The sequence below is a fragment of the Heterocephalus glaber genome, unplaced genomic scaffold, assembly GCF_053883595.1.
Source record: "Heterocephalus glaber isolate CG9 unplaced genomic scaffold, H.glaber_assembly_v1.0 deba00001479, whole genome shotgun sequence".
In the NCBI taxonomy this organism is placed as follows: Eukaryota; Metazoa; Chordata; class Mammalia; order Rodentia; family Bathyergidae; genus Heterocephalus; species Heterocephalus glaber.
The window spans coordinates 21,178,206-21,465,109 of NW_028258316.1; the positions used below are offsets into that span (position 1 = coordinate 21,178,206).

Sequence of the window (286,904 nt, forward strand, 5' to 3'; positions counted from 1 at the left end):
GGTGTGCACGTGTGCATGTTATGAAGGTATGTGTGTGTTTGCCTATGCTTGTGTGCATTGTGACATATGAGTATGAATGTCCACCTATGTGTACATGTGTGCATCAGGACAAGAGTGTGCGTGTCTGTGTGTGCTCCCTGTTTGCTCATGTGTGTGTTCGTGAGTGCATGCCTGAGTGCATGTGTGTGTGTGCATATGTGTGTTGGGGAGGTTAGCTTGCCTGCCTTTGCCAATGTTAATGGCAAATCTGTGCCCAGGGACAGCATACAGATGTCATAATCTTGAAATCTGAGCTCCTGTGGCACATAGTGGATGCTGACATTTAAGTAAGTCAAGCCTACAAACTTGAGTTCTTGGCCAGGTTGCTCACTGTCTAATTTGAACAAAAATGAAGAGTTTAGGGCCAGCCATTGAAAGCAGGGTCCTACTTTCTGTCTATAGAATGAGAATCTGTTTCCTTCTCTTGTCTAGCTCAGCAATTCCTTTCCCGCATCATTTTTGGCTCTCGTGCCTCAGTCCAGCCACGTTGCCCTTCCTGCAGCCCCAGGAAGTATTCCTCCCTCCTAGGAACCTCAGTCCTTGCTTCATGAAGCACCTGCTCCCCTGTGCCCCAACACCACCCAAACCTCACCTTCCCACCTGCTGCTGAGTGTAGATGTCTCCTCCTGCTCTCGCATTGGTTTTTCTTTTTTAGCAGCTTTGTGGAAATGTAATTTACATACTAAGCAATCAACCCCTTTAAAGTGTACTCTTCAATGATTTTGATAAATCCACAAGGCTGTGCTACCATCACCACAATTAATTTTAGAAGATTTCTCATCTTCCCAAAAGGAGCCTCATAACCATTAACAATCGCTCTTCCCAACTCGGCCAACAACTAACCTCCTTTCTGTCTCTATAGATTTGCTTATTCTGGACAGTTCAAATAAATGGATACATTAGGTAGTCTTTTGTGATTGGCTTTTTCATTTAGAAATGTTTTCAAAGTTCATCCATCTTGTAGCATGTATCAGCACTTTATTCCTTTTTGTTGCCAAATTACATTTCATCACATGGATAGATCACATTTTATTTATCCACTTTATTTATCCAGTTGATTGGAAATTGGGTTATTTCCATCTACTTTTTTTACTATTGTGCATAATCTCATTACATACATTTGTTTACGAGTCTTTGTGTGGATATATGTTTTCCCCTCTCTTGACTATGTACCAAGACATGGAATTTCTGGGTTCTACAGTAACTCTGTGTTAACTTTTTGAGGAATTATCAAAATGTCTTTCAAAGTGGCCACACCAGTTAACATTCCCATACACAATGTATGAGATTTCCAACTTTTCCACACCCAACACATGTCACTGTCTTTTTTATTACAGCCATCCAATGAGTACAAGGTGGTGTCTCCTTGTGGTTTTGATTTGCATTTCTCTGTTGACTATTAGGGATGTTTTCATGTGCTTATTGGCCATTTGTATATCTTCTTTAGAAAATTCTTGATTCAAAATCCTGTTGTGATTTAGACCTAAAATATCCCCTCAGAGTCTCCTGTATTCAGAGGTAGGGCTTGGGAAGGTGATTAGCTCATAGGAGTGCTACACTCATAAGTGGGTTAATCCATTGATGAGTTCATGGTTGAATGTGTTGTTAGGAGGTGGGGCCTGCTCAGAGGCAGACACTGGAGTGTGACCTGGAAGGGTGCATTCTTATCCCTAGAGTCTTCCTTCTCACTCTTTGATTCCTGGCTACCAGGGTTGAGGAGCTTTTCTCCACTGTGCTTTTCCACCATGCCATTTTTGCCTTGTAACCAGCCTACCTTGGACTGAAACCCCCAAACCATGAGCCAAATTAAGTTAAACTCCAAGTTCCAGGTGTTGGATATTTTGTCCTAGCAATGGAAAAGTAACTAATACAAAGCCTTTGACCATTTTTTATAATTACTTTTCTTTTTGCTGTTGAATTGTAAGAGTTTTTTATGTATTTCTGGATACTTGACTTTATCAGATATATGATTTGAAAATATTTTCTCTCATTCTATGGGTTATGTTTTTCCTTTCTTGATGTTTTCCTTTGAAGCACAAAACTTTTTAATTTTAGTGAAGTTCAGCTTATTTATTTTTTTCCCTTGTCATTTGTGCTTTTGGTATCACACTTTAGAAACCATTATTTAACTCAAAGTCACAAAAAATTATTCCTATGCCTTCTTCTAAAAGCTTTACTTTAGCTCTGGCATTTAGGTCTATGATCCATTTTGAGCATGCAACAAATATTTGTTGAGCAGGTACTATGTGCCAGGCACTACTGTAGGAGCGAGTATATTCATCTCGATACTTCATTGCAGAAAGTAGATGACTTCTTTATCCTTAAAGAGTTGGCATTCAAGTGGAGGGAACAGGCAGAATAACCTGAGCTGATGCTGGAGAGAAGTGAGCTGCATGGTATATCAGGAAACTGGGTACTTGCATGTACTGGAGGTCAAGCAAACATTATAGGGAGGGGAGTGGTAGGACACAAGATCACAGGGGTTAGCTAAGAGAACCCTCTAAATCTACATGGTTTACTATAATTATTACAGAATTTAATTTAGCATGTGATTATTATTAGTTTGGGGGCAATTATCATTATTATTATTTATATCATCATCACTACTTATCTCATTTTACTGTGGGATGATGCCACCCTCTACTCCTGGGCCCTGGCCGACATGAACAATCAATCAAGGTGTTCACATTCCCTCAGCCTCTCCTGTCGTCAGAATCCTTCTCCATCTGGCATCCAGGAAGTAACTACCAATCGACTGAAGTTGTCATGGGAGCTGAGATCCACTTTACTACCCTGCTTAGCTACTTTCCTAACAACAATAAACTACTGTTAAATGAAGTTGAAAGGTTCAAGTAGGAAGAGCCACCCAAATAAGGCTTCCAGGTTCTCATCCCCAACTTGTCTCAGCACCCCAAGGCCAGCAGCTGGCTGGTGGCTGGTGGAATGAAGTGTTTTTCTTCCCAATCAGCTTTGTGTTCTTGTGCTAGCGTGACAGAAAGCAGCAGAAAGTGCTCTGATAGTTCCTGAGCAGTGTGGTGGGTTAAGTACTAAAACCTTTTTAGATGAGATAATTCACATGACAATTTTTATGGGCAATCCCTTCACTGTCGCTGTGAATGCCTCTGCCCTCAGATGGCTATTTCTGCCTTCGGTTTTGATAAGATAGCATCTCAGTTAATCCATTTCACTGTTGGGCTCTGCTGAGCCTTCTCCCTTAATCTTCATTATCTCCTACCCTGTGCTTTTGTTGGGACTTTTGTGGGACTTACTCAACCAGATTCACCCTGAGGGCCTCTGCACAATTCTAAGCAATGAAGACAGAACTCACAGTGACTCAGAGCTTTGCCTGTTTGGGGGCCAATTTGGCTATCATTTATCTAACTGGACTCTCAAGTTCTCAGGTCACAGGGAAATCCCATCCCTTTTGGGGGTGGCTAATTTGTGGGACCCTCCTGGCAATAGGAAAGACTTAAAAACTGTTAGTCTGCTACACTGGCTCTTGTGCCAGGAACCAGCATTGCAGAAATTTAACAGTAATTAGAGAGGTGTCCACCTGCAAGTGCAGGCAGATTTCTCTTCAGATCTCCTCCAGCCCTGTTCCCAGGGAGAAGGCAAATCAGTTAGATGACCATGTCTGGGGACACAAGGGGGCCTTCCTGCTGATAGAGGAAGGCCTAGGGGGATCAGGAGGCCTGGGTCCTGTATCACCAGGCAAGTCACACCACCCTCTCTAGATCTCCATTTTTTTCTAGATGAAAACAGCAGATTTGCCTCAGACATTCTCTAAGACTCCGAGAAATCTCAGCTGGCTTTTCAGCTCATGCACACTTAGGCAAGAGCAACTGCTTGGTGGCAAAGTATTCACTTTGGTGGGGACTAGAAAAGCGATTTTCTTCATAATAAGATCATTGCTGTAGGCTTGGATCTGCTAAGTCTCCCCAAGTTACCACTAGCCACATGGGGCTATTTAACTTTATATTGATTTAAATGAAATAAAATTTAAAAGACAGGACTTTGGGACATCAGCCACATTTCAAGAGCTCAATAGCCACGCATGGCTGGCGACATCTAGTTTGAAGCAAGCAGATACGAAACATTTTCATCATCACAGAAAGTTCTAGCTGACAGTACTGGTATAGATAGCGTTTCCCATCTGTTTTTGTTTTACAACAATTCACTGAGTTGAGAGGAAGAGGACTAACAAGATTGGAAGATTCAGTTCCTGCTCAGGCATCCTTGGGACTGTTTTCATACACATTGCGTGTAATCCACTCAACATGTTGGCAAACAAAGTGTTGTTCCTTCCTTTTTGTAAAGAGGACAACTGTAGCCAGAGAACCAAAATAATTTGCCCAAGGTACTCAGCTGGTAACTGACCCCACACAATGCGCAGGGACAGCCAGGCAGGGACAGGAGGCTTTGTGCTCTCAGATGAGGAGACAGAGAAGTCACAGGGCTCAGCCAAGGATTTCTGCACTGTAGTAGCTCAGCAAAGCCTCTCCCTCGAGCTTCTTGAAGCTGGTCCTGGGATCATGGAGGAATACTTCTGTCTGGGAGGTGAGAAATCAGGAGCAAATTTAGGATCTTGAAGTGGCAAAAATGAAAATGTCTAATTTATGAGTCCAAAATGTTTCCCTGGTTAGAGGAAAAAGTAGCTTTGTTATCAGTGGGGAATGCAGTGCAGTACTGAGCCTCTGAGAGGTCCCATCCCATGGTCTGGGAACTTGGGAACCGTGGCCCCGGCTAGTCTGCAAACTCGGTCTTGCTTGATTTCATGGCCCACACTGCTCAGTGATTTTTAAACTAAATTTTAAGGGAAGTCTGACACAGAGGAAGGATTTATTTGTAGCAAGTGGTCCTCTTTTATCTGCAGTTTTCCTTTCCCTGGTTCAGTTTCCTGCGGCCAAAATTCTTCTGAAGCAGGCTGAGCCCAGTTCAATAGCATAGTTTGAAAAGGAGAAAGAGGAAAACTACATTCATAATAGATCATTATAATTGTTCTGTTCTATTAGTTATTGTTAATCTCTTACTGTGTAATTAATTTATAAAGTAAACGTGATCATAGGTATATATGCATAGGAAATGACATAGTATATATAGGGTTTGGTACTGGCTGAGACTTCAGGCATCCACTGAGTGTCTTGGAAAGTGTTCCCTGTGGATAAGAGGGGCTGCTTTGTGTGTGTGTGTGGGTGTGGGTGGATGTGCTCACGCGCACGCATATGTATGCATGTTTCATAGTGTTGGGAATGTCTCTGTAGACTAGAGTAATGTGAGAACCTCTGAAGGATGCAGCTTTCTAATGTCTCCACGCAGAGCCCTGCCAGGGATGAGTGTCAGGAATCCCAGACCCTTAGCCTAGCTTACCTCTTCCTCCTGAATGTTTCCAGTTAATTTAATAAGAATTCACTGTTGTTAGAAAATTTGCCAACCAGGCGAGCAAAATGGGTCTCAGCTGTCAAAATTTAATCAACTGGTAGCGACTACTTGGAGTGCTAGATGTGGAGAATCCTGAGGGCACCAAGAACCCCTGCCAGATCACTTGTTTCTACTTGGGGCCCAGGAATGGAGAGTGACAACATCCCACAGGGAAATGAGACAAACAGTCATGATGATGTATGAGCAAATAAAAATAATAGTAATTACAACAAAACTTTCCTGATCAGGTCATTAAGAATAGCACTTAAAATCATGGATGTGAAGGCTTTGTGAGCTGGATAGATGGACTTGGGTTAAATGCTCTGGCTGTGGGCCATGACCTCCTTGTTCTTGCGGCTTGAACCTTTCTTTCCCTGGAGTGTTGCTGGCCTTCGTAAGCCTAGAAGCAGCAGCTACATGGAAGGAGCTCCATGCGCAACTTCACATTCATTTATGTGCTCTGCATGCCCAGCCGTGTTCATTTAATCAGCGCACATACATTGAAGGGTTTCTGGAGGCCCGGATACCGACACCAATACAGTCCTGGTCCCTGCTCCTCAGAACCTCCAGAACAGTTGGCCTCTGGACACAGTCTTCGGGGAAGGAAGATCTAGTTTCCCACCCAGGCTTGTGGACCCACCTGTGAGGACCGCTGAGAGCAAACACCGCTCTCCAGAGCTGAGTGGTGCTTGGTGTCTGTGGTTGGTGACCCAAGGGGCACTGCTAAGGGCAGAGATGTGACTTAAGGGAAGGAAGGCCATTTCAGGGGACCTCCACAGCAGGAGAGGATGGGGCTCCTCCTGCTGGGCACCTCTGGGAGGCATAAGGGAAAAAGGGGTTGGGGCTGTCCCACCCCAGTGAGGGAGGTGAGGTGTTTATCCACCAGCTCCCCCCATCTGGTGCTTGAAGGTTGCTCCTGGGTCATTAACTCCTGGGACACCCCCACAGGCAGCCAGAGAAAGCCCTGGGACAGAGCTCCAGGGCCTTGAGTTGGGGACCCTGGGGTATATACAGGGCAGGGAGTGCTGAGGAATAAAGCCTAAGAATTAAGAAGTTTCCATCAGCTCCAGCACTCTAGGATCAGCTGATCAGCCACCTCATTACCAGGAGGAGGAAAATCAAGGTTAGAGAAGAGGGTAGGAGACTCGAGCAAGCTTCCTGAGGTAGGACAACACTGATGCCATTACAAAGAAGGGGCTTACATAACTCTCTAAGCCTTGCCACTACCCCAACATAGATGTTATATTCTTTTTGATAATTAGGAAAACTGGGCTCAAGAGGAGAGGTATTTGCCCAACACACCAAGCAGAAGCAACAGAAGCAGAATTAAATCCAGGTCTGTCTGACTCTATCCTGGGATCCCTGCAGCAAGATTCCGCTCACTTCCTGTCCCTGCAGTCCAGACAGAAGCCACCTGCTGAATCCAGGGCCTCAGCCTGCCAGGTCATTTTAACCTCTGCCCACAGCTCAGAGCCAGTGCGCTGCTGGGCATCTCTGCTTGTCTGCGGGCTACGCCTCCTCTTCAGAGAAACATAAGGAAGAGCAGGGAGAGGGCCTGGGAGAGGACCTCAGTGGGGACCTCCCAGGGGGCTGGCACTGCCAGGGTGCTGCACAGGGCGTCTGCAGAGCTGGACGCAGACAGTGGTGAAACCAGCAAATCAGGCCACACTCAGTGGGCCCTTCTTGTACCGGCCATCCTCCTCCTCTCAACTTTCCCGTGTATGAACACACTGAATTCTCAGACCAACCATGACAGATGCTACCACCTTCAACCCCCACTTCACGCAGGAGAAGACTGAGGCACAGAAATATGAACGACTGCCCCAGGGTCACTCAGCACTGGCACAGAAACCCAGGCGAGTTGATTCCAGAACTTGTCCCCTTAATCTACAAAGAGGGCCCTCTCCCCATATAAGCACAGAACACTTGCTTATAAAGTGGTTTTGACAATCGCTGTTCATTGATTTCTCTGGGTAACTGTTCATAGGTCTTCAGTTTTCTAAAAAGGAAACGGACTGGTTGGAGAGGGGCCCAAGTCTAACACGTGTAGTTGGATGAGAGAAGTTGTCGGGGCTCGGGAGGAGCGAGGAGATTCTGGGGCCTCGAGGGTAGCACAGCCCTGTTGGACCTCACCACACCATGCCTCGTGCTCCCGCCATGCCCGGCGCTCCCTCCTGAGAGTGCACGGCGGAAGTGCTCCGAGTTTTCAGTCTCTGCTCAGAGCCCTCTCAGCCCTGCGCAGCCTGAAAGCGTCTCTAGTGACACAAGTCCTCGGCGGCTGCAAGGCCAGGGGCTGGAGAGATTGCTGAGCCGGGTCCCTGGGGGCCAAGAAAAGCTAGGGTGCAGAAGAGGGCGGAGAGGAGGGAGGAGACCCAGAGGACCAGGCACAGAATTACTAAAACCCAAGACGGTGGCAGTGATCCGCCCCCCGTAGGTGGCTCCACAACGCAAGAGTTAGCCCGAAACTCCCGTGTACCTATCAGGGGGTTTCTCCTCTGCCTGGCCACCCTCAAGGCACAGAACAAGAAACCCCTCAAATTGGGAAGCAGGTGGAGGAGATAGAAACCTAACAGAAGGCCACCGTCCTGGCCCATGGACCGGAAGCAGGTGCCCGCTGCTCCCAGGAGGACCCGAGGACCCAGGAGGAGGGAGAGGCCCCGGCCCTCGCCCCTCCGAAGCAGTCGTCCCTTTTCCCTTCTTCCCTCTCCCCCTGGGCTCCTCATTTCCTCCACCGCACTTCCTGATTCACAGAGGAATTACCCTCTAATGTTGAGGAGGTCCCCGTTTTCCCACCACCCACAGAGCTGCTCCCCTTCCCATCGTGGCGGGGTCCCTTGGCAGAGAAGCCTCGGTGCTTGTGCTCAGCACCACCAGGTTCTGTGTGGCAGGAGAGCACGGTGCAGTCAGAGCCACCCTTTTGCCCTAAGTGACTCAGTTCCCAGGCACATAGGGCAGGAACTTCTGATGGGGAAGAGGGGAGAGAGACAAGCTAAATAGAGAAGGGAATCTGCAACGGGTTCACCCTCTGAGTGCCTCCTCTGGCCTGCACAGAGCCCCTGGCAGTGCCCCTGGGCACAGCCCCGAGCCAACCCCCTTCCCTCCTGCACTCCCCTGTGCAGATAAGTCTCCAAACACATGAAGAAAAAAGCAACCCCAAACCCATTGGAATTATGGGAAATCAGGTTTGCAATGTGTAGGCTCCCGCTGCCCCTCCGGAAACATCTTGCTGTTTTCCTGTGGGTTCCTGAGCCCTGCAGACCTTGGCCCACCCTTCTCTGAGCCATCTCCCACCTAACCGCCACATGGCTCTGCTTCAGCCACACTGGCCTGCTCCGAACTTCACAGACCCCCTCCTACCCCAGGGCCCTGGCACTTGCCCTCCCCCAGCCTGACATGCTCTCCCTAGACCTCCACAGGCCTCAGCCTTCACAACACTTGTCATTCACTGACCTCTTCAGAATGGTCGTGCACTCACTCTCTCACATTCCTGCCCCTCTCCAGAAGACTCCACCTTCATAGCCAGCAGGAGCCTTGCTGGTAGGTGCTCAGGGTGTATTTGTGAAATTAGCATAAGGATCTCTGAATGTCTCTGTTTCTTGTACATCTGTTTGGAGCTGCAGTATAGACCCAGATGTGTTATTTTCCCTTGTTAATTACTGCAGAGTAATTATACTAAGAAATGTAACTAAGGCATGCATTAATGGGAGGAAAAGAGATTTCCTGCAGTGGCTCACAGAACCCTTGAACCAGAGCTGGGCCTCCTCACAGCCTGCTAGAATTCGGGGCTGGGCAGTTGGGGCTCTCAGGTCAGAGCCTGAGTCCGACCTACCTGCTTGTCATTGGTTCTCTGGAAATTGCCCCCCAGAACTGTCTTTTGCTCATAGAGGAGATGGACAGGCTGAGGGAGCCTGGACCCTTCTAAGGTTGAGATTTCGATTCTGTCCCTGAAGGGCTGAGTGGCTTTGGGCACTTAACTTCTCTGAGCCTCAGTTTCCCCATCTTGACACCTCCCAGCCAGGGCTGTCTGAGACCCTCAGAGGCAACACATGCAAAGTGTTACAAATGGGTTTCAGCCAAGTTAACTCGGTTCTGTACCTCCCCAGTGTTGCAGAGAAAGAGGCTCCCGGCTCTGCCGCCTCGCCCCGTGGGACTCTCTTCTCAGGAGGAATGGTCTGAGTTCATTGGTTCTCCTCCTCTGCTCTGGAAAACCATGTTGGTCTTGACAAGGCTAATGACAAATGTCTTTAATACAGTTGCTTCGGACCCAGAGTTTTGACAAGGGAGTGCTGTTAGCAGCGTGGGAGTGTCACATCTTCGTGAGGGGACTGTACAGCTGTGGCAGGCTGTTTACACCTCTGTCGTCCTGTGCATAGGTACCACACTTAGTTAAGTGTGGACCGACCCTGCCTCTCAGCCGAGTGATGGAAACCTGGGAGACCTGGCCTTGTGAGCCTCCAATGACACTGGGGAGGAGAAAGAGGAAAGTGTAAATGGTAAAGTGCTGTGCAGGTGGGGTCATGGCTGATATTCCAGCGCCTACTCATTGGTTATTTGCTGCCGCTGGGCAGGGAGGATCTTAGGTTTTAGCTTTTCCCTTCCGGATAACCCTGAGACGCCCTCTTGTGGGCACTGGCGGTAGCGACAGGGTTTCCATTTTGCCCTCCCGGATTAACTTTTTACTTTTCTTCTCTTTTCTATTTCTTTTTCCCGTTTCTTTTCCTTACGTTTAAGGAGCTGTTTAATTCAGTACCGCGATGCTTATTAATATGATACCCCTAAATAACCACTTTTCTGTTTCCCAAAAACCATTAAAGCAAAGAGGCAATCTCAGTATTGGTCCTATTTTTAAAAATAAAACTGCTTTGCATTTAAAAAATCATTATAGATGCGTGCAGCAGTGCATGCCTGTAATCTCAGCACTCTGGGAGTGTTTGGTGCATCTGTCCATCCATCCATTCCTATTGACCAGCTATTTGGTGCCAGGCCCTGTGCGAACTCCTACAGACTCAGAAAAGACTGAGAGATGGCCCCTGCCTCATAACTCATTATCAGCCTGGACATAGATGAGCAATCTGTTACCAACACACTCTGATGAGCAAAGAACCTGGAGACTAATTTTGGTTTAGTTTTATGACCTTAAACAAGCCATACCCCTTTCTAAGCCTCAATTTCTCAATCTGTAAAATGAGACATTAATAATACCTATTACCTCATCAAATAACAGTGACAATTGAATGAGGACATGTGCCACAGAGACATGTAATACACGTAAGACATGTAGCACAGAGAGTAGTCACTTAATGCTGCTTCTGTCCCACCATACTAAATTATCTTTCTTCAGACCCTAGAGACCAAACTTGGACACATACCCCCACCCCCCATATTGGTCAGCTATTTGTCACTGTGACAAAATACCTGAAGTATTAGTCAGCTTTCCTTTGGCTGGTACAAAATATCTGACACCCAAAACTTAAAGGAGGCCAGATTTATTTGGTTGACAGTGTCAGGTGGTTCAGTTCATGGTTGGTTGGCTCCAAGGCAGGATCATCACAGTGGAAGGTTGTGGTGAAAGAAAGCTGCTTAGTTCATGACAGCAGGAACCAGAGCACTGAAAGAATGCCAGAGACGAAGGGACCAGGGACCAGATATAGTAGCCAAGATCACACTTCCAAAAGAGCGCTTTACTAATCCCCTAGGCTACTCCCAAGCCAATCAAGTTGACGGTCTAGTTCGTCACACTTGTAAACAACTAAGGGGGGTTGGTATTTTAGCTCACAGTTTGAGAAGTTTAGTCATGGTCAGCTGACTCCATCGCTTTTAGGCCTGTGAGGATGCAGAAACATCATGGCAGAAGGGTGAGGAGAGAAAAGCTGCTCACTGGATGGCAGCCAGGGAGCAGAGAAAGAGGGAGAGAACCCTAGAGGAAGAGTCCAGGAGCCAGACACAGTCACCAAGGTCATATACACTCCTTCAACTAGGCCCCACCTCCTAAATTTCCATTACCGCCCAATGACCCCATCAGATTATGATCTCATCAATGGATTAATCCATGGATAAAGTTGAATCCCTCACGATCTAATCAACTTCCAAAAGCTCCACCTCTGAACATCTGAGAATTTTGGGGAACATTTGAGGTCTTAACAGTTACATACCTTATGAAAGTCTGGGTGCCTGCTGGGCTTTTGAGAAGACCACAATATTTTACATAAGCTGATACCAAGAAAGGGTCCTAGAAATCAGAGTCAAGCCCCCTTATTTTAGAGGAAAGTAGGGCCAGCTAAGGGAAGGGATCGTCCCACGTTCACTCAGCGATCTACAGAGGCTCTAGGCTTGGTCATTAAGTCCCCAGTCTCTGTAGACAGACTTCTGCACTTAAGTCTAAGACTCCACTACTAACTGGCTGGGCCAATTAGTTCAATGTGGTACCTCCATCTGCAAAATGGGCATAATAACAGTCCTCTTCCTAGGGCATATGGGAGGATTACGTTAACTGACTCCCACTCCAGTGCTCCATCTACCATACCTAGAATTCACATAGCTCAGATAGGAAAGCAAATTCTTCAGTCTGAATCAGAACATTTTGTCCCCAGAATCCATGGTTTAAGACTTGCCTCAAGTTCTTCCCCAAATGTAAAGGCTTTTATATGAAAAACCATAGGCAATAGGAAACAAGCTCCCATGCCAAGCAGCAGGGGAGTACATTACAATCACAGAGAAGATGGAAGCAGTGCCAGCCACCCCTCGCTTGGGCTGACCTTGCTCTTCATCAACTCAGTGAACGCTGCTGGGTCATAGTTTAAGAAAATAGGCTGCATCTTGGTCACTAATAGTGCATTGCCTCTCTTGGCATGCTCCAGATGAATTATACTAGTTGAAGGTCAAACACAAAATACCAACAATTGCATCAAAACATCAGATTACATAAAAATAAAAATAAGCAACCATCAGAAAAAGTTAGCGTCTGGGTGAACTACTGCATAATGGTGGCCATCCCTCAGCATTTCCTCTTTTCTTGCAAAAATAGCTTTATATTCAGGAGCCTCTCAGGGGTCACCCAAATAGAAAAGAAATCCCCGGAGATTGGTTGCAAACTCTAGTTTATCCATTTCTTGTTTGATATCACAATGGAAAATCACCAAGGCCACATGGAGAATAATGATTTTCTGTATGTTCATGTAAACAAAAGAACACAATTTTCCTTTTCTCCCCAGGAGAGTGTTTTGTTTTTTATTTTTCCAGTTTAGGAAAGATGTTAAGATCACTTGGAGGGTTGTTGAAAAATCATGAAATCAAAGATACAGTATTAAGAAAATAGAAATATTTAGAAAAGAAAGAAGCCCATAGCAGTAGCTGGATTTGTGATGAGACCAATTGTTTTATTTTATTATAAGGTTTTGGTGTTTTTCGGAAGCAAGCACAAATGGGAAGAAGTGGAAAATTCCAGAAAGGGAAGGAGTCCAGGGCCTCTTAGTGGTCAGAAGCCCCCTTGTCAGGCTGCTCAGGCAGTCTGTATTCTTAAGTGATTGATTTATGGACTCTTTGCAAGAACTCTAACTGCTCGATCTGACTTGAGGAGAGCACTTTCACCTCCCTGAGCTTCGATTGCTCGTCAGCAAAATGTGATGTCTCCCATTGCCAGGTTTGGCAATGCCTAGAACAGAGCCTGAGACATGCAGGGAGCACTCACCCTTTCAACCTTCTCTGACCCCAAAACCTTTATCTGATCCCCTCAACCTTCTGCTGCCCTCAGAGTGGGAGTTCTGGCTCCTTGCTTCCTCAATGAAGAGCTTTTCATGCCTAAAGACAAATCACTTCCCGGTTAAGAGCCTGGGCAGTGAGAGCCAGGTTCAAGTCTGAGCTCTCCCCAGTGACATCACCAACTGCGGATGCCTCAGCCTCCCTTCTGCACTTCAAAGACTCATCCCTGGACATTGCAAGCTCTTTGCCAATTCTGGGCACCAAATACAGTCCAGAGGACGTCAGAACACCCAAGGGTGTCCAAGAGGGGAATAAAGGCCCAGAGTAGGCAACCAAGAGAGCAGACAGCTGGGCAAGCTCCAAATGTTGGCCACACTTTCATAAAGTGACTTTCCCCCTTGGTCTCACGTTCCTCCCATGTCCCCGTTTGCTCCTTCTCCCAGGAGGCAGGTGCAGCTTCTTAGATCAGCAGACTGAGCTCAGGGAGAGGTCATGGAGCCCGAGCCAGTGGTCAGAGCTGTGACGTCTCGCAGGATGCAGCCTGAGTGCCCACAGGGACCGTGGGAGCTTGCAGCTCTTTGCCTTACGTCTGGGTTCACACCGGCCGGCCTCCAGATCTGAGGCATCTCAGAGCAGGGTGGGGGATGAGTGTGAACGCGGAAGGACCTTCACTCCACATCAGCTGCACCTGGTGACCTTGTGGATGTCCTCAACATCCCCGTCCCCATCTGTACACTGGAAGTTGGAGGGCGTTAGTGCTTCCCAGAGTCCACTTCTTATAGAGCATTGAGTTCTAAAAGTGCTTCTCACAGCAACATTTCTGAAGTCCGGTAACACTGGGAAACACAGCATGTTTTACTCCCTCTCGGTGATGCCCGTTAATGTATTATAGGCTCTGAGAAGACCTGCAAAAGTGAAAATGCTTCAACCTTCCTTCTGGACTATAAGCTCCAAGTGAGGCTTTTTTACTTTTGGTTTAGTCAGTTAGTTAGTTCGTTTGTCTATTTTGTTCACTGGTGTGCTTCTAGTCCCTACAACACAGACATATAATAAATTTTCAATTTTTGTTGGACAGACGAATCAGTGAACTTTCTTTAACCCAGTGTTTCCCAAACTTATATTATAGAACTTGTATTCTGCTTCTCAGAGCAGCCCTGGAAATTCCAAAGTGTGGGGAGCACCTCTGAAGAACTCGCAGTCGGGTCCTCTGGTTTGCCTGAGCTCTCACGGCTACACCGGATCCTCTGGGGCTCTCCGAGTCCCTGTGAGGCTGGGCTCTGGAAAGGCTCGAGGAAACACAGCGCATTGCCCTCGCCCCTCGTCCCAGCCCCCCTTCTCAGCACACGTGCTCTTTCTGACTCCCCTGGGTGCTTTTCTGGTTCTGAAGTCGGAGGGACAAAGGGGCCTCAAAAGGGGGACACTTGGGACATCCAGCCCTTAGACAGACATCCCCTCAGTCTACAGTAACATCAGGGCAGGGGAAGAAGCAGTGGTTTTCAAACTTAGCTGCATCTTAAAAACACCCAAGACAAGCTGGCCATGGTTGTGCATGCCTGGAATCCCAGCACTCAGGAGGCTGAGGCAGGAGGACTGCTCCGTGTTCAAGGCCAGCCTGGCATACATAGTGAGTTCAAGGCCAACCTGAACTACATAGCAAGAGCTTATCTCAAAAAAAAAAAACAAAAAAATCCAAGACTTTTTCCAAGACCCATTGTCCAAGCTGTACCAAAGTCCAGTTCAGTTCCAAAGGACTGGGTATGGCCCACCCAGAGCACAGTATGTGAGGAAGGGGGGGGGGTAGCTAAAAAAAGGAGTGAGGGGCTGGGGTATCAGGGAAAGGAAGGCTGGGGAACAGAAGCAAGAGCAGCAGAGCAAGAGGCCACCCCGGAAGCTGCCGTGAGGGTACTGTTGAGACAACTGGCAGATTGTGGGTGGTATCTGGGCTGGTCCAGATGTCCTGTCCCTCATTCCAGGCTGAGACCCTGCCCGGCGGGGAGGTCTTTGCAGAGTTCGGAATCGCTAGGATTGAGGAGGGGCCTGGCCTGGGGGCAGTGAGGTGCAGTGGGGAGCCCTGGAGAAGGAGGCAGCACCGCAGGCCCACCCCAGCTCCGCTCCTCTACTGTCCTCAGTCTCCCCACCCGTAACTCAGCCTCTCCGAGCCACAGCAGCCTCTGACCCTGCGCACCCATGGGGTAGGATCAGCACCCAGCCCCAGGAAGGAGGACTGCGTTCATCTCACTCCCACTCTTCCAGGACAGTGACCCAGGTGAAATCTTTGATAGCTGGAAAGGGACAATTTGCAAAGACTAGAGAGTGAGATAACCAAGCAAATGTTTGAAGAAAACAAATTCAAACTTCTGTGACAGTGGAAGGTCATGTTCATCGTAATCATTAACAGGACAGCAAAGATCACACAAGGGACAAGTTTTCATCCACGGAGGGGAAAAGAATGGAATCAGTGAAAGGCGGGCCTGAAGGGCCACTGTGGGTCTGGCTGAAGCTGCCCTAAAGCCCAGGCCTTCCTGAGGGGGGCTGGGGTTTGGGGCGCACCAGTCTCAGCACCTGGGCTAAGGGAAGAGACCTCTGGTTAACGGGATGAGCAGCAGGAAGCAATTCTGCTTGTTATTTAAATGAGTTGGAGAGTGAGAGAGAGAGCTAGAAGCCTGTGCCTTGGGCTTCCCGTCGTCTGGTCCCCTCTGCTCTCCATCTGTGGGACCTTGCAAGGCTATCCATGTGTGCAAATCAGCAGACACAAATGGCTGCTTCAGGGACGTGTGGAGAAACAATTGCCATGGAGACGCCTGGCTCAGCTGAGCCGGTGCCCAGTGTGGAATCCCTGCCTGACCCTCGAGCACTGCACACTATGAGCATAACTTTTGTGTCTTATTAAGTCCCAGGTTCAGATCAAATCCAGAATTCAGTGGCCCCGCAGGGGCTCAGGTGGAATCTCCCTGTGGACCCTGAACCCAGCTTTTCAAACTTGCCCTGGAAACCCACAGACCCAACACCCCTAGTGACCGAAGGATGACCTTCTCATTTCTCGGGAGACATTGTGTCTCCCAGGAGATCCATTTGTGCCCCCAGAATGGCACGGGATATGACCCCCTCCCCAAAGGATACAAATTCATTCGTGCACTCGTCAATTGCCCATTTCTTGACACATGGGGTCAGCATTTATGAGCACTATCACCTAGCCAGGGCCTGTGCCAGGCATGGGTCCCCAGGACACCAATAGTTGAGCGAGGCAGGTGGAGATTGGACTAGTAGTTACAACTGTGATGGATGTTGTGAAAGGTGAACACATCCACAGGGCAAGAATGGAGACTGAAGGGGTGATCAGGGTGTCCAGACCTCCTGTGGAAAATAATTTGTAAGCCCAGCTTCCCAAGATGAGGAGGAAGAGATGGAAGAGCATTCTGGGTGGAGTAAGCTGCATATGTAAAGGCCCTGGGGTTGGCTTGTTAGACAAACTGCTTTTCTCAGCTGAGCTGGATCAAGGTGGATATGAGATCATACAAATCCACAGGGACCTCGGACACATATTTTGAGGCTGAGGTAGATACCATAGATTTGTTTTTCTTTTGGTTCCAGGATGGTGGGTGGATGTAGGGAGTGGATGACAGGGGTCCCAAGCGCTGAGGCTCTGCCTGGATACTTGCCACTGCAGCCTGTCCAGCCACCTTGTGGTAGAATAAAGGAGCCAGGTCTCAAACATCGATCGTGAAAAGCAGAGTAACACTGCACAAATTACAGAATGCTTGTGACATCCTCAGACCAAAAGGAAACGGATTAGTCAGGAGGGCACTTGGTGTAAGAAACTACCCCTCCATTTCAAAGGCAGAACACATAGAGCCTGAGCTCTGCTCGTGCAGCAATCTGACAGAGGTAGTGCTGGTTGCAAAGCTGCCCCCTTCCCTGGGTGGTGCAGGGGCCCAGGCCCATGGAAGCCCTGCACCCACCAGCAGGTGACATAGGAGCACGGAGGACCGGGTGAGGAGATGGCATGGCGCAGGCTGGGAGTGGAGCAAGTCACTTTTGGCACATGCTGCTGGCCCGAGCCCAGCGGCTCTGCAGGGAAACTGAGACCCAGAGAAGAAAACCCCTTTGCTTACGGTCACCCGTCAGGTTGGTGGTGAAGAAAGAAGCCAGACTCCTAAAGTCTGGATACTCAGGTGTCCTTACCTTCCCCTGTCCATGTGCGGTGAGGTTGTGCTACTCCGACGTGGAGGGAAATAGAAACTCCATCCAGCAGGCTTTTACTAAGGCCTGCTGTTTGCAGCTGGTGGAAAGACTGGTGACAGATCCGAGATGTTCTGTGTTGAATCCGTGGCTCACTGCTTCCCACACATAGGGGACCAAGTACCAGGGACACTGGAAGCAAGCGGAAGAGAAGTGGCCCCTGCTGCTGAGCCAAAAGGACAGGAAGGACTTCTGCTTTTGTTTCAGTTTTGCTGCCTTTTTGCTCTCCATTGCTGGGGATGGGACTCAGCGCCTCTGTGCCGAGCCCTGGCCCTTGTGTCCCCTAATCTCCTCAGACTCCGAGCCGGGCAAGACTCTTGTCACAGGTCTTATTTTCTCTTCTAACTTTCTCCTCCTTTCTCCCTGATCCCACAGCACTCCCTTCCCTCTATAAGCACCCTTGATAATATATCCGATATATGTCTTTAATTATGCATGCATCTGTATAAAACATGTTGTGCTGTTATGTTTTTTAATTAACATGACCTGTTCTCTGCCACAGCTCTCAGTTTGCTTTAGGTTTGTTGTGCTCAGCACCAAGGGGTATGCAGTGGCGTGGCATAGTTACACACTATTCCCTGGTGAGAACCCGCTAGATATTTTCGTGCAGACCTTTTCAAGTCTCTGGTCCCCAGCTACCCTGCTTCAGTTGTTCATGAGGGTCCCTTTTGTCCCGTAGCTATGAGGTGTCTCTGAGTTGGACACCCAGGAGAGGACTTGCTGGGTCACACGTGAATATTTAATTCCCAAATGGCTTTCCAAAGGCCAGAGGCCTAGCATCCCTGGTGTTGTCCGCCTGCCCAGCTCCTGTCATTCTGAGCTTCTGAAGGGGGTGTCCGCACGGTCGGGGTTTGCATTTGAAACGCCCCCTGAGATTCAGGTGCGCCAGGCTTGGTTGCCAGCAGATGGGCCTTGGGAAGGTGATTGGACCATGAGGGCTTGAACCTCATGAGCAGATGAAGCCACCCATGGCCCCGAGGAGAGCATTACTGTGAGGTGCTTGGGACTCAGGAGGTGGGGCCCAGCTGAAGGGAGCAGGTCATGGTGTGTTACCTTGGCAACTGGATTGGTGCCCCCAATCTCTTTCCTTTCTGGCTCTTTTCCTCTCCCTGCAGCAGGCTGGGTTCCAAACACTGAAGGACCAGCCTGTCCTCCCTGTGAGGCTGTGGGGCCTCCCTTACTCCCCAGGTCCCAGGCCCCCGAGAGCCTCAGCCTGAGCCCTGTGCTCCATGACCCGTGTCCAGTCTGTGCCCATGCCAAGGTCAGCACTGGGCCCTGTGTGAGTCCCGATAGCTGCTGGGACAGGTGACCCCTCAGAACCAGACACCAGGCAAGGGCAGCCCAGGGAGAGAGCACAGCACCACACCAGAACCTGTCCCTGCCAAGAGCTGCTGCCGACCGGAAGTCACCCCTCCAAGGGACTCGCCTGCCCCTGGTGTGAGAGGCCCTCAGTCCCTGTTATGGCGCTCCTCCCTTCAGCAGGAAGCATGAATAATGTGACTGAAAACGTACCTGCTTATTTATAGTCACCCGTTGGCAAACAGTTCACCGGCAGAAACTTGGTCTGTCTTCAGTAGCTTCCAACACACCAGACTCACAGCTGGAAGCAGACATTTACTGTCTTATTTACCGCCTCCCCATGAACCCTACGCAATAGGTACTATTATTATCACCATTTTACAGATCGGGAAACTGGGGCCTAGAGAGGTTAAGCAACTTGCATAATGCCACACAGCTGGAAAGTAGATGAGCTCGGATTTGAATCCCCACAGCCTGGCTCCGAGTCCATGCTCCTGGCCCAGTGTCTGCCACCTGTCCACACATGCCAGGGTGTGCAGTGAATGAACGGAAGGATGGATGAATGCAAGAAGGTGGGGAAGGTGGGGCGGAGGACTGAAACGGCATTAACAACACACTAGGGTGCGACTCCTTTTTCCAAGTTATTATGCTCCCAAGAAGAGTTATTTTTTCCTCTAAGATGATGATTTTCATAAATTATGGAAAATTCTTTGGCTTTTGCTTTTTATGTTATGGCCTGAGGTGGAGCATGGTGCATGATGAATGACTTTTTAAATTCCTTCACGTTAGGTTAAAGAATTCTCTAAGACAAGACCGCATGTAGAATCCATAATTAATTATTATTCACACTTAATACAGTTAGATAATGTGAACACATACTTTCCATTAATTTATGTGGCTGATTCCTCATCATTTTCCCACAGGTATAGTTCGCTGATTTCTCAAGCTATTAAAAATTAAAATTGATATTAGGGAGCAAGAGGAGCCTGGTGTCCCTATATCTATTTTTAGTCTAAAGTCACAAGTTGGATGGGGAATGCATCACACGGCTACTTTTGGACAATTCTGAACCAGAATGGGCAGGTGTGCTTATTCTTTTATCTGTTAATTCTTCAAACGTTATTAGCGACAGTTGATTAGTGACAGTCCTGGGTACATGGAGAGGAGCAGCAGGTCTCTGTCCCCAACAGGCCAGGCCCTACCAGGGAGAACTGCCAGGGATCCAGCTGGGTGCACAGGGAGTCTGGGCTGGCCTGGGGTGGGGCAGTCATAGGCTACTGCTGAGCCAATCCTCAAAGGAAGGGAAGTCAGGCTGGAGAGGGGAGGGACAGGCGCATGGGGAGCAGGGAGACAGCCTGTGCAAAGCACAGTGGAGCGAGAAGGACATGGCAGGCTCCAGAAGGACAAGGGCTTCTTGGGGAGCACAGACTCAGAGTGGTAGGGATGCTGGTGAGGGGCAGGGGACAAAGAACATCCAAAGAAAGTACTGAAGAAAAAGTCAGAAGGGAGAACTTTCCAGAAGCTGCCAGACAAGAATCTAAACACTCAGGCGATCACAGGGCCTCAGAGCTCACTGAGTCCAACTCACCCATTTTCAAGATGAGGAAACTGTGGTCCACTTTCTTTAAAATCAAAACCAAAAACTTTTCAGATGAAATCAATTCACCCCTGCCCAGGTGTCTGAGGAAATGCTCTCTGTATGGCAAGAGGCATTTATTTGCATTGCCGCTCCAGGACACAGCATTTGAGGGGATTCTCAAACAGTGTGACTCTGTGGACAGGAGCCAGTACCCTTCCCACTGCCTGTGCCACCTGGGAGCTCCGCAGGTAGAACTTTCCAGATCAGAGACTCCCAGGTGCCCCACTGGCTACAGCTAAAACAGAGGCATTCCTGATTTGCATATTCTGCATAACTTTGCATACAGCATTGACAAGTCTCAGAGCCTGTAAAATAAAACTAATTAGAGCAACCCTGGTATCCAGACTTTGCGTCTGGGAGGAGGGGAGGGGGCCTGTTTGCTGCTTACTGGAGTACAGCTGTAGGGGCTGGTAGAGGATACTAGGGCCCTGAAGATTTCTCCAGAGAGAGAGGGACCTCAGGACAGAACTGGTTGAGGGTCAGGCCGCTACTTACTATCTGTGCCACCTGGGACAGATCATTTCATCTTCTGAAACTTAACAACAAGGACAAATCATTTCACCTTTTGAGACTTAATAACAAAGGGCCTAAAGGAATGAGCAGAGTCCTGTGCACATTTTCATGGCCAGCATGCCTGTCACAATGTCCAACACATATTCAACATTCAGCAAATATCTACACATTCAAGGTATAGCAAAATTTCCCACCTAATATTTAATGTTAGAAAATTTTGATCTCATTTCTGAAAGGCTTCCTTGAGTTTACCTTCCAGAATTGGAAATAACTCATATCCCTAAAGCAGAAGGGAAATCCCAGGTCCCCAGAAAATCTCCTTCCACGGAGGAGCTGGTGGAATCAGAACATTTGGGCTGAGAATGAATGTAACCCAGCACAAAGACTGGAGCCCAGAGGAAAGGAGTGAACAGCAGGGTCTGGGACCCTGATCTCTCTACTTTCTTCTGGAGTTTCTATAAGTGCCCACTCTGGACCTGGCCTGGGGACATTGCCCCATGTTTTGACAGTTCTCGGCATTCTGGCCCAGCATGGGTAAATCAGGCTGGAGGTTCCAAAGATCAATGCTGCTTCCAATATTCTCTCCCTGCGGCAAGCTCATGACATATTTTTTTCACAAGTAATAATTAGCGACAGAAATATCTGACCTACTTACAACTCCATAAATACACACATTTGGTGGCTTTTACATCAGCTCTGAGGCCGTCAGAAGGAGCCTGTTTGGGAATAGCTTTTTTTAACCTGCTGAAGTGATGATCCCGCAGCGGGCAGTTGGGGCTGCTGACTTCTGCACACCTTACCCTGCAAGGCTGGCACCACCTCCACCTCTGCACCCTGCCTCCTCCCTGGTGAGGTGGCTTTCAGGCCCTAAAGCTGGTGATTAGTTTTACATTCAGTTCCCTGGAGCAGAGGAGGCGGGGCTTCTGTCTTTGAGGCAACAGAGTCTGCATAGTCTTTTCAGATTTCTTAATGAGGCTCTGTGTGTGTGTGTGTGTGTGTTTAAGGCTAAACAAAAAAGGAACAGTTCAGTAAATGTCCAGCCTAATCACATTGGTTCTGCCCTTACACTTTCTAGACCAGCCCTTTACGGTCAGGTCCAAGGTTTCGCCACATCACCTGGTGCACCTCTGCCTTGTCCCAAGAGAAGGTCTCTCCCTGTCCCTTGTCCTCAAATGCTTTCCTGGATCCTCACAAGCTCTGTACAAAGTGGAACTACACAGGATGCATGGTCCTAGGTCTGGGAGGGGAAGGCAGAGCTACAAGACCTCTGTCAGCCAGCTGGCACATTCTGGAGCTGCCCTGTGGAGGCTGTCAGCCTTTCCAGCGGCCTCCCAGATTCCCAGCAGCACCAGTGGGGGGACTGGGTCTCAGGTGGCCCTTGCTATGGGGCTGCTTGCTAGTGGAAGCATGGTGCAGGTTGCTGGAGAGGAGCAAGGGCCCCTTGCTTCAGCCTTGCAAGCACACATTAAGTGCCTACTACAGAACCCTGGGGATACCCCCAAGGAAGGCCAGTGCCTCCCAGTGTAGTGTTGGAAGGGCTACCAGGGCCTTGAACCACATAGGATTCAGGAAATGTGCACCAGTGAATGGATGAAAGACCATAGCATGGGATCAGGGGACCCTCCAGCCAGCCAGGGTATGTCAGAGAAGGGTTGGGGAGGACAGACCTCTGAGCCCTGTCATTAGTCTCTTCCAAGTAGGAATGGAGTGGAGAGGGAAGGGCTACTGGAACCTGAGGGAGCAGCTTGTGCAAAGGCATAGAGGTCTGTGGTGAACGTGAGGTGTTCAGGAAACCACACAAAGTTGAAGGGCAGCCCAGGGAACTCAGGCTGGAGAGGAGAGCAGGATGGGGTTGAACTTCAGGGAGCACATAAAGAGATTCAGACTTGAGCATGAGGGCACAGAGGAGTCTGTCAATTGTTTTAAGAAGGGCGTCATGCAATTCAGTTTTGACTTCCTAGGCTCCCAGAGCAAAGCACTATCTGGGAGAGGAAAATGAGAAGATACAACTTTCCCATCCTCTGCTCCCCAACCAAGGGCCAGTACCAACCCAGTCACCAGACGTCTCCAAGAACTGCATAGAAGTTGGAAGAAAGAGGACACTGGCAATGAGGCAGCACTGCTGAGAGGCTGGGTCCTAAAAGGGCAGGAGAAGGAGGCAGGAAAACTGGACTGGTGGCCAGTAGCTAATTGCCCATTGCCCTCCTGCTGCAGGGCTGCAGGAAGAGTTCACCTACCCAGGACAGAGGGAGCAGGTCCAGCATCATGGTCACCCGAGGATGTGTAAGAAAGAAAAAAACAATAACATCAGTGCTATGAATGAAAAGAAATAATTGTGGTACAAGGGAAATGGAAAGGTGTCTGGGAGTTGAGGCATCTCAGCCATCCTCACTGGAGCACAAGAAGGCATCGGCCTATAGCAACAGCAAGCAAGAGTTGAAACACAAAGCCCAGCGTGGACCCACGTCCACACCAGTAGCAGTAAATAGCAGCACTCCTGCCACAGGCCACCAAACTGGTGATCTGAAGGAAGAATGGAGAGAGGGATCACTGGTGATATGAATGTTTTGGAGAAATGAGGACAAAGAAGAGACAACCAATGAATGAAGAAAATGGTGTTCATGAAGGAGACCCCAGAACAAATGAACAAATTCCACAGTGAAAGAGGCAACGCAAAGAAACTCATAGAATGTGCAAAAAGAACTGGGTCTATGGGGTACAAGGATTCCCTATCGGGAAAAGTTTTCAAATGGGAAAAATTCCCAAAAATTATCAAAGCAGGAAAGGGTGCTATATACCAGGGACAGGGAGGAGAGATAGACAGGAAGTCTGTGCACCCCGAATGCCCTGACTGTGGGCAATACAGTTCTCACCATGGCCCAGGCATGAGGGAAGTCCTTACTTACATAAATGAGCTCATTCAACCTCCCTGCTGTCCTACGAGGCAGGTGCTGTTATTGTCACCCTGTTAATAAATCGAACTGAGATTCAGAGAAGTTAAGGAAGCTGCCCAACATCACACAGCTGGTGACAGAGCTGGTATTTGCTCAGAGGCAGCCTGGGACTAGAATTTTCTCTTCCAAGCCGCATCACTACACAGCCATTACCAGAGACCAATGCCAAAGCACTTAAAAGGCCTGACTATGTTGTGAAGCAAAAATTCTGGATCTAGCCAGCTTGGCATTGAGATGAGAAAGCAAAAGAAAGTTATTCTCAGATATGTAAGGGCTCGGAAAATATACACCTCTGTGCTTGTTTGTTTGTTTAAGTAACTTGAAGAAGTGCCCCATCCTATTGAGGAATGAGACAAAAATAAGGGCATAGGCTTGTTGAAATCGTGACGCAGTGCTTGAAATTAGTGAAAATAGACAAGCTGGAGGTATTGCTGTAAGTCTTGCCCAACATGAAAAGCACCCGGTCAAAATGTGCTGATGTGAGAGCGGTTACATAACAAAAGAGCAATAATCTATGGCTACACCGTGGATACAAAAACCTCAGATAATATGGAGAGAGAGAGAGAGAAAGAGAGAGAGAGAGAGAGAGACCAACTCCTTATCACAACTGAAGGAAATCTCAAAATATATAACGGGGGCCGGGGAGTGGATGATGCTGGATAAATGGCAGGGTCTTCATGAGTCAAATAAAACCCCAAAATATACTTTCTAAAACATTAGAGATATAACATGGAAGTAAATATGACCCGTCTTGGTTTTATGGAAATGCAAAACAGACAAACAGTCCCACCACGAGAGTGGGCAGGTTGCCCTGCGTGTAGGACCAAGGCTGGGCAGCCTGGCTTTTTTGTTTTGTTTTTTTTAACAGGACCCTTGGTCTTCTGTCTCAGCTCTATGCAGGTTACCTCCAAGGACCCAGCAAATGCAGCTGTGACATCAAAATAAGCTGTAACTCCTATTTCCCAGGACCTCTTGTGACATCAGCCTAAATTTGTAAAACCAAATAAAGTAACACGGACAGATGGGCACCACTGTCCCTGGGTTTTCCCAGGCTGGTGGCTGGATCCCAGTGCTGTCCATGCTGGCACCTCTATTCAGGGTGTGGCTCCCCGTGCACATTCCTGTTCCTCCTGACTTATCATCGCCTCAGCACCCCCAGGGGGCGCCCTGGCATCAGAGCTGGAGCCCTGGTCACCTGCTCCTCCAAGGTGGCTCAGAGCACTGCAGTGCCATCCTTCAAAACTGTCCCCTTAGAAGCAGTCCTCCGTGCACTTTCCTGGTATCACCTGAGTCAAAGTCCTTTGCTTGGCCAAACTTTAGTCTGGCTTCTGAACCTTCTCCCAGGCCCCTCTGAGCATTTCCTCGAAAACACCAGCTTTAGCAAAGAACTCTGCTAAGTCTGTGTACCCAGAAGCCCCATCCTTGATATTGGATCACCCTTAGCACCTGATCAGACTCCACAGCCTCCACCATTCCCATCACTCTGGGTGGCCTGTCTGTCCCCAGAATCCCCTTGCACCCTAAAGTTAGAAATGCATCCCCCTTAGTAGTTTTCCACTCACTGGCCCCCATCTGGCTCTTTGGCTCTGAGTTCCCACTTGTTCATCATGCATTCAGATTGGGGCCCAATCTCTCTCCCACTGCTGGACCCTGTTGCAGGGGTCCCTGTGCCTGTCTCCATGGTGCTGCCATAACAAGTGTCACTGAATACTTTCCACTGTACAGTCGAGGGATCACCTGGATTCCCGGAGCCCCATCCTGAGAGGCGCTGAGTTGGACCTCTGCTGGGTGTGCCCAGAAATCTGCCTGTGACTGTTCTGCCACATCAAGTTGGGAAACAGGCCCATATTCAACACTGTGAGGCTCCAGTGTTGGCCTGGCCCGTGTCCACTTCCTCCTTGCCTGGAGCATGGTCCTCAGTTGCTCTTTCTCTAAGACATTTGGACTGCAGTACTTGAAGCATGATAGTCTCTGCTTATTGAAGCAAACCATGCGCCCACCCCACATTTCCCTCTAATCTACCCTCCTCCTTCCTTCCTCTTTCCCTCCCTCCTCCCTCTTCTAATCCTCCCTCCCCTCTCTTCTCCTCCCTCTTTCCTCCTCCTTCTTCTCCTTCCTTCTCCCCTGTCCCCATCTATCCACTCCTCCCTTCTGGTGAGCACTCATCAGTACCAGAGGCCTGAGAGGACCCAGACACTCGAGGTGCACAGTCAGATCTGTCCGGGGCTCATGGAGCTGCAGAGAAGGGAGCAGAGGCCTGGCGGGGAGCATGGACAACAGCACAGAAAGAAGAAAAGGATCCAGGGGGCAGTGGGGAGAGGCGGCCTGTCACTCAGATCATGCTAACCCACAACACTTTGCAAATCAAGGCTCGGATGGCTCCAAGTTTTCCAGGAAGGCATGTGTGGATAGGGCTTGGCTCAGCCAGGACTAGAACCTGGGAAAAGTCCCCACCACCAGCCTGCGCCATCTAGAAAGTGGCCACCAGGTGGCAGCAGAGGACCAGTGCTGGTCCAGGCTCAGCCCGGAAGCCACTGTACTGGAGCTTGAAGGGCTGGCTCCTATAGCCATAGCTGAGCCAATTCAGGTTCCGGGCCCTGGGGCAGCGTGGTTATCACCCCAATAACGGGAGGGGCTCAGAGTTAGGGTGCGCATAAGTGTGGGTAGGGTGTACAGTGTATGTGCATATGTGTGTGTGCATATGTGCCAGTGGGTGTATTGTGTGTGCAGGTCTGTGTGTGTGTGCACATGTGTGTGCATGGGCCTGGGTGTATGTAAATGCATATTTGCTCACACGAGTGTCTATGTGCATGCCTATAAATATGTATGCAGGTATGGTGTGCACACGTATTGGCCATCTATGTGTTGTGTGTGGGCATGTGCACCTGTGAATGTATGTAATGTGTGTGTTTGTGTTCATGTGCTGCACTTGGGCACACATGCATATGTGGGTGTGTAGGTATGTATGTGTGTGTGCATGCGTGTGTGCCTATGTGTGTGCATTCTCCCTCTCTGCCTCCCAAGACTGTGTCTCCAGGGGCCGCCCTTGCAGGCTCCTGGGACTTGGTCAGGCTGCTGTGGCTGCTGGTAATGACCATGTGTGGAGGGTTTTCAGGTGTGGAGGCCCACTGTGTGCTAAACTGTGTGCAGGGAGACACTGATCCGCCATCTTGGATGGTTTGGAGATGGGCACTGGCCAGGACAGGCTCCTCTGGTCCTTCCCAGCTAGAGCAGGAGGAGAGGGGTCCTGGGGCCACCATCTCTGAAGCCCTGGATGTCCAAACTTCTAGATTTTGTCTTATAGGGTTAAGAAGACAGGCTCTGGCACCAAACCAGCTCCACCACTGAGCAGCTGAATGAATAAGTTATCAGCCTCTCTGAGGTTTGGTTTCCTCTCAGCAAGATGGGGATAACAGTGATGTTGTGTGGATTAGAAAAGCAGCCCTTGGCCCAGAGTTCGGCTTCCTTAGTTGCCAACTGGGATCATTATCACTGGGCCCAAGGCTGGCTGTATCTCCGTGGTCGAGGCCAAGCCAGTTAACATCTGGGCCACCAAAGCAGCACCTTGTACACACACACACACACACACACACACACACATACACACACACACACACACTATCTGCTGTTCATTTGCTCATCCTCAGGTAGACCTGAATGGAAGCGCTGGAAGGGCAGAAGGTTCACGAGGAAGCATCGGTTCCCTAGAGTGCTGGCAGTAACAGATACTCCGAATTTTTTGCCAAATAAATGCACACATGTGGACTTTTCATTCTCAAAACAGGGAGTGACCGCTCCTGGCTCCCAGGGCTGCTGTTAGGAATGAACAAGTCAGTCCCCATCTCCCAGAGAACAGCGATTTCCTCAGGTGAGAATCTTGGAAGTGAACACCAGGTGGCAGCACAGGGCCACATCTCCACACTCTCTGGGATTTCCAACCACACAGTAGGAAGGGGGTGCGGCTCCTGGGAGCCCTGAGCTGAACACTACCACTCTCCCTGCCAGGTGCCAGGGAGCTGTGGGCACCTGGGGGTAGATCCACACACATCACACTCCTTTGCCCAACCTTGATTGGGTCACAGAAAGGAAACAGATCCTGACTTTGCTCTGAAGGAGCAGGCAGGATGTGTAGAGCACAGTGACTCTGTATATGGCAGCTGTGAAAGAGTTAACCAAGTGAAGAGGGGGTAAGGAGAGCCAATCAGTTGGCCAGCAGCCTGTGCAAAGGCCCTGAGGCAGGAAAATGCAGAGCTGTTTACTCTGTGGCCCAGAGATGCACTATGAGAGGCAGAGCTGGAGCTAGAGCCTGGGCTTCCTGGCTCCCCCTCCAAGCCCCATCCAAACCCCTGTTTTCCTGTCCAACGAGCTGCTTCTTGGATATAGCAGCAGCTGGGCCAGAGGCAGAGGAATTTTGGCACAGATTCTGCCTGATCTGACTTCCCCAGTATATGAGCTGATAAGAGATTTTAATTTTGATGTCTAGACTAAGACAATGGCCAAGTGTCATGGGGATGAGATGAGAATGATAAGAGTCTCTATTTAGGGAAGTCAGGTGGCCCTCTGACCACATTGCCTGCTCCTCTGCCAGGGCGCGGGGGCTGCTGGGGGTTGGAGTGCAGAGCATGGAGGCTCCCAACAGGCAGAGGCCACAGGCCAGGCATCAGGGACACTTGGAAAGTTCCAGCTGAGACTGACCCTCGTCTAAATGAGTGTTTGGAACAGGGCGACCCTGCTTTATCATTCGGAATAGATAAGGTTGTGCTGGACTCAAAACAGCTCCGAAATCCAAGAGCCCAGAGCACAGAGATGTGTCCCCCACTCCTGCAGCATCTGTGCAGGGCAGCAGCTCCTCCTTGCTGGCCAGTCTCCATGCTCCCAGCAGATCAGCAGGGAGGAGGGCGAGGGGGTGGGGAGCACCGGAAATACAGTGCTTCTGCCTGACAGCCTCAGGAGGAAGTGTCCGTGCCCAGGCTCCAGAGCTGGCTCCCATCGTCCCACATCCAGGAGCAGCTGGCCTCCTTGGCTATCATGACATGGCCAGTCACAGACACTGGGGAGGCAGCACTGGGGTCAGCCCTCAGGAGCCAAGCGTCCCACATGGACTGGGCCTGGGGCAGGACAACCTGCCGTGGCGGCTGACTCAGAACACTTACTGGAGCCCAGTGCTCCATGGGCATTGACACTTCACCCTCACCATGCCATTAGGTACCCACCAATACTCTCCCCTACTGGACCGATGAGGAAACTGAGGCACAGGAAGGTTTCAGCAACATGGCTGAGTCCACGCAGCATGTGAATGCCAGTGAAACGTCACACGTAGGTGTCTAAACTGCGGACCTGTGCCCCTGCCAACAAAGGCTTGAAAAAGATCAGGCTACTCAACAAAGAGAGGCCCAGGAAACAGAGGGGCGGACGGGTGGGGACTGCAGATCTGGGGGGAGAAGGGGGATGGAAGGACAGCTCCCTAAGTGGGGCCAGGAGAGGGCAGGGGGACGGGGTCTCTGAGACCGTTGCTGCCTGCAGTGGGAGTCCTGCCTTTGTATTTCGTAAAATTCAGTAAAGATCCATGGCTTCTCGGCTTCTTGGCCCCTTTTCCTTCTCGATTAGTTGCATTTTTTAAAAAATTTGGAAGATTTTTTTTAACCCTCAGAATAACTGAAGGAATACTCCTCCCCAAGGTCCTCCATTAACAGCTCATTGTACCCCCAGACTGTGCGTGTGTGTACCCTCCCGTCGCTGTGTCTCCACACGGGCCCAGCGGGCTCTGTGTGTCTCAGAAACTCGGGTTCTGACACCTACCTGGGCGGGAAGGCGATGAGGAGGTCAGGTGCATCTCTAAGACTGGAAAGCAGGCTCGGATGTTCACCCAGCACATGCGGAGGGTGTTTGTCACAGGTGAGAAGGGTGGGATTCGGGAGGGGCTGGCCAGAGGTCTGATGCCTCGGGTGACCTGGGCTGCCTCAAGCCACACGACTCCTTCCCTCTGTCCCCAAACCACGGCGTCAGGGAACACGGACTGCGGGAGGGCAACTGCCTTGAGTTCTCCTTGGCCTTGGGTTTTATCTTGAAAATTCATGCCAAATTATGCTCTATCTCATGCCATGTCCATGTTTGTGTCCATATTTTTTGTAATGTTTTAAGTTGCTATTAGAAGGAAATAAATTTCCTTCTACATTAATCCAAGGTCTTGTCTGTCCTTGGAGTAACCCCGGGACACAGCGGTTTGTGAAGTTTGTGAAGCAGGCATCTAAATGTCACGATCACACCTGCCTGGGGACTTGTGGGACTGGGAAGGACTTGTCCACTGCAGTAAGATACTTTTTGTTGTGTTTTTTGCAGTACTAGGGATTGAACCCAGGGCCTTTGCACTGACTATATCCCCAGCCCATTTTAAAATTTTTTGTTTTGAGACAGGGTCTCCCTAAGTCATTAAGTTGCCCAGGTTGGGCTCAAACCCAAAATCTTCCTGCCTCAGCCCCTCAGAGTGCTAGGATTACAGGTGTGCACCACCATGCCTGGCTTATTACAGGAGGCTTTGAAGCATAGAGAGGAGTTCACAGCTGCAGGGGCTTCTGGGGAGACTTAAGTTGTCCGGAATCACAGGCAGGTGAGATGCTCTGGCTGCACGCCCTCCTCACCCGTGAGCTCTCACATCCACCAGCCCACTTGTTGGATTTCTGCAAGCCCTCAGGTGAGTGTCACCTGCTGGGCATTGTGACTGGCCTTCCTCATCTACAGATGAGGAAACAGGCTCAGAGAAGCGAAGCAACTCACCAGAATCACACACCCAGTTCTTGGCAGAAGTCTGATTAAACTCTGAGACCTGTCCCAAGCTAGGCAGGGTGGTGCACACCTGTAATCCCAGCACTCGGGGAGGCTGAGGCAGGAGGATTGAGTCTGAGCCCAGCCTGGGCCACTTAGAAACTTAGCAAGACCTTACATTTAAAAAGGGCTGGGGACAGAGCTCAGTGTAGAGGCCCTGGGTTTGATTCCCTGTACTGAAAAAGGGAGAGGCAGGAGGACCCTGTCCGGGGCCTCCTCCCTTCCCCGTCGGAGGGGCATCCTTCCGGGGAGATGCAGAGGCTATGGCAAGCTCACAGGCCCCGGAACCTCCAGAGCTGCCGGGGGCAGAAGGCGACGTGCCACTCCCTGCAGTACTGTCAGAGCCTCGGTGCCAGGTGAGAGCAGGGGAGACTGGAGAGCCGGGCGATACCTCCTGGCTGAGTTGGGGTGGCTGCTGAGGAGGGAGCAGTGTGCTTCTCGGCACAGAGGCTGCTGACCTCCCTTTCCAACAGGGATGCCGGACGCTCTCAGAAGCCCCTTGCAGCAGGAAGTGAAGGAAGTTCCAATGCTTTGGCTCCAGCCCTCCGTTTCAGCTCCTCTGCTGGGGGTGGTGGAGGACCCAGGCGCTGAGGGCCACGCCCGCTGTCCAGCCGGCAGAGGGCAGTGAGTCTCATGGGGAAGGGCTGGCCACAGAATTAGGAGGCAGAAAACCTCCCTCCAACCCTGACCCCACCACATGGCTCACGGATGCCTTGTCTCAGAGCAAGTCGCTACGTCTCTGAGTGGTCCATTCCCTTTCAGACAATGAGAATACTGCTCTTCCTTCCCACAAGGGCTGGCTTGGATGCCCTCAAGAAATAGACAGGGGCCAGATTTTTAAAGTATACTCTGCTGTTCTAGGAGACATTAGGAAACTATCATCTCCATTTTTCAGATGGAAACACTAGGCCCAGCAAGGGGAAGCAGCTTACCCAAGTCACAAAGCCTGTCAGGCAGACTCAGGACCTGAACCTGGGGCTCCCAATTAAGTTGGGATGTGTCTCTCTCAAAAGACCCTGGGAGCAAGATCCCTGGAGAAAGGTGGCTCCTTTCTCCCCTGGAGATTCGTCAGGAGCTCTTGTGGCTGGGGCCCCAAGGTAACCTGTGAACAAGTGGACGCTTGCTGTCTTTCTCCTTCTGAGAATGGTGGGATTTCCCTTCCCGAAAACCACATGGCTCCGAGGCCTACACTCAGGCTAGACAAGGAAGATACTCACAACCAGCTGCCAGGGCCTGGCTGGGGATCCCACCCAGGTCTGCCTCAAATATCATTATTTGGGAACAACCGGTCCCAAACATGGGAGTGCATGAGAACACTCAGCCAAAGGGGAAAGGTGTTGAAAGACCAAAGAAAGCAGCAGAGGGCCCAGGACTACACAAAGTGCAGCTTACTAGGGACTAGGACAGAGTGTGGCTTGGGCAGCAACAAGACTGGAGGGCCCCGAACGCCAAAGCAGGAGGAAGGGGTTTATACGCTGGACCAAAGTGGGCCTCGGTCCACTGGACTGGCTGTACCAGGGCACTCTCTAAAAGTAACAATGTGTAAACCTGAGTTAGAGGCAGTCAGGCATTGGGCCAGCAGAAAATGCTTGACTGAAGGTCTTAATGACATTATCCTATCAGGTATGGAATGTGTGCCAAGGTCGCCTGGTGGCAAAATGGCAATTATAACCAAGATGGCTGCCTTCACATCAAGCTAGACCCCTACGGTCACTCTAATTGATATAACATGTCCTAGATCACAATGTGCTGGATGACCCTGGGCAAGTCTCTGGCCCTCCTGAGGCCTCGGCTTCCCCTTCTTTAAAATAAATAAAATGTAGAAGAGGTGGGGTGTTGAGCTCTTACCAATGTTGGCTAAGAATAGAACCAGCTCTGGTGTACATAGGGAAAAAATGAAAACTTGATTTTGTTCTTAAATCAGATTAAAACATTCCAGTCCGAGGCAGCTTTGTCTGAGTCCACCCTCACCCTGGCTCTAACCATTGAAGCATCCTCCCCAAGCCCGAGGGCTCCAGATGCAGAGGCCCCTCTGGGCCCTGAGCCAGACACAGCCTGGCACATCTGCTTCCACTCAGCGCCCTTGGCAGGCTGCTCTGCCCAGGACTTGGCTCACAGCCTCGAAGGCTCTCAGGACCTGGAGAGACAGCAGGGTCCCCATTGCCAGCAAGACAAAGCTCCCTGGCAGGGTGGCACCTGCCCCTCCACATGCTCTCCCATCTTGCACCAGCAGCCAGACCTGAAGGGCAGCCGGGCCCGTTGCTCGGTGACCCAGGGGGCTCATGGGGACAAGGAGGTGCTAACAGCGTCTGTGAGTGGTTTACACACACACGGACCTGACAGTGGCCAAGGAGCAGGGAGGGAAAGGCAGGAGCCTGGAAGTGTGGTCCGGGCCCTGGTGGTGAGGAAACTGGGAACAGATGAGCCTGGTGAGGGAGGAGGACGTTGGCTTCGGTGTCAGGCAGACCTGAGTTCAAATTCTCACTCTACCACCTCCTAGTGACACAGCCTCTGCCACACCTCTTGCCCGCCCTGGTTCCTCTTCTGCAGGATGATGACATTGGAAGGCATATGTCATTGTGAGAGTTAAATGAGCCAAGGTTTGCAAAAGGTCTTACACGTAGTATATGCCAAGCAAACAGAAGCGCTGTTATTATTACTATTATTGACATAAGGGTTGCGGAGAATACAGAACATTTGGGGGTCAATGTCTTACCCAATATGTCTTCCCAAATGGCAAGCCAATTCCATGGAGACTGGGTAGGTGGGGTCAGACCTAGGGACAGAGGTCAGGGCTCAATGCCTGTGTTGCAGCCCCACTGAGCAGCATCCACCCACCTTGACCCCACAGGGTTCAGACCCTGAGTTTGGGGCTCCAGAGGCCCTCACTCACCAGGGCAGTTTTAAAGTCTAATTTAGCAGCAAAGGAAGTAGACTGAGACCTGGATGTTCCCCAGGCAGAATGGCCAAACTCTCTGTACAAGGCAAGGGACTTCCTAGCAGTGCTGTGGTCACCAGGTCAGCCAGCTTTCAACCAGTCTTGTGGACCTCATTCCTAGTGGCAAGGGTGGCATTAGGGCCCTAGGGTGCCTCAAGGGGTAAGGGACAGGCTGGGTGTGGGAGCTGCTTTCTATAAAGTCCCCACTTCTGGCACATGGAACTCAGGAGAGGGCCCTGGCCACGCAGAGGCACAGCTCTGCTCCTCTTTCTCCAAGAGCACAGCCTGATGTCCAGGAAGTGAAGCTAAGGAAGCTAAGCTCTTCCTGTGTGCCAGGCGGATATCTGGGCCTGAGGACACCAAGGATACACAGATGTGGTCTAAGGGAGCAAACCAGGTCTGCAACAGAGAAAAACCAGAAGTTGACTTGTGTCCCAGGATGGCCAAGGACTGCTGTCCCTGGAGTAATCAGGATGTCCAAGGAGGTGACTGCATGAGAAGGCACTAGAAGGAAAGTGGGAGAGATGAAGTTACCCCGATTCTTCTTCCTTCCCTGTGTCCAGACCCTCTGCCTGATGACCTTGCAGCTCTTCTCACTAAACCGGTTAAGTCTACTCCCCGCCCTCGAATCTGGCTTAGCCACGTGATGCGCTTTGGCACTGGGGTGTTAGCAGGCAGAGGCTGGAAACATGCTTTGGGATTTTCCCTTCTCCTTCAGACTCCACTCTCACCGCAGCAAACCCGCAGGAGGGGAGGGAAAGGCCAGCTTGTCTCAGCCATGCCAGCCAAGGCCCACCTAGACAACAGTCCATCAACCACCGGCACGGATGGAAGGAGGGAGCCCAGCCCAGTCAGCAAGCAGATCCTCCCACCTTGCCACTGACAGAACCTGCACACAGGTGGGCCCAGCCAAGCTCAGCCACAGCCTCCTCCATCTCAGAACTGCTCAGCTTCCCTGAGCATGGTTGTTCTTTAAAGTTATCAGATTTGGGGATGGGTTGTTATCCAGAGACAGAAAATTGATACTGGAAGAGAGCATTCCAGGAAGTAGCAACAGCATTTACAAAGGCTCGGAGGCTCACAGGCTCACTAAGAAAGGGCTCAGTGAGTTGAGAGAAACAGAGAAGGCCAGCATGATGGGAATGACCAGCACACTGAGGAGAGAGAAAATGACATCCAGGAAGTAGATGTGATCCAGCGCAGGCAGGCCCTTGAAGGCCGGGCGGTGCATGGGTATTTCTCTAAGTACAGTGGAAGGTTTCTCAAGCCCTGAGGCAGGGCAGGAGCCTGGTGCAGTGCAGTTTAAAGCTCCCTCGGGCTGGCCTGGGTTGGGGGAGGATGTGCAGCACCGTGAGTGGGGGAATGGTAGGAAGCTCCACCTTTGCAGAGCGGATCTCAGGTGGGATCATACCACCCCTGCCAAGTGAAGCTATGGGGAAACTGAGGCTGGGAGAAAGGGAGCAGAGCACCCATGGTCACTCAGTGAGTCCCAGAGAAAGATGGGACTTAGACACGGCTTGTGCTCCTAGTCCAGAATATTCTCTTCTGTTCCCCATGGGCTTTACCAAGGAGCAAGAGGACAGAGGTCTATCCTGCAGTACCCATATGCCATGGTACTCGCTCTGCTTGCCATCTCTCCATTCAGTCTCCTCTCTGCCTGTTCCCAACAGGAAATGGACATTCTCCTTGCCTGCTCCATACCTGGATTCGCCAGTCTTCATCATCAGTGCTCAGGCCAACTTTGGGTCAGCTGTGATGCTCTCCATCTGGGAGGTGCCTCACTAACCTCCCACTGCCTGTCTCCATCTGCCATGCCAGAGGGAGCTCCTGGTCTTGCCATCTCCTCTCTCTGGCCAGAAATCTTCCATGGCTTCCAATTGCCTTCAGGATAAAGTCCAAACTCTGCAGTCCCTAGAGAGGCATGCAAGGGCCTCCATGACTGGGCCCAGACCACCCTTAACTGGGTGAGAATGAACTAGGTAGTTGTACTGTCTGGAATTCAAACTCTGACTCCACTCTAATTGTGATGGGGGGCAATTTCTGTGGCCTCTCTGAGCCTCCATTTCCTTGTTGCTAAAATAAGTGCAATGAGAAGGGACCCACCTCACCTGATGGTGGTAGGAATGACTCACCTGCCTATCCAGAACTGGCTTGAGGGCTCAGTGAACATCTGCCAGCCACTGGTCCCTGATGGGATGGGCTTCTGTCACATCTGGGGTCCTTCCCAACCCCAACACTCACATTATACTTCCATTCTCTCACCTAGAGTCATCGTCATTAGCCTTTTCTCCCATGAAGAGACACCTGAGTGAAGCACCTTGGATGTCTCCTGATGTCAATGTGAACACCGTCAGGAAGATGGGAGGCAGGAACTTTGGTCCCATAGAGGACAGGAAGTTCAGATTTCCCTGGCCTGTGAGTCATGAAGTTTGTATTTGATCTGTGGGCAAATATGGCAACCTACTTGTGACCATACCTACTTAGGATGTGACCTATTCACTCCCCACACCAGTGGGGCTCAGAGCTAGCCCAGCCCCCAAGCCTTTCCAGTGAACTCACCTAGGCTCCCTTTACTACATAGGATAACTTTCTTCCATGAATCTCAGGGCCCTTTTCTTCCCTAAGAACTCAGGGGGAGCCCCCTTATCCACTCTGCAAGGGAAGCACATCCTGAATTGCCTGAGGAGTACTTTAAATGGCCTTCATCAGGCACAGCACCCTGCCTCTTCCACGAGATTTTCATGCAAGTAGTGACTTTGCTCAGTAGCTACTCCATTTGCAAGAGGTCCAAGGGAGCGGACCTTAGCTCCTGGCTGGGAACCCAGGGTCTGAAGCCCCTTGCCCTGACTTCTTGTTCATAGCCTGATTAAGCAGGCTGTTCATGGTGTTCTCAGTTAAGTAAGGGAACTGCTTCACCATGGTTTCCTGACCCTGCTCTTAAACACAGCATCTGTCACTTCTCTTGATTAAAAAAAAAAAAACTAATTAATCTCTGCCTTCTCATGTACCCTAATTACAGCAGAATCTTCTGATTTTTCTTCCAATATGTATATTACTTTGTATTTAATCAGAACAAACAAAAATGATTTAAACAATCAGTAAGGATCTGTAAGACTTGAGCAATGCTATCAAGCAACTGGACTTAATTGACATTTAGAGAATGCCCCGCCCAATAGCTCCAGATTGATACACATTTTCCAAGTGCACATGGAGCATTCGCTAAGACAGACCATATGCCAGACCATTAAAATGTCTCAACAGATTTGAAAAGATTCAAATCATGCAGGGTATGATCTCTGACCAAGACAAAATTAAATCTGAAAAGAGTCACAGGACAATATTTTGAGAAATCTCAAAATATTTGGAAATTACACAAAGTAGTTCCCAAGGCCTGAGAAAAGAAAGAAAGGAAAGGAGGGAGGGAGAGAGAAGGAAGGAACTTCAGAGCAATATTCCTCATGGACAAAGAGGCAAAAATCCTTTATATTTTAGCAAAGTAAATCTAACAATATATAAAACGACTACATACATTTATCCCAGGTTTGCAAAATTGGCTTCACATTCGAAACCAAGTTAGTATGATTCATATGATTGACAGAATAAGGAATAAAAGCACATTATTATTTCAACAGATTCAGGGGGGAAAGTTGATAAAATTCAACACTTATGCATGATTAAAAACTCTCAGTAAACAAGAAATAGGTGGAAATTCTTCAATTTGATAAAGAAGATCTATGAAAAACATAGAGCTAAAATTAGACTTTCTCACTAAAACTGAGAACAAATGAAGCATTCATTCAGACCACTTTGATTCAACATTTTTTAGAAACCATAAACCAGTCCCATTAGGCAAGGAAAGAAATATATGTTGGAAGATAAACAGTAAAATGATTTTTTATTTAAAGAAAAGAACTCCACAACTCATAATTATATACATAGAAATCCTAAGGAATCTGGTAAAACGCTAGGACTAATACATGAGTTTAACAGATTGCCGGATACAAGATCAGTATTCAAAACTAAATGTACTTCTGTATATTGGCACTAAACATTTGGAAATTGCATTGATAAAAATAACATTTACAATAACATCAGAAAATATTAAATACTTACAAATATATTTAACAAAATATATGTAATATCTATATGAAAAAAATCTATAAAACACTGCTGAGAAATATTAAGGATATCCCAAAGAAACGGAGAGACGTATGATATTCTTTGATTAAAAGTCTCAGTATTGTTAGAATTCATCCACAGAGCCTTCCTAAATTGAACTACAGATTCAATGCACTACCAGTCAAAATTCTAGCGGGAATTTTGTAAAAGTGAGCAGGTGATTATAAATTGTATATAGGAAAGAAAAAGACCTAGAATTATTAAAATTATGTTGAAAAGGAACAGATTTGAAGGACTTCAACTCCCTAATTTCAGGCCTACCGTGGGGTGGGTTTGTTTTTGGGCACCGGGGATCAAACTCGAACTTGGGACTTTGAACTTGCGAGGCAGGTGGCAGCACCACTGAGCCAAATCCCCAGCCCTTCAGGCCTACTGTGAAGCTACAGTAATAAAGACAGTGGCAAAAGGATCGACATGAAAATCAAAGGAACAAAACAGGGTCCTGAAACAGACCCAAGCATATACTGTCAATTGATTTTGTATCATATATGCTTGAGTCTGAAAGTACCAAGGTAATTCAGTTGGAGACAGACTTTTCAACAAATGATGATATAACAAATAAATACCAATATGAAAAAAAATGAACTTAGCCCTTACATCTTGCCATACACAAAAACTAATGAGACATAGATCAAAAGCTAAAATTATAAAACTTCCAGAAGAAAACATAGGAGAGAATCTCCCTTACTTTGTATCAGACAGAATTTCCTTATATAGAATACAAAATATACTAGCTATAAAAGAAAAAAATTGTAATTGGACTTAATCAAAATGTAAATTTCTGCTCTTTAAAGGCATTGTTAATAAAAAAGCAAACCCAAATATTCACAAGACAATATTCTGATAAAAGACTTATAGCCAGAATATATAAGGAACTCTTTCAATTCAATAAGACAAACAATCCAATTTTTAAAAATAGCTAAGTAGATACTTTACAGCAAATATGCAAATAACTGAGAAAGGTAGCAGACTTGTAATCCCATCACTCTGGGAGGCTGAAGCAAGAGGATCACAAATACAGGCCCAGCCTGGGAAGCTTAGCAACTTAGCAAGATGCTGTCTCTAACAAAACAAAACCAAAGGTAAAAAGGGCTGGGGATGTAGCTCAATATGAATGCCCTGGGTTCAATCTCTAGTACCACAAAAACAAAACTAAGATGTGCAAATAGCCAAAAAGCACATATGCTTGACATCACTTGTCATTAGAGAAGTACAACTAAAAATGGCAGTGAGCCATTTCTAGTATATACATACCAGAATGGCTAAACTTAAAGTGTGGACAAGGATGTGGAGCAAATGGAATTTTCATAGCAGCTGGTCAGGATGTAAAATGATGTTTTGAAAATAGGTTCACTGTTGTTCATAAAGTTAAGCATATATTTACTCTACAGCAATGAAAACATATGTCTACACAAAGAGTTGCATGAATGTTCATAATAATTTTATTCATAATCTCCCTAAACTGGAAATAATCCAATGTCAGTCAACCAATGACTGTGGAGACAAACCGTGGTATATCCACACCATGGGTTACTACTCCACACTCTCAAGAAGCAAACCACTGATAACACACAAGAGTGAATCTCAGACAATTAGACTGAATAAAAGAAGCCAGATACAAAATGCTACCCCCTGGATGATGTCACTTTTATGAAACTTTTTTGGGGGGGGTACCAGGGATCAAACTCGGGCCCATGCACTTGCGTGGCAGGCAGCGAAACCACTGAGCTAAATCCTCGGACCACTTGTATGAAACTTTTGAAAAGGCAAATCTAGTCTATTGTGACAGAAAGTAGATCAGTGTTAACTGGGGCTGGAGCAGAGGCAATGACAGGGCAGTTGTGTCAGCTTTCCATCACTACAGCAAATACCTGAGGTAATCAGCTTATAAAGGGCAAAGGTTCATGGTTTTGGAGGTTCCAGTCCATGGCAGATTGGCCCTGTTGCTTTGGGCCTGTTGTGAAGCTGCACATCATGACCAGAGCCTCTGGTAGAGCAAAACCATCCATCCCATGGCTGGGAAGTGAAAGAGGAAAGTAAGTGGGGCTCCCCAGTCCGCTTTGAGGGTAGGAAGCCTCCAGTGACCTAAAGGCCTTACTTCTTTTTTTTTTTTTTTGTATTGAATTCTTTTATTGGTACATTGTAGGTATACAACACAATTACATTTCTCATTGGGAATTGTACCTTTACATGATGCACCTTGGTTCTTATTTTTTCCCCATTCCTAGCCCTCCCTTCACGCCCTCCATCCTTCCCTATTTACAAAGACTTTATTTCCATTTTTTCCATTTCTCAGCATTTTTCCTTTCCCTTCCTTCCTTTCCCCTGCCCCTCCCACTACCCCTACCACTTTGGACCTTTTCTTCCTATTTTGTGTTATCGATTATTCATTCTAATAATTGGTACATTTTAGGTATACAATATAATGACATTCATCATTGGAAATTTGCACCTTTACATAGTCTCTCTTGGTTCTTGTTTTTCACCTTTGCCCAGCCCTCCCTTCAACCCCTCCAGCCCTCCCTATTTACAAAGATTTTGTTCCTATTTTTCCATTTTCCCATATTAATCCCATTCCCTTCTATCCTTTCCCCTAGCCCTCCCACTTCCTTCCCCTTTGCCCCTTTTCTTCCTATTTCACATTACCTATTATACATTTAGTCCTTATTTACACTTTCAGTTTCTCACACCAGAGAAACTATTTGGTATTTATACATGTGTGTCCTATTTATTTCACTTAAGAGTATCACCTCAATGTGCATCCACTTAGCTATAAATGTCTCTAATTTCTCATTTTTTAAGGCTGAGTAGTACTCCATTTTATTAAAAAACCACATTTTCTTTATCCAGTCTCCAGTTGATGGGCATTTGGGCTGTTTCCAAGTTTTAGCTATTACAAACTGTGCTACTATGAACATGAGTGCACATATATCACTGTGGTATGATTCTTTTAATTCTTTGGGGAAGATCCCCAGCAGGGGAATAGTGGGGTCAAATGGGACTTCCAGTCCTAGTTTTTTGAGGTATCTCCATACTGATTTCCACAGTGCTTGCACCAGTCTACACTAAGGTTCCATCACATTCCAATAGCACCACAGTGCAGACCAAGCTTTAACATGTGAGGTTTTGGGGGATATCCAGCTCCAGACTATAGCAGTGTGTCATGAGGGACATTTTGGAGTGTTTCTGGGTAGATTGGTACTACAGAAGGCTAAGTGGAGCCTGACACATGGCAGTTGTTTTTCAAGTTGGCACAAAAGGCAAACACTGCAAAGATAAAATCATTTTTGAAAATCCTTAATGGAGCCGCCATGTTGGAGACCAAGAGTCTGTAACATCTCTTATCACCTCACACAGCCAGCTTTCCTCGACATGGATCTGACTGTAGTCACTTTGTTAAAATGCAAGAAGGTTGGCTTGCTGAGGCCTTGTGAGCCACATGTGCACATGCAAGTGAGACAGAGGAGAAGCACCTGACTCTCCTATTTTTCCTGGGCCAGTGGAAGGGGACACGGCTTGGCCAGCAGCTGTTGTGCCCCTCTTCCTTGCTTTCCTTAACTTCCATCACTCCCAACCCAGTGGACAGGGACAACTTGCCTCAGTGTCCATCCTGGTTATTTAGCAGCCACTCTCCCCTAGACTGCTTTGATATGAGTGAAGCTTTACTGTAAGCTGTAGTGTTCCTCTCTCCGTCCCTCCCATATGTCAGACACTGCTGCCACCTCTTTAAAGAAGGGGAAGGGGGTATCCTGACATGGCTAAGATCAGTATGGGAGGGATCTTGGCCCACTGTCAACATCTCCAACCTCCTCAAACCCCAATTAGCTGTGATGAACACTGCTACCCTTCCCAAAGAGTCCCTGGCTTCAGCCCTATCATTTTTTTTTTCCAGAGATGTGACAGCTGTCAATCAAACAGCTGGCGCTGCCTGGGATTCCTCACTGAATCTCTGCCATGACAGCTGCAGCTGTCCTAGAACTCCTGCACCCACTTGGACCAATCACAAGTGACCAAATTTGACCCAATCACAGGCCTGTGCTTGGACCAATCATGAACCTGCACCTGCTGTATAAGCAGCATTAGTCACACACTTCTTGGGTTAGTCTAGGAGATCTCCTTCCAGTGTATGGATGTCCCCTATGTAAGGCCTCCTTCCAGTGTATGAATGTCCCCTATGTAGCAGCACAGTCCCTGTTAAAACAAAGACTTGCTTTTGTGGTCTTGTAAACCTACTCCCGATTCATTCCTTGGATAACATTGGCTCTTAGGTCCTGTAAGTCTACTCAAAATTCTTAGTAGTGTGGACAAAGCAGTGGTCTGAAAAGAAAGAGTAATAAACACTAGGGCCGTTAACCCTGAATTACTCCAGAGACCAGTAGCCAATGAAGATCAACAGCAGAGACCAGCACCCAGATAGTAAACCTATGGTGTCTGGCACAAGCCAGCAGCAGCAGTAACCAGCAGCCAGTTGTGTCAAGTGTTGGCATCTGGAATTATCTGGTGTCATTTGGTGACATCGGGACTGCTAGAAAAACTGCACTTTGTCAATTCATGATTTCCATCTGAATGGAGCAAAAGAACCCTCGACTATTGGCAACCCAAGCATACGTGTCTTTGAACACTAGATTCACGCTCAGCCAGGGAAAATGGCACACAGAACCTAATCCAGCAGGAAGAAGCACAGACTCAGGAGTCCTGTCTTATTGGCCAGGAGGAATTCAGGGCCAAACCATTCACAGTGTAGAGCAGGTTCAAACCTCTCATATTTAATTCTCTCACTCTTGCTCTTCAAGACCTTTTAGTTGACTGTGAGTAACAATGTGGAATGGATCCTCCCCTCCACTCAGCGAGGAAGGAAGACCTGACAATGCAGAAATGGAGAGAAGTCATTATCCCTGCCCTGGGTATGCTCAGAGTCAGGATGATGAGGCAGACGCAGAAACATCTATAATCCAGGGCCAAGTGCTGAGAAGGAGAAGAAAGTTCAGGAAGATCAGAGGGCTGTGCATGTGTGCATGTGTGTGTGTGTTGGTAGAAGTGGGAAGGTTGGTTCTGAAACACATATGGAAACTGAAAGGCCTGAACCACTCTTGAAGAATAACAAGGTGAAAGTCAGCTGTCAATGCTCAGCGTCATGTTGCAGTACAAGAAAGTACAGCTACAGTACGGTGTGAGATCAGTGCAAGAAAGGACACACAGTCCAGCGAACAGAATCCAGAAGCATCCCAGGCATCTTGGACATTGGATTTACCACAATTGCAATGTGGCAGGAAAAGAATAGCGTTTTAATGAACGGTGCCAAATCTATTGCCCATCCTTATGAATCATGATCCCTACCACACACCATAAAACAAAACAGAACAGAAACCTCCACATAGATTGCAAACCCAAATGTGAAGCAACTTTAAAGCTTTTAACAGATATTATGGGCACACACCTATAATCCCAGGAGGCTGAGGCAGGAGGATCGTAAGCTCAAGCCCTACCTGGGCAACTTAGTGAGACACTGTTTCAAAACAAAAATTACAAAAGGACTGGGGATGTAGTTCAGTGTGAAGGCCCTGGGTTCAATCCCTAGTTATATATATACATATATATATGTATATATATGTGTGTGTGCATGTGTGTATGTGTGTGTGTATTATGAGCCTGATGTAGAAAAATATTTCTTTACAAAGCACTGAGCCTAAGCATACAGGAAAAATTAAATACATTTATTATCTTCAATTTTTAAATGTTTGATCACCCAAAAATTTAATTAAGGGAATGAAAAGAAGCTTCAGGGTAGAAGATATTTGCTGACAAAGAACTCATATACAGAATGAATTCCAACAATCAATAAGAAACAAAAAAGACAAAAGACTTGAAATCACAATCCTCCTGCCTCAGCCTCCCAAGTTCTGGAATTATAGGTGTTTGCCATTATAGCTGGCTAAAATCTGGCAGTAGCGCATGTTGGCAAGGCTGTGGAGCACTGAGGACTCTCATTCACTGGGAAAGAATGTAAATTGGTACAAACACTGCAGAAAAATCATTTGGTGTTATTTCTTAAAATTGATGAAATGTGGAGCTTCTACCCCACATTTCTACTTTTAGGCACATACCCTAACACTGGTAAGCACATGTGTCCCAGGAGACAAAAAAAGAAAGCTCTCAGGGCCACAGCTAAATGTCTCAGTAACAGCCTGCATAAACACACGATGTCATGTGACAGAATCCTACACCACAAGGAAAGGACTGAGCTGCAGCTACATGGCTGGACACCGGAGCCTCACAAGCAATGCTGAGCAATGGCGTCCAAACACACAAAAACATATGGAGCGTGGCTTTGTGCTCACAAAGTTCAAAAGTAGGGCGAAATCAAGCCCTGTGGCTTAGAAATGCTTATGCCAATAGCAAATCTATATAAGAAAGCAAGAAAGGGATAAAAGGTCAAGGCCACAGCTCACCCAGGTGGGCAGAGAAAGGCAGGCTGGGTATTCCTGGCACTGGGAATGTTCAACATCCTGACCCCAGGGAAAGTTAAGTGGGTGTTAGCTTTAAAACTGTCTGTTAAACAATACACATAGTTTATGCCCTTTTCTCTGTTTATAAAACATTTCAAAGTAAAAATATCACAAAGTAAAACAAGGAAGAATTGCTGAGAGACCTATAGTTAAGGTGGGAAATTTCTGTGCCCAGAGAACCAAGGTTTTAGAAGATTCAAGGGGACCCCTGCAGGCCCTGAGTCCCCGTGTGCCAGCCCTGAGATGTCCAGAGCAGCCCCCCATGTCCTGCCCTGGGCGTTTACACTCCGGGATGGGAAAGTGGCAGGCGTCAAATAAGCTCACGGTAAACACACCAATTACAGACCACAATAATGGCCTTGCAGGGAAAGTCTGGGGCCTCCCACTCCACACAAGGCAGGAGTGCCTCAGCCTCCCAGTGCTTGGATCTATTTAGGGACTTTCTTAAATTGGTGAGAGGGAGAGGATCCCCAAGCCCAGCTGCTAAAGGGTTGCAGGATCATGTGCAGATAAGCTTGAGGAAAGAAGCTTGGACAGGTGGGAAGGAGTATTTGATTTGGGTTTTGGAGAGTAGATAGGAGTTCATCAGGCAGAAATTATAAAATCTTTCAGGACGTAGAATTCTATTTCTTGCTCACCTATGCTTGGCACACAGTTGTGCCCAGTAAATGCATGCTGATTTCTTCCAGAAAGTAAAAAGCCAGAGAATGAAAGAATGTAGAGGTTGTAAAATGGAGGCCCCTGGGCTTGACTTCAGAGAATCCAGGTGCAGCAGGTCTGGGGCATGGGACAGACACCTTCCTTCCTGTCCTGCCAGCAGCTTCCTGGGCCACCGACAGAGGGAGGAGGCAGCGGAAAGGGCAACTCGGTGGATGGCCGGCTGGGGGCAGCTGCCAAAGCGGCCCCACCCTCCACCACCACAAACCTGGTTTCCACCGCCTCGGCCACACCCCCAGCCCCAACCCCAGGGTCCCGTGAGGGTGACAGTAGCAGGCCCAGGGACGCTGGAGCCAGACGCAATCAGAGTGGGCAGCCGCGGCTGCGGCGACTTCGGAATCTGGTTGTTAGTGGGCGGCTGAGGGAGCCGCGCTGTCTCCCCTGTGTTTATTTGGCTCCATTGAGGGGCTGGAAACTTGATCTCCGTGGGGATTGGGCCCTGGGTAGCCCCTGCCTGGAGCCCTGGATGCTCAGAGTTGCTCACAGGCTATCCTGCCATCTGGGGAAACTGAGGCCACGGAGCAAGAAGAGAAGGGATGGATTTGCCCAATCATAAACAATATGGGGCTAGCTGCCCTGTAGGGGGCTCGTCTTACACTTCAACCACTGGGCCATGTGCTTTACATCAAATGTCCCTGCAAGGAAAGTAATGATTCTTATTTAACAGGCAGGGACATGGGCTCAGAGAGGGAAAGTAATTTACTCAGTGTCACACAGAGCTGGAGCTGGGTTGGAGTCCAGATGTGCCTGATTCTAAAGCCAGTGTGCCTAACCATTTTGCAACCCTGCCACAAGACAGAGTTCGATGGCTTGCTGGAAGATCTCTGTCCACTCTGAACCTCCCCTCCGCAGCCAGCCAGGGGACATCTGTCCTCACCTGGCCTGATCACCCTCCACAGAGAGCCCTAAGCCTCCTTCCTCCAGCCCTGAGTCCGGCAGCAGAACTGCCATCTCTGAGTGGGCCAGAGACAGTGAGGACAGGGTCTCTATCCTTTTGTCCCAGGACCCCCTCCACCTACCCACCATGTAGCACAGCTGGCACAGAGAAGGAACAAGAAAGGTCTCCAGCTTGGGCACCTCCCATAGGCATCTGTGCCACAGTGGAAAATTCAAGCTCACCACTGACAGCTGGGTGGCTCCCGGCAAGTGACAAAACCTCTCTGAGCCTCCTTCCACAAAACAAGGTATTGAATCCTGTTTCTGTCCTTCATCCCATGAAGCCATGCATGCATAGGGCTCAGTACCCAACACTTGCTCCGTAAACATTTTGTCCTGGATTTGAACTTTGATTTTTGTCTTATTTTGTTTTTGGCTTTTGACTTTCTTTCTCAGATTCTTTCTATCAGCAATGTGCTACGAGTTTCTGGGGAACAGAAACCTGTACCCACTGCCAAGATACAGTACCAGGAACGTGGCCAAAAGGCTCACTGCAGCAAACCTGATGTCCCTGCTCTCCCTCTGAGCAGCTCTGAGCTTCGGTAAAGTTGTTTAAAGCTTCAGGTCAGGTCCTGCTCAGAGCCAGTGGATCCAGTGATTGCTTTACCTTTGAACCAAGTATCTAATCCCTCTCCTTGTATTTCCACCCGGCTTTTCCACACTGGGTGGAGGGACTGAGAGGTTGTTCCTTTTCCTCCCATGGCTCCCAGGCCCCGAGCAGGAAGTGAGCACCCACCTCCAGCCCAGGAGCCTCCCCACCACCTTTCCTCCCGGAAACTAAGACGTCCTCCCCCAACTGCTTCCTTTTTTTTGATGCAATAACACTTTGTTCCCCACCGGGCCTTTTAGGGGAATGCTCAGAGCCTTCCCAGTCTGGGGAATTCCTGGGAACCAGAGTCAGACTTCCAAGACCCTCCCCATAGCCCATCCCGTGGAGGAAGGAGTGGAGCCGAGGCCCCTCCATGGGTAGATGGAGGAAGAGGTCACCAGGGAGATGGTGGCACATTCCTGACTCATTGTCCACTGTTGCCCACCTGGGGCTCTTGTTGCACTCCTGACACAGGGTCCTCTCTGGCTGGAACCAAAGAGCAGAAAGGTCAGGCTTTCGGTCTAAAGAGTGTCAGGGCCCGATGGTCACCAGGACTCCAGCCTTTTCTGTCACCTTCTTCCTGGTCACAATCTGTGGCACAGTCTGGACCTCAAGTGGAGATTGTTCTTATGGAGCAGCCTCAACATCAGGGCTTTGAAGAACAGAAGCAGTGTCAGTTCAGCGTGCACATACACACACAGCACAAGCACACAGCACACATGTCCACATGTGTTAAAGGCACCATGGAGGCTAACTGTGTCTGCCAGCTTTCTTAGCACCTCTTGGCCCTCATACTCCGAGACCCAGGCCTGGACACAAACTGTAATTCCCACACCCTCCCCAAGGCCTAATGCTGACTCCCAGTGGGAGGAACCATCTATGCGCCTGCCCAGAGTGGAAGTCCCGGTCCAGTTTTCCTAGTGGCAGGGAGCTCATGACCTCCCCAGGCCTCGCACTGCACGGCAAGGCAAGAGTGCTGCCTTCAGGGGAACAGAAAGAGCCGGCTGAGAGGTCAGAGATCTGAGCCCCTACCCTGGCCCCAGGCCTTTTGGGCCTACGTGGATCACCTCACTCCTCTGAGCCTCTTTTTCCACCTGTGTGATGAGATTAAAATGTTTGCCTTAGGAAACTGGGGTGAGAATTAGACGAAAACATATGTGAACCCCAAGTGGCAGCTGCCACCTCCCTGCCCTCATGGAACATAGTGATTGTCACCATGTCTGATCTCAACTCAGGAACACATGCATGCCTGGAACACATATCAGGACTCAGCCTGATGTGATGACGTTAGTCTTCACCATGACCTTAAAGGGAAACACTGGAATTTCACTCATTTTTTGTTCTTGTTTTTTGAGACAAGGCCTTGCTATGTAGCCCTGACTGTCCTTGAGCTCACAGCAATCCTCCTGCCTCAGTTTCTTGATTGCTGGGATTACAGGCATGTGCCACTATGCCTAGTTTACCCATCTCACAGGTGAGGAAGCTGACATGTAGCGAAGTCTGTTTAACTTGCCAAAGCCACACAGGCAGATAGAACCCAGGTGCCCTGAACTGGGAAGCTGCTGGTTTAATCATTGCAGACACTGCAGTGCTTGGGAATGCAGGCCACTGGTGCCATTTCATGTATTATTGTTATTTGTGGGGCGGGAGGGTGCTGGGTATTGAACCAAGGTCTTTGCACTGAGCTACATCTCCAGCCCATTTTGAGACAGGGTCTCGCTAAGTTGCCAAAGAGTCCAGGCTGGGGTCAAATTCTTAATCTGCCTGCCTCAGCCTCCCAGAATGCTAGAATTACAGGTGTGCGCCACCACCAAGCTCACTTTGCTTTCTCCTTTCTTTTTTTCTTTCTCTTTGTTTCTTCCTTCCTTCCTTCCTTCCTTCCTTTCTCTCCTCTCTCTCTCTCCCTCTCCCTTTCCCTCTCTCTCACTTGCTCGCTCTCTCTTTCTTCCATGGTGCTAGGGATGTATAAGCCAGGACCTTTCACGTGGTAGGCAAGCTCTACCCCTGAGCTACACCCTGGTCCGGCCATCCCTGTCTCTAAGCCTCCTTTTCTCCCCACCGCACATCTCCAAGAACTTTCCCTGCTCCCTGCACCTCCGTGGCCCACCTTCCAGGGCCCCAGGCCCCAGCCCCAGGCCCCTCTCCCTCCTTGCCCAGCGCCTGGCTGTCCTCTGTTGGGCCTGGGATGCCTGCTCCCCGAAGCCCACCTTCCCAATGCCTCTCTCAGACCCCATCCAGACCTCCCCAGGGACAGTCCCCTTCCCACACAGCCAGCCTCTGATGGCTTCGTGGAGAGTCCTCAGCCTGTTCTGCGGACTTGCTCACATGATGATAGCTACATTAGCAAAAGAAAATTCTTCCTCACACTGAACGATGAGCTTCTTTCCAATAACACTCCTCAAATATCAGAAGTCACAGACCTCGGAAACGATCTTGCCCAGCATTTCTCAGGGAGGCAGCGCTGGGCCTGGTGATGTGCCAGTATCCTGGGCATTGCAGGATCCCTTGCAGGTGCTCCAGGCCAACAGCACCCTAACTTCACCATTGTCACAACCAGAAGTGCCTTCCATTTCCAAAGTCTCCCCATCTCTCCCACGCACACACTCATGCACAGACCATGAACACACACATGCGCACGCACGTGCACACACACACACACAGGCAGAGAATCAATCCTCTTTGTATATATAAACTCACGAGGCCCAGAGAGACAAACAGCTTTCCCTGAGGTCACACAGCAAGTGTGGTTGAAACACAGACTGGAGATCAGGGCAGAGCTCCTCTCCTAGTGCGGAGGCCAGAGCTGTCCTGCCTTGAGGCTGGGAGCTGGAGACAAGGGCCCTGCCATGTATACCTACTCCAGCTTCCTGCAAACCCAATTCCCTGGATCTCCTGGCAAGGACCTAAAGGAGCCAGGCAGATTCCAGCTAAGAAAACCTCAGCCTCTCACATTTTGAGGACTCGGCGGATTCTGCCTCCTTCCCAATAAACCAGAAAATGTCGACGTCAAATGAGGTTAACACAGGCACGCCTGAGTCGGTCAGACCCTGCCCTAACACTTGGATTTCACCCCTATCCCGCCCCTGAGTTGTGGACCCCTTGGCCTGGCCATGGAGGGGCTGTGGGATTCCTGGTGTTAGCTACCCAGAGATGGGGGGGGGGGGGGTCCAGGGACAGGAGGGGGATTCACAGAACCCCAAAGCAGAATGTGCAGCAAACCTGTGATTTCCAGACATGAGGATCCACCAGGCCCAGCACCTAGGTCCACATTTAGGGAGGGATACAGCAGAAGGTGGCTCAAGCAGGAGGGTGTGAGCCTCACCTGTACCTCCTCCGGTGGGCCCAGCACCCCCACCACCTCTGTGAGTGAACCTAGAGGGGACCCTGCAAGGTAACCATCTCCAGACAGGGGACACCCTTGCCACTCAAGCTCTGTGACCGAAGTCACGCACTCTAAACACTCCGGTTCTGTAGCTTCTCCCTCTGGATCATCAGGAAGGTAGAGCCGGCCTCTGGGGTTTTTTCTGAGCCTAAACAAGGCAAACCCTGGATGTGGTCTATGAAGGCAGGCATGGTGGCTCACACCTGTAATCCCAGCACTCTGGGAGGGTGAGGCAGGGGGATCACAAGTTCAAGGCCAGCCTGAATTGCTAACCTAAGTCAACAACTCAGTGAGATTCTATCTCAAACAAACAAACAAACAAAAGGAGTGCTAGCGATGTAGCTCAGTGCAAAGGCCCTAGGTTCAATCTCCAGCACTGGGAAAAGACAAAGCTGTGGGAACAGCAAGTGGAACAGGCTGGATATAATCAAAAAACACAACTTTATTTCTGTGTCTCACCATCTCTTTAAAATGTAGTCAATGGGTGACTTGGGCAAAGGATGACTTTTTTGATCAGTCTTGGAAGTGACAGTCCCTAAGTTGCAAAGAGTCTGAGGCAACATGAGAAAGCCCAGGCTCGTGCCGATTTTCTGGTGCAGATGGCTTCTGTTGCCATCCCCAGACCCCATGCTTGGAGCTGAAGTTTTAGCCCAGCCTGAGCTTGAGCAGCAGGAAAGGGAAGAGATAAGGGAGACTGGAGAGCCCCATTCCCCCTACCCGGATGCGGGAGCAGCCTGGCTCTCAAGTCTGTCACTGTCTGTGGCCAGGCAGGTCATGGGGGTGCCTCGGGCTCCCTCCAACACAGAGCTTGCACCCCACTCCGGCCTCATGAAGACCCCTCCCATCCAGAAGATTCTGTGGGGCAGGTATTTGGGGGCTGCAGGTCAGCTCTCTGGCTCACTTCTGGCTTCAGGAACCATGTGCTGGGTGAATTTCTCAGACTTGGCCCTCCTCTCTCTTGAGCTTTCTACAGTCCCCAGCATCCCCTAGCTTCAGGAAACACAAGCCACTTCTCTTTGGTGGTCTCATTAAGCTCCAGGGGAAGGAGGTGGCTGCCCCATGCACCTGCCCCCTGAAAGCTGAGGAGCCTTCCCCACTCTGCTCTTTCCCAGGGTTTCCTATTCAAGGCCCCGGGCATTCTCTGCCACTTCCTCTACGGATTCCCTAGGCAGCAACGCAGCTCACACCACTCGGGAACAGGGACCCATTGTCCAAACTGGTACGAAAGTGTCCCCTCAGCAACCCTGCCCTCCAAGTGGCCGGCAGGGTGGGAAAGGTGAGGCTCATGAGGCTTGGCTTCATCACAAGGAAAGCACATTTTAGGCAGCAAGGGACAGGATTTTAAAATTAATTCTCTTTCTTCCTTCATCCCTCCCTTGCTCCCTCCTTCTCTCCCTCTCTTCCTCCCTCCTTCCCTTCCTTCCTTCCTTTCTGCACTGAGAATTGAACCCAAGCCTTGCACATATTAAGCATGCATTCTACCATTTCACTAAAACCCCAGCCCCTAAATCCTGTTTTGTTCTTTTTTGAGAAAAGACCTTGTTTCATAGTTCAGGCTGGCCTCAAACTCACAATAATCTTCCTGTCTCAGCCCCCAGAGTGCTGGGATTACAGGTATACACCACTACTCCTGGCTACCTAAGTACTGTTTTAAATCAATAAAGTATTATATAATCATTTTAGAAACATTTTAAATGCATAAAGGAAAAATATGAAAATGGCCTATAATCCCACCCCCAATGGCAAATGCTGTAAATATTTACAGTCTTGTTTCTTCTCCACGTATATGGCAGGATAATTTATAAGGATAATTTGTGCTTTTGTTTCCCACCCCATCCAATTGCCTGTACTGCCCCCTTCTCTGTAGCAGGATGGAGATATAATTTGCATAACATTAAAGTCACCATTTTAAAGTGTATGGTTCAGTGGCTCTTAAAATACTCACTAGAATATTGTGTAAATATTGCAGCTATCTAATTCTAGAACATTTCTATCCTCCTCAAAAGAGCCCTTGTAGAGATTCTTAGCTCCAATTCTGTATTTAGGGTCTGTCCATGTTGTAGCATGAATTGATATTTTGTCCCGTTTTATGGCTGAATATTCCATTGCATAGATACAACACACCTTCTCTATCCATTCACTGGTTGATCAACATTTGAGTTGTTTGTGCTTGTTACAAGTTCTGCATAACGTTGCTGTGAAAATTCATGTCCAAGTTTTTGTTTTCACTTCTCCTGGATCCATACCTAAGGTGGAATTGCTGGGTCGATGCTAATTCTATGTTTAGCTTTTTGAGGCACTGCCAGACTGTTTTCCATGCGGCTACACAATTTTGCATTCCCACCAGCAATGCGTGAAGATTCCGATTTCTCCACATCCTCACCAACACTGGTTAGTTTCCCTCCCTCTTCTTTTTTTAAAAAATTATAGCCATCTTTGTGAGTGTGAAGTGGTATCTCATTGTGGTTTTGATTTGCATTTCCCTAATGAGTAATGCTTTTGGGCAGGAATATAGTTTTAAATTGATTTTAAGGGACATGCAAATTCCATTATATATTACTATAATGTATTGTAATAGGTTACTATTGGATATTCAAGTTATTTCTATTTCTCCAATTCACTCTTTTCTTTTTTTTTCTTCATCTTTTTAAAGAGATGAATTCTCAGTTGGGCATGGTGGTACACACCTGTAATCCTAGAAGTCTGGGAGGCTGAGTCAGGAGGATTACAAGTTCAAGTCCACCCCGGACAACTTAGTAACTTACCCAGACCCTGTCTCAAAATTAAAACAAAAGAAAACAAAATTTAAAAACTGCTGGGGATATAGCTGCGTTTAATTCCCTGTACTGGAGGGAGAGAGAGAGAGAGAGAGAGAGAGAGAGAGAGAGAGACTATGCTGGCCAGGCTGCCCTAGAATTCCTAGGCTCAAGGGATCCTCCTGTCTCAGCCTCCCAAATTGCTGGAATGACATGTGCAAATCATTGCACCCAGCTTAATTCACTCTTACATATAAGGCTTTGTATAATCATCTCTGATTCAACAACAGTCATTCATTCATTCAGTCACGCATTCATTTTTCTACTCAATAGCTACCACCTTGGCCAGGCCCACCATAGATGCTGTGGCACAGTGTTGAACAAAACAAAGTCTGGACTCCTAGAGCATGCAATCTGGTGACTTATTAAATAATCACACAGGTTCGGAGTGACATCAGAAAGTCTTGTATTAGTAAGGAGGTACACAGTGCACACATAGGGGTGGAGGGAGTTGTAGGAACCCCCAATTCATAACCCATCAGATGTAGAAGTCAAGCAGGCATTTGAAGTAGGGGCAGCGAATCCTTAGCCTTTGGGGTCTGCACTACCCCTGGGAGGTGGTTCAGACTCGGGTCGGCTTGTGGGGCCCCAAAATGTAAGAGCCATTTAACTATGGCCTGTACTGGGGTGGGGTGCAGACTCTCCAACCTATCAAGTCCTCCTTTTGGGGGACACAGCTGTGCTTTGAGAACTTGGGAGTGAGAGCTGAAACCGAGAGGTACACACAGGGAAGCAAAGAGAAACTTTGGAGCTGTGGAAGCTGTGAGCAGACCGGAAACCAGACCAGAGGCCACAGGAAGCAGAAAGCCTGAACCAGACAGTGGAGAGGAAGCAGCCAGCCACAGCAGCAGGTAAGGCAGGACCGGGCAGGGTGGGAAGCATCACTGGCTGAGCTCTAGAGAAGGGCTGGAGAGGACAGGTTCCCTCTGCTCTGCTCCACAGAGCTTTGCAGATGCCCTGGCTCCACTGCATGGAGCTTCTGTTTTCCTCATTTCCTCTTGTACCTCGCTTGCTGGAAGTGGTCTCTGTGTCTTACACAGGTCTCACGTTCCAGGCTTGTGGGCCCAGCCTGGCTCAAGAATCCCCAGCCTCATTTTGCAGAGGGAACCTGGGAATGGGAAGAAGCTCTATGGACGGGCATGGAAACCAGGACAGGGACGTTCATCTCCACAGCTCAGGCCCAGGGATAGGAAGCCCGGAACTGACCCTGAATCACTGCACAAACCAAGCAAATGCTGTGCCCTCTTTGGGCCTGTTTCCTTACCTGCTAAAGTAGGTAATTTCCACATCCCATCCTAGTGTGAATATTTGGGGAATCTGTGACGTGAGAGGCAAAAATGATCTTTTTTAAAAAAGCTAGAAACTTAAGTAGGCCAATAAATGTCTTTTGTTTGAAAAATGCAATATCAAATATTTAAGAAAACCAATACAATTTTTTTAAAATATTAAATAAAAAACTTCATGCAATCAGGACATTTGAAATTGAGGAGTCAGAGGAGCTGGCAGTGACACAATCAGTTTGGGTCCCCTCCAGGTCTCCAGGGTCACCAGCCATCAGCTTCCCTCTCAGGAAGAAAAACCTGACAGGCTGCAGTCCACAGCGAGCCAACACTGTTGCCCCTTGTCTTTCACTGTTCGGGTCATGTTGGACTATCTGCCACCCTCGGGCCTAATCCTCTACCCTGCAGCCCATGGGGCAGCCCCAGCCTGGCTTCAGCTCTGGTTCTGCCACCCTCTTGAGCTGCCTTCCATTTCCCAACTCTGATCCCCACGAGACAGCCACACAATGTGCCTCAGGGAGAGAGAAAAGATACTGGGCCTCTATGTGCCTCCAAACCGGGGCCCTCCCGAGGGGCACCATGATAGCAGTGGGAGGAGGAGGAGACTTTCGGGGGGACCACAGACCCAGAGCGCAAACTTAACTTGTGTTCCCTGGCTGTGAACCCTGGAAAGATGTATTTCTTCCACTGTAAGGGGTAATTTTAACTCCTATCTCACTAAGTTATAGGGGAGGTGGGTGACAGGCCACTGGATCCTTACTTGTTCAAGGACCCATCCAGGGCCCACCCCGTGGCTCCTTCTCACAACCCCCTTCCCTGAGTATGTGCCCCCCACAGCAGCACAGGAGAGATGCTGAGGCATGTGGCGGGGAGCCAGGGGCTGGGTTTTAAAGTGAACCCACAAGGCCTCCCTGGCTCCATTCATGAGCACAGTATTTTTATCCCAGGACTGGCTGCCTGTGGTCTGAGTGGGGGTGGCTGGGCCATGTGTCATGTCTGAGTGATCGAGGACTCACTCTGCCCAGGAAGCGAGCCCACAGGGGCCAGCTGCTGGGTCCTGGAAGAGCAAGAAGTTCAGCAGAGCAGGAAGCTTAAACCTACTCCCCGCAGAGGGAGTGAGGCCCAGCCCCAGGAGAGAGCATGATATAGCCGTTATGCAGTGATCACTGCCTAGCCCCAGGCACTGTCCACCAACTTCACAGGTTTCGACTTACTTAATCCTTACTATGAAGTAGATACTATTGTCATCCCCACTTCACAGACGAGCAGCAGTTCATTTAACCTACTCAGGGGGAGCAGGAGCACTGGACACCAAGCAGTCAAGTGGGAGCTCCATGATGTGATTTTCTAGTCGCTTCGAATCTGGTGAGTGGACAGTCATCTGCTTCCTCAGGTCCCAGACCTGGGCCACTCTCAGCCCACAGAAGTTTCTTGGATTGCAAAGGATATTAGTCCAACCCTTTTTGGAGGTGAGAAAAGGTCCAGACAGAGCTCAAGATTATACAGCCATTTGATCCTAATAACCAACCCAGAATTCTTCCCACTGGAAGATTCCGTAGAACAGGTTCATCTCATTACCTGCCCACCTCCTCTGCCCATCCATCCCTGGCTTCAGAACTCTACCTGTCCCTGGCTCCTTCTTCAGCTTGCTTCAGAGCAAAGAGCCTGGGCTCTGGAAGCAGATCTGAGCCGTGCTCCTGACTTGCTATGCGATTTGGGGCAAGTCACCTTACTTCTCTGAGCCTGTTTGCTTCTCTGTAAAAAGGACATGATATCTTCACAAGGCTGTGTTGTGAGTTTAAATTTCCTGGAGTTTCAATAAATGTGGGTTTTCTTATCTGGGGCTCCTTGAACCATTTATTAACCCTCCCCCAGCCATGAGCAATATGCATGCCATGCGCCTGCCCGGGGTTACTCCGATAGTAGAACTGCAGGGGCTGGGACCAGCTGTTAGGGAGAGAGCTGGAGCAAATGATGCCTGCCTGCATCTGCCCAGTGTTCAGATTCTAGGAAGAAGAGAATCTGGTAGAGAGAAGATAATACCTGCACATCCTCTGAGCCAGGAGACAGGAAGCCAGAACAGGCCAGGCCAAGCTCAGGGCCGTCATGGCCGTGCTCCTCTAAGCAACTTGGGCAGTCGCTGCCCCAACCCCACCTAGAGCCTTGGTCTCCCAAATGTAGAGAGGGGATGGGGCTTTTTCGTGCTCTTCCTGCCCTGATTTTCTGTGACTTGGTTAGAGCAGGAGCCCTTCAGCAGCTTGGGATCCTCATGTCCCCCACCACCCCTTAGGGACCCCCCATGCCCTGGCTGCTGGGCTCATCTGGGGCAGCTCCTATGGTGTCCTCAGTCTCTTGAGTCACCTGGTCTATAAGTGACTTTCCTCAGTTCTGAATCCTGGTTGCAAATTTCCTGGCCAGAAAGTACTTAGGTGGCCCTAAGTATAAGGTGGCCCGTGGGCTGGATCATGTGTCATCGGCTAGGGGGGGAACAGCTTCTCCAAAAGTAGGGTGTGGATGAGGAAGGAAGGAAGGCATCTCTACTTCAGAAACAAAACAAGTCCACCTAGACTGTCAATGAGTTACATGGAAACCTGTATCTACATTTATTCTTCATTTATCCAGAAAGCTTTCCAGAAGCAACTGGCGATGAGCTATTAAAAAGAAAACATTCCCCCTTACACCTGACTGGAAAAATAAACATCAGAAGTTGATGGCCTTGACTCATCAGAGAATCTTCTTCCTCATCATTTATTAACTCTCACAGTACCCACAATTCTGACATTTGGGGGCTACTGTTTCCACCAGAAGGAGTCATGATGAGGTAATGGCAGCTAACTGCAGAGAGCTGTGAGTAAGGCATCTTTAAAAATACAAAAATAAAAGCAAAACAAAACTTCAAAAGTAGACACAAGGATTTAGCAGCTTGGACAACATTCACCACTCCAGCCCGTGACAGTTTGGAGCCCCTGACTCTTCAGGGTGTACAATAGTTGGCAGACACGACAACAACCCTGGGACATGAGGAAGGAGTGAAATCGTGCTCCCTGAATGTCACTTGAGATAGTATCCATGGTAACACATGGGGAAAGATTTCCGTTTTCTTTTTTTTCTTTTTTTTTTTCTGTTTTCTTTTTTAAAGGAAGGTTTTAAGTTTTGAACAGCAGGACTAGGCCTCATCTGGAAAACATGTTCTTGGGGACTCATGCACTATGAATGATGTATGACTATGCGAGGGTTTACAAGGCATTCCAACAAAAATAATAAATGGCACAATTTTGAAACCAAACTCTGTAACTAGCAGCTAGAATGTCCCTGTTGGAAGAATGAAGTGCTTTAACAGTGACTTCAGTTGGACTGAGGGCCTCAGGGACCCTGCCAAGAGGAGACAATTCTACCCCCTCAGGCAAGACCCTCACACTCAGTTCCAGGAAGGGCAGGGAAGGAGATTCTGCTGGACTGTGTGGTATTCAAACCTGATACCTGGAGGGGGGGGGGGATTCAGGGCCCTCAGGACTGTGGGCCCCAAAAGTCATACACATCAAAATCACTTGAGGCTCATAAAAACTTCCAGAGGCCTGGGAGAGGAAACAGGAGTGTATTTTAGTGTTTTATTTATTTTTTATTTTATTTTATTTTTTTGAGACAGAGTTTCATGAAATAGCTCAGGCTGGCTCAAACTCACAGTGATTCTCCTACCTCAGCCTCCTGAATGCTGGTATTATACGTATGCCTGAGCCACCACACCTGCCAGGAGTGTACTTTAAATGCATTCTTAAGTAGTTCTGGGGTCCATGGGCCCCCACTGAGAATCACCGCTCCCCCCATTTCACAGATGGGGAAATCGAGGTCTGGAGAGGAACAGAGCAATGGCTCAGTCACTCCGACAGTTTGAAGCCCTGGAAAAAGCAGGCTTCTTTCCACCACATCGAGCCTTCCCCCAACAGCCTCCTGGGGTGAACATTCCAAGGACCCGTGTAACAGGAAAGGAAATGTCAGCCGTGCCTATGCTGATGTTGGAGAGATCATTGTGACTCCAGATTCCGCCAGACGCAGCCCTCAGTGCTCAGGCAGCCAAGCTCCATGAGCCCAGTTTTCCAGATGGGATTGGGGATGGGATTACAAAACCCAGCATTTATTTTTATTCCCCCAAGAAAATAAATCAGCAGTTTTACTCCAAGCAAAGTGGTCAGAGGAAGCAGTGTTCTTAGCCAGCAGGAGGGCTGGGACCCTTTCCAGCCCCAAGCCCCTCCAGGGCTGCCTTAACATCCTGAAGGTGTCTAAACACAAAGGCAGGCAGGACCACAGACAAAGTGCTCTTTGGGCTTCAGACTCAAGAACTCTCCTCTATCCATAGCAGTAGGCAAAGACTCAGGAGGTAGAGGGTGACTGTCTTTCTGCAGACAAAAGGAACTTCCCCCAGATTCTCCTCCTCCCCTCTGATTTTAAAATTGAGGGTGGGGGGACAGGGATTTAGCTCAGTGGTGCTGTGCTTGCCTCCCAAGCGCAAGGTCCTGAGTTCGATCCCTGGTACCAAAAAATAAAATAATAAAGTAAAATAAAATTGGGTGGGGGTAGAATGTGATTGCTGCCAGGCTTCACTGGCACCCAGGGATACTGCACAGAGCTCCTCAATGGCAAATGTCAGTCGTGTTGACTGAGAACCCTGAACTGTAGGCCTGTTGTATCACAGATGTTAGGAATCTGGGTGTGAAGCCAGATTTTATCTCCAAATGCTGTGTGAATTTGGGAAGCCTGCGCTCTCTCTGGGTCTGGACTCCACTAACCACAAGGAGACAGGAGAGGCTTGTCTTTAGGGCCTGGGCAGTTTAGGGACTCTAGAGTCCATGAAGCCTAAGACAATGGCCTTGCTTTATGCCTCAGATGTGGCTGTCACAGGAGAGGGGACTGCCCCCCACCCTGTAGACAAACAGCTTTCTTGAACCCCTCCCCCAAAGCTCACTATCTGGAACTCCTGCTCCACCAGGAACGGAAAAACCATTATCTGCAGATGACATCACTTTGCAAAAATGCCTGCAGTGGTTGCCAAGCAGAACTCCAGGGAAGGGGAGGGAAGGAAGGGTTGGGAGCGTGCCAGCCACCAGCTGCAAAGCATCCACCACCTCCACGAATGAACTCTCAGGTTCATCCTGTGACCAAACCGCTCTGGACTTCGGTCTGCCCACCTCTCAGAGAGGCTGCACCTGGGCCATGTGGCTGGGCGCCTTTCTGACTAGGACAGTCCAGCATTGTGTGAGCCTTCAGGTGGAACCTCGGGGAGCCACCACACTGCAGGTGCGGGGAAAGCGGAGCAGAGGTGGGACCAGATGGAAAGTGTACAGGGAGACCACTGATGCCACATCGCTCCTCCTACAGGGCTGGCCCTGTGCCCGCCCCAACCTGATTGGGAGAGCATCTTGACCCTGCAGAGTGCTGGCCAGCAGTCACAAGTGGGGCCTGCTTTAGTGCACAGAGGAGAATGGCGCCCATTGCCCATCTTGCCACATGCAGGTTCAAGACCATAAAGACCAGCTCCGGGGAACAGAGGGGCCCAGGCTACCCCGGAAGGAATCTTGGGAAGGTCACTAGGAGGCCTGGGCTCCCATTTCTCCTCTAGATAACGAGAGATTTGGTCCAGAGCCTGTGGGGTCTCTTTCAGAGCTAGGATTTGGTGGCTCTAGGAGCAGATAAAAACAAATGGCAGAATTTCACGCAGGGGCAGAATTCAGAAGAGCAGTTGTCTTAGCAGGGTGATAGTCCCCTTCCCTGCCTTCATCCCCATTCATCTCTGTTTTGTTCTAAATGGAAGAAGAAGGTGGGAGATCACCCTTGGCTGGAAGAGGCAGTGTTGTCAAATGTTTAGATCCTGGGGACTACCGGGCAGCCCTTGTCCCATAGCTCCTGCTCGTCTGGTATTGTAGGCCCCTCTCCTGTTCCTTCAGGCCTGAGAGGGTGGCAGCTTCCTGCGTTTGCTCATCTCTAGTGAGGCACCATCCCCTCTAGGAGCCTTTAACCCCTCAGGCACACCTCAGCAAAATGTCCCCTCATTTTTTTTTTAGGTGAAAGCACAAGAAGCAGTAACTTTTATTACTATTAAAAAGTTCCAGGCACAGAGCTGAAAAGGTACAAATATAAGTACAACAGATGTGGGTAAAAGAAACTTTAATGCAATAATTTAAATACACAGTTCAACAAAATTAGTCTCTTCAAATGAACATATTACAAAGAACTAAGAAGGTTAGAGGGGCCACAGCTGGGAGAAAAAGGCAGATTCCTGCCCAGAGTGTAAGGACACTGACCTCAAGGACTCACCCCATCCCTTGAGGAGCAGCCATAAGCACTGAGCTCTTGAAATACTTTGGGTAGCTCCACACAGAGGACAGCAGCAGAGTCAAAGACAGAGCCTCCAAGGGCAGGGCTCAGCCTTTCCACCAAAGGAGGGCCAAGAGTAAAGGCACTGGGGCTCAGACACAGCAGACTGTGCCAAGGACAGGATGGGGACAGCAGCTGCACCCGTGGGGAGATGGCAGCCCTGGAGATTCAGCTCAAACAGGCTGCTCTGTGTGTCGGTGGGCAGTGTATCACCCACCTCTGCCCAGGAGGGGTTTAGTCTGTTCAGATTAATTGCAAAGAAGAGGGGTCTGCTGAAGCTACAGGGAAGCACTCAGTCTGTACACACTTGGGGCAGGAACAAAGCCAAGTGCTTTGCTAATGAGGACCTGTGTGTGATCCTTTCTAGCTGTCTGGAGTAGGAATGGGGACAGTGCTCCAGCCTCACTTTAGCTGGAGTGGGGAGCTTTGTGGCAAAATAATGTCTGTCCTTGGATACAATGGGCTTAATTTGAAGAAAAGACCCCCAAGGGGTGAAAGGCTGCTGCCTCCTAGGGGCTGGGGTAGGGGGTGCTTCAGTGCTCCCTCTGGGGCATGCTGGGTTTCAGGGGAGGATGCAGAGGGGAGGCCCTGGCTTCTCTGGGAAGGTAGGTAGAGAATTCATCTCCAGAGTTGATTTACAGGCCAGCAAGTATACAAAAAGATGCTGAACATCACTAATCATTAGAGAAGTGCAAGTCAAAGCCATAATGAGGTGGCTCTCCGTGTCCATCAGCATGGCTACCAAAACCCAAAAAAGAACAAGTACTGGGGAGGATGTGAAGAATCTGGAACCCTGAGTGCCAGAGTGGGACTGCACAAGGTGCAGCTACTGTAGAAAAACAGTGCAGTTGTTCCTCAAAAAAAAATCAAAAATAGAACCACCGTGTGATCCACCAGTCCCACTTCTGAGTGTATCCCCAAAAGAATGGAAAGCAAAGCCTGGAAGTGGTACAAACACCCCTATACCCATAGAGGCCTTGTTTTAGATGCTCATGGACAAATGAATGGATAATTTATTATTCATCCTTAAAAGGGAAGATAATCATGTCGAATGCTACAAGGATGAAGATCGAGGGCATCAGGCTAAGCGGCACAAAGACATATACGGTGCTTACTTCACTTACATGAAGTACCCAGAATGACCAAAGTCAAAGACAGGAAGTAGGATGGTGAGTGTCGGGCTGAGAGGAGAAGGGATGGGAGCTGTTAATGGATTTAGTCTCTGTTTTGCAAGATGAGAACGCTCTGGAGACTGGTTGCATAACAGTGTAACTCTATGGAACTGTATACTTAAAATGGCTCAGATGGTTTTTAAAAACTTTTCAAATTATATATTTTGAGTATGTGCAATTTCCTGTCTGTCAATTAAATCTCAATAAAGATGTTTGGTTGAGGTTGTTTTTCAGGTCCTAAATTAAAATTTCTCTAGAAAACTGGTGGTTCCCAAACACATGCACATGGTAGAATTTTCTGGGAATCTTTTAAAAATTCCCAAGCCCAAGCCACACCCAGAGCAGCTAAACCACAAGCCCGTGTAGCAGGACACAGGCACAGGGAGTTTTTGACTCCCTTCAGGTGATTCCAATGTGCATACAAGCCTGACACCCACGGAATTAAGTCCTCCCACTGAGCCATGTGCCTCGTGTCAGGAGGCTGAGGAACCAACTGCTTCCCAGGCCTATTGTGAGCTGAGAGAGGAATGGTGGATGCAGAGGATTTAGCACAGGTCTTAGAGTACTCAGGGAGTACTTAGCTAGCGCACAGTAAAATGTACTGAGGACGTTACTGGCGTTGTTATGATTTCTTGGGAGAGCCCTGGTTGCTTTGGGGCTCAGAGAGGCTGCAGCAGTAAGAGGGGACCCAGTGCAGGTGGGCAGGAAAGAAGCCTGGCAGAAAGGAGGCAGGGAATGGTAGGGGAATGGCTGGGGACCTGAGGGGCAGGTGGGGAAGATGGCAGTTACCACAAGCACCAAGCAGCTTGTGCTGCTGCCAGGCTCCAGAAAATACCAGGTGGTATGAGGGCGAAGTGAAAGGGTCGGTCTGGGAAGGAACTTGGCCTGCAACAAGCACACATGGCCCATGAGGCTGAGGATGGGGGCACTGGCCCAGCCTGCATGTCCTCCCCAGGCCATCCATCCAGTCCATGAACAGACATTTCCTGGGCACCCAGTGTGTGCTGCCGCTGGTCCCCTGAGACCCCATGGTGAGCACAACACCCCAGAAGAGCTCAAGGCTGGATTAAGGGGCAGGTGTGCGGGAAGGAAGGCCCTGAGGCAGAGCAGCGGGGCAGACAGACAGAACTCCTGTTCTTGCTCTGCTCACACCAGCTACACATCTTGGGGAACTCCATTTCCTCTTGAGCCTGTTCTGCAAAAAAAAAGATGATACATTCTACAGGGCTGCTGCTGCTGCTGCTGCTGCTGCTGAATGAAAGGAGAAGGAGACAAGGTCCCCACCCCAGGGGACTCCACTTGAAACTCCTTCCCCTCCACTGGGATCCAGCACAAGCCTCTCCCTGCAGCACGGCAATGGAGGAGGCTGTACTCTAGGGACAGACGTCAACCCCAGTGGTTCTTAAGAACCACAGATCCACACCAGGGTCTCTTCCTCCGAAGCGTGTAGTCCGCACCCTGCCAGCCACTGGCGTGCAGCTGACTGTGGACAATCCCTTCCTCCCTCTGGAGTGCAGCTGTCTCATCTTTCCAGCAGGGTGGCAGCCTGGAGGCCTAAGGAGTTCCCCAGCAGGGACCTCCAGGGAAATCAAGGACCTAGGGTCAATCTGTGTCTGTGGAAAGTACAGGCCAGGCCACCAAAGCCCCATTGAAGGTGTGGCTCCCTCTTTAAGGGATTCTCTTGAGCTCCAATGGACAACCAATCTCCCTCCCCAGATATCCTCCAAGCTGTCTAGCTTTAGACCAGTCACTCCTCTGCTCAAGCACTTTCCATGGCTCCCTGTCACCCAGTGAACATGTCTCTCAGAGTCTGGGGCCCCTGTCCACCAGCCCAGCTGATCTCCCAATGTCCCCCAACCTTCAGTTCTATTCTGCTCACCACACTGTATTTGCTCTCTCCATATCTAGGCCTTTGTGGATTCAGGTCCTTCTTCTCTGTCTCCTTCCTTGACGGCCATCCCAATGGCACCTGCTCCAGGAAGGCTTCCTGCTCGCTGCATCAGACATGGCCTCTCCCTCTTCTCAGCCACCAGACAACTCACTCAGGCTGTCTCTGGATACTGCACGCACCCACTTGCCTCTGCCGTGACATGAGACAGTGGCCTGAGCAGAGTTCCAGTCTCTCTCATCACCCAACACACAGAGAATTACAGGGAGGAAGGGCTGATGAACTCTGCCCAGCACTCACACCAGAACAAGAAAACAGGGTTGTTTGGTGCCCACTGGGAGCAATTCTAGGCCAGGGGTGCCTGCACCCTGGGCCAGCGCCTGGACACGGCGTGATCAGCCGCCAGCAGCTGTTTTTGTTTTCCTTTCTCCCTAGGCGAAGGCTGCGGGGGTGTTCTGAGCCACAGCTGGTTTTTATTGCAACAAAGCTCAAAAAAGCCTTGAGCATATTTTTAGAGTGAAAGGGGAAAAAGAGAATATTTTCTTCCCTGACCCAAGATGAGGGCTTGCTCCAGTTTTCCATCTGCTCCCCTTTCTGGGTGGAGTGCTGGGGAAGTTTCTCTGCAGGAGGATCGTTTGGGACAGCAGCGTATGAGCTCACAGACCAGGGCAGGCGGAGGCACCTGGATGCCATGCACACCCCTCCCCCGAACACAGACGCACCCAGGTGTGATGTGGAGGGAGAGGAGCCACATACTGGATTAAAGACTGTGCAGGAGCAGGAGAGACTTTGAACCAGAAAAGAGTAACTGAACAGTGGCCCAAACTGGGGGTCTCCACAGACAGCCCAGAGCTGTGCAGCATTCGCACTGGGTGCCTAAATTCATCAGACCCAGGCCAGTCTGGGACTGGAATAAAGGATATATTGGATGCATTTTTTTTTTCTAAAATGGGAATTGGACCCACGGCCTTCATACTGAGCTACATCCCCAGCTCTTTTTAAAATTTTGAGGCAGAGTTTCTCTAAGTTGCTAAATTGCCCAGATTAAGCTCAAACTTGTAATTCTCCTGCCTCAGCCTCCCAGAGTTCTGGAGTTACAGGCATGCATCACCTCTCCTGGCTCTCAATGCATTGTAGAGTGACTAGTTTTCAATTGTCTGAAGATACTGTTGGCATGAATGAAATACCAAATCATTTTAAGCATCCCTGAACTCATAGAGCTTATTTTGAAATGCATTTTCTCAGTCAGAAAATGCTAAATGCACCAGTGCTCTGCTGGGGTGAGTGTGGGTTGTGCTCTGAATGTGTGTGTGGAGTAGTGCAGCTGTGCCCAAGTTGCAGGGGAATGTAAGTGCTGGTGTGTGTTCGATACGTGTTGCCTGTGCTGCCTACTGTGTGGATTCGATATGTGCAGCATGGATACTGTAACCAGGGGCTGTTCTTGGTATCAGCCAAGACACATCTGAATAGGGAAAGGGCCCCTGCTTCCCTGAGTGCCCTGCACAGTGCCATCTTTTCCAGAGCACACACGTTGTTGAGTAAAGTGAAGGCAGCGGGAGGGAAAGTGGCATTTTATGAACTTGCCCCCTACCAGCCTCTGCCCCTCACTTCCAGAACACTCCTTGCTCCGGTGACACCCAGTCTGAAATCCCTCAACCCAACCAGCTGAGGACAACAGGCTGCAGTGAAGCCCAGTTCTCTGCACAGGACAGGACCCCTCCTGCCCATCACAGGACCAGCCCGCAACGTCTTCTACTGCCAAGGAGCCATCGCGCAAGAAAGGGGCACTCTGGGACAACAACAGAGACCACACAATCCCAGCAGCAACCGTGGTGGCCCACAAAGGTGCCCACAGCTAGAACCCAGGGTTCCCTCCCTCCCTATAAATGTGGCCTGTTTCCCTCTCACACTCACCCCTCAAGGGGGCATGGCATCTGTGACTGTTAATCTTGATATGCAAACATCATGGGATTAACCTAGCAGATTAGCAAAGCACACCGCTGGTTGTGTCCAGGTGGTTCATGGAGCTGCAACCTTGGGTACCATAAAAGGTTCCTCACACCTTCCTCTCTGACACTGTTCCCTGATTTGATTTCCAGCCACTGAGAACTAACAAGCCATCTACCATGATGTTCCTGCCTTAGAGCTGGCCTACCATGGACTGAATACCGGAAACCGTGTGCCAAGTTATACCTATCCTCTTTTAAGCTGTTAGTGTTGGATACTGGGTCTCAGTGACAGGAAAGCTGAGTAATACAGCCCATTGCCCTGCTTCATTGAAGGAAGGAGTAGACTCAGAGGGGAGACAGAGGGGAAGACAGACTCCTGGCAACTGCAAAGAGCCAAGAAGAGAGCCCAGAGCCAGGAAGGCAGCTTCTTGACTTTGGAGGTCAGGCAGGGAAGTAGGTGGCAGCTTGTGGGTGTATAAGGGTCTATCTCCACCAAAGGGCACTATCTCCAATTCGCTGTCTGCAGAGACACAGGCTCTGCCCAAGACCAGAGCTAGGAGGAGGTCTCCTACCCAACCATCCCCAGGTGTGTGGCCGGGCCAGGCACCCTCTGACCCAGGTACTACCCTCTATCCCCAGGCAGGAGGAGAGAGGATAGTTAGAGGCTTACTCTTTACTTCTTGGTAACTGAAGCAGCCCAGCTGGAGCCCAGGGGCCCTTCTTAGGAGGTAGACTTTTTGGGTTAAGAAAAAGAAAGAGACCTAGATTCAAGGATTTCTCAGCTCTGGGATCCTGGGCTCATCCTCCTCCCTCCTGGCACTCAGCATCCCCCTTCGGAAATGGGAGTATAAGCTGCTCCCTCTCAGATGGCTGGAGAACCATATGCTAGTGTGTGACGGGTTTGGCACCAGTCTGACACAAGGGAGGCACTAGACTGATGTGTGTCCTGTACTTGTTCCCAGCTGCCCTGGACCATAAGTTATAAGCTGGGCATGACTGGTCCAAAAGTCCCTCCCCTCTGGGCCCCAGCAGAAGTTGCAAGGAAGAGAGAAACAGCAGTTCTTGGAAAGTCACCATGAAGCCCTTCCAGAAAGAGGAGGGACATGGGTCCAGGTGCCACAAGGGCACCAACCTGTACCAACCTGGGCCTGCCCTCTCAGCTGCCTCATAGCACCATGGTCCTGTTCCCCGATCGATGTCTACCCTGGCACTCGGCGCTGGGGACTCTTCAGTCACACCAGGTCCCCTGTCCCCTGAGCCACTTCACTTGGCTCTGCCCTGCTCCAAGCCTCCAGGCTCCAGGTCAGAGGCATAAAGTCCTTATTCTGTAGCTGAGTGTTCCAGGCCCTTCCAGTGTAGCTGGTGCCCCCTAAGCCCTCCTATACCCTTCATCCTATACCCCACAGGTCAGCCACAAACAGCTCCTCCATCTTCAGCAGCCACCTGCTTTCATTACCCATGAGAAGAGCTTATTTCAGTGCCTGGCTCTCGAAGAACTGCTCGGCAAGGTGTCACCTACAGTCAGCAGAAACACCGGGCTTTTGCCTGCACAGGTCCCTTGCTTGGAATGTCACTGCCCTCCTCCAACAATCTGTGACTGGTTCTTCAAGACCCACCTTGGTCTTCACCTTCTCCGGGAAGCCTTCCTCCATACCCACCCTCCAGGCCAGGGAAGGTGCCTTCTTCACAGGTGGAGCTGCTGAGTGTCCCCAAATCCTCAAGTCATTGCTGTCTTATCTGATTAAGACACTTGGCTGTTGTTTCCCAGCCACTCCTGGGTGCTGTGGATTTGGGTGATCCTCACCTTCCCACTGACCAGCTAAACTCTGCTCTGGAGATGCCCAAGTCCCGCTTTATTTCAGTGGCCTTGGAGAGCAGTTAATTTGGATACAGACTTTGCTGACATTCTGGAGACAGTGGGGAGCAACTTGACATTCAGAATCAGGCATGGCAACTCTTAGGAAATTGTCAACCATCCCGCAGCACAATCTCTCCACAGCTAGAGTTGGGAGACCTGACCTCCGGGAGAGTTCTGGAAATTCCTCCTTTTCTTGTTTCAGAACTTCTCATCCTTTGCCCTTCATCCTTCTCTGGTTAAAAGGCCAAACTTTGACTGGCTGATTCCTGCGTAGCCGCAGGATTTAATCTCCACCAATGTGCAAAAGTTGCTGCTGTCTGCTATTTTAAATGCTCATGGTTATGGGCTGAAAATTGTCCTCTAAAATTCATATGTTGCAATCCTAGCCTCAAGTCCCTGAGGATGTGATCATATTTGGAGATGTGGTCTTTAAAGAGGAGATTAAAATTAGATGGGGTCATTAGGCTGGGAATGACTGTCCATTTGGTTCATTGCGACTGGTTGTCCCTGTGAGAAGAGGACATTTGGAGGAGACAAGTACAGAGGAAAGCCCCATGAAGACATAGGGAGGAGATGGCCATGAGTATGCCAAGGAGGCTTCAGGAGTACCAGCCAACTCTGCCGCCATCTTGATCTTGGATGTCCAGCCTCCAGAACTGAAGGAAAGCCAACCTCTGTAGTTTAAGCCACGAAGGCTGAGGGGCTGGGTAAGGGCAGTCCAAGCTGATGGCTACAGACATTTTTTGGGTGTCTCCTTGCATTGTCCTTACCTGTCTGTGGGCCAGTCTCCCCTTGCAGACTGAGTTCCCTGGCGGTTCTGTGCAGATCTGATCTGCTCATTCTTTGCAGCCCAGATCCTACCACCTCTCCAAGAGGATCAGAGAGTATTTCCTGGGTTAATCTTTCCAAGATGAGCAGAACTATGCTTCATGGGCTCTCTGAGTTATCAAATGGTTCAAGGGGGAGGCCAGACAGCACACATCCCTCCTGTGGGGCACCAAGCACTTGGCCTGTGATTCCCATCTTCACCTGCCTCCATCCCCAAGAGAAGAGTGCCCCCTATTTCACAGATGAGTAAAAGAGGCATATAGAAGGCAAGTCACTTGCCCAAAGTCATTCATAAAATCAGAGCCTTTAAGGAAGAGAGACTGAAACCCACTGGTCTCATGGTGGCCAGAGAAGGGTCAGATGGAGAAGGGGCTCTGCAGTGCCTACTCTCTGGGGAGAGTCAGAGGGCCTGGATGTGAATCCCCTCTACTCTTGTTTGCTAGGAGTAAGCAAGTTGCTTCCTTCCCTGGAGCCTCAGTTTCCTCATCTGTACAACAAGGTGGATAAATATGGTCCAGTGTCTGACCTTCAGGGAGCAGCGGTAATGCTGTTGCTACTGCTGCTCATGCAGTCTCCCAGCACCACTCAGAGGGTCTGCACCTGGTTCCACAGGAAGTCTAACAAAGAGCTTGGGATAGAAGCACTTCCTGTGGGTCAGCATGGGGGGTGAGGTGACTTCTGTCCAGTGCCTTGGAGCACTGCCCCTACTCTGTCAATTCACCTTCCTCCCGGACCTTACATGCCACAGGACCAGAGAAGGCTCAAAGGCTCATTGTTTTCCCTCCAGGCTCAAACCAGGCCAGGCCTGCCAGGAACCAGCAACTAAAAATAGCCCCAGCAGAGTATTGGGTCCAGCTGCTTATCTCCCTGCAGGGGTCAGAAGGTATCAGTGCTCTTCCTGGCCACCACTCTGGGCAAAGTCCAGCTTGGCCAACTCCCAGGTCACCCTGACCGAAGAACCCAAACTCACAACCACAAAATAGTTAGTGGAAAATTCAAGGCCAGCTGTGATTCCTGAGGGAGAGAGCCTAGGTACAGACTTTTAGAGCTGTGGAAGTCAGAGTTCAGGGGTTGGATCTCAGCTGGGCTCTGTATTAGGAAGAATGCCCTGTCCCTCTGACCTCCAAGGTCTCACCTTGCATGCAGGTAGCCCCCATGGACACCTTCACTTCCCAACCCTTCCCCAGCACTCTTCTGTAACTACTGGTATTCCTAAGCCCTAGGGAGGAGCTGAAGGCTGGAGAGATGCCCTTTGTCTATTGTGGGTTATGAATGCCAAAGTTTGCAACATATATTTTTAATTGTACACCATTACTAATGAAGTTATTCCAGGGTTGGAAGCCTGTTTTGATATGTGCAAATCAATGTAATCTTTCATTTTAACAGGCTAAAGCAGAAAAATCATGATCATATCAACTGATATTTTTAAAAAGCATTTAATAAAATTTAACACTCTTCATGATAAGAACTTTCAGAAAATTAGGGCTACTGCCTACATAAATAAATGAGCTTTCTATATACACAAAACAACTTCCTGTATAAATAAGGAGCATCTACAAAACACCCTACAGATAATATCATACTTATTGGTGAAAGATTGAAGCCTATTAAGGCAAGCAGTAAATAAATGGCATTCAGATCAGAAAGGAAAAAGTAAAGTTGTCCTATCTTGCAGGTGACAAGATTGTCTAGAAAAACCCAAGTCACCTATAAAAAAAAAAAAAAGAATTCCTGGAACTATTGAATTCAGCAAAATCACAAGGTAAGAGAGCAGTCTACATGTTTATTGTATTTATATGCACTAGCAGTGAACACACAGAAGCTAAAACTACAAATATATACAATCATCTTTTTAAAAATTAAATGAATATAAATCTAATGAAACATGTATATGAATTCCATGCTGAAAAGGACAAAATGCTGATGAAAGAAATCAAAGAGGATCTAAATAAATAGCAAGGCATACCACGTTCATGGATTGGAATATCCAAAATAGTATGCAGTTTATCATAAGTTGAAATGCAGGTTCAATGCAATTAATATCAAGATCTCAGGAAGATGTTTTGTACATTAGACATGTTTTGTAGATTAGACATATCCTAACATGTGTATGGAAAAGCAAAACAGCTAAATTGTTAAAATAATTTTGAAAAGAAAGAATAGTAGACAAAATCACTACCTGATTTCAAGACTTACTAATAATACAATAATCAAGACTGTGTGGCATTGGCAGAAGGATAGAGACATAGATCAATGGAACAGAATATAGAACCTTGAAATAGACCAATACAAATATAACCAGTGGATTTTTTACAGAATGGCAAAAGCAATCCAATGATACCACCACACACACACTAGGATGGCTATAATAAAAAGGGCATTATAACAAGTGTTGGTGAAGATGTGATGAAATTGGAAACCTCACACAATCCTGGTGGAAATGTAAAATGGTTAGTTTGGCAGTGTCTCAAAAAGTTAAAAATAGACTTTGCTTGTGACTCACCAATTACACAGTGAGGTATATACCCAAGAGAATTGAAAACATGTCTACACAAGAAAATTGTACATAAATATTCATAGTAACATTATTCATAATTGCCAAAATTGGAAACAAACCAAATGTCCATCAATGAATGCATAAATAAAGTGTGGGATATTATGTGGCATATAAAATGTGATGATAGGCCATGACATTTTATTAGGGAATAAAAAGAAACAACTGATACATGCTACAACATGATAAACCTGAAAAACATTATGCTAAGTAAAAGAAGCCAGCTGCAAAAGACCACATATTGTGTGATTCCATTTACATGAAATGTTCAGAAGAGGCAAATCTCGAGACACAAATTAGAGTGGTTGCCCGGGGCTGCAAGGGTGGGATATGAGGGAGAGAATTATTGCTAATGTGCATGAAGTTCTTTTAGGAGGTGATGAAAATGTTCTAAAATTGATTGCAATGGTAGTTGAATGACCCTGTACATACACTAAAAACTGTTGAATTGTACATTTTAGGTGAATAGATGGATGTCTCAATAAAACTGGGGGTTTCTGTTTTTTGTTTTTTGTTTTTTCTGATACTGAAGATCAAACTCAGGACCTTGTGCTTGCCAGGCGGAGCATCACTGAGCTACATCCCCAGTCCCTGGGTTTTGGTTTTTGTTTTTTAAAGCGATTCAATGGAAGGATGGTGCCACAGCAATTGAATATCCTCATACCAAAGAAATGAAGCACAACCTGAACATCACAGACTATGCAAGAATTAGCTCAAAATGGATCACAGATTTCACTGTAAAAGTATAAAACTTTTAGAAGAAAATAAAAGAGCAAATTTTCAGGACCTAAGACTTAGTGAAAAGTTTTTAGATGTGCTACCAAAAACATTCATTAAAGAAAAAAAAAAGATAAACTAGATTTCATCCAAAGTCGGGGCTTGTGCTTTGCCAAAGATATTAGGGGAATGAAATGACAAACTATATTATTTGAGAAATTATTAGCAAATTATATATCTGTCAAAGGATTCATACAGAGATTTCACATAAAGCACTCTCAAAACTCAATAGTGAAAAAGCAAACGATCAAATTAGAAAACGGGCAAAAGACACAGAGAGACATTTCACCAGTGAGAATAGAGAAATGGCAAATAAGTACATGAAAAGATGTTAAACATCACTAGCCGTTAGGAAAGTGTGAATTAAGACTTTGATGAGACATCACCACATTTCTATCAGAAAAGCTAAAATAAAATGTAAGAACTATATTAAATGCTGTCAAGGATGCAGAGAAACACATTTCTCAAGGTACTACCACTCTGGAAAATAGTTTGGCAATTTCTTAAAATCTAAACCTGCACTTACCATATAACCCAGAAATTGCATTCTTAGACCTGTATCCCAGAGAAATGAGAAGGGACATCCACACAAACCTCCACACAACTGTTTAAAATCATTCCATATGTTCCAGCCCAAAACTAGAAACAACCAAAATGTACCTCAACAGGGAACTAGTTAAGCAAACTGTACATACTGGTTCCATACAATGGAACACTACTAAGCAATAAAAAGGAGCTAACTACTGATACACAGCAGCTGGGATGCCTCTCAAAGACATCATGCTGAATGAAAAAAAAACAATCTCCAAAGGGCACTCACTGTATGGGTCCATTTATGTGACATTCTTGAAATCACAAAATTATATAGGTAGAGTACAAATTAGTGGCTGCCGGGAGTTTGAGATGGTAGTAGGGGATGGGTGTGGCTATAAAAAGGATACTGAGGGAGATCTTTGTGGGTGATGGAATCATTCTGTGTCTTGATTGTGGTAGTGGTTTTACGAACCTGCACATGTAATCAAGTGACATCCAACTACACACGTAGGACCAAAGGCAGTTTCCAGCTTTGCTATTGTACTATAATTATAAAAGAAGTGCTCATTGAGGGGCACTAGGTGTAGGGTACATGGAACTCTCTGTACTATCTTGGTCATTTCCTGTGAATATATAATTATTTCAAATTTAAACATGTGCACGCACACACACACACGAGTTTTCATTGCAATGAGAACTTTCCCCAAGAAGATGCTAATCCTTGTGCTGGGGAAAGGGTCTCACACAGTGGATCTGAGACCAGCCCTCAGTGAAAGGCCAAGTTCACCCATCTCCACCTGCGCCAGCTGACTCCAACTGATGGGCAGAAGTGATTGCTGTTTTAAGCCACAGATCTGGGGCTGTTTGGCAGCATTGTTAAATCAATAGCTGACTGATCCATGCCCACTTGTCCTCCACAGCCTGAAGAAGATGAGTGTCTGTCACTTGTGACTGGCAGATACTGCTAGTTGTCCCCTAACATCTTGTTTATGCTTATGGTTACCATTATGGTAATGGATTCTCTGACTGTTTGTTTGTTTGTTTGTTTTGAGATGGGGTCTCTCTGTGTAGTTCGGGCTGGCTTGAACTCACTATGTAGCCTCAGCTGCCCTTGAACTCAACAGCAATCCTCTTTCCTCAGCTTCCGGAGTGATGGGATTACAGGTGTAAACCACCAAGCCCAACTAGCACCTCTGACTTTTTTCTGGCCATATGGCTCTGTTTTCCAGCCTTCCTTGTAACTCATGTAGCCATGTGACCAAGTTCTGGCCAATGGGTTGTCAAGGAAAGTGTCATGAGACAGTTTCAGGCACAGAGTAGTCGGAATGAGGGCTCCTGACCACCATGGAAATGCCATGCCAGCCCCAGGCTGCAGAGGCCTCAATATCCCTTTCATGTGTGAAATACAGACTTCTAGCTTAAGTTTTCGGCACTCTCTGCAGAACTCAATATTTGCTTATGCCATGGCTTCTTATCCAGGCTTCTCTTCATGAGCTTGTCCTAAACCATAACTGCTCTTCTATCCTTTAAACAAGTGCTTCCGAAGCAGGCAGGTACTATGGGATAAGGCTGGGGACAGCATGAGGAGTGAGAGAGGTACGGTCCCTGCTCCCAAGAGCTTTACGGTTGAGAGGAAGACACAGCCAGCAATGAAATGACCCCATAGGTACATGCAAACATAACCTATGATAAGTGGCCAGAAGGAAGGCCACTTTGTGAGAAGACAGCAGAGTCCTCTGGTAGTCAGGGTTATCAGAGAGGGCTTCCCTGGGAAGCGACTTCTAAGCTCAGGAGGGGCCAAGGGGAAGAAATACAGCCCTGGAACCAGCCTGCTGGTCTCCTCTTGCCTGTGTAACCAAGGACGAGTGCCTCCATTTTCTTATCTGAGACACAGAGATTTAGTGAATAAACATTTCATAGTGCTTACAATGTGCCAGACACTATTCTAAGCATTTTTATAGTGGTGAACTCTTTTACTTCTTATTATTGCTACCTTATGATAATAGGGATGCTAATCCTTTTCCCATATTACAGATAGGTAAACCAAGGTCTATGAAGAGAAGTTACTTACCCAAGTTTGGACAACTTAGTGGAAGTATGGGAAGGCTCCCAATCAACCAAGCCTGCCCTCAGCAGTAGCTCTTGGCTCGTGGGACCATTGTGAGCGTGAAAGAGGAAAATGTCAGTCAAGTCTAGCCCAGTCCCCAGCAAATATTAAACACTCACTGTCATCAGCACTGTCATTGTCAATTAAGGGTGTGGCCAGGAGTGCTCCAGACAGCGGGAGCTGTATGTGCAAAGGCCCTGAATGGAGTGAGTGGGGTGTGGGAGAGAGAACTGGAAAGCAGACGGACCAAGCGCTCAATGGCTGTTTTCATGCTACCACAACCACTGTGTTAGCTAAGAGCTCTCATGACCCCTGGTTATAAATGAGCAAACAGGGGCTCAGAGAGGTTGCACACTAAAGAAGCATTGAGCCTTCACTCAAGCATTGACTTGGGGTGTTAACCCCAAGCCTGGCAGCCCCCAAAGCCTATGCTCCCTAGTCACTGCTTTCCTTGGGCTTAGAATGGACCATAGTTCAGGGATGGATCCAGTTCCTGCTGCAAAATCACTTCAGAGGGAGAAGCAAACATCTCTGGAGGTGTCAGAGTCAGTTGGCTCTAGGAAATCACCCAATTTTTAGATGGGGAAAGTGAGGAAAGGAACTTGCCACAAATTGGTAACAGAACCAGACTGAAGGCTCTGCCCTTGTTCACCCCCTTCATCTCCTTAGAGCTTCCCCTGGAGGCTGCAAAGTGAGCTGCCTCCCCCAGAGGGGGTGCTCTGCCTTGGCGTGTGTGTGTGTGTGTGTGTGTGTGTGTGAGAGAGAGATCCGAGTGAGATGGGGGTGTGGACTTTGCCCCAAGAGCAGAAGCTTGTAAATAACCAGCAGATGGAGGCTCCAGCCTGGCAGAGGGCAGAAGGCCGGCATGCCACGTTCCACCTGGCATGCCACGCATACCCTAAGCCCAGGGCAAGTGGTAAACAGACTGCTTCATCCACTTGGACCTCTCAGTGATCCAGAGAAGGGAGTCACATCATCCTCACACCCTGCACATGGAGCCATATCCAGACCCCAGCCCTTCATGCTCCACACCTGCCCTGGGAAGATCCTCAGACAGGAGGCAAAGCTTGGTTCTCCTTGTTTTCCAGGAGGAACCAAGGACCCAAGTTGGGAGGGCCCTTGTCCAAGGTCCAAGGTCACACGGAGGGTTTGGGACAGATATGAAGGCAGAGCCTGGAACTCTTGACTCCAAAGCCAGCTACCTGATGGCACAGGTAGAGCCCTGCTGAGCCCAAGTAGAACCTCTGGGGCCTGGCTGGGGTGTGGCCTCCCCTCCTGGTGGCTCAGTTGCAGCCACAGGCTCCTCCCTCTGCCATCACCCCCCTTCACACCTATTCATCACCTCTCTGTGTCCACAGGGGCCCGGGAGGTGGGACTGTTGTTCCCACTTTGTAGCTGACTGGGAACTGAAATTGAACTTGGGACAAGATTTTCCACACTTACAGGCCCCTGCAGTTCCTGGGCTGCCTTACCCTCAAGCTGGGGCAGCCTGCGTGGGATGGGTGCTTCAGGTGCAGCCCACCCTCTGGGAGTCTCTGAAGGCTGGAAGGGTGGATGCCTAAGGCTGCCTGGAAGTTAGGAGTGTTGGTCCTGGTGCCTGCTCAGCCTGCTGAACTTGTCCACTGTCTCTAAGCCTTAATTTTCTCTTCTGCAGAATGAAAGTAACCCTCAGCCCTTCTTCCCGGGGCTGCTGTGAGGACTGGTGGACATAAGGCATGGGACATGTGTTGTGTGCCTTGTGTGGTCGGAGCTGTTCCCTTGTACCTGCTCTCCGGCCCTCCCTCCCCTGCCCCTGGCCCATCTGGGTGGAGAGGATCGATCCACCCCACAGCTGCTCCTCCCTTCCCCACCACCCCCTCCCACCCAAGGACAGGGCATCACAATGGCAGGGGGCCAGACCCAGCCAGGAAGAGGACAGGCAAAGCCAGATGTTCCACAGATGTTGTCAACTGTAAGCAAAACAGCAGTGTACAGCAGCTTCGGAGCCCCACCCATGACTGGAGGGCCTGAGAGCTCTTCCAGAGAGATGCGGGAGGAGCCAGGCATGGCTGTCAGGGTCTGAGGTTTGGCGGGGTGGAAAGGTAGGAAGGATGTCAAATGAAAGATCCAGAGAAGGATAGCAGGCAAAGAGACCTGGGAACGCAAAGGTGGGAAGGTGAGGTGGGAGCTCAGAGGATTTGGTGATGGTGAATGAAGCAGGTAGGCAGGAGGCCAGAGAATCGGCCAGTCTAGGGTGGTGGTCAGAGCAGGACACCTGTAGGGGCTGCCATTAACTGTCCCAGGATCCAACTTCACATGGAAGGAACTTGAGGACCTCCAAGGGACACCTAGGCCCTCTGAGCTTCCTGGGAGGTAATGAGCTCCCTGTCATGGAAGGGATGTAAGGGGGGGACTTAAGCCCTGGGTGGCTGAATGGCCCAGAATGTTATGCCATGCTAGAGGCCAGGAGGCCATGGCTGCCCCATGCCAGGCTAGGGGAACACGTTGCTCCCACGGCCCAGGGCAAGAGGGCCTTGACTCTCACAAGGAGTCCCCTCCCACTGCCATCCTACTGAGGGCACTGTTGTGCCCTCTTGCCACTCCACCCTCCCAGCTGACCCCAGCTGCTCCCAGCCTGGCCAAAACTGGGCAGCAGATCCAGGACATGCTGTTTTTTACTTTCTTCCTGGAACGGGCTGGCTTTGCCCTCCAGCAAAACTGTCCCTGGAAGCACAAGATCTGGGATCTGAGACTGTAGGCTCCAATCCACTTGGGCCGGGTTAGAACCCAGGTGTGGGAAGCATGAGAATGAGCTTTGCCACTCACTGGTGACCCCAAATAATGCCGTCACTAAGAGCAGCTCATGTTTAAGGAGTATATGCCCCATGCCAGCCACTGAACTAAACTTGCCACACGCTTGACCTCGGCTCAGCCATTGCTACTCAAGCCTGGGTGCCAGTACACACAATGTAGAGATGAGAAAATAGGCAAAGAGAGGCCACATGGTCTGTACAAATGTTCCTAGCTAGTAGTAAGCAGCCGAGCCAGGGACTGAACCCAAGAGCCTGACTCTAAGGCCCAGGCCTTCCAACCCCCTCACTGAGCTTCTTTCCTTTCCTCCACCTCACTCTTCCTATCTGTGCCGTGGGGTAGGACTTGCATCTGGAGACCTCAGGGCACCTGGGATGCCACATAGAGAAGGGAGCCTGTAAAAGAAAAATGGGGACCAGCCCAAAAATACTGTACAAGCGAGAGGCTTGGGGGCCTAATGGAGCAAGGGATGTACCCCAGGTCCCTCAGGGAGCCCAGGTTGGGCCAGGGCTGGAGGACCCAGGCACCTTTCCAGTCTGGTCTCCAGCTGCACAGCACAAGCTGGAGTGGCTCTGAGGCCAAGGGAACCAGGGTGTGTATAAGGGAACCAGGCAGTGGGGCCTTCCGAAGTGGGAATTCCATCTGCTGGACTTTGTTCTCTGGGACTTTGGTTACCATGGCAACTTGGGGATGGGAATGTGGAGTGCCTACCCAAAAGCTGGATCCCTGGACCCTAAAGAAAGGGGAAAGGGACTCTCTTAGTGACTCAGTGGCTCCTCCAAGCAGAAGATGCTACCAGTAGGCCAGGCCGGGCCAGGCCAGATTCAAGAGTTTTGGGCTCTGACCCAGCTCTGCCACTAAGCATTTGAGGAAGACAGGGAGTGGTATCCAGTCCTCCCTAGGCCTTGGCTGTGAGGTCCCCAAACTCAAGCCTGGAAGAAACCTGCTCTGAGTTCCTTGCGCTGTTCCTTGCACTCTGTTCCTTGCGCTGCCAGCCACATTGAGGCCCTGGTGGCCTGTTTGCAGAGACAGGTGGGGCCTGCCGCCTAGGTTCAATGTGAGGACCTGGTGCTTGGAGGGAAAAGAGCCAGCCCTTTCTGAAGGGGCAAGGAAAGTTCCCATGTGTGGAGCCCCTACTGTGTGCTGAGCCCCCGTTAGGACTAGATCACTGGATCTTCATCCCAGCGCTAAGTCATTACTATCTTCCCCATTTTGCAGTGACTCACCAAGGTTATAGAGCAAATGAGTGGCAAAGGCAGGACTGAAACCTAGGACTGCCTCATTCTGAAACCTGAGCATCCTTTGGAGACAGAGAAGCCACACCTGACTGGGTTTGCTTGCCAGTGACCAAAGAAGGTGCATGGCTGCTGGGAGCACAGAGCAGGGGCAGTCTCCTGTCCTGCCTACTGCTGACACACTGGAGGTCCTTCCAAAATGGGTGTGCCATTTGCAGAGGGGCAGAAGTCAGGCACAACCACAGGGCAGTCATCTCACCTTTCCCTCCTGAGTGAGGCGCCAGGATCTGCAGAAGGAACAAGACCAAGGATCTTCTTGGCACCCAGGCCCCAGCCCAAGGCCCCTGCAGCTCTGAGAGGGTTCAGCCTCCAGAGATCACTAATTCTGACCCTCTCAGGCAAAGGGAGGCAGGGAGGACTACACAGTCCCATGACTTCTGTACGTCCCCAGTGAGCTGACCTGAGCCCAGGACCCCAGGCAGGGAACAATGTCTAAGGACAGGGGCCCAGCCCCTCCTGTGGCTTCTCCATCCAGTCTAATCAGTGTAGTGGAGCCAGTCCCCACCCCAGGCCACCTCCTTGCCCTGCCCTGGTCCTGGGAGGCAGCATGTGTGGGCGCCAGGCACCAGGTTTGGCATCAGAGGGGCTTGGGGCCTGGGCCCTCCTCAGCCCCCTTGTAGGCAGGTGGTCCAGGTCTCGCTCTGGAGTATAGCTTTGGATCAGGCCTTTCTTCAATTTGCATCTCCTGCTGAGGGAGGAGGGTGCAAAGATACAGAGGGGAGAGCCTGGCCTCGGGCTGCAGAGGGACACTGTGAGTTCTATCTCCTGTCACCTCCTCAGCATTTCCTTCTGTCCAGAGGCCTCTGAGGGCTTTGCCTGAGACTCTGGCCCCATCCACCTCTACCAACCATCCCTGTACACCTGAAACCTCCGCTAGAACATCAGGGTGTGACTGGGCAGAGAAGCGTTATTTGCTGAAGATCACATAGCCAGCTGATGACCAAGCTAGGACTCAGTCTTGTGGCCAGTAGAGCACAGCCATCCAAAGAACAGGCTTTGCAGCCTGCCCCCTGCTGCATACGTGACCTGGGATAAGTCAACTGTAAAATGGAGATGAGGCCATGGAGAGGAGAGGTGATGATCAATGGAAGGAGGAAATGTGGCTCGCGCCTGCCACAGGGGCAGTTCAAGAGCAGCTCTCCCCAGTGACCCAGTGCCCGTGGCCCAGGGTGGGGTACAGGTAATGGCTGTGTCCACAGCCCAACGACCAGCCCTCCCAGCCCCCCAAGCCCCAGCCACATGCGAAGGCTTGAGACCAAGAACACAGAAAGGGCCAAGAACAAGAAATAACACAGGCCTTTTATTTGCTCCTGAACTTGGCAACTGTGTGGTCTGAGGGTGCCATGCTTTCCCAGAGGTCCCAAGGGACACCCCACCCAGAGGGTGCTGGATTTCTGTGGAGGTCAGACTGCAGCGCCCCTCCAGGCCTCATGAGTCCAGAAGGTCCAGCTGCCTGTTACTGGTGCCTGGGACCAGGAAATGCCCTGACACTGGAAGATGGTGGCCACCTTCTCTCTGGGTGGCTTTTCACAAGGCATTGGTTAAGATATTGCACTTGTAAATTAGGAAAACTGATGAGGCAAGGATTTCCTATTTCAGGATGACGTGCCAAGCATCCAACTACTGTATAAATAAATAAGACTCAAGGTGAGGGTGTGAGCTGCAAGCCCCAGCAGCCCCCAGGAGGACCCCAGTGCCCAGGCCTGGGCCTCCTGCCTCATCAGCCAGTTCTTTAAGGAACTTGGTCAATGAAAAATCTCCGAATCTCCAAAGCAGGGAGCGGTAGCTCCAGATCTGGCTCAGCCAGGGCCCCTGACCTGCCAGGGCCCTTGGTCCCCCTCGTACCAGGACAGTGGGGACCCAATGGGGCCAGTTCTTCTATTCCTCCAGTGGCCTAGACCTCTCTTGGTCCAGGCTTTGAATCCAAATATCCATCTGTCCGTCTGGAGACGAAGCCTCTGGGGGCTTGCTTGCCCCCTCCGTCGCAGGGGGGAGGGAGGCAGGTGGGCAGGGGCCCAGCCCGCTTGGTGTGAATACTGAGCTCTACTCCAGTGGTCCCTAGAGTGGGGGACTCATCTTCTTCTGGTTAATGAGGTCCAGGTAGAGGTCAGAGCGGAGAAATCGAGGATATGAGTCCTTTTCCATGAGTCCGAAGATGCGCTTCTGTGCCAGGTCAAAGCAGCCCCGTGTGACACTCTGTAGGTTGTCTCTGGTGTGCTCCCGTGTGTATGAGTCCAGGTTTACCTGTGGAGCCACAGAGGATGTGGTCAGGGGTGCCCATGAGGGACTGAGCCTGGAGGCCAGGTGCTGGAAAGTCAGAGGCCACTCTAGGCACCCCCAAGTCCCCTCTATACCACATCACAAGGATCCCCTGCCCTGCAGACCCTCAGGCCAGAAGACCCAAGTTCTGGTGTAGTAGTCACTTACTTCTGGGGTGACAGAGTTTATAGGGCCTGAAAAGAGGCCCTAAGGTCAGTTTTGCTAGGTTCAAAGCCCAGCAGTACCACATCTGGGTGGCCTTCAGTAAATCACCCAACTGCACTGTGCCTCAGTTTCCATCCAAGCACTCGGCATGATAGTACATTCCTCAAAGACTTGTGAGAATTAAGTGAGGTCACCCATATAAAGCCTCACGTGCACAGTACTTGGCATACAGTAAGCTCTCAATAGATGTTAGCAACTATGATTAGGCTCTCTAAGACCCTCTCCCCATTTTTAAAATAAAGATAATATTCAAAGCTATTTCACAGGTTGCTGTAAGGAGTAAATATGAGAGCACATACATATAGTGCTTAGTGTGTTCCTGGAACACAGCAGTGCCTAGATGGGACTATTTTTACCATGAGTCAGGATCCTCCTCTTCCCTGGCCCCATATCCCCTAAGAATCCATATGGCCTCTCCCTTTCCTCAGCTGCTGGCTATCCCCTTCAATCTGAAGGGCCACTGGGCCATGGCTATCAGGCGTGAAAGCCCACCTGAGAGCCCTACCTCTTTGCAAGACTGGATTGCAATGAATTCAGCAAAGATCTTCTTGGCCTTGGCCGCCATCTTGGACTGTGACTTGACCTTCTTGAAGTCCTCACACGCCAGCCAGAACTCCAGGTTCTCTTCACTGAACTCAGTTCGAAGGAATGCCTGAAATACTGCTAATCCATCTGTGAGGAGAATCCCAGAGACCAGGTAAGACGCATGGCTGGTTGGAACCCCCAGCTTACCCTCCCGGGGCCTTGAGGGTAGATGTGCTAGAAGCTCAGTAAGAAGTCTCAGGAGCCATGGGACATGGTCTTAGCCCTGCCGCTGCTGCATTATGGACCTTGGCCATGTCTCTTCCCATCTATGTTTCAGCATCCACATTTGTAAAACAGTGACCATCAACGCAGTCTCCCAGAGCCCTGTGGGGATCAGCTGGGATCTTGCCTATGAGACATGGGCACATTTGGCCCAGTATGAGTGAGCCCTCAGTACATGGAAATATTTATTGTTATTCTGGGAACATGGGTCTGAACACACAGGTCCCCACAGCTTCCAGCAGGCTGGGCCAACTCCCACAGGCAAGGAGGGGCTGGCAGGAGCCTGCTCCAAGGTCAAACCCAGGGCCTCACGAGAGCCCAGCCTTTCCTCAAAACAGGGACACCTGAGGGGGCCCAGAAGAGAGAAGGCACCTCCCAGGGACACCCTGGCCTGGATGAGGGGGAAAGGAGAAAGGAAGAAGGCAGAAGGGGAAACAGAGCGGCTGGGCCCACTTACATTTATGAAGCAGCAGCTTCTCCAACGACTCGCTCCACTTGAGAGCTTCCTCTGAGGTGGGTCTGAGGAGAGAGGAAGGAACACAGGAGGGCTGTGAGGCTGGGGGTGTGGAGGAGGCAGGGCCTGCAGCTTTGTCAGCTAACCTGGGCCCAGCCCTCGGCTGAGCAGGCTGGGGAGCTCCCACCTCAGCCCTGCCTGGTCTTCCTCCCCAGGCCAGCTGTTCCCTATGAGGGCTGCTGCCTTCTGGGCACCAGGCTCCCTCCACGAGACCCTCCATCACCCAGAGCAGACAAAAACCCTTCCCTGAACACCCGCTCAGCTCTGTTCCCCAGGGGCCAGAGAATGAGCATCTGTAGGAGCCCAAGGGTGCCGGCAGGACCTACTTGAATGACTTTATCATCTTGTCTGTCTTGCCCGCTGGAGGGGCTCCCGGCGATTCATTCCGTCTCCTAAAAATGGCCAGTTTGTTCTTCACGTCCTTGGCTCTGGGGGCAGAAGCAGAGAGTGTTGATCACCCTGCCACACGTGACCCATGCAAATTCAGGGTACCAGGCAGGTGGGCTGGGGCAGGAGCACCTACTCTTTCATCGTGTGCCGCCTCTGTAGGTTCCCGTTGCGAGTGAGGTACATGCCCCGGAGCATCTCTATAGGGGCCCCCACTTTGAGGCCCCAGGACAGTCTGCGGGGAGCACCCGTTGGGCTCCTGCCCCCCAGCCCGTATCCCAGTATCCCAGTATCCCAGGCTGCCAGTAGCAGTAGTAGCCACGGTACAGGCTGCAGCTAAGTGAGTCCTGAGCAGGCACACACTGGAATCCCAGCTAAAGACTGGACTCCAGAGCACAAGCCTGGGCTGGGATTCAGACAGGAGGAGCCAGGAAATGGGAGGGACCAGGATGGGGAGCAGGGGGGAAATATCCCTGCTGGCCAACCCAGAGAGGGAGCCCGTGAAAGAGGCATGTGTCTGCAAGGGACAGCCTCTGGGTCCGCCCCCTGCAGGAAGCCAGACCCAGTTATTTGTGACAGACCTTTCCGTTACCATGGCATTGGGGAGACAGTGGGGGTAGGGACAAGTCAGCAAATTGCTGGGAGGGAAGGAAGAGGGAAGGAGGGAGGGAGAGGGGGCTCTCCCCACCAGGGTGGCAGGGCTGGCTATTTTTAGCCAAGCACCATTTTTAGCCAGGCCACTCCTCCAGAAGGCCCCAGATTTCCACACTGGGTGAAGCCACTAGCAAGAAAGGAGTTAAATGCCTCCTAGCTCACTCCCTTGTCCCTAGTCCCCAGCACTGGGCACTTCCTGTCATTGGCATTGGATCCATGCATCCATGAGTACACTGGAGGCCCAAAAAGTCTTGGTAGTTTTCAGCTTGAATAACTTCAGATGTATAAATCCTATAAACATGCAAAAGCATCATTTGAAAGTTTAATTATTCAATTTTTATGCGTTTTTAGGTTTATGGATTTTGAATAATAAATTTTTCATTTTTGGTTTCCATCCTCCCAAAGACACGAAATACTGACTGAAACCAAAACTTAAAATGAAAATCTTGTTATCAAAGTCACAGAGCTAAATAAGTGTAAAAGAAATTTAAACAATTAAAATTTCAAGTGAGTTTGTACCATTTACACTTCTGAAGTTATTCAAGCTTAAAATGGCACCAGGACCTGTGGGGCACCCTGTGTAATTAAGGGAAAAGACATGGGAATGGGGGAAGGTTGGGAGCCCACGCTCTGTGTCCACGAGCCTTGGGTTCTGATCCCACCAGCCCCAGCAGTCAGCAGTTGTGTCCTTTTTCCAGTCCCTGATCCCCACTGAATGCCAGTCAAGTTCTAGTCTGTCCAGCAGGGATGAAAACAGTACCTACCACCTATGGGGCTGTTGCAGGACTTAAGGAGAAAAGGCATACAAAGAAGCCTTAACTCAGCACCTGGTACAGAAGTGCTCTAGCATAGGACACAGAGGGCCACACCTGTCCCTGGGGGGCTGAGGCAGCTGTCCAGAGCCAGGAAGCCTGGTCTGGCAGGTTCCAACCCAAGGAACTAAAGCTAAGGAGTCCAGGGATCAGCAGGGAGCCTGCAAAGAGCCCTGGGGAGCAGGAACAAGGGCACACTGCTTCTTGGGCATAATGCTCTGCTTGAGAGCTCCCTTGTTCAGCCCACACGTGGTCAAGTGAGACATAGAAGCCCAGGGAGGGCTTTGCCTCAGCTCCAGCCCGCAGGATGCCTCAACACCCCTGGACTCCTTGCCTGCTCAGAGCCCACTGTGTGTCTCTGTGGCATAGCCATCTCTGTGCCGTGGCTTTCCTCCCAGATGCACAGGTATGTACATCTGAGGTTTCAGAGCCAGCAAGCCTGGCCTCAGATCCCAGCTCTACCACTTACTTGAAATGGACAAGGAACTAACCTCTTTGCAGGTCCATTTACTTCTTCATAAAATAAGGACACGATAAATTTAAAAGGAAATGGAAATATAAATAGCAGTAACAATTACATTGGATCATATATGTAATGCATGTAGAGCAGAGCCTGGCATAGTGTTAGTTTCATTGTTATCCCAGATGTTAACAGTTAAGAGTATTAGCTTCAAACACTCAACAGGTGGCAACCACTCTGAAAGCAGGCTACAGTGGTAGGGTGGGCCAGGGCAGCTCCAGCAACTTTGTGCCACCCTCCACTGCTACCCACTGTCCCCAGCAGGGAGCACCATCCACAGCAACTCTGGCACTGAATGGACTACCACCTCCCCATCCAAAACAGTGATTGAGAACAGATGGTTGGTGCAAAGCATTTGGTTTGTGTATTTCACCTTTTCTAGAAAGTGCAACTGTTACTGGCTGCAGAGTGAAGGCAGAGGAGCCTTGGGTGGGGTGGGGTGGGGGGTATGGGGTAGTAGATCCCAGCCAAGGTCAACACTCAAGATGAAGGTCACAGGACATACCTAGGGGACTCTTGCTTTCTGCCCTAGCCCCATTCATGCACAACAGTGAAAGCTGCTGAACCTGGAGAGGAAGTGGGGAAGTGGGGGTCCCTCTGGGAAGTCTGTCCACAGCCTTCTTCCCAGTGGCCAGGCCTGGGTGTATAAGAGACCTAAGAAATCTCCCACACCCTGCTGCAAAATACACACACACACACACACACACACACACAATTGGCACTGCTGGAAAGGCTTGTGGATCACGGGTTATGGTACAGTAGCTGGGCCAGCAGCGCCCCTTGCTGGTAATGCCTGAGATAGCAGGCAAGGGCCCCAGAGGAGAAAACAACGGTAAGTCCATGAACTGTCAGCAGTTGAGTGCTTTCTCAGGTCACTCAAGAGCCTAGAGAGAGCAAAGAACTTGTCACCACTTGGCTGAGAGGCTGGGCAGGGCCAGGGCAATGTAGCTGGCTGCCTCTGGTTTACTGTAGCTTCCAGGTATTAAACCAACACCTTGTTTGGCTCTGAGCGAGTGTTCAGGGCCACTGCAGAGTCCCAAGATCAATAGCTTCTTGGTGTCCGAGCTGAGAGTGGAGCAGGGTGCAGCCTTCTCCCCCCTACTCCCCAGGAATGAGGCAAGCCCTTGGGCAGAAGAGGAAGAGGAGTACAGGGAGCCTCCCCGACCACAGGAATGAGGACTGTGGATCTTCCCAACATACAGGTTTTTGGTCTTTCGCTTCTGGGAGGCTTCATCATCATCCCCAACCATGTCAGGTCCACTCATCTGCAGAGAGAAGACAGACACAATGCACTCTGGGTGTCCAGGGATGCTGTCTGACCCAGAGGCTCCAGGCTCCAGCAACTCCTTGCAACCAGACGGCCCCAGCCCCCAGTGATCCCACCCCAGGCAGAACAGGTTGAGGGAGGAGAACCCCACAGCTAGAGAGCCCATCTGTCTGTGATTGGTGTGATTGGCTTAGCCTGGCACAGCCCCCAGCCAAAGGGATCTCCCCCTGGTGCATGAAGGAACCGGGCTTGCTGGGGAGAAGCCAGAGAGACCATACTCCTGACAGAGCGTCACTGCAGGAGGAAAAACAGGGCTCCAGCTTCTACTCCATGACTTGGTTCAAAGGAGACCTGGGATTGGTGAGCAGTGTGCAAAGTGAATCATTACACAGGCCTCACAGCACCACTCTTGCCTTAAAGCTTCTCAAGGCTCCCTAGTACCCACAGGGTAATATCCAAACCCCATGACATGACAGGGCCTTCCAACGTGGGATCTGGGCAGAAAGCTCCAGCCTAGCATGAGTTACAACTCCTTTGGTTGTTCTCCAGCCTGATCCCTGCTCCAGAAACATCCTTGATCAGCTTCCAACAGAATGTCTCCACCTACCCTGTCTCTTTCATCCTTTTGCGACTCTCCTGCCTCCCTTTCCTCCTAAGACCCAGCTTCAGGAAAACTTAGACCTAGACCTCAGCCAAGCAGCTCAAATACCTCCTTCCCTTGGAAGCCCTCCCTAACCTTTAGAACAATTCTGGGCCTCCTTCACCTCCTGTAAGATCCCCTCACCCCTGAAATAGCTTGTTCCAAATCTGCCTCCTCTTCTTGCCTATGAGTTTCCAGAAGAAAGTCCTGGTCTTGCTCAGTGAGTCAATTTGTCAAACACATGGATGAATCAGAGAGAGGGGAAGGGGACTAGGAATGAAGGAACCCTCACTGCTTGATCCAGAGCCTTCAACTTTGCCCCACTGTTCTGTTCAGCTCACAGACTCCTCTCCTCCCATCTCCTCACCCCACACTCCTCTTCAAACTAGACCTGCAGGGACCCTGCAGGCTCAGGTCCTCTAGACTGGGGCTGTCCTCTGGCTCCTTTGCCCTGCCTGTGCTTGAGCATCTTCTTCCACAGGGGACCCAGTGACAGAGGCCTGATAGTGTTCCCCAGGGCAGAGCCCAGGCTGTGTCCTGAGCTAGCAGAAGACCTAGAGTCAGAGTGGGATGGGGATGAACCACTTTTCCAAGACAGGGCAGAAGGTTACCAGGTATGAATCTCAGCCAGATTTCTCAAGAGACCCAACATGGACTTCAGCTGCCTCATAATGATGGGCTAAGCCTTAAAATGCTGTCTGTGTCCTTTATTCTGGGAAGTAGCTATTATAGTTTAGATACAAACTGTCCCCAAAGCCTCATGTGCTCTGGGAGTGGGGGGCTCTTGAAAGGTGATTGGATTATGGGGCTTATAGCTGGCTTGCTGTTTGGAGGCAGGGTCTGGTAGGACGAGGTGGGTCACCAGAGGCATGACCTGGAAGGGTCTATCCCTCTCCCCAGCTCCTCCCTTGACTCTCTGCTTCCTGTCCACCATGCTGTGAGCAACTCTCCTCTGCCAAGCCCCTGTGCTGTGCTGTCCTGCCTTAGAACCGGCCAACTATGGACTGTGATCTCTACAAACTGTGAGCCAAAATAAACCTCTCCTTTAAGTTGCAGGTGTCATGTGTTGTGTCTTAGCCATGAGGAAAGTGACTGAAACGGTATCCCTCCTGGCCTCTGTGCAGTACCCACTTGATAATGGATGGATAGGTGGATGGATAGATGGATGAATTATACCTTCATTTACGAAACTAGAGGCCAAACCTTAGAATGACCATAAGTTATGTGTTATCCCATTCAGCTCCATAATGAATCCAAAAAGTTAAACAGAGGCTCTGAGTCACTTGCTCAAGGATACCTAGCATTTAAGTGACAGAGCTGGAACCAAAGTCCATCTGAAGTCAAGGCTGTGTTTCTCCACCAGAGGGCGCCGCTACTCCAATGCTAGGACAGGGCACATTTCTAATGCTTCTAGTGAGAGACTCAGGGGAAACACGGTCTCCTTCCTGACACTGCCTCCCCACTAGCCATAAACGCGTGTGTGTACGTGCTCACAGAAGCACACGCCCATATGGTGTGTAACCCCAGAGCTGGGCTTTGGAGCCAGGCCTGGCCATAAGTTCTGCTTCCCCGAGTCTCAGCTTCAGTTTTTTAGTGATAGCAGAGGCCTGATGACAGGTACCCCATGCAGCAGGTGAACGATTCACCAGGTGGAGTCTGGGTCCTCATGACCCAGTCCCAGGACACGCTATGTTCTCAGAAGCCCAATGGCCCAGTGAATGTCACTGTTGTCTCCCCAGTACACACACACAGGCTACAATCACACTGGCCTGGCTCAGCAGAAGCCCCCACCCGTGGGAAAGGACCCACAGCACTGGCTTCCTCCCATTCTAACCTCGGCTTCCGCACTTTATCAGCCCCACACAATGGGCTTGGGGACCACTCCTACCCCAGCCACCACCCCCAGCCTCTGCACTGCTGGGAAATGGGCTCTTCCTTCCACTGCTGGGAGGGGAACATCTTCAGCAGGGATAGGCCCAAGCAAAGCAGCCCGATGGAGGGCTGAGTCATTTTGGCCTTGGGAGCCGGCCCCCAGGCAGCCAGAGAATCCATGCACCAAGCAGGGCCTGCAGCCCAGGAAGAGCAGACACTGAGACAGAAAGACAGAGTTCTGAGTCCCCCTCTAGGGATTCCCCAAATCCACAGGGAAGCTGCGGCCTTGGGCCCTGGAAGGGGCCAAAGTGGCCCCTCATATCTTCCTTCATCTGCAGCGGGGCCGCTTCCTCACCATCTCCTGCTGCCCTGCTGAAAGGCAAATGGATAGAAGCCCAGAACCACCCAGCAGCCCTTTGTATACTCAGGCAGGAATCCCTGGGGCCTGCCCAGCCTCACCCAGCCACCCCCAGGGCCCAGCAGCTCACAGCCTCTTGGAATAATAATTATAATTCTTCCCATCATTAGAACTATAATTACAGTAGTGATTAAGAGTGTAGATTCAAAATTGCCTGGATCTGAATCCTAGCTCAATCAAACATTAACTAATTGACCTCAGTTCAGTTCTATCCCCCACCTCAGTGCTTCAGTTTCTTTATTTGTCAGTGAGGGTGACAACTGACCTCACCTTACAGGGCTACTGTGAGGATTATGTTAGTGAGCATGTGGAAAGCACTCTACAACCATTAGCTAGGGTAGGTTTGGCTAGTATTTTGGTTTTGGTTTTGGTTTTGTTTTGTACCAGGGATCGAACTCAGGACCTTGCACTTGTGAGGCAGGCGCTGGAACCACTGAGCTAAATCCCCGGACCATGGCTAGTATTTATTAGGCACTCACTATGTCCCAGGTACTGTGCCCCCAATGCTTTTGAATTTAATTCTTGCACCAATTCTAAGAGGTATTTGCTGTTACTTCCCCCAGATTACAGCTGAGGAGACTGAGGGCCAGAGCAATTTGCTAGCTTGCCTGGACTCCCTGAGTTGGCAAGTAGCAGAGAATTTGGGGTCTGGCTCCAGAGCCAAGTGCTGACTAGGGGCTCCTCTGTAAGCAGGACCCCCATTAGTTCTCTCCTGTGTCCTGGTCTGAGTTCTAGGGCTCCCTGACTGGGCCCCAAGCTGGACCCCATGTGACCATGTGGAGACAGACAGTGTCTCTAAACTATATTTATTTGCTTAGACATGGGAAATAATTCTTCTTTGGGCCATTTGAAAGTGTTCTCACATCCTGGAGCTGGAAGGCACTTTAGGGGTCTTCTTGTCTGACCTCCGGCCTAGGCGGAAAGCTCAGTGCTGTGGGCTGGCATCCTCCCTTGACAGCTTCTGCAGGAGCCAGTCCCCTGCTGGGAGGGAGGAAGGAAGCTGGGGTAGGGCCACCGCCTGTAGTCGCTTCACTGGCGAAGAATGGCTCGTGACCCAAGCTGAGCCAGGCCAGGCTGGGGTGTGCTTTAATGACAGCATCTTGGGCCCAGTCACGAATTTATGCTGTGGAGTTCCTCTGGCTCCCCAGGAAAAGGGCAGATAAAGGCCTCTGGATCCGCTCTGCTGGGCTCCTGGGGGTCCGGCAGCAGGGGGCGCCATGAGCCAACTAACCACACGGGAACAATGACCCACTATTACCCTGAGATCTTCTCTCTGGACCTCAGTGGGCCCATCTGTGGAACACCTGTGGCCACACAGACCATCCCTGAGATCCATCTGATTCCAACACTCCTGCTTACAGTGGAGAAAACTCGGGTCATACAAGGGCAGGATGACAGCAATACGGGAAGAACGGACAGCAGGGACTGAGTGTCCCTCTGAGGCAGGCAGCATGCACTTCCGGCAGCCGCAGCTCATTCACGCTCAGCACAAATGCCCGTCCCAGCTCTTCAGGCTTTCCTGGGTCCCACTTCATTACCAGATCACTGTCCTGTGCACAGACTCTGTAATGCCCCCAGCACAGAGATTTATAGCCTACAACCTGAATCCCTAGAACAAACCTAAGGAGACCTAGCACTCTCAGATTTTATAAGAGAAAACAAGCTCAGAGAAAGAAACTACTTGGCCAAGGTCTCAGAGCCAGGAAGGAGGAGGCAAAGCTGAGACTTGAACCTGAGCCTACCTCGATCCACAGGCTGAAGACTTTACCTCTCATCTGCACTGCCTGGGAATAACGATCCATCGCTGACCCTCCCAGGACAGCCAGGTCCGAGCCAGGAAAATGGAAGTGTGGGGGAATACGCTGCCCCACCTCCACCCCAATTCCAGCCCCTCATCAGCATGAGATGCATGGGCAGAGTCACAGAGGACTGGACAGGGCAAGGTCACTGTCTGGCTGCAACCTGACTGACTGTGCAGGCCTGGGACAAAATAGCCTCAGCCTCACCCTGAGAGGGTCACTAGTCCCACCACAGGGCACTGCTGTGAAGGTCAGACAGGGATGGGCATTGCTTTGCGAGGGGGACACAACTGTCACCACTCTTGTTCCTGCTCACCTCTACTTCCTCTCTGCCTCTTCCACAGCAACATGAAGGCCATTTAAGAAACAGCCCCTAGGTGCTGAGACAGGCACTGCCCTAAATATCTGGATCAAGCTATTTAATCTTGCCATTGACCCTATGCAGAAGGTATTATGACCCTACCTACTTCTTCAGTGAGGAAACTGAGGCTCAGGGGGGCAGGGATTAGTCCAAGGCCTTCTGCAAAGGGAACACTGTGCTAGGCCAGGTGCTCATCCAGTCCTGGCTTTGTGGCCTCTCTCCCAGGATGGGTTCCTTCCTGAAGCTGGTGGGCTGCAGGGAGCAGGATGAGGATGATGAAGGACTCAAGGCCTGGTAAGTGGAAATCACATGGGAGGGTGGCCACCACAGGGCTGGGGGCACTCTCTGAGGTCCCTACCAGCACAGTCACTGAAGCCCAAGAAAGGAAGTGATAGGCCAAAAGAGGATGGGAGAGAAGAGGATGCCAGTGGGAACCTGGGAACCCAAAGAAGAAGCTGAGGGAGGAGAGGCCCAGGTCGGCTGGACTCCCAGGCAGAAATGTGTCTTCCAAAATAGGAGCTGAATCGAGAGAGCTGGGGAACTAGATAGAAGTGTATGCACAAATGTGCGCAGATTTATCAGAATACAAATACTTGTGTTGGAGCAAGGGTGACAGAGGAATAGAATGGGAAGGGAAGGATCCGGCAAGGGTATCAGGATTGGAAGGGCCAAGGCAGGTACCTGATTCTCAGCTGCCCTCTAGAGAGACAGCCAGGCCTGACACGAGTCAGCCTGAGGCCTTGGCTCTCCTATAGCAGCTGCCTCAAGAAGCAGCCCATGATGGTGACACTCCAGCTGAGGTGGGCATCACAGTCCCTGGAGGGCCTGTTTAAAATGAAGGGTAGGTGCACAATCCTGGAAATTCTGACTCCAGATCCTGTGGCTGGGGACTAGAAATCACACATGAATAACTCCCTCCAGGTGATTTTGGAGCATACTAAGTTTTAAGAACTACACATGCTTACAGATGAGGAAACTAAGAGCCAGTCCTAATTCCTCAGGGATCGTGTTCCATCTTAATGTCCTTTCTGGAGGGCCCCAGCCTCCCTCTCCAGCCTGACTATCTTACAGCAGAAGATATCCTCACAAATGCCAAGTCTCCCTTATTGCTTAAGGCTTCAAAGGTCCTGTTCCAATTCAGCGTGGAAGTGTCCTGGAATCCATTAGTGATGTCTGCCATGGGTTTGGAGAGATGAGTGGCACCATGCATGCCATATGTTGCCCTTTAGGAATCTCCTGCTCTAGCCAAAGAATGCCTGCCCCTTCCTCTGAATATTCTAAACTTTTTCGACCTTTCAGGCCAGGCTGGAGCATCTTTTTTCAAATGCTTTCCCTGTGGGTCCCAGGCTCCTGGGTCTCTTCTGAGTTTCCAGATCTCTGAGGGTCAGCTTTGCTTCCTGGTCCCACACTCACTTATAATAATACCTCACTGTGCTGTTGCACTTCAAGAGCAAGTCAGGCACAAGTGCTCTGTGAGGTCTGTGCCAATGTTGTTCATGTTTTTGGGGCCCTAACCACTTCTGGTTCATCCTTCCCACCTTGGGACTCAAGTGCTACTGATCCCTATTTTCCAGGGAAAGAAAGTGAAGCTCAGAGGAGCCAGACAACTTGCTCAAAGCCACACAGGAAGTAAGGCACAGAGCCCAGGGTCAAACTGGATGGTGGGCTTCAAGGCCACAGTGCAATCTATTCCCTGTTAGGCTGTGTTCCCAGCTCATACAGATAACCAATTCCTCACATCTCTGTGGTCCCTGCTCTGACACTGAGCAGAGGGCCAGGCACACACAGGAAATCCATAAATACTTACTTACCTGCGTATAAACATTTGCACAGACACCATAGTACATACAGCATAGTACTTATGAGCTCTAGTCCTGAAACCAGAATCTAATTCTGGCTTAGATACTGATAAACTGTGTACCTGGAAAAGCTAGATTACAGCTCTGTGCCTCGGTTTCCTCATCTGTAAAATGAGCACAAAAATACCATCTACTTCACAGGGTTGTTTTAAGAATTAATGAGTTAATGCAAACTGGTTAGAATAATTCCAGCATGGGATAAATATGTGCTCTTTGTTGCTGTTGGGTGAAGATAGATTTCTAGTTCAGCTAGGCCTGGAGCAGATCTAAATTATAACTCTTTATTTCTTCAGCTATTATCTCAGATATTTGAAATCCAAATACACAATATCCTAGGCTAGGGCAACCCTGCTGTGCCTTCTCTGGGGACAAGAGGACAATGAAGCTGTAGAAATACAGCATCTGGAGTCTTAAAGTCACAGTTTCAGTCTAGACTCTGCCTTCTTGGTCCCTCTGGCCTTGGCTTTGTCTTCTGTCTCATGGACAGGAGGTTCCCTGGGAGGCTTACAGAAGGGCAGAGGTGGGACCTGGTGCCCAATCTTCCCCTTCCCATGAGCCTACCCTCCTCCGCCTTCACACTCTTACCTTTCTGTGTCCTGTGAAGAAGAGGGAAAGGTGGTGCATGGAGCCACCATTGCGGCCCAGCTCTTTCTTGAGGGTTCGGGGTGAAGGTATGGCCCAGCTGGACGAGGGACCCTCTCCATCAGAGCAGTGCAGGGTTGTGTCGGAGGAGAAGCAGGAGCCACGGGCCTCCTGCAACAGGCTGCCCTCACTGTGCGTCCGGCGCCGCAGTGAGTTCTGTACCCGAAGAGAGAGGCTACCCTCACCCCCCTGGCCCGTCTCGATCATGCTGCTTCGCTTGGCCTCACTGCGCTCGCCACAGTTGTCATCACTTGTGTCCTCATCCTCGTCTTCCTCTTCCTCCTCCGCCTCCTCTGCCCCCTCTGCCTCCTCTTCATCTCCTGAGCTGCCCCCCTCAGCCCCAGCCTGCTGGCTGTAGGTGCTGTCCAGCCGGACCTCAGGGATCACGAAGGCGGGTCTGGAGGTGGCAGGCAGGGCCTCAGTAGCTGCCGATGGGTCCCCAGAGCTCGAAGTCTCCTCAGCAAGGGCCTCAGCTGGCAGGGAGACCTGGCTGGAAGACAGGTCTTGACAGGGTGGAGAAGTCTGGGCAGGGGGCTCTGGGACCACAGGGAGGTCTTGGCCAAGTGGAGGGTCCTGGCAAGGAGCAGGTTCTTGGCCAGCAGGAAGGTCCTGGTAGGGTAGGAGGTCTGAGGCTGGAGGGGACCCCTGGCCTGATGGGGAGTCCTCACTTGGTGGGGTTTCTGAGCCTGGAGGGGGTTCTTGACCAGAAGGTGAGTCTTTGTTTGCCAGAGATTCTTGGCCAGAAGCAGGCTCCTTCCCCAAAGAGGAATCCTGGTTGGGTGGAAGGTCTTGTCCTGGAGGCAGCTCCTGCCCAGGAGAAGAGTCCTTGCTGGGTAGGGGATCCTCAGTACCTGGACCCTTTCCTTCCTCCAAGGGCATCTCTTTCTTCTCATCTGCCTCTGTCTCAAACATCTGGAAAACAGAAAAATTACAAGGAAGGCTCAAAAGAGGAGGATATGAGAGGCCAGACACAGTGTACGAACCCAGGTCATGGAGGCTGGCACCAAATGAGGGAGCAGCCTGAACCCTGCACCCCACAATCAAAAAGTCCAAGTGCCAGGTGGAAACCTGAATGCGCACTTGGCTCAGCTCATTAAGCCCCCACCATCTCCTTGCTTGGAACTTCTGCTCCGTCCAAAACCATAGCTGCTTACTTGAGGGAGAAGAGGGAGAGGTCGCCACCATGTGTCTGGCTCCCACAGTGTGGTAGGCACCATGCCAGCTTCACTCTCCTCTCTTACATGATCTACCCTCCAGCACCATTATCCTCGTTTTATAAAAAAAGAAAATAGGAGCAACATTGCACTGTGAGTAAAAGAAAAGTTAGGCAGCCTCTGCCTTTATGGACCAGAACCAAAATAAGCGCCCACCCTAGAGCAGTCACCAAGTGGCAGAATCCTCAACACAGCCAAAGAAACTCTACCAGAACCAAAGATTTTAAAAGTCTGAGTGAGTCATTCAAACAAGAATTCACTCTAAATGTTAAGTACCTTTTGGAAATCAGTAAACTGGAATGAAACCAGAACTGTAAAATATTGCCCACACGTGGACTAACCAGATGTCATAGACACTGACCGTCCACAAGGCATGAAGGGATCACCCACCCAGTAATTTTTAAGCTGTTTGGAGGAAACGTAGGGAACACACACACACACATACACACACACACACACACACACACACACTTCCTGCCTCACACACAACCCAAGGGACCCTTAGGGTTTTGCTGGGTAGATTTTATTTGCAAAGGGAAAAGCAGTTCCCTTGATGAGAGGCTGAAAAGGATCTGCCTTACAAGGAGTTTATGGCCCCAATTTCAGGGTCCACAGGGCCACAGCCACAGGGGGAAGCAGGTCTCAGCCCTGAATAGCACCTGCCACACTCAAGGATCTGGAATGCTAATGCTAGGACTATTTAGAGCCCAGATGAGCCACAGCCACCTCAAACAATTGAAAGAAGACTCAACACCTACTCTGGAAACATACAGAGGCCCAGCAACATGTGCATAGCCATGCACTAGCACAGAATCTCATCGTAGGTACCCCCAGAACTTGGTTATGAGCCCTGGTTATGAGACCACGAATGACCATTTGATGGATGACAAAACTAGAAAACTGAGCCCCAAGTGCAAAGACTTATCCACTGCTGCACAGATGCCCTGAGACCCAAAGGCCATGTGCTGTGCTGAGAAGCTGAGAAGTCGTGGAAGGGATGTGTGAACTCCCAGGCAGGCCCTCCCAGCTGTTAGCAAGTGACCCCGGCACACATGGCTCAGGCCAGCTGCACACACGTCAAGGGTCACACTCTGGGAGCACCAGAGCAGATGTGAAAGTACAGCATGGGGAAGAGCCACTGCCTGGAACATGAAAGCAAAAGGGGTCCCACCCAGTGGAGAGGAAGGGGAGGTCTCAGAGGATCCTAGGATGACCTGGCTGGGTCAGAGAGCACACACCTTAGGCTCTGGTTCCTGGGTCAAAGACAGGTGCCGACCGACTCCACAGCCTCTCCCCAGGAATACTGCCTGCAGCTGGGAGGTGACCACCTAGGGACCCCTCGAACCTCACAGCCTTAGACCAGGAAACACCAGCGATGGAAAATCCCCATTGCATAGACAGGGAGGTTGAGCTCCAGAGAGGGGCAGGGGCCAACCTAGAATCACACAGCAGGATCAGATAGAACCAGTCATCAATGTGCCCAAGTGACAAACCAGAAGAATATACTATAAAAAGTAGGAAGCTCTTAATGGAGATGATGATGGTGACGGAAGCTGTGCTGATCTATAAAAATGGATCTAGAGAGAAATTCTGAACTCAGGGATCTCACATAAAGGTTCATCTTCCCCAGGAACTCCTGAAAGTAAACTCTGCCAAATGCCCAGAACTACTGGAAACTAAGGGCTGCATTTAGCACATCAGGCTGTTCCCAGGTGGACCGGACCCTCCACTGGACAGGCAGACTAAAGGCCCAGCCTGGCTGGACTTGCCCAAAGCTAACCTGCAAATCTGGAGGCTAGAAGAGGCCTAGAGCCCAGGCCTCTCTGGCTCTGTACCTCCAAAGCCCATTTTTTATCTAAGTCCCAGTCCCCAGCCCATCACCCACCCAGCAGGGAGCATCTCCATCTGGAAAAATAAACAGTCCCTGGCCAGCTCCCCTGAGCCCCACATCTGCACCACCTTCCTCCACACACACCTGCCTCTCCAGTCCTTGGGGAAAGAGGGAAGTAGCAGCAACACCGGGTGCCCTTGGGGCCTGACACAGACCTCACGGCCTGTGAGGAGAAGCTGATTTCCCCTTCCCTGAGGGGAGAGGAGGGCAGGGCCCAGGCCTGTCCCAGGGGTGCCTGCCAGCAGAGCCTGCCAGGAGAGTGAGTACAGCGACAAGCCCCAAACCAGAAATGCAAGTCAGCCTGCCTCTCACAACGTACCCTAGACTGGGCCAAACCAAACAAAGCCAAGTGGGGAAGTACCACTGGGCAGAGGTGGCTGTCCCCAGAGGACCCTCCCAAGGGACTAGGACTGCCAAGAAACCACCCAGAATGCCCAGCAGTAACATGCTTGGATGCCCCGGTCAGATTTGCATCCTCATAGGGCCACTTTCCCTCTTTGGAACTTTGGCCAAGCCTCTTAGGCTCTGGAGCCTCTGTCTCTCATTGGGAACAGAGCCCAGGGACATCACGTGGACTCACAGGCTATGGGTGGCCTCCCATAGTGCCTGGCCCGGGAAGGGCATTGGATATGATGGTAGTTGCTAGATAATGGTCTCATCCTATCTTAGAGATGGGGAAACTGAGGGCATAGAGGGTAGAGGAATTACCTAAGAAGTCAAAGGCTCATGTGCAGGCTCAAGACTGGTCCTTTGTCCAAGGCCTCTTACATACAAGGATTTAGAGCCTTGGGATCCAGAGGGAGGGGAAAGAGCCAGATGGAAGTAGAGCAGATGCTTTTCAGACAAAACCTAAGATTCATTGTCCCTTGCTGTGTCCCCAGGAAGGGCCTGTGTGAGCCACAGCTATGGTAGGCAGGTTTGGTCAGGCCAGTGTTCCTGGGAGAACTGGGGCGGGAGTGACTTGAGGGGTGATCTGTGTCAGCTAGTGTCTGAGTACCCCAAGGGTGAGCAGTGGCAAGCACAGGAGAGAATTAAAGCAGGAGAAGAGATAAAGATGAGGGCAAGGTCACAGAATGAATGACAGGTGTGGCTTGTCCTGTCACCAACAAATGTCAGCAACAGAGCTATCTGCGTCAAACCTGCTCTGGGCAGTGGCAGCAGGATGTGGGGGCTGGGCACACATGCATTCATTCATTCTCCAGGCACTAGCAGAGGTACTGAGGAGACAGCAGGGAACAAGTCAGACACAGAGTCTGCCCTCAGTGAAGCAGCAAAAGGAGGCTAGACAATGGGCTGTAAGGAGTGTGCTGAGCATGCTAATGGGGAAGTGCAGGCAGCTGGGGACACCCGCTTAGCTGTTGCAACAGGTTGGGGTGACAAGAATCCAGCTAGAGTGCCCCAGAGAGACCAGGCTGCTCACCCAGGGCCTTAGGTTCAGAGTGCTGGCCAGTGCAGCCTCGCCCTCCCGAGGGGTCTGTATCTCTCCATCCATCACTCCTTGGCTTGGCTGGACCAGGGCTAATTCTGCCCATCTCTTGCCTGCTAGCAGCTCACAGGAAATGAACCAGGGCCTCTAAACAGAACCACTGTTTAGGATCTAATCAAATCCTCTCCCAAATCCAATCCAGAGCTCGGAACAGGCTGGGGAAGGGTAGCAGCCACTACGCCCAGAGCTCCTGCTCACCCAGGAGCGCCCAGGCCCCAGCACCCCACTGACTGCCCAGTGGGTTTGGGGATCAATAGTGAACTGCTGGCAGGGACTTTCCCAATGTCACACAGCTACTTATTTCAGAGCCAGGGCTGTTGACCCCAGAGGGAACCTGCAGGTCTCATGATTCATCACATCTACCAGGCTCAGCATCTGCCCTCAAAAACCGCTTCCTGCTCTGGAAGGGGGTATGCTAGGGTTTGCCTAGGCCTTGAGATGTTCCTTGCACAGTCAGGATTTTACAGAAAGCACTGGACATAAAGCCAGAAGACCTGGGCTGGAATCGCCACCATTTGCTGGCTGTGAGATCCCAGGCTACCTGGCTTTCTAGGCCATGAAGAGGGTGAAGATGCCTCCTGCTCCGTTTCTAGAGAGCCAGGAAAGGCTGGGAAAGTGACTTATGGTTCACAGAGCAAAGAAAAGGAGAAAGCCTTTAGGATCCCTGCCTTGCCCCAAACCTCCAGGCTTGGCTTTTGTACTGGGCTGTTCCTTCAAGTTTGGTGCTCTCTAGTCCCCACCTTTTGGGTCCCCAGCTCCAGGCTGATGTCTCCAAACCCCAGCTACTCAGCCAACACTCAGCTTCCTCCACCCAGCCTCTGTCCAGCTCCTCCAGGTCTGGCTTCTTGACACCCAGAGGCCAGAATCTTCACTGCTGCCTCTGCCGATGGTTCAGGGATCCTCCAGGCCATTCTTTTCCCTGCCTCTAACTAGACAGGTTGAGCAAAGTCCAGGAGGACAGAGGCCACAGCCAACAGTGCCAGGGCTGTGGATATCGAGCCTGCTTCACATTAACTGGCTGGAGGACCTTGGGCTTAACCTCTCCTTGCCTCAGTTTCCTTAGGCATAGCACAGGATTAAGAACACTTCCTCACAGTGCTATTAGATGAATAAATGAGCTAATGTACATCCAGAACAGGCACTGGGCAGCCAGGCAAGCACTCAATAAATGGCAGCCATGACCACTGCAGTACAGCTCAGCTCTGAGTACTCCCTCCAACTTCCTCTGACCCATCTGCTGAGCCCTCCTCCACCCCAAGCTGCCTGTCCCTCAGAACTTGCTCTGGGGGCCCTCTGTCATCTCATCCCAGCATGCTCCTCCATCAGGCACCCACCAGGCTCCTCCTTAGGCCACAATCACCCATCCAGCCACTAACACCTCCTGGTCCACACGGCCAGCCCAGACTTTTCTCCAGGTGCTATGTCCCATAGGAAGCTGTGGCCCAGTCCTCACAGAGGAGGTCTGCAACCACACTGTTCTAGGCTTGAAGATATACAACAGGAACAGAGAAAGGGCAGCATTCCTGTCCTCATGGAGCTCACAGGCTAGAGAAGAAGGATCCCCACCTGCATGAACACCGGATACACACTCAACGTGCCCTGCAAGGCACAGCAGAGATACGAGGTGCTGTGAGAGGGAAGAAAGGGGAAGGTGGGACAAGTGGCTTAGTGGGGTGGGGGACCTGAGAGATGACCGTGAACGAGAACAGAAGTCTGCTCAGTAGACAGGGAAGGCTCCCTTGAGGAGGAAGTGCATATGCAAAGGTTCAGCCACAAAGGGCTCAGCACGCATACTTGAGGGACAGAATGGAGAACTCCTGTGTACCCCATCAGTACCCCCAAGTCAATGCAGCTCAGACTGAATGTGTAATTTCCCTGGTCCCTTCTTCCTCTCAGGTCCCTATACAATGCCACCCTAGTCATCCAGCCCAGGGACCTAGATATCATTCTCTCTCCTTTTTCTTCACTGTCACCTCTTGTACCCAATCATCAAATCCTCAGGATCATCCCTTGTCCAATCTCAGAAATCTTTCCACTGAGGAGCTATGTATGCTGGGGAGAGAAGGCATAGAAGTACTATGTACTTTCTGCTTAATTCCCAAAACTGCTCTTAAAATTAAATGTATTGATTTTTTTAAAAAAATCTTTTCACTCTATCCATATCCAACCCCACAGTATCATCCCCCATCTAGATGGTGCCAACCTCCCAGCGGTGGCCCAGATCATACTCTGTGCTATGGCAGGAAGCCTTCTGGTACAAATCTGAACTTGCCACTCCTCTGCTTAAAACCTTGATGTGGCTCCCCAGTGCCTTGGAAATAAAATCCAAATGCTGTAGTCCAAGAAGAACCAGGTTCTGCTCTTCCTCCAGCCTCACTACATCCCCACCTTAAGTGTTTGATGAACGAATGAGCAATCCAGTGAATTTTACAGGACCATCTAGACACTCTCCTCAAAGTGTGGCCACTGCTGCAGGGCACTTGTGTGAAGTACAGACTCTTAAGGCTACTGGATCAGAAACTGCATTTTAACAAGATCCTGGGTGACTCATGCGCCTATTGAAGTTTGAAAAACACCGAACTAGACTAGTGGCTTTCAACAGAGACAATTCACTTTAGAATCACCTGTGGAACATTTCAAAATACCTGTATTGGGGCCCCAGTTCTGGACCTAGTGGATCAGATTCTCTAAGAGTAGGGTCCAGGTATTTTCATTTTTTTCTAACTCCCAGACAATTCTAAGGAACAGTCTCGGTGGATAAGGTGATGAGGCCCAGAGAAGGGAGGTGATATGCCCCAGGTCACACAACAGAATCAGGACTAGTACCCAGCCCAGGACTGGTTCCCACTCACAAGACTTCCTGTATGATACGAAGCTGTGCAGAAGAGGGAAGACCTAGATCCAGGGTGGGGAGCTGGCAAGTCTGCTACCCATTGTGTGTCCCATTCACAGAGGCCCAGGGAAGGAAGAAGAATTTGACCACAGATTGAAACCTCTCTATACCTAAAAGAGCCCATGATTCATGGTCTGTTGGGGGTTCAGGAAGGCAGCACCCTGCAGCAAGGAGCAAACCCATTCTACTGAAAGCAATACTGAGGCCCAGAGAAGCAGCTCTCCCCAGGTCAGAAACTCAGCACAAAGCCAACACTCAGGAAAGGGGACTCCCTGAAGAGTGAGAAGGCAGGAAACTTTCCCTACTCCTGGAACTGCCACCTAACCAAGCCAGAAGGACATGTGCCTGGCAGCCTGCTGGAGATCCCCGGCCCTCCCAGATGCCTAGCTTCTCCCCAGGCAGACAGGGGAGGGAGCTCCAAGCTACGTTTCAGCTCTGTGCTCTCTGTCACAGCCCTGCCAGGCCTGTTCTCCTCTCGGGGTCTCAGACACCACTACTTCAAGAGTGGGCCGTGGGGACCTGCACCCCACGGGCCTCTTCTTTACCTCCGTTCTGAAAGACAAGGAGTTGAAAGATGGGATTTCCGTTGTCCTCCTGTGCCGTGGAGACAGAGGCCTGTCAGGAGAGCTCCAGGTCCGGCCCCAACCGTGGGTGCTCTGCTCAGGAGCTAGCCCAGGCCGGATGTCACTGCTGCTCCCTTCCTGCCCACACTCTCCTTCTCTGCCTCCGTGCACACTGCCTCATCTGCCTAATACCTCTACCTGCTCAGGTCTGTTTCCTGCCTGTCCTTTGAGCCCCAGTTGGATGCCCCAAATGTCCCCGGGCTGGAGGGCTCTTGGCCCCTCGCCAGTACCCAGCCTGCCCTGCTCCACACCCCCTTCCCATACCTACAGCAATACCTACCGAGCCCAGGCATGAGCCAAGGCCTGTGCCAAACAGCAGCAAGACATGTTCCTGCCCTGAAGGTACCAGGTCCATCGGGAACAGACTCAGGAGCCAGGTCAATCTCCCACCTGCCCTCCCCTGCCCAGGGGATGGTGGATGCACAGAGCCAGCCGGACATTCCAGCAGGGCTCTCAGCAGAAGAGGCCACAGGAAAAGGGACAGGACAAGAGGCTGCAGCCAGAGACCGCACAGAATTCTGGAGGAGGGACAGGAACAACAAGGTGTTGAGGAAGCTAAACCTCACCCTGAAATCAATGTGTGGCTCATGAGCCTATGTCCCAGCTTACTCGCCCCCTTGCCCTCCAGAGTTCCTCTACTTATTTGTGTTTTGATCTTGTGCAAGTTATTTAACCTCTGTGAATCCCAGTTCCCTTATTTGCAAAATGGGGCCGATGATACTGACCTCACAGGGTTGGAAGTGAGAGAGTATATGCAAAGGAATTGTCACAGTGCCTGGTAAAGAACAGATACTCAGTTAATGATTCCCCCATCTTTTTCATCATTATCTCTTTCTTCTGTTTCCAGATCCACCTTTTCTGTCTCTTCTAAGCTAAGTAGATGCTGCTGGGCTACTTAGGGGCTGGGCTCTGTATTTCATTTGCTGCGTAACTCTGAGGGGAGAGGTGGGGTGGAGTGAGGAAAGTAAACCAAGGCCACCATCCTGCTGAGCCAAAGCCCTAGGCCATGAGAGTAGAGCAGGCCAGGCGCTGGCAGGGAAGCTGAGAGCCCACCAGATGGGGCATGTTAAGGAGCATCTCATAGGGCACATGGGACGGGATGAACAGGAAGTGCACTTGAGCAGGTAGCGATATTAGGGCATGAGTGCACATGCATATGCACACACACACACACACACACACACAGCAGAGGAGTCAGGATTGCCTTCTTTTTACCCTAGAGCTCCTTTCCTGCCCTCTTCACTTCTTTTCTCCTCACTCCCTCCTTTTAAAAACTGTTTCCTGAGAGCCCACCTGGGCCAGGCACTGTGCTGGGCACCTGAGATAGTACTAGGAGTGGCCAGCTGTCGCAGGTGTAGGGCCTTGCTCTTACTCCAAGTGGTTTGTGACTGAGGATCAGGAGTCCCATCAGCTAGTGCAGGGAGGGGTGTAGAACCCCAAACACCTGGGGACCCTGCCAACCTTTCTGCTTCCCAAAGACCACTTCCAAGTGGAGCTTTTCTGCAATGTTCTGCACTAGGTTGATGAAACAAAACAAGCTCTGCCAGACCAGCAAGACCCCAGGGAAGGGCACAAACAGTACTGCGGTCACGAGGCCAGCATCTGGAATTGGGTAAGCCTGAGGACGACTCCCACTTCCGAACCGTATGACTGAGTCGGGGTGGCGCCTCCCTCGCAAGGCTGTTGCCAGGCATGCGGAGGCAGAGCCTGGTGTGCTACAGTGTTCGGCACATGGCAGTGCCCTTTGCTCCCGGCTGGGCACCAGGGACCAAGCCTAAGCCATGGCTTCCCTCCAAGGAACAGCTCAGCAAATGGGGAGCACTCTGAGAGCCAGAGGTGGTGGGAAGGGAGCCCACTGTGGTAAGAACTGGGGCCTGGAGTTCAAATCAGGGTTCGAATCCTGAGTACAGGCTGCTTAACCCCTTCAAGGCTTGACTGGAAAATGGTGACACAAATACTGAGTAGACACAGCACAGTGCAGTTGGTAGACGAGCCACATAAAAAGCTGAACAGAGAGCCTGGCACCTACAAGGAGTAATCCTTCTACAGTGAATGTTTAAATTTTAAAACATTTATTACCGTAAAACACACATCACCATTAATCTCTCTCAGAATACTCCACCTCTCTTTGAATACACGTATCCCATTGTTCTTGCCACTTTCAGAAGCAGTTCTGGAAGTCGTCTTTCATGAGTGTCTTTACAAGGTGTGATGAAAAAAATACAGTCAATGCTGCTGCCAAATGCCATCCAACGGAAAGACAGGCTCGTAAAAACATTTCAACGTGTCCTCACCCACCTTATTAACCAGATCTGGCACCATGCAACTTCTGGCTCCTTCCCAGAGTCAACATGAACAAGAAAGGTAGGCGTTTTCAATCAATTTGGGACACTGAGGCAGTCACAACAGTGCAACTAGAGATAATTATGAAAGAGGACTTCCAGAACTGCTTCAGAATATGGCGAAAACACTGGGATAAGTGTGTTTGAAGTGAGGAGGAGTACTCTGAGGTGAATTAGTAGCAATGTGTCTTTTACTGTAACAAATTGCTTTAAATTTAAACATTCACTATATTTTTCCATCACACCTCATAGTGCACTCTCAGTAAGAATTTGCAGTTCCTGTAATCATCATCAGTCTTATCAGCTCCCTTCCTGGCACCCAATTCTTGGACAGGACGCTTGATGCATTCTGACCTTTAAAATAGCCTAGAATAGGAATCCTATTTGCTGCATGTTTCAGGAGAGGAAACTGAGACCCACAGCAAAGGCCTGGAGGCTGGGTAGAGGAATGAGTCTGTGCCCATCCTTCCCCTGGGCTCATTCCTTCTGGCTCATTGTGTAGCCTAGACCTAGTCACTCTCCCCATGAGGATCTGTCCAGCTCTGGCTCTCAGTGAGCCCAGAAAGGTCAGATCTTCTTGCGGGTGCATCAAAGATAGCAGGAGCAGAAAGGGCTGCCTTCCCAGGGGTACCCCTGCCTCCACTGCCTGCCCCATTCCTAAAATATCTCTTCCATCAGGGCCTGCAGTGCTAGGGGCTCTGGTCAGGGGCAGGAGGTGGCAGAGGGAGGTTGCTCCACCCAAGGACACTGGCATAGACATCTGGGACTCGGCTAAAATCCTAAGGCTGACGGTCACCCTCCAGGGCCCCAGGCATGCTCCTGCCTCTCCACTGCCTCCTTACAGATGTACCCTGGTCTCTGCCAAGAGGTGACATGGGGCTGAGTTTGGCAGGTCTGGTCTAAATTCATCCTCCTGACATCCCCTGCCCTGGAACTTCCATCCCCTTGGCCTTGCACAGTCCTGATTATGTTCTTCTCCTACTCAAAACCCCTCCAGCCCATCTAGGATAAAGTCCCAGCCCCTCGCCATGTGTGTTCTGGCCCTGTCAACATCTCCACCATACTGTTTCCTCTTTTCCCTCCAGCCAGTCCAATTCACTCCTCTAACCCCATGCCTATGCTGCATCTCCTACCCAGAACATCTCCCTCCCTGCCCACCTGGTGAATCTCTATTTATCCTTTAAAATCCCAGTCAACCCACAGGGCACCCTTCTCCAGTTGGGACAAAGATGACAATCCTCCACCATGAGAAAGAATAATCTTCGTAATAAATTGGATACCCACCTAGGGAAAACGAGCCCTGGCCTCTGTGTCACACTGTGCCAAAAAACCTATGACAAGTGGATTTTAGATCTAAATATAAAACATAAAATAATTGAACTTCTAGAAGATAAGAGAATAAGTTGGTCTTCTATATCTCAATTTAACCAACCCTAGATCAAAACTTAAAAGTTAATCTGTAGTGAAAAGGTACAGACTTTTCCTCTGTTATTATTCCCTGTATAACATTTGAAAAGTATTTCCACTGTCTCAGGTATTATATGTAAGCTAGAGATGATGTAAAGTATATGGGAGAGCTGAGCATGGTGGCACACACCTGTAATCCCAGCAGATGGGAGGCTGAGCAGGAGGATCACCACAAATAGAATGGATAAACTGGTATGTGGAGACAATGAAACACCATAGAGCAATGAGAAGGAACAAAATAAAATTCAATACAATAACCTTGATGAATCTCACTATCAAAATGCTGCTGGAAAGTCAGCATAAAAGAATATCTACTCAATGATTCCATGTATATAAAATTCAAAGTCAGGCAATAGTCATCGATGACAGGAATCAGGACAGAGGCTGTCTGTGAGGTGATAATAACCGAAAAAGGTGCAGGGATGCTGCCAGGTACTGGAATGTTCGATTTCTTGACCTAGATGGAGGCTACATGGGTGTGTTCACTTTGTGAAAATGTATCAGCTATATACTTCTAATCTTTCCATAAGTATTACATACTTCCATTTAAAATTTATTTGAAAAATAAACAAAAGCTATCATGCCAGTGTCACCTCCCATGCTCTCTGGTTGAGACAGTGGCTTTTCCCATCATGAGACCCTTGCCCTTGGTACACATCTCTACTAGCACATTCCAACATTTTTTCCCTGCAAAAAAGCTGTTGCCCACCTCCTGTGTGCTGAACGCCTTCTCTGGGTCAGACCTTGTGGTGGTTTAGATCTAAAATGTCCCCCCAAAGTCTCATGTGTTCAGAGGTGGGGCTTGAGAAGCTGATCACATCACAGGCACACTGATATCATCAATGAATTAATCCACTGATGTGCTCAGCTGAATGTGCTATTCGGAGGTGGGCAAGGCTGGGGAAGGTGGGTCACCAGGAGAGCGACCTAAAAGGGTATTTGGGTATATTCTTATACCCACACCCTCCTCTTCCTCTTCCTGTGCTTCTGGCCACCATGGATTGAGCAGCTTTCCAACATAATGTTCTGCCTTGGAGCCAGCCAACCATAAACTGAAATCTCTGAAACCGTGAACTAGAATAAACCTTTTCTCTTTTAAGTTGTATATGTCAGGAATTTTGTCCCAGCAACAGAAAGCTGACTAATTCATACCCCATGCTGAGCACCTCACCTACATTGCCACATTTAGTGACAGCCACCTGTGAGATAAGGTCTGACAGCACTCCCACTGCTAGATGTCCTGGAATCCATAGGCACGAAGCATTTCTAAGGGCTTTACATGAACATCTCGTTTGACCAATGAGATGAGATGGGCCACTGCCTAATGAAATGGGAGGCAGGAGAGGCTCTGGGTTTTGCCCAGGGGCACACACTGTAAGGAGTGAGGACTGCCCCCAAGACCCAAGCCCACAGCCCTACACTGCAGAAGGGTTGATAAACTGGGGTGAAGAACTGCTCTTTCAATGGACAAATGTTGATACAAGGAGACTCAGCCTCACCTCCTGCAGGAAACTTCACTGAGGCTGCTTGGCTGGACTGGATGCTTCCCTGGGGTTCCCACAACCCCCCACCATGCCTCACTGTCAAAGCTGCACTGTCTCTATCCCTTATCTACCCATCCCTGGCACCAGATTAAAGAATGAGCCTTTTATGTCTGCACTTCCAATATCTGGCAAGAGCATAACACTTAACACATGTGAAAAGCAAGGAGGGAGCAAAGAGTGAAGCAGAGAGACTTACAGAGCCACTATTTGGATCAACTGGGAGCTCCATTCCTCAAGTTCTGAGCAGGGAGGGTTTCATGTCCCGGCTGGACACGAGTTACAACCCTCAACTTGAGGGGTGGCACAGCCTTCCCCTGGCTGTCTCCACCCTTCTCTCAAGGTTCCTGCCAGTCATTTGGCCCCCAGAGGCTCTGCCAAGCCCTCTTTCTACCCCTCTCCATGTCTCCTCTCCACCGGTCCTGAGTGCCCTGAGGCTAACCTCAAGAACACCAGAAGAGCTCAGGGAGTCTTGGCTATGTGGCGAAAAGCAGGCCCAGTCCAGTCCCGGGCAATTTACTGCCCACCCAGCCCCTCTAAGTCAGGGACTGTAGGTAGTTCTCTGGTGGCAGCCTGGGCCACAGTGCCAGGTGCAGGCAGGCTGGCCCACAGTGAGCCAGGACAGGGGAGAAGCTCTGGGCCATCTGGGGTGGAGGGCACACCTAACAGCTCTCCACACATCTGTAGTGATGACCTAGGCCACTGCCAGAAAGAAGAGGGCATCCTGGGACCCTCGCCCCTCTCTATGGTGCCTAGCAGCTCTCATCTCCCAAGTGGCTCATGGCCTGGCACTTCTACCTCCGCCCCTACCCTGCTTCTGGATGCCTGGGTGCAGCTGGTGGTATAGTGGAAGGTCGGTGGTTCCCTGGGGCTGAGCCCAGCTGGCCTGCTGTGAGTGGTTCCAGCCTCTCCGGGCTTAGGGGCTGAGCCATAAGCAGCCTTGTTTATCCCTCGGAGGAATGATGGTTTTCCCTGAGCAATGACATCTTGGAAACAGCCTGGCTCCACAAACAACAACTAACCTCCCAGCCAGGGCCTGGGCTACAGCTTTCATGAGAAGGCTTCTGCCCAGAGGTGCCTGAGTGAAAGGTCAGAGGCTGAGCCAGACTCTCACCTTGACCCTAACTCTTGGAGCCCAAGAAGAGGAAGGGGGTCTACAAAGAATTAGATACCTGAAAGGGCCCTGGCAATATCTGGTTCAGTTCCTGGTTGCCCCAAAGGGAAACTATGCCATAAAAAGGCATATTTGCCGACCATCATCAGTGATAAGGAACTAGGAGGTGCCTTGGTCTGGGCTTTCTCTACCACACACATTGCTTTTCCAGAAAATAGCAGAGTTCTAGTCAGTAAGCCCAAGGGCCCAAAAAGGAGGGTCACAGGGGAGTCCAAAGATAGAGAGTACCAAGATGGAACTCAGGTACCCTGAGACATCCAGCTATTGCAGTGCAGAGAGGCTTGGGCTGGGAAACCAGAGTCCCGGGTTCTGGTTCTGCTTTGCAGCTGAGTTGCTTTTAGACTCAAGTTCTTCCTTTCCTGCCTCGGTGGTTCTCTGTCTGTCCAAAAAGCAAACAGACTCTGCCATCTCCAGGGCCTTGGAGACCAAATGGGAAGCAGTTCTGAGAATCCCCAGGGACACAGCTGGGCATGGCCATTCCCTGCCCAGCTGTGCCTCTGCTGGGAGAGCCAGATAGACCACTGGCTAAGAACCAATCTCTCAGCTCTAGCCTGGTGGGCACCATCCTAAAGGGGTCCAGGAAGCCGAGTTCCAAGACCCTGCAAAGATTTGTGCAAAGGACCGTGAACATTGCATTTGACACAGCCAGGACTGCCCCCTCCACTCTCTATGGCTCAGACTGGGTGTGGACACTGCCCAGCCCAGAATGTGCCCTGAGCAGGCTTTCTCTATGGCCTCAGCCAGGCTGACATCAACATTCTCCCATCAAAACCTGCCCCCAGTCCCTTGGCTCTATGGGCAATACCCTATGTACAAAGACTAAGGCCCCTCCCAAGGGGCTCCTGGTGAGAGTGTCTAGCTGGCAATGGCCACTCCCTCACCAGGCACAGATCTAGGAAGGGAAGATGGAGCAGACTTGGAAACCAGAGTTTGTCTTCCAGGAAATCCTACTCTAGCTACCCAGGGTAATCCAACTCCCCTCTCCAACCATATCCCAGGAGCAGGCTAGGCCCTTGGGAGACTAAGGGATGAATAAGGCTCATATACTGCATTAATAGGGCACAAAGCAGCTGCCAGGGGTGTCACCAATGGATAGGCTTACTGGCTCTGGTTGTGGAAATCGAGTAGGATAAGACATGTAGGAAGAGAAGTGAAGCAGATAGAACATGGAAGCTAGGAAGAAAAGCAAGAAAGCTGGAAGTGTGATACCAAGTATTTACAATCAGAAGTCCCATCAACGACTTCTGGTTCAAAGCTCTGGTGACTTCCCAGAAAGGGATCATAGCCTCCATCCTCACCACCGCCTGTGTCTCAACTTTGGGCTGGGCCCAAGCAAGCCCTACAGTGGAACTTGGCTCCTCGGAGGACCCGCCCTGGGTTCAGCCACACCACGTGCAAGGGCTGGGAAAGAGGGGGATGTCCTTGGCTGGGCACAGAGGACTCAAGGGGCCCAAGTGGAAACTTTGACTCCAGCTGCAGTGCCCTGGCTGGGATCCCACAGGCATCAGAGGGGCAAGCCTCTGCAGCTCCTGCCTTCTGAAGATGTTCCTGCTTCAGCCTTCCTGAGGCCTTTCAGGGTAGGAAAAGTTTGCATGAGTTGCTGAGGGACCTGATGACCCTGCACCAAGCCAGGCATCTCAGGCCAGAAGAGTGAGATTCAGTGCTGAATTGCTTAGCTCAAGTCAGGGTGATGGCTCCCCACATGTCCTGTCCTTGCAGTTCTATGAGGCAGAGGTCTACCTGCCCAGTCTTGGCTCAGCCACAGACCTGCTGTTTGAACTTGGACAAAGCCCCTCCCTACTCTGGGTCCAGATTCTCCTCCCTCCAGGGCTGGGCCGTTGGGTTCAAGATTCTTGTGGACATCTGGGGACAAGAGTAGAGATGCGGACCCTCCACACCGAGAAAAGAACTGGCCTCTCTTCTGTTTGCAATGACCAGCTCCAAGGAGCCAGTGGGTCTCTAACCACTATCCCCTTCCTTAAGAGTCCCAGCTGGAGCCAAGGAACAGGTGCAGGCCCTTCGAGGGGCTGTGAGCTCACCAGGCAGAGAAAGCCTGCTTGTGTTTCCAGCGGACATTTCTGCAAGTCTCAGGGATCAGAAGTGACTCCCCAAGGCTAGCCCCAGAGACCACCTCTTTTCCTACCAGTGGAACAGGACAAACACTGCCATCCCAGTGCCTGGTGTGTAGCCAGCATCCCTGACACAAAAGCCAACGCTGCTGGCTGAGTGCTCCCGCTCCACGCAGTGTCCCGACTTCTCTGTCCTCTGTCACCAAACATTCCTCTTCTCTCCCAGAAAGAAAAACTGGCTGGCTAGCCCCGAAGCAGGAGCAGAAGAAGCACAACCCTTGGCTCTGCAAGCCCCTCGCCCCCTAAGACACACACACACACACACACACACACACACACAGAGCGATCCAGAACAGAACACAACCAGTTTGATCACAACATGCCTACCAATGGCTGCCCTGGGGAAGAAACAATAGAAACAGGGCACGGGGTGGCTTGGACAAGAGCCCCCTCACCCACCACACACAGCCTTGTCACCGAGGCACCTACCCAGCACACTCTGCAGGCACCCAGGCGACTCCTGGCTGCCACTCCTGCCAGCCCGCCCCGCCGGGTCTCCACCCGGCTCCTCCCGAGGGCGGGCGGGCTGCCCTGTCAAGCGGCCGCCTTCCCTAGACAGAGCTCCTTTGTGTTGGCAGGGCTATTTATGGACTTACCCAAGTTCCCCAGGGGAGCGGTACCTGCTGGGAAAAGCAGAACCAAATGACCAGGTTCCACCTCCCACATCTAGGTAGCGTTTTCAAAACCCTTGCATCACCATCCCTCCTCCTCTTCCTCCTCCTCCTCCTTATCCTCCTCCTCTTCCTCCTTCTCCTGCGAGCGCCCTTCCGAAACACACACCCTGTCCAGCCGGTCGCTGCTACTCTGGAGAGAGGCTGGATTCCTTTCCTCCATCAAAGGGAAAACTCTGGGATTTCTCAAGTCACTTTCACCTGAGAAGGAGCCTGGACTTGTCAAGAAGGGTCCTTCAGCCCGCGAGAGATGGAGCCAGCTCTTCGCTTACACGCTCACCAACGCTGAACCTGGTTCCCCTGCCGCCAGTCCCCTGGAGCCAAGCTGGCCCGCAAAGTGCTGCTCCGGAGGAAGAGGTGTCCATCCCTCTCAGCGGCATCTCCTGCCCCTGGGATCCGGAGCCAGCTCCACCCGACACTCATCCTGAGCGCTCCCCAGCTGGGGCAGCGCAAAGCCAGCGGCTGCCGCTCCCTAGCAGGACTGAACCAATCACGGAGGCTTCTCTGTCACACCCCCGCCCCCACGCCGCTCTGTCCCCGGGAGCGGCTGCAATTGAACCCAGGGTCCTGCAGGCAGCACAGCGACTCTCAGAAGGTGGCCGCCGCCGGCACAGTCAAGGAGTGGCAGCTTCAGTCCCCATCCAGCTCAGCTGAGGACACACATTTTTATAGGGCACTTTAGTGTGCCAAACTCAGGGAATCTGAGATGGACAGAGAGCTGAGGCTTCTGTCCCAGCAACATGGCCAAGAGGAGCCCATTACAGCCACCCAGGAGTTACCATCACAAAAGAAGGAGACATCCAAACAGAAAGGTGGGGACAGTGGAAACAACTCTAGACTGCAACACAAGCTCCCCAAATCTAGTTCCAGCTCCAGCACTGCTTCGCTGGGGCTCACTGAACAAGTTCCTGCTCCTTTCTGTGCCTTGGTTTCCTCACTGCAAAGTGGGGCTGATCCCCCAGGCACCACCCACCTGTGGGATTAACAGAGGGCTCAGAGAGCTGGTGGCGCCAAGCCCTGTGCCAAGAGCTTTGCCTGCATTCCTTCACTTAATCCTCACCACACCTTGAGAGGTGAAGACTCCCAGGTACCAATGGCAGAGGGAGTTGCCTTCGGTCACACCACTAGGTGGCTGTGTATCCGGGATTGAACACCCCTTGGTTCCACTCTGGGGTGCCCACCCCCCACCATGGTGCCACCTCATCACTGCAAGAAGCTGCTTTGCCAGCACAAAGCTGCTCTCTGATTCTGAGGCTGCTGCAGCATGTTGTCTAACACTGACAAACACCCCCTGGCCTATGCCCAGGCCAAGGCGGAAGTGCCCATGCCAAGACCAGCTCCCACTGGAGTGGGAGGCACCCAGTGCCAGCACATAAACAACTGGGCAGAGGAAACCCCATTCTCCTGTCCTCACTGCGTCCCATCTCAGCCACCCCAGACCAAAGCGCTGTCCCTCGGACTCTTACTGTCACTGTGGTAGCCTCAATGTCTCTGAAGGTGTCTTTGCATTCCCCCTGCCCCTTTCTCTCTCCACTTCTCCATTCCTGTCGCTCTCACACTCACATGCGCATGCAGTTATAAGAGAACATCCCTTACCAGGGACAATGATGCATAGCAGCCCTCATCTGAGTCAGCCACTCATAAATTCCAACCAGTGTTCTTCTTGTCCCTGGGCCAGGGGACTAGGAACCTCCTAGATTGGAAGGCTGTCATCCTGAAGACTCTTGAGACTTAGGGCCCACCCTTGGCCTGGGAAACTAAGCAAGGGAGTCTCAGGAAACAGCCAACTCTACCAGGGCTGAGCAATTCCCAGTGGGGCTTGCTGGCTCCTAAGACAGAATTTCTGGTGCTTGGGATGAAATTCTTAGGGTGGAGAGCCTGAGTGTAGGATGCTTTGACATAAGAGGTGCACTGCGGCTTTACCTTCTTTCTATCAACACCATAACTCTGGAGCACCAACTCCCACCAGGCTGTGTGCTAGGCCTCAGGGATGTGATGGAGAACAGACAGGTTGGGCTCTGCACTCAGGAGCTGACAGCCCAGTGCAAGAGAGAGATGCATCCACATGGTCAGCTCAATGAGGCCATGATTAGGCACTGTGTTGTGATGGGTAAGGCAGCTCTGCCAACCTGGGGTGCTGGGTGCAGAACACATTTATCAACACACTGCATCACAGCACAATGAGGAGAGGGCCATGGCCCGGAGAGCCAATTAGACCAAGCTCCGGAGATTAGCCTGGGGCAACCTCTGCCTCAATTTTCCTGCAGGCTCAGACACCAATAGCAGAGCCAGTGGCCCTCCCAGTGTACAGCCTGCAGTTGACACCCAAGCTACCCATGCTGGAGGGCTCTTGGAGATCTTTCACTCTTTCCACTTATAGCCAGTAAAACACGGCTACAGAGAGGGCAAGTGACTTTCCCAAGGAAACAGAGCCACTGGGTCACAAGGCTGAGAGCACAGGTTGCTAACTCCCCATCCAGTGCTTCCATCAGACCCCAAGTCTTAGCCCAGCAGAAATGACAGTGCTGCTTCATACAGGGGGAATGGGGACCTAGGAGCAGAGAGATCCAGCTGGCCCACAGCCCCTGGGCACTCAGGGCCAGGGGCCCATTAGTTGATTCATATATTTTATGTAATACTTATTTGCCACTCCACGTCAGCACTGTTGTAAGCCTTTCTGCTTACTGATTCATTAGATCTGCAGAGCCCTATCAGATAGAATTTCCAATATCCCCATTTCACAGATGAAGAGAGAGAGAGAGAATATGAGAGAGAAAATGAGATTTGTCCAAGCCCCAGCAGGTGCAGAGCTACAGGTTGAGGCCAGCCTACTTTCCACTATGCCCTGGACCACAGCACCAGGCAGCCCGTGGAACAGTGTAGCCCACCAGCACACTGAGAAGCTGAGGCTGTGCAGCGCCATTACACAGGCAAGCACCCCACTGTTTAGACTAGCTGGCAGCAGCTCCAGGGCTGTGGCCAGGGAGGGCCAGCAGGAACTCGCTTCCCATTCTGGAGGGCGGCCATCTCAGGAAGCCCTGGGCCGTTACTACGGTGGCTCACAGCCCTGGCTGGGGGTCTGCAGACTCCATGCAGAAAGACTCTCCCCACCACAGAGCCAGCAAAGAAGCTCTGATTTGTTTCAGTAACCACTGAGTCCCTCTATGTGCTGGAGCCTGTGCTAGGAACTCAGGTTGAGGAGGTAGCAGGAAGCAGCCTGCCCCTGGGACTGACCATAGAGGTGGGAGTGGCAGCTGGAGGCACTGCAGTTAACCTCAGGTTCAAATTCCTGGGAGCTCTGACTTTTAGCCTGCAGAATCTAAGCTGAGTCCCTTTCCCTTCCTGCCCTCCATCATCTATCTCTAAAATGAGGCCAGGGTCAGGGGTCCTAGCCCCACCTCTCCCCTTTATAGTCAGTCCCTCACCCCTAAGCTGTCTCACTTATGGAATTGGCTCAGTCAGTGCTATTTGGAAAGAGCACAGCCTTTGGAGTCCAAAAACTGAATGTTACTTAACCTTAGACAAGTCACTCCAATGTATTGGAGCTTCACTTTCCTCATCTATAAAATGGGGCTATTACCAGCATGCCCTGTGAGGCATGGGGAATGCCTGGTACACAGTGTGTGCTCAATAAATAAGAGCCATCATTACTGTTGTTGGGTTGTTATTGTTGCTATCACCCATAAATGAACAGAATTCACCTTGAGAGGGCTGATGTAAGCAGTAAAGTTCAATGTGATCTTATCTGTTGAGCAGTAACACGGGAGGGCCTAGCATGTTTCTAGCAAGTACTAATAGCTGACAATCACCATCATTTATTGATATCATTTTTTTGATCAGGCCCATCTTACAGATCAGGAAATTCAGTTGCAGAAAGGTTATGTGGCAAAGGAGTGGCACAAAAAGCAGTGAAATGCATATTCTGCCCCTAATCTCATGTTTCCCATTTGTCTTCCCCTTGCCATCCTCCTCTTCCACTTCAGATGGCATAGGACAATCCCAACCTGCTCATGAGAATTTACCTCCCAACCACAGCAAAGACAAGCCCACATGCAGTGATCAGGAGGCCCAATGTCTCCTTCTAGAACTGGCCCTGAGGACTCTGCCACTGGCTGCTCCTGCCTGCAGCCTGGAGCATACTTCATTGTCATCTCAGCAGTAGCAGCCTGACCTTGGGCAGCTGTAGCAACACAGGATGGCTGGGAGCCCTAACCAGCTCCCTTCCTGGCTCCAGCCCAATCGGCCACATGCTGGCCTGAGATTTCAGGCTTTTGGGAGCAATCCTTGACCTACTGTGCTTGTGCCAGCTCAGGGACCAGGCTGTGTCCTGACGCCCGGGTTCCTGGGAAGTATCGGCCACTGACTCAGCTATGGAAAGCCAGCTCCGTGGCCTTGGCTGCTGGATACAGTTCATCCCCACACTCCCCTGGGTCCACCTACTGCCTTGGGCCTGAGCCCAGGCCATCAAAATAGAAGGTCAGTGGAGGATGGACGCGACTGAAATGCTAATTTTGCTGCTTCCTGCTGTGAATTCTGCAGTGAGGCCAAGCCCTCCTCCCTCAGTTTTCTTGTCTCTAAAATGTGCACAGGAGTCACATGATATCAGTCCACTCAAAATATAGTCTGCAGAGTGGTGTTGGTTCACAAACTGTTTATCGCTGGTCCACAGTGTGATGAGGAAGAGAATTGAGACTATTTAGAAATTTTCACAACAACTTGACATTATCATGTTTAAGACTAGAGCAGGAGACAGGTCCCACCAAATAGAGTACAGGTGGGTACAGGTGTTGTCAAATCAATGTAAGGAACCACACACTGAGTTCTAAAAACGCAAACAGCCCTTCCCTACAGGTGGTTTAAAGGCCCCGATTTAAACAGCCTTTTCCATGAGCACTCACTGACTAGGGCTCTGTCATTGCACTTACCCCTACAGTGGAATGCACGCTGTGGTCACCAGGACTGTCCCTCCTTCACTGCCCCCAGCTCAGAGTGGCACCACCATTCACTTATTTGCCTGAGCCAGACTCTTGAACTCCATTCCTCTTCCAAACACCTCCATCCATTAATCTCCTGATCTTATAGATCTCACCTCCTACACATCATGTGTATCTCTCATCTCTCTCAATCCCAAGCACCTCCACCCTATAGTCCAAGCCACCATCCCTGGCCAAGGGCAAGGGCTCCAAATTGCTTCCTTCTGCAGATGCCTCACCCTCCTCCTCCTCAGGGGGACACTATGAGCTTTCTACAGCACAGATCCAACCCCACACACTCCCACTGTACCATCACTGCCCGGCCCCAAACAATCCACTAGCCTCATCTCATGCTTCCTTCACCTTCTTCATTGCTCTACCCACACTGGCCTGCCTTAAGATCCTCACCTAGAACAATCCTTCTTACATTATGAGCCCCTGCCTTCTGCCCCAGACACTCTCCTAGCATCCCTGACCAAATTGTCTCGCAGAAGTCAGTGGTCTCATTGGGCCCTTTGTGCTGCTGTTGATTCATTCCATGTTGTTCATAGTTGGTTGGTCTCTCTCTCCTCCCACCACCCTTCTATGCTAGCCTATTGGCTTTATGGGGATGAGAACCATGTTGGTTGATGGACCCCAAAGTAGAAGACATTTGAGATTTAGCCTGACACAGCTCTAGTCACCTTTCTTTGCCATTTGAGGAACTACATTTCTCTCCCTTGTTTTCAAAGCAAGTGACTCATATGGAACTGACCAATCACCCACTCCAGAGACGGTCATGTGACCTGCGCCTCAGCCAATTAGTTTAGCCCATCCTGGTGTCATCAGTGACTGGCATGGGTACAAGATCTGACATGGGCCAAAGGGACTCAGGCCCAGAAACTACTGGTTGCCATGATTGAGAGTCACACTGTGGTGAAGCCATTACCCTTGTACTTCTGGCAGCTCTAGTGCCATGACTGAGGTTGTGGGGACGAATACATAAGAAGGAGGAACCAAGAAATGGTGAAGGTTCTCAGTGATATTGGTCAAGCCCTGAATCTAGCAGGTCCTGAAGGCTACCCTCCACAATCCAGTGAATTTCATTTACTGACTGAGTCAAGTTTGAGTTGTGTTTTTGTCACTTGCAACCTGTAGATTCCTGACTAATGTATCACCATTATGTAGCACATTAGGCGCACTGAAAGTATTTGTTCATTCGTGCAGTTATTCCACAGTGAGAAGGTGACTAGGTTTGCTCAACAGGAAGAGTCATCTTGGCTGCAGTTAAGAGAGGTGACTAAAGGGATGGAAGTAGGTACAGGGAGATCTACCAGGAGGCCATGCATGAATCTCAGGGACAATGACAAGGCCTGAAGAGGGTGAGCAAGACAGAAGGGATGGAAGGAAGAGGAAGATTCTCAACTCTAAATTCACTGGAGAACCTTGGCAGCGCCTGCCCGTCTCTGGACCTCAGTATCCCAATCTGACTCATTCTAGAACCCCCAAGGTTTTCCTCACTGGCTTTGGTCCCTAGCTAACAATACTCAGCATCATCACTGAGCAGTACTGACATCAGGGCTGGCTCTGAAAACTGACTTGACAGGCAGGGAATAGGGACCTTCCTGCTCCTTTCTTCGCCCATCTATAAAATGGGGATAATAACAATGGTATTGTGCAGATTACATATTATAGCAGAAGGAAAGCATACTCCGTCACTGTTGGATGCCATTATTATTATTATTATTATTATTTGTAGTGAGAATTTCAAGAGGGAAGTGAACACATAGATCATAAACAATTCCAAAAATTAATAATTTATCAAACTGAGGGAAGAGTTGGGTCTTCAGGGTAGAAGAGCTTACCAAGTTAGTACCAGAGAAAATTATCAAAAAAAAACAAACAACCAGAAATAATCTGGTGAAATTTCCAAATTCCGAAGACTGGAAAAAAGAAATCTTGCTTATTTCCATAAGAAATTTGAGAGAATCAAGTAAACAGTAGGCTTTGTAGCACACAAAAGTCTAGGAAACCACAGAACACGGCTCTTAGGTTTCTTGGGGAGAAGGCTGTCAGCCTAGAATTCTTTATTCAAGCAAACTATGACTCAAGCATGAAAGGAAACATTGTCAGACTTACGAGGACTAAAAAAAATACACCATGGCTGGGTGGTGTGGCACATGCCTGTAATCCCAGCATTCTGGAGGCTGAGGCAGGAGGTTTGTAAATTCAAGCCCAGCCTGAGTAACTTATCAACTTAGGGAGACCCTATCTCAAAATTTTTTTTTAATTTTTAAAGGGCCGGGATTTTGCTTAGTGCTAAGGTCCCTGGGTTTAAGCCCCAGTATAGAACAGTATACAACCCCCAATATACAAACCTCCTTTTCTGAAAAAATTATTCAAGAAAGCTCTCCAGGGCCAGGGATGTAACTCAGCAGTGCTGTGCCTGCCTGGCAAGCACAAGGTCTTGAGTTCGATCCCCAGTACTGAGAAAAAAAAAAAAGAAAGAAAGAAAGAAAAGAAAACTCTCCAGACAAAAGCAAAAGCCCAGGAGTCAAAGACGAAATATTGTGGTAGAGAGATCAGCAAACAATGAAGGCAGAACTTTTACAGGCTTAACAAATGGTAGTGTAATAGAGAGTTAAAGGCAATTTTAAATAAATGATTCTTACAACACAGTAGAACTAATGTTTACAAATGGTAACAATCAGAAACTGAAATTCCAGACGATCCCAACAGGGCCTAGGAGGTATAGAGGAGAGCAAGAGAAATGCTCATTATGGGTTGTAGGAGGTGAGGACAAACTATTATAGATTTGGTGCAATGCCTGCTACTGAAATGTGCATGTGAGAAGGGCTGGTAAAACTACCAGCCAATTAGAATTAGGATATATAGTTCAAGAATATTTCACAAAAGAAAAATGAGGATTAATCTTGTTATTTTCACCACATAATATGAAGCTATAGCAACTAAGTCTTGACCTGGTATAAAAATAGGTTAATGAAGGGGACAAGAGGGTTCAAAACCAACACCTATATATGGAAATTTGGTCTATTATAAGTGAAAAAAAAAAAAAAGAATGGTTCATAACATGGGGTTGGAAAACCTGATCAACTATTTGGAGAGAAAAAGTAATGAGAGTTCTAAGCACTAAATTAATAGCAGATGAATTAAAAATATAAATGCAAAGAGAAAAAAGTATCCAAATAAAATGTTCCTTACAACCTCAGAGTAGGAAAGGGCTTAGAAAGTATAGGCCATTCCCTCAGGGGAAAAAAAGACTTAATAATCAAAAAACTTATCAAAAATGGTTAATATTTCTACTCAGGAGGCTGAGGCAGGAGGATGAGTGAAGCCAACTTACATAACCCAGCAAGATCTTGTCTCAAAAAAGTTAAAATTTATGTAATCCCAGCACTAGGAAATCTGAGGCAGGAGAATTGCCATGAGTTCAAGGCCAGCCTGGGCTACAAAGTGAGTTTAAGGCCAGCCTGAACTACATAGTGAGATCCTGCCTCAAAAAAAAAAAAAAAGGTTAAAATTTAAATGATAAGCAACAGTATAAGTTAAAAAGATAAATAATAAACTGAGAAAATATTTATAACTAATATAATAAGCAAATGGTTAATTTTCTAACCACATAAAGAGCTCTTACAAGCCAGGTGTGGTGGCAAACACCTAGAATCCCAACACTTGGGAGGCTAAAGCAGGAAGATCACAAATTTATGGACAACCTGACTATTTAGCAAGATCTTGTCCCAAATCCCTACTCCCCCCGGCAAAAAAACCTATTACAAATAGGAAAACTACATAAATGTTATGAACTGACAAGCCAAAGAAGAAACACATAGAAGAAATACATATAAGTATATGAAGACAGAAGGAGAAACTAATAAATATAGAAAGCCCCAACCTCATCAATTTTCACTTCTCATCCCAACCAATAATCAAAAGAGAATTGCCATCCCGCAATAGGTACTATAGTAAGATGTCAGTAGAAATGTAAACCGTACATCATGTCACCTCTCTGTTCTTTAGTTTTTTCATGTATAAAATGGGGATAATAGCAATAGTGTTGGGTAGACTGCATGTGTCAACAGAAGGAAAGCACTGTGGAACACTGGGTAGTGTGTGTCGCACTCTGCCCCACAGAAAAGTGCAGCAAGACAGGACATTCTCATTAGGGTTATTGCAATGTGACTCAACAATATCAAAAATCAGTATGAACAACCTGACTACATCACTGATAAATTATGATTAATTAGTTACTAAAGATAGAGAGAACTTTAGATGTTAATGTGAAAAATTTCTATAATGTATTAAATTTTATAAGGGCCAGGGATTTAGCTCAGTGGCACTATGCCTGCCTGGTAAGCGTAAGGTCCTGAGTTCAATCCCTGGTACCAAAAAAAAAAAAAAGTTTTATATATGAGTTACAGAAACTTATTTATAATATGATACTATTTAGTAAACTAAAATGTGCATGAAAATAGATTTGAAGGAATTACACCAAACTATCAGTGGCTACTGATGGGAAAAAAAGGCTGGAGGAATGAGGGATTTTCTTGAATTTATTAGTTCTGTAAGGTTAGCTTTTTGCTGTGTGTGGTTTTTGGCTGTGTGTGTGTGTGTGTGTGTGTGTGTGTGTGTGCTTGTTTTTGCAGTGCTAGGGATCAAACCAGTTTCCCTCATACTAAGCAAGCACTGCACTACTGAGCTACATACACCCCAGCCCAAGTTCAGAATTTTTTGTACAAGTTCGGTACAAATATATTATTAATTAAAGGACCTATGTAATGCTAAATAAATAAATATTCCCACTCATAAGAATAAAAATATATAGGCCGGGGATTTAGCTCAGTGGTTTCGCCGCCTGCTGTGCAAGCGCAAGGACCCGAGTTCAATCCCTGGTACCAAAAAAAAGAATAAAAATATATATTCCCTCAAAAAATGCAAACCTCACATGAAACTTTCCCTAAAATCTTTACCTGGAAAATCTTTTTTTAAAAAAAGACTGGCATAATTGAAGAGGTATAATCCTATTCCCAGGTGAAAAGATTGTATTGTTTTTAGTACCTCTATTTTACGTATATTTTTAAATTTCAATAAAAATCCTAAAGGGAATTTTGAGGAGGGGCAGGGAAGAGGTGGGGACTAAATTACAAAATTATAATAAAATGTATACAGGGGTCAGGGATGTAGCTCAGTGATAGAGCATTTACCTATCAGGTGTGAGGCCCTGAGTTCAACCCCAGCGCTGAAAAAAATCACATACAGAGAATTTCATTTAAAAGAACTAATATGTAAGAATAGGAGAGAAAACAATTTTAAAAGAAGAGTAATGAGAGAGTAGTTGCCCTAAGATAATGTACAAGCATTGGGCCAAATAATCGGGAAAAATGAAAAATATTCTGTCTCAGACTATACCCCAAAGTAAATTCCACATAGCTTAAAATGTTAAAAGTTGAAGAATAAAACCATAAATTTTAAAGAGAAAAATACTATATAATCCTGGGGTGAATACCACAGCACCAAAGCAAAAACAGTTATTTAAATTTATAGATACAATATTAATCATTCAGAAAAGGGGATTCAAAATCACAGCTACTACTTCACACCCATTAAAATGCCTATAATTTTTAAAAATGGAAAAATAATACTTATTAGCAAGAATGTGTAGAGTTTGGAATCCTGATTCACTGACGGTAGGAAACTATACATTCACTTTGAGAAATAGTGTGGTAGTCCCTCAAAAGTTCAACACAGATACCATTTGATCTAGAAATTTCACTCCTAGGTATATACCTAAAAGAACTGAAAACATATGTTGCACACAAATATTTATGGCAGTATTATTCATAATAGCCAAACAGTGGAAATGACCCAAGTGTTCATCAACTGATGAATGGTTAAACAATATGTGGTACATCCACAAAATGAAATATTATTCAGCTGTGAAAGGGAAATGATACATCTATAACATGGATGAACCTGAAAACATTATATGCTAAATACAAAAAGTCAGTCCCCGAAGATCAAATATATGATTCTATTTATACAAAATGTCCAATATAGGCAAATCTACAGAGAAATAAGGTGTTGCATAGGACTGGAAAAGATGGGGAAATTAGTAAGTGATAGCTGAAGGTTATAATTTCTTCAAGATAATAAAATTTTCTAATATTAATTGTGGTATTCATTGTAAAAGTCTGAATATGTTAAAACCCATACACTTTAAATGGGTGAATTGTATGATATTTGAATTATAACTCAATAAAACTGTTACCAAAACAATTTATAGATACCACTAGATACAAATCAGAATCACCTGTCATTTAAAGAAGTAATAAAAATAAAAGGCCAGCATAAAAACTTCCTTACCATATAAAGAGCTTTTGTGAATGGATAATTAAACAGCCTCATAAGAAAATGGACAAAAGACTTGAACAGGCTCAAAGAGGTGAAATTAGGGACTGAAAGGCAGATAAGCAAAGGTTCCACATCTCTGGTAAAACCTATTAAAAAAGTAAAAACACACAGTGCTGTGGAGGGTGCAGGGAAACAGATGTTCCCTTACTAAGACCTCTCCATTTCCCAGGAAGCAGGACTTTCAGTGCTAAAAAGAGAAAGACCGACTTAAGGCAAAGCAAAGTGAGCTGCTCTGTCTAAGCCAGGATTAGAAGTAGTACGGTCATTCTGAAGAACGATTCAGCAATGGATCCAGAATCCATTTTACAGATACACACCATCTGACCCAGAAATTCCACTACCAAGAATTTATTTCAACAAATTGTTCGTTCATTCAACAAATATTTATTGAACATAAAACATGGACCAGGTGTTGAATTGGATGCTGGGGATACTGAGATATAGCTGCAAGGATTTTTTTCTCCCCAGGTTTTTGTAAAAACACTGGAAACAACCTGAACATTGAACTACTGGAGATAATTTAAATAAAATATGTTTCATCTACACAATGAAATGCTCTGCAGCCAGAAGACATGGTGCTGCAGGCAGTAAATATGATGCCATGGAAGAATATTTATTGACAGGGAAACATGGATACACTACATTGCTAAAAGGAAAAAAGCAAGTTAGAAAACTGCACCAGTAACCCCATTTTACAAATAAGATACATATGAGTATAAACAACCTGATAAGATTCACCCCAAAATGTTATCTCTGGGTTCTGGAATTAGGGATAAACCTAATTTCCTTCTCCTGGCTCATCTGTATTAAATGTTTTCTTTATAATAAACACTATTACATCAATTACTTATGCAATGCAACAAAAAAGTCAACTGGATTTTAAAAATACCAGCGATAACTGCCAGGCTCTGAGGGAAGGAGACCCGCAGGAAGGAGGATACAGAGTCAGACACGTGTTCACCCCTTGATGTCTCGATGGTCGCTCCCATTTCTGAGAACTTATTCCCTGCCAGGCAGCTCGCTCGGCACAAGAGATAATGTGTGCAGTGGGGGTTCCCTCCTCGATTTACAGAAACCTCTCAGCTGAGGAGCGGCAGCGCTGCCCCAGCCCCTTAGCTGCCTCCGCCTGTTCCCCGGAGGGGCAAGAAATAGACCTGAGCCATGAGGCCCTCTCTCCTGCAGGCCGGTGCTGCGCTGGCCCCTATCCTGCCTTCCTGCAGATGGTGCGAGAGGCGTCAGGAGGACAAGTCAGCAAGGGAGGGGACTCAGCAAGAGGAAGGCATGGCGCTGAAGGCCAGCTGGCTGAGGTCAGGGCACAGGGTGAACTAGCCAGGGGACTCCTCGCCTGCCGGGCGACTCTCAGGAAGCCCAACCGCATCCGGCCCCAGGAGTTCCCAGGCACTCTGCACCCAGAGGCAATGAAGAAATCTACACAAGGCCTGAGGCCGCCCTCTGAAACAGCGGGAGGAAAATAGGCGCCTTGTGGGACCAGCTCCAGCCCAGTGACTGCTGGCCAGTCCTTTCCTCCCCTGTGTCTCTTGGTTGGTATGAGGAGGTGGGTGAGGGCTCCGAGACCCTCCCAGATCTGCATTCTGTAAATCTGTGGGTCTTCCTTACTTAGGGCCTGGCAGGAAGAGGAAGGGGGGAGACGTACCCACCCATCTCCCCAAGGAGCCCCCTCCTCTTCCCCTCAGCTCCGTCCTACTGCTGTTTTTAGAACACACAGCAGGGAGCGTTTCCACAAGTCCCACTGCGCTCCAAGCTCCAGGTAAAACATAGCAGCCCATTCATTCCACTCCAGCAAGAGTGAGCCAGGAATTTCTAGACAAGACAGCTGGCTAGACAACCTCTTCCTTCATTATTAGCTGAACTGGTTTCTCACTATTTCCATTACAGCCCAAAGTGGTAGCTTACGACACAGCACAGTAGGTTGCTGAGTGAGAGGAGGAGAATCATCTAAGGCCACCTGTGTCCCTTCCACACCCCCAACTTTCTGTCACCAACTCTGTGTCCTTGGCTAAGTTCTTGCCTCCCTCTGGTCTTAGTGTCTCTCAGACAAAGCTTTTCAGTTCGCACTCAAAGATTCTATGGTTCTACCAAATTTCTAGTTACTTAACATAAGTTACTTAACATAACTCTCTCTGCTCTTAGCTACATGTTGGATTTTGTTCCCGAAGTCTTCTGAGAGTTGATTACAGGGCTCAGAACACATTTTCCCATTGCAATTGCATCATAAACCGTGGCCAGTTTCCTAGGCAAACCTGCTTAACCCTCAATGTTCTTCCACCAAGACGAAAGGGTAGAAAAACTGTATTGCAATAATAGAATTAAACCAAAATGGAAAACCTCTAACATTTAAAAGATATCTTTTTAGAAAATGTATCTAGAATAGTGTTGTCTGCATAGTATAAGAGATGGGTGCCAAAGGCAATAAAAAATTCAATGGCAACTTCTGAGGGAGACGTCTAACCACTCTAGAAAGGAAAAATTAGTACATACTCTACTTGAAAATTAGCTTCATACCATAAACTGGTAGTTGGAAAGGTTAGAGAGGGTCTCCACCTTTTCTCTATTCTGATCCTTATTGTTTTATCCTAATAGTTTGGGATCTGGTGATTCCTGGAGACCACCTGGCTCCTTCATTTTTCTTGGTAAGGAAGAAATGACCAGATATGTGAAGTTATTTGCCTGAGGTCACACAGTAAGTCTCTTGACCGCTCTTGCTTCAGAATCCTACTCTGATTTTCTGAGGGAAAAGGTTCAGTGAGAGGGGAACCCCAAAACCTGGAGAAGACAAACATAGCAACAGTTCTTATGAGACATCCTTTTCTCAGGGGATGCCCCATGTCAGTATGGGAATATGTTACCCATGACCCTGATGTGAACTTGGCCAGACTGCTTCATAAGCCAAGTGGGCAGATCCAGGCTTGCTGTGGCAACTGCAAAGCTATGGGGTGACAGAAAAAGCTCTCAGCCAAGAGAGTCAGCTGATCTGAGTTCTACTCCTGGTCTGATACTAACTTGGCCAGGTCAGTTCCCCTTTTAGATCCTGTTTCCTCATCTATATTCTAAATATAGGAGGGTTGAACTGAACAATCCAACTCAATTCTCCAACATGTACTGAGCACCTACTATGGACCAGGCAATAACAGAATGAAAGGCAAGTCAGACATGCCCTCCACTTGTTCCCAGGTAGCTCCCAGTCTTGCAGGCAGTGTATAAGGCATGCTCAAAAAATCCAGTAAGTGCTCAAATTTTAAAAAAAATTATTACAGTAAAAGACACTTTGCCATTAATCCCTTTCAGTTTGAACACAATTATCCCATCGTTTTTGCTATAGTCTGAAGCACTTCTGGAAGTCCTCTTTCGTGAGTGTCTTTAGTTATATTGTTGTGATTCCCTCAGTGCCCTGAATTGATTCCAAATGTTTACCTTTCATAGTCATATTGACTTTAGAGAAGAACCAAGTCACACAGTACCAGATCTGGAGAACGAACTGGATGAGGACATACCTTAATGTTTTTATAAGCCTGCCTTTCTATTGGATGGCACTTGGCAGCAACATTCACTGTATTTCTGATCAAACCTCATAAAGACATTCACAAAACAGAACTTCCAGAACTGCTTCAAAAATGGCAAGTGTGCTGAAGCAAGGGAGAATGTTTTGAGGGAGATTAATGACAATGTGTCTTTTACTGCAATAAATTTTAACTTAAATGTTCATTGATATTTTGATCACATCTTATATAATGCACACATAAGGACTTTTGACATCAAGCATACATGTGGAGTGTAATGAAGGGTTCTATTGGTATAGAACCCTGCTAACTCACAAGAGACCTGCTATTCCCATACTTTCCTTCTCAGCAGCCTGTCCTCCTTTCCTGGTACCTCCTCCCTACCCAACCTTGGACTTTCTGACTTGCCATCCTCCTTCTAGAAGAAAATTTCTGCTGCAGCACAAATAGTCCACCATATGCTTGGACTTTCCTTTGAGACACCTGTTCATTGTATATTTTGATCACTCTTTGTATATCTGCCTGACACACTATGCTAAGGATGAACAAAACCCTCTGGGAAAGCACAAGGGAAAGCAATGGCTTCTGATGTAGCCTAAGAAAGGTGTTCACCCTCCAAGTTTGAAGACTGCAGCTGGCAGGGACAGCAAAGATGGTCAGACAGAAGGAACAGCCTCCATATGAATGGGCACAGGGACTTTGGAGAAGATAAAATTGTTCTGTGTGGCCAGGCTTCAAGAGCAAAAGCAGAAGGGCAGAGTAACCAAGAGAGCCTGGAGAGCCAAGTGGAGACCTGGGCTTTATATAGAAGATCACACTTCCTGTGATGGCCTTTAGGTAGGAGTGTGACTTCCCAGCCTCCTCAGTCCCTCCCAGCAGTCAAACAGAAGAGTCAGGGCCATGCTCCCCTGGATTGCAATCCTAGCCACCCACCAGCTGCGTGACCTTAGGCAAGTTTATTAAATTCTCTAAGACTCATCTGTAAAATGAGTACAATGGGAGTAAATGTGTAACAGGATAATGAACCTCATAAGACTGGAGTGAGGATAAAAATAGACAATGTGTGTCAAAAGGTGGACTCCAGGCCTGGCTCACAACAAGTGCTCGTTAACTTACCTAGTGTTACCACTCTACCCTAAAGCAAAGATCTGGGGGCGGTTGGGATGGCAAGCAACCCTCTTCAGAGACAGGCTTGGGGAAAGAGAAGGACACGACAGAGTGAGGAGGGCTGTTCTCTGTTCCTTATGAGCAAAAAGAGCAAGACAGCAAAGAAGGCAGTCTACCCACAGCCAGACCAGCATCGAGGGAGAGAAGCAGGGAAGCTGGAGGCTGCCTGGAAAACAGTTGCGCTTGTTGGAGAAAAGAAGTTGCTCCTTCAGAGGGAGAGCTAAAATCCAATCCATTTGATTCTCAGTTACTTAGAGCTGAGATCTTAAGTCAGCCAATTAGCAAAATCTGGGCACAAAACCCTTCGGAGGGAGCCAGGGGCAGCAGGCTCTCAGCTGGACTCAGGTCAAAGCCTCTTGGTGCTGATGCTCAGATAGCCAGGCCTGAGCCCGAAGCTGTCCCTTTCTGCCTCTGACAACATTTCTGCATCAGCTGATCCTCTTGAATCCCAGACTCTAAAGGGGAAGAGCATAACCCAACCATTCCAGCACCCCTGGGAGCCCATCTTAGGAGCTCAGTCTCATCAGACTATTTTTACCTCTTGCAGGGAGCAGCTGATCTTTCCAGCCTGTGCCACCCCACAGGGAAATGAATACTAGAAGTTCTTCTCCACCAAGTGGAGAATAAGGAATCTCATTTTACTTGTCCAAAAAGTATTCCCTTTACAGCGAGGTGGGCCACCATTTCTGGTACCCACTAGTACCAGCCTCCTGGCTCTTTGTGGATGAAATGAATGACTTCTCTTACTTCTATTCCTAAAAGCAAAGCTTTACATCTAGAAAGAGTAATGGGTTAATCTGGAAGACCTGAGCTTAAGGACTAATTCAGCCACTTACCAGCTGTGTGACCTAGGATAAGTCATTTAATTTCTCAGAGTCTGGCCACTTTTGTCCCTAAAGTGAGGCTCCCAGCAGGCTTAGGGAAAATGACATCTGGGGACCCTGGCTGCCATCTCCAAAGTACATGCTGTGGGGTTCTCACTGTGAGGAACCCTCCCATATTGCAAAACTGCCTGCACCTCCCCTTTGCAGAACCTTCTTAATGCCTTGGTACCATGTGTGACAAATCAGGGCTTTGGTGGCAGAATTTAGGAGGAAAAAACCATTAAAATAAAGAGTTAAGAAAAAGACATACACAAATCAGTGTCATTATTTCCTAAAGGTCCGTGGTGTCTCAACTCCTGAAGGGCCAAAAGACCCAGGCATGACAGCACAGAGGAGAGACAAGTGTTTCAAGAGACCCAGAGCCTGAGACGTAAGAACACATGAAAACAGGATCAGAGGGTGTGTGGGGAACTAAAAGGGCCACTTTGTATTCAAATTACACAGATGGCCTTTTTGACAATACATGGTTGTTCTCCCATCCTCCCAGCTCCTGGGTCCTGAGACACCAAACCAAGACAATTGGCCCATCAGGAAAGAGGCCATTGTGTGCTTCTTAGCATAATTTATGTGGTGGGGAGGGGCCCAACCATGTTTCCCGTGATTATGATTCTCACATGCAATTTCGATAGCTTGTTCATCATCTTGAACAGCTGGGATGGCCCAGGATGCTGCAGAGCAGTGGCCACCAGGCCATATTTCATCTTCATGAGCCCGTGGAGCCAAATTAAAAGTTGCATCGATTCACAAGGCAGAGCAGCAATGGCGCTGTGGCTCACCACAGTTGCTGGGCAAACCATCCCAAGGCCCAGCAAGAGCACACGTCCACTTCCCCACCGGCTGGCGGGCCTGGGACCTTGATGAGAGGGTATGGTCCACTCAGCAGAGTGTCAGGACAAACTGGGAGGAAAGTCCTGTCCCCAGGGCTGGCTGCTGTGTTCAGATTCTCCATTTCTCTGAGGCCAGAATGCCTGTGCTCTAAACCTATCTGTGAACAGAGACAGGTCAGACAAGTGTGCTGCCTTCCCAGACAGGCGATTCTCCCATGTCTCACATTCCCCTTAATGTCATTTTGTAAGAGAATCAAATGAAATCAAAGTGCAGCTTGCTGTCTCTGCAGACTCAGCTGCTCAGCTGCTCAGATTCACCCTTTGGGCCGAGCCCTGGCAGGCAGAGATGCTGTGAATCACTTCTCCCCGTCCAGGTAACATCTGTCTCCCCGCTAGGCAGGGGCATTAGCCTGGTCACCAGCAGAGCCATCCCGCCCCCTATTAGACAGTTGTACCAATATGTCTGATTTTTTCCTACATGGAAGGTAAGAAGCAGCCTCTCTTCTAGGGAAACGTTTTTGGTGTTCAGCTGGTCAAACTCACAAGGGCACAAAAACCATCTCTAAAGACACTGAGGTCTTACACAACATACAGCACGTCCATGGTTAGGGGCTTCTGAACCATCTCTCCACCTTCTCTGATCCCTTTTATTATGCAAATGACCCCATCATCTAGACTCCTTTTGTATGCAAATCATGTCTCTCTTCTGTAACTGTGTGTTTCCTTCCTTCTAGGTCTTAGCAGTTAGAAAAGGTAGAAGAGTGGCCCGACCCTGAGTTCTAGCTGGGGCTGCAGCAGGCAGCAAGTAGGCTGGGCTCTCATCCCTGGCCCTTGGTAGGTCTTCCTTTCACCTTGTGGCAGGATGCTCTCTGCAAGAGTTGCTGAGCCACACCCAGCCCTGATCCCTGACCCTTAGGAGCCCCAAAGGAAGAAAACCAAGTGTGTTGTCAGAGCACTGAGTTCCAGCTCCCCATCAGATATCCCAGCACAGGATGGAGAGGTAACAGGCAACGCCTACAGAGGCCTGGGGACGAAGCTGAATACTAAGCACCTACAACTCCAAGGACTCTCCCTAAACTCAGTACTGGTCCCTAGCTCAGGCCTGGCCAGAAGCATCTCTGTGAGGAGGGCCCCAAATCTCATTCACAAGACCAGGTGGAGGATGAGGGCAGTGGCAGAGTAGAGGAGGGAATCCATCTCTTCTCATCCCAGAGTCTGGCATTCACATGTCTAATACCCAGTCACTCTCCAGCATAAGGCACCATCACCCCATAGGTGAAGAACTGAGGGGGGATCCCTAACTGGCCCCATGCCCACCTGGTCCCCTCCTATCTGCCTTCAGATTTTGTAGAAATGTTCCTGAGATTGTGTCACTCCCTCAAAGGCCTTCCATGGCTCCCTACTTCATCTAGAATGAGATCCATAAAATATTCACCACCTGAGGCTTACACAACCTGGCCTTCCTTCCTTCCTCCTCACTAGGCTGTAGCCACACTGGCCTCTCCTAGCTCCTCCAGCACACCAAGCTCCTTCCCATCCCAGGAACTCTTGCATGCTGTTCCATCTACCTGGAACACTTTCTCCCAAGTCCTTGGCTGGCTTGCTCCTTTCCAGCCCATTGGTCTCAATTTACAAGCTATGTCCTTCCTTAGCTGCACCCCTACAAGGAGCAATCTAGATACAATGTCCTCTAAAGGCATTTGCTCTGTTCCTGCACAACCTCTCCCAGGGTGTGATCACATGTGTGCTGCTGTTGATTTATTTAATGCTCACTCCCTACTAGGACTGGAATCTTGATGACAGCAGAAGCCATGCCCATTTGGTTCTCCAAAGTATCCCCCAAGTTCCTAGCACAGAGTCTACCACCAGAGAGATCCCCCCAAATATCCACTGAATGAACAAATGAATGTGTCCCAGAGTGAGTGAATGGGTGGAGATGTCTTCGGGCCACGCAGGTCATGGCACTGTTCACCATTGGGGTGACCTTTCCCAATCTCCTGCTGCCCCCAAGGTGGGTGCCCAGATGCCATTTAGCCTCCTTCTCCTTGGAGGGAACAAGCTTCTGAGTCTTCTTCATCAGGAACTTCCTGTTGCCAGTCTGCACATGCCCATAGGGCTTCTCCTGTTGCCAGTCCACACACACCCTCAGGACCACTCCCTGAAGATGACCCTAGGCCCACCATCTTGGTTCTCCATTTTGGGTCCAGTTGAGGTGAGGTTACTGTGTGGTAAGGGATGCCCCCATAAAGGGTTAAGTTGCCAGAAGCAGAGTCCCGCCCTTGGGTTTGCTCAGCCAATCAGAGTCTGTCCTGATGAGGTAAAGCTTCTATCCTGGGTAGCATTGGTGGAGTTGCCCGGCCCCATCTCCTGCTGGAGAGAGCCGTAAGGGTGGAGTTTCTGTGGAACCAGACAGAACTGGAATTAGCTTGCTGTCTACTCAGGCAAGGGCTGCCTGACTCCAAGACCTGCCTCTGTTCTTTTTTAAGGCACTCAGTACCTGGAATTTCTGAGGCCCGTCTCTAGCTGTCAGAGAGGAGAAGACAAGGTGCCACACACCTTAGCATCTCATCTAGGAGAAGTCTCATCACCAGGGCAGACCCAGGAGGCCTCAGCTTCCCGGCTTGGGCCCTGGAATCCAGCAGGTAGCTACCAGGAAGTGGCATGGAGCAGTCGTCAGATGTGCTCAAAGCACCAGCATCAGCTTCCATAAACAAGGACACCAGATGACTCTTCCTCTACAGACATCACTTACAATGCGATGACAGAATGAAAGCAGCAGCTAGCTCCCAGAGGTCTTCTCGCGAACCACTCTGCCCAGCACATTACAAGTATAATCACAAGAACCCTCTTGATCCACCCGCTTCACTGATGAAACACCTGAGTCTCAGACAAGCCAGGTGGCTCACCTGAGGTCACATCACTAACAGGTTGTTTTGAACTAACTGTTGCCATATTTGTCTCCATGACTACACTGTGATCTCCTGAGCACAGAGTGTGACAGATTCCTCTGTACATTCCCACCACAGATCCTGAGGCACCCGGAGCCTACCCTGAGGATGGGGCCAGTTGGGCTGCATCACACCCCACTCCTTGCTTACACCTGAGGGCTGGGCGCTTAAAAGGCTTCCTGGAGCCTAGTCCAGCCTGTGTGCATGGAGCTGCACAGCAGGAGGCTCACTGAATGACACCTGGGACCTGCCCCACCAGTCCATTCTCAGATCTGCGGACATGGCCTTTAATGCTTGGGTCGCCATCCTGATGCCTTCATCATCTCACCCCATTAGGAGAACTCTGTAAGGACGGAGACCAAGTTTCATTCGTCAGGTGACCCCCAAAGGACCTAAACCAATTAGGGGAGAATGCATTCTTTGTGTATATTTGATTGGGTCACCAAAATAATATTTATCTGCCTCTCTCTACCAGCTTGGAACCTCACTGACCACAGGGGAACCAGCTCTGAATTTATCTAAATGAGAAGCTTCCTAGCGGTGCTGGGAGTTTAGTGCAGGGAGCATAGTACAAGTTATCTAGGACGAAGACAAAACAGTGGTGTGCGAGACCCTATCCCCATCCCAAAGGAAGCACATATCACAAAAGTCAAGTCATGCAAAACTCTTCAGCGTATGGTTTCCTGATGGAGACTGGATGGCCCAAGGCTCTCAGCTTTCATAAACCCAAAGCCTGAAAAACTGGAAAGAGCTACCTGACCAGTGCTAATGGGACCAACTGAGGCTACGGTAGGAAGTGGTTGCCAAAGATCACATCACAGATAATGACACTCAGACCCTTCTGTTGTTCTTTGAACCCATCTTTCTCTATTTCCTCCATCCTCCCCAATAACCATCTATGTCATTTTCAGGGCAAGTTGCATTCATACAGCTTGTGAATTTGAGAAAAGCTTTCCCATCCTTGACATGGCATAGAATACCCCATCTCAAGGATTAGCACCACTGTTGAAAGGAGTAGGGTCTGGGGAGTTGCCTCATGAACCTCTCTTTCCCTGGGGGGTATTTAAGTGGGCGAGTGCTTAGGCAGCAGTTCCTTGTCCTAAAGGAGGCGAAGCATTCCCCAAGGAGCGCAGGGAGGAATGATAGGCACATGGCTCAGCCAGTACTCAAGGCATCCCTCAAGCAGAACCTTTATGCCTGGAAAACGAGAGCTCTCTGAGCTCTGCGAGGCCTTCCTCTGGTCCCTTGGAGGACAGTGATGAAGGTGCATGGTCACCCCGAGACGGAGCACAGGTGAATGAAGGAGGTTCACGATCACCCTGAAGCTGAGCAAAAGTGGATGAAAAGGTAAGCAGGCTGGGCAGCCACCTGGGCCTACTCACTAAAGTTACTAAAGTATTCCTGGACTGATAAATGGCTGGAGAGCTATATTTACTGGAACTTCTCTTAAGAAGAGTTCTGTAAGTAATTGGAAGGAATAAATTGCTAATACTCTAAGTGAATATGGAGGAGGTGGGGATGGGGAAGACTGAGTGATAAGATTCCCCCAGCTACATAACTGCCGTGTAAGGAGGGTGGGCCGAGGGAGCATGCAAGGTGGGGCAGCTCAGTCTCAGGCCCTGGAGGTGGTTCTGAGGCTGTCCCAGCAGTTAGGCCCTGCTTTGCTTTCTCCTACCCAGCAAACAACCTCTCCACTAACCTCATGTTTGAAGAATTTGTGCGACGGGGTGTCCAAACTGTTGCCGGCCCAGAATGCCCACATAACTTAGTGTGGCCCTGAAGCCAGGTACCCAACCCTGGAGCCTTTCCAGGGTCACCCAGGCACATCTGCAGCTCTCCAGGGCCCAGAGCCTGTCTCAGACCCACCTGCCCCCAGGCCACCACCGCCTCCTGTCCCTCGGATAGACAGTCTCCTAGGCACTGCAAGGCTGTGGCCAACATCTCGAGGGCCAGTGAACTCTGAAGCCCAGGCACGAAGAACTCTTTCCCTCAAAACAGAAGAACGAAACCCAAAGAAAAGAAAGCGGGCAGTGAGACGGGGCTGGCACATGTTCAGACATTTGATGTCCCAGGAGCTGCCCCAGTGAAGGGAGAGCAGCCTGGACTCTGAGGGCGGCCAACTCCAGATATATGGGGCAAGGGAGCCTGTAGCCATGGTGACAGGTCTTTGCACAGAAGAGAAGCCTGACAGTGGGTCTAGCCAATGTCCCCCGGGTAGTTGGTAGGGGCACTGTATATCCCGTAGCTTGGTTGAGTGAGCCTACTGCTTGCCAGGCTCTGTGCTATGAGTGATACACGCATCTTCTCCTGTAATTCTTACAACTCTTTGGGGGAGGAACTAACATCCCCAAATTAGAAAGAACAGAGCAGTAGAGTGACTTGCCCAAGGTCACACTGCCAGTCAGCCGCAAAGTTTTACTCAAGGGTCCCACTGTCTTCCCTCATCCTTGCCCCTGACCAGTGTAACACAAGTTAACTTTCAACTCTGGGATGCTGTGACCCTGAGTTTCAGTCCTTTCTCAATTTACTGGGGAGCTGCAGGAGAGACTGGTAGCCACCTGTTCCCCACCTCCCATCGAATGCCCCCTCCAAAGCCTGGGCACATGACACACTGGGCCTGACACACTGAGAGGCAACAAGGACAGCAACTCCCTCTCATTTCCTTCCTTCCCCCAGATCTGGCAAAACAACCTCCTTGACAACTTCTGTAGCAACCGCACCAAAACCCCCATGGCCAACGCTTTTGACAAGAAAAGGTGCGTGAACTCTCAGAAATGGGAGCCTGACTTGTGGCAGCCATTGGGATGTCAAAGATCTACTTCCCATCCCATTGCCCTCCCTAGCCACTGAGCAGTACCCAGCCCACATCAGCCCCTCCCCCGGCAGTCTCTAATCTTCCCTGATACTCCAGCTGGCTAGTCCCAGCCCCCAGCAGTCCAAATGTGGCTCCACTTGGTTCTGACCTACATTGAACTATGACAGGTTCTGCTGCAAACAGGCCCTCAATTACATCTGCCTTGAGCCAGTGTCAAACACCCGTGTGCTGGCCCCGGGCATAGCCTCCCCAATAACAGAAGGGGGCTGCCTGCCAGGCAGCAGCAGAGAGGCCAGCCCAAATTAAACCTTGCCATAGGGAAACCAAAGAGCAGAGCCTAGAATTGATGAGGCATGGTCAATTTGGCTCTGTTGCTCTACCCAAGCATTGTCAAACCCACTCAACAGACCTGAGGAAAAGCCCAGGGGGAGAAACCTTGGGGCACAGGCCCCTTGCCAGAAGCTCGTTGCCCAGCTCCACAGGCTGAGCTTGAGCTGACCCTTAGCTCAGTTGGGAGGCTCAAAGGCCAGGCTGGGGAAGCAAGGCAGCAAGAGCGACAGCCGACAGCCACTGGCAAGGACCTTACCTTCCTCTCGGGAGGTGAGGCTGCCAGCTGTTGCTGCTTCGCGATGTTCTCCGACAGGCACCAGCACACTCTCTTCTTCTGCTCCTGTGAGTGTGCCTCCAAAGTGAATAAGCACTCTGCCTTCTGACGTCAGGGAAAACAGAGAAAGGGAAGGTCAGGGCTGCTCAGATTGAGGGGCTCCTGGGCCCAAGCCCATCCCCGGGCTCTTGAGGGCGAGGCTGTAACAGGGAAGGGTGCGTCCACTAAGAGCCATAAATGCACACTAATCCCAGGTGACATAGAGGCAGCCAGAGCAGCAGGGGACTGGTTGGGGGCCAGCTAGGGAGCCATGGGACCACAGGTTGGGGGAGGGGAGGGAGGAAGTGGCTCCCTGCACAGTAGAAGCCTGTGGAGAGCTCAGGCCAGAGATGGTGAGGTCACCCCCGGCCAGCAGCATAGGGCCACAGCTGGGGAGCTTGGGAGAACCCAGAGTGCCAAGGCTTCCAGCTGATGTTCTATGGACCCAGGACCTTCCCACGGCTCACAGAACCCCTCTCCCTCTCAGCACACTCCTGGGATCACAAGGTCAAGGTTAGATGAGTTGAATGGACACACTAACAGGACCAAAGCAACAACTCAAGTTCCTTCCAAACATGCTGGGAGGCAGTCGTGTGCCCCTCTGCAGCCCACCACTGCCTGCCACATGAGCAGGGTCTCATCAATGACCATTCACCCCCATTGAGTGCAGCAATATCTCTGGCACAGCTGTCATTTAAAGGCCACCAACTAGACTAGAAACTCCCTCTAGGAGGCCCATGCACCACGAATGTAAGTGCTAGCCTCAGAAAGCTCTGGCTGCTGGAGGAACTTCAGGGATGCGAGGTCAAACCTAGGCCAGCGCTGGCACAGTACCAGGGAGTGGGCCCCTTGGGCAATCAGGACATGCAGTGGGCAGGCAGGGCGGGGCCAGAAGCCCAGGGTTACCAACCCCCACCAGGCACTCAGATCAGGGGATGACAAGCTCTTTCTGGCTCCAAAGAATTTGATTATAACCTCACAGGGCTGCTATTCATGAGCTCAGCCAGGGAACGAACAGCACAAGCCGGAGGGCTTAGACAGAGAAAAAGACCTGGTTCCTATGAGTCCTGCCTCCTTTTGCAGTTAGACAGACTTTGCCACTTCCTAGCTCTCAACCTTGGGAGCTTTCTGTAAAGTGGGATTGATAATGACGTCACCTACATCCCAGAGCCATTAGTAGGACAAGCAATGAGGACAATCCCAGGAGCTCTGCACACAGTAGCTATTGTTATTATTCAGCAATTTGTTCATTTAGTAAATGTTTACTGCACATGCACTATGTGTAATAGACTACGCAACGCAGGGCATAAAGAGGTAAAAAGACTAAGCCCTTGCCTTTAGGCTGGGGGGGAGGATAAACAATTAATTAAACAATATTACAAATTGTGAAAATGTCACCAGGTCACAAAGGGGGAGGTTGAGATAGTCAGAGAAGAACTCTGAGAAGGACTGACACTTGAACTAAGGCCTGAATGACAGAGGGAGACTGGAGGAAAGTGGATGTGGCAGGTGCGGTGGTGCATACTTCTGATCCCAGCTACTCGGGAGGCTAGGGCAGGAAGATGGAAAATTCCAGGCCAGCCTGGGAAACTTAGAGAGACCCTGTCTCAAAATAAAATAAAAAGGCCTGGGGGTACAGCTCAGTGTTCCTTGGGTTCAATGCTCAGAATCCTGATACCAAAAGAAAACAAAGAAAAGAAAAAAAAAGGAAAGAGCTTGGGAGCTGTTCCCAGCAGAAAGGATAGCAAACAAACACCTGCGCTAGGAAGTTCTTCACATCATCTAATAGAACATTTGGGAAATTTTTCTACCCTACATCCAAGTGTCAGGAGTGTCAAACGGGGCCACCTCCCATGCTGTGTCCCCTGGGTGCTAGCCTCTCCTGTGGGAAAAGTACTCAGAAGCTCATCTTCCCAAAAGCCTGGGAGGAGAGGGGAAGAACACCCTACCTGCTACAGGCCTCTGGGCACTGGGTGGGGACATGAGGCAATCCTGCCTCTTCCACTGAGGCTCCCTGATTCCAGAACCTTCCCACTCACTGCAGGGGAAAGTGTAGGATGCCACCCAGCAAAAGATCCCAAGATTCCGCAGGGAAAGCCCAGTAGAGCAGGCACTGTCCGGAAAATCCTCTGCTTCCAGTTTCATGGTGGCCCTGGTGACGGGAAGGGTAGGAGGGGACTGTGCTCCCTTGCAGTTTGGAAAGGCCCTCATTTCACAAGGCTGGCCCTGCCTTGAGTCTCCCAGCAATGGTTTCAATCAGCCCTGTAGGCTGCAGCAAATTCCTCAATCTCTCTCAGCCTCAGTGGCTTCTTTAGCTCTGAAGCAGGAATTCTGCCTTAATAATAATCCTTTTTATCCAGTTATCAATTTTCAAAAGTGCTTTTCCATCCATGATCTCATTTTAATCTTGACAATTCCTTGAAGAGGTAGGGAGGGCGTGGATTGTTGTTCCTATTTTATACAAGAGGAAAATCAAGGCTCAGAATGGAAGGGCCTCCCTGAATCTCAGGGCCAATGAGCCCAGAGGGAAGACTCCAAGCCTTACAGAACTGCTTGCTGGGATTTTATCTCCAGAACCTGGGGAGGCTTCCTGGGGTGGCCACACTCTCGGCTGACAGGACTGCTATCTTGCAGACACGTCCTGGAGGCAACCAGAGCACCAAGCCAACAGAAGAAATCTTAGGCCTTTTGTTTGCTAAGCAGCTCAGCGGTCACTGGTAGCTTTTTGTACAACTGCAACAGTCCCCACCCTACAAAAGTGTGAGAAAGTCTCCCCAGGGATGCTTTCATAGCAACCCAGCTACATACTCCTAATCCTGAGATAGGCCCTTACACTCCATGGCCCTCACAGTACCAAGCACTTTATCAGCGGTGCCTTGGTATTTCTTCCAACAACCTTTGTGATTATTCTGTTTTGCTGACACCCATAAGAACCACACCTTTGGTCAGCCATGTTGCTCTGCCCAGAGTGGCAACCAGATCATCTGTAATGGTTAAGTAAGATTCTAAAGACATTGAGGCCAAAGCTTCCTTTGAAAGCCACATTTTCCCAATCAGGGGTGGAAACCACATTGCCTGTCTCCACAGGAGACTGCAGGACTGGATCTCTGGCTCTGAGGGCTTAGAGCTGAAAACCTCAGAATGCTACAGGACCCAGAAGACTTCTAGGCCAAAGGACTTAAATCCAGACCTAGCCTAGGGTGGGCAGCTGGCTGTCATAGATGGACAAACATTTTTAGGAGCCAGAGCTTTGAAGATTGGCCTGGCCAAAAGAGGAAGAGCACTGAGCCAGCTCCTTGCAGGGAGGCTGAATTCCCATCCCTTTGAATCTGTCAAAATTGGGAGGGCCTCATTTCCTATCTGGGTTCTCCCACAGAGGAACCACTTCGCTCAGACCATCTTGCTGATTTTAACACTGACTTGTACTGTGCCCTTATCATCAGGCTTCATAGCCAAGGCTGTCCCGAAGGCATTGTCACAAATGCTTTCAAACACCACACCTAGCTCAGGGTAGTCAACCACGTACAGACCCCTCAGCTGCACAAGCCCCATCTAAGAGCACTCAAATCCAGTGGACATCCAGCTCCTCTTGGCCTCTCCACAACTTCCACGTTGCCTAACCTCCTTGCTCCTGGTTTTATCTTTATAAATCCCCTTCAGCTGTGACTGTAGTGTGTCCATTTGCTATGACAAGCATGCCCTCATTCAGTTCAGTTCTCCTGATGATGCATGCCCTGACATGGGTAGGAAGGAATAGTCTAGCTGTTCACTCTTGTGCAGATAATCAAACTGAGACTCGGAGGGGTTAAGTCATACAGAGATTCACAGCTGTCTTCTGCCTCTTCCAGAGCCTGTGATCTTGCTGTATCTGTGTAACTGTGTATGTGCATTACAAAGAATGTGAGACATTCTTCCTGATTTTTTTAAAAGATCAATAAATCATTTGTGAATGCCTCTAATGGAGGGTAAATGAATACGAAAAGCCCTTCCTCCTGCCATGAAGCTGGCAATAACAATAATAGCTTCCATTCACTGAGCACTGTGTGCCAGGATCTGTGCTAAGAGCTTGGAGGCAGTGTCTTATTGAATCTCATTTAATCATTACAACAACCCTGCGTGGTCAGCCTCAATGCCTTGTGTCAGAGAAGAGAGTATACCTTGTCCCCAGATCATTCAGGAAATGGCAGAGCCAAGATTCAAATCTAGATCTTCCTAACTCCAAAGCCACACCTTTAAATAAATGGAGCCAGCGTTAGATTCTAGGTGACCAAATGGTCACTTACCAATGTGTCCATTGACCCAATGCCCTGAGTGCTCCAAAGCCAGTCATGGGCTGCCTCTGTCTCATGATTTGCAAGGGCTGAGGGACACCTATCCAGGCAACTAGGAACCCAGAGCCAAGGACGGCTTAGGGCAACCCCGCCCAGGACCTGGCAGCTGGGAATAATCAGAGCTGCTATCACCCAGGCAACTGGAACCTTCTCAATGCAGAGTGAAAAACCTCCTCAAACCCTGTCTCTTCCCCCTGGTTTCTTCTTGGGGTATTCCTGAATGTCAGGTAATAAAAAAAAAATCCACCTATCAGAAGTTCTAAGTAAGATGTGCATTTGAGAATCTCCATGGGCTCCAAGCCCACCCATATCAAAGTATACCAGGCTACGGAGCAGGCAGGCAGCTTGTCTTCCCTGCCTCTCAGCAGCCCATCAGAAGGAGAGAGAGGCTTCTGGCTGCCTGTGAGTTTCAACCTCCCAGCCCCTCAGGGTCAGATCACCTGGCACTTTACTGAAGTAAAAGGCTCCAAATCAATACCCCTCATCAATCTTTGGACAGCCAGGAGGTCACAGATCCAATGGAGCAGAAGTGCTTTTCTCTAGGAAAAACAAACCCAACCTGGCAGGAAGCTCTCTTGGCATTAAAGAAGTCAGAGTCTCATTTCAGAGGCTGAGGAGAGAACTGGAAGCCAGAGTGGAGGCTCCAGAGGGGTGGGGGAGCCCAGCCCAGTTCACAGCTTCTCTAGACTGCACCCTGCTCTTGGCTCTGTGGAACCAGACGCTGCCAGCACTGAAGTGACACCACTGGCCACTCCCTATGCCCTGGCCAGATCCAGCTGGCACAGGGGAGGACATCCGGTGCCCTCAGGTCTGCATTCCAGGTAGCTGAGTCCCCAGCTCTTCCCTGACAATGTCCACTGCCTCTTTGGAGCCCTCAGCTTCCCCAAAGGGAACTTCGCAGTAAGCGTCTGTTCACTCACCCCAGGCCTTGTGCCTCTTATTTGCCAAGAATTGAAAACAGAAGAAACAATTTTCTCCCTACCTCACTCCCCACTAGGGATTGAACCCTGGGCCTTTGCACTGAGCTACATCCTCAACCTTTTGCTTTACTTTATTATTTTTTTTTCTTTCTTTCTGACAGTCTCGCTACTAAATTGCCCAGGCTGGGCTCAATTTTGTAATCCTCTTGCCTTGGCCTCCCTGAGTGCTGGGATTACAGGCATATGCCCCAACCCTCGGCTTTTTTAAAAAACAAAACAAAATAGAGTCTCACTAAATTGCCTAGGCTGGTCTCAAACTAATGATCTTCCTGCCTCAGCCTCCCAAGTAGCTGGGACTAGAGGTGTCCACCACAACAGAGGGGCACAAACTCCTTTTCAAAAGGCTGTGTTCCTCTCAGCCAGCCATACATTTGGGTGTGATAGCACGGCTATAATCTCAGCACACGGGAGGCTGAGGCAGGAGAATAACCACAAGTGTGAGGCCAGCCTGGGCTTCATAGTGAGTTCCAGATCAGCCTGAACTATATAGCAAAACCCTGTCTCAAAATAATAAATAAATAAATAAATAAATAAATAAATAAATAACAAACTCTTGACCATGGCCCATCTCCAGATTATGGCCAATATATTCTCCCACCAGTGTAACATATTCCCAGCACTGTTAGGCAAACTTAAGGAGAGGCAAAGGGCAGGAATCAGTCTAATAAATCTTGCTTTGAACAGACACCGCCCTACCCACACATTACCGTAGCAGACACAAGGTTGGGAATTTAAAATTCCCTGAAGATCAAAAAGATTTTGTAGGATTCAGTGGCTCCCAAATGTTTCATCACCAAAGACCTCTTTGGTGAAACCTCTGGTTTTGTGATATTTTATCTACCTAACTGTATCAAACAATGAGTCGTTTGCCCAGTTTTGCTTCTCAAGGGCAGAGTACTGCCCATCTAAGCTCCAGAGTAGATAGAGATAACCAAGTGTATCCATGACAGAGTGAGAGGCATCCAGCCCCAAATACAGACACTCACGTCTGTGTCAGCCTGCACTATCTGGCCCAGGTAAAGGTTCAGGGCCCTCTGGGCGTTTGGAAACACTGACAAGATGAGAAGAGGTTGAGGGTGGTACTCTTAGAGGAAAAAGAAAGACCAAAGGAGCAGGTATAGGAGTCAGAGCAATCTCCTGAGGAAGGCTACTAAATAAACAAACAGTGGATGCTTGGCTAGCAAGCCATGCCCTCATTATGAGACCTGCAGGTGCTGGGGCTCTGGAGGTCCTAAGCAGATCTCAGGGGCCATCCCAAGACCATATCAGCGCTGGTCTTTCACATACAGGTAAGAGAGTTGGGGCAGGGACAGCTGGGGACTTGCCCCGGACCACTTCAGGGCTGTGTGGAGCCCAGCATCAGAATCTCACGATAAGGCTCCAATTCCCAGGCCTTCCCTCAAGCACCAAGTCACAGAACTCGAATTCAGAAAGACAGACTCACCTCTGCTAGATACAGCAAGCAGAATTTCAAGTCTCCTGAAGAACCTTTGAGAGAACAAAAAGTAAGACTTGCATTAGAACTGGCTGAAGTATCTCAGTGGTTTGCTGAGGCACAGCCAGCTATCTTGCCCAGGACGCTGTGTGTGGTGCTTCCTGGGAAAAGAGGAAGAGGCAGACACTGGCAACAGGGCAGTCTCTGGAGCAAAGCCACTCTGTTTGCTAACTGGGGAGTGATGGGCAGCCGTGAGGCATTTGCCTGCAAGTCAGCCTGACCCAAAGAAGGCTGGCATCGCATCCCCAGGAGAGGCAATCAGGAGTATCAACCAGTAGGAAGCTGTCACCCATCCCAGAAGTCTCCTCCTTTCCATGATCCCTCCTGTGACAAGGGGCAAGAGGTAACACACATCCAGGTTTCCTCCACCACTCCAACTGCCTCGGGAGGGCGTCATTTGATTCCTGGGTGGGCCTTATTCCCACCTCAGAAAGCATGAGGCCAGGAGGGGCAATCCCCAGTCACGGCCTGAGTGGAGCTAAGAGATGATTGTCAGGCCCAGGCCGAGCCCTCTGTGTTTTCCTAGAGCCTCCTCATCCCTGGTCTAGGATCCTAAACTCAATCATCCACCAAGCACTCTGCAGCTGGGAAGAGCTGGGAGGGACCGAGGGCTGTCCCCTCCTCCAGCAGAGGAGCTCAGTTGGAAGCCAAGAGATGACCCGCAGCTGTTGGGGAGGGATTTCTGGAGAAGGGCCTTTAGTGCTAAAACTCAAAAGGGGAAGAACGGGCATTCCAGGAAGTGGGAAGGGCACAAGCAGAGATAGAGAAACACCAGCTATGCCTCCTCTAACACATCTGTCCTGACCACTGCAGCTACTCGGCTGAATCTAGCAGCACTCCCCATTGGGGTACTCAGCTGGACACAGGCCTGGGCTGGTTGGAAACTCCCTGTGCTGGAAACAATTGGCCTCATCAGGCAGGCTGTCATTTTTAAGAGAAGCAACCATATAAAACATGTAACAGCATCAAGGCCCACAGAACTGCTTGCCAGCCACCACTCAAATGTTTTCCATGTGTAAGCTCAAGGGCTTCGATGTGTAGCTCCATAACAGCACTGGCCCACAGCCCTCTCAGAACCCCAAGGGGCAGAGCTGACAGAAACCATGGCCCATGTGAAAACAACAGAGGCATAGGAAAGTGAAGTAACTCACCCCAGGTAGGAAAGGGAAGAGCCTGGCTCCAGAGCCCGCTTTTTTAATGCCACCTCTTAACTGCGGGGTTCAAAGCAGACCCTTTCACGCAGACTTGAAGCAAGGAAATTGCCAAACAAGGCAAAATTCATCACCAAGAGAAGGCAGCAAGATGACAAGGAGATAATCCAGTCCTAAGCAAAGCAGTAAGTGGAGCCCTAACTGAGGTAGGTGAAGGCCAGGCACCCTGGAAACAGGTATACAGGCAGTTTCCATATGGGCCAAAATCTCTCTAAAGCCAGGGGCTTCTAGGTGGAGCCAGATAAAATAGCCCCAGAAAAATAGAGGTGCACTTTGGACTCAGAATAAATTTTTTACTTCTCCCCACCTGGAAATGGATTGGGGAGAGAGGGAGGCCTGCCTAAGAAACCCATAATGTTTAAGAACATTGTAAACTGGGTGTGGTGGTGCACACCTAGAATCCCAGCACCCTAGGAGGCTGAGGTAGGAGGATGGCAAGTTCAAACCCAGCCTAGGCAGCTTAGCAAACTTAGCATGATCTTGTTTCAAAAAGGAGGTGAGGTCTGGGGATGCAGCTCAGTGCAGAGGCCCTGAGTTCAATCATGAGGGGAGGGAGAAGGGAAGGGAGATTGGGGGGAGGGAGAGAGAGAGAGAGACAGAGAGACAAAGAGAAAGAGAGAGAAGAAATACTGTAACCCCAAAGCCTCTTCTAGTTCCTTATGTTGCTGAGAGTAGGGACAAGAAGAGGTGGTCTCTTTTGTTTAAGAAAACACACTGGATAACAAAAAAATTTTTAAAAATTAAAAAAAAAAGAAAACACACTGGATTATTTCCTTGACTCTCCAGAAGCAGACCCCAGAGCAAAAGGAGAGCCAAGAAGACCTATGTTAGAAAATAATTGGAATTTGGGTTTTGGAAGCTGGCAGTGAGGAAAGAGAAGGTTCTGGAAGTGAAGGCAAGCCCAGGAGATGAGCACTTCAGGGAGACATGAGCTGAGAGAAGATGGGGGAACACGCCTTTAGACAATCCCTGTGGCCAGGGATGGCTGATGGATTGTTTTGACAACTGCTCTGTGTTGTGATACCACCCCTGCCTGCCCTGACATCCCTGAATTACTGCAAACTTTCAGTGAATCTTCTCCACATCACAGCCCCAAGCTGGCAGCCCTGTGACAGACGGATGGAATAGGGGCAGTGCTCAGCATGATTCAGAGTCTCATAAAAGAAAAACAAGCAAGGGGGCAGGGGTGCCAGGGAAGAGCTGCTGCAGCTGCAGAAAAGCAGGCAGCAAAGAGGCTGAGCCAGGAGACACCCTCAGCCTTCCTGAAACATTAGGACTGGGGCTGGCATAGAGAAGGGACGCTAAGGCTGCACATTTGAGACACTCTGCCTGTGCCATTCCAGAGCGGGCCTTGCTTCCTACCAAGGAATCCATGGACCATGCAAGAGGGATCCCCAGTCATGGGCTCAGTGGAGCCCCTGGGCTTACTGGCTCAGGTCTGACCCTTCTATCATTTTCCCAGAGTCCTTCCAAGCCTGGTCTAAGATCTCAACTCAAATATTCACAGGCTCAGAAAATGTCAACTAAGATGTACTCCAACTACTCCAGCAGCTGGAGTTTCCGAAATGGGAACCTGGGTCCCCAAGGCAGCTGGAGAGTTCATGAGTCACCTGGACATTTCCAGGCCACATCTGAGAGAAGAGGGCAGGCCAGGAAGACACACTGTGGGCATGATACTGGCTGCCTGGGAGGCAGAAACACAAAGAGTAGCAAAGCCAGTGGCCCCCACAAACCAGAGATGTCCTGATAGCACCAGCTCTCCATCTGCTTCCATTATATTGCCAGTCAGTCCTGCCAGAGCTTGGGGAAGCTAGACAGGAGAAGGCAGGAAGGACTGCAGTGGCCACCAGCCGGGGGCCCTGAAGGAGGAGGCACTCCCAGCCCCCAAGCGGAGACAGTGCTTCTGGTCTCCTTTTAGTCATTCATTGATTGAATCGCCCAACATACATTCATTGGGCTGCCACATTGTTCCATGCCCATACTAGGCCCTGGGAATACAGCTGACCTGCAGAGCTAAGAGCTACTCGGACAAATGCCAAGGGAGGCCCTGGTCCCTAGGATGGGGTGGATTCTCCCCAGCATGCTGGAAACGCAGATGCAACTGCTTCTTGTTGACTGTCCTCTGTGTTCCAAATTGAACTCTGCATATAATGTTGATTTGAAAGAGACAAAAAGAAACCTAGGAGTTTCATGTCCTGAGCAACGTTAATGAGAGACCATTCTGGCACCAGAGGCTTCATTCAGCCCAGGCTCCAAATGCATCTCTTAAAAGCCTCACTCAGGCCCCTGTGGCGGCAGTGAGTCTCCTGGGGCACTGGGGAGGAGGCCAGGAAATCAGGCGCCAGGACTCAGAACATCGGGTCCTGAAGTTCCACCTCGCTATGGCAGAAGGGGACACTGGACTTCAGTGAACCTCTGGAACTGGCTCACAGATGTGAGGACAGTGGGGGAAGGAGCACAAGGGCTCCATGGGTGTCCAAAAAGAAACTAAGCATCGGAATGTGTACCTTTTTCTACAATCTTTTTAAATATGTGTATGTGTGTGTGTGTTGTTGTTGTTGTTGTTTTGGTTTTTTGTGTTTTGAGACTAGGCCTTGCTGTGTAAATTAGGCTAGTCTTGAATTCACTATGTAGCCCACACTGGCCTCGAACTCAAGGTGGTTCTCCTGCCCCAGCCTCCCTAGTGCTGGGACTACAGGTGTGCGCCACCACGCCTGGCTGAATGTGCACCTAGGAGACTCCATGTCATGGAGTCATCTCCTTTGCTCTAAGCAGCTCTGAGGCTCTCCAAGAGCTCCCCCAAACCATCTCAGGCCTGAGGTCTGCCCCAAACCATCTGTCCAACAAATCCAGTGCTCCCTCTCCCACACCAAACCAACCGGTCATCTCTCCTGAAACATGCTGCCTAGGCCACCTCATCTAGGTGACCCACCATCCACAGGCAGATGGGCCTCAGCCCATGGACACCATCCCCAGGCAAGGGTAATGCTCCAGGCTCACCTTGACCATCACCACCTGGTGGGGCACAAAGCACCCCTGCCTTTAACTGCAAGTCTTGGGGGAAGGGGGATTCTAGGAGGGGAAAACCAGTCCAGGCCCCTCAGCAAGTGGAAGCAGGGCAGCACAGCACTGTCCAGCTTCTCCCAGCCACCTGGGGATTCTGTCCAGGGCCATCAGACCTGGGAGGGAACACAGAGAAATAAACCCAGAAAAGGGAAAGGACCAGCTAAGGTCACACATGACACTAACAGCAAATCTCTGGCTACTGCCTTCAGATCTTCCACTGCCTTCTTCTCCCACTCTAGCCTCTACCCAACTGCACCCAGCTGGAGCCTCCTTCTTTTCCCTTCTCCCTGTAGCAGGAAGCTGAGCAAATGAATCCTGGGCTTGTGGTCCCAAGCCTACAGTGTGCAGATCACCGAGCCTGAGTCAGTTCTTATCCTTGGCTGTGTTCGTTACTGAGCAGCATCCTGCCCAGCGCTCCCCAGATGGAACTGGGTGGGTCTTACACTGTCTGAACTGGGGGCAGGGTGAGGTAGGGGAGCAGAGAAGGAGGGACTATACTGAAAGTGTATATATGTGAGTACTCAGAGCGTAGGGGAGCTGGCTGCAAGGGAGCAGAGGAGGAGGCGGAATAGCAAGGAGGCCCGGGCAGAGTCCACTGGTTGGAGGGCAGCGGGCACTGGGGAGCTTCCTGGCAGGCCAGGGCCTGTGCTGAAGTGGCTCACAAATCTGATCTTCCCCTCTCCGGAGGCCCAGAGGGAGGGGCTGTGGCTGCCCTTGGTCAGGAGGCAGGAGAGTCAGAGCCAGAGAGGGAGAGTGGTGAGTGACTTCCCTTGGGGAGGGGACAGTGGAGGTTCCCACAGGATCTGGCTTCCGAGGAGGAAGACCAGCCAGGGCAGCGGGCGCACAGGATGGCTTTTTGAGCAGTCAGGAAGTTTGCCTGGAGTGAAACCCACCAAAACAGAATTCTTTCACCGGGTAATATTTTCCTCCCTGCCCATCGCCTGTGCTCAGACAGGTCTGTTGTTGTTTTCATAATCTGGGAGAGGAAATCGAGACCCTTTCAGCGGAGACCTCAGGCGCCAAACCAAACTGCTGGACAGATACTCCCAGCTGGCTTCCCGTTCTGACGGCCGGGGTGCCATGGAAAGTTTTGGGTTAGAAATCCTGCAGGCTCCTGCATACTCTGCTCAACAGCCCCAGCCACGTGTGTTCCAGCTTCCTTGGGCTCTCGATAGGGCTGTGTGGCTGGCTGAGGAGAGGCAGTGGTCTCGGTCCACACATCTGGAGAGCAGGGTGGCAGTAGGCATTTCTTAGGCACTGGTTGTGGGCCAATCCCTTTGCATAAATGACCTAATTTAACCCAACAACCTTCCGAGACACTATTATTATCCCAATTGACACATGAGGAAACAAGCTCAGAGAAGTGGAGTAACTTGCCCAAGGTCACACCAGGAGAGCACTGCCAAGATTTGAACATGGGTCTGAGGCCAAAGCTCTTCCCACCCTCTCCATGGCCTCCCTGGAAGGCATCTAGAACAGAACCCACCCTGAAAAGCTCAAGGTGTGGCAGCAGGCTCGCAGGCCTAGAATGGATGGTTGGCCAGTCTGGGGACAGAGCCCACCGCACATAACAAATGCCCCGCTGAGGGCTGGCAGCTTGGCGCTCCTCACCTTCCTGCAGCTTTATGCTCTGGAGATAGAGGGGGTTCCTCAGAACATTGCAGCGCCCAGGCTCGTCCTCCTTGGTGAAGAGCAGCAGATCCGAGTAGGCAAACAGTGTCACCTGCACCAGAAGAGAACACATGGACTGGCTACTCCACTGTCCCCTGGACACAGACAGCCACAACCTCCCCTGGAGGTCTGGGTAACGCATCCTCATCATCTCACGCAGAACCAGCAACTCCAAGGGTGGCCCAGAAAGGAGAGTGCCTTTCTGCCCTCCTCAAAGTAGGAAAAAAATAAACCAGAAGGAAAGACAGTCCTCAGCCTCCACGTCAGATGGCTTCCTCGGGGCCTCTCCACAGCCTGGTGTCCCCAGGCCCCCCTGTCCTGGGCTGGCCCTGCAGTGCCCAGGGGGGTCTCCAGCCCTCACCCAGCTTTGTTTGAAGCTTCCTGCAGAGCTCTTAGAATCATGTGGTGTGACGTAATACTGCCAAACTCCTTGCAGATAACTTTAACTACATTAAGGAGAAATCAGTCCAAGAAAAAGTCAGTTGTTTACACTTCAATACAGACTTGTACATAACTTAAATCTCCTTCGTGTACCAGCTGCTCCAAAAACAAAAGAAAAAAGCTATTTTTAGACATTAAAGGTAAACCAACAGGAATGTGCAGCATATTTGTTATGCTTAAAAAAAAATCCACTTGATCCTCTACTCCCACTGAAGTTTACACTGGTATTTGTTTTATAAATTCTGCAGGGCTCTTAGTTAAAAGCAATAAAATCCAATTTTAGGTTCTCCAGAAAAAGCCCACAAAAGATTATTAATTATGGGGACTTCCCTTTGAGGTGTCAAAACTTGGTACTTCATTTCTTCTGAAGTAAGAGGAACCAAGCAGAAAGGCCTGGATTCCTCCGCACGGCAAGTGTGTGTCAGATTTCGACTGACCTTTAAAAAGCCAACATGTTGTCAGTTAGTTCTCAGACTGGTAAAGATTACCCTACACCACCACTTCAGGCACCCTTTCCTGCAGAAATATTGGAAAAGATGCATAAATATGAACATATAAGGAAGTTAGCGGCATTCTTATAATTTAACAAAGGAAAATAAAATAAAAAACCATCAAGAGAGGACTGATAAAATAAATTACAATAACTTCACACGGCAGAATTTTGTGCAACTTTTAAAAGAATAAAGTAGAGCTACATGGGCAGAAATAGAATACTGTCTATCATAAGTTGGAATAATGTGATGCGAAAAAAATACCTGGATATAATATAATTTTGTAAAACAAAACAAAAAGTTTGTATAGCTCTTTCTGTATTTTTTAGCTATGCGCCACTCTCCACACTCAGGGAAGGGGGATTTTACTTTATACATTTCTGTTTAATTTGCGTTACTTTTCAATGAGATTGTTACTTTTGTAATTTAAAAATATGTAAGAAAGGGCTGGGGATTTAGCTCAGTGGTTCCACCGCCTGCGCCTGCGCCTGCCTCACAAGCGCAAGGTCCCGAGTTTGATCCCGGTACCAAAAAAAAAAAAAAAAGTAAGAAATATCCAAAGGCCTACTTGGTCTCTGGAGTGTAGCGAAAATACAGAGGCAGAGACAACAGGGGATGTCACTGAGCAGAGAGCCTCAGGGCTCTGGCCCCTCCCATGGACTCCTGAACCTTGGGCTGGAAGGGATCTTAATAGTGACCCTACCCAGGGCTGGGGATTTAGCTCAGTGGTGCCACTGCCTGCATCACAAGCACAACGTTCTGAGTTCGATCTCCGGTACCAAAAAAACCAAAAAAAACCAAATAGTACCCCTACCCAATTCCCTTCCCAGAAAGCCCTATCTCCTACAACTCCCCAACAGAAACCTCTACTTGCTGAACACTTTCCGCTCTGTGAATCTTTATGCAAATAATATCATTGGCCTTTACAGATGAAGCCCTTATAGCTCAGAGAGGTTAAGTTACCCATCCACAGCCACACAGCTAGGGACTGTTATGCAGGTCTGACAGATGGTAAAGCTCTCACTGTACACAGTACTGTAGCAGCAATATGCCTACAGCTGCTCTGTCCCTGAATATAAAAGAATCCAAACAGGGACCCAAAAAAAGAGGAATAAAGGAGACAAATGATAATAATAAAGTTAAAGGAGGGGGAGAAAATTATCAAGAGTTCAGAAGGATTAAGAAGTTGGCTATATAGGGAGAGGACTGCAAAGTCTAAGCAAAGGAAAGAAGGCTCTACACTAGCTGCAGACACTAGGCAAACCCCCCTGCTCCCAAAAAACATGTCTCCAAATCAAGGAAAATCTAGCTGTCAGCTTTGGACCCACAGGGAAGCTGGCAGAGGAAATGTCAGAGAAGACAATTTGTCAGGAGCCTAGAAAGTCAAAAAATGGCTCAGGCCCAGAGGGGGCTGGATGGAGGACAAGAGGGAGGAGCCACTGCCAAGGTGAGAAAAGCCCCAGGCCAATGCCCCAGCCTGGATTCCCAGAGCTGAGAATATGGTCTAGACAGGAAGTGATTAAGGCATGAGTGAAGAATTTCCCCAAAGGTCGGGTCAGGGAAAGGACAGAGCTGGCACACGGCTGGAAGCAGGACAGAGGGCAGACATGCCAGGGAAAGACATGTGGACCCCCTCCATCTCATCAGCATCCTGGTGACCCTATCTGCACAGACCAGTTACCTGCTGCCTCTCACCACGACAGGGGATTCCAGGTGTCTTCCTCACACCTGCACAGAGGACACATCTGTCTTCCCAAAGGGTCAAGGGTAGAGGGATTGCCTAGTCAGGGAATCCTTACAACCTAGAGGGTGACTGTCTCTCAAGTGGCCCTAGCCAAGCCTTCTCCTGGGAAACTGGCCTCAGAGCAGGGTATTCAGAAAGGACCTCTGCTCCTTGGTTAATGGTAAACTCAGTGAGTCAGTGTGTAAAGGGAGGGCGTGTCAGCCTTTCCCTTCATAGTATTCCAGGAACCTAGCACTGGGCCCAGCTACGTCCTCGATGATGTCCTCAATGATCTGTAAATACTGTGTGAACGGATAAATGAGGCTTCTCCAAAATGCAAGCAAGTGTGTGGCGTGGGACAGGATCAGCTCATAGACATCAGCAAACATGAGTCTGCCCAGAGAAGGGACAGACAATGAAGAGGAGGGGCTACCAGTTGGGAGAGGCTGCCCTTGCACATTCAGGAACTGTGGGGGAAAACCAGCAACTGGAAGAGTGCAGAGAAGCAATTAGAATGGATGGCTCCTGAGGGCCCAACCAGCACTAAGGCTGTATGAAGTTACACAAGTCCCTCTGGAATTGGTTCTATTTTTAGCTTGAGTAAAATGATAGAGTACCAAAATCCTCATATTTGATTGCTATTATACTGCAAGAAAAAGGAATATATTTATTTCACTTGTTCTCAAATCACTTCCTTCAATTTTGGGAGAAGGGGGTGTCTCTTGGTTCTAAGGTTCTCCATGCGGCAAAGATATTTTAGATGAATTATAACTATGGCTATGGCTTGGCTTGTGTTTCTTTATTTGTTTTTAAACAAACATACCAGAGGCAGCATGGGGTCATGGAAAGCATTGCTGAGCCAGGATTAGAGCCAGAGAGCCAAGTGCTAATCCTGGCTCCGTTCCTTACCAGCCTTGACGTCCCAGGTAATTTCATCGGAATATTAGTACCCTCGTGTCCCATGGGGGTGCTGGAGAGCTAACTGGGATCAGTGCAAAATGCATGCATGGCAGGAATGCACAGTAAGTGGTCAACACTGGTGCAAGTAACAGTGAGCACATTTTAAGAGTGAATTAAGACATCTGTGTGTATTTCAGGGTGGCTGTCATCCCAAAGCACTTTCTTCTGGGCCTGCTGAATGCACAGCCACACCTTCCCTTCTGACCCTGCACCCCTGACTTACCTCCACCACATGCTTATTCACCAAACACAGTTCCAGTGACCTCTCACTCCTAAAACCTAAATCTCCCTCAACAGATGAAGTTTTACTCCCACACAGGGAGGCAATTCCGAAGCCATGCTTCAATTCTCAAGAACATTCCCAAAGGGTAGGTCTAGAAATGACCTCAGCAGTACCAGTGTGGTAGAACTGAGCACACAGTCTCAGCAGAGAGTGCCCTTGAAAAAAGACAATGCTCATTTGGAACACATGAATTCTGGTCTGCTTGTTTAAAAAAACAAGACAAAACAAAGCCAATGTCCTGCTTCAGCCACGGTCACATTTAGTGCCCTAGGGTGGTAAGGCTGAAGGCCCCTCAGACCATGCTCCTGCAACCTTAAATATACACAGGGAAGACTGAGGAAGAAGGGAGAAGTCATGAGTGAGTCAGCAGCACAGCTGGGGCTAGCTATAGGCTTCAGGCCTCCAGGCTTTCTGATTTTGCCGGTTCCCAAGCACCTAATCCAGTCTACAGAGTCAGCTCTGCATCACAGCGTGATCTGCACCCAGCCCTCTCCCTCACTGCATGACCCCCAAGTAGCCAGGCCGGATTACAGAGCTCCACTTCTATTTCCTGCTTGGACCAAGACAGCTCTGCCTCAACGCTGCCACCCAACCAAAGCCTCTACTTATGGAGCACTTGCTTTCTGCAGTGTGGATCTGCATGTCAATACCATCATTGCTTTCTACAGATGAGGACCTTACAGCTCAGAGCGGTTAAATTACCTGTCCATGGCCACTCAGTCAGAGACTGTTGTCCAGGTCTGAGCTGGGACCTGGCCAACTCTGGGGATTGAGTGGGTGAGTAAAGTGCTCCCAGCTCCCAGGAAGAGTAGCATGGCCCCTGGACAACCCCTGCTGGCATGGCTAGAGCCCAGGAGAAATCATAGATCTCTCAGGAGAAGATCTAGAATTTGGGTTAATACAGACTCAGGACATTCAGGAAACTGACACGCCTCTAAAAATTCTCTTTGGCTAGCAGCTTTAATTTTCTCACCCACAAAGTCACTCACCACAGCTGAAGTGAAAAACCATCTTTTCTCTCTCCTTAGAGAAAGTTGGGATAAACAGTGGAATGTCTTTATGAGCTGGGGAAGTACTATAAATGTCAAAAAGAACAAAACAGTTTTGAAAGGAGGGGAGTTCCCTATCAGTGGAAGTAGATAAGAAATAGCTAGGAATCCACTTGTTGGGGGAAGAGGTGTGGAAGAGTTCTCAGGTCTCCATCCTGGGATTGTACCACGATCATCTGGAGGAAAAAAAGTGAGGGGCCTATAGATGGCCAAGGAGGAAAGCCAGCCAGGCAGTGCGCATGAGTCTTACCTGGGCAGCCTTGTTCCTCCCCTCGTACAACAGCAGCTCCTCTGTCAACAGGAGGGTCCTGGCAGGGTTACAGAGATCTAGGGGCTGAAAACAAAGTGTGCACAAGTGAGTGGGCCGTGCAAAGACACAGGGCCGCAGAGGAAGCAGCTAGCCAAAGCCAGCCACAGAGAGGCCTCCCCTCCCCCAAGAACTCACACACCCCTCACAGCCCAGATGGAAACAGAAAGATCTCCTGTCCGTGCGGAACTGTGGCTGCCACCTTCCCCACCAGTCCTCACCAAGAGAGCTGCACTCTCTGGCAGGAAGTCCAACCTCATGCCTGGGCCCTCCGCAGTCTCCCCTCCCCCACTGCCCACCTCCTACCCCAGGGCTCCCCATCCCACTTCCCCCAACCTGTCCTGATGATGCCCCCCCGAAGGCCCTGCTTTCAGAGCCCAGAGGGGTCCTGAGAGCCACACACCAAGAGATTTGGCCACTTGAGACCCTTCAAGGTGAGGCCTCTCCCTGCTCTACATTTATAACACACTTGGGCTGACTCCTTCCCATCATCAATTCTGAAGGAACCACTTCTCACTCAAACCTCTCACTCCATCATCCTGTCCAGGGAAGTCCAGAAAAAGCACCCTGAGCTCTAGATTACCAAGCAGGACCTGTCCTCATGAGCATATACTTATAACATGGCTTCTGCCTGCCTGGCCTCAAGCAGGTACTTGAAGGAAGATGATGAACCAAGTATCAACTGCACACAACAACCTGGATGGACCTTATAAATCATATGGTGCCAGAGAAGCAAGACCCAAATGAATACATGCATATAAATATTCATTAAATGAATATATGCATATAAATATTCATTAAATAATATTTTAAAAGAGGCCACACAAAATATGATATTTAGGGAAATATACAGATGGTAAAAATAAAGAAAAGCAGGTAAATGCTCACTATGAGCTAGGCTGAGGTACCTTTGGTGGGAAGGGAGGGCATTATGATCAGGAAGAGATATGCAGGCTTCCAGCATATCCCTTGGGCAGCAATCGTATTCCTTTATTTTAGTGGATATTTGCTTTATAATTACTTATTAAATCAAACATTTAAGTGTTATGCCATTTTTAGCTTAAATGTTTCCCAATACAAAAATTTTCAAAAGGTTTTCATAACTTTTTCAAAATCATTTCAATCAAATAATTTTTATCAAAATTAAAAACAAAAATTAATCCCCCAGGATGGCAAAACCTTTGTGTCACATCCAAGAAAGAGATCAACAGAAAGCCAAAGGCCAGGCCCTGCCTACAGAGCCATAGAGGGAGAGGTTTGCTGCCTGCCACGGATACATCACATCCAAGAGGGAGTTCTAAGACCACCGGACAGGGACAGGCCCAGAATGGGATGCTACAGAGACCTGAGAAGTAGGATAGGAACAGAAGTGACACCCTCGGAGCTGTGTCACCTCTATGCTGCTGATGAGTGGATAAAGTAGTGTTATTTCCCTAGAACACAGTCTGTCAATATGTGTACAGAGCCTTCAACATGTTCACAACCCGTGACCCAGTATTTTCACTTCCAGGAGTCTTTCCCAAGGAAAATCATCACAGAGATAATTCATGCATGAAGTTTTTATCACAGAGCTGTTTACAATAGCAAAAGAATAGACCACATGGATCTGAATTGAGAACTGGCTCAGTAAACATGGTATATCCACACGACAGAAGAGTGAGAACCACTATACAACCCAGGCTCAAAGAAATGCTCGTGCTACAATTTTTGTTTTAAAAAGGCAACTAGGCCAGGCATGGTGATACACACCTACAATCCCAGCACTCGAGAGGCTGAGGCAGGAGGATCACCATGAGTTCGAGGCTAGCCTGAACTGCATAGCAAGACCCTGTCTCAAAAAAACAAAACAAAAACAAAAACAAAAAAAAGGCAACCAGATATAAAATATAGGATAAGATCTGTTTTGCTTTTTAAAATCTATATATTTATGTGTGTGTATGTATGTATATATATATATATGTGTGTGTGTGTGTGTGTGTGTGTGCATATATTTGACACTTAAGTGTTTAAACAGCCTATATCTGGGTGATGGAATAAAGAAAGATTATTTTTAAAGAGAAGAGAAAAATGCAAAAGAAGAGAGGGAAAAAGAAGAGGAAGGAGTAGAAGAAGAAGGGAGATCCAAATGAACCTCAGGCCACCAGTGAATACTGGCCAGCCATGTTTGGGTGGCCAAGGGGACCACATAAGCTCTATCTTGGTCAGTTCCAAACAGTAAACTTCTGGGTGAGCTGATGAGCAGGAGCTGCCTCGGGCAGGTCCTGGACCTCACAGCCTCAGCCACAGAGAAAGAGGAGGCTGCTGGGGGAACAGGAGGGCCCTCTATGGCTCCATGTTTCCTGAAGCACCTCTGGAACCTCTGCTCACTGACAAGACCTGCAGAATCCTGAGCTTCTCGAGTCATTCGTCTTTCCCAAACCAGGGCCCTCAGTCCTGGGGTGAAGAACTCTCCTCATTCTCGTCTCCTTCCAATGACACCCTTGGGGCCAGCCACAGGCTCACCTGAACAAAAACAGGGAACACCAAGGCTTTGGGGGCCAGGGTGACGTAGGTGCCGTAGCTTGAGTGCGGGACGTGCGGCCTCAGGAGCGAGCAGTCCTGGTAGTTCCCGTGGCCCTTCACTGTCTGTACAGTCTTCATCAGCCGGGACTTCTTCCCCAGGCCTGTGTAGGACTTCCCTTTAGTGGGACTCCCCGATTCTGTGGAACAGAGATGGAGATCAGTGAGGCATTTCCATCTCTCCTATGAAGGATTCCCTTAGAGCTGGACCTGGTGGCACACATCTGTAATCCCCTGCACTTGGGAGGCTGACGCAGGAGGATTACCATGAGTTCCAGGCCAGCCTGCCAGTCAGCACCATTGACTGATAATCTACCTTGTGCTGGGCCTGTGTAAGGATCTGGGGACACAAGGAGGCTCCAACTGGGTCTCAGGCCTCAAGCAATCCTTCACACTCTAGTGAGAGACGCTGGAACATAAATAAGCAACTCCAGGGGAAAGGCAGAACTGGGAACCAACGACTGTGAGATGTAGCAGTCCCCAGTCAGTGTCCCAGGTCCCCAGTCAGATCTGTTTACTGGCCTCACACTTTTAAAAATCAAGAAACCACTCATATTTTTTTAAATCATAAGGTCTGACTTCACTGGACCTGCAGTGCCACATGGAAGAATGAGTTGGAACAGAAGCCACTGCCCTCTGTGGCAGAGCACCTGCTCACCCCACTGCCACCATCCCAACCCAACTGGCCCATCCATAGCCCCTAGACAAAGATCCATTCTCTGCAGAGGTCCAGAGACAGCGGACTTTGCCAGGATGCATGTGGTCCACCCTCCACTAGTCAAGAAAGCTGGAGTCTCCCGGCTGACCACAATCAGTCAATAAGCAGTAAAAAGCAGCACTTACACCAGGCACAGTGGCCCCTGCCTATACTTGGGGGGGAGAGGGGCAGGAAGATAGCCGTTTGAGGACAGCATGGGCAACTTAGTGAAACTCTGTCTCAAAATAGAAAAAATAAAAAGGAAAAGGGGCTGGGGGTGTAGCTCCATGGTGGAACACTTGTTTAGCATGTACAAGATCCTGGCCTCAACCCCCAGCACCACAACTTAAAAAAAGAAAAGTAGTACTTGCCACTGTCATTCTCGATAAGGAGCACAGCTCTGAAGCCAGGTGGCTGTGCTCAAAGCCTGCTCCCACAGGCGCTAGCTCAGTGACCGTGGGTGGCTTACTTCACCCCCAGAGTCTTGGTTTCTTCGGCCGGATTAAAAGTGCCAGGCACCCCAGCTGCTGCAAGGGCTAAACAAGCTGCTCTGAGCCAAGCCCTAGAACAGGGTCTGGGAGTAGGAAAGGTACAGAGAAAGTCAGCTCCTAACACGTTGTTATTGTTTGGAAGCCAGTGGCCCCATGGGACAAAACTCAGAGTAGCTAAAAAGACAGAGATTCCTGGACACAAGCAGCAGGGAAACAAACCCCAGAACAATCTGACTCTGCACAAACTTTGGCCCTCTTCCAAGGGTTGCTGCTACTTGGAGGAAGCCAGCAAGGTCCTCCCTGACCTGGGTGCCCAGGCTGGGTCCCAGCACTTAGGCTTCCTTCTGCCCCCAGCCCTGGAAGCTGGCGGGGTAACAGGTGGCCTGGCCCAGTGACAGCTCAGGGAATCTCCCCGCCAACGCAATGTCATGGGCTCAGAAGCAGCCAGCCCAGGAGGTTTCACACTTGCTTCCACCTCCCACCCTGTACCCCTTCTCGGCAAGAGGTGAGAAAAACAAGTCAACCTCTCCTACCCCCACAAGTGACCACTGATCATAGTGATCAAACCATGATAAGTAGAAAGCAGGAGCCCAGGATGAGGGATAGGAGGTGCAAATGCAGGGAAGAAGTTACAGTCTGGCCCCAGGGTCATCTGTACAGCCAAGCCCTGGTCCCTTTGCTGGAAAGACCTGTCCTCAGTCTCGAGGTCTGCACAGCAATGGAGGTAGGTAAGACTTCTCAACTTGAGTGCTGACTCTCCAAGTCGGAGATGGGCTGTGCAATTCTGAACAGGCTCTTTCCCTCCTTGAGTCAGTTTTCTTCATTGCAAAGTGGAGGTAATGGATTGCTGCCTCCCTGGGAGCTCACACAAAAGGCCTGACTGGAAAGGACTCAGTGGGTTGTATAGGAGGGAGCATGTGCTGTGGATCATCTCGAACCCTAAGCCGTTCAATAAGCTGCCCATCACGGCTGGCAAAAGCATAGAGAAGGCTGCTGGGCTGAAAGCTGCACTGTGCCTGGGGCCACAGGATCAGCCTGGAACTAGACAGACTAATTTGATGTGGAACTAGCCTAAACTGGAGAAGGCAAAACCATGCAGGATTGACAAGCAGGGGACTGAGGCCAACTAGGCCAGTGTCAACAAAGGGTACCATTTGTACAGAGCAAAATCTGAGCCTTAAGCCCCAATTTCCTGACTTTTAAAAAAATCTATGTCATCCCTTCTCTGGCTCACCTGCCCAAGGCTGCCCAGGAATCTTCATTCTAAGCCTAAGAGTCACAAATCAACTCCTTGACCTATCATTCTGCCTTCAGAAAGGAGAGGTCTGTTTACCCACAGTTTACGGACAAGGAAATTAAGTCCCAGAGTGATGTAGGGCAAGGGAGCATGGCTCTCCAGAGCTGACTTTCCAAGGATCTGTTTTTAGAACAGTCCAGATTGCAACCCAGTTGCTGAGCTCAGTGAAGACAAACTCATTTACTTTCCACCTGCTACTTCTCATGGCAATGTCTGGTCCAAACCCTGTATCACCCCTTTCTTCCCTAACACCTGCCTGACTGGCTGAACACAATAATTATACAGCTTTGCTCTCGGCGTCTGAGGCAAGCCCTGGCAGCCATCCTGCCCTGGCAGTGTTGAAGCTGAGGCTAGGCTGCCTTCTCGGGGCACAGGACAATGCCCAGGGCACTAGCAGCCCCACAGAACATGCCAACTGTAGCCTGGCAGGAACCCCAGGCCCTGGAAGGGCCCCAGACCCTATTCAACTCAGAATGGCCCGACCTCCTCCTAAATGGCTACCTCCTGGCAGCCCAGCCAGAAGTCTCAGAATCAGCTCCCTGGTGACAGCCTTAACCTCTGGAGAAGCCTGAGTGTGTTCAAGGGAAACTTCTGTACCTTGAATTTCACCCCTGCCTCTGAACCCCAGACCTGGGAGCTATCAAGACTTGATCCTTAGTGAAGAGCAAATATGTCCTGAAATACCAAAAGGATTATTACTATGAAAGATAAATGAAATAAAGTCAAGATCTTAATATTCCAAAAGCTACCATTGTTACAAACACGATCGTTTCCTTACTTGTTCCTCCCAAGGTTTAGATGACTGTGCCTTTCTTAGCATTATATTCTCAGTGGGGAATGAGAACATAAATACAGGTTGGGAGCAAGCACAGAGGCATCTCTCGGGTTGAGAGGGAGTCAATCCCCCTCTACCCAGACAGTGTCCATGTGCCCACAACAAGTGACACACTTCCCTAGCTCCCTACCTCCATGACTGAAATCCTACTGAGTACCTGCTATCTTCCAGGCCTGCGTCTGGTCCAAAGAAATTTGCCAAGCCCAGCCCTGCCCCTAATGAAGTCACCATTTAACAGTGACATCTTCACTCTAACCTAATGTGCCACAACTAAAAGCTTTTTAGACACTTATTGTTGAATTATGATAAGACTCCTCCCTAGAAGGAAGATAGCTTTATTTCTGACAGGCCAGGCCCGACCACCCAAAGGCCCCAGAGGGGAGAGAAGGGATGTGCCTTGCATCATCCATCCATAGCCTGATTGGAGCCCTTTCCCCACGAAAGACACAAGCACTCTCCCTACAACTGATGGAGAACAACAAGGAAGCAAGTCTGTGAAAGGCTGGAAAGAGGCCAGTCTCGAGGAAGGAGGTCAAGGGCATTCTGCAGGCACCACAAGAAGGGCTCAAGCACAACCTAGGTGGGAATCAGAGGCCACCTGGCAAGGCTGGTCTCAGCTTTCCAGGTATCAGCTGGAGCTCTCCAGCAGGTACCTGGGGGCCTAAAGGAATGCCCAGTGGAGACGGACTTCTCAGGCTTTCTGGGGGGAAAGGATTGGTTTGGAGTCCCACTTCTATCCCTGGCCAGAATTTAAAGATCAAAGGAGAAAAACCCACCCAAGAGCAGAGACTTCTGTGCCATTCAAAGATGAACACTCTGTGTCACATGGCTCGGTATGCAGGTTACAGTATACTCACGACCATGTTCTTATGCAATCCTCTGAGTAGGAATTACTGACTCATATTATAGATGAAGAAACTGAGCCTCAGTAAGGGCACATAAGTTGCTCAAAGTCCCACAGCAAGACCTCCAAACCAAGACCTCTAGCTCCACATGCACAACTTCGCTGTGCTGGCCCAACCATGCTGCCAACAGCACCTGACTTAGATGGCTGCTCAGTAAAACTGGGTGACACTCAACTGAATGCCTGAGTCCTGAGCATGCTGTCTCTCAGAGGGCTCTGGCAGATCCCACTCTACCTTCTCAGTTCCAGCTTCAAAGACACTGTTTGAGTGAGGGAAGAGAGGTACCAGGAGGAAAGAAGGTCTGTGTCAGCATGCTGGGTGACTGTGATTCCATCAGAAAGGCCTCTAAATTTAGAGGAAGAGGCTGGGCCAGGCCTCACCTGACCTCCACCATCTCCAGGCTGTGTAGGCACAGCACTGGGGATAGCTCACCTTCAGGGATGGTATCCTCCTGGTACACAGGCCGCAGCAGCTGCAAGGGAAAAATAGGAGAACCAGCTCAACCTCAGGAATGGGGCAAGATGGCCCAGCAGTCTGATAGGCACCAGCCCTGGGAGACAAGACACGAAACATCCTAAGGCACAAGAAAAAAACAGCAGTGCTGCTAACCAGCCGAGGGAGGGGGGTTGGTGAGAACACAGAAGCTCAGGACACGGAGTCAAAAAAGGCTTTTTGTGCCACGAAGTCTAAGCCTCTTGGCAAGACCCCAACAGGCTGTTCCAAAATGTATTCCATGGATCGCTGGAGTGGTGGGACCCCAACAACCACACTACAAAGGATGCTGTTATTGAGGAAGTTTGGGAAAAGCTAGGTTAAACAAGGTTAAACCACCTTTACTGCAGGATGCTCTCAGAACCTAGAATAGCCTAATGTGCACTGGGAATTTCCCCAGATGGAAGAGAGCACAGGATACTTCCCAAACTCATGTGACCTCAAAACACTTTTTTTCCCAGAGTACCTCATGGGACTAATGTTTGGGGAATATACTCCATCATCTCACCGTATATATAATTAGGCACTGATTTCATACCTCCTACAACAGGGCACTTACCACCTACCAAGGTAGCCCATTGCACTGTGGACAAGCAAGGCTGGTAGAAAGCTCTTCCTTCATGTGAGCTGACATCTTCCAGCCTGCACATGCCCTGCTCCTGGGTCTGTGACCTGAGGCTATACAGGCCCATCTGTACTCTCTACCACGACACTCCTGCAGAGGCCGGAGTTAGTACAAACGCCATCTCCTTGTCCAACACCCCCAGCCCCTTGCAGGCTCCTCACAGCACTGTTTTGAGTCTTTGAGAGTTCCTGGCTCCCACAGGGACCCAACACCCTTCCCTTTGCCCATACCAGCTGCCCATACCTGGCTCCCAGGGTTCAGCGGGGCCAGGATGATGTAGTTGGGGTCGGTGGGGGCAGTGGCACGGGACAGTGCGGGCAGGGTGTGCTGGCCCCCACGCTTGCCCACCTCGGTGTAGCGCTCCCAGCCACCGAGCAGCAGCCCATCCGAGCTGTCACACACTAAGTGGCAGCTGTGGCGCTGCTCAGGCCGTGCCTGGACCCCGTGGGTACAATTCTTCTCCCTCTTGTTGGGGGGTGACAGGAGGTCATGTGTTGACTTGCAGGAGGCCCGCCGCAGGACCCCGCCATCTGGCCCCGGCTTGACTTGGGGGACCATGCGCCACACGAGCAGGATGATCTCTCCAGGGCAGCTCCTGGAAGGTTGGGGAATCACACAAAGAAGATGAGTCTAGGGGAGACCGAAGTCAGCCAGGATGGGGGCCCTGCAGGGCAGGGAGGAAGAGGAGGAGAGGAAGAAGCACACACAAGGGACAGGCTCCTAGTATCAGGGCAGGAAGGGATATAAGAAGCCACTTAAAGCAGAGACAGCAAAAGGGTGTCATGGGTCAACTCTAACCTAAGCTCACTTAGTAGTGGCTGAGAAGGGCCTCAAGGCCAAAGTCAGGTTCAACCGGAAAGAGCACTATACTCAACTCATGATGCCTGTCGTGGGTAAGATACAAGCAAGAAGGAGCAAGCAAATCACCTCAATGCATTCCTCATCTAACCATCTCAGAACCAAACATAAATGGACCCATTCAGATCTTACTTCAGGGGGTGGTTCAAAGGGTCCAAACATTTTAAATAATTTTTTAGTTGTGCAATTGAAACAGATGCGATATCTATGGATCCTTAAAGAAAGGGCTTTGTCTCAGGTAACAGCAATAATTAGCTAATGTGGAAAGTGACCCCCTGGTGCCACATCAGGAAGCACAGGGTCCATGGAGAGCTCCTTCCCTGCTTTTTGCTCTCAGATCCAAAACTGCTTGGAGACTGAGCCTTCCTTTTCATGCCAAGAACCCGATTCCCTGAGGAGCAAAGTGGATCGCTCACAGATGGGCAAAGGAGAGGCTGACAAGCACAGGGCAGGGCAAGGCACTGTGCCCAGGGCCGAGGTGGGAAAGATATGTCATCAGCCTGAGCCACCCCCTGCCCCTGTCACCGGATCTCGTGGGCCAGCTCCACACATTTCCAGTGCTCCACCGGCCTCTCATTCAGTTGCAGCACCGTGTCCAGCTGCTGCAGCCCTGCTCGCTCTGCTGGACCTCCTGCAGGAACAGAGAGAAGCCATGCAGGGGCTCCTGAAGCCCAAGATCCCCTCAATGGACCTAGGGTCATTTTCTTCCATAGTGACCTCAGACAAGGCCCGTGCTTTTTCTGTTTCTTCGCCTGTGAAATGAGGAACCTAACCTGGTGGCTCTCGAGAGCCAGGAAGTCAGACACCCTTGCTCTTCAACTCTTCCCAGCCTTTCTGACCCCAGTTCCAGGCCACTTCTCTTCCCCAGGCCCCTTCCCTCCCCAGGGCCTCCTGTCCCACTGAGAACCTTGCATGTTGCCAGGCTGCCCCTCCTCACTCACCCCTCTTACCCCATTCATTGGGTGTCAATCCCATGCCACCCTTGTGCAGGCACTGGGGATGGCCTGATCACTGAGCCCTGGCTTGTGCCCATAAGATACACACTCAAAGACAAGAAAAAGACCACTTGTGAAAAGTACAGAAGAGGTGACTACTTTTAAATGTTAAGCGGGGTTATGATATGATGAAATGCTAATCCCAAAAGAATTCATAAATGACTCATTTTTCCCCACAGTCATTACAGAAAATCAGGTTTCATTTGTCCCTGTTCAAAATGATTGGCAATCAAAATATGAAAACCTATTTTTACTTTTATAAAAACAAAAAAAAAATTGTGGGTAGGGCTGGGGAGTTAGCTCAGCAGCACCAAGCCTGCCTTGAACACAAGTGCAAGGTCCTGAGTTCAATCCCTGGTACCAAAAAAAAATTGTGGGTATATTTTCATAAACCCCAATTTCATCTCTGGCCATTTAAAAACATTCTTCTTTTCATTTGAAAAGACAAGAGCCCTCCAGTGTGGGGCTCTCCATCCAGTTCCATCCTGTCTGCAAAGCCCAGGTGGTTGGCAGGCAGGCAGGGCTTGGCATCCTTCAAGTGGCGAACTTACCAGAATCCACAGCTTGGACTCGGACCGGAGAGTCGCAACAGATGGTGAAGCCAAAGCCGTCCTCACCTCTTGGGATGGTGATCTAGAACACAGTCCTGCCCAGTCACTCCCAGAAGCTGCAAGGCCAGGAAGCCCACAGGCCCCACCCAAAGCCACACTCCTCTCCAAGGGAATCAGAGCCAAGAAGCAGCTGGTCAGTCTTTCGCTGTCCCTGTCAACCCAGGCACCCTAACACCCAGTTATGGGCCAAGTAGGGAGACTGAGAGCTCAGGAGGTAAACCTCAGATGATGCACCTGTTCTGCTGAGCCCCAACAGTCCCAGCCCTCTACCCAGAGCCCATGACACCTCTACCTCCATGTCACCATGACCCACTGCAGGCCTCAATCCTTTCTTCCTTTACCACAAGGGTGTTGGGCCTTTGTCCTGAGGATGCAAAGACAAAGCCAACCTGAGGCCTTCCTTACCCACAGAAGAAGGAAAACCAGACACACTCACTTGGTCATAGGCCAAGGGTCAGGGGAAGAGTGCTGGGGATCCCAAAGCAGTCACAGCAGTTGTCCCAGGTGAGAGGACAAGCAAGGGCCCAGATAGGCCTCTTGGGTGGGCCTGAACTAGCCACTGACCACTGTGCTTTCTGAGGGCTGTGGGCATGGCAGGACCAAAACTCTGACTTGCATAGGGCCTAGGAAATGTTCCTGCCTTCTGAATGTTCTTTGCAAACCAGGACACAATTACTGAGCTCCTACTGTATGGCAGGCTCTGCTGAGGTACAGAAACATGAGGCCTTGGTTTCCTGAGGGTCACGAGAGTACACGAATCTCTCCAAAGCAAAGCCCGGTATGATAAGCAATAGAACAAAACAGTAGGACTACGCTACACAGCTCTTTGTTTTGATGTCAGCCACCACCTTCATGGTGGAAGACACTAGGGAAGGGCTAAGTCAGTAAGGGTGGCCTGGCAACTACAGTGTCGCTGGCAGAAGGATTTGGGACTCAGCATGGCCACCTGCTCACTCAGGCTGCTAAAGGAGCAAAGTCAGAAAAGGGATTTCTTGGGGTCCCAAGAGACTGCCTAGTGGTGGGGCTTAGCATGGGCCACAAGGAAGGTGTCCCAGGCAGGCTGAGGAAACCACCAGCTCAGCAAGTTTGGGAAAAGCCAAGGGTGTCAGCCTTGCTGGGAGAATGCCTCTCCTTCCCTCAATGGCTGTCTCTTGGGGCTGGGCACCTGCCGTCATCTGCCGGCTGTCTCATAGCCGGGCATGAGGAAAGAGAGGAGGCAGGGGCCCAGGGCCACCAAGGCCCTTGGAAACTGCTGGGGCCCTTGAGGCTCTGCTTCCCACCAGCCTTGGGCCTGGATTCAAAGCAAGTTTGTAAAACAGGAAACCTGACAGACAAGGGGAAGGGGGAGGGGGCAGGAAAATACTCTGTTCCCATAAGAATTCTGGGAAAACATGCAGCTAAGACAGGAAGAGAAAAAAATGGAAAGAAAGAAAGAAAAACAAACCCAGGAGTGAGTGTGGAAAGCTAGAGGAAAGGAACAACCACTAATTGCCTAGCTCGCCTGAGGTGGAGAGAAGACATCAGGAGCCCCATCCCCTCTGTGGAACAGAGCGACTTTTCAGGAGACTTGCAACCCACCCTTCTGCCCATGCGGAAGCTGGATCTAAAAGCCCTTCTAGCATTTCCACAGTCCTAATCCACCATGCACTGTGGCCCCTCCTGGCTGGCTAACAGGAGCCAGCCCTCTAGATTCTGAACTAACCAAATTTTGGGTGTCATCCCAGAGCTCCCACACTCCAGGTTCCCTGATGCAGGCAGGGGCAGGAGCCTCTCCGCTTTCCAGAGTGCAGGTTTAAGAAAAGCCAGACCAGGGAACAGAGTGACCCAGGGGAAGGTAGAAGGAGCAGGAGAGGGCGTCAGAAAGCAAGCACATTTCCCAGCTTGGTGGGCTGGGGCAGGGCTGTGTGAAGGAAGCAGAATGATGCTCTTTGCAGTGTTGAGAGGCTGCTGTCCAACAGGCCTGTCCATCCCTGCAGCGCTAAGGAGAAGGCAGTTTTACCACACCCATTTAACCGAGAAGGATGCCAGCTGAGGCCGCAAGTAAGTGTCCCTCCAGCAGCCCTATTCTCTGACTTAGGGCCTTGGGGTGGGGGCCTGTCTTCCACCCTGGCTCCTGAGAGGCTGCCCTTCCTGGGGGTGGTTCTTGCCCTTGCCTGACTCCCCAGTCTCAGCCATGCTGGCAGCTCATGTCTGCTCTCCTTCCTGGTCTGGGAGGCTCTGTCTGCTTGGACTTCAGTCCCCAACTGTCACCAGAAGAACGAGGTAGACACTGAGAGTGGCACCCGCCATGCACTGGACCACTTACACTCACAGCATCAGCCCTGGATCTCACTGTTCCTGCTTTAGGGACAAGGAGGTTGAGGCTCAGAGAGGCAAAGTGACTTACTTGCTCAAGTGCCACAGGAACAGGAGCTAGAACTGGATTTGGGACCAGGTCTGACAGAAAGCTTGTTGCTGGTTTCTAATGCAGGAGTCATTTTAAGCTCTGAGTCCTAGAACCCTAGGTCCACCCCACACTCATGCCTGGCTGGCCTCTGACCACCAGCATGCCCCGGTCTTCTCGCCCGTAGGCCCGAAGAGACCAGGGACTTCATAACACGCCATCCAGTGCTCTCCTGCTCCACCAATCTGCCACCCAGGGGAGCACAGAGCAGGGCTTGCAGGACAGGACCTGAAAGCTAGGAGGGCTGGAGAGAGGACATTTGGTCCCCTAGCAGCAGGTGTAGTGCATGGGACCCCTCTGGGAATCTCCCGGGGACCTCTGTACTACCTGTCAGGGGAGTCAGGATCTAGATTCCAGTCTGGTCATTAAAACAAGCCGAGGGACTTCTCTATATTTTAAAAATCAAAACAATTTCTGTGCTCCTTTCCAGCTTGGAAACTCCCCCAAATCTTGACATCTCTTACCTACTACACTCTCCTGACCCTATCCCTTTTGATAAGAAAAAACAGTGCCTCAGTGCAATTCCAGGAGAGGCCTGGGGCTAACGGGACCTTTACTCTTGTACAGCAAGAGCCCAGAGCCATCTCAAGGCACCCAGGCTAGAGGGAGGAAAGTTGTGCCGTACATGTACACAGAAACATCCCATCTCACACGCAAGTACACACTACTGCATACAAAGGGCCAAACCGCCTTGCTGTCCCATGAGAAATTGGAAAAGTTAGCAAAAACACAAAAGTCCCCCCGCCCAGAAACACCCAGCTGCTCAGCCACCAAGCCATTTGCAATCTTAGACTTGAGATGTCTTTTTTTTAATTCACACCCACTCCTCCAATAAAAAGAAGAGAAATGGGCCGGGGATTTAGCTCAGTGGTTCTGCATCCTGTCTCGCAAGCACAAGGACCTGAGTTCCATCCCCAGTACCCAAAAAAAAAAAAAGAAGAAGAAGAGAAAATCTGCTACACAGTCTCTCCAAGGACACCACCCCAGCCATTAGGATGACACAGAGCCAGGCCTCGTTGGGCCCTAATGTGGGGTGGCAAGTAACAGGCTAGGCCTTGGGTCCAGTTCCTGCCTCTACTCCCTCCCCCAAACCAAAATGTGCTTGCAGGGGGCAGGAGGAGGTGAGGAAGGCCTTGTGGGAAGACAGGTCCTGCTCAAATGGGCCCCTACCCCAATCCCCCACCCCCCTCAGGTCCCCTCCTCCGAAGAGCCAAGCACCCACCTGGCGGTAGCGGCGCTCCGAACACACTTTACAAAGCCCATTGAAGCGGTTCATGGCTGCGGGTCCTGCCTCAGCTGCCACCCCATGAAAACCCACCTCTTCCCCCAGCCTCGGGGCTGCACTGCGCCCGTCAGCCTGGCATGACCGCCCTGGGAAGCCCGCCCCACAAAAGAATGGCAGGAAATCACCTCTCACCTCCCCAAGCCCTGTCTGCGCTGTGTGCCTCTGCAGATAAGCCCAAAGGCTTCCTGAAACCTCAGAATGACAAGGAAGAGGGAGAGTTTTATATTAAAATTCCTGTCAACTAGTTAGTATTCCTCGGGCTTGGCAGGGAGAGGGCGCCTTTGTTCTGGCTGCATTCTCCGCCATGGGCCACTTTGTGATTCCAGTGTTCTCACAAACACCCCTGCTGCCCTGCTGAGGAGAACCCAGGCAGAAAACACGCCCTGCTCTGCCGACAACTGCCTCCCTTGTGCAAGTCCCAGGGTCCCCAGTAGCAAATCCAAGGAACTGACCTAACCTAGTGACTAATAAGAACGACTTGGTGGAGTTATGGCTGTGGACATCCCATCTCAAGACGGGGAGCACAAAACTTGTGGAGGCTGAGGAACACCTGCCACCGAGGAGCTACTTCAAAAGTCAGCTTCCTCTACTATGTAAGGGGCAGGCCGCATGGAGGGTCTGATAATACGTGGGCCATAAAGTCAGGTGTGCAAGGGGCTTCCAAATCATCAGATGACCCAGGCTCCTCATCCTATCAGTGAAAAGACTGAGCCCAGAGAGGTTAAGGTCACACAGCAGGGCAGAACTCAGGCCCTGTTTCTTGCCTCGGAGTCTTGGACAGCAGCACAGCACAAGCCCAGCTGCTGCCCACCTGGGAATCCCTGGAGAAGCCCACCCACCCACACATCCTTATGACAGAGGATGTGCCCTGCTTGGTTGACATGTGAACTGTGGGCAAGTGACCCAGATTTCTGGGACTCTGTTTCCCCACCTGTACCAGGCAAGAGTTAAACAGGTGGCCACTGGTGGCTCTCCACAAGCCTTTGGCAATCACATCCTCTTTGCTGAGCCCTGTGGATATCTCTGAGTGCACAAGCCCAGGAAAATCTACTGCACCTCAGAACATCATTTCCAGGGGTGCCTGGCTGTGTGCAGAATCCAGCATGAAGCAAGACCTTCCAGAGCTACCAAGAAACCCGAACTGCTGATGTCCATGTAATTCCCATGAGTCACCACAGCAGCTGCCTGGTCACTGTCCTGCCTGTGCTCAGCAAGGACAGAGAGAAGGAGGAAGGTCTTTTGCAGTTCCCCTCTAAAGCCAGAGGAAGCTTTTTGGTTTTGTTTTTTGATTCTGCAATGCTGTGGAGAGAAGGCAGGGATTTGGGCATGCTAGCCAAGCGCTGTGCCACTGAGCCACACTCCCAACCCCAGAGGAAGCTTTAAACTCTGAATGAAACCATGGAAAACAGACCTGGAAAGTTACTCTCACACTACACTGTCCAGGACAGTAGCGATTAGACACCCATGCAGTTACTTAAAACGAGATGGGAGAGCAAATCAGAAATGTTCAAAATATATATTTTATATATATGTATGCCAATTTCCCAAAACAAATGTAATTGTTATACATCACAAATATTTAACAATTAAATTTTTAAAAATGAAATCGAATTTGATATTTAGTTCTTCATCATAGCTGTAGACCTCACTCCACAACGGCTGGACCTCATTCACAGCTCTGTCCCAGTACCCAGCACCAGGTCTGGCCCACACAGGTACAAACGTGTCATGAATAAATGAGGGAGGGAATGAACTGACTCAGGGAGGTGAAAAATCTTTATAGAATACAATACATCCACAGGTAAGATGTTATGGAACACGTCAACATTGTATCTTCCCAGCAAGGCCACACACAGGAGGGAGCATGGCCCAGTACACTCAGGGGATTGCCACACCTTGCTCAGAGCTGGCCTCCACCTCTCGATGACTGTGTGACCACAGACAATAACCTAACCTCTCTGAACCTGTGTCCCCCTCATCTGTAAGATAGGGCACCAAGAGCTACAAGATCACTGGGAGTTTGTTTTTTCTTCTCTAAGTTGCTAGAGAAAACCAAAGATCACCCGCCGCGCTCGGCAAAGAGGCCTGATGAATTTTGGAGACTTCTCCCAAATTCCATGTGAAGTTTCTCTCCAAATTTTCTAGAATCCATGGGGCTCAAGTTCAGAATCACAGCTTCCCCTGACCTCAACCGCCCTAAGCAGAGAAGGTGATTCAGCCATGGAGCCCAGGGAAGCAGAGGGCCCGGCAGCCCTGAGAAGGAGAGGACTCCACTTTAGAGGTCAAAAGTCCTATCAGAATGCACTGTTGCTGAATTGCAAACAGCAAGTTCTGCCTTCTCTGGGGGTCTCCCAGGCTGAAGGACTGATAAGGAGCAATGCTCAGGGACTGCCAGTTCCGCCCAGGCTGTCCCCACCTACCTGGAGTCTTTCCCCGTTCTCAGTGTCTCCACCTCCTGGCATTCCCAGCAGTGGGTCTGGAAGGTGAGAGAGAAAAGTCAGAAAGCTGCTGGTGGCATAGGAGGGCCTGTTCCATGACCACCCAGAGGACAAAGCTGGGCAGCAGGTCCAGGTGGCTGCCCAGCCCACTCCTGGCCTCCAGGAAATATGGATGCCTAAGGCCTGGGCCAGGCATTGCTTCAGGAGTCAGGGCTGCATGTAGGAAGGACAGAACCGAAGGGAATGCAAAATCCAAGTCCTGAGCTCAGGGCTCATGGCAGGGCCCAAATACCCTGCTTACAGAGCTGGATGCCCCAAGGTCAATAAGGCAGCCCCAAGGGGCACCTTGAGTCATGGATCCTGGGAAAAGGCCAATCAGGAAACTCTGGAACCCTCTGTGAGCAAGAGGTGGGGAGAGCTGACCAGGCAGGGTCAGGCCACAACCCTCTCCCAAATAAGTCCATCCTGATAAATGACAGTGTCCAGGACACGAGCAGCCTTCAGCCTGCATTCTAGCAGGTGCTCATGAGACGTCTTTGGACCCCACAGCCACAGAACACAGGAGCTGATGCTACCATGCAGAAGGGATTGGGAGAGGGGAGTCTAGGGGAGAGCAGAAGAGGGGGTATAGGCACCTCTCAGGGTCCGCAGCCGCCTCCTGGCCACCTTCAGGTGCTTGGTCCAGCCCATGTCCTCCCCAAGAAGATAGTACCAGCCACTGATGTCCTGTCATGAGAAGGAATGACACATTCAGAAAAGGGAGGTAGAGGGCTCTGGCCAAGCAGTCACCGACTTCCTTCAAAAAGCAGCAGCTGGGCACCATCCCTCAGAGGACAGACACGCCCCAGCCCCCCTGCCCAACACTGCCACATCTGCACCTCCAGGAATCCTTTCCTGATGCTCCGGACGAGACTTTCCTCCCCTCCACTGACTTCCACAGACTCTCATCCTTGGAAGACAATCATCAACTTCCTCTCCCTCCTGCAATCCCATTAGACTGTACACAGGCTCTCTGACATGGCTAGCATGGAACCTGGCATACAATAGAAGCCCAATAAATGCTGACAAAACAGAAGGGATGGAGTAAAAATGGGATGGAGAGGCCAAAAAGCAGGCTTCCTGTGGCTCCTGCAGTCTCTGTGGGAGCATCTTATCCTACAAGATAAGAGCAGTCACACCAAGAGGACCTCTGCAGCAGGCCACAGAAGACAGACACAGTGCTGTTATTTAGGCCACTGCCTCAATGGGGCATCATGTCACAGACAGATGCTCACCCAAGAATTCCTGGACCAAGGCCACCTGTACTAGTGTGGGCTAGGTGGGACAACACTCCAGAAGCTCCCCCGGGGCCTACCTTGCTGGGAGTCAGAAGGGACCTCACCCCAAAGCTCATGCAGCCGATGAGTGCACGCTGCCTGGGAGAAAAGCAGAGAGTCAGTGTTCCCCTTGGGGCTGTGCAGGAGCTTGACCAGCAAACATCCCAGTTGTCCCATGCACTGTGACTCTTCCATGTGCACCAGTTCCTCTGATCTTCCTGGTGAGCAGATAGGGAGTTCTCTCCAGTTTACAGAGGGAAACACAAGTCTCAGCCTGGTTCCTCAGCAAGGCCACAGGACTAGAGAGAAGTCAGGTCCCAGGGAGAGTGAGAGTCCTAGGCTTTGGTATGGCCCTCGCTCTACCAACCCCAGGAGCTCAGACAACTTCACAGATCTGAAGTGTCCCGATGCTGGGAAGATGGGGGAGAGCTGGTCCCCACAGGGGCTCTGGGCCCCCAACTCAGCCAGGGCTGGATGCTCAATCTAGAGGAGAGTTACTGGTTTTCAGCTCAAGAGCTTTGTCTTAGGACCACGTGGGGTGTGGGCAATTCCCAGATGGCCACAGACCAAGAGCCAAAGGTACCCAACACACAAAATTCTCCAAGACCCATCTGACCTCGCTGCCAGCAGGGCAAGCAGGTATGAGGCAGAGCCAGCCCTCAGGGGAGCATCAGGCTATGGTGAGGGGCTAAGTTCAACCTGGGTTTCTTGGCTCAGAGGAATTCAAAGTTCCTGAAGGACGTTCACCATGGAGCCTCAACATTCAACAATCAGGAACTGATTAATACTTGATAGTCTCTTAATAATGTGGCATAAATTAATATTAATGAAATGCAAAAAAAAAATCCCTTACATTTGTTGGAGAACAGGAAGTTTACAAAGTTGTGGGGGTTTTTTTGTTTTTTTGTTTTGTTTTGGTACCAGGGATTGAACTTGGGACTTTGACCTTGTAAGGCAGGCAGCAGAACCACTGAGCTAAATCCCCAGCCCTCAAAGTTGTAGTTTAATGTGAAAGAGACTCACACACACAAAAAAAACAATGGCTATATGTGCTTAGTGGAATTATTAGGGGTTTTTATTTTCTTCTTTGATTTTCACTGTTTTGAATTTTCATAGAGAACAAGCACTACTTTTGTAATCAGAAAATTAGCAGCCCCAAAACAAATTTAATTATTATTTATTGCAAACATATACTAATAAAAAAGAAAAAAGCGGTATTAATGTATCTTTAAGTACTTCAATTATAGCATATCCTGCTGTATCCTAACAGTAGAGTCTTTAGGGGATTTCCTCTCATGTTTGGTTTTTTCTCTCCTGTTCTCTTCCCTCTTAGTGCATATCCCAATTCAGACTCCTTTTTAGACCGATTTAATAATTGTTCATCAAAAAACACCATGGATATTTAGACTGGAGCCTAACCCTGGCAGGTGAATTCAGTATCTGAAGGGCCTGCATAGACCAAAGATTTGGCCTGTCCTGTGAGGCACAATATCATAGCCAAAGGTAGCCTAGGCTGCCCGCACAGGAAGCAAAGCCCTCAGTCAGGCCTCCCAGAAACCTGGACCACCAGAACCAGAGCCATAACCACAACATTATCATACTTACTAATTACACCATAAGGAACTAAACTATTTGAACATTCTGTTTAATGATATGATGAAAACCAAGTAGTGGAAGTTACTAGTATCAGCTACAGCATTTTCAGAACTTGTGGCCAGAGAACACTTTTGAAGAGAATTATAATGGTAAGTACCAAGTTAAAATATGCATATCTATACACATAGTTAAAGAACACAAACTTTTATGATTATTAAGCGTCCTTGCTGTGCTCTATAGGTGTGTAACCTCTCCTTTAACCCATTTTATAAACAAGAGTTCAAGTGGCAATACAGTGGTCTGAAGCTTGTGACCAGTGATGGGTACGGAGCATAAGAACAAAAGTGAATGGCAAAATATGTGCTCAATTTAAGCCATCAAATTGAAAATAAATTGAGTTTAAATTCTGTAACTCTATAATAAAAAACAGTTTAAGATCCCCGAGGAGAGAGAGAGAGAGAGAAAATTAAAATACTTTCCCTAAAAAATAACATTTTTGTTGTTGCTTTTTTAAGACAGGATCTTGCTGTGTAGAACAGGTGACCGAACACATGATCCTCCTGCCTCAGTATCCTAAGTGTTAAATAATGCATTTTCATCTTACAGAGGGTCCTTTGCCCTATACTAGAAAGTAAACAATACCATTCTCTCTGTGTGTTCCACTAAGTTACCTCTAAGCCTTTATCCTCGTTATTCCCTTAGCCTGAAATGCCCTTCCTTTCCTTCTCTCTGGCTCAACTCACTGGGCCTTTTGCCAGCCTCTCAGCCCCAAACTACCTCTTGCCTCCCGTGCCTTCAGAATGTGTTGCCTGCCCTGTTCATCTGTCAATCTCACCCTGTCTGTGACATGCCCTGTATTGCTGTCTTGAGCTGCTATTTAAATTCCTGCCTGTTTGTCTTGTTTCCTTAACACTGCAGTTCTTGCCCAGTGCCTGCCAATCATGGACATGATGGATTCACCCATTTGTCAAGGCTTCACGAGCTTGGGCCTTGGCAGTCAGAAGTAACTAAGGCTTGGTTCCAGACACTCTGCACCTAGGGAAATTTCAGGCCTCTCCAGGGTGAGCACTAGGTCCCAAGTTTAGAGGCTGACTGGATTATTGCCATATGCTCAGGCTGCTTATAAAAGAAGTCTTTCTTCCTCCAAAGGTTTTTCAAAATCAACCTTCAGAAGTAGCTAATTGAAGAACACTCAGGGAGAGGTTCCTGCTTGTGGACATTAATTGTGACGATTTACTCTGCCTGAACAATCATGAAATCATTGGAGGCCCCTTAGCAGGAAGCAAAGCTCAAGGGAGGCTATTAACCATTTAGCATTCTCTAAACACCAGGGAATGAAAACTCCACTTATTGAAGAGCCAGGAGAGGCAGCATTTATTACAGCTAATGCACTAGCCTGGAGATTTAGGAAGTTTCAGCCATAGCCAGCATGAAAGGAAAGTGCACTGCAAGGGAGTGTGGGCACCTAGGCCCCAGTTAGGGTTTTCTGGAGTGTGGTGTTGAAAAAACAAAAATCGCTAGGAGGATGTTGGCAAAGTCATGACAACAACTTAAGGGGCAGCTCAGATGAGTGTCCGCCACTTGTGATGATCACTGTGACTCCGGCTAGCGCTTTCTTGGCCACTTCCCAAGAGGGAGGAGTGTTTGTTTTTGCCAGTGGGCTGAGGAGATGGACAAGGAAAGGCTGCTTTATTGAGGTGACTGCATTTTCCTCCTTGAGTAGATTATTACTATGGCTTAGTGTGATGGGAAAGGGCAAGGATGAGGGGGAGTAGGCAGAGCCACGGCTGAGGGAGAGTGGAGTGTGAGCACTTGGTGGGAGATAGCTGGGCACAGAGGCCTCGACCCTTGGCTGTGGCTCAGAGCGTGATGGGCAGGCAGGGGACCAACTTGGAGGATCAATCCATCACACCCTGCATTCCCCCTCCTCACTTGGCTTGGGTGCCTGTGAGAAGCTGGTTTTGTTTTGCTTAGGTCTGTCAGGTAGTGAGTTGTCACCTTTTCTGGAGAATCCAAATAATAATGGACTTATAGAGACTTTCCAGACCTCTGGTCTTAGGATACTGAGGCAGGAGGATCATGTGTTTGGTCACCTGAGCTACACAGCAAGATCCTGTCTTTAAAAAGAAACAACAGAAATATGTTATTTTAATTTTTTTTCTCTCTCTCTCTCTCTCTCTGGTATCTTAAACTATTTTTTATTATTGGGTTACAGAATTTAAACTCAATTTATTTTTAATTTGATGGCTTAAATTGAGCACATATTTTGCCATTCACTTTTGTTCTTATGCTCAGTACCCATCACTGGTCACAAGCTTCAGACCACTGTATTGCCACTTGAACTCTTGTTTATAAAATGGGTTAAAGGAGAGGTTACACACCTATAGAGCACAGCAAGGACGCTTAATAATCATAAGAGTTTGTGTTCTTTAACTATGTGTATAGATATGCATATTTTAACTTGGTACATACCATTATAATTCTCTTCAAAAGTGTTCTCTGGCCACAAGTTCTGAAAATACTGCAGCTGATACTAGCAACTTCCACTTGGTTTTCACCATATCGTTAAACAGAATGTTCAAATAGTTTAGTTCCTTATGGTGTAATTAGTAAGTATGATAATGTTGTGGTTATGTCTTTTTTAAAGACATCCTTTAGAGATACACACTGATGAAATGAGATGATGTCTGGGATTTACTTGACAATAATCCGCTGGAGGAAGGAAAAGGGAGTGAGGCACAGATGAAATAAGATCAGCTGGATATTGGGAAGAGACACTGGGCTGAGTGTACAATGGCTTCTGCCTTTGCGTACATTTGAAAATATCTGTGATTTTTTAAAACTCACAGGATCTCAAAATTGAAACAAACCTTAGAGACCACTGCATCTTACAGGCAAGGAAACTGAGGCCCACAGAGCAGGGGTCTGGCCCATGGTCTCACAGCCAGGCAGAGCCAACCCACAGTCTCCAGCTCTGAGGCTTGGTTCTCCTCAGCAAGCACTGTGATTGATCAGCAGGATGCACTGAGATCATCTGGTCCATCGCCAGCACACCTTCATAGATCATCTTGTTTCTCTAATATGTGTTTACAGCCATCCCTGGGAGGACTGTGAGGAGGAGTCCCACACCAAATGCTTCCCTCTTATCTCCTACTGGTTTCAGAATGGGATCACCACACCTTTGACTGGTCAACTGATGTAAAACTGTACCACAAATGCTCAGAGAAGCAGCCCAAGGCCTGAGGAGCAAGCTACTAACACAGAGAGTGTGGCTTTGCAGTCACTAATCATCCACATGAGGCAGCAGTCAAGTTGCACTGTGATGTAATTGTCAGCACACAGGCATGGTGCCAGACTGCCTGGATTTGCAGCTTGTTTTCACTGCATCCCAGCTGTGTTACCTTGAGCACCTTACCTGACCTTTCTGTATCTGTTTCCTATTTTTTAAAAACGCAACAATAATAATGCCCAACTTGTATGGTGTTGTGAGGATTAAATCAGATGACGCATGGTAGGCACTTAGGCCTGAAGTCCACATAGCAAGTGCCTCATCAGTATGAACTGTTATAAATCCTCGAACCAGGTCCTGGGGTTCCACAGACCTCAGTTTCCTCTTCTCTGCAATGGGACAATAATAATTCTCCTCAGGGATGTTAATAAAATTCAGTGAGAAAATATATGAAAAGTCATGGCACAAAGAAGAGTTTGGTAAATGCTTGTTTCTGCCTTCCGCAATTGTCTTTCGTGTTGCTAAGTTGGATGTCTGCCTTCAGAGAAGCACAATTTGATTTGGGAGCATTCGACAGAGCTGAAATTTCCTGCCATCTCTCTGTGTCCTGTAGCTCAGAGGTCTTCTTATTCAGAATGGATCGATAGAGGAGAGAGTCTATGGAGAAGGCAGAGGCTGAGCCTGCCACCACAGTGCCTGCAGCCTCTCATGGCGATCTGCCTTGCAGCCAGGCCTGTCTGAGCCTGCCCTGTCCCCCTTGAGCTTGGGGCTGGGACTGTGACCACAAGTTTGGCTGTGTTTTATTTAATAAGGAATCTCACTTTCCCAAAATAGGCAACAAGTGGAGACACTGCCTTGGTCACGCTGCCTCTCTGGGGCTGACTCACTTTCCCTGGCCTCACTTTCTCTTCCAAAAAACGTGACCTGAGTTACTGGCTCCTTCTCCTGCAGCTCTGCCCTTGAGCTCCACTCTTGACAAAGGGCAGAGCCCCATGGAGGGCATGGCTCATCCTCATCTCTACCAAAGGAGCTTACTGGGTGTCTGTCTGCCTCTCTAACACTCCTCCAGTGCCTCCTTCAGGGCTTTCCCTGCATCTTCCCCACTCTTCAAAGACAGGCTTCTGACCCCTGATCTTTGATTCTCCGTTGCTCTTTCTGGGTGGTCTCACCTTCTCCAAATGCTACCCACTGCCTTCATGGTCATGGCTCCATACCTCCACCACCACACAGACCTCTCTCCCCAAGCCCAAGGTGATAAATACTCCCACCTTCAGCTCTCACCTCTGCTCTCCAAACACCCACATCTCACCGCATCCAAAGCTAACTCACATTTCTGCCTGGTACATTCTGTCTTCTTTGGGGACACTACCAGCTTCCCAAGGATTATCGTCTACCTCTCCCACTGCTCTCATGAGCAAATCACTGCTAAGCACTACTAATTTACTCTCCCAAATACACCCTGGTTCTGTTATCCTCTTCTTGATCTCTAAGTTATCTCTTTCTCCCCAATCTACCAAAGACCAACCAAAATCACAGATCTAGGATGTGATCTCCCAATCCTTCACCCAATACCCTTCATTATCTCCTCAATGGCCAGACAGCTTCTCAAACACCAAACTGGCTGCGTGAAGTTCACCTTTCAAACTTGTATAAATGCAGATTCCTAGGCCCTGCCCATAAATAGTTGGATTTAGTCAAATCGATACGGCGCTTAGAAACCTGAGTTCCTCACAAGCATTCCAGCTGATTCTGATGCATACCCAGGATTGAGAACCACTGGCCCTTAGGAGGAAACTCACTGACCAAAGAGAATCCCTGCACCATCCCATTCATTTTATGCCAACTCTTTGTCTCATCTGTAACCAATGTCTACTTGGCCCTGACCCTCCACTAACACCAGCAAGTCTGTAGGTAACTGCTCACCCTGCCCTTGCCCTGCCCTCTCTACTGGGCCTCTCTTCTGTCTTTTTGCTGTGCATCCATAGGGACATAAAGTGTTGAGGGTAAGGCCTCTAAGAACCACCTTGCTGGATTCCCCTCCTAGCTCTCACACTCCCCTGCCTGGCACTCCTCCCTGCTCCACACGACCTGCCATTATTGACAGCCACATCTGCCCTCCTGTGCTCTGCAAAATCAGCCTGCTTGTTTCCTCCTACACAAAATTTCTGCGTTCCTGCCTCCTTGCCTTTGCTCATGCTGTACCCTACATGGATACCCTTCCCAACCTTCTGTTTTATTCCTAATCTTTGCCCAAAGTCAAAATCCCCCTTGTCTCATGAAGCCCTCCTTCGTCATCTCACCCACAGTGAACTTTCCCTCTTCTCACACTTACTGTCCTTATTACTCATTTCATCCTTTAGTCATACAACCAATATTTCTATTTCTTAAACAACTCTGTGCTAGGCACTAGATACAGTGGTGACAAAAAGCAAAATAGGCTTATTTTACTTACAAGGTACTTCTCGTCCTATGGAATTGAGTGTGTGCATATTGTTCCTGTAATTTATCTCCACTCAGCACCTGGTACCCCTACCTGCAGTGGGAGCACTGGAAACCAAACCCACATGTAGGTTGCTTGGCACCCCCGGTGGCCAACACAGTGTCTTGCTTATACCAAGCATTCAGCAAATGCTCCTTGACAGCAGGGTTCTTGGCTTCACCTGGAGTGATGGTGACTCAGGGTTGTGGCAGCCTGTGCAATTCACCATTGTCACTACCCTTCATTTATCCAGCAGGCACTAACTGAGCCCGTGCTACACGCTGGCCCCCTGGCTGCCGTCGATAGCCCCAAGCAGGGGCTTGCCCCAGCTCAGCAGTTCTCCTCACCTGGTCTTACTGGCTCTGTTCCACACGGTAAGCAGAAGACGCTTCTGACCATCCTCCTCTGGCACAGGGCTGTGAAGCAAAACAGACAACCAGAGTGTTCAGAGGGCTGAGCTCTGGGCCAGATCCCTGGCATCAGTTGTGACTCCAAAACTTTGGAAATAACTTAAATAGGTGGATAAATAAACTGTAGTACAAATAGGATACACACTTAACATGTGTTACAGAGTTCAAATCATATTAAGGACAAAAAGGAGGTCACAACATACCTTTATGAAACAATGCAGACATACACACTCACACAAAGGAGAGGATCTATCCAGAACTGCAGCAAAGTATATCTGTCTGAGTAGCAGAGCCATGGGCGTCTCCTATTTTCACTGCTCATCTATATTATTAATTTTCAAGAAGAGACTACAAGCCCATGTCTTTCCCATAGTCCTCACAGCTCTCCAAGGTGGGTACTATTGTTAGGCCCATTTTATAAATGAAGAGGCTGAAAGAAGTCCGCAAGTTTAAATCTAAAGGAGGGGAGGGAGGCACAACATCCCTCTGCTTGAGAAGCTCCTGCTAAAGGTGAGAGCTTGGCCCCAGGCACAGTGGGAAACTGCCTACTCTTCAGGCTGGGGATTGTAGTATGAGAACCAGCCAAGCGATACCATATCATTGTGGACCTCACCACTGGGCCCAGGGCCAGGGATGCAAGGACACAAGGGAATGAGAAAACAAAGACATCCTTTAGAAGTCACTGTTTTTCTGCTTAGATCTAGTTCTAGATCTGGCAAACAGAGCTGCTTCCAGATAAACACTCCCTCCCTCTTCTCTCAAGGGTCCATGGCTCCAGACTCTTACAAGAAGAAGTGCTCATGGAAAGCTGGGTCTCTGCAGTCTGGTATGGTCTGCGTCTTCTGAGAATGTATTCGATTACTTTCAGGGATCAAAGAAATCTTGAAGAAAAAAGAAACATTAGCTGATCTCATAGCCACAGAACCACCTAAACCCAGCAGCTACCTCTGCACATCTCTGGGCTGAAGGCTTCCTAGTGTCCTTCAGACCAGCCTCTGCAAAAGACAGCGTTAGATCAGATGGAAAAGATGTTGGAAAAGAACAAAGAGCCCCGGGACAGAGGCATTGGAATCAGATACTAGGACAGGCCTCATGGTGGCTGCTACCAAGAAGGCAGTTATGAGCTCAACCAGAGATAGGGTACAACTGTCTCTGCTCTTTCTCCAAGCAGGGAAGCTTCCCTCAAAGCCAGAGGCCTCTTCTCTTCTAAGTTTCCAGCAGCTCTGAGCACTCCCTTCCCTAGAAATTTAGCCCCCAGCAAGGGCTAAGCTGGTGCTCTCCCTGAAATGCTGTTCTCCTGCCTCAGGAGCCCAGCCCTGTTCCTAATCAAGTCCTTCCCCAGGACCTTGAGCATCAGAGGGCTTCAGGAAGAATGACGGTGACTCTTAAAATGCAGCCCTAGGGACCTAGCATAGGGCCTAATAAATTCCGACTGACCCATTGAAGGAGGTAATAGCCATGACCTCAAGTGGCCCCCAACCCAAAGGTATGCTGGGACTTTGGGACTCTACCAGAAATATGGCCCCTCAAATACCAACCCTATCTCCAGCCCCATCATATACCTTCACATAGGGATCACAGACTCCGGGCTCTTTGCTCATCAGGCCTTTGGCTTCAATGACTGAAAGAAAATTAAAATGTTGGATGGTAACATACACAGACTTGTACTAATTAGAAGATCTTAAAAGAAATACAAGACACACTTGTGAGTAGAGGGGTGATGGCCCTTACTCCTGGGCCCTAGTCTGTATAACAAGTATCAGATAATATTAAGCCCTCTATGGTCTAGTCCATCGCCTCCATTGCCCATGCTCTGGCAGCTCCTCAACATGGCATTATAGCGTGCATTCCATTTTCTGAATCTTACAACTGGAAAGGAGCTTTAAATGTATGGAGTCCACCACCTTATTGAAGGGGGAAAATGAGACTGCAAGGTGGACCCAAAGAAGTAAGAAATTTGCCCCAAATCTCAGCAATGAGAATGAGAGTTGTATTTAGAGCTCATGTCTCTTGACTGCCAGTCCAGGCTATTCTATGTACAAGGCTGCCTTCTGGGAACAGGGGGCGGGGTGGGGGGTCAAGCTGGAGAACATGGCCTGCATGGTGATCTGGGAGTGTGGTGACAGTATAGCACCGTAGTCGCAGCTTGGGTTCCAGAGGCAGGCAGACCTTGGCGTGAGTCCCAGCAGGACCACTTACTAACCATATGAGCCAGAGCAAGTTGCTTTGCCATTTTTCCTTGGGTTACTGATAATAATTGCACTTCGAATGATAGTTGTACCCTTTAAATGTATCTAAAGTGCTCAGTAGAATGTCTGACAAAATAAGTTAGTGCTCCACAAATGCTTGCTAAAGGATAAATAAAGGCAAGGGACAGGTGTGGGGTGAGTGTGGGTCTGGTCATGCACGAAAGAATGGCCCATTTGCCTGAGGACCACAGAAATCAGAGCCTCTTTCTGTTTCCTTTTGCATTTGGTTTTGATTGAGCCCTAGGGTTTGGCTTGAACACAGCCCCCAGCAGCCTGGAGCATGAGGCATGGCAAGCCAAAGGAAGGAGCGGGACAGGCTGGAAGAGATGAAGGGCCTGAGACTGGGGTAAAGCCAAAGCAAACTGTGCAGGACAAATGGAGTGGTGGAGGCCAAGATGCATTCTGCAAAAAATGTTTGCACAGCTGGAGTCGGATGCTGGCAGGCAAAGAGAACCTCTGTTCTGGTCCTTGGGAACTTCACCTTGGGCCCCTCTAGGCCAGGACCAAGGGACCCCGGGCGCCTGCTGGCTCACTCTCCCCTGTATCCTAGTTACTGCTCCTGTGTGGATCTGTCCCCTGGAGGGCATGGTTCTCGAGAGCAGGATCCCAGCCTAATGACTCCTGGTCTCCCTGGGTACCAATGACAGTGAGGCAGACCTGCCCCTTACCCCAGCTGCACCCCACACTGGGGTGCACAGACCAGACCCAGGGTAAAGCACAGTGTATCCAGGCTGTGATGAGGAGGAAGCAACAAACTCAGCCAGGGAAGGTAGGTCGGGGAGGGGCGACTCCTGGAGGGGAAAATAATAAGCAAAACGAGCCTTCCTTCCTGAGTCTTAATTAAGGATGATTAAGACAGGAACACTTCTAGCAAAAGCAGAGGAACAGAGAGGTATTTTCCAAAAGGAGTTTAATGAAACAATGTTGTTCCAGACACCAGTGAGATCAAAGGTGCAGAGGCATGGCCCAGCATGGTGCATTCACAGGGTGCAAGTAGCTGGAGGGAGGAGAGGGTGAAGGGTACCTTGAACAGCAAGAGCCAGGTAGGCTGAAGAGCCAGGCAGGCCTTGTGGACCATACAGAAGGATGCAGGCAATGGGGGCCACAGCAGAAACTTGGTAACTATTTATGTGCTGGATGAAAGGAAGAAGAAATGGATGGATAAAGCATCCATGCTGTGCCCCAGTCATCCTGGACAGCTCTTCAAAGCTATCATGCCCTCTCTGGACCCTGGGCCTTTGCACTTGCTGCTCCCTCTGCATGAAGCACCCAGAACAGCTCTCCTGCTCCCTTCTGCCTGGCACAAGCCTATTCCTCCTTCAGGGTGGAATGTGGACATTACTAACTTTCCCAAGACCTCTTTAGGATCCTACCAGCACAACCTAGACAAAGCTAAGTGCTTTTCCTTGATGTCCCCAGACCCTAGCACACAGTCAATGCTCAATCACTATTTTTGGAATTTATGGCTTTCTAGTTTGCTTAGCAGGCACTTATACAGGGATTACTATGTGCTAGGTTCTATTTCAAGCACTCTACCAATATTAACTCTTTTAACCCTTGTAGCAATCCATAAGATAGCTACTATTAGCACCACCACTACTGCCACTTGACATTTGGGAAAACTGAGTTTTGTTCAAGGACACTCAGCAAGTAAATTGTCCGAGTCAGCATGCGGATCCTAGTGGTCTAGTTCCAAAGACTGTGACTTTAACCATGCACTGCCCATCAGTGAAGGAATGAGAAAAGAGGGAGGAGGGGAATGGATGGAAGAAAGCAGCGAGGGAGAATAGGAAGGCTCTTCTGTGGACCTGCTTTACTGAAGTCAAGGGTGATATCGAAGCCTACCAAGGACAAAAGCCAACCACGTGGAGTCCAGACACAGAGGCCCCAGGACTGGGGCTGGGTCCATAGAAAGAGCCCCAAAGGATAGCCACTGTTGTCAGTGAACACACAGCAGGACACTGTACAAAGATGAGAAAAGAGACCATGGCCATGGTGACACGACCCCTTCCCTGGCTCCAGGAAGGAGGCAAGTGGCCTGCCCCTTCCTTGAGGGGGCTGCACATGGCCATACTCACTGTGGAGCAGCAGGACCCGGTCCTGGGCATCAATCGACAGCTTCAGCTGACCTAAGGAAACAAGGAGGGAAATTACTTCAGCCCAGCTCCTTGTGGGAGAACACTGGAGGAATGGTGACAGGGTCTCGCTACATCGTTCAGGCTGGCCTTGAACTCACTGTGGAGCCCAGGTTGGTCTCAAACTCATGGTGATCCTCCTGCCTCAGCTTCCCAAGTCCTGAGGTTATAGGCGTGCCCCACCACACCCAGCCACAGTCTCTGGTTGGAAGGGACCTCAGAAGCCTCTCCTCCACAGCAGGGGTCCCTTGGGAAATGCCCTCAGCACAGTTCTCTAATCTAGTTGGTGCCAGTGTGGTGATGGGGAGCTCACTCCTGCACCAGGCAGCCCAGTCAGACAGGGCCCGAGAGCTCTCTCGGAGAGGGGCTGTTGTCAGCGTTGGTGAAGGTGTAGGACAGCAGCACTCGCACACCCTGCTGGAGGGAGAGGGAGGGGCAGGGCAGGATAATTTCTGGCAATATCAACTGGAACTCAGACTTCTGTCTCCATCAACCTAGAAGTCTTCATTCTGGGTCACTCTCAGAGATAGACGCTCACCGAGGGTACACGGAGGCTGGCACCACTTCAGGGCAGAAAATCGGAAACATCAAATAAGGGCCTGAAATACCCACCGATATAAACATGGTGAAATAAACCACCCAGAGCTGTGGTATGGCATGGGTTGGCTCCACTTGACCCAGCATGGGAATAACATTGAGGAGTTTTTTAAAGGGACAACCAAACAGCAGAACAATAAATATGTGCACATATGCACATGTGTGTGCTCGTGTGTGCTTGCGTGCATGCGTGCGTGTGGGTGTGTGTGCATGTTCTGAAAGGACATCAAATTAAAAACAGTGATTGCCTGTAGGAAAGAAACTGGGAATTTAAAAGAAGTTGTCAAGAGAAATTCCAATCTGTTGCTGTTCTTGTTATATTGTTTGGGGTTTTTTTGTAGTTATTGCTTTTTGTTTCTGTGGTAGTGGGGGTTGATCACAGGGCATTCTGGGGCACACCTCTCCAGCCCTTTTTGTTTTTTATTTTGACACAAGGTCTCACTTAGTTGCCCAGGCTGTCTTCAAACTTTCCATCCTCCTGCCTCAGCCTCCTGAGTAGCTGAGATTACAGGCATGTACCACTATGCCCAGTTCTTACTGTTTTAACAATATACATATATTTATGAACTATGCATTTCTATAATCAAAATAAAGAAAAATAAAACAAAGGAAGAAGAAGAAGAAAGGAACAGAGGAAGAGAAAGAAAGAAAGGAAGGAAAGAGGGGAATGAGAGAACAGGAAGAGAGGAAGGGAAAATGTGAAGATAAAGAGAAGCAGCAAGCCTGGAAAGCAGGTGAATAATGGAGGGCTAGGCAAGGGTTTTTTGTCCCTGTTTTTATTTAAAGAAAAGGAAAACAAAACAAGACTTCAGACCGTACCCATGGACACCCAAGGCCTCCAGCAGTGACAGAGAAGAGGGAAGCCACGCTCTTTTTCCTTACTGACATATCAAAAATTACCTCAGGGCTGTGGGTGTAGCTCAATGAAAACAGTTGCCTAGCGTGCACAAGGCCCTGGGGTCCATCCCCAGGGAAAATTCCTCTCTGTCCAACAGACTCTGCCTGGAACCTCGAGAGGCTACTGAACTCCATCCACCCAGAGGCACATGCAGGGAAGGCCAGGGAAGCAGGCCGGACACTTGCACCTGCTCAGCTGTGACAACCCTGCCTCATAGTCACCTCCCTCAGCCGTTACCTCCAGGAAGGAGTGGAAGCCCTTTCTCTTTTGCAATTTCTAGTTATTCAATGCTCTATCTTACTTGAAACCAAAAAGGGACGCTTGGTGACTTTCATTGACCAGATGGGGTTCTGCCAGCTCTCGGCTCTCTCTTCTAGATCTGAAATCCGAAGTCCTTCTGCCATTCATCACCCTAATTGCTCACTGGACTGCTGGCTGAGGTTTCTGCTTTGCTGCTGGCTGGAGCAAGGATGGGCAGGGTTTGAAGAATGAAAAGAAGGGAAGCTCCATGTCTCAATACTCTGCATGAGTCCCCCAAACACTGTGACCTGGTAATCCCTTCATCCTCGCACTGTGAGTATAAGCCACACACAGTCAGAAGCAATTCGGAGTCCAGCAAACCCTGGCCCAGCTCTAACCCACCAGAATCCCTGCTGCTCTCCAGGCCAGGATGCAGGTCTCAGCCCAGGAGGCCTGTTCCAGTTCCAGCCCTCACTGCTCTCCTCTCTCTCTCAGGACCACAGCATCCTCGGCTGCAGGGTAGAGCTAATGATAGGATTACTGTACTCCCCACGATGGGCTCAGATAATGCTGGAGGGTCAGGAGGTTCCCCAGTGAAAGGCTCTTTGAGAATCCATAGCATTATTATCTCAAGGTCTGAGCAATTACCACTTTGGGACTCCCTACAGCTAAGACACCTCCTGTATAAACTGCCTGCTCCAGAATAGGGTAGAAGGGAGGTTTGGAAACAGACAAGGCCAGCAGTCACGGATCGGATCTCACCAACCCAACCATGCTATGTTTAGCACGAAGTGTTTTTTTTTTTTTCTGAAACTACTACAAGTGCAAAGCCAGCTTTGGCCCAAACATGGTTGGATTTCTAAAGCCCTGGAAGCCCTGCACTGCACAACACCTATCACCTAACAATGGCCCCTCACAGAAATCGGCAAGTTTCCCAACACAAATGGCTAATAATCCCCTTTGGGAGACGCTTCAAGGCACCTGCATGAGGCCGAGTGAGGGAGAGTGGATCTGAACACCCAGACACCTGTCCTCAGGGGGTTCCCAGCCCAGTAGCTCGGACAGGGATGTGCAAGGCTGAGGCTGGAGCTGAAGAGGAGAGTATGAAGCCTGACTTGGAATTCAGGAGTCTGCAAGCTCCCGAAGCTCCTTGGAGCTTCCCCAGCAGCCGCACCAAGCAGGGTCTCCTCAGCGAGCGCCTGGAGCTCTTCTGCTGTTACAGCAAAGACCAAGCCCTGCAGATCAATTTCCAGTCTCCCCAGCTTAGCCCTAGGCTCATGGATGAGGGTAAAATGAACAATGAGATCCTTCCCTGGGCCGTGGCTGTCCCCTCGGACTTCCCCATCTGTCCATCCCATCAAATGCATGATACTCAAGGTCCCTTAGGTCATCTTTCCCAACTCCTTATTTGGTAGCCAGAACAGTCACGCTTGAGATGGAAGCTGACTTGCTCTGGGCCCACAGTGTTCAGTAGTCTCAGAACCAGGATTGGAGGCCAGAACTTGGTCCCAATCCCAGCACTCTTTCCTGCCCCTCAGCCTTCCAGAATCCACCGCCCTCTAACGGGCATGCCCTCTGATGAGCTCCACCCTTCAAGGGCCAATGCAGCCCTCAGGTTCAGGAGCAGAGAGAAGCCAAGAGGGAGCCAGAGAGGGCAGGGTCCAATAAATGTCTCCAAGTCTAGGGGAATAAAGCCCCAGGAGAAGTCAGGCTGACTCCCTGGAATCCCTGGAATGCACCAAGAAGCCAAAGGGAGAGCACGCTGGAAGAGAGTGAGCTTAGTCTTAGTTACTTTTCTTGTTACTAGGACAAAATACCCAATACCCACAATTTAAAGGAGGAGAGGTTTATTTGGGCTCACAGTTTGTAAAGGTTTCAGTCTAAAGTCAGCCGGCTCCAAGGCAGAGAGCAGCATGGCAGAGGAGAAACAGCTCATGGTGTGGCAGCAGGAAGCACAGAACAATCAAGGGAGGAGGAAGGGAGACGCCAGCTTCCAGGCCCCCGCTCCAGTGACCCACTCCTCTAACCAGGCTTCACCTCCCAAGTCATCAGGGGACATCTAGATATAAACAGTAACAGGCCCAAATTCTGCCAGGCCACAGGCCTGAGCTGGGTGTGGACTCACTGGGCACAGTGCAAAGGGTATGGGAGTGGGCTGAAGAATTTCAATCTGGCAGATGTTTCTCAGTAGAGGACCACAGAAAGGTGAAGTCTGATTCTCATGACACAGGAGAGGCACACTCAGAAAACAAAGCAAGATGCGGGCTGCTCCTTACTGTGTCCCTTAGGGGGCCCATGACATTCTGGGGTATGCAGAGAATACATCTAGAGAGATTTGCCTGGCTCATGTAAAACAGCAATCACCCTAAAACCCAATTCACTCCAAAAGCAGCTGCCCATTTAAGAACTGTTCCATGTTAAAAGCCACAGGAAGGGAAATGATACAAGGATAGAGGCACAGAGGGGGTGGGATCTACAGGGAGTCCGGCCAGTCACTGACATTCACATATTCACCCGCAATTTGTGAAGACCACCTGTACCCATGCCTTGCATGCAGGAGGAGAGCAGGAGGAGCTGCTGCTAAACACCTCCCTACCCTGGTTCTCAGCCACCTGGTCCACACAGCTGCCCTGGTCCAGGCTCAGATTCAAGTTTACCAGCTCTACTCTCTGCCTTCTAAGAGAGAAGCAGTAGGCTTCTGTGTCGGGGAACTGGAAGCCACGCAGCTCTTGGGACAGAGCTCTGGAGAATTTCAAGCATCTGTTGTGTAGAAAAGGGATGATCTTGAGATCCATGTAGAGAGATGACTCTGGCTTGTGATGGTGCCCACAGACGGAGACTCAAAGAGTCCAAGGGAACAAGGGCCGCCATGCTGGGGAAAAATGGTAGTGGAGCCACTTAACCCCCTTTGCTGGACACAGGGCTTCCTGTGGAACCTGTATGCTTCCCAAGCTAATTTCCTTCCAGAAAGATTGCTCTGGCCAGCAGAAGTTTTCTGGTCTACTCAGCATAAACTAATAAATTAGCATTCAGGTCTCCTTCCTGGGCAAGCCAGGAAATTAAAAATTTCTGAATCTACCACAGTCAGCATCTGACCTTGGCTGGTCCACAATGCCATCAAAGCTAGCAGTCCTGTGGGGCTCGGACCCAAACATCATAAGGGCCTCATGCTCCTCCCACCCTAGGGCCCAGGGCTGCAGCAAACTACGGGGCTGGGCACAAGCACGGGGAGAAGAAAGGCAACATTTGTTAGATGTTTACTAGGTCTTCAGCACTCTAGTATATGCTTTTTATTTACCTTACTCTTCACAAAACTCCATGAAAGAGCTGCTGTCTTTAATCCTCACTTACAGGCAAGGAAATGGAAGCCTGAGAGTTAAACCGGCCATCAGTGGCAGAGCTGGGGCTTGAACCCCAGCAGTACGGACCAGGGCACCCACTCTTCACCACTTCGTTCCTATTCTGAGCTTAATATCTATCCACTGTGTCTTAGATGCTCCTCCTTTCATGAAGTAAGAGACTGGTTCCCTCCTTCCAGTGTAGGCTGGACTTGGTGACTTGCTTCTAACAAATAGAATGTGGTACAAGCGACAATCGGTGACTTCCAAGGACAGGATATAACAGAGACTATGGGTTTCCTTGTTTTTAATTGCTGGAGAATGGACCCAGGGCCTTGCACATGCTAGGCAAGTGCTCTACCACTGAGCCACACCCTCAGGCCCCTGTTCCCTTTTCTTCTTCTTCTTTTTTTAGCAGCTGTATTATATAAAAATCACCAATTTTAAAATACATAATCCATTGTTCTGTAGTTTTTTCACATGATTGTGCAACCACTCACTGCTGTCTAATTTTAGATCTTTTTATCCTCCCCTAAAAGAAATCCCATACTCATTAGCAGTCACAGATTCTTCCCCTGGGCCTTGTCAACCACTAATTTTTCTGTCTCTATGGATTTGCCTATTCCAGACATTTCATGTAAAAGGAATCATACATGTGGTCTTCTGTGACTGGCTTCTTCTCACCTCACATAATGCTATTAAGATTCACCCATGTTATAGCATATATCATTATTTCATTTCTTTTTTGTGGCTGAATAATACTTCATTGCCTAGATATACCACATTCTATTTATCCATTCATCTGGTGATGAACATTTAGATTCTTTCCACTTTTGGGCTATTATAAATAAGGCTGCAATGAGCATTTACATATAAGTTTCTGTGTGGGCACTTTTTTTAATCCTGTAAATATATACCTACCTGTAGAATTGCTAAGTCAAATGGTAACTCTATACTTCACTTTTTGAAGAACTGCCAAACTTTTCCACAGTGGCAGGACCATACATTCCTGTCAACAATGTACAAGATTTCAAAATCCGTCCATCCTCTCCCACACTTTTTGTCTGTCTTTAATTATGGTTGTCCTAGTACAAAAATATTTCATTGCGGTTTTGTTTGTTTTGTTTGATTTGGATACTGAGGATTGAACCTAGGGCCTTGGTACTGACCTAGACGCCCAGCTCTTTTTTTTTAAATGTTTTTATTTTTTTTTAAATTTTTTTCATTTTGAGTTAGGGTCTTGCTAAATCACCAAATTGTTTAGGCAGGGCTCAAACTTGTAACCCTCCTGTCTCAGCCTCCCAGAGTTCTGAGATTCCAAGCATGTGCCACCATGCATGGTTCTCACTCTGGTTTCGATTGTCACTGCCCCGACAGCTAACGATGTCGAGCGCTTTTTCATGTTCTATTCACCATTAGTATATTTTCTTTGGAAAAATGTCTATTCAGATCCTTTGTCCAATTTTTTGGGTAGTACTGAGGTTCAAGTGTAAGGCCTTATGTATGCTAGGCAAGTGCTCTACCACTGAGTTACATCCCTGGCCCTTTTTAATTTTTTTTTTTTAATTTTGAGACAAAGTCTCACTAAATTGCTGAGGTGGGACTCCAACTTTCAATCTCCTGCCTCAGCCTCCTGAGTAGCTGGGATTATAGGCATGTGCCACCTACTTGGCATTTGTCTACTTCTTAATTGGGTATTTGTCATAGGGGTTCTTTCTTGCCTTCACATTTATATCACTTGCTCATAAAGAAGCCAGCTGCCATGTCACAAGGAAATACAGCAGCCCTATGAAGAGCCCCATGTGATGAGAAATGGAAGCCTTTTGGGAGGAAGGGAGTTTAAGCCCAGGAGCACTGTACCACTGAGCTATATCTTCAACCCTTTTTATTTTTTATTTTGAGGATCATACTAAATTTCCCAAGCTGGCCTTGAGCTTGCAATTATCCTCCCTCAGCCACCACACTCAGCTGAACAGCAGCCATCTAACAACATTAACAAGGAGCTGAGGCCTCCTGCCAAGAGCATGGGAATGGCCACCTTGGAAAGGGACCCTCTAGCCCCAGTAATCCCCATTCAAATCATTACTGCCACAGCTAACACGTTGGCTGCAACCCCCTAGAGGAACACTAAGCAAAAACCATCCCTCTGAACTACTCCTGAACTCCTGACTCACAGAAACAGTGGGATAATGAATGTTTGGTCTCTTAAGCCAATAAATATTGAGATAAAGTGCCTCCACAATTAGATCACATAAATCTGATCTCCATTCTGAGGCAATTTTTCAATTTTAAAAATTGTGAAGACAAAATACAGTTTAAAGATACACTGGAATAGCTGAATACAATGGCAGGCTCCTATAATTCCATCTACTTGGGAGGCTGAAACAGGAAGATCACAAGTTCAAACCCAACCAAGGCAATGTAGCAAGATTTAAAAGTGGGCAGGGGGCTGGAAATGTAGCTTAGTGCAAAGTCCTTGGGTTCAATCCCCAGGGCCACAAAATAAATAAATAGTAAAAACTTAGAGAGAGAGAGAGAGAGAGAGAGAGAGAGAGAGAGAGAGAGAGAGAGAGGAGACACACCAGTATATTATGACTAAGGAATGAAGAACACCTATTTTTGAGGTGCTTGATTTTCTTACTGGGGAATACTGCTAGATCCAAACCGCACCCATTGCCACTAAACTGAAAAATGTAGAATTGTCCCATATTAACCCAAGGTACATATTAATCCCAGAACTCTGGGAGGCTGAGGCAGGAGAGTTACAAGTTTGAGCCCAGCCTGAACAATTTAGTGATTTAGCAATGCTTCACTGCAGAGCAAGTGCTTTCCTTTTTATACATTTGTGCTGAAAATTCATATTATTCTGCCTGCTGTGATTTTCCTGTAAATGTTATCATAATGATTTTTCAAATCACATGTATCAAGTCATATAATTTTAAGTCCAAAATTGTCAATTTTACTACATTTTATAAACTACTCAGAACCCTTATCTATTCCAGAGTACAACGTCTTCTGCATAGCTAAATGCGTGTTATTTCACAATGACGAGCATCTGTTTTATGCTTGCTGATGGCTTTAAGCAACACAAGGGAATCTATAATTTATTTTCATTATGTTTTATACTTGTGTTATTTTCTAAATTATCAAATGAGGTTTTCCAGCAAAACAAGTTTAACACAGAGAACACAAGCAGGGAAGCACAGATCTCTAAGTAAAACATAGGTTTTGAAGTCAGTGAGGCCTCAGGAAGCCCTAGCTCCAACACTGTACCACCGGTGAGAAGATAACCCTTCAGCGCTGTCCGGGCTTGGAGAACTCAGGCACGGAAATCACCCGGCACATGCGCATACACGCGACTCCCGCTGAGACAACAGGTATGGAAGGAGGACAGAAGGAAGGAATGAGACGAAAAGAACCACTCAGAAAAACTAGAAAATGTATGTTGGAAACTTCCATTTCCGGGATGACAGATACACTGAGGAAAACTAGAAAAAACAGACAAAATATTTAAAAGTGTCTTCTTAGAGCTGTAACAAGACAGAGAGGAACCCCTGGCCAGTATACGGGAGCCAGAGGTCTGTGGAAGTAAACCCAGGGCTTTCCTCAGCTAATTTTCTCCTAGATTCTAAGGGACAACTGGAAGGTGGGAAGGCCATGCAGAGTTTCTGCCTCCTTCTCAGTTCCTCCTTGAGGAACAGGGGCTGGAGACCAGAGCTATCTAAGAAGCAAGGGCTCTTTTGAGCCTACTTTTGCACGGGGACCAGAAAGTATCACCCCTTAAAAATAGGGTGAAAAATAGGGTGTTGTACCTGTCCCCAACAATGAATTAAGATTATCCCGGGCCAGTATGGTGGTGCTTGCCAGTTATTCTAGCACTCTGGGAGGCTGAGGCAGAAGGATCACAAGTTCAAATCCAACCTGGGAGACTTAGGAAGACCTTGTGTTAAAATAAAAATTTCTTAAATGGCTGGAGATGTAGCAAGATCCTGGGTTCAATCCACAGGACTACAAAACAAAACAAAACAAAACAAAAATGTATCCCAGATTGCTATTTGCTTTAAGAGCAAATCTCTCTTTGAAGGAAGACATCACCCCATGACTGCAGGGAGAGGAAAGATAACACCTCTGCCTCTGCCCCTAACAGACACAGAATACCTTAAAGTCAAGACGCATGAGGCAGGAAACCCAGGATGGAAAGAGATAGATCAAGCAACTATGCCCAAATAGTTAAGTTTGTATTGGGAAAAGTAGATTTTTACCTCTGCTAGAAATAAAATCTTCATAACAACAAAATAAGATTCGTCATAAAAGTTCCTATTTAACAGAAAGATAAATTTATATATTCTTCATATAGTTTCAAAATATATGAAGGAAAAATGACAACAGCAATGAGAAATAGATAAGTTTGCCATTATAATCAGAATGCCAACACACCTCTCCTGGTAACTGATAGAACAAACTTGGAGAAAAAAAATCAACAAAGTTACCAAATATTGGAACAACATAATTAGCACCCTTGACCTGAACATGACATAAATGAAGATGCCATGCCTAACAGCTGCAGAACCCTTCTCAAATACACACAGAACGTTTATAAAACCTGCTGGCCCATCAAGCAAACCTCAGTGAATTCCAAAGACCTAAAGGATACAGAAGATGTTCTCTGACCAAAACACAAAATAATTGATAAAAATATTACTAGAAAATTCTCACTATTTGGAAATTAAGAAGTATACTTCTAAGCTGGATGAGTGGTACATGCTTGTAATTCTAGCATTCTGGGAGTCTGAGGCAGTAGGATTGTTAAGTTTGAGCTCAGCTTGGGCAGTTTAGCAACTTAGCAAGGCCCTGTCTCAGAATTTAAAATTTTGAAATTTAAATTTTAGAAATTCATAAAAGACTAGAGCTGTAGCTCAGTGTTAGGGCCCTGAGTTCAACCCCAAGCACCACAAGAACAGAAGGAAGGAAAGAAAGAAGGAAGGAAGGAAGGAAGAGAGGAAGTGAAAAGGAAAGAAAGAGAAAGAAGAAGACACTTTCATATAACCCAAGGATTGAAGGAAAAATGACAATGAAAATTGGAAAATATTTTGAACTAATCAATAAAGAAAAAACCATATGTCAACTATGAATCTTCTGAATATTGATAATATTCAAATTTTGACTCTGGTGAAAGTTACAAAGGTACTGTGTATGCTTCGAGATAAATTACAGAACTGTATATCTATGGGGGACACTTTGTGTAATACTTCAAAATAGAAGAGGTTTAAAAAGAACATGCACTGAACTGAAAACGAGGCCAAAGGACTTTCGATAGGCAGAAACGTTGAGAAATTTCCCAAAGCTCCCAGACAGACAGATTCCAAATGACAGAACAATCATCAGTGAGAGGCCTCTGACAGCAGCCGCTCCTGAGAATGGCGTTTTCTGTCCGCCAGGAGCAGGTCCACCAGGTGCCGCACAGCAGGCTGGGAAAGGCCAAGCTGGCAGAACACGTGGAAGGCCTCCAGGTCACAGTTGACCTCACATTGCCCAACACGGCGAGCAGCAGGTGGGCATCAACTCCCCTGCTCACTCCAGAAAATGAGCCATTTATCTCTGCAGCTTCAGTGAGAACCAGATAAAGGGGAGAGTGGGAATCCAATTGCCATCGTCCTGCCACCACAAACGAGGGAGAAGAAAAAAAGTGCCCAACGAGTCCACCCCATTCCCCTGCCTTCAGAACTGCATCTTCCTCTGATGAATCACAGACCTCAGGCTGGCCTCCTCCGGAACCTGCACTTAGAGCTGCTTCTTACAACTTGCACCTTGTGAGTTCATTGGAGGTGGCATATCTAGCAACACGCGGGTTGTGTCACCCGTGCCTGCGGTGCCCTGCATCACTCGGGACATGGCCAGCTGGCCCATCATCTCCTGGCCTGACACTCTGGAAGAAAGGTACCTGTTCTTTTCCTGGCCACGCACCACTTCCAGATTACCAGAGACCCTAGGCAGGGTAACTATTTGGTTCAGAAATCCCAAGTAAGTTAATAACTTGGCTCATCGGGCAAGCTAGTGAGTTAGTATTCCTTTAAGAAGATATTTCTCAAATATTTATCTAACATTTTTATAATCCTGGGGTTTTATTTTCTTTTTAATTTTTATTTTTATTAGTACATGTTCGCAGTACATAATGATTATATTCACCGTGGGGAGTTGGTATGTGTACATAACACATTTTAATTATTTCTATCTCCCCTTCCTCCTCCTCCCTCCATCCCTTCATTCTCTTCCTCTGTGCAAAAGATCAACCTCCTTATCTACTATTATCTATACTTTATTTTGGTCTTTATTTTTATTTTGAGTTTCTCATATAAGAGAAACTGCAATATTTAAGCATGTGTGCCTGATTTATTTCAGTTAACATTACGGTCTCAGCGGGCATCCAGTTTCCTACTACTGACTCAAGTTTATTCTTCATGGCAGAGAAGTACTCCATTGTGTATAAATACCACATTTTCTTTATCCATCTATTGATGGACATGTAGGCCACTTCCAAGATTTGAACAGGGATATGCATGTATCACTGTAATATGATGTCTTTAACTCTTTTGGGAAGATATCTAGAAGGGGAATAGTGGGTCAAATGTAATTTCTAATTTTAATTTTCCAGGAATCTTCATAATGATTTCTATAGTGATTATACTAGTTTACAGTCCCACCAACAATGAAGAAGTACCCCCAGCCCGCTGCCTCACCAGCATTTGTTACTGTTTGATTTCTTGTTGATAGCCATTCTTTCTGGAGTGAGATGGAATTTCAGTGTTGCTTTAATTTGCCCTTCTAGAATGGCCAGACATGTTGAACCTTTCTTCGTGTATTTATAGGCCATTTTTACTTCATCTGATAATTGGATATTCATTTCAGTTGCCCATTTTTTGACTGAGTCTTTTATTTGTGGAGGTCTAATATTTTTAGTTCTTTATATGTTCTAGATATTAGTCCTCTGTCCAAAGAATAGCTGGCAAAAATGTTTTCCATTCTGTAGCTTGTCTTCACTCTTTTGGCTGTATCCTTTGCTATGCAGAAGTTTTCAATTTGATATGACCCCATTTGTTGATTCTTGATGTTATTTCTTATGCAGTTGGGGTTCTGCTCATTTTTTATTGAGACAGGTTCTCACTATGTCTCCCAGGTTGGCTTTGAACTCACAAGCCTCCTGCCTCAGCCTCTGCAGTCAACTGCTTTTCAATAAAGATACCAAGATCATCTAACAGGAATATAAAAATATTTTCAATAAATGGTGCCAGGATAACTGGATAGCAATATACAGAAGAACAGAACTGGACCCTTAACTCCTACATATAAAAAATTAACTCAAAATGGGTCAAAGCCCTAAATTTAAGAGCCAAAACTTTAAAACTTCAGGAAAAAAATAGATCTGTGACCTTAAAGCTGGTAAGGGATTCAGAGATACAACATTAAAAGTACAAGCAACAAAATAAAAAAAAATTGAACTCCAAAATTAAAAGCATTTCGAGCTAAGTGGATGCACATTGAGGGGATACTCTTAAGTGAAATAAATAGGACACACATGTGTAAATACCGAATAGTTTCTCTGGTGTGAGAAACTGAAAGTGTAAATAAGGACTAAATGTATAATAGGTCATGTGAAATAGGAAGAAAAGGGGCAAAGCGGAAGGAAGTGGGAGGGCTAGGGAAAGGATAGAAGGGAATGGGATTAATATGAGAAAATGGAAAAATAGGAACAAAATCTTTGTAAATAGGGAGGACTGGAGGGGTTGAAGGGAGGGCTGGGCAAGGGTGAAAAATAAGAACCAAGAGAGACTATGTAAAGGTGCAAATTTCCAATGATGAATGTCATTATGTTGTATACCTAAAATGTACCAATTATTAGAATGAATAATCGATAATGTAAAATAGGAAGAAAAGGTCCAAAGGGGTAGGGGTAGTGGGAGGGGCAGGGGAAAGAAAAGAAGGGAAAGGAAAAAATGATGAGAAATGGAAAAAATAGAAATAAAGTCTTTGTAAATAGGGAAGGGTGGAGGGCGTGAAGGGAGGGCTAGGAATGGGGAAAAAATAAGAACCAAGATGCATTATGTAAAAGTACAATTCCCAGTGAGAAATGTAATTGTGTTGTATACCTACAATGTACCAATAAAAGAATTTAATACAAAAAAATAAAATAAAATAAAATAAAAGCATTTCAGCTTCAAAAGACATTATAAAAAGTGAAAAAAATCCATACGTTGAAATAAAATATTTGTAAATCATGCATCTAATAAGGGACTTATATCTAAAATGGATAAAGAACCCTTATGACTTAATAATAAAAATATACATAGCCAAATTTTAAAATGAACAAAGGATTTGAATAAACTTTTCTCCAAAGAATGTATACAAATAGTCAATAATCATATAAAGAATGCTTAAAATCACTGGTCATCAGGAACATGCAAAACCATTATTAGATACCACTAGGATGGCTAGCATTAAAAAGTTAAATAATAACAAGTGTTGGTGAAAATGTGGAGAAATCAAAGCCTGCATACTCTCCTGATAGGAATGTAAGATGGTGTAGACACTGCAAAAGCTTGGCAGTTCCTCAACTAGTTGAACAGTTACGTTATGACCCAGAAATTCTATTCCTTACTATAAACCTAAGAAAAATGAAAGCGTTAATCCACACAAATGTTTGTGGCACCATTACTCATAATAGCCAAAAAGCAAAAACAACCCAAATATCCACCAACAGATGAATGGATAAATAAAATGTGGTATATCAATGGAATATTATTATTCAGCCATAAAGATGAATGAAGCACTGATATAGGGAACAACATGAACAAATCTTGAAAAAGTTATAAGAGAAAGAAGTCAGTCACAGAAAAACACATATGATTCCACTTATACAAAATGTCCAAAATGGTCAACTCTAGAAACAGAAAGTAGATCGGTGATTGTTTGGGCCTGGGGCAACAGAGGACAAGCAATTGAGGGTACTAAGCTAAAAGGTGTAGTGTTTCTTTCTGAAGTAATGAAAATGTTCTAAAATTGGCTGTGATAATAGCTGTGCAACTCTGAGGATAAATTAAAAGTCACTGACTTGTGTACTTTAAATGAATGAACTGTGTGTGTGGAAAGCAGATCCCGACAAAGCAGATCCCCCAAAAAAGCTACCAGATATTCTAATCAAAGTAAAAGATGTAATATTGGGAAAAAGCACTATGTACACCTATAATGGTTTCTTCAAATTACACCGGCTATTATAATAAAGGAAAAATTCCCCTAGAAAACCTGGGTCCTATCCTCAGGTTGCATACTCCCTCCCTAAAGTCAGCCACTTCCTCCACAGGTAGTGGTACAGCCGAGGAGTGTTACTTGAATCCCTTTGGGAGGGGGTGCAAGGGATATGCTCATATCCCCACACAGAGACAACATATATACCATATAGCATGCTCCCTGAAGGGAACAATTTTATCACTTTCCATTTCCAGAAATGCTTACATTCCCTTTGAAAGTCTGTACTCAGGAACCTGTCATCTAGGCAACATCTTCACCAGTTCAGAGAAACCACACTGCTGAAGGCCAGCAACCACCTACTATGCTTGGGAAAGGCCAGGGAATTAAGGAAAACTTAGCAAAGATCTTCACAGTAAAGGAACTCCACACTGGTCACCAAAACTGACTCTGAATCCACAGCCTCCAACCCTGGCAATTTTGCGAATGGTCAAAATACTATGGCTGTGTGTGTGTGTGTGTGTGTGTGTTGTTGTGTGTGCGTTGGGGGAGTGGGATTGAACCCAGGGCCTTCTCACTGAGGTACATCCCTGGCCCTTTTTTATTTTTGAGTCCAAATTATCTCATTAAGCTACTAAATTTCCCAGGCTGGACTCAAACTTGCAATCCTCCTGCTTCAGCCTCCAAGAGTGCTAGGATTATAGGTATGCAGCACCACACCTGAATAGCTTCTTAGCAGTATAGATTCTCAGTCTCCACCCTAGACCTATTAAACCAAATTCTCTGGAGCAATATTCTAGGAATCTATGTTTTAACAGATTCCTAAGATGCTTCTGATGTTTGGCCAGGTTTAGTAATCACTCATAGGAATCTTCATGTGCAAATAAATGTGTGCAATGAAAACAGAAGCCCAGAAGAGGAGCACCATGACAAACTGTACCACAGGAAACAGAGCTAATGCAGGAAACAGAAGAGAACTTTTCAAAGTTTATAATTAGTGTCCTTGGAGAGATTTGAGAGGAAACTATAAATAGGTGCAGGAGGCTCTCACTGCATCCCCAGTCCTGCCTGCCTCCTCCACACTCAAGTCATAGCCATCAGTTCAAGCACAGTGTTTGCTATACCCACCAGACCTAACCATGAGGCCAGGGCTGGGTAAGGATTCACACCCCTCTGGGCCTGAGCCTTCCCCAACTTCCCAGATCCACTGGGGAGGTTAAATCAATAGAAGATTATGTACAGATTGATGCAAGGAAATAGTCACGTGATCTCAGTAAGGAAACAGAATGACTTACAAAACAGCACGTACAACTTGATGATCACTTTTATTGAAATTAGAAAGAGAAGTCTGGAAGAATATAAAAAACAGTAAGTACAAGGGCTGGGGATTTAGCTCAGTGGTTCCGCTGCCTGCCATGCAAGCACAAGGACCTGAGTTCTATCCCCACTACCAAAAAAATAAATAAATAAATAAGTAAAATGAACAATGAGGTATATTTTCACTTTTTAATCAGGACACAGCTAAGGTAACAGGGTTGTACAGCTGCCTGGTGCTCTCTGTTGACCACCTCCAACTCCACTACCCCAGATCATCCTGGAGGACCCCCCACACCATCTCACAGAGCCCACATGCCCCATGGGGTCACAGGGATTGCCTTTCGGGGCCGGGGAGCACTACGTGACACAATGCAGGTAACACACTCGGCACCTAGTGGTACTCAACAGATGGTGGCTAGTTAGTTGCTCTTTATTTTCCTCCACCACCCAGATGAGTGAATTCCAGGATACCAAGCCACAGCCCATCTCTAGGGCCCAAGTTGGTTGTGATGAGCCAAGGTGGTAGGCAGGAGTTGGCCTGAGAGAAGGGGAGCCAGGAAGCCAGCAAGGGTCTAACTCCTTGGGTGTTCTGCCTTTGAACTCTGGGCATAGGCCAGTTCTGTTGCAATAACTGCCCTGATCATTATAAGAAAATTGTTTGCAAGTTCAAACAAAAATGTGCTTCTCAGGTCACCTCCAGAAGGACTGAGATACCAAGCCTGCCACTGCCTCACTGGAGATCTTCTGCCTGGGTCAAAGTCTTCACAGAGGAAAACAAACCCCCTACTCACAGAGAGATGCAGGACCAGCGAAGAAATGAGCTGAGCTGGGCTGCATTCTAGAAAAGGGCTGTTACCTTTGCTATGGCTACTTAGAAGCCCAGCTCTGCCCAGGCCCGCAGGTATCGGAGGGAACCCAGTCTGCAACCTAGGAGCTTGGGGGCGGAGCCTACTGCCCCTTTCGGTCCACCTCAACCCCGGAGGACAGCCCTGGGACTCTCCCAAGGTTTGTCGCAGATAATTCTCCCATCTCAGCTGCAGGTCAGATACTCCATGGCGAAGCCAGATTACTGCCTCCAAAGTGAGCCTAAGGGGTGCAAGGCCACCTGGACTGACCCTGCATTTGGGGGTTCCTAAGCTCATGAAAAATGAGTGAATGAGATCTCCAGGTTCAGTAACTAGACCCTGATTTAACCCGAGCTACATTCAAATAGGAAACTCCGTGATGACAACCCAGGTCTCTGAAAGATTAACTGGGGTATGATTATTCCAGCCAAGTGAGGCAGAACTAAGTGCAGCCTGCGGTGGCAGCACCAGCGGCAGGCAGCAGGTGGTGTCCTGCTGCTCAGCCTGAGCCAGTGCCCTGCTCCCTTCCGGGCGATCACAGGAGGAAGGGGCCCGAGCGAGTGCCCCTAAAGAGGAAGTGCGCCTGCCTCCGCCTCTCCTGTCACCACTCGAGCTTGCCTTCCCAGGGGACGCGAGCAAGGGAAGCAGCCCCGGCAGCCCGCCCGAGGCACTTACCAAAGGTGGTGAGGTAGAAGGACAGGTCGCGGTGGGCGCGCCGGCTCCCGAGGGAGACGCGGTGCAGGGAGCGCTCCATGGGTGCCCGCTGTGGGCAGGGCAGGAGCGCCTGCAACCCGAGGCGGCTGTGTTGCTGCCGGTAACCGAGGTAGCAGGCTCGCCGCCCCCGGCGCCAGCTTCTCCAAGGGGGAGCCGGCCAGAGCCGGGCTGCTCAGCGCGCTGTTGGAACGGCCGGGCGCGCCAGGCCCTGATTGGCCCGCGCTGGTTTGAATGGAGAGATTTCCACCTGACAGAGCAGACGTGGGCCAGGCGGAGGAGGCGTGGACACAGGGAGCAGTAAGGACCGCCACCCAACACCAGAGATGGCTTCTACCGCGAGAAGCCTGCCAGACGCAGTGGCCAAGTCTGGACCCCTGGTTCCCGCACTGCGTTTCAGGCTGGAAGTGCCAGCCTCGGAGGGACCCGTGGCCCGGTGTGCCCACTCGGGCGGGCTTGGCCTGCTCGCCCAGTCCCCGGGCTGCAATTAGGTGAGTTACAAACGGGTTTGGAACTGGCTTTGAAGCTCAGACCTGTAATCATCAGCCCTGAGCAAGGCCAAAGGAGCACCCTCCTAACTGCGAATGGGTCTGGAAACCTGTGTGCTCTGCACTTGGACAGGCTGCCCCACCAGGCAGCGGCCCCTTCCCAGACTCTTTCTGTCTGGACTGCTCTCTAGAGCCTTCTCTTGGAGGAGAGAGAGCACCCTGGCACGGGTCCAGACTGGAGCCGCTTGGTCCAGCCAGCCTTATGACCTCCCACCTGCAGCTGGGGCATCACACACAAGACAGCCCCCTTAGCAACCGAGGACACAGAGAGAGGGAGGTGCCACTGTGGATCTCCTGAGGCTGGTGCTGGAAGGCAGCACTAGGAGGAAGGTCAGCGCTTGTGCAGATTTGTCGGCAAACATTCATCAGACACATCCAGGGAGCAGTTTCACACTAAGACATCTGCTCTACAAATCTCTGAGTGTTGTCACTGTGGAGGGAAAGCTGCTAGACTTGCATAACTCTAAAAATGGGAAGTGTTGGTATTCATCCCTGGTCCCCTGACTTCATTGCCAACTGGTATTTGTGGTTCAGAGATCTCCTCAAGACAAGGCTGGGAGACGTGAGAGAGAAGAGTTATATATATTGAGTAGCAGGTGCCAGGAGCTGAGCTGAGTGATTTACACACATCATCTCGTTTAGTCTTCACAGGAAGCGTAGGCAGTATTAGCTCCAGTTCACAATCAGAACTTCAGGCAGAGGCTAGGCAACTTGCCCAACGTTTACAGAACTAGGAAGAGCCAGGGCTGAAATTCGAACTTAGGTCTGTCTACCTCAAAGGACATCACCTTTCTGTTCTTCCTTGGCCTCCACACCTGCTCCATGGCCAACAGCAGGTGGAGGCAGCAGGAAACTAGATGCCACAGATTCTGCTGGCCACCAGTGGTGCACAGAAACCAGAGAAGGAGCCCTGGAATCAATACACTAGTGGCCAAGTGCAAATGCATCCCATATAGCTGGTGGACTCTTTGAATCCTAGCACCTTGTAAGCCCGTGCCCTGCTCCTCTCCCAACCCCCACACTATGAACATTGCCCTTAGCAGGGGCAGGGCCACATTCCTGGCCCCAACCCCCAGGCACATGGACTTACCCATACCCTGGACTTGGGCATGCCTGATCCACTTCCTGGCTGGGAAAGTCTGAGTCCAAGCATCCTTTCTGGGTAGAGAAGTATCCTGGCTTGGCCACTCCATCCAGCCAGGGAAACTGGGCAACCTCAGGCTCAAGCCACAGGTTGTAGACAGGACACTGAACCCTGAGGTATTGCAGACCTGAAGGCTTGAGATCAGAGTATGAGTTAGGCAAAACCTGCAAGAGCCCCCTGGGAGGGGCTGATCACTCTCAGTAAGAACTTTCAGAAGCCAGGGCAAGGGAAGGCCTGTAGGGAAGAGGACAGTGAGGTGACTAAGGAGACAGTCATCTTCTTCTCAATTCTGCAAAGGATCACTGCAAAGCCCTGTGCCAGGGGAGACTGCCTTGGACTCAGGAGGTTGTGAACACAAGGGACCTGCCCCGAGAAGTGCACAGAGCTGCCTGAGGAAGAAAGGGCTGAGACCCACACTAGACACTTCATCCTCTCCTGGGGACAAAGGTCTCACTGCCTGGCAGGTCCCCTCCTGACTCTGTCTGCCTAACTCAAGAGCTAAACTATTCAGCTATGAGGCCCCAAGGCCAGACTGATCCTGGTCTGCTCCCAGTAAGGCTCCTTTACTTAATAGACCCCTGAAGCCTTTTCTTCTTATTTGTCCTTACAAATTACCTTTTCCACCTGGAGGACAGAGGTGAGTGGGTGCCTGGGCAGCAGCACTGCAGGAGAGACTTGTCCTATTGGCCCATGGTGCGAGCCACAGTTGACATCCAGAGTCTTGATCCTGGCCCTGCTTTTCTCAAGAAGGCAGGGAGTTTGAGGACCAAATGTGGCTGTCTCTGACATACCCTGAGTACCCTAGCACCTTCTAGGTCATGTCTTCCACCTCATTCACCCTACACACACTCCATGTGTACAGAAACACACCACACACCCACAATACAAACACAGGCTTTACACACACTGCACACGTATGTATACTGCACATCCCATATGCATACACACACCGCACAGAAACAGACACACCGCATACCTACCTCACGCATATATAATACACATGCTATGCATACATCCTGTGCACATACACAGGGTAGACACACACATTCACAGAAAATACACTTAAACACATCATGTATGTACACTGCATTGACATGCACAGATTGGCCATACCTATTTTTTTAAAGACTGACTTTATAAGAATAAAGAAATTTGGGTTTAGAAAGAAGAGACTAAAATGTTTATTTGGGTGTACTTTCATGTTAACTATCAAAGAATCATAGTGACTTTAAGATATCATCTGACCCAATAACAAAGAAATTTTTGAAAAATAATGATACAGGATATTTGAACTACCAGATGTTAAAATACTGGGAAAAAAAGACAGCAGATCAATGGAGCAGAATAGAAAGTCCAAGGAAAAGCTTATTTAAAAAACAAGAAAGATTCTTATTTTAAAAATTAGAAGAGGGCTGGGGATTTAGCTCAGTGGTTTTGCCACCTGCTGCACAAGCACAAGGACCCAAGTTCAATCCCCAGTACCAAAAAAAAAGAAAAAAAAATTAGAGGAATAAGCTAATTTGGAAGATATTTTTTAAAGGAAATAATAAAGCCAGGCATGATGGAGCAGTAATCCTACCTCTCTTGTGTGGCTGAGGCGAGAGGATTCCAAGTTTGAGTACTGTCTGGGCAACTTAGTGAGACCTTGGGTCAAAGTAAAGAATAAAGAGCTGGAAGTAGTCACTTTAGCTGCATCAGCTGCTGCAAAGTTGCAGCCCGAACCTGGTCGAGAAGGCTGCATCCACAGCCAGGAACCCACAACCCGCACCTCCAGCCCCCCTGGGGCACCCCAGGCTCTGGCCCGGAAGGAGCCCAAGAAGGACGAGCCCAAGAGCAGCAAGGAAGCACTCATAATCCCTCCAGATGCGTCGCCATGGATTGCAAGGACCCAGATGATGTGGTACCAGTTGGCCAAAGAAGAGCCTGGTGTTGGTGCATGGGCTTTGGACTAGCATTTATGCTTGCAGGAGTCATTCTAGGGGGAGCATACCTGTACAAATATTTTGCACTTCAACCAGATGACGTGTACTACTGTGGAGTAAAGTACATCAAAGATGATGTCGTCTTAAATGAGCCTTCTGCAGATACCCCAGCTGCTCGCTAACAATCGAAGAAAATATTAAGATCTTTAAAGAAGATGAGGTTGAATTCATCAGTGTGCCTGTCCCAGAATTTGCAGACAGTGATCCTGCCAACATTGTTCATGACTTTAACAAGAAACTCACTGCCTATTTAGATCTTAACCTGGATAAATGCTACGTGATTCCTCTGAATACTTCCATTGTTGTGCCTCCTAGAAACCTGTTGGAATTACTCATTAACATCAAGGCTGGAACCTATCTGCCTCAGTCATACCTGATTCATGAACACATGGTTATTACTGATCAAATTGAAAACATCGATCATCTGGGTTTATTTATCGACTGTGTCATGACAAGGAAACTTACAAATTGCAACGCAGAGAAACTATTAAAGGTATTTAGAAACGTGAAGCCAGCAATTGTGTCACAATTTGGCATTTTGAAAACAAACTTGCCATGGAAACTTTAATGTGCTCTTGAACGGTCAAGAAAAACATGGAAACAAATTTAATGCCACAGCATAACCCCACCCTTTGTACTTGTGCAGTGATTATTTTTTAAAATCTTCTGTCATGTAAGTAGCAAACAGGGCTATCTTTTCATCAACAGGCACTATCTTTTCATCTCATAATTCAATTAAAACCATTATCTTTAAAAAATTTAAAAAAAATTTTTTTAAAGAATAAAGAGCTGGGGATGTAGAATAGTATGAAGGCCCTGAGTTCAATCCCCTGTACAATACACACACGCATGCACGCATGCACGCACGCACGCACGCACAGTGTAGAAATTTATACAAAGAAAAATTAGATTCCAACAATAAAACTGTTGTGCCCAGATTACAAAGTCCCAAAGACCACCAGGAGGCCGTTTCCGATGTAAGCACACGAGGGTCATTTATTCAAGCTTAAGCAGGGACTCTCAATTGTCACCGACACAGCGGATCAAGATTGAGAGCCCTGAGTTCCAAATTAGCAGGGTTTTTATTGAGATTACAGCAAGCTTCAGTCATTAGCAGCCATATGATTGGTTAACATTTAGCAAGTATGAAGTGTAGAATTTTGATTGGCTAGGCTCATTGGGGGTTGAAGGGGATTACATATAGGTTTTTACAAGAAAAATGGGGACAAAGGTTAGTGGTCTACTGTCACGTACTGATGGTCAGCAGACATCTTGACTCATGGTCATGACCACCTTGTGTGGATAGTCAGCACGTTAACAGATTGTCCTATAGATAGTGGGCCCGGGACACTTGTTTCTAGGGCAAACAGATGGCTGAGTAATGAGTTTAGGAATCTTGAGTTACAGATCATGTCTTTTGTCCCAGATTAAGCACATTTAATCATTAATTTGAAAGAACAAAGGAGACTGCTCCATTTTGGACAAAATGGAGTCATTCTGGTCTCACATTCACAAAATGGAGTCACTTTTGGTCTCACAAAACAAACTGGGCATGGTGGTACATGCCTATAATCCCACACTTGGGAGGCTGAGGCGGGGCAATGGTTACAAGTTTAAGGCCAGCCTCGACTACATAGTAAGCCTGAGCCACATAGTGTGAGACCTGCCTCCAGAAAAGAAAACAATAAAACAAAAAACCTTTGTTTTTCAGCCTTTGAGAAGACTGATAAAATAGGCCTCTGGCAAAACTTAAAAAGAAAATAAAAATAAATAAGTTTAGGAAAGAGAAAGATAACTAAGACATAAAGATAATTTCTAAATTATAAAAAAAAAAGACATTGCAGCCTTATTGTATGAATTTGAAAATCTGGGAGAAATGTTTTATTTTCTAGAAAGTATGCATTAATAGAACTTATATAAGAATTTGATGTTTAGCTTTATAATTATAGATCTAATAGATATTTATCTCTATACTACAAATCTGTAATGGTTAATAGATCACTAACCAGAGAGAAAACAGAGAAGAAAACCAAAACACTACCTGACAAAATTTTAGACAGCCCAGATAGTTTTAAAGGGCAATTACACAACCTTCAAGAAACAGATGGTGCCAATGTAATTTAAACTATTTCAGAACCAAGAAACAACTGGAAGATTGGTCAGTGCTGAGTGGAGGCGTACACAAAGGGACAGTGTAAATAAGCTCAGCAGCAGAAAACTATAGAGCAAGGGTCAAAAATTAAAATAAGAGTAGATATTAATGAAATGAAAAATATACTATAGAAAACATGTTAAAAGGTGGTAACTGAGGCCAACATTCTCTAAGTTTTGTCACATTCCTCTTCATTAAAGAAAAGCTAAACAATTTCAAGTTTTTAATGTAATACTTGCCAATTTTTGAATAATGACAACTCATTCTGAACACTTTCAAATATCATGTAGGCTACATAGCATACATCTATGTGTAAGAAGTCACTAAGTTGAAATCTCTGCATAGGCCAATCTGACCTAGAAGTATAGATGTAAAACCACTAAATAAAATACTAGCAAGTCAAATCCAGCTCATGATCAACCGGTATAATTTCCAATAATACAAAGATGGTTTAAATTTAGTGACTATATTACTTCAAGGTAACCTAGCTGACTGCCTCTTTTTGTACAGCAAGGGAGCTAAAAATGGATTTTACATCTCAAATGGTTGGGGGAAATTTTTTAATTATTTTTATTAGTACATGTTTGCAATACATAATATATACATTCACTTTAGGGAGTAAGTACATGTACTAAACATATCTTGGTTCTTTTTATTCCCTTTCGCCTTTTCTCCCTCCTCCCTCCCCTTCTATCATTTTATTTTTTAGTTCTCATGTTTGCAGCATATAATGATTACATTCATCATAGGGAATTAGTACATGTACATGACTCATCTTAATTCTTTTATGTTCCTTTGCCCTCTCCCCTCCCACCATCTGTCAGTCCTTTTCCCATTTGCAAAAGATCTATCTCCCTGTTTCCTTTTATCTAGCTTTTATTTTGCTCTACTTTGTATTTATTCTTTGGGTTTCTCATATGAGAGAAACCATACAGTGTTTAAACTGGTGTGTCTGATTTATTTCACTTAATATTATGTTTTCAAGGTGCATCCATTTTCCTACAAACAACTCAAATTTATCCTTCTTTATAGCCAAGTAGTATTTCATTATGTATAATTTTTTTAAATTAAAGGGTTTTTAGGGGAGGTGCACACACTTATATTGCTAGGGATCAAACCCAGGACCTCATGCATACTATGCAATTGCTCTGCCACTAAGCTACATTCCTAGCCCCAGAATTAAAGACTTTTCAGTGGTCATTTTTTAAAAGTGTTAACTAAAAAATGAGTTAAGGGATAGGGATGTAGGTCAGTGGTGGAGTGTTTGTCTAGCATGCAAGAGACCCTGGGATCCAATCCCCATCATCAAAACAAAACAAAAAACTTAAAAATATAGGGTAAATATGTACCAAGTCTTACAAATCAATAACAAAAAGACAAATATACCAAAGAACATGAACAATAATTTCACAAGAGATGAAATATAACTAACTAATGAACAAAATACTAGAAACCAAGGAATGAAAAAGAAAATAATCATTTGGCCCCACTGTTTGTCTTCAGGAAATTCAAGTACCATAAAAATCTTAGGTTGTGAGTAACTTGTTCTGCAAGTGGAGCAAATATTTCTAATAAATTTTAACTTGATAGGCCCGGGGATTTAGCTCAGTGGTTCCATTGCCTGCCTCACAAGTGCAAGGTCCTGAGTTCGATCCCTGGGACCAAAAAAAAAAAATTTTTTTTTAACTTGATAAACGAGCAACATCTTGCGATACAAGTAGTATGTGATGCCAAATGTCACATCATCACCTGATCACAACTGAGCCAATGGTTCTCTTCTCATGCGCGCTCTCTCTCTCTCTCTCTCTCTCTCTCCTCTCACTGTGGGATCTTGGGTGATTTAAATGCCTCCCAGCAGCAAGAGGTTATGGAGGAGATCTCGTCTGCAGAGGACGAAGGGGAAAAGCAGAAGAATCCCCCACTTCAAATGAGATTAAGGAGATAAGTAAAATGTGGAAAACAGTGCAAATTTTGTAGAAAAGCACCACCCAAGTGAGGCTGTAGTATCTGTTTAGTGACAACACAAGGTCACATTTCCACAAAATCCTCAAAAGGAGGCAAAACCAAAGTGTCATTAGATAGGTTCCTTGTTAAAGTTGCACAAAAAGAAAATGAGTCTCTTGAGCCAATAGACAACAGTGATTCTGTTAGTGATGGTGAAAGTCATCCTGCAGAATAAGTCCTCTCTCTTGTCTCCCTCACGCTATCCATGAAGGTTTTATTTTTCTTTATATTTTGTATTTTCTTTGTTATTTTGTATTATATTACAGTACTGTTTTGTAATCATTTTATATGAATATTTTTGAGTTGTGGAATGAATCATCTAAGTTTCCATTATTTGTTATGGGGAAATTCACTTTGATATACAAGTGTTTTGGATCACAAGCCTGTTTCCACAATGAATTATGCTCGCAAACCAAGGTTTTACTGTAATTGTATTTATATTTGAAGGGACAGAGCTAACTGAATCAGGTTGCTAAACTCATAAATTAACAGTGGAGAAACAAGAATCCAGCTCCCAGCAAGAGATCCACTATAGACTGTTACTGGCCCACCAGTCCTCTTTGCTCAAACAGAGGAATGAGGTTGTAGATTAGTAGGACTGAGACTTGTGTGGCTGCTAACACATTAAAATTCACTGCAGCAAATGTGTGCTATGTACCTAGCAAGCTGAGCCTGATAGTAGTAGGCACTGGGGATGTACAAGTGAGTGAGACAAAGACCTAATCAAGCAGGAAATCGGATGAGTTTTGTGGTAGAGGAAACATGGTGACCTCTGGAAGCACAGACATAGCTCACCTACCCTAGGGAGCTGGGCAGACCAGGATGAAGGCAGAGATCAGACAAGACTCCCTAAAGAAAATGACCTGAGGGATGATTCAGCAAAGCAGAGGAGTTAAAGAAAGGATTATGGGCAGAAAGAATAAAAATGGAAAGGCCAGAAAATGAGAGGGAAGCACTGTAGTTTGAGGAACTGAAAAATAGGAAATGTAACAGGGTGTTTAGAGCTCAAGGGAGGGAGCAATATGCAAGAAGGTAAATGGGGGACCGCTCCCAGTGCAGAAGAAGGGGCTTCCAGGCCGCTGTACCACTGCTCCCAGCACAGAGGTAGGGGCTTCTGGGACACCGTACCACTGCTCTCAGTGCAGAGGTAGGGGCTTCTGGCACACCGTACCACTGCTCACAGCTCAGAAGAGGTGAGCTGCGCAGGCACCAAGACCATACACACCCCCTGCCCCACCCTGTCAAAATGAGAAGACACATAAACAAGTCTCAAAAGCAGACTTCCAGATCACCTACAGCAAACTCAAAGGGAAACAAGATGGAACACTCTGATACTCAACCACCTGGACTCCCTGAACTGGCAACAAAAGAGGATCTAGAAAAAATGAAGGCAGAAATAATTTCTCAGATAAGAACAGAGATTGTGCTCGTAGTGCAAGAAATGATTAATAAATCTAGAGGAGCTGAGGAACATGATGGAATCCCAACATAGGAAACAAATGGAACCCATAAAACAGATGCAAATAGATTTCCAGGAGATCAAAAACTCCACTGAAAGTCTACACAGCAGATTGAACCAATGTGAGGACAGAATTTCAGATATAGAAGACAAGATTGCAATTAGTGACCAAGAAAAGAAAAATTGCTTCAAAATTGTAAGCGAACATGAGAAATCAATCCATCAGCTGCTAGATGATGCAAAGAAGAATAACATAAGACTGACTGGAGTCAAAGAAGAAACAGGAGAGAGTGCAGATGATGTAAAAAAACTGTTCACAGAAGTAATGGCAGAAAACTTCCCAAGCAGGGGGAAAGAATTTGACATATAGATAACCGAGGCATATAGGACTCCAAATAGCCTTGATTAAAAAAAATCTATACACAGGCATATAATTGTTAAAATTCCAGAAACTCAACAGAAGAACAAAGTTCTATAAGCAGTTAGAGAAAAGAAACAAATCACATACAAAGGAAAGCCCAACAGAATCACAGCAGACTTCTCAACACAAACCATCAAGGCAAGAAGAGCTTGGAGTGACATATTCCAAGCCCTAAAGCAAAACAGCCTCCAACCCAGATTGATGTACCCTGCAAAACTATCTTTCAAAATTGATGGAGAAATAAGATACTTTCATGACAAAGAGCACATTAGGAGCTTCATGAATACCAAACCAGCACTCCAAAAAATTTTAGACAATATCCTAGGAACAGACATTGAGGATCACAACCCTAGGAAGCACAGCAAAATGAACACATCAGGCATGACAAGAAATTAAATGTAAAGGGCGAGATTCCAACAAAAAGAAAACATCATGACAATGATAAGTCAATATGTATCAGTTATAAACATCAATGTTAATGGTCTCAATTCACCAATCAAAAGAAATAGACTGGCAGAATGGGTCAAGAAGCAAAATCCAACAATATGCTGCATACAAGAAACACACTTAATTCAAAATGAAACTCACAGACTGAAAGTTAAAGGGTGGAAAACAATACTCCATGCAATGGAAACCCAAAAAAAGCAGGAGTAGCTATCCTCTTTGCAGATCAAGTAGATTTCAAACCAACACTGATTAAGAGAGACAAAGAAGGACACTACATACTTGTAAATGGAACAATCCAACAGGAAGAGATGACAATCATTAATATCTATGCACCAAACACTAGTGCACCCAACTATATAAAACAAACATTAATGGACATAAAAAGTCATATATGCGCTAATACATTTGTAGTGGGGGACCTCAACACCCCACTGTCACAAATAGATAGATCAACTAGACAAAAAATAAGTAATGAAATACTAGAACTCAATCGAACTCTTGAACAAATGAACTTAACAGATGTTTACAGAGTCTTCCACCCCACAAAATCAGAATACACATTCTTCTCAGCTGCACATGGGTCGTTCTCCAAAATAGACCACATACTCACACACAGAACATGTTTAAGTAAGTGCAAAGGAATTGAAGTTATCCCCTGTATATTATTAGACCATAGTGCGATGAAATTAGAGATCCATAGCAAAAGAAACTGGAAAAACTTCATACACACGTGGAAATTGAACAACACACTTCTGAATAACCAATGAGTCACAGAGGAAATTAAAGAAGAAATCAGATAGTTCCTTCAATTAAATGACAATGACAATACAACATATCAGAATCTATGAGACACAATGAAAGCAGTCTTACGAGGGAAATTCATAGCAGTGAATACACATATTAGGAACACAGAGCGAGCCCAATTAAACAACCTGATGCTGAACCTCAAGCTTCTAGAAAAAGAAGAGCCGAACAAACCCAAAGCTCATACAAGGGAGGAAATTATAAAGATCAGAGGAGAAATCAATGCAATGGAGACTAAGAGAACGATACAAAAAATCAATGAAGCCAAGAGTTGGTTTTTCAAAACAATCAACAAAATTGACAAACCCTTAGCCAAACTTATCAGAAGAAGGAAAGAAAAGGCCCAAATCCATGCAATTAGGAATGAAAAGGGTGAAATTACAACAGACCCGGCAGAAATCCAGAGGATCATCAATACCTACTTCCAGAACCTATACACCAATAAGATGGAAAACACAGAAGAAATGGACAGATTCCTAGATATGTATGAATTACCAAAGTTGAATGAAGAAGACCTAAAAATTCTAAACAACCCAATATCAATCAATGAAATTGAAAATGTAATTAAAAGCTTACCAACTAAGAAGAGCCCAGGTCCTGATGACTTCACTGCTGAATTCTACAAGACATTTAGAGAGGAACTGCTGCCACTACTGTTTAAACTCTTCAAGGAAATTGAAAGGGAAGCAATACTCCCAAATTCATTCCTGGAAGCAAGCATCACCTTGATCCCCAAAGCAGAGAAAGACCCAACCAAAAAAGGGAACTATAGACCAATCTCTCCAAGGAACATAGATGCAAAAATTCTTAATAAGATACTGGCAAATAGAATGCTGATGATTATCAAGAAGATCATACACGCTGACCAAGTGGGATTCATCCCAGGGATGCAGGGATGGTTCAACATATGCAAATCAATCAATGTAATATGCTATATCAATAGAGCCAAGGAAAAAGAACATATGATCATTTCAATAGATGCAGAAAAAGCATTTGACAAAATCCAACACCCATTCATGATAAAACCCTATAAAAAATGGGAATGGACAGCCTCTACCTCAATCTGATAAAAGCCATCTATGAAAAACCAACAGCCAATATCATACTAAATGGTCAAAAACTGAAATCCTTCACACTAAAATCAGGAACAAGACAAGGATGTCCACTATCACCACTCTTGTTCAATATAGTTTTGGGAACATTAGCCATGGCAATTAGACAAGAGAAAGAAATAAAAGGAATAAAGATAGGAAATGAAGAAGTCAAATTGTCATTATTTGCAGATGACATGATACTTTATATAGAAGACCCCAAGAACTCCACCAAAAGTCTTCTAGACTTAATAACCAAATTCAGTCAAGTAGCTGGATACAAGGTCAACACACAAAAATCAATAGCTTTCCTCTACACGAACAACAGACTCACTGAGAGAGAAATAGGGCAAATAATTCCTTTCACAATAGCATCCAAAAAACTGAAATACCTAGGAATCAACCTAACGAAAGAAATCAAAGACCTCTTCTCTGAAAACTATAGGACTCTGAAAAGAGAGATTGAAGATGATATCCGAAAATGGACAGACATCCCCTGCTCCTGGGTAGGAAGGATCAACATAGTGAAAATGGCCATACTTCCAAAACTGCTGTATAGATTCAATGCAATTCCAATTGAGATCCCAGCAGCATACTTCATGGACCTTGAGAACACAATCCAAAAATTCATTTGGAACAAGAAGAGACCCAGAATAGCAAAAGCAATTCTAGGTAACAGGGACATGGCAGAGGGTATCAAAATCCCCAACCTACAACTATACTACAAAGCTACTGTGATAAAAACAGCATGGTACTGGCAAAGAAAAAGACCTGAGGACCAGTGGAACAGATTAGAAGATGCAGAAATAACTCCAGACACACTCATCCATCTCATCTTCGATAAAGGACCCAAACACTCTCACTGGAGGAAAGATAGCCTCTTTAATAAATGGTGCTGGAAAAATTGGGCTTCAACTTGCCAAAGATTAATACTAGACCTATATCTCTCATCATGCACTAAACTAAAATCAAAATGTATTAAAGATCTAAATATTAAAATAGAAACGCTGAACCGGCTGGAACAGAGGTCAGGTAGAACTCTTGAAGACATTGGTGTAGGAAAAGATTTTATGAACAAAACCTCAGTTGCTCATGAACTAGCATAAACAATCAACAAGTGGGATCTCTCCTTATTAAAAGGCTTCTGCACAGCAAGAGAAACCACCAACAGTGTGAAGAGACAACCCACAATGTGAGAAAAAATCTTCACCTGCTGTTCCTCAGACAAAGGTCTACTATCTCAAATCTATAAAGAACTTTAAAAAATCAGACCTCCCAAATTTAAAGACCCAATCCAAAAATGGGCATCTGAAATGAACAGACATTTCTCAAAGAAGTAGAAATAGCAAATAAACATATGAAAAAAATGTTCAACATCACTGGTCATTCATGAGATGCAAATGAAAACAACGCTGAGATTCTACTTCACTCCAGAAAGAATGGCTGCTATCATGAAATCAACCAATAACAAATGCTGGCAGAGCTGTGGGGAAAGAGGAACCCTGCTCCACTGCTGGTGGGAGTGTAGACTGGTGCAACCACTGTGGAAATCAGTATGGGGATACCTCAAAGAACTAGGACTGGAAGTCCCATTTGACCCAGCTATTCCCCTGCTGGGTATCTTCCCCAAAGAATTAAAAGAATCGTACCACAGTGATATATGTGCACTCATGTTCATAGCAGCACAATTTGTAATAGCTAAAACTTGGAAACAGCCCAAATGCCCATCAACTGGAGACGGGATAAAGAAAATGTGGGGGTTTTTTATAAAATGGAGTACTACTCAGCCATAAAAAATGAGAAATTAGAGACATTCATAGCTAAATGGATGCACATTGAGGCAGTCCTCTTAAGTGAAATAAATAGGACACACATGTGTAAATACCGAATAGTTTCTCTAGTGTGAGAAACTGAAAGTGTAAATAAGGACTAAAAGATATAATAGATAATGTGAAATAGGAAGAAAAGGGGCAAAGGGAAAGGGGAAGTGGGAGGGGTAGGGGAAAGGAAAGAAGTGAATGGAATTAATATGATAAAATGGAAAAATGGAAACAAAGTCTTTGCGAATAGGGAGGGGTGGAGAGGTAAAGGGAGGGCAGGGGAAGGGGGAAAAACAAGAACCAAGAGAGATTATGTAAAGGTGCAAATTTCCAATGATGAATGTCATTATATTGTATACCTAAAATGTACCAATAAAATAATATTTTTTAAAAAATTTTTTTTAAAGAAGGTAAATGGGGGCTGAATCTTACCCAGCCTTCTATGTTAAGTAGCATGTGGGAATTGGGTGTGCAGCTCAGTGGTAGAGCACTTACTTAGCAGGCATGATACCCTAGGTTCAATCCCCAGCTCCACATAAGCAAGAAGAGCATGGGCTTTATCCTAATAGCATAGGGCAGTCATGGAAAGATTCTCAGCAAGATCCCAGCAGACTTCAATTGTTTGCAAAACAATTGTTTGAGTGTTTAGAAAGATCACAGCTGGAAAATTCATGGGCAGAAGATGGCATAAGTGTTTGAAGCAGAAGATGCTGTTAGAAGTCTTTTCCAGTTATCCGAGCAAAAGAAGATAGTGACCAAAGTAGTGTAGTAGCAAGTAGTAGGTGATGGAAAGAGGTGGAATCAGGTGACTGAGAGGAACATTGAATGCAGAGAATTGCAGTTTGAGAAGTTAAGTGTATAGAGGTACTCTTTGTAGAGGTGGAGAACCTGGGAAGGTCAGGGTGAAGTGAGGCGAGCATTCCACTATAAGGATACTGAAACTGCCGGACATGGTGGTCCTCATCTGTAATCTTAGCAGCTGGGAGGCTGAGGCAGGAGGATTGCTGTGAGTTTGAGGCCAGCCTGGACTACATAGCAAAAACCTACCTCAGAAAAGGGGGGGGGGGGGGTTGTGCAAAATGACTGCTAAGGCTGAGTTACCTCTGTTCTAGCCAGGTAAAGATGGCAACATTTGAATATACTGGACTGAAACTTGGAAAAAAATGCTTAGGCTAGACATGTAGATTTAGGAATTCCCAGCAAAGCCATAGGCATAAGAGAGCCCAGGGAAAGCATTTCCTGTAAGAAGAAAGTTCAGGACGGAACCAAGCAGAGTACCAACTGAAAAGGCAGCCAGAGAAAGAAAGGCCAGAGGGGAAGACAGGAAGCCAGGCAACGCATGAAGAAGGAGATAATTGTCAACAGTGTCAAATGCTATTGAGAGGCCAAGTAGGTTAATAACTGAGAAGTGTCCACTGGATTTAGCAACAAGGCAGTCATTGTTGACCTTCCATCCCAGAATAAAATGCTGAGAGGCTACAACTCTACATGAATGAAAACGTACCAAATCCACTCTAAAAGGAAAAATACCCTGGGCTCAAAGCCAGATAATATTCTTGGGTTAGGTTTTTTTTTTTCTCATCCTAAATTTAACCAGCTGGAATGCTTTGTTAAGTGGTATTTCATTCACCCTTGAAATGAAGCATTTGCCTTGTAAGAGTATGTCTGTAATTTCTCAAGGTAGAGCACAGTATCTTTGGGTTAGTGGCTCTCCACAGAGGCAGATGCTGGGTACTGTAAATGCCACCGAGAAACTGATTTGCTGCACATGTAGAAGCCTTTGGTAACTAAATACATGAGCAGAGTCTAGGAGGAAACGAAGTTAAAACTAGAAGAGTTCAGGTATAAGCTGAGATGCGTTGCTTTAAAGTGAAAGAGAACAAAATCTTTAGCGCCAAAGGAGAGTCAAACAGTTGAGGCCAAGTCTTGATAAGAGCCGACAAGAGAAGCAGAGCAACTGCTCACCTGCATTTAGGTGGAAGCCCTTTCAGCCTTCCAGAAGCACCATTTTCCTGGCCCAATAGCCAGAAACTTGGCTTGACATGGTCTTGAATTCCGCAGGTCCTCAAAAAGTGCCTCAGACTTAAAGAACAGTGAGGACTTCTGCTTCAGCCAAGATGGTATTAACATGGACTGGATTTTCCCTTTCATTTGAAACAACTAAAAGACTCAGACAAAATATATGAAGCAATGGTTTTCAAGATATTGGACATTAGGCAAGAACAGTGATCCCTGAGAAAAAGAAAAAGGGAACCCTATGAGTAGGGCTACTTATTGTCAGGAGAGACTTTCCCAAGGAACAGGAAACCTAGCCCAACTCCAGTCCCCAAGGTAAAGACTTCTGGAGGCCGAGGCAGCTAGACCTCGTAAGGCAGGGTACCAGAGGGGAGGCAGCCACTGAAAGAGAAAGATCCAGGGATCTGGCAGGGAGTCCTCTCTCAAATAGTCTAAGTCCAGATGAGTTCCCAGGTATAAGGAAAAGAGCCTAAGGCTGGGGAAAGCACCACCCGAGAGGATTACAGGAAACCATCTTTGAAGCTTACAGAAGACTGGGAATAGTTCTTAAACTCGTCAGCCAGAGTGAAAGGCACCTTAATTCATGAGGCATTAGGCAGAATCCTCTGATGGGCCTGGCCTCAGCTGTGCCCTAGAGTAAATGCTGCTCTATCCCATCTAAAACAGCTTTAAATCATGACCCAAAAGGATCAAAATGTTTCTAAGTAACTTAACTGCATCCCAGAACAAACTCAATAGGTATACAAAAATATCCAGCACCCAACCAGGTAGAATTCATAACATCTGGCAACCCCTAAAAAGTCACCAGGCATGAAAAAAAGGAAGAAAAGATGACCCAGGATGAGGAGAAAAATCAACCAATAGAAAGGAAGGAACCCAGAAATGACACAAATGAGAGAATTAATAGACAAGGACATTAAAATAGCATAACTATATTCTATATGTTCAACAAGTGCTTTAAGAGTATGTTAACAGCTAGGCAAGGTGGCACATGCCTGTAATCCAAACCACTCAGGAGGCAAGAGGATCACAGTTTGAGGCTGAGGCAGGAGGATCTCTGGAGTTCAAGGCCAGCCTGTCTGAAATACATAGCCCTGTCTCAAAAAACAAAAGAGTATATTAAGAGCTGGGTGTAGTGATTGCCCTGTAATCTCAGCTGCTTGGGTGGCTGAGGCAGGAAGATCTCAAGTTTGAGGCTAACCTGGGCCACACAGCAAGCCTTTGCTTCAAAAAGCAGGAAGGAGCTTGGGATGTACCTCAGTGATAGAACATTCCTGGGTTTGATCTCAAAAATAAAAAGTAAAAAAGAGTACGTTACGTCGAGATACAGAAGATATAAAAATACACAGGTTGGGATTAATAGTAAATTAGACACTGCAGGAAATAAAAGATTAGTGAACTTGAACATAGAGAATAAAAAACACCCAAAATGAAACACAGACTTAAGAAATGAGTGGCGCATCAGTCAGCTGTAGGGCAACTTTAAATGGCCTGGTAAATATGTAACTGGAATTCCTGAAGGAAGTAGGAAAATATATTTGAAGAAGTAATGATTGAGCTTTTTCCAAATTTGATGAAAAACTGAAGAACCTCAGTGAATCTTAAGCAGAAGAAATATTAATGTCACAAACATTAGTATGTGTCACAAACATATACTAATAAAAATGTCTATATACCAAAGCACATCATGATCAAATAGATTAAAACCAGTGGAAAAAAATCTTAAAAGCCTCCCCCAGGACTCTACATTAAATACAAAGGAACAAAGATAAGAATGACATCAGACTTACTATGGGAAACTGTGTCAAAAGACAACGTAGCAATATCTGTCAACTGGATTTTAAAAACTCAAACCCAGGAGCACACTTCCACTGAGATGTATGCCTAGACAAGGTTGCCAGCCTTGAACTTGTAATCTTCCTGCCTCAGCCTTTCAAGTAGCCGGAATTAAAGGCCTGTGCCACCACGCCCAGCTCCAAAATTCTTTACCCAGCAAAAATATCCTTCCGAAACAAAGCCAAAATAAAGATTTTTTTTTTTAGACTTTCAATAGGTAGATGAATGCAAGATCTACAAACATGTAGTACAGAACACACTAAAAATCTTTTAGGTGAAGGCAAATGTTGCCATATTTGACTCTGGATCTACACAAAAGAATAAAGAAAACATTGGAAATGGTAATTATGTAAGTAGCTATAAAAGAGGTTTTCCCTATTGTTTAAATCTCTTTCAAAGAACAATATAACTAGGATAAGGAACCACTGACTAAAAACCATCCAGAGCTCCCTGTATCCTGGAATAAATTGTTACGTGCTGCCTTGTCTGAAGTCTGATGAGGTAATTGCAAGAAGCAAACTCCAGGGAAGCTATTAGCAAGTGAGCATTTGCAATCATGTGGGAATGTGGATTCAACTTAAGGAAGAAAATAAGGTAGATATGTTTAGTATGAATGCAGCCATCACAGCTGGCATCTGTGGGCCAGATGGGTTGCACTCCAGCTGGAATAGAAGGCGTACGGAGGGCAAAGCCTATTTCTGGGTACTGCGATGGCAAAGGGCCTTTCCAGTGGACAGCACTGGATCCTAGTGGGAAGAGGTCATGGCTGCCAGAGATCCCAAACTTTCTCCCAGATACGTTCATTGGGAACTAGGTTGGCTTTACTAAAGTTGTGATAGAGAAGAGGTTGGATTCCCTTTGCTTCCAGATTCCTCCCAATCGTTCTTGGGCCCCTTCTCCTGCCTCTACCACTCTAAATAAATGAAGCTTTTCATTCACTTAGCAGCCACTATTGACTTTGTAATTGTAAAGGTCACTTCTGCTCTGGGTTCTCAGCCACCTTGGCTTAGTTTTCCTCCACAGCTTCTCTGGCAGTTCCTCTGTTTTATGACTCTTCCTGTCTCCTAGGGAAAGTGTGTTTCCTACTGTGCCTGAGCTCCCTTCCTCACCCAGGGTCCTCTACCCTGTGATCTTGGGTGCTCCTACTGCCATTCTTACCTCTTGTGACAGCGATTCCCAGGTCTCTCTCCAGCCCTGGGGTCCAGGGCCACCCCAGCATTGCTGCACCAGCCACCCATCTCCTTCCTCTCTGTGATGACCTATCTCCCTGACTACTGACCTAGACTATAGCCCCACTTGTCTGCTTCTGTACCCTCCTACCCAGTGCAATACCCAAGATGCACCTTTTTCACATCTGCCCACTGCCCAGTCTAGAGCTTGATACATACTTTAAACAGCTGAACCTTGCCAGGGAGTTCACTTCTAAAATCAGTGTAAGAGACACAGATTGCAAAAAGCCACCATTACTCTTATATAATTCCTTATGTCATTTATAAAATACACATGATTTTACAAATAAAAAGGGAAATAACAAATTTACCTTCCCTCCTTGCATCCCCTCTGGGAGGCATTTTCACTTAGTGGGAGGCCTGGAACTCCCATTACTGCCACTTCTATGTCTCCGTCACTCTCTCCTCTTACTTGTGCATTTTTTTCCTTTTAATCCCACATATGGATTGGATTTCCATAAGTGAAGCACATATCCAGCATAACTGCACTGTAAAGGTTGGATGAATGAACTCTTTCCTTTCCCCGAGGTCCTTCCCCTTGACTTTGCTTTCCGATAGTGACAGCACCTCACTGAATCAGGCTGAAAACCGACTGCTCCTCTCCCTCACCCTCTCTTTCCAGTTTTCAGCCTCATTGTTCCCTCTTCCTTCTTCTGCACAATGTCCCTTTGTCTCCATTCTTACTGCCACCTACTAACCAGGCCCTGACCACGACCCATCTTGACTTCTCTGATAGTCCCCTAACTGGTCTTGCAGGTCCCTCTCCAATTCATGGTCCACGTTGCCACTGGATTAACATTTTCTGAAGCAGTAATTTGGTCCTATCGCTTCCCCATTCAGAAGCCATCAACGGCTCCCCGTTGGCTGTCAGCTAGAGCCCAGGTCCTGCACATATCTAGTCACAAGCTATCTCTAGTCCTATCTCCCACTCTCCCACTCTCTCTTGCCTTTCTCCCGGACATGTCCCACTTCTGTGTCTTCCCTCCACCTGAAATGCCCCCACTATGAACATCCACTTGCTAACACTTAACTCAGCCTCGATGGTAACATCCCAAACAAGTCGTCCTTTCCCCTATCACCACCATTCTTCATATCACTTCACGTTGATGGAGGCATGTCATGGTTTTCATTCATTCACCATGAAACACATTTTATTGATCATTTACAATGTGCCAGGCACTCAGCTAGGAATGGAGACAAGAAACAGACAGACAGACAGAGCCCTGGCATTCACAAAATTCAGTCAGATGAATAATAATGGACAAGCTGTAAGCTCCAACAAATGCTGTGAGAAGAAAAGTAAAAGAGGGGAACCTGAGCCAGATGTGGTGGCACATGCCTGTAATCTCAGCACTCTGGGAGGCTGAGGCAAGAGAATTGAAAGTCTGAGCCCAGCCTGGACAACTGAGTGACTTACTGAGACTCTATCAAAATATAAAACAAAACTGTGTTGAGAATATAGTTCAGTGTGAAGGTTCTCAGTGCATACAGCAAAAAGCAAAAGAGAAACCTCATCTTGACAGTGGTCAGGGAAAAAAATAAAAAGCTTATTTCGAATTTAAGTAATATATAAGCTGAAACCTAGAGAATGAGTAGAAAGTAGCCAGGCTGAGGGAAGGAAAAAAGAAGAGGGAAAATACCAAAAAAATTTAAAAGTCTGGAGTAAGAGAGGACATGGCTTGTTAGAAGAATCTAAAGAAAAAACTCATGGCGAGAGCACATAGAACAAGGTGGGAGCAGGGGGACAGGGGCAAGGAGACGGACAAGGCCCAGGCAGGTCACAGCTCATAAACCAAGTGAAAGAGATCGGATTTGACCCCAAAGGCAAAGGAGAGTTTGAAGGAAAGGCATAGCATGGTTGATCCTGACAGAGTGTTAAAAAGACAGAAATGGATGGTAGCAGCGCGGATCAGAGGTTGATGTGGTAACCAGGTGACAGAAGAGGGAGCCCTGGACTGGGGAATAGCAAAAGGAAGAGAGTGGGATTTGGATGCTACAATACAATTTGGTGAGGAACTGAACTCACAGGGACCCTGAAAAGGTCAGAGATGATCATACAGCCTTCATGAGTGTTTTGTACATAACAGCTGCTCAGTAAATATTTGTAGCATAAAGGAATTTATAACAAATAAATGAATAAGCAGAGGAGAGTAGACCTTTGGATATCCCCTCCAAGGTAGAGCCATAATATAGTCTCAAGAAAAAAATCAGAATTTATTGGTTTACATCCTCTCTGTATTTTAAACAGGTGAAATCTTGTCAAGATAAATGTAAGGAATGCCAAGTATGTAGCATCAGTGCCATAGACTGCTTTTGGTATTTCTGCCTTCCCAAATTCTGCCTCCCTGAGTCTTTGCCGACCTTCCCCAAATCTTAAGTCTCTGAAGTTCAGAATTTGCCACACTTCAGAAATTGTTCTTTCAATGACAATCTAAATTCTTCAAAGATAGATTTATTCATCAGGTATTTATCAAGGGCCTTCTACGAGTCAGGTTATAACTGGAGCTGTAACCATGACAATAGACACAGCCTCATCCTTTGAGGAGCTACCTGTCCCCTTGAGTACTTAAATTGGATCAGGCATGTAGATGATGAAATGTGTTTCTTCTTCATTTACTCCCAGAGGAGTCTCTTTAGATTGTAGACACTGGCCTCCAAAATACCTAGGGGCCTCCCGTCTTGGAAAAGCATCAGGGGCGTCATTTTCATAGTGTAATAGCACCACCTAGTGGTCACAAACAGCAGTACCGATTGAGCCAGAAAAATTTCTGGGCAGAGCTCTGCTGTATTTCTAGAGATGACTCTCCAGAACTTTTCCTGTCTCTATTAAGATAATTTAGAGTTGATTCTCTAACATAATAGGTACTCACTAAATATTTGTTAAATAAATTCAACAACGGAAGCGCATATTAATTTCAAACTCTGGTTCCTTTTGAAAGAGAAAACTTAGAAATTCTTTCTTCAATTCTTCTGGATTCCAAATGACCTGTGGTCATTTCTAGCTAAAGGCCAAGATTAATCCTCTTCTTCATTTATCAAGGATTCCTTTCAACATATTTGAATAAAGTGTCACTGAATGAGTGAAATCCAAGGAGCTTCCTATAATCCAAAAACAAGGAACAGAGCCTATCTCTCCCAAAATCAGGACCAATACCAAACAGGATGCTGGCTCTAAGGAGAGAAGAGTGTGGACCTAGGATATCTGAAGGTGCCTTCATTGACTTTTCTTCTCCACCCAGGCCAAACTGAACCAAGTGTCACTGGGAAGTGTGCTCAGCAAGTTGTGGTGACCCAAATCAAGTAGGCAACTGTAGTAGGGATCACAAAGAAAACAGCAAAGAACAAAAGAAACTAAGGACTATTTCTTTGGAATACAAACTTCCTAGGACAGTGTTTCAAAAGGCTAAACTTTAGGTATAATTGTTGGTTTAAACATACAAAGCAGATCTCTGCGCAATCCTAGCTTCCAACAGCCCAGAGGGAAAATGGCAGTTAGCAGCCGTTACCTGGCTCCTCTATCAGAACACTGAGAGGTGGAAGCAAAGGGCGCCTGAGCACTCTGCCCCTTCAGTCAGTTCCTTTCTACATGGCCTCATCCTTCCTTCTTGCTCAAGAGTGTCACCATCCCAGCTTACTTGTGAGAGAGGGACTCAGAGAGGGATCAGAATACAGAGGACAAGGAGAGAGGAGACCTAGATTCTAACTAAGCCCAGCCCCCTTCTCTTGCTGGCCTTTGACTTTTGGCAAATTACTTAACCTCTCTAACAGGGCTACCAGGTGCATTGTAAAAGTCATAGACCAATTCTAGGAGTGCTGTTTATATTGTAATCAACATGGGTGTGTAGATTCATTGAGAGAATTTTCCAACAGATGGTAGCCAAGCATTTAAGGAGTGCCTTTTTCATAATTCACTCAAAGAAACTACAAGGCTATCATTGTCCTTGGATTCTGAGCCTAATCTATAAAATGGAGACAACATACATACAGAGTTGGCCAGAGATCCAACCAAAATAGTGGATGTAAAGCACCAGGAAAGCTAACATGGTAGGAAGGTTGTTTCCCAAAGTTCTGTTTGTGATTACCCAGCTTTGTGGAATTGATATAGCAAAGGTGAAACAAGTTCTAATCTACATTATTTCCCCTTTAAAAATAGAAGCAAAGGCCAATGTTCAAATAGCAAATTCAAAATACGTCCCGATCAACAAGGTAACTTTTTACTCCTCAAAAGGGCTAAAAGAATATTCCAGTTTCTGAGACTTGCTTCACTGAATAAACAAAGTAATTAAGTACATTAAGTTAGCTATAAAATATTTAAACCTCTTCTCTGCCTGAGTCTTCAGATAAAACAAGGAAATAAAGGATAAACCCCACCCCCACCCTCACCCCCACCCCCCACTAACCCCTAGAAATCGGTTTTGTGCCTGTGGACAATCTGAGATAGGCTAAGGAGAAGTGGAAAGTTGTAAATTTTTAAAAGTAACCCACAGAAGTCATTCTGCAATGTAATATACATTCAAGAAATCATTTTCAGGAAAACAGCCCACATAGCACCTCTTTGATTCCTGTCACCATGAAGATTCTGCTACACATAGTTCAGACTACTAACACAAATAATGTCAGAGAATATTGATTTGGCTTGGAAAAGAGGAATGAGTAGGCAGTAAATTTGGCTGTCCAATTTGGTCTGTTTTGAGATAATGTTTAATCTGTACTCCCTGTACAAACCATACTTAAGGTACCCAAATAATTGATTAGGGAAAATTTTCTCTTTAGAGAAAGATCTCAGGCCCATGTCACATGTGGCATGACAATGTGAGCAGCTCCACAGATTGCTTTTCCAGGAAACTGATGAAAATGATTTAAAACAAAAGTGTGAGCCAGTCGTGGTGGTGCACACCTGTAATCCCACCACTCAGGAGCCTGAGGTAGGAGGATTACCAGGAGTTGGAGGCCAGCTTGTGCTACACAATAAGTTCAAGGCCAGTCTGAACTACAAAGAGAGACTCTGTTAAAAAAAAAAAAAAAAAAAAGAAAGAAAGAGAAAAAGAAAAGAAACAAAAGTGTTTAAGGTCTCTGAGAGGAACGAGAATATAGCTCAGTGGTGTGCATTTGCCTACCATGTGCAAGGTCCTGGATTCAATCCCTAGCATCACAAAAAAAAATAAAATAAAGTATCTGGGAATGGTCATAAGAGCAAATAACAAATGAAGAAACACAAAAACTTAGCAAGAACTCAGAGTCTACAGTATGTGAACCAAGGCCCAGGCCCTCTCTTTGCCCCTACTACAGTGAGACAGAAACTATACTACAGCCTGGTGAACACAAGGTCCAAGTCAAACGGACAGGATGTCAGCCTTGGTCAGCTTTCCCTCAGCTACCTGTTGCCAACACTAATTTCCAGGTGAGCATAGCCAATATAAATAGGGCTTCCCTTCCTCTGCCCTGCTCCCATTGTGGAAGGAGGCTCTAAGTTGGGCATGGTACTACTCCTGAGAATACTGGGGTGCTGGCTATGGGGCAGGGTTCCACACCAAGACAGGCAAGCCCAGGAGACCTGTGACTCCTTCCCTAACCCCATCTAGCAGGAACTGAGCTCTTAACACAGTTGTCACTCAGAGAGAAGCACATTCAGAGCCTTGCCTCAGGGATTTCTCCAGGTACAGGTCAGAGAATGGACAAATTTAGGAAACTTACAAATATGTGAAAGTAAAAACCTGAACAACATAAATACTCAACAGATGAAAAAAAAAATACTCAACAGATGAAAGGAATCATCAAAAGAGAAATGAGAATAATCTTTGAGATGAATTAAAATGAAGACATAGCATATCAAAATTTATAGGAAACAGCTAAAATAGCACATAGAAGCATAGCTGTAAATATAAATGCCTAAATTTAAAAAGAAAATCTCAAATCAGCAGCCTATCTTCCATCTGAAGATATTGGAGAAAAAAGTAGCTAAAGAGGGCCGGGGATTTAGCTCAGTGGTTTTGCTGCCTGCTGTGCAAGCGCAAGGACCCGAGTTCAATCCCCAGTACCAAAAAAAAAGTAGCTAAAGCAAATGGAATGAAGGATATAATAAAGGTGAGAGTAAAAATTTTAAAAAACAAAAACAATTAAAACAAAGCCAATTCTTCAAAAAGATCAACACAATTAGCAAACTTTTACCTAGTTAGATAAGAAAGAAAATAAAAATAACTCACATTAGTAGAACCAGAAATAAAAGGGGTGGCATTATCAACCTTACAGAAACAAAAGGATTATAAAAAAAACTACAAATAATTATATGCTAATAAAGGACATCTTAGATAAAATAGACAAATTCCTAGAAACACACAAACTACAGAAACTGATTCAAGAAGAAAATAGATAATCTGAATAGACTTATAACAATAAAAAGAATTAGTAATCAAAAAACTCCTCACAAAGAAAAGCCCAGCTCTAGATTGCTTCACTGATATATTCTACCAACATTTAAAGAATAGCCATAAAAGCAAACTCTGTTCACAAACTCTTCCAAAAAAATAGACAAGAACACTTCCCAACTCATACCAAAACCAAAACCAAAGAGGTCACAAGAAAATTATATACCAATATCTCTTATAATATGAATGCAAAAAATTCTAGCAAGCTGAATCCAACAACATGTAAAAATAGGTACACAACATGTTTAGTAAAATGTATCCCAGGATCCCAAGAATACAGGTTGGCTTAACATCCAAAAAGTAATTACTATATATATAAATAAAATAAAGAAATAATAACATATGATCACTATAATAGATATAGAAAGCATTTACAAAATTTAATGTCCTTTCATGGAAAGAAAGAAAGGGGGGAAGGGGGAGGGAGGGAGAGAGAGGGAGAGAGAGAGAGAGAGAGAGAGAAAGAGAGAAAGAAAGAAAGAAAGAAAGAAAAGGAGGGAGGGAAAGAAAGAGAAGAGAAGAAATAGCACAGTGGTGAATGATCACAACTGAGTTTCTCTGAGATTTGGAACCCAACACCAGAAAATAACAACTTGGGGAAGAAAAGAAAAGAAGTTGATCCCCAAGAACCAGGAAAGATCTGACAGGAAAATTAAAACCTACCCAGAAATGGAAGAGGTGGAACACAATGCAGAGGAAAGAAGAGACAGTGTGCTTTTTCTCCCCAGCTCCAGGCTCATGGCTTGCAGGAAAGAGAAAGGAAAAATCCCCACAGAGTGAAAGCTGCAGACTCCACAGAGCTTCAGGGAGAAATGCAGCAGTGGAACAGACCAGTTGGTGCCATGATCTGCAGAGACAGCCCAAGATTCTGCTCCCACATCAGTCTTTCAACAGGCAACAGCTGGTGAGTGACTCTAGCCCAAGCTCCCACCATATCTCTGGAGAGGGTGCTTGGTCAGACACCATTCCAGGGAAGGGTTGATTGTTTGAACCTGGGACTCACAGCAGCCATGGGACAGTTTCACTTCAGGGCTCCCAGTGTTATATCCCCACAGTGACTGGGTAAGAGACAGCCATGGGAGACAGCCAGTCAGGAAACAGGCTTCAAAGAGACCCCCAGAGGGGTTTGAGCTAAAGGACACAGACAGCCAGAGGCCCAGCCCAACTTGAGTTGCCATGGATTTGAAAGCCACAGTGTTGATGCCCTCACCCTATTCCTACTGGCTACGGGTACCTGCATCCAGCATAGACCTGGTGTCTGACTTCTCTCTTTATCTACCAGAGTGAGCAGGGACATGTCTCAACTTGGACACTGCTCCAAAATTGTAGATAAAAAAAAAAAGCATCAAAATCACAGATAAAATGATATTCTAAGCAACAAGAACTCAGTAAAAAAGCAGGAGCAGCTATCCTAATTTCAGACAAAGTAGCTTTCAAGCCAAAACTGATCAGAAGAGACAAAGAAAATCACTACATATTGGTTAAGGGAATTATTCAATGGGAAGAGATAACAATTATAAACATATATACACCAAATACAGACATCCCCAACTTCATAAAACACTTGTGGAAATGACAAATCAGATAAACACCAAGACAACTGTAATGGGGGACTTTAATACCCCACTGTCACAGATAAACTGATCAACTGGACAAAAAAGCACAAAGAAATATCAGAGTTGAACCAAACTTTCAAATAAATGGATTTAATAGCTATCTACAGAGTGTTTCATCCAACAACAGAATATACATTCTTCTCAGCAGTACATGGAGCTTTCTCCAAAATAAACCACATAGTAGCCCATAAAGCATGGTTTAGTAAATACAAAAGAATCAAAGTTATTCCATGTATATTATCAGATTCTAGTGCAATGAAACTAGAAATCATTGGCAAAAGAAACCGTAAAAACTATGCAAACACCTGGAAATTAAACAATACCCTCTTGAATAATTAATGAGTCACACATGAAATTAAGGAATAAAATAGACAGTTTCTATCATCTAAAATAATGCCAGCACGATGTACCAGAACCTGTGGGACACAATGAAAGCAGTCTAAGAGGGAAGCATATAGCAGTGAATGCCCATATCAGAAAAACAGAGCAAGCTCAAATAAATAACCTAATGATGCACCTCAATGTTCTAGAAAAACAAGGGCAATCTAAATCCAAAGCTATATGAAAAAGGAAATTATAAAGATCACAGATGAAATTAATGAAACTGAAAGTAAAAAAATTACAAAGAATCAATGAATTGAAGAGTTGGTTCTTTGAAAGAATAAACAAAATAGACAAACCCTTAGCCAATGTTACCAAAATAAGGAAGGAAAACACCCAAATCTGTGCAATTAGAAATGAAAAGGGTGAAATCACAACAGATTCTGCAAAAATCCAGAAGATCATTGGTAACTACTTTGAGAATCCATACTGTAATAAAATGGAAAATTCAGAAGAAATGGATAGATCCTAGATACATATGAACTACCAAAGCTGAACCAAGAAGATATAAAAATTCTAAATAATCCAATATCAGTCAATGAAATTAAAGAAGTAATTTTTTAAAAAGCTACCAAGTAAGAAAAGCCCAGGTCCTGACAGATTCACTGCTGAATTCTACAAGAACTTTAGAGAAGAGCTAATGTCAATACTCCTCAAACTGTTTAATGAAATAAAAGGAGAGCAGTCATTCATGGAAGCAAGCATTACCTGATTCCAAAGCCAGAAGAGGACCCAATCAAAAAAGAAATCTACAGGTCAATTCTTTAATGAATGTAGATGCAAAAATCCTAAATAAGATTCTGGCAAACAGAGTGCAGAAAATCATCAAAAAGATCCCATATCATGACCAAGTAGAATGCATTCCAGGGATGCAGGGACGGTTTGATATAAGCAAATCAATAAATGTAATACCCCCACATAAAGAGCAGCAAGAACATAAATCACATGATCATCTCAATAGATGCAGAAAAAGAATTTGACAACATCCAGCATCCATTCATAATAAAAACTCTGAATAAAATAGGTATAGAAGGCATATATCTCAATCTTATAAAAGCTATCTATGACAAACCAATGGCCAACATCATATTAAATGGAAGAAGCTAAAAGTTTTCCCACTAAAATTGAGAACAAGACAAAGATGTCTGCTAACACCATTCCGGTTCAACACAGTTCTCAAAACATTAGTCAGAGCAATTAGGCAAAAGAAAGAAATAAAAGTGATATGGATAGGAAAGTAAGAAGTTAAATTATTATTATTTGCAAATAACATGACATGATCCTCTACACAGAAAACCCCCAAAACTCCAGCAAAACATTCCTAGCATTAATAACCAAATTCAGTAGTATATCAGGATACAAAGTCAACGTGGAAAAATCAATAGCATTCTTGTACACCAATAATAGACTCAATGAGAGAAAAATTAGGGAAAGAATACCCTTCCCAATAGCATCAAGAAAAATTAAATACTTAGCAATTAACCTAACCAAGGAAGAGAAAGACCTCTACAATGGAAACTACAGTACCCTGAAAAAGTAGATCAAAGAAGACATCAGGAAATGGAAAGATATCTGCTGCTCCTGGATAGGTAGAACCAACAGAGTCAAAATAGCCATACTTCCAAAACTGTTAGAGAGATGTAAAGCAACCCCAATCAAAATACCAATATAAGTCCTCACAGAACTAGAGAAAACAATCCTAAAATTCATATGGAACCAGAAGAGACAGATAGCAAAAGCAATCCTGGCAACAAGGGCAAGGCATGGCCACCACAACTTGGACTTCAAGTTAAACTACAAAGCTACAGTGATAAAAACAGCATGGTATGGGGTGGGGAGACTTGCGGATCAGTGGAATAGAACAGGATGCAGAAACAACTCCAGGCACACTCAGCTATCTTGTCTTTGACAATGGGGCCAAATCCTTTCACTGGAGAAAAGATAGCCTCTTTAACAAAAGGTACTGGAAAAAGTGGCTATCCACGTGATTAAGATTGAACCTAGACCTATAACTCTCACCATGCATTAAACTAAAATCAAAATGGATCAAAGATCTAAATAATAGAACAGAAACAATCCATTCATTGGAAGGCAAAAGAGGTAAAATTCTTGAAGACACAGGCACAGGCAAAGATTTTATTAACAGAATCCCAGTTACACAAGAAATAATGCCAAAAATCAACAAATAGGATCACATCAAGTTAAAAAGTTTCTGCACAGCAAAGGAAACTAACAGAGTGAAGAGACAACCTACAGAATGGGGAAAAAGATTTGCTAGCGATTTTTCAGACAAAGGACTAATATCTAGAATATAGAAGAACTCAAAAAGATTAGACCTCCCTAAATTTAAAGACCCAATTTTAAAAATGGGTATCTGAAATGAATAGACACTTCTCAGATGAAGAAGTACAAACGGCCAATAAACACATAAAAAAAATGTTCAACATTGCTAGTCATTCGAGAAATTAAATTAATCCTTCAATGCCTGGTGTTCTGTTTTTGTAATGTCCATAACAATGAAACATAATACAACTTTTTCTTTTCAAATTCTTGTTCCTTTAATTTTTGTAAGTAGCATATATGAATTTCATGCAAAAATTCAAAAAATTGCAATCTTTCACATAAATGGGTTAAAACAACACTCAGATTCCATCTAACTCCAGAAAGAATGGCTATCTTTAAAAAATCAGGCAGGGTATGGTGGCACACACCTGTAAGTCCAGCACTCAGGAGGCGGGTACAGGAGGACTGCTGTGAGTTTAAGGCCAGCTTGGTCTACATAATAGGTTCAAGGCCAGTTTGAACTACACAGCAGGATCCTGTCTCAAAAAAAAATGGAAATCAAACAATAACAAATGCTGGAGAGACAGAGAGGCTGCAGAGGAAAAGGAACCCTTCTTCACTGTTGGTGGGAGTGAACAACCACTATGGAAATCAACATGAAGATTCCTCAAAAAACTAAAAATGAAAATTCCATCTGACTCAGCTATTCCCCTTCTAGGTATCTTCCCAAAAGACATCATATTACAGTGATACGTGCATACCCATGTTTATAGCAGCACAATTCATAACAGCTAAATCTTCAAAGCACCCTCTAGGTCCACAAACAGATAAATGAATAAAGAAAATATGGTGTTTTCCTTACATTTAAAGAAAATGTCCTCCCAAAGCCTCATGCAGTCATAGGTGGGGCTTTTTCAGAGGTGGCTCAATCTAGAGTGTGTGATGCTACATCAATACATTGAGGGTGTGTGATTACTACATCAGTACAATGATTGGTTTGGCACTACCCTAATCCTGGTAGCCTGGATACAATGTAGGGGACAGAAAGAGGCTCATCTTCTCCCTCGCTTGTTGCTTTTGCTGTCTTCTGTGTGCAATGAACTGTTTCTCCTCTACAACACCCCTCTGCCATGTGCCACTCTGCCTTGGAATCAGTCAACTATGGACAGAAACCTCTACAAATTGTGAGCTAAATAAACCTTTCCCCCTTTAACTTTAGGTGGCGGGTATTTTTGTCTCAGCAATGTGAGAAAACAGAAAAGTAACTAAGACTCCAATAAAACCTGAATCAGGGGGCCAGGGATTTAGCTCAGCGGTTCTGCCACCTGCCTGGCAAGCACAAGGTCCTGAGTTCGATCTCCAGCACTAAAAAAAAAAAAAAAAACCCTGAATCAGCTCAAGCTTCCAGATCTAAGTAATAGTTTGTAAAAAATAAAGAGAATCAAGAAACCTGTTAACACCATGGGGATGCAACTAGGAAAATTCAGAGTATGGGAAAATACAAACAATTCATTACTTCAACAAATAAAATCTAAGAGAAAGAAAAAAGTGAAAGAGAGCTGGGTGTGGTAGTGCACTCCTGTAATCCCAGCACTCTGGAGGCTGAGACAGGAGGATCACCATGAGTTCAAGGCCAGCTTGGGCTACATAGTGAGATCAGGGCCACCCTGAACTATATAGCAAGACCCTGTCTCAAGCAGCCCTCCCCTCAAAAAGTAAAGGGGAAATCTATAAATTCAAAGATACATTTGAGCACATCAACCAAAAGCAAGTTATAGATCTTGTTTGTATTCTAATTTCAATGTATCAATGGTTAAAAAAAAAAAAAAAGGTAAGACAGGCAAATTTGAATCTGCTTCGATACTGAATAATATAAAACTATTAATTTTTATATAAAATGATTTTCTGGGTTTTTTTTATATTTTTAGAGATACATACTGGAAAATTTGTTGATAAAATGAACTTTTCTTCAAATAACCTAGTTCAGGGTGGGGATATAAATGAAACAATTGAGGGCAGGGATGTAGCTCAGTGGCTCCACGCCTGCCTGGCAAGTGCTAGGTCCTGAGTTTGATTCCCAGTACTGGAAAAAAAAGAAATGAAACAATTGATTGTAAATTGATAAATGTTAGATAATGGATAGACAGGATCTTATTTGCTTTTATATGTTTCCAATTTTCCTGATTTAATAAAAGAGCTGCTGGTGGGCATGGTGGCACATGCCTGTAATCCCAGCACTTGGGAAGCTGAGGTAGGAGGATCACCAGGTATTTGAGGCCAGTCTGGGTTACATAGTGAGTTCAAGGACAGCCTGAACTACATAGAAAGATCCTGTCTCAAAACAAAACAACAACAACAAAAAGCCCTGCCATCCCTAGGATCTAACTAATCATTTATGTAGAGAAAGATAAGATAGCACACCAGGCAGGGAAGTCAGTCTCTAATTAAACATGAATAATCCAACATAGCTCCAGAGGATGAAGAGAACCAGAGTGGAGCGATGAAAAGACCTCTTACCTAATGCTAGAAGACCCAGTCTGCAACCCGGCTCTACCACTTCCAAGCTGATGATGGTCAAGATACATACCCTCTCTGAGCCTCATGGTTCTTACCTTTAAAATGAAGTACAAATTAATGATCTCCCATATTGGGGGCTGTGTGACCCCCACAGACCACTGGACTGGGTATGGCGAGGAAAAGAATAAGACAAGACAAAGGTTTAATGCATAAAGGGGGTCCAGGATGGTCAAAGCTCTTGCAAGGCTGAGACCACGAGGCTCTGGATTTGCCACTATTTATTGATCCCACAACATTGTAGGGGGTGTAAAAGCAGATATAGGGGACACCAAGGCTAAGGCACTGACATGAGCTAGGTTTGCAAAAGACGGACAATCCATTCCTGCAAAAAGCGGGTTGTGGTTAACGAGTAACCTGTTTGTTTCCTATAGCTAATGTTTGTTTTGGAGGAATAGTCGCACAAAGTCCCCAGCTGCGATGTCATCTTGCCATCAGAGATGCCACAGTGTCACCAACCATTAAGGCCTCAACTGTGACTGTTGGCATAGGGAGTTCTGCTACTGGATGCAAGCTGAAGGTTCATCCAGCAAGTCACATAGGCCTAGGATAGACTCACAATTTAATCAATAGTCAATTCATAAGCCAATTCAATAACGTTTTCTAACCTGCTTGGTGTGGTTTCAAGGTGGTCTCCAGCACTCTCAGCTGTGAGGTTAAATTCTCTTTCCTTAAAATTTGTCCTAGGTACTAGGTGTGTATAGGCCAACCCTAACTTTTGCAGGATCCAGAACAAGAGCATAAAACCAAGTCTATTACCCATGTCAGAACATTAAAAATTACAAATCAAGCTAACATATTGTTAAAGAAAGCATGTTCTATCCTTGTTCCTTGACCTGTATACCTTCATGACCTAGAAGCCCAGGTTCATTCAGAATTTACAGACTCCTTGAGGGTCCATACTGACATGTAGCATAAGAACTAACCCTAGTTCATGGGCTGCCCTTCTCTTCTCACCCTCAGGACCCAGGAGAGGTCACACATGCACATACTCCAGTCCCCATGTCCAAACTCTGGACCCACCATCTTCTAAATACTGTAGGCCCCTCTTCAACTCCTCACGCCCAGCAGTGTACACACTGATGCAAAAGTGCACACACTGATGCAGCAGTGCATCCTTGGGAAGGAGAACCCAGGAGAGTCCTGTACCATGGAAGCAGTATGTGGCCACTTAAGCAGAAAGGTCTAAGATTAGTGGTACCAGGTGCAAAATCCAAAAGAGGAGGGGATGCAGACTCCAAGGAGACATATGTGCCCTTGGCCCTGCAGTCTGCTCTCCCTATGAGCAGCAGCATGTTCCTGAATGGGGCAAGTGCAGCTCTTTTCTAGAGTACGGTTAAAGCCATGGTCTTTCTTTTTTTTTTTTTTTTTTTTTGTATTAAATTCTTTTATTGGTACATTGTAGGTATACAACACAATTACATTTCTCATTGGGAATTGTACCTTTACATAATGCATCTTGGTTCTTATTTTTACCCCATTCCTAGCCCTCCCTTCACGCCCTCCACCCTTCCCTATTTACAAAGACTTTATTTCCATTTTTTCCATTTCTCAGCATTTTTTCCTTTCCCTTCTTTCCTTTCCCCTGCCCCTCCCACTACCCCTACCCCTTTGGACCTTTTCTTCCTATTTTACATTATCGATTATTCATTCTAATCAATGGTACATTTTAGGTATACAATATAATGACATTCATCACTGGAAATTTGCACCTTTACATAGTCTCTCTTGGGTCTTATTTTTCACCCTTGCCCAGCCCTCCCTTCAACCCCTCCAGTCCTCCCTATTTACAAAGATTTTGTTCCTATTTTTCCATTTTCCCATATTAATCCCATTCCCTTCTATCCTTTCCCCTAGCCCTCCCACTTCCTTCCCCTTTGCCCCTTTTCTTCCTATTTCACATTACCTATTGTACATTTAGTCCTTATTTACACTTTCAGTTTCTCACACCAGAGAAACTATTCAGTATTTACACATGTGTGTCCTATTTATTTCACTTAAGAGTATCGCCTCAATGTGCATCCACTTAGCTATAAATGTCTCTAATTTCTCATTTTTTAAGGCTGAGTAGTACTCCATTTTATTAAAAAACCACATTTTCTTTATCCAGTCTCCAGTTGATGGGCATTTGAGCTGTTTCCAAGTTTTAGCTATTACAAACTGTGCTGCTATGAACGTGGGTGCACATATATCACTATGGTATGGTTCTTTTAATTTTGGGGGGAAGATCCCCAGCAGTGGAATAGCAGAGTCAAATGGGACTTCCAGTCCTAGTTCTTTGAGGTATCTCCATTCTGATTTCCACAGTGCTTGCACCAGTCTACACTCCCACCAGCAGTGGAGCAGGGTTCCTCTTTCCCCACAGCCCCGCCAGCATTTCTTATTGGTTGATTTCATGATAGCAGCCACTCTTTCTGGAGTGAAGTGGAATCTCAGCGTTGTTTTCATTTGCATCTCTCAAATGACCAGTGATGTTGAACATTTTTTCATGTATTTATTTGCTATTTCTACTTCTTTGTCTGAGAAATGTCTGTTCATTTCAGATCCCCATTTTTGGATTGGATCTTTAAATTTGGGAGGTCTGATCTTTTTAAGTTCTTTATAGATTCGAGATAGTAGACCTTTGTCTGAGGAAGAGCAGGTGAAGATTTTTTCCCACATTGTGGGTTGTCTCTTCACACTGCCAGTGGTTTCTCTTGCTGTGCAGAAGCCTTTTAATAAGAAGAGATTCCATTTGTTGATTGTTTGTGCTAGTTCACAGGCAACTGAGGTTTTGTTCATAAAATCTTTTCCTACACCAATGTCTTCAAGAGTTCTACCTAACCTCTGTTCCAACTGGTTCAGAGTTTCTATTTTAATATTTAGATCTTTCATCCATTTTGATTTTAGTTTAGTGCATGATGAGAGATATAGGTCTAGTTTTAATCTTTGGCAAGTTGAAACCCAATATTTCCAGCACCATTTATTAAAGAGGCTATCCTTCCTCCAGTGAGGGTATTTGGCTCCTTTGTCGAAGATGAGATGGCTGAGTGTGTCTGGCATTGTTTCTGCATCTTCTAATCTGTTCCACTGGTCCTCAGGTCTTTTTCTTTGCCAGTACCATGCTGTTTTTATCACAGTAGCTTTGTAGTAGAGTTGCAGGTTGGGGATTGTGATACCCCCTGCCATGTCCCTGTTACCTAGAATTGCTTTTGCTATTCTGGGTCTCTTCTGGTTCTAAATGAATTTTTGGATTGTTTTCTCAAGGCCTATGAAGTATGCTGCTGGGATCTCAATTGGAATTGCATTAAATCTATATAGCAGTTTTGGAAGTATGACCATTTTCACTCTATTAATCCTTCCTACACAGGAGCAAGGGATGTCTGTCCATTTTCTGATATCATCTTCAACCTCTCTTTTCAGAGTGCCATAGTTTTCAGAGAAGAGGTCTTTGATTTCTTTCGTTAGGATGATTCCTAGGTATTTCAGTTTTTTGGATGCTATTGTGAAAGGAATTGTTTGCCCTATTTCTCTCTCAGTGAGTCTGTCATTTGTGTAGAGGAAAGCTATTGATTTTTGTGTGTTGACCTTGTAGCCAGCTACTTGACTGAATTTGGTTATTAAGTCTAGAAGACTTTTGGTGGAATTCTTGGAGTCTTCTATATAGAGTATCATGTCATCTGCAAATAATGACAATTTGACTTCTTCATTACCTACCTTTATTCCTTTTATTTCTTTCTCTTGTCTAATTGCCGTGGCTAATGTTTCCAGAACTGTATTGAACAAGAGTGGTGATAGTGGACATCCTTGTCTTGTTCCTGATTTTAGTGTGAAGGATTTCAGTTTTTGACCATTTAGTATGATATTGGCTGTTGGTTTTTCATAGATGGCTTCTATCAGTTTGAGGTAGAGACCATCTATTCCAATTTTTTGTAGGGTTTTTATCATGAATGCATGTTGGATTTTGTCAAATGCTTTTCCTGCGTTTGTGGAGATAATCATATGGTTTTTGTCCTTGGCTCTATTGATATAGTGTATTACATTGATTGATTTTTGTATATTGAACCATCCCTGCATCCCTGGGATAAATCCCACTTGATCAGGGTGTATGATCTTCTTGATGATCTTCTGCATTCTGTTTGCCAGTATCTTATTAAGGATTTTTGCATCTATGTTCATTAGTGAGATTGGCCTATAGTTCTCTTTTTTGGTTGGGTCTTTCTCTGCTTTGGGGATCAAAGTGATGCTTGCTTCCAGGAATGAAATTGGGAGTATTGCTTCCCTTTCAATTTCATTGAAGAGTTTAAACAGTAGTGGCAGCAGTTCCTCTCTAAATGTCTTGTAGAATTCAGCAGTGAAGCCATCAGGGCCCAGGCTTTTCTTAGTTGATAAGTTTTTAATTACATTTTCAATTTCATTGGTTGATATTGGGTTGTTCAGAAATTTTAGGTCTTCTTCGTTCAACTTTGGTAATTCATATGTATCTAGGAATCTGTCCATTTCTTCTGTGTTGTGCATGTTATTGGCGTATAGGTTCTGGAAGTAGGTATTGATGATCCTCTGGATTTCTGCTGGGTCTGTTGTAATTTTACCCTTTTCATTCCTAATTGCATGGATTGGGGCCTTTTCTTTCGTTTTTCTGACAAGGTTGGCTAAGGGTTTGTCAATTTTTATTGATTCTTTCGAAAAACCAACTCTTGGCTTCATTGATTTTTTGTATCGTTCTCTTAGTCTTCATTGCATTGATTTCTCCTCTGATCTTTATAATTTCCTCCCTTGTATGGGCTCTGGAGTTGTCCTGCTCTTCTTTTTCTAGAAGCTTGAGGTGCAGCATCAGGTTGTTTAATTGAGCTCATTCTGTTTTCCTAATATGTGTATTCACTGCTATGAATTTCCCTCGTAAGACTGCTTTCATTGTGTCCCATAGATTCCGATATGTTGTATTGTCATTGTCATTTAATTGAAGGAACTGTCTGATTTCTTCTTTAATTTCCTCTGTGACCCATTGGTGATTCAGAAGTGTGTTGTTCAATTTCCACGTGTTTATGAAATGTTTTGAGTTTCTTTTGCTATGGATCTTTAATTTCATCCCACTATGGTCTGATAATATACAGGGGATAACTTCAATTCCTTTGCACTTACTTAAACATGTTCTATGTGTGAGTATGTGGTCTATTTTGGAGAATGACCCATGTGCAGCTGAGAAGAATGTGTATTCTGATTTTGTGGGGTGGAAGACTCTGTAAACATCTGTTAAGTTCATTTGTTCAAGAGTTCGATGGAGTTCTAGTATTTCATTACTTATTTTTTGTCTAGTTGATCTATCTATTTGTGACAGTGGGGTGTTGAGGTCCCCCACTACAATTGTATTAGTGCATATATGACTTTTCATGTCTGTTAGTATTTGTTTTATATAGTTGGGTGCACTAGTGTTTGGTGCATAGATATTTATGATTGTCATCGCTTCCTCTTGGATTCTTCCCTTTACAAGGATGTAGTGTCCTTCTTAGTCTCTCTTCATCAGTGTTGGTTTGAAATCTACTTGATCCGCAAAGAGGATAGCTACTCCTGCTTTTTTTGGGTTTCCATTGCATGGAGTATTGTTTTCCACCCTTTAACTTTCAGTCTATGAGTTTCCTTTTGAATTAAGTGTGTTTCTTGTATGCAGCATATTGTTGGATTTTGCTTCTTGACCCATTCTGCCAGTCTATTTCTTTTGATTGGTGAATTGAGACCATTAACGTTGATGGTTATAACTGAAACGTATTGACTTGTCATTGCCATGACTTTTTCTTTTTGTTGTGTTCTCCCCCTTTACATTTAATTTCTTGTCATGCCAGATGGGTTCATTCTGCTTTGCTTCCTGGGGTTGTGATCCTCAATGTCTGTTCCTAGGCTATTGTGTAAAATTCTTTGGAGTGCTGATTTGGTATTCACAAAGTTCCTAAGGTGCTCTTTGTCATGGAAGTATCTTATTTCTCCATCCATTTTGAAAGATAGTTTTGCAGGGTACATCAATCTGGGTTGGAGGCTGTTTTCTTTTAGGGCTTGGAATATGTCACTCCAAGCTCTTCTTGCCTTGATGGTTTGTGTTGAGAAGTCTGCTGTGATTCTGATGGGCTTTCCTTTGTATGTGATTTGTTTCTTTTCTCTGACTGCTTGGAGAACTTTGTTCTTCTGTTGTGTTTCTGGAATCTTAACAATTTTATGCCTATGTGTAGATTTTTTTTGATCAAGGCTATTTGGAGTCCTATATGCCTCACTTATCTGTATGTCAAGCTCTTTTCCCCTGCTTGGGCAGTTTTCTGCCATTATTTCTGTGAAGAGAATTTTTTATGTCATCTGCACTCTCTCCTGTTTCTTCATTGAGCCCAATCAGTCTTATGTTATCCTTTTTTGCTTCATCTAGCAGCTTCTCGATTGATTTCTCATGTTCCCTTATAATTTTGAAGCAATTTTTCTTTTCCTGGTCACTAATTGCAATCTTATCTTCTATATCTGAAATTCTGTCCTCACATTGGCTCATTCTGCTGTGTAGAATTTCAGTGGAGTTTTTCATCTCCTGGAAATCTATTTGCATCTGTTTTATGGATTCCATTCGTTTCTTATGTTGGGATTCCATCATGTTCCTGAGCTCCTCTCTAGATTTATTAATCATGTCTTGCACTAGGGGCACAATTTCTCCTGTTATCTGAGAAATTATTTCTGATTTCATTTTTTCCAGATCCCCTTTTGTTGCCAGTTCAGTGGGTCCAGGTGGTTGAGTATCAGAGGGTTCCATCTCATTTCCCTTTGGGGTTGCTGTAGGTGATCTGGAAGTCTGGTTTTGAGACTTATTTACATTTTTTCTCATTTCGACTGGGGCGGGGGGCTGTTAGCGCCTGCACGGATTACCTTATCTGAGCTGGGTGAGGTGGGACAGGGGCCGGGAGCAGTGGTAGGGATGGTGACCCAAAAGCCCTTTCCTGTAGGCTGGGAGCAGCCGGAGGGATAGTGGCCGGGAAACCCCTTCCTCTGGACCAGGAGCAGTGGGATGGTGGCTCAGAAGCCCCTCCCTCTGGGCCTGGAGCGGTGGGAGGGATGGTGGCCCGGAAGCCCCTTCCTCTGGACCAGGAGCAGTGGGACGACGGCTCAGAAGCCCCTACCTCTGGGCCGGGAACAGTGGGACTCAGTACCTTGGTCTGGTGGTCTGGTGTCCTCTGCGTCTTTGTTGTGTGGAATCAGGTGGCTGCCTCTCTGCAGCGGGGTGATTCGGTGTCTTCCGCGTGACTCAGGACCTCGTTAGCGCGTGCACAGACCTGCCTGTCTGCAGCGGGCTGATTCAGCGTCTTCCGCGGGACTCAGGACCTCAGTAGGGCATGCACAGACCTGCCTGTCTGCAGCGGGCTGATTTGGCGTCGTGTGTTCCGCGCAACTGGGGACCTCGGTAGGGCATGGGCAGACCTGCCTGTCTGCAGCGGGGTGATTCGGCGTCTTCCGTGCGACTCAGGACCTCCGCCATGGTCTTTCTTTACCATATCACAGGTAGTATGAAAATCAGAGTTTCATTACTCTTTTTACATTTATGCAACTTTGAAATTTTACTATACTAAAAGTGGTGTTTTTTGTGTTTTCAGTGCTAGAGATTAGGCCCAGGGCTTTCCACACTAAGCTACATCCCCAGTCCTTTTTTATTTTTCTATTTTGAAACAGGGTCTCATTAAGTCACTAAGATGCCCAGGCGGGGCTCAAACTTATGATCCTCCTGTTTTAGCCTCCCAGAGTTCTGAAATTATAGGCATGTGCCACCACACCTGGTTTAACTTTTTTAAGACTGAAATGTGGGGGTTGGGGGAGTCTTCCAAAAAGCAAAGTAGAGAGCTTCTAAGACTCTGGAATTTTCAATCTGAGCATCATTAAAACTTCCCAGAAAACTCAATTCCTTAGAACTACATTGCTAAGCTTTTCCAGATCAACGAGTCCAGTACCACATATACAAGGACACAATGAATATTATTTAATAATGATATGGACTCCATCTCCTAAAGAAAGGAAATTAACAGAAAAATCTAGAAATACCATGGAGGCTCCCACAGGCCAAATTCAGCTCTGTACAACTGAAAACCTTTCAGAGCTTCAGAGAAGAGATAAAAGTGACCCCAAAAACAAATGCTAAGAAACATCTCTCCCCTCCTCCCAAAAACACAGAGTATCTTTTAATTGAGAAGTGGTTGTGTTTAATCATTAAACTTATTCTGACCCTAATGGAAGAGAAGTCACTTAAGCTGAGAAAGAGTAGAGCTTTTTCTCCCTTACTTATTTTAGAGGCTAGTAAAAGCAGAATAAAAAAGCAGGAGTTCTAAATTTAGGTCCCAGTGGAGACTTGGGGGAGCAGAAGTGTCCTTTCTTTTCTGCCTTATGTCAAAGGTCATTGTCCTCGGGATGCCAAGCATCATGCTCTGGTGAAGGCTGCCCCGGGTGACACCTTCAGTCTGTGTCCAAAGAATCCTCACTCTCTGACCTACTGGATTGGTTCTCCTCCTCCTCAACATCAGTGGCCTGAAGAATCCTCAGTGGTTTGAGCTCAGGCTTCCAGCTTGGTTTAGCCATACTTTCTGAAAGGTCTCCAGGGATTTTCTCTTGGTTGGCAATTGGGGCTTCCAGTACCATCTCCACTGAGGCACTAAGGTCCTTGCAAGGGAGTTCCTTCTTAGACATTTTAGAACCTAAAAGAAAACCCAGCCATTAATTTCACCTGTAGGCTTCTCCCAAATAACTGTGACAAGTGGAGTACAGAAAAGGAAAGGCTGGGCTATCTTTAGGACCCCCGTGAAGGATGAGGACTGTGTCCGCCAGGAAAAACCCACCCTGGTTAACACAGGTTCAGTACTAAGGGTCCTCCACCCTAATAACTTACTTTTCATATTAGGGAAGAAATCCAGGGACTTGTCAAAGTGGTCTTTTCTTGATCTCTCTATGGATACCTAAAATGTATTGGAGTAAGTATGAGAAAAAAAATGAATCAAGACATTAGGAAAATAAAAACATTTTTTCTAAGATGCTTTCTTGGAGAAATTAACATCACTTTTATTACACATTTTCTGCCCTCCAGACTATCCAGATGAAGCCAGAACTAATATTTTTCCCACTCCCAGCAGTCAACTCAGGGCAGACCACCTCTACAGACGGCTGCCAACAACTCCTCCTGTTCCTAGATACGCATGCAATTCCTCCCATCAAGAGATACAGTCTCTCTCCACCTCTAAGAATTGGAGCTAGACTTGTGGCTTGTTTGACCAGTAAAAGGTGATACTGTTTTAGCCACTTGAGTGATTACTATGCTGTCAAAAGGTTCAAACAAACCACAAGGAAAGGCCTTATGGAAGAGAACTTGGCCAATGTGGCCAACACCTCTGCCCAGCTGCAAAGTGACCTCAAACAAGAACAGGATGACTAGATTCATGAGAAATAATGAATCACTGTGACTTGAGCTTTGGTGTGGATTGTTACACAGTAAGAAATAGTGCAACTAGGCCTTGGCAGAAGCCCTGTCATTCATGTGTTTCAAGGTGGCCCCTTCTATATTCATCTGGTGCTGCTGCTGCTTCATGTCACTTTCCTGACCAGAAAAAGGGCTGTGACCTAGTGACCACAAAGTCAAGTCAGTACTCTTCTTTTTGGCACTTCATATCTCAGTAATAGTGGTTCTTTGTTTTCTTAACTGACACATAAGTAGTGTACCTATTTATGAGATACCATGTGAACTTTCAATACATGTATACATTGTGTGAGGCCTTCTGAGTTGTGTGTGATCCTGGTCACCTGGGGCTGTAACTACATGTATTACAAAATTAGATATGAAAATAAAGGATGTACTATAAGATCCAGGATTCCTCCACATAAGAAGTAACTGCACATAACAGCAGAAAAAGAAACAACTCTACCTTTCAGTTTACCAGAGTGTGACTCACCTTCTTGTGCCATTCCCAACATACCCATATTGGTTCTAAAAATATGAAAATAAAAAAGTTCCAATTTTCTGTTTCTTTTGCATCAGCTGTTTCTCCAACAAGTCCCTAGATGCATTTGTCCTTTCCTTTTTGAATCTTCCCTTCTCTAAATAAACATCTTCCAAGCTGTCACCACAGGTATTATGCTAAAAGATAACAACTCTGTTGGCTGCCTTCCAGCTAAGGCTCTTACCTCAGCTTCATTCTGGAAGCAGTGGAGAGCTTTAAAGCACAGCATGAGACTAAGCATGGTGACACATGCCTGTCATCCCAACATTCAGGAGGATCACCATGAGTAAAAGGTCAGCTGGCTACATAGTGAGTTTAAGGCCAGCCTGAACTACATAGCAAGACCCTGTCTTAAAAGATTTAAAAAAAAATACAGCAGGACTTCGTTCCAAACACCAGAAATTCTGACCTAATAGATCTGAGATGCAACCTGGCTGTTAGAGGAGTTTTTAAAACTTCTCAGTCTGTTTGTGTGCAGCCAACATGGAATACCATTGACCTGGAGACTCAAGCCTAATGGCCTTCACAGCGTCCATGAGGCCCTACCCACCTCTTTGGCCTGGTCTACCACTTTCCTTTAAATAGCAACAGCCACACTGAAATGCTCAAAGTCTTCCAAGCAGCCATGCTCCTCCAAGATGCCTCTGCACAGGATACTGCCATCCCTGGGAATTCTCCATACTGGAAAAAAATCCCACATATTTAAGATCCAATTTAAAAATCACCTTTTCTGTAAAGCCTTTCTCACTTGTGAGGACAGGCTACTGCTCTAAGGACATGGATCCAAGGTGACCCCAGTGATGCATGCAAAACAGCTCCTACCGGAGGCATCAGGAAAAGGAGCCAAAATGGAGGTCCAGGGAGTGGTAGTGGTCACCCTGGATGGAGTGTTAACCTTGTACAAGTCACCTCCTGTCCTGGGCCTCAGCCCTGATTCTTCTGCCTACCATGTGAAGGTCAGAACCCCTGGGGATGTAACTCAGTGCAAAAGCCCTGGGTTCAATGCAATAAAAATATTAATTAACTAATTAATTCGGAGTCCCTGACCAGGCTAAGTTTCAAAATGGAAAAGGCATATTTCACTTTTCCTGCTGCTATCTATGTCCTGGGATTTTATTACTCAACCATGCACATACAGGACTGTCCTTACCACAGACAGGGTTATATGCAACTGCAGCTGAATGTTTATTTGGAGTATTCTGGATCTTCAGATCACTCTTGGCTTTCTCTTTAGCCTCCTGAAATCCAGAAGAGGAGGAATGAGTTGGGACTTTTGGAAGTGAAGAACATTTTTGCAAAAGGAGAGGAAAAGGAACTTAACTTCTATAACCAGAGACCAAAGAGAACCCCACCTCTCAGGCATTCTTTCCCATTCAGGCTGCACCCACTTCAACCAGCCCAGCGGAGTCCCAGGGCTCCCTCGAAGTACTCTACCTGTTGCTTAGTAGGGGTTTTCTCCTTCTTCCCCTGTGGCTGCCGCCACTGCTGCTGCTTCCTGTGACCTGGTGACCAGAAAGCCAGGTCGATCCTCTTCCCAGTGACAGCCCCCCACCTCCTGCTGGGCTACCTGCTGAGACCTGCCCAACTACAGTGACTCCCTCAAGGGTCAGGACCAAGCTGGGTGGCTGCTTCCTGAAATTAGAGTTTCCTGCATTCTACAGGTGACCCCATATGACTGTGGCCACAAACAACAGAATCCGGACCAAGTTAAAGAAAGAGAAATGTGGGTGGCTAGAAATTCAGCAGCAGCAGCAGCAAAGCTACCTTCTCTCTTCAGGCTATGATGTAATTTCTTCAGATGTTCTGGATACCGCAACACAGGTCTCTGGAGAAAAAAAAAAAAAAAAAAAGAGGGGGAGGTTGGAAAGGAAAAAGGGGGAAGAAAAAGAAGAAAAGGAGGAGGAAGAAGAGGAGGTGGAGGAGGAAGAGAAAGAGAAGGATAAGAAGAGCAGAAGGAGAAAGAAGAGAAGCTCTTCTGTAGGTCCTTCCCTTTCCCCAGATGCATTTATTCATCTAGTCAGCAAGCACATCAGGAAGCCAGTGTTTTGCAGGGGTGTGCAAGAAGGGAAAGGTGTGGGAAGTGAAGTGCAGAAGAAATCCAGTCACCGCTCTGCACACATCCTTCCCCCCACACTGGCTTTCTTTCACCTACACACAGCCCAGGCTTCTGTGGGGCTGGGGCCAGAGTGGTGGGATAGAAGAGAAAGAAAGAAAAAAAGCCAACTCTTCCAGCCTTGAGAAGAGAAGGGCTAGATTTTCATGTAAGGCCCTTCCTCCAAAGTACCCTGGCTCTTACTTGTAGGGTGAGGCAGTGTATAGTTAGAAACATCTTAGAAGATATCACACTGTCATGTCGGTTCTTTTCCAGGGGAAGACTCTTTTTCATCCTGCCCAACTGTATTTTCATCTCTACACAAGACATGTTTTTCTCTCCCTGTGGCAAAAGCCTGAAGGGGACAGAGACAGCCAGTCAGCAGCAGCTGTTGCTGAGAGAAGAAAGAGATGAGAAAGGCTCCAAATCTGAAGACATTTCTGCTTTGGGTCTGGAATGGCCTCTCCCCAAAGGTACTCATTGGGGGACACCTTTCAGATGCAGTTATGATAACCACAACTGCACTTATTAAGTGTTTATTCTGTTAGGCTTTATACCACTGAATCCTTCCAACACTCAGAAGACAAGTATTATCCTCACTTTCCAAATGAGGGAAATGAAGCTTAATGAGGCTAAACAATTACCAAAATTCACAAAGCAGTTAAGTTTCAATACAAAATTCAAACTTCAAATCACATATACCCTTCTGCCTCCCACTTATCCATAATTCATCTATAAAAACAATAGTGCTTACCCACTGGCAGGAGTTTAAATGAGAGTCCATGTAATATGCTTAGCCGAGGGCCTGCCAGATGGTAAGTACTGGGTAAATGGCTGTGGTAATTACTGTCACCCCTGCCTGTTGATAAGTCTAAGAATTCAGTAAACAAGTACAGTGACAGTTTTCCCTGCCCTACTCAGAAAGAGCACATTGCTTGCCCCATCCCAGCTTCAGGGCAAAGCAGGAGCCCTGGTTCTCCCATGAGCATCCATGATACTCACTCTTTCAGCAGATCCTGAAGTAGCACATTGTCCTGGGCCCTGACAGGTATTTCTGAACTTAACTGCTCAGATGCATATACTACTGGGGAGGACGGAGGCACAATCACCTCTGAGGTTCTCAACCCTGTCTCTGTGAACTCTCAGGGAGACCCAGAGATGACTCCGTTTTCCGGAAGAGAAAAAATGAAACAAACTCTCCCAAGTAATCTCTTTGAGCTCATTTCTTCCCATTAACATTCCAGCCCCCCAACACAACCCTGACCTGTACAACTCCTTGTTTCCACAGCCACTCCATCATTCCCTCCTTCCCTCCACATGACTACCTCCCGCAGGATCCCAGCCTTATTGTATTTAGATCATACAGGGATTAACTTGGTTTTGTTTGTTTGTACTGTTTTCCCAGAGGTCATTCATTATTCACTCAATCTATCTATATGCCAAGCACAGAGCTAGGGATAGGGATTTCATAATGAATTAAATGGATCAAGACACTACTCTCATGGACATAGCACTCAGCTCTGAGATTTATCCAAAATCATATTTTCAAATAAATGGTTGAATGAGTTGGAACCTCAGGTTTGCTGTAGTTTTTGTTGCTGTTGTTGTTGCTGTTGCCGTTGTTGTTGTTCTTCTTCTTCTCTTCTTCTCCTTTTCTCTTTCTCCTTCTGCCTCTTCCTCTTCTTCCTCCTCCTCTTATTCCTCTTCTACTTTGTGTGTGTGTGTGTGTGTGTGTGTGTGTGTGTGTGTATGTACATCCTAGACATATGCTCTAGTGCTGAGCTACATTCTCAGCCCTTTTCATTTTATTCTGAGGCAGAGTCTCACCAAGAGACTGGCTGGTCTGCCCAGGCTGGTCTTGAACTTATAATTCTCCTTCCTCTGCCTCCTGAATAGCTGAGATTATAACCACACACCATGATGGCCACCTGGGGATTAGGGGGTTTTTTGTTTTGTTTTATTTTGGGGAGGTTTTTTTGGTACCAGGGAATCGAACTCCGGTCCTTGTGCTTGTGCAGCAGGCGGCAAAACCACTGAGCTAAATCCCCAGCCCTGGAGATTAGTTTTTAACTAACCAAAAAGTCCCCCTGGATACCCAGCAGTTCCTCCTGGATCTCTTCAAGGTGTCCTTCTCCTCCCTACATGGTACAGATAGGGAAAGGAGTCTGAAGAGACTTGTAATTATCCCTATGGAAGGGTTTTCATTTAGAGAAAGGAAGGGGCTGAGACTTGGGAAGACCTAAAAAGAAAACAAAAATAGACCCTACAGAGTAATAATAAAGGTTTGGACAAACATTGAACTTACCTCTGCTAATTTCTTTCTTTTCTTTTTCCCATATTGGCTGGGGAAAGGAGATGTCTTCTCAGGTAAGCTTGAAATAAGAATAACCACAACTTATTCCCAGACATCTTAAACAAAAACAGCAAGGATATATGTGAATAATGACCATGAAGACTTCTATATCTCTCATTAGTATTCAAAGATGGCCGGTTGGGAGCCCAGCAGTATGTGTCACCCAGATACCTGTGCTAAAAGACCCCTCACCCTCCCATCTAAATTTGGTTCCTCAACATTCTCTGGAACAATTTAGGAATTTTCTTTTACCATGTGAATATAAACTAGTAATTATATACTTAAGTGTGGTTATGTTTGTCATGTGTGACTCTCGCATACAACTCTTGGAGGACAGGGACAAAATCTACTTGGTTCTTCCCTAAATCCTCACCACTTTAGCACACAGGAGGTGTTCAAGAAGTACTTTTTGCTCTGTTCTCTTCTCCTCCTTCTCACTTGGGACGTGGATATGAAAGCTGGAGTTGTGGCAGCCAACCTAGACCTTAAAAGTACCAGCGAAGTACCTTAGAGGATGGAAGCCTTGGGCTAGAAAGATGGCCCAGAAAGCTAGAAAGAGCTTGGGTTTCTGATTATCTCACAGAGCTGATTTAGTAGTCCCAGCCCACCCACTCTGGGGCTGCTTTTACATGAAAGGAAATAAAGTCATCTGTGTTTTCTTGTTGATACCATATATATGCACACAAAAATGCATTCACAGGATCATTTGTTGAAAAAGAAAATCAGGAGGTTACCTCAACAAGAAGCCCAACTAAAAAGAAATTAAATCACTTAACCAGAATCTGAAAGCCTCAATTATCACAAAAGAGAAACCAAATTCTTTCTCCATGGTTTTCTACACTAGCAAGCTTTGGGCCTTCACCAATTGATCTTTGTCATGCCCTGCTTGGTACGCAAGTACTTTATGCTATTCACTGTATGCCACTGTCACAGGCCATGGCAATCAGAGGTTCATATGCTTTACTGGGAGCTCTATCACTTGTTACTGAGGGCTAATAAGGAAAACTAATAGAGAAAGTGTAATTTTTAATCAAACTTCACAAATAAATTGGGCCCTACCTTACATGCTATTTACTGCCATGTGCAATCTGATATACAGAAGTCCCATAGCATGAATCTCAAAGTGTATTAAGATAGAATTCCAGGGCCGGAGATTTAGCTCAATGGTTCTGCCACCTTGCAAACGCAAGGTCCTGAGTTTGATCCCCAGTACCAAAAAAAAGATAGAATTCCAAACTTGGCACCATGGTGCATGGATGTAGACCCAGCACTCAGGAGGCTAAAGCAGGAGGACTCCAAGTATAAGGCCAGTCTAGGGTACATGGAGAGTTCAAGGCCAGCCTAGACTATATGGCAAGACCAAAAAACCAAAAGGAAAACATGATGACACATTCCTGTAATCCCAGCACTCAGGAGGCTGAGTTCAAGGCCAGCCAGGGCTATACAGTGAGACCCTGACTCAAAAAAATAAATAAATAAAAATAATTCCAGTGTAGTAAGAAGGAGTAGCAAGAGACTAGGACCACTTTCTCTGCTTATCCTTCTGTTACTTGCAGTAAGGTAGCTAAAAGGGAGATCACAAAAAAGGCCTGTAGGGACTTACAGAATATAAGGATAAAGACTCCCCAAGTTCTAGACATGACACTCACCACATATTCTTTTCTGATTCTTCTGGGATCCAGATCACAACCATATGTCTAACATCTTCAGAGCAAGGAAGTTGTGTCTCATTCAAATTCAACACTGAAAGCTAAAAGAAAAATTTAAAGCCTCCATATAGTTTAGGTGCCAGGCTGCTACCAGTACTAGTTCCAGTACCAGTACCAGACTAAGGGCTCAATTATCATGCTAACCAAAAAACCTGGTGGCTAAGAAGATGATAAAAAGACATTTCCCATCCCCAAATCATCTTTATGATATTCTCCCCAAAGAAACAGACTACTTACTTCATTAGGCACTGGTAGGTACTCTGCAAGAATGAGCATCTTTAAACAAATAATCTCCCCACTTCCGTGTGACCTTAGAGGAAAACCTATCAACCCCCACCCCATCCCATAGAAGGGTGCCTGGAGGCTTTCCTAGGGGAACACTACTCATTCTGCTGGCTCTACTTGAAAGACTTAGATCCCCTACCAATAATACAGTCAGCATTTTGGGACTCAGAATAGGGACAGAATGGGTGGAGACAGGATCAAGTTCCCTACTTTTATTTACAGTCTGTCTATAATGATAGGCACCTATATAAAAGTTAAAGTGTTGATGCTTCTCATATTTAGCTCTTTAGGACCCTATGACAGTAGGGCTTAAGGGAACTTTATAAATTATCTAGTCCATATTCCTAAAAAGATATTTAAAAAGGGGGAAAAAAGATTAAAAAAATAAGGTTGGCCCTGTGACAAGAACTAGGGAGAATAAAGGAGACTCTTTCATTGTAAATGTTTTATGGCTTTTGAATTTAGAATCATGTTCACATATATCTACTAAAATCGATAATTTAAAAATAATTTAAGCAAGACACAGTGGGACATGCCTGAAATCTCATAACTAGGGGAGGATGAGGCAGGAGAATCTGGGCAGCTTAGCAAGATCCCATCTCAAAATTATTTAACAAAAAAAAAATCTTTTTCAAAGGGTTGGAGATATAGCTCAGTGGTAGAGCACCTCTGAGTTCAAGTCCCAGTACTGCCAAAAATTAAAATAAAATTTAAAATAGTAATATTTTAACCTAACCTTCTTGTTCAAAAGAGGCCAAGGAGGTAAACTACTTTGTTCATTCATCCATTCACACCCATCTACTATCTCTTAGTCCCTTACATTCTCCCCTACATGATACAGAGCAGTTCAGGGTGAAAAGAACAAAAGGCATTCAGTCAGACTCCAAGGAACAGTAAATCCCTCTTTAGGTAAGTAGGAAGGCTTTTCTTCCTAAAGTTCTAATTTAGCACTGATTTACCTCTAACTATTCATATACATTAGCAAATTACTTCCCATCTGAGCCTCTGTTTCCCTAACTGTAAAATGCACAAGATAGACCATAATAATGTTCTTCAAACTGAAACTGTGATTATGCGTAGGTCATAAAAATCAATTTTGTGAATCAAGCCCATATTGTTTAAAAATGAAACAGAATGAAACAAAATAGGACAGAAAATTTCAGAGTACCTCCCCATGGTTAGAGTAATGATTATTTCATAAAATTTTTGTTATAAAATCTATTCATTTCCATGTATCATAGTTTTAAAAGATTGAAAGTTATCGGGCTAGATGACCTTTAGACACATTTAGGTCTGACATTCTCATATTCTAAGTGCTCTGACTATTAAGTGGCAATGTTTACTTAGAAATTGAACATGCTTTATGCAGTATAAAGAAAATTCTCATCTATACCAAACTTCCACAATCAATCCCACTTAACTCTGGGATTTCTGAAAACAATACAGCATGTAAAGCCATTAGCAAAGAGCCTAGCATATAGTAAGGACCCAATACTAGATAGTTATTAGCATTTTTTTTTTACCATATTGGGTACTGAACCCAGGGCTTTCACACTAAGCTACATCCTCAGTCTCCGCTCCCCCTACCCAGGACAGGAATCGAACTCAGGACCTTGTGCTTGCCAGTCAGGGCACCATTGAGCTAAATCCCTGGCCCCTTTTTTTATTTTTTATTTTGAGATAAGGTCTCACTAAGTTGCTAAATTGCTCAGGTTGGACTCAAACTTACGATCCTCCTGACTCAGGATCCCAGCGTGCTGGAATTACAGGCATGTGCCACCACATCCAGTTTATCATCACTACTATTCTGATTATAGTGATCTTGAAGAATAACATTAAAGATCAAATATTTTATTCCCATTAGTAAAGAGAAAATGCTGAGGAAGTACCTTTTTGTGGCTTTCTTTGGGAGATCTCTTAGTATAGGTGATCAAACTTTTGTCAGGTAAATCCTTCTGAGACCTAAAACCAAGATATGTAAACATGAAACAGAGACACAAAAGACATTGGGATGATAGAATAAGTGCTATGAGAAAAACTCTTCTACCTGTCCACCGAAAACATTGGGCTTGGTACTAACCAAATGAATGTAGGGGCTCCTAAATAGACATCACATGCTGCAAACATTTCATAGCTATTGCACCAAACTACATTCATAGCCTATGCCTCTGTCTGGAGCTAAAGATAGGTACATCATCAATAAAAGCTGATGCAGTTGGGTGCATACTGGCACCACTCTAGAAGGCTGAGGCGGGAGGATCACAAGTTCAACCTAAACCCTGGTCAATTCAGCAACTTAGCAAGACCTTGTCTCAAAATCAAAAATTTAGAAAAGGGATGAGAACAGAGCTCAGTGGGAAGGACCTGCACTCAATCCTCAGTACAATCAATTCATCAATCAATATTGATGGAAATGTTCAAACCATGCTAAATAAATAAAATGTGACATGTACACACAATAGAATATTATTTACCTTTAAAAAGTAATGAAATTCTGGGCCAGGGATTTAGCTCAGTGGTTCCGGCGCCTGCCTGGCAAGCACAAGGTCCCAAATTCAATCCCCAGTACCTCCCCCCCCAAAAAAGTAATGAAATTCTGATACATGCTACAACTTAGATGAAACTTGAAAATATTATATCAAGTGATACAAGCCAGAGACAAAAAGGACAGATTTTGTATTTTGTATGAGTCCACTTACATGAGTTACCTAGAATAGACAAATTCAATGAGACAGAAAATAGAGATTACCAGGGAAGAAAAGGTAATATAGAGCTATTGTTGAATGAATTCAGTTTCTGTTTGAGATAAAGAAAAGGTTCTGGAAATAGGTAGAGGTCATGGTTGCACAACACTGTGAATTCTACACTTAAAAATAGTTAAAATGGTCAAGTTTTGTTATGTATATTCACCCCAATTTAAAAAAAAAAAAAAAGAAGCTCCAGTGTGATAGTGCATGCCTATAATTCCAGCACTCTGGGAAGCTAAGGCAGGAGGGTTGCCAAGTTCAAGGCCAGTCTAGCTACATAGCAAGTTCAATAATGGCCTAGACTACATTGTGAGACCCTGTCTCAGAAAAACAAAACAAAACAAAAAAAGTATTATTAAATAATACCAAGAGATATGAGATAAAGACTCAACTCTCAACCTGATTTATGAAGTTCTGCATAATGTAGACACCAATTTCTACAAAATAAATAGCAAAGGTCTGTATTTTTTACTTCCTAGCTTCATCTCTGATCACTTTTCCATTCCTGTTCCACATTTCAAACACAACAAACTATCTTCCTGATACTATACCTAAAGAATTTTCTCTCACCCTCCAGGCCTTTGAACATGCTATCCGTATAATTTAGAACCGTCTTCTAGCCCACATCCCACCTGCAATCCTCACTTCACTAGACTGCTCAACTTCTGGGCTAGGTCACATGTATACAGCACCCTGGTTAGGAACCTTTTCTGGTGCTTTCACACACCCAGGCACCAGTCCACTCATGACACTCGTTATCCTAAATGTCCCTGCCTGCTGACTTCTTTGCCTCCCCAACTAGGCTGAAAGTCCCTCAAGGATGAAGGCTGTATCCTACACAAGATAATAGGACACAGGTTTATAAATGTGGGGTTTTGAGTTTAGGTTTTTTGTCTTGTTTTGTTGTTGGGGGGCGGGGGTTGTTGTTGTTTGGTTGTTTGGGGTTTTTTTTTTTGTAGTACTGGCATTGAACCCAGGACCTTCACACTGAGCTATCTCTCTACCCAGCCCTTTTTTTTTTTTGAGACAGGGTCTCACCAAGTCACAAGTTGCAATTAAACAAATGATATCATGTCATGACTCTCGCCTTCTAAGGGCTTTAAAATCCAGTTGAGCAAACAGGACACAGGCATAAAAATATCCATAAGCCTACTAGGGACAATGAGTGCTAGGTTAGTTTGGAAGAGTGAGCACCCAGGGCCAGCAGTAAGTGAGAAAACTCAACCCTGACACAGATGAGAACATATTCATCCATTCACCAATATTTAGTGAGCTTCTATTTTATGCCACACACTACCGAAGACACAAGAGACACAGCAGTGAACAACAACAACAACAAAAAAACCATGGTTCCTGCTCTCAGAACTGACATTCCAGTAAAGGGAGGCAAGCAAATCAAGGAACACTTCAGAAAAGAATTAAGAAAAAAGAAGCAAGGTTGGATGATGGCAGAGGTGTAGGGAAATTTCATACAGGGTGGTCACAGAAGATCTCTAGGCAAAATCAACTTTTATTTTGCCTCTAGGGGACATCTGGAAATGTCTGGAGGCATTTTGGTGGTTGTCCCAACTGCAGGTGAGATACTGCTTGCATTCCAAGGATGCAGTGAAACATCCAACGCTGCACTGGACAGTGCCCACAACAAAGAATGAATGACTCAAAATGCTAATAGTGCAGAGTTGAAAGCTCTAATCTAGAGGAAACCATTCAGAGGAAAGAGTAGTTCTACGATCTCTATTCATGAAGTAGAACTACATGTGGAATACAGAGAGTGGTATGGCTGGAACCTATCGAACAAGGATAGGAGAAATGCAAGATGAGATCCACTGGGAAGGCAGGCTCTCACATGGCCATATAGGCCATGCCAAGGACTTAATGAAGCAGAGCAGAGGTGAGAGGGTCTTTAAGGCTGAGAAAATGTCAGAGACAGAAAAGAACAATCAGAAAAAAGTCTGGCTCAGAGGAAAAGTTGGCATCAGAGATGAGAAGATTCTATGACTAGAGAGGAGTCAGGTAGTAAAGAGGCCACAACTCCAGAATGAGCAGGCATGGAACTATTCTCTAGTAAAGGAAGAGGCATTCTATGCAAGGAGATGAGCAAAACAGTATTTGTTGAAGCATAATTAGTTGATCATTTGTCAGACTGTTTAGAGGGGAAAGGGCAGCAAGAGCAGTTCGTAAGTCACTACAGGGCTGGTGATGTACCATAATGGTAGAGTGGTAGAGCACTTGCCTAGCATGGGAGATGCCCTGGGTTCAGTCACCAGCACTGCAAAAAAAAAGGCAGTCATTGCAAAAACCACACATGAAGTAAGAAAGTAAGAAGACTAAAAGAGAAGGCATGGAAGCAGGAGCTGACTAGATGAGGTAGCCCTCAGCACACTACACACCAGGGCATGATGGGGTGGAAGTGTGTTGTGCGTGTGTGCAAATGAATGTGAAGCACACCAGATCCTCGCTGTAAGATACTGCCATTTCCCCAGGACTCAAGTCCTAGAGACCCCTGAAAGTAGTCCTACTCTTTCCTATGCTATCTTTAGGTAAGAAAAATCCACAGGAACTGCTTACATGGAACAGAAGTAAATAAACCATTCCAAGGATCACTATTACCACTTGAATTCTAGGCAATAGGGTCCAAATTTTAAGTCTCAGTTTTTTAGAGATAGTTGCCCCACAGTTTCATGTATCCGCAAGATCGGCGCCTTGACTTCCTAGGAAATTCAAAAAGAAAAGCCACTGTTTCTGCCTCTGGGAGCTTACAAACAGTTTCATACCTGAAAATAAAAGATAAGAAGGATGGCATGTGTGGACAGTTTTCTGATGACCTACAGAAAGTGATAAGATACCCCTGGTAGGGGCTGACTTGTGTCTCCTTCCCCCAACATTCATCTGTTAAATTCCTGAAAACTTGATAGTATTTGGAGAGAGGGACTTTAAAAAGATAATTAAGGTAAAATGAGGTCATAGGATTGGGCCCTAATCCAATATAACTGGCACGCTTATAAAATGAGATTGGGTCACGGACATGCACAAAGGGAAGATTATGTGAAGACACAAGGAGATAACAGGTATCTACAAGCCAAGGAGAGGGCTCAAATCAAAACAACCCTGCAGACAACTTGATCTCATACTTCTAGCCTCCAGAATTGTGGGAAAATGAAGTTCATTGTTTTAAGCCACCAAATCTCTGGTATTTTGTTCCAGCAGTCCTAGCAAACTAAAACAGCCCCAAATTATCAACTCCTAGAACACAGCAGGCAGGAATGCTCTGTTTCTCTACATCTATTCATCACTTCTTTAACTGAATTAGTACTCTCTTTTTTTTTTTTTTAGTACTTTCTTTTTAATACATGTTTTCAAAGTCACAAGGGAAATCATAACCTAGAATTCTGAGACAACAATCTACTAAAGAAAGATACCATGATAATTTACCTACCTTGAAATTTGGAGGCAAGCTTTGAACCTCGAGACAATAAAGAATGAACTTTAGTGAAGGCAAATTCTGGTGATTGTTGATGAGCAAGTTTCTTGGCCTGGAAGCAGGAATCTGAGATGTTGACAATAGTGAGTACTGGGTGTTTATCTGAGAAAACAGATCAGAAGAAAACATGTAACTTGTTGCCTAGAGAAAGGGAGCCATACAGACACAGTTTAAGGACCTCCTAAGAAAGAAGACAGAAGCTAGCTAATTCACCTTCAGCATCCAAGGGAGTTTTGCAGGGTGAGCTCAGGATTCGAGGATGGCCCCTTTCAATTCGACGGACAGCTGCCCAGCATTGTGGATGCGGACAAACAGCCAAGTCACAGATGGCTTCATCCCACTGGCTGTCATCTGGCAAGTGCATGGCTACCAATAGTTTAGGACAAAGGCCAATCCTGCAGCTTTCTGAGAATCAATAGCCACATAATTAGGGAGTATAATTATACATTACCCATCCAGTCCAGACCTTAATTTGGACTCAAATCTTAAAATATTTCTATTGAACCTATATAGGTACAAGGTGGACACAAGATAATTAAGAAGTAAGTAAAGCTTGATTGCCTAAGTAAGTATGAAAACATCTCACCATGAGGTTAGATAGCAAGACTGAAAGCAAAATGATTTCAGGTCTCCTAATTGGCCACTTAATAGCTGAATGACCTGGGATTTAAATAAACCAAGTTTCATTGTCCTTATATGTACAATGAGCATAAGCCTGTTTCATAGTCAATATAAAAATTAGTTAATGGATATTAAAAGGTCTGGCATATAGTTCAAAATAAATATTGGCATCCTTTCTTTTTCCCATTCATTAATCATTAGGGAGTAATCTCTGAAAAGCTTTATCAAATTACAACCAATTAAGTCACGTCACAGAAGTGCTTTAGGTAGCTCAAACCTTTAGAAGACAGACTTCGTTTTTTCAATATGCTATAATTCTTATGAAGGCAGATAAAACAGCCACCAGCAATCAATGGATTTGTTCAAACCCCACATCAGTAGACTTGCAGCTGTTCCAGAGACCATTAAGCTTTTCATTTATCACCTATATGGCCTTGGCCACATTACAGTACTTCCCCTCTCTCTGTCTCTTGCCTTATTAAGGGGAAGAAGGTACTTTTATATATAACAGGTACTCAATAAATATTATCTTCCCCTCTCTAAAGATGTTTTAGATGATCACTACCACCTTCTCTCTAACCCTACTACCACCACTACTATATTACTGGGGATTGAATCCAGGGCATTCACACTAAGCTGCATTCTCAGTCCTTACAAAAATTTATTTTTTATTTTGAGACAGGATCTCACGAAGTCAATAAACTGCCCAGGCTGGACTTGAATTTGTAGTCCTCCTGCCTCAGCCTCCTAGGGTGCAGAGATTACAGGCATGCACCAAGAGACCTGGCTTCTAATAACTTTTAGGAACACTGTCCATTTCTTTTTTCATCTATGAACTTTTAGGAACAATGTCCATTTCTTTTTTTCTTCTATGAAACACCTTTATTGACTACCAAATACTATGTGTGAGAGGACCTGTTTGGGGCCTGAAGAACAGCCTCAAGCAATCTTAGTTTGTGTGTTTGTTTGTGTGTGTGTGTGTGTGTGTGTGGTATGCTACTGGGGATTGAAACCAGGGTCTTTGCACTGAACTATATCCCAGGCCTTTTATTTTAAGTCAGGGTCTTGCTAAATTGTAAATTGACCAGGCTGGGTTTGAACTTGTGATCTTCTTGCTTCAGCCTCAAGAAGTCCTGGGATTACAGGCTTGTGCCACCAGCTAAAACTCCCTGCTCTTTTAATTTAGATCAAAGATAGCAAACTATTGGCATAGGATTGCATCTTACCTGACTTGTTCAGTTTGGCCAGCACTTTAAGCCAGAATTTCAAAACTCCAAATTTCTGGCTCCTCTTATAGAGATCTAAATGTCTGACAACCCTGGGCTCAGTTTCAATGACAAAGCAACTTGCTGAAGCTGAGCAGCTTCTGATGTCTTTAAACTAGGCCTGTTCTATCCAAGTGCAAAGTTCTCCCACCAGAAGCAACAGTCTCTGACTTTAGCAGTTTCAGCTGCCATTTACCATATTTGCCCTGTTGTGGGTTTTTCTGTTCGTGTTTTTGAGATAGGGTTTCACTATACAGTTCAGGCTGGCCTTGAACTCACTATGTAGCCCAGGCGGGCCTCAAACTCCCAGCGATCCTCCCGTGTCAGCCTCTCCAATGGTAGAATTACAGGTGTGTAACACCAAACCTGGCTGTCCTGTTGTTTTTCTAACAGGAAACTATTTCTCTGTAACCATGTTTCCATCCACAGTAGAAAAAAATGAGTCTTAAAACATGTCTCAAGGAAAAAAAGCAGCATTAGTGCTCCTCGGGAATGAGAATTTCTACATATGTAATATAAAAATAATACAGTGTAAACCTCGGCATGGTGGCTCACACCATAATACCAGCGCTCTGGAGGCTAAAGCATGAGGATCGCTGCGAGTTTGAGGCAAGCCTGGGCTACATAATAGTTCAAGGCCAGTCTAACCTACACAGTGAGAACCTGTCTCCAAAACAAACAAAAAATACTACTTAAAACGCCACTGCAAAACCTTAACAATGATTTCCACAGGGAAAGAAATATAATGAACTATAAATACAGCTTTAACAGGGGTTGTTTCTGAATGCGAATGTGGTGCTGCATTTCCTTACAAAACAGCTGCTTCTCGCCCTTTAGTTACCTACCCAGCCCGAAAAGGGCCCCGAGGTCTTATCAGGCACATCTTGACAATGTCAGCATTAGCGCTGTTAGCAAAATGATTCGCGCTAGAAAACAAAAACAAAAACCTCGGTAACGCTCATCTTTAAATACCATTATTATAAAGTTATGAGGGGAGAAAAGATATGAACATTGAATTCACCAGAGTAGAAAAAAATTCCTTGCATTTTGGACAAGGAAAAAATCAAAACAAAGGTGGAAGACGCCAACCTAACAGGACCGCAGAAACAGCACGGATTGAAAACCGCTAGGGTTCGGAGCCAAGCTGGTAATTTTACCTCTCTCAGCGCCCGGTGGACGTGAGCCCCACCTCTCGTTCGAAGGGGCCCCGCCCCCGCCCCCGCCCCGCCACGCCACGCCCAACTAATTTAGTCCACTCCTTTACTTCCCCGAGAGCCGCGAGCCGCTGTACCGCGCCGTCTCCAAGCAGTGGCGCAACTGGGAAACAGACGGAAGCCTCAGTGAGTCATACTTCATTTGGTGAGAAAACGCCAGACGTAGTAATGGCGTAAAGCAGAGAAACGAACATAAGGAGGAAAGTAGGGGCACAGTGGGACCGGGCGGAAGCCCCGGCGGGCCAAAACCATTGCACCAAGGAAAGTTTAGACTCACCGGCGACTTGAGGAGGCGGGGCTGGGTACAAGAAGAAGGCTATGACGCGCGGGGCACTGTGGGACACAGTGTGGGCAACGTGGGGCAGGACGGGTGCCTCAGAGGGTCAGATCGTAGCGACGCGGGAAGTCTGGACGAGGTAGCATCCTGAAGAGAAGGCCTGTGGCAGAGCAGCCTTAGGCCCCTTAGGCGGCAATGGCGGAGAGGCCCGAGGACCTAAACCTGCCCAATGCCGTCATCACCAGGATCATCAAAGAGGCAGTGAGCTGCCCCGGCAGGCGGGTGGCCGGGGGTGGACGAGAGGGCAGGAGGGAAGAGGGTCCTGGGCCTGCAGCTTTCCACATCCCAGTTCTCCTCACAGCTCCCGGATGGTGTCAACATCTCCAAGGAGGCCCGGAGCGCCATCTCCCGCGCTGCTAGCGTCTTTGTGCTGTACGCCACATCCTGGTGAGCGCGGCAATGGAGTAAGGGAGGCGCAGAGGAACCCCTTGGCTCGGGGTTCGTGGTCTGGAGCCCACAGACCCCAATAATTGTGTCCTATCAGTGGGGAGAGACTCACAGCCTTTCTCCCCTTCTAACAAGTTGTAAGACAGATTAAAACAACAGAATAACTCTGCCCCAGCCTTTTTGTTCTACAGAAGACAAAAAGCTATGCATGTAAGACAGTAGGCTTTCCCACTCCACCTTTAGATGATTTTTTCTCACCAATACCACAAGGCAAAAGGGGGTCTAACAACCCTAATGGCTTTTGCTCTTATTTTTTCAGTGCCAACAACTTCGCGATGAAAGGGAAGCGCAAGACACTCAATGCCAGTGATGTGCTCTCAGCCATGGAAGAGATGGAGTTCCAGCGGTTCATTACCCCATTAAAAGAAGCTCTGGAAGGTAACAGTCCCTCCAGTTTTCTATGTAGAAGACGGTCATCCCTGTTCATCCGGCCTTGAGACTTTACACTTTGAATCTTTTAAGTCCATGAAGCCACTATTGGCTGTGACTCGACCCAGTTCAGTTTGCCCCACATCGGATCTCTTACTTCTGTGCCTCAGCTTTTCCAATTATACAGTGGAGTTAGCTGCTGCGTTGTCTGGTGCCCCCTTCCAGCCCTGCCTCCTAACCCCCTCCTTCCTTACAGCATATAGGCGGGAGCAGAAGGGCAAGAAAGAAGCTTCAGAACAAAAGAAGAAGGACAAAGACAAAAAAACAGATTCAGAAGAGCAAGACAGGAGCAGAGATGAGGATAACGATGAAGATGAAGAGAGGATAGAAGAAGAACAGAATGAAGAGGATGAAGTAGACAACTAACAGGGTGGGAAGACTGGCACTGTGGGAGCTACCACTCTGAAACATGGTACATGTTTATGTGAAGCTTTTCCCTGCTGGGCAAAGTAGTCTTAGGCACAAGTGCCTGGGAAGATCACAATAAAAACTGACTATAATTATCATCAAACCAGCGTTTCACCAACTCAGAGCATCTGAGTAGCAGAATCTTCTTTTGTTTAATCAGGCTGAAGGTTATTACTTTTTGGCAAGAGGGATTCTGAACAGCTAATTAAATAAGCGATTTATCTTGTTTACTTATGTGTATGGTTATGTAGTTTTTTTGCTCCTGTCTTCCTGCCCTTCCAAAAAAGTAGTAATAACTTCCATGCTGCCTGCTGTGTTCCCAGATCACAGAGGCAGTGAAGGCTCAGGAAAAATTAGGGCTTTGATCATGGTTAGCCATATTTGATTTACAGTAGCTCACTGAGAATGGTCAGAATGGGGTGGGCATGGTGTTACATGCCTGTAATCCCAGCTACTTAGAAGGCTGAGACAGGAGAATTGCAAGTTTTGAGCCCAACTTGGGCAACTCAATGAGACCTTGTCACCCCCCAAAAAAGATAAAAGAGGCCAGGTATGCAGCTCAGCATTCCCTCAGAACTGTTTTGTTTTTTTTTTAAAGATAATCCATTTTATGCTTTCTTCACTTGACAGTAGCATTAATTAAGTTCTGGTTTCTGTAAACCTTCTTGGCTTGTGGCCCTTCTGTATTGCCTTTAGGCATCTAACCTGCTGGGTGACTGCTCTGGGCACAGTATGCTCTTAAATTAGCAATGTAGATTGAAAGTTGAGGAACAAGGGTGTTTTACAAAACAGACGGCTTGACCTTAGGTTATCTCACCCCTGCCATTGTACACCTTTAGGATTTGTCACCTCCTGGAAGGTGTAAAATCTCAGGCTTTCTCTTGTTATGTCCATTCCCCAGACTTGTGGCTATGGATTTTCGTTTTTTTCCTGTCAATTTCCAGGCTTCACTTTGTCTAAGCACAACTTGTTCCCTCTTCTTGCTTTGTATTTCTTTCTGCCTCTCCTTCCCATTCCCACTCTCTCTCCCCCTTTAATTCACTTCATCTGCAAGTCTAGCAACTGAGAACCTACTTAATGTCCCAAAGTGCAGGTTCCTGGTTCCTTAATCCATATCTTAAAAATGATTTTGTGAAACTCCTCTGGATATTGAGAAAGATCTGATGGCGCTCAAGAATCTAACCCCCTAGCCCAACCATTCCCTTGAACTGCTTCTAAAGTGTCTGTTGGCTTTTCCTATCCTTTTTCTCTTTCCGTTCAGTGTTCCAGGCACCTGTTTGTCTCAGTGGAGCACTTGGAATTTGACAGGTGGTACAGTGTAGTTTGACACTGTTAACTGGTTAAATGAATACAATGAAAAGTTTGTTCATAAATGACTGACCACTGTTGAGATTATAGTGCTTTGTACAAATAAAGAACATTTCTTGTTTAAAGTGATGACTCATAATTATGCAGTGATAAAGAGTATGCTTTTGGAGAGAACCCACTGATCAATGCCCTGCACAGTATTTGGGGTGTGGCCTGGGCCAGACCTTTGTAAACATGGGATCCTGCATCACCTTGAATGACCAGCAGATGCTGCTATTCAACCACAGCAAGACTGGTTGGCCTTCTGGGTGCCTGTAGTACTAGATTGTCCACACCTTCATTTAATGAGCCTGTCCTGTGATGGCGTTGTTCTCATTGCTTTTAAGTATTAATTCGTAAACCCACTGAAGCAGTACTTCTATTACTTCCATTATCACTTAAGCACAACTATATATTACCTTCTATCTATATAGCTTCTTCAAATCAAACTTAGAAGTGACATTTCACAAAGATACAAGCCCACTGGTCACTTGATCTAATGGTTTTTTCCTTCTCCACAGCAGGAACATCCTTTCTTAATTCCCAAGAGCACCACTGTAGGCTAAGTCCTCAAGGCCCTTCTGAACTCCTGTGGCTTCCTTTGAGCTCAGTTTCCTGCCTCATCTCTACTTCCCCTAGCTACGCCTGTGTTCTGCTTGCCAAGTGGATCTTCCTGGAACACAGCTGTATTACAGTCCCTCCCTGTTGCTTGTGAAATCCAATCCATACTTAACCTTGTTATTTAAAACCTTCAAAGGAAGGCTCATCCTATCATCCATTTTAATCTACTTTCCAAAATAAGACTATACATTCCAATGGAGAATGGATCCAAAAAAAGCCAGGCATGGTAGGGCACACCTGTAATCCCAGTACTCGGGAGGCTGAGGCAGGAGGATCACTTCTAGTTCAAAGCCAGCTTGAACTGCACAGCAAGACCCTGTCTCAAAAAACAAAACAAGGGGCCGGGGATTTAGCTCAGTGGTTTTACCGCCCACTGCACAAATGCAAGGACCTGAGTTTGATCCCCGGTAGCAAAAAAACAAAAAAGAATGGATCCCAAAAAAATTACCTTCTTTATGATTTGAGTTCATCTTACCCTATTAATGCCCAAAATGAAACTTCCTAAGAAAAAAGATGTTTCCTATTGGGTATGGTAGTACACACCTGTAATCCCAGAAGTCTATAGGATTGTACATTTGAGCCCAGCCTTGGCAATTTAGCAAAATTGTGCCTCAAAAATAAAAATGGCTGAAGATGTACAAGGGGTGACCAAAAATACAGTGAACGTTTAAAATATTACAGTAACAGACACATTGCCATTAATTCCCCTTAAAATATTCCCCCTTGCTTCAGATATACCCATCATTCTTGCTACTTTCTGAAGCAGTTCTGCAAGTTCTCTTTGGTGAGTGTGTGATCAGAACTACAGTGAATGATGCTGTGGATGCCATCCAATGGAAAATCAAGCTTCTAAAAATATTACAGTGTCCTTATCCACCTTGTTCACCGGATATGACCCTGTGTGACTTCTGGCTCTTGCTCAAAGTCAAAATGACCATAAAAGGTAAATTTTTTGACATCAAGGCATCAAGGCAGGCACGACCAGGCAATTAAAGTCAGTCAATAAAAGGACTTCCAGAACTGCTGCGGAAAGTGGCAAGAATGACAGAGTGACTCCATTAGAAGCAAGGGGAATTAATGGCAATGTGTCTTTGCTGTAATAATTTCTTTTCTATTTAAATACACACTGATCATACCTCATAGGTCAGTGCAAAGGCCCTGGGTCCAATCCACAATTCTGTAAAAAAGAAAAGAAAAAGAAAAATACATTTCCTCAGGGAGGTGACTATAATTTAAAAGTACTATTTTTTGTTGGGTTTTTTGGGTGTTTGAGACAGGGTCTTGCTATGTATCCCACACTGGTCTTGAACTCACTATATGTAGCCCACTCTGGTCTCAAACTTGCAGCAATCCTCTTGCCTCAGCCTCCCAACTGTTGGTATTATAGATGTGTGCCATTATGTCTTGCTCAAAACTACAGAATTTTAGCAGCTGGGTATAATCTTTGAGATCATCCATCAGTTTTCCCCAGCCAGGCTAATGCTTTCGATATTTTCTGAAGCATGGCCCTGTATGCCCAGAGATTGTGATGTGGATCTGGAATATTTAGCAGTGTTCTGTCAACCCATTCAAAAACTACTTTTCAGGGGTAGGGGATTTAGCTCAGTGGTTTCGCCGACGTTTCGATCCCCGGTACCAAAAAACCCACAAAAAACTCCTTTTCAGGTCTGGCCCCCTGTTTTTACCAATGGGAAATTAAGGCTCTTTAGAGAGAAATGCTTGGTGAGGATCTTACCACAAACTTATGAGACCTGAGATTGTGTCTCAGTGTCATTTGGTCTTATTTTTTTGTTTTTGTTTTTTGATTATTTTTGTTTTTCTGAGACAGGGTTTTGCTATGTAATCTAGACTGGCCTTGAATTATGTAGCTGGCCTGGCCTTGCAAATTGAGATGAAATTCACAGAACATAAAATTACTCATTTTAAATGACCCATGTGCTTCATGTAGCAGTTACTCCCCTTGCCTGGGCCACCCAGGCCCTGGAAACCACCAATCTTGCTTTGTCTCATTTCTGGCCCGTTAACCTCACCAGATCCCTCCCTCTCATGCCGACAAATAACTCTGCCCCAAGCCCCCTCAGACCTTTGGTCTCACTGAACACATCATAGTCAGGTCCTGTCAAACTTGGAGAGATTTTTTTTTTAATTCCCACGCAGAGTAGGCCTTGGGTAATTAATTTCGCTGGAATCGATCTTGTGTGAAAACATGGAAGACAGTCTGGTGCTGAACTCAACCACTTTAAAATGTTCAGTCCGCCAAAAGGGACTTAGCTATCGTGTGAGGCACGGGGATGTTGTTCTAACGGCCTCGACATCCAATTGTTCTTTCAGCAAATGAACCGGCGCCCAGTTTGCTGGGGGCTGGGAAGAGAACTGTAAAGTGAACCCAGGGGCAAACCTCCGACTGTACCAGCCCCAGACAGGTTCACAGGCAAGGTCCCCTCCCGCGCGATTCCTGCGCCCCCACGTAGGGTCTCTCCAGCCCCTCTGCACACTTGATTGGCCAGGCCTCTAATCAGACAGACACTGCCAGACCCTGGCCGCAGCCAAGCTGACCAGCGCTTGGAGAATGCCCTCGGGGGCGGGGCCTGCACCCGTGGGGGAGCTGCTTCCGGGTGAGCCTCCCCGCCCCCACGGCTCGGGAGACCAGAGCGGGAGGCTGTGAAAGCGGGACCGGCGGCTGCTAGAGCAGCGGCACGGAGCTGGTAGAGAGGCAGGTGAGTGGGGCCGGACTCCAGGAGGCGGCGGGCTTGGATGGTGGCTCCAGGTGAAGCGGGGCTATTGCACCCAGAGTCCCTGGTCCCCAGATTGTGCTGTGCGCCTGGAGCGCTGGCGCTGTAGAGGGGGGCCGTGTTCGCACGGGCGCCTGTGTAGGCGAGACGATCTTTTGACGGCCGGCTTTGGAGGCCCGAGTCCGGGCTCCGTGTCTCCTTCCTGAGCCCACCCTCCGAAGACCGCGAGGCAGCTGCGTAAGTGCAGAGCCAGGGATGCCCTCCAGGAGGGAGGCGGGAACAATAAGACCCGCTGGTGCTCGGCGCTGCAAGCCTTGGCCATTCAGTCCTTACAACAGCCCATTGAGGTCGGTTCAGATCTCCTTTTACCAGCTGAGGAGACTGAGGTCACACGGCTCGAAAGTGAGTGACAGAACCAGGATTTGTGCCCGCATCTGTCAGACTTCAGATCCCGCACACTTAACCACCCTGCTACCGGGGCGCCCAGATCTAGTCACAAGTCTACTTCTCTCCCCCTCACTCCTTCATCTGGAGCTGTTAAGCTCACATCTGCTGGAAAGAAATTTTGAAATCTATCCTTACAGTACTAGGACCATGGTGGACCTTGAGGAGTGGGGTGCTGCAGACCTGAATTCAAGCTCAGATTTGAAACTGCCGTGCTGCACGATGCCCGCTTTCATTGTTGTTTCATTCATGTAATCAGCAAGCTTTAAGATGCCTCTTAGCCACCATGTTCTAGGAATCTTAGAAAAGGTAGCCTGGCCTAGCTCCAAATGGCTAAGCCCAGCAGAACATGGGTCTTCAAAAACCTTCAGACCAGGCTGTGTTCTCATTCTTTTATTTCTTTTATTTACTTTTGCAGTGCTGGGGAATGAACCCAGGGCTTTTGTACTGAATTACATCTCTAGCTCTTTTTAAATTTTTTATTCTGAGACCATCTAAGTCACTGAGTTGCCCTGGCTGGCTCAAATTTGTGGTCTTCCTTCCTCAGCCTTCCAGAGTGCTGGAATTACAGGCATGCACCAACCACCACCACAACCTCATTCTTCTCTAATCCTGTATCTAGCACTGCTACAGGAGGGCGGACACAAAGTAGATATTCAGGAAATACAGCTTAATGAACAGGCAGCCAGTCAGTCCCTTTTCAGAACTGCCTGATAGCTGACGTCCTGGGCCCTCCTGGGGCTCTGGATTTCTCAAGCTGGACCTTCTGCCTAGCTGGCCCTTCTGCCTGCTTGCTCTCCAGTCAGTGCAGAGCCTGCCAAACCTGGCACCAGCTCCCCACACTCTGTGCCAAGAGCTCAGCCTCTGGAATCTCAGTGGAACACAGCCTGGAAGCCTTGAGCCCTGCAGATCTTCCTCTGCCCCTCCTGGTGGCAGCTGTCAGGGTCCAAGTTAGGTCACTTCCAGGTTAAGTGTGTTGCCCCTCACAATCAACCTGAAAAGCTGTCCTTCTTCCATGAAGCTGTCCTTGACTCCCAGAGACACAGATTCCTCCCACAGCACCTGGCCCTCCCTTCTACTCTGGCATCTGTGTTCCAACCCACAGGAATTGAACAAATGTCTTCTTTGGGTATTTCATTCAAGATGCATGGTGCTATGCCTAGAGATCTCATTGCAGCTCAGCCCTTCTCAAAATACTCATAAAAGTAGCTACAGGTTTAATGTATGGCTACTTGGTGCCAGACCCATACCCTCATCCCTGTCTCTAATCTCCACAGCCTTGCAAATTTGATAGTATCAGCCCACTTCATATATTATGAAGTGAAGGCTCTGAAAGGTCACCAGCCTTGCCCAAAGTCACAGAGCAAAGCACAGACCAGCCCCAGGACCAACCCTGAAACATGGTGCTTTCTATACCACCCTATACTGCTTGCTAGCAAAGCTAACCTGTTCTAATGCAGTGAGCAGATATGCTGGACCTCGTGGTCGCTTTTCCTTGTAAGGTTGCAATGTAAAATTTAAGATGAGGTTTACAAGCTCCTTTAATTTGGAAGAGGTGCTCTCCCATCATGTGGAAATCTTCCAAACTCCAAGAGAGTTCTCAGAAAGCAAGACCCTGGCCTGGATTTGGCCCTGCAAAACAGAGATGTGCCTCTGGGGCTTTTCCTACTGTGCAGGTGTTTATTAAGCGCCTGTTGTAACCCACTGACTGGCGAAGGTCACAGTGCACTGGGCTGGAAGCCAAGAGCCTCAGGCTCAGTTCCTAGCTCTGGACTTCACTTGCTGTGTAACATTGCTAAGTCCTGTGGCCTCTCTGAGGCACCCCACTGTCCACATTAAGATGTAAAAGATTACATAGGATGGGTGATTTCAACTTTTTAATTCTTCTAGCACTGACACGATCAAATCTCAGTCAAATTTTGCAATCAAATCTCTCTCTGACTCAAAATAACAAACCGTATCAAAGTGGAACTGCTCTTGTGAGCCCCACACACTTACCTCCATGCCTCTCCCAGACTGCTGAGGAAAACCCGCTCAAAGGTGACCCTGCCAGTTTCTTATGATAGAAAATAATAGTTGCTGCCTCAGGGAGAGGAGGAGTTGAGGCCAGTGGAATGCAGCTAAGGATTCCAGAAGCCAGAGGCCTGTTACAAAGATTGTCCTCGGGCAGATGAATCAGACATGTGGACCGGGCTTCAGAATTTGTTGACTCTCCAGAATGACCCTGAGGAAGTCACATAACCCTCTGGGCTTCCATTTCCTGATCACTGAAAGTTAGGACGATTTAAATATGTACACTAATTGCAGAGTCTGACTTCTAATAAACTCAGTATGTTTTTCTGTTTCTTCTGTCTCTCCAGCACCCACAGCAGAGAATAGAGATAGATACCTATTGAATCAGGTGTTTACCAGTAATATGGAGAACAGTACATAAAACCCTGAATTTGGAGTCTAGAACAAATTGCAATTCTGGTTTGGTCACTAACTAGTGTGTGGTCTTGGGCAAGTTACTTAACCCCTCTTAGCTGAGTTAACTCCTGGCAGAATAAGAGCAGAATCTTGCACAAGATGGGCAAACAGGACCTCATATCTGTTGAGTGATTGGGAGTTTCAATGCCTCTCGGAGGCCTGGCCCGCTCCTGTGTGGGTGATAAGGCTGGCCCACCCAGGGGTGTGGGGGTAGGGTGAGTCTCTCCGTGGCTCCTGATAATCCAGAGCCCAACAAGGAGGAAGATGGGATAAGATAGGCCCCTGAGTTGGTTGGAAGGAAGCTGAAGGGGCCAGAGAGGGGACCGAAGGACAGCACCAGCACACTGAAGGATCCCCAGGGTTCTAGTCCTACTGTTTTACTTTCTGATGTGCTGTATGACTTTGATAAGTCCCTGCTCCCTCTGGGTTAAGGTCTTTATGTGTACAAGGAGCAATTAATTGCACTTGGGCCTGCCAGCCCTCACTTTCTGTGGCTCTTTTTCCCCTCTACTTGCTTGGTTACTAAGTGTTCCACCAGGCATCTGCAAAAGGAAATGTCTGAAATGAAGCCCTTGCCTCTTCTCCAAGGTGGTTTCCCACCACCCTCTTCCTGCCCTGTCCCTGTCTCTGCTGTGGAGACTCTTGGCCGCTTTGCGATGGCCTTTCCTTTTCCATCCCCATCTCCTCCTCCCTGCAGCCTCTGTGCTCCTCTGCTTCTGCTCTGCTCTGCTCAGTCACAAGATCTGTCTTCCTAAAGCCAGGCTTTGAGCTGGCTGCTCCCTGACTCCCTGCTCTGAAACTTCCCTGGCTTCAGTCTGCTCTCACTTGTTCCTCCCCTCCCATCGTCCATGTGCCTGCATTGCCTCCTCTGTCCTTGGAACAGCCCAGAGCCATCCTCTGTCCCCTTTCTTTCTTGAGGGAACACTATCCTTTGGCCCTGCCAGGCCAAACCCATGCATCCTGCAAGACCAAATTCAAACCCTGTCTTTAGCAAGCCCCTCCTGCCATCCTAATGCACACTGGTACCTTGGCTCATATGTGGCTGGCTCCTCTGCTCTGAGGTGCACTGTCAACCTGTCTCACGGGTTTGACATGTCAACTTGAGGCAAAGTCACCTGTAAAAGTGCCTAGTACAGCCTTGTACACATAAGGTACCAAGAAACGTGAATTCCCTACTACCTTATATCTTGTATCACTTATAGTGGGGCATGATGGTGCATGCTTGTAATCCCAGCCCTAGGGAGGCTGAGACAGGAAGATTGCAGTCTGGGCTATATCATGAGTTTAAGCCTGAATTACATACCAAAACTCTCAAAAACAAAAACATCACTTATTTGGCATGTAGGGCCTATTGTCTTGTACTTTGTGTAATTAAATATTTACTGTGTGCCAGAGTCCACATGTGGGCAGAGTGAGGTGGGGAGCCAGAGATGAACTCACCCCAAACCCTGCCCCGTGGACTCCTCTCCTGGTGAGAGAGATAAGACAGTCCACAAAGACCTGTTGTGTAAGAGGTTGCGATGTGTGAGCAAGAAGAAAACCTCGGCGGGAGAGGGAAGGAGAAACCTGTAGACCTGGCTGTGGGAGGCTTTGGAGAGAGCCTAGCCTGCAAGGTGAAGCACAAGAGGCCCCCGCAGAGCAGCAGGGCGAAGCTCTGCCTGGCTGCGCAACAGCTTTAGTGGCCACTCTGGGAGAAGGGTGCGTTTGTGTCCCTCTGGCTGGCATCCATGTGCTGCTTTGTCCTCTTGGAGTGTGTGGTGCCTCGTGGGAAATCCGTGCACCAAAGTGCTCTTTGCTCGAGGTGGACTTGCTGGGAGTTTTCCTTCTGCTCATCTGGACTTTTCTCGTGGAATAAACAGTTAAATGTTGACTAGGTCAGCACTTATCCAGGTATTCATAGGGAAGGAAGGATTGGTTCTTTTGTTTTCATTCTTTTATTTCCGGTCCATTGATTCTTTGATAAAATTTGATGAAAATAAATTATTAGAAAATTGTCATTTTTCCCCACTGAGAATCAAACACAGGGCTCTCTACCACTGAGCTACATTTCCAGGGCATTCATTCATTCATTGAGACAGGGTCTTGCTAAGTTTTCCAGACTGGCTTTGAATTTGCGGTTTCCCTGCCTCAGCCTCCCAAGTGGTGGGATTATAGGGATGTGCTATCATACATATCCCAGCATCATATTTTCAAATAGCAGTCATAGCCAGGCATGGTGGCACATGCCTATAATCCTAGCACTTGGGAGGCTGAGAAAGGAGGATCACCATAAATTTGAGACCAGCCTGGGCTACATAGTGAGTTTAAGGCCAGCCTGAACTGCACCACAAGACCCTGTTTCAAAAAAAACCCCAAAATAGGCCCTGGGGATTTAGCTCAGTGGCACCACAAAGTCCTGAATTCAATTCCCAGTATGGGGTGGAAAAGAAAAGAAAAAGAGGCTGGGGATTTAGCTCAATGGTTCTGCCGCCTGCCTCACAAGCACAAGGTCCCAAGTTTGATCCCTGGTACCAAAAAGTAAATAAATACATAAAAGAAAGAAAGAAAGAAAAGCAAAGAAAAAAGTCCAAAAATAAATAATAAAATTTAAAAATAAAATAGCAGTCATAAAAATCTGGATGTTGTGGCACACACCTGTAATCCCAGTACTCTGGGAGACTGAGGCAGAAGCATCACAACTTTAGGTCCAGCTTGTGCAACTTTGTGACTTAGAGAACCTGTCTTAAGACAGAAAATTTTAAAAAGGGTTGGAGATAAAGTTCAGTGTGAAGCCCCTGGGTTCCATCCAGTAAAATAAATCCATAAGGGCCGGGGATTTAGCTCAGTGGTTTTCGCTGCCTGCTGTGCAAGCACAAGGACCCGAGTTTGATCCCTGGTACCAAAAAAAGTAAAAATTTAAAAATTAAAATAAATCCATAAAATAAAATGGCAATCATGCAAACTATAAGCCCAAATGTTATATTATTAGATTCAAATTGTGGAGAAGCTTTTAAAAGCTTCCTTGCATTTCTCTTCTTAACTGGTCACAGACAACAGGGTGAACCACAGGTTGGGGGGGACCTGGGGGAGCTGTCTTCCCATTGTGACCATCTCCTGGGGACAAGTGCTATGTCTCATGTTCTCCTGCCCCCCAATAGAGCTAAGCACACAGCAGATGCCCCAGGAGCCTATCTTCAGCCAGCAGGCTGTCCCAAGCCCCGCCATGAAGCCCCAGTCTGTTCTGCACAGCGGCTACTTCCACCCTCTGCTTCGGACCTGGCAGGCCGCCACCACCACCCTCAGTGCCTCCAACCTCATCTACCCCATCTTTGTCACGTGAGTCCCTGGGGATGGGCCAGGGCTGTAATGTGCCCAGGGCAGGGAAGGTGTGTGCCTGGAGCAGCTTCAGTATTGCTGAGGGGAAAGGGCTAAATTCAGCTGTCACCTGGAAACTCAAGGTATTGGCCTACTGGCTAAGGATAGCAGTCTTAGGAATGGTGAAAAGACCTTAGTCATGCGATTTGTAAACTAAAAAGAATTACTCTTGTCTGATATTCTGAGCTTTTGTGATAAAGCACAAACAGAAGCCATATCCTTGAATCCCACTGCTCAGAAGGCTGAGGCAGGGGGATCGCCATAAGCTTGAGACCAGCCTGAGCTACATAGTGAATTCAAGGCAAGCCTGAACTACATAGACACTGTCTCAAAAAAAAACAAAAATGGAGAGAAGGTACTCTGTCCATTATACTCTGTGATTGTGTCCATGTAAGAGTTGCTTATTAACAATGATCAAGAGGCCGGGGATTTAGCTCAGTGGTGTCACTGCTTGCTGCGCAAGCTCAAGGACCCGAGTTCGATCCCCAGTACCAAAAAAAAACCAAAACAAAAAACAATGATCATGAGTACTGTATACTCAGCTGCTATGCTAAGCACCTGTACAACATTATCTCCTTCAGTCTGGCAACATTTTTATGAGGAAGAAGTAGATATTATCCCCTAGAACGTCAGCTCCATGAAGGCAGGGATAATATGTCATCTGTACCTAGAACATTACCTGGCACATAAGTGCTCAGTAGTTTTTTGTTGAATGAATGAACCCATCAAAGATCCAGGTGAAGGGTCTGGTGCCCAAAGAGATAATCCAGCTGGGCCAGAGCTACCCAGTGAAAAAGCACCTTGAGTAGGAAGCCCGGGCCTACTGACTTCAGAGTTTAAGTTCTTAACTCCTTGCCTTCTTCCTGTGGTTACTGTTCTTTTAGTTTAGTTGGTCTTATTGTCACTGTTATTCTTGTTCCTGTTACTATTTCAGGCCCTGGGCTTGGCCAGGCAGGGGAGCCAGACACTGGATCCCATCCCTCTCCTATCCTCTCCACTCCCATATTCCTTCCCAGCCCCCCAGCCGTCCCTCCCAGTCACCCCTTCACCACCAGCCCTCCCTACAGCCGCCAATGCCTGCCCCCTGACTCTTACAGGGATGTTCCCGATGATGTCCAGCCCATCGCCAGCCTCCCAGGAGTGGCCAGGTAGGAAGTGTGGAGGGGAGGGCAAGGGGATGGAGGAGAGAGATTTCACAGGTGGAAATAGAAGATCCGGAGAGGCAAACTTCAGCTCAGTGGAGAGAAGGGTGTTCCCGGGACCAAAGCTGGTGGCCTGCAGAGGAGGCAGCCTTATGAAGTAATGAGCACCCATCACTAGAGTGCCCTTGCAGACAGGGGAGCTGGACTGGAGCTGGGAATTCAGTAGGAGGAGCCTGCCACAGCCATTCCATAGCTCTGCTGCTTGTGGCCTTGGCTTTCCCTTGGCCTTCTCTTCCCTGCCCCCACACTGTGGATCTTGTGCCCTCCTGGTACTACGTGCAGCTTGGCTCTTAGCAGAAGCGTGTTATGGAGGGACCAGAGAACCTGCCTTCCTTCAATGCCTCTCCTTGTCCCCTCCCAGGTACGGTGTGAACCGGCTGGAAGAGATGCTGAGGCCTCTGGTAGAAGATGGCCTGCGTTGTGTCCTCATCTTTGGGGTCCCCAGCAGAGTTCCCAAGGTGAAGAATCACAGGAAGGTTAAGAAGGGAGGCTGGGCAAGGGTGGACCAAGGTTCCATACTGACCACATCCTTGTTCCCACCTTGTGCTGGCCCTGGGAGCCATGCCAGAATGGCCATAGTCTTTGTTCCTAACATAGTACCCACGTAGTAGTATCAGGATACTACAGGGCCAGGGATTTAGCTCAGTGGTGCCACTGTCTGCTTCGAAAGCACAAGGTCCTGAGTTCAATCCCCAGGGAAAAAAAAAAAAAAAAAAGGTACTACATAGGGCTGAGATACCCAGCCTGGGTAAGTCAATCTTTTTTCTGAAAATGGGGGTGATCCTCTGTACTTTCTCAGCCAGGAGCTGCAACAGTGATAAAAGGAGGGAGCTAGGGCTGTATTCTGCAATGCCAGCCACCATGCCTTCCTGAAGACTTACGTAACAGGCACACTGCTTTGTCCTCCTTTCCCTGCCTCTAGGATGAATGGGGCTCCGCAGCTGACTCCGAGGAGTCCCCAGCTGTCGAGGCCATCCATCTGTTGAGAAAGACTTTTCCCAACCTTCTGGTGGCTTGTGACGTCTGCTTGTGCCCCTACACCTCCCATGGTCACTGTGGTGAGATCTCTCCTGCCAGCCCTGCTGCCACTCACACCCACTGCCTGTTCTCCCTGGGGGGCACCAGCCAGGGCCCAAGAAGCTCCCCAACACCCAGCCATCTTGCCTTGCAGGGCTCTTGGGTGAGAATGGAGCATTCCGGGCTGAGGAGAGCCGCCAGCGGCTGGCAGAGGTGGCACTGGCCTATGCCAAGGCTGGTGAGTGAGTCCCCAGCACAGATGGGCATTTCTGGGTAAAAGAGGTGGCAGAATGGGTGGGTAGTAGGGTCCCAGAGTTCTGACGGCCCCCCTCTGCCCCTCAGGATGTCAGGTAGTAGCCCCGTCGGACATGATGGATGGACGCGTGGGAGCCATCAAGGAAGCTCTGATGGCACATGGACTTGGCAACAGGGTACGGGTGGGGAGTGCAGGGAGGGCTGTGGGGTGGGGAGGAGAAAGCATGGAGCAGCCCTATCCCTGTAAGTGCCAAGAACTGTAGAACTGAGGATAGTGCTAGATGAGGCCTTTGGGACCTGTTTCAACCTCTGCACCTCAGATGAGGAAGACAAAGCCCAGCACTCCAGGGACACTGGAGTACAGGCACTCTGCTTCCTAGCCAAGGTTCTTTCCCCTTTCCACTTCAGCGTGGGACATCTGGAGATGCTAATTGAGCCTCATTGTCTCCCCATAGGTATCAGTGATGAGCTATAGTGCCAAATTTGCTTCCTGTTTCTATGGGCCTTTCCGGTAAGTGGGGCTGGGCAAGGTTCTGCTTTTAAATCCTAGGCCCATTAGCCCAAAGCTGGAGCCCACCCTGAGACTCTGCTTCACAGGGATGCAGCTCAGTCAAGCCCAGCTTTTGGAGACCGCCGCTGCTACCAGCTGCCCCCCGGAGCCCGGGGCCTGGCCCTCCGAGCAGTGGTGAGTGACCAGGGCCTGAGCCCCCCCGCAGCCCGCACTTCTGCCTCCCACCTCTGGGTGCTGCCCACACTTTACACACATCCTTTAGGACCGGGATGTACAGGAGGGAGCTGACATGCTGATGGTGAAGCCAGGAATGCCCTACCTGGACATCGTGCGGGAGGTGAAGGACAAGGTGAGCACAGAGAGAGACAAGGGGGCTCAGAGGGCTGGGAGAGGAACCTCAGCATTTGAAGCAGTCTGTCTCCAAACAGGAGTTCTCGCCTTCTGGGCCAAGGCTCGCCGGAGCCTTCAAACAGCTCTGGGTGAACAGTTCTAGATCGGGCTTGGCTACTAGCAGAGGTGACTTAGGATGGACTCACGATAGTCACAGATTGGGGAGGGAGAAAGGGACACTCACGGAGCACACCCGCCTTCCCCTTCAGCCTTTGTGCCCATCACTGCCCCCTCCAGTACCATGAGCGCCCCCTTGCTGTATACCACGTGTCTGGAGAATTTGCCATGCTGTGGCACGGAGCCCAGGCTGGGGCGTTTGATCTCAAGGCTGCTGTGCTGGAGGCCATGACTGCCTTCCGAAGAGCAGGTAAGCAGGCAGGGGTGGGGTTTTGACCTATGCCACAGGGACTGAGGTGTACTTTGCCCAGATAAGGAAACAGCCACAAGACAGCCTGAACTCCCACACCTGGTATCTAGACAGATACAGAACGAGGAAGGGACATGGAAGTACAATGTGGAAGAGCGACAATTACTTTTTGGTTGTGAGACCCTAAGCCAGCCACTTCTCTCAACCTCAGGGTCCTCATTTATGAACTAGGGGTGAGATGCCTGGTCCATGGTTGTCCTGAAAATTGAGATCATATCTGCAGTTGCATATGCTTTCACCCTATAAATGGGAGCAGGTTTGGTTAGCTAGCACACCATCCTGGTCATCAGGGTGGACTCCAGCCTTAAGCTCCCAAGCCTGGAATTTAACAGCAGACCCCTGGCTATCCCCACTTACTGGAAAGCCCCATAGAAACAGGAAGCAAACTACTGGTAGCTGTGGGGAGACACTGGGGGTCTAAGGCTCAATCGGCATTTCCAGATGTTCCAGGCTAATGGGGCAGGGAGAGAAAAGACTTTAGCAAGGAAGCCAGGTGCCAGTATTAAGTCTCATTGGAGGACTGGGTCTTGACTTCCCCATACCAGCATGGGAAGGGAATTGGCAGTTTCCTGTTTCCCTCACTGTGCATTTCATGCATTGGCAAACTGAGGCCTCGAAAGGGAAAATTATTTACCCAAGGTCAAGAGCTGCAACCCCACAGGCTGTGCCCCTCCATGGTGGTCTTCTTCCCCACCTGGCCTCCATCTCCCAGAAGGTGTGGCCAACAGCTGATGCTCCTCCTGTCCCCTGCTTCCTGCTTCTCTCCCAACACAGGTGCCGATATCATCATTACCTACTACACGCCTCAGCTGCTGAAGTGGCTGAAGGAGGAATGATGGAGAGAGGGTGCAGGACCCAAGAACCTGAACTTGAGAAAGCTCCCAGGGCCTTGATGGAGTGAAAACCAAAGTAAATATTGCTTTTAGAACTGCGCACCGTGCCCTCTTCCTGCTCCCATGCTGGTGGGGACCCAGTGCCTCGGCTGGTTTCTGCTACCGTGCTCATCTCCCACTTGCAGCCACTTCCTGGGGAGCTCCCTAGGCTTCCTGTGCGTGGCCCTGCTCAGCTGTGAGGCCTCTCCAGCCCTTGCTCTCTCCTCTGGTGTGCTTTCAGCTTGGCAGCAACTAAGAGTCCCTGTGCACACTTGATGGGGCCTGGAGAGGCGCTTGGAGGATTGGGCAAGAGGAGAACAGTTGAATATGGATCCTAAGAAGCTTTGGGAAGCCTGAGGACTCTAGCAGCAGTGCTGGGTACAGGATTGAGGCCTAGCTTGGTGTCCCTGGTTTAGAGTTGAGTTGTGCCACAGTTCCATGGGAAGGTGTTTTCCCCACTGGCCAGTGTTCCCAGGCTGCCTGGAATTTCCTGTTCCACTCTGAGCCTAGATCCAGAGAAGAATTAATGAGGATCAAAATCCAGGAGTAAAGGAGTTCCTGACGGCTGAAGATGCCACCACCCAAAAGGCTGTTTTTTCCCCCCACAGTACTGGAAACTGAACCCAGGGTCTTTGCACTGATCTGCATCCTCGGCCATTTTTAAATTTTTATTTTGAGACAGGTCTCACAGAGTTGCTAAATTTCCCAGGCTCAGCTCAAACTTCAGTCTTAGGATCTTTGCTTCTCCCTTCTAGAGTGCTGACATGTTCCACCATCCCTGACTCCCCCCACCTCTTTTTTTTTTTTTTTTTTAATGGTACTACGGGTTAGACCCAGGGGCTTGTGCATGGAAGGCAAGCTCCATACCACTGAGCCACATTCCAACCCTTTTTAAAATTTTACTTTGAGGCAGTCTTACTAAGTTGCCTGGGCTGGCCTTGAACTAGTAATCCCCTTTCCTCAACTTCCTAAATACTGTAGCTAGGATTTATAGGCATAGGCCACCACACTGGCCAAAAAGGCTTTGTATTTACAGATATTTCTGGAGAAACTCTGCTCTGTCTCCAGGTGCAGTTCTGGGTGCTGGAGATACAGCAGGACAGGCCATAACTTGTCACTTTATTGAATATATGCAAAGAGAATGGGAGAGGCAGATAAGAAAACAGACAAAGCAGGAACAGCCAGGTGTGATGGTGCATGTCTGTAATCTCAGCACTCTGGTGGCTGAGCCAGGAGGATTGCCACAAGTTCAAGGCCAGGCTGCACTACATAGTTCAAGGCCAGCCTGAACGAGAAGGTGAGACCCTGTCTCAAAAAAAAAAAAAAAAGCAAGTTATAAATTCTGTTAGTGCTTGAAGGAAGGAAAGGGTCTGAGACAGAATAGCAGAAGGGACCCACTTGAGAGCATGGTTGGGAAGCCCTTCCTGAGGCTGAGACCTGAGAGGTACAAAGAAAGATCCTTACAAGTCAAAGCCACGGAACCACGTGAGGATGTGTACAAAGACTTTGTGGTGGGAGCAGCTGGGCAGGGCTGTGGGAGCGGGTGAGGAAGAGGAAGGCAGGTGACAGCTGGAGGTTGGAAAGGTCAGATTCCACATATGGTAGGAAGATTAGATTTTGTTTTGTATCTGATCTGATGCACAGTGACCTAAAAGGTTTTTTGTTTCTTGGGGGGGGGGGGTGGGCTTTTTGTTGTTTTTTGTCTTTGTGGTGCTGAGATTTGAACCCAGCACCTCATATGTGGTAGGCTAGTGCCCTGCCACTGACCCACACCCTTCCCCCAGCCCTTCAGGTAACATTCTAGAGACAGAATTAGCAGGTTTTTTGTTTTTTTAAAAAAATTCTTTTATTGGTACATTGTAGGTATACAACACAACTACATCCTCATTGGGAATTGTACCTTTACATAATGCATCTTGGTTCTTATTTTTTCCCCATTCCTAGCCCTCCCTTCACCCCCTCCACCCTTCCCTATTTACAAAGACTTTATTTCCATTTTATCCATTTCTCAGCATTTTTCCTTTCCCTTCTTTCCTTCCCCCTGCCCCTCCCACTACCCCTACCACTTTGGACCTTTTCTTCCTATTTTACATTATCTATTATTCATTCTAATCATTGGTACATTTTAGGTATACAATATAATGACATTCATCATTGGAAATTTGCACCTTTACATAGTCTCTCTTGGTTCCTATCTTTCATCCTTGCACATCCCTCCCTTCAACCCCTCCATTCTTCCCTATTTACAAAGATTTTGTTCCTATTTTTCCATTTTCTCCTATTAATCCCATTCCCTTCTATCCTTTCCCCTAGCCCTCCCACTTCCTTCTCCTTTGCCCCTTTTCTTCCTATTTCACATTACCTATTATACATTTAGTCCTTATTTACACTTTCAGTTTCTCACACCAGAGAAACTATTCAGTATTTATACATGTGTGTCCTATTTATTTCACTTAAGAGTATCGCCTCAATGTGCATCCACTTAGCTATAAATGTCTCTAATTTCTCATTTTTATGGCTGAGTAGTACTCCATTATATTAAAAAACCACATTTTCTTTATCCAGTCTCCAGTTGATGGGCATTTGAGCTGTTTCCAAGTTTTAGCAAACTGTGCTGCTGCGAACATGGGTGCACATATATCACTGTGGTATGATTCTTTTAATTCTTTGGGGAAGATCCCCAGCAGGGGAATAGCAGGGTCAAATGGGACTTCCAGTCCTAGTTCTTTGAGGTATCTCCATACTGATTTCCACAGTGGTTGCACCAGTCTACACTCCCACCAGCAGTGGAGCAGGGTTCCTTTTTCCCCACAGCCCCACCAGCATTTGTTAATGGTTGATTTCATGATAGCAGCCACTCTTTTTGGAGTGAAGTGGAATCTCAGCGTTGTTTTCATTTGCATCTCTTGAATGACCAGTGACGTTGAACATTTTTTCATGTATTTATTTGCTATTTCTACTTCTTTGTCTGAGAAATGTCTGTTCATTTCAGATGCCCGTTTTCAGACTGGGTCTTTAAATTTGGGAGGTCTGATCTTTTTAAGTTCTTTATAGATTCAAGATAGTAGACCTTTGTCTGAGGAAGAGCAGGTGAAGAATTTTTCCCACATTGTGGGTTGTCTCTTCACACTGTTGGTGGTTTCTCTTGCTGTGCAGAAGCCTTTTAATAAGAAGAGATTCCATTTGTTGATTGTTTGTGCTAGTTCATGGGCAACTGATGTTTTGTTCATAAAATCTTTTCCTACACCGATGTCTTCAAGGGTTCTACCTAACCTGTGCTCCAACTGGTTCAGAGTTTCTATTTTAATATTTAGATCTTTAATCCATTTTGATTTTAGTTTAGTGCATGGTGAGAGATACAGGTCTAGTTTTAATCTTTGGCAAGCTGAAGCCCAATTTTTCCAGGACCATTTATTAAAGAGGCTATCTTTCCTCCAGTGAGGGTGTTTGGTTCCTTTATTGAAGATGAGATGGCTGAGTGTGTCTGGCGTTGTTTCTGCATCTTCTAATCTGTTCCACTGGTCCTCAGGTCTTTTTCTTTGCCAGTACCATCCTGTTTTTATCACAGTAGCTTTGTAGTATAGTTGCAGGTTGGGGATTGTGATACCCCCTGCCATGTCCCTGTTACCTAGAATTGCTTTTGCTATTCTGGGTCTCTTCTTGTTCCAAATGATTTTTTGGATTGTTTTCTCAAGGCCTATGAAGTATGCTGCTGGGATCTCAATTGGAATTGCATTAAATCTATATAGCAGTTTTGGAAGTATGGCCATTTTCACTCTATTAATCCTTCCTACCCAGGAGCAGGGGATGTCTGTCCATTTTCTGATACCATCTTCAATCTCTCTTTTCAGAGTGCCATAGTTTTCAGAGAAGAGGTCTTTGATTTCTTTCGTTAGGTTGATTCCTAGGTATTTCAGTTTTTTTGGATGCTATTGTGAAAGGAATTGTTTGCCCTATTTCTCTCTCAGTGAGTCTGACATTTGTGTAGAGGAAAGCTATTGATTTTTGTGTGTTGACCTTGTAACCAGCTACTTGACTGAATTTGGTTATTAAGTCTAGAAGACTTTTGGTGGAGTTCTTGGGGTCTTCTATATAGAGTATCATGTCATCTGCAAATAATGACAATTTGACTTCTTCATTACCTATCTTTATTCCTTTTATTTCTTTCTCTTGTCTAATTGCCGTGGCTAATGTTTCCAGAACTATATTGAACAAGAGTGGTGATAGTGGACATCCTTGTCTTGTTCCTGATTGTAGTGTGAAGGTTTTCAGTTTTTGACCATTTAGTATGATATTGGCTGTTGGTTTTTCATAGACGGCTTCTATCAGTTTGAGGTAGAGACCATCTATTCCAATTTTTTGTAGGGTTTTTATCATGAATGCATGTTGGATTTTGTCAAATGCTTTTTCTGCATCTATGGAGATAATCATATGGTTTTTGTCCTTGGCTCTGTTGATACAGTGTATTACATTGATTGATTTGCATATATTGAACCATCCCTGCATCCCTGGGATGATTCCCACTTGGTCAGGGTGTATGATCTTCTTGATGATCTTCTGCATTCTGTTTGCCAGTATCTTATTAAGGATTTTTGCATCTATGTTCATTAGTGAGATTGGCCTATAGTTCTCTTTTAGCAGGTTTTGCTAATGCTTTAAAACCCCATGGAGAATAAAGGAACAAGAGGAAGCAAGAATGCCTTCGTGAGTTTCTGGCTGTAGCAAGTGCATGGATGGTTTCCGCCTTCCTTCTGAAACTGATGCTTACGTTTTCCCATAGTGAAAGGTAGCCTCAGCTAAAGAAGAAGCCAGGTAATAAGCCACCTGCCTATCTGCAAATGGACAGGAAATAGCCACTGTAGGGGCAAAGCAAGTTCACTTTGGACTCTAATGTGATACAATCCATTTTTAAACATTGAATTAATTTAGAATTATAAACAAGCAGTTTCTAAAATCACATCAGTCTCTTCCAACTCTTAGTGGCTATCTTAGTTACTTTCTCATCCCTGACATCTACAACCTAAAGGAAGAAAGGTTTATTGTTTTGGCTCATAGTTTGTAGCAGTTTCAGTCCATGGTTTAGTGGCTCCAAAGTAGGGCAGCAGGGCCGAGGATGTAGCTCAGTGGCGCTGCGCCTGCCTGACAAGTTCAAGGTCCTGAGTTCAATCCCCAGTACCACAAAAATAGAAGTAGTGCATCATGACAGAGGAGAAACAGCTCATGTCATGGCGGCAGAAAGCAGAGAGAGATCAGAGGAGGAGATAAAAAGACAGAGCCTGCCAGGACACGCCCCCAGTGACCCACCTCCTCCAACCAGGCTTTACCTCCCAATACCACGTTTCGCCGTAATGAGGGTCATACCTTTGTGATCCAGTCACCTCCCAGAAGCCCCACATAGGCGTGCAAGGGGCTTTGGGGGACATCCAGATATAACTGTTAACATTTCACCATTGACCCCCAAAAGACTTGCACATCCCTTTATGCAAAGTGCATTTAGTCCATCTCTAAAAGTTCCCAAAGTCCTAACAGTTTCAGCATTGCTGAAAAATCAGTCTCAGATTTAAGACAAACTCTTAGCTCAGAGCCCCAGTAAAGATGAAAGTTAAACACCTCCAAAATACAAAGACACAAGGTAAATATTCCCATTCCGAAAGGAAGAAATAGGGAGATAGAAAGTGGTGAGACAAGCAAGACAGATCCCTCAGGGTAAATATTAAATCCCTTAGTTCCGAGGGGCGGGAGTGGTGGAGCGCCTGCAGCTGGCTCTGAAAGGCGCAGTGCGCGAGCTGCCGAGGGCTTGAGGCGAAGCTTGGCCTCCTCCCGCGCCAAGACGGGGGCCGGTGGCGGCTGCTGGTGAGGGGATGGCGGCGCCGGGCCCGGGGCGTCCGGGGGACCCAGAGGCCAGCGGTGTTGGAGTTGGTGTTCTCCTATCTGGAGCTCGCGGAGCTGCGGAGCTGCGCGCTGGTGTGCGAGCACTTGTACCGCTGCCTGCACGGCGACAAGAACAGCGAGGTGTGGCGGAGCCTGTGCGCCCGCAGCCAGGCCGAGGAGGCTCTGCGCACGGACATCTTTGCAACCTGCCCAGCTACGAGGCCACCAAGGTACGTGCTTTCCAACATGCCTTCAGCACTAATGACTGCTCCAGGAATGTCTATTAAAAAGAATGGCTTTGGGGCTGGGGATTTAGCTCAGTGGTTCAGGAGCCTGCCTCGCAAGCGCAAGGTCCCGAGTTCGATCCCGGGTACAAAAAAAGAATGGCTTTACTTACACCGAAACCCCATAGCTCAGAGCACTGATGGTGCAAGGACCAAGATCAGTTTCAGTGAGGGCCGTCATGCATGGGAAGTGTGGTGGGAGGGCCCTTTGGGCACCGTGGCAGTGATTGGAATTGCCACGAAGCGGGCCCCCATGCAGTGCCAAGGTTATGTGGCATTGCTGGGCAGTGACAACCAGAGCTGGGGCTGGAATCTGGTGGACAATAATTTACTACATAACGGGGAAGTCAATGGCAGTTTCCCACAGTGCAACAACGCACCAAAGTACCAGATTCCTCACCCCGACAAAATAACACATGCATAAACACTCTGCTGCTTACTAATCTTTGAGGATTCAGCAATTGCTGTAGAGACAGATAGGAGAAAGAATCCAAGTCATCTTGGACATGGAGGATAGGACTTTAGCTTTTGAAAGTGGATATGAGTTCCTGAGGGTTGCCTTTAGAGGACTTCCGAAGGCCTGCTTATATCCAGCAGTTTCTGCTGTATATGGCAACACAGAGGTGACTTTGGTTTACCTTGGAAAACCTTTGGATGGATGACAGTGGCTTTCTGGGATCAAAGACAGTGGAGAAGAAATCTACTCAAGGAAAATAGCATCATGAAGTGACAATGTCATTTGGGCATGGCCAAGAAACGTCCTGAAAAACATGAAGTTGTCAACTGGAGAAGCAGCTCTACTACAGCAGAGATCACCTTAGTGTTTCCTCTTTCCACTGGGCCAGAAAAATTCTCAGGTTTGCAGTTGGTTGAGTAGGCAGTTGGCATATGCGTGTTGCAACAGATTCTGTCTCTAAGCTAGCAGTGTGTTCTTTCCAGCTTTAAGGTGAGAGTTAGAGATGCTGTCAAAGGGATAAGATAAAGAAGTAGCAAGATTTCAAGGCGGTGTGCTTGTGAAGGAAGATGGATAGTGTCCACAACTGCCTGCTCTTTCTCCAGTCCCCTTTCCAGCCACTCTGACCATTAGGAAAGTATGAAACTGGTTGGGGTTTATTTAATATTTTTAATATATTGAGAAGCATGGTCTGCCTGGACTGCAATTCTCTAACAATGAGAAATAAAATTGTGCAGCTGTTTTAAAAGTTGTATATATAATATGTGTGTAAAAAATATTTTAAAAAAAGAAAAAGGAAAAAAAAATCCTTTAGTTCCATGTCTAGCACCCAGGGCAAGATTCGATGAGCTGTAAGCTCCAAAAGGCTTGGGCCCTGTGTAAGCCCTGCCACAAGCATCACAAGTGCTTATGGCTTATGGCCCTCATGGTATCTCTCAGGCTATCTTTGCTTAATGCTTGCAGCTTTCTTTTTTGGTTATTTATTTATTTATTTTTGGTACTGGGGGTCGAACTCAGGACCTCACACTTGCCAAGCATGTACTACGCTGCTGAGCTAAATCCCCAGCACTTTTTTGGTTTTTTGAGACAGGGTCTTGTGTAGTCCAGGCTGGTCTTGAACTCACAGTGTATCCTAGGCTGGCCTCAAACTTGCCACGATCCTCCTGCCTCAGCATCCTGAGGGCTCAGATTGCAGGTATGCACCACCACGCCTGGCTAACCAATACAGAGTCAATGTTCCTGTTGCCCCAAATCCACCAGGATATCCTCTAGTAGCCATCGGTCAAAGTTTGAGATCACTGCCAGCCACAGACCCTACTTTCGGCACCTCCTCAGGGTGGTCTCAGCCCCCTCCAACACCTGCCAGGTGCAGGGGCTGCTGATGTCCTCATATAGCTGGTCACCGATGGTAGCTACTGCCTGGACAAACTGAACACCTGCCAGCCTTCCTGACTTCACAACTGCAGGCATATAAAACCAGTAAATAGATGGCATCAAGGCTTGAGCCAGCTGGAGCAATAATTTGGCCCTTTTGTACCTACCCAGTACACAGGCAGGCCTTGGAATGCTTGGATGGCTGAGAATGGTGAAATGTATCCCAGGAGACCAGTTTCCTTTCTCAAGGCCTTGATAGTGGCACTAATCTTTGCAATTCCTTCAGGGATGCGATACTGTCTTTGGTTTACTATTTTCCAAGGTAAAGGCAACCCTAATGGCTTCCATTTGACCTTTCCAACTATAATAGCCCTCACTCTACAGGTTAGGGAACCAATGTGAGGATTCTGTCAAGTACAAGTTTATCTATCCCAATTATGGATTCTGGAACTGGGGAAATAGCTACAGGATGGAGATGGGGGACCTGCTGAACCCACTGTGAGTTGGACCTTTGCTAAAACTCCATTGATCACCTAACCTTTATAGGCCCCTACTCTTACTGGAGGTTCCTCTCTGTCTGACCTTAAAACTTTTTAAATTATTCAGCTGTCCTTTTGCCCTTGATTCTCACTAAAAGCCCCCAACAGCCATTGCCTCATCATTAGACTGCCTTGAGATTTCCTCAGCTAGATTCATTAATCTGCTGCTTTTAATCTCAGGCTCTCTTGAAGTCTCAAGACAGGAGCAAAATGTAGACAAATTTTGTGCCAGAGCATAGCATACAGGGCCCAAAGGCCAATTGCCAATGGGGACCTTGTTCCCTACTTAAACCTCCTGAGCCTGGTCTTTTCCGTCTCCTTTTTAAAATCATTCTGATCTGAGCTATGACCAGAATCTCACATCAAGCTGAGCTTACAGCATTCTAGGGCTGCTTCTCTGGCAGGCATCTCCAAAACTTTCCAAACTCCTTCCACAAACCAGTTCTAGAGGCTTCTGAACCACATGGTTGGGTAGCATCACAGCAACAACCACTTCTCTGGTACTAATACCTGTTTTACTTTCTCATTGCTAGGACACAATACCCAGCTCCTCAACCTAAAGGAAGAAAGGTTTATTTTGGCTCACACTTTATAGAGGTTTCAGTCCATAGCTGGCTCCAAGACCAGGCAGCATAGTAGAGAAACAACTCATGACTTCATGATGGGAAGAAGAGATCAAGGGAGGAAAGGAGATACACCCTTCCAGGCCACAGCCCCAGTGACCCACCTCCAACCAGGCTTTATCTCCCAATATCACATTTAGCTATAACCATCAGTGAACTAATCCACTAATGAGTATCACACCCCCATGATCCAATCACCTCCCAGGAGCTCCAACTATGAGCACATGAAGCTTTGGGTTGACATCGAGATATAAACTGTAACAGTGGCCATCATCAGACCTGTTGCCATCTCACCTTAAGAAGTGATACTATTCTGTTCTCACCTGCTCGAGGATGGCAAGCCAAAATAGGATTTGAAGAGTCACAAAGCCTCACTACCCAGGAACCCTGAGCCTGGATCTACCATCTAGGGCCCAAATCACTAAATAGATACCAGCCATTTCTGGGCCAGGGGTAGACCAGACCATAAGTTTCTGCTGTTTTAGCTTCTAGGCCTCCTTACCCAGAGATTATTTCTGGCTGAATGATTTGGGGGGGTGGGGGGGGTGGCGGGTACCGGAGATCAAACTCGGGTCCTTGCCGCTTGTGCAGGGCTGAATGATTAAAGATGGGGACGGTGGTGCACACCTGTAATCCAAGCATTCAAGACAGTGAGGCAGGAAGATTGCTGTGAGTTGGAGGCCAGCCTGAACTACATACTGAAACCCTGTCTCAAAAAAACAAAATGATTAGTGTAAAAGGGAATATTTTCTAGCCCAGTGGTGGTGAACCTATAGTATATGTGTTGTTTTGTTTGTTTGGTACAGGGGATTGAACTCAGGACCTTGCACTTGCTACGCAGGCACAGTGCCACTGAGCTAAATCGCCAACCCCGATGTGTTGTTTTAAGACAAAAGATGTTAATGTGTAAGTTTTTTCTAAATCTCAGTATTGAGGTTTAATTGCAATGTTGGCACTTTGTGATAAGTGGGTTTTGGGTTTCACTTTGGGCACTTGTATCTTAAAAGAAAAGGTTCACCATCACTGTTCTATGCCATCCCAGATCCATCACTACCAAGCAAGTATAGACCCTGGCTGTGTTCTAGGCTTGCAGGGTAGCAGACAGATATTCCCCTTTAGGGGACCAAAGGTTACAAACAAATGTGTCCACAACCTTCAGGGAGCACATGGTGAACACTGATTTGAACAAGTCTCCCAGACAGCCAGGAGGCAAATGTACCAATGACATGGCAACAGGTGTTACAAAGTAGCAAAACTGACCTGCTGCGAAGGATTAGAAAATACAATCCCCAAAGGGCTGACATTTGAATGAGCAACCCGGCAAAGAAATGGTTGGGCAAGAGCTTTCCAGACAGAAGGAAGCGTTTGTTGGAGGAACACAAGGCTGATGTGACGAGGCCCAGGGAAGACAGCCTGAAGAGTGGAGACAGACTGGGGCCAAACCATCCAGAGGTCACATTAAAGTAGCATTAAAGGCCACATTGGCATTTTCAGATGTTATTCCTAACGATGAAGGGAAGACATTCGAAGAATATTAGCAGGGGAATGAATCTACTTTGCATTTTATAAAACCATTCTGGTAGCATTTTAATAAAGTACAAATGAGAAATTTTGGTGCCCTGGACTGAAGGGCTAACTGGTGATGGAGAGAAGGAAATGGATTTAGGATGTGTTCAGTAGGTAATAGATGTGAGGGATGAACTTGGCTTGACCTGGGGCGGTTTACTGAGACAAAAACCTGCAGGAGGAGTAGTAGGTTCAAAATAATGGAGAAATAGTAAACTTAGCATGGGATCATTTGCAACGAGGAAGATGTATCTATAGCATTTATGTCACTCACTCAAAGCCACTCAGTTTGTGGCACAACAGGTTAGAACTTCAGGTGCGCAGAAAACCTGAGTTGGGATTTGGACCCATGTGGCCCCAACTCCAAGGCCTGTGCCCTTAATCACTGTGCCATGCCACCTCCCAACAAACAATAGCAAAACTATGGGTGTAATGTCATGTGATAATTAGCTGCAACATCCGGGGGTTGGGAAGACCAAGGGGCCCTTTTGCCTGCAGGCATTATGTTCTGTGTGAGTGGTGCCCCCGGAATCAGGAAGTGCCAGGCCAATTGTTCAGCCCACAGTGTTTTATGTACAAAGGCACTTCACAGACTCAGCTGGAAGGGTTTGGGTAGTCTTGTGGAATAATCTCCTGCTGTGTGACCTGGCCTTGCTGTTAGTAGTTTTATCGTTAGGCAGGAGATTGCTTTCACAATCTGGCAAGGCACATTATTATTAGATCTCTGGGCTTCACTGCTGGGTGATGAGCATTCAGGGCCTCTTAGTGAGACTTGATTTTCTTATTTCCCTCTCAGATGTGCCAACTTGGTCTATAGCTTTTCCTTTCAACAAATATCTTATTTTTACCTTGTGTACTTTTTATTTATTTATTTTTGGAACTAGGAATTGAACTCAGGTCCTTGCGCTTGTGCAGCAGGCGGCAAAACCACTGAGCTAAATCCCCAGCCCCTTTTTATTTATTTTTTTATTAGTCCATGTTTGCAATATACAATAATGATTAGTCATCATGGGGAGTTGGTACATGTACATAAGACATCTTAATTCTTTTTACTTCCCCTTCTTCCCCCCTCCCCCCGCAA

At 47.3% G+C, this 286,904-nt stretch overlaps 5 protein-coding genes, 1 long non-coding RNA gene and 2 pseudogenes across 21 annotated transcripts in view; 5 read left to right on the forward strand and 3 right to left on the reverse strand.

The window, feature by feature from the left end:
* Window positions 1-60,106: 60,106 nt before the first annotated feature.
* Window positions 60,107-64,190, reverse strand: LOC101698229 (uncharacterized). The gene is made up of 2 exons (XR_205456.4): window positions 63,385-64,190; window positions 60,107-62,700 (listed from the first exon to the last, which is right to left on the reverse strand). It is a non-coding gene; the product is annotated as an uncharacterized LOC101698229 (long non-coding RNA).
* A 15,176-nt stretch (window positions 64,191-79,366) lies between these two features.
* Window positions 79,367-201,630, reverse strand: Rgs3 (regulator of G protein signaling 3). 14 transcript variants are annotated; one of them, XM_004849518.4, is made up of 23 exons: window positions 201,513-201,630; window positions 182,632-182,682; window positions 179,867-179,925; window positions 179,091-179,185; window positions 178,242-178,310; window positions 170,629-170,689; window positions 169,910-170,000; window positions 169,257-169,312; window positions 163,049-163,130; window positions 162,028-162,133; window positions 160,888-161,239; window positions 159,960-159,999; window positions 155,246-155,442; window positions 152,687-152,770; window positions 147,430-147,541; window positions 141,491-141,534; window positions 134,679-134,801; window positions 93,065-94,033; window positions 85,464-85,528; window positions 82,217-82,318; window positions 81,834-81,895; window positions 81,075-81,241; window positions 79,367-80,329 (listed from the first exon to the last, which is right to left on the reverse strand). In XM_004849518.4, the coding sequence occupies exons 1-23, from the start codon at window positions 201,613-201,615 to the stop codon at window positions 80,144-80,146; spliced, it is 3,276 nt and encodes a 1,091-aa protein (XP_004849575.2). In that variant the 5' UTR covers window positions 201,616-201,630; the 3' UTR covers window positions 79,367-80,143. The 14 variants fall into 14 exon arrangements, with proteins under 14 accessions (XP_004849575.2, XP_021117863.2, XP_004849576.2 ...); XM_021262204.2 differs by lacking the exon at window positions 201,513-201,630 and adding an exon at window positions 199,839-199,992; XM_004849521.3 differs by lacking the exons at window positions 79,367-80,329; window positions 81,075-81,241; window positions 81,834-81,895; ... (1 more) ...; window positions 85,464-85,528; window positions 93,065-94,033 and adding an exon at window positions 122,295-130,726.
* Window positions 201,631-203,128: 1,498 nt separating this feature from the next.
* LOC101726765 (integral membrane protein 2B pseudogene) lies at window positions 203,129-204,142 on the forward strand (annotated as a pseudogene).
* A 35,916-nt stretch (window positions 204,143-240,058) lies between these two features.
* On the reverse strand, window positions 240,059-258,006 carry CUNH9orf43 (chromosome unknown C9orf43 homolog). Its single transcript, XM_087182880.1, has 14 exons — window positions 255,337-258,006; window positions 254,964-255,155; window positions 254,702-254,852; window positions 250,412-250,484; window positions 248,178-248,278; window positions 246,481-246,547; window positions 245,178-245,314; window positions 244,380-244,530; window positions 243,848-243,908; window positions 243,518-243,585; window positions 243,209-243,321; window positions 241,612-241,699; window positions 240,982-241,048; window positions 240,059-240,790 (listed from the first exon to the last, which is right to left on the reverse strand). Exons 2-14 carry the CDS (start codon window positions 255,112-255,114, stop codon window positions 240,552-240,554), a joined length of 1,467 nt encoding a protein of 488 aa, XP_087039006.1. The 5' UTR covers window positions 255,115-255,155; window positions 255,337-258,006; the 3' UTR covers window positions 240,059-240,551.
* Pole3 (DNA polymerase epsilon 3, accessory subunit) lies at window positions 257,998-260,904 on the forward strand. The gene is made up of 4 exons (XM_004849530.4): window positions 257,998-258,388; window positions 258,489-258,574; window positions 258,894-259,012; window positions 259,260-260,904. The coding sequence occupies exons 1-4, from the start codon at window positions 258,323-258,325 to the stop codon at window positions 259,427-259,429; spliced, it is 441 nt and encodes a 146-aa protein (XP_004849587.1). The 5' UTR covers window positions 257,998-258,322; the 3' UTR covers window positions 259,430-260,904.
* A 2,946-nt stretch (window positions 260,905-263,850) lies between these two features.
* Alad (aminolevulinate dehydratase) lies at window positions 263,851-275,173 on the forward strand. Of its 2 annotated transcripts, none has more exons than XM_004849532.4 (12): window positions 263,851-264,156; window positions 270,222-270,399; window positions 271,536-271,586; window positions 272,002-272,098; window positions 272,563-272,698; window positions 272,812-272,895; window positions 273,000-273,088; window positions 273,368-273,423; window positions 273,510-273,597; window positions 273,686-273,772; window positions 274,051-274,180; window positions 275,015-275,173. In XM_004849532.4, exons 2-12 carry the CDS (start codon window positions 270,239-270,241, stop codon window positions 275,074-275,076), a joined length of 1,041 nt encoding a protein of 346 aa, XP_004849589.1. In that variant the 5' UTR covers window positions 263,851-264,156; window positions 270,222-270,238; the 3' UTR covers window positions 275,077-275,173. The 2 variants fall into 2 exon arrangements, 1 of the variants encoding a protein (XP_004849589.1); XR_015439776.1 differs by having other exon boundaries at window positions 263,956-264,156; window positions 274,023-274,180.
* A 181-nt stretch (window positions 275,174-275,354) lies between these two features.
* Wdr31 (WD repeat domain 31) overlaps window positions 275,355-286,904 on the forward strand; it is a 71,031-nt gene continuing 59,481 nt past the window's right edge. Inside the window, exon 1 of the mRNA XM_087182868.1 lies at window positions 275,355-281,213. Coding sequence (XP_087038994.1) covers window positions 280,974-281,213 — 240 coding nt within the window. The 5' untranslated portion in view covers window positions 275,355-280,973. The remainder of the gene's footprint in view (window positions 281,214-286,904) is intronic.
* LOC147826116 (F-box/SPRY domain-containing protein 1 pseudogene) overlaps window positions 280,882-286,904 on the forward strand; it is a 10,981-nt pseudogene continuing 4,958 nt past the window's right edge. Inside the window, exon 1 of the transcript XR_015439778.1 lies at window positions 280,882-286,904. This exon is cut by the window's right edge and continues 4,958 nt beyond it. The product of XR_015439778.1 is annotated as an F-box/SPRY domain-containing protein 1 pseudogene (transcript).

Bases quoted from the DNA above. Each gene is read 5' to 3' on its own strand.
- Alad (XM_004849532.4), top strand. From the start codon at position 270,239: ATGCCCCAGGAGCCTATCTTCAGCCAGCAGGCTGTCCCAAGCCCCGCC. The intron at 272,896-272,999 runs GTGAGTGAGTCC...TCTGCCCCTCAG, and splicing joins ACTGGCCTATGCCAAGGCTG to GATGTCAGGTAGTAGCCCCG. The intron at 274,181-275,014 runs GTAAGCAGGCAG...CTCCCAACACAG, and splicing joins GACTGCCTTCCGAAGAGCAG to GTGCCGATATCATCATTACC.
- Pole3 (XM_004849530.4), top strand. From the start codon at position 258,323: ATGGCGGAGAGGCCCGAGGACCTAAACCTGCCCAATGCCGTCATCACC. The intron at 258,389-258,488 runs GTGAGCTGCCCC...TTCTCCTCACAG, and splicing joins CCAGGATCATCAAAGAGGCA to CTCCCGGATGGTGTCAACAT. The intron at 259,013-259,259 runs GTAACAGTCCCT...CCTTCCTTACAG, and splicing joins ATTAAAAGAAGCTCTGGAAG to CATATAGGCGGGAGCAGAAG.
- Rgs3 (XM_004849518.4), bottom strand. From the start codon at position 201,615: ATGGAGTGGCCAAGCCAGGATACTTCTCTACCCAGAAAGGATGCTTGG. The intron at 169,313-169,909 runs GTGCCTATACCC...CTCACCTTCCAG, and splicing joins GCGGCTGCGGACCCTGAGAG to ACCCACTGCTGGGAATGCCA. The intron at 81,896-82,216 runs GTAGGTCCTGCC...CTCTCTCCTCAG, and splicing joins AAGATGATAAAGTCATTCAA to ACCCACCTCAGAGGAAGCTC.
- CUNH9orf43 (XM_087182880.1), bottom strand. From the start codon at position 255,114: ATGCACTTGCCAGATGACAGCCAGTGGGATGAAGCCATCTGTGACTTG. The intron at 246,548-248,177 runs GTGAGTGTCATG...TCTTATTTCAAG, and splicing joins GAATCAGAAAAGAATATGTG to CTTACCTGAGAAGACATCTC. The intron at 243,322-243,517 runs GTAGAGTACTTC...TCTGGATTTCAG, and splicing joins AAACCCCTACTAAGCAACAG to GAGGCTAAAGAGAAAGCCAA.